Raw genomic sequence first — 281048 nt, 5'->3', positions numbered from 1 at the left:
CTCGAGTTCGAACGTGGATCGGCCTCCAAAATGGGGTGCCAGTCCAAGTTTAAACTAGACCTGTTCAGCAGTCTACTCATAAAGGGGAATCCTGAGCTGTGCACATCCCTAGGAGGGATTTCCTGACTATGAGAACTGATTGACCATGGAACAGCTTGCCACATCAAGTAGCGAGTTCTCCTTCACTGGCTTTTTGAGCCCAAGGCTGGACGGCCATCTCTTAGGGATACCCTGAGCAGGGGGTTAGACTAGAAAGTCCATTCCGACCCAAGTTCTATGATTTTATGAAAAAACAAGCCGAGACACACTTCAGGAGGGAAAGCAAGTGGGAGAAGGCATTGAATCAGGAAGAAAGAAAGATTCAAAGCAGGTACACAAAAGGACCTGCCCAAAGAGAAAGTAAAGGAGGGACATGACAGAAACATGGGTCGTTTATTTGCCTTTTCAGTCTTTTGCATAATTTTGTCTTTATTTCAAATCCGAGCTCTGGCTGCCACAATGAGGACTAGACACTTAGCTAGCATTCACGGCTTTCTAATTACAGGTCCTCCATCCAGGGCCCCATGCAAAAGGATACGGCGCAATTCTATCCCACTTGACATTGAGCATCCCGGAAACGATGCCGAAGTCTTCTGGGGGGAACGAATCATCTGACAGCTCCACCTCTAAGGCAGCACTAGATGTCAGCGGAGAAATGGATTGGGAGAACAACATTGGGAATAAGCCAACATTTGAAAAGACAGAAAGCATACAGTTAAGGTATAAAACAGAGAGGTGGGGTGAAGAATCTCCCATGGAACGTTTGCCAAAACAGAAAATTTTCCAGAGAGATTTTCCATGGACATTTTTACATTTCTGAAAATTCACTGTTTCCTAAAATTCATAATGAATGGTAATGCAATATTAAGCATGTCAGTCACTTCTCTCTCAGCCTAACCTACTTCACGGAGAAGTTGTGAGGACATATAACCATGTTATGGTTCCTTCCGCTCTGGGCTCCGTGAAGGAAGGATAGAAATATAAATAAGTACCATATTTACCCAAATTCAAGATGAGGTTCCCCCCCCCCCCCAGTTCTTTTCTAGTAAATATAGGAGGGTCTTCTATCTTTAAGGCAGGGGTGGGCAAACTTGGCCCTCCAGCTGTTGCTGAACTACCACTCCCATCATCCCCAGTCATGTGACTGGGGATGATGGGAGTTGTAGTTCAACAACTGCTGGAAGGCCAAATTTGCCTACCCCTGTTTTATGGTGCCATCTTACATTCAGGGTCACCTTCTATTCAGGTAAAGACGGTTAAATGACCTCCGAGGTCATTTCCGGCCACCACCACCACTACCCCGACCCGCAGCTATGCGAATTTAACCCTGCCCTGCCCTGCGTATGCTGAGGCTGGGTGTCAGTTCCCCGAATGTGGATACGCAAAACTGCGGATGCTGGATCTTTGGGCAACGAAGTTTGCCTGCATCTCCTCATCACTGCATAAAGGTAAGATAAAGTGTGCGGTTGAATCGGTGTCGACTCCTGGCACCCACAGAGCCCTGTGGTGGTCTTTGGTAGAATACAGGAGGGGTTGACCATGGCCTCCTCCTGCGCAGTATGAGATGATGCCTTTCAGCACCTTCCTAGAGCACTGCTGCCCTGGGAAACACACCAGCGGGGATTCGAACCGGCAACCTCGTGCTTGCGAGTCGAGTCTTTTCCCTGCTGCGGCATTAGGTGGCTCATCAACGCGTGGCAGTTCCTAACCGGTACTGGCTGTCCTTCAAACGCCTGGAGTCAAGGTGGTTCCAAAATGCCTATAGGGTGGATTGGGACCCCTTAGGCACCACAGAGCCAAATTTTCTAGGCCCAGAGAAACAGGCACCGTAGGGATGCCGAGGGAAGGAGTCCTTGTTTACCTGGAGCCAACATTGTAGATGTTGTACTGCAAGGTGAGGTCTCTGCCCTCTACGGCGTATCTGTTCAGCAGCGACTTGGACGCCAAGAGCCTGGCCCCTTCCTCACCATAGACGGAGGACACCAGGGCCAGCACCAAGAAGACCCATAGCTTCATCTGGAAGGAAGGACAGGGGTCAGCTAGGAAGCTGCCTTATAAGAGCAAGTCAGTGGTCCCGCTAATTTTTTCCCCATCTATGTGCAGAATGAGTTTTGTTCTGCACGGCAGTTGGGAGTGGGGCCTTCCGGATTCAACCTAAGCCCTGGTTTGCATTTGAATGGGAGACAGCATGTGACGTGAGCACTGAAAGAGATTCCCCCTTCAGGGATGGGGCCGCTCCTGGAAGAGCGTCAAAAAGTTCCCAGTTCCCTCCCTGGCAGCATCTCCAGATAGGGCTGAGTGAGACTCCTGCCGGCAGCCTCGGAGAAGCCGCTGCCAGTCTGGGTAGACAATACTGATCTAGAGGGGCCGAGGGTCTGACTCGGTATATGGTGCAGCTTCCCACGTTCCTAACAATCTCAAAGCGATTTACACAGAGAAATAAATAAGCTGTTTCCCTGTCCCCAAAGGGCTCACAATCTAGAAGGAAACATAAGATAAGACACCTGCAAAAAAACATTGAAGGGATCCTGTGCTGGGGACGGATAGGGTCAGTTGCTCCCCCACTGATAAATATAAGAGAATTACCACTTTTAAAAGCTGCCTCTTTTGTTCAGTTAGCAGGGGTACAGATAAGAACTGGGCCACTGTATGCACCTGGGAAATAGGTTTCCCAACCCTACCTGGGACCTTCAGCACACTAAGCAGATATGTTGCCACTGAGCGATGGATTGCCCCCTTTTCTAAGCAGGGTTTGCCCTGGTTTGCATTTGAATGGGAGACTAAATAATGCATGAGCACTGGAAGATATTCCCTTCAGGGGAGGGAGCCATAGCTCAGTGGCAGAGCACCTGCCTGCTTGCAGGCAGAAGGTTGCAAGCTCCCTCCCTGGCAGCATCTCCAAGGTAGGACTGAGAGAGACTCCTGCCTGCAACCTTGGAGAAGCCGCTGCCAGTCTGGGTAGGCAATCCTGAGCCAGATGGACTCACAGTCTGACTCGGTGTATGTTCTATGTTCCTCTGATTCTCCTGAACAATAAAGCTGCCTTCTACAGAGTCAGACCCTTGGGCCAGCTAGTCCAGTGCTGTCTGCTCTGATCGGCAGCAGCTCTGAGCCCGGTCTTTCCCAACCCTGCTAGGGACTGAACTTGAGACCTTCTGCATGCAAAGCAGAAACTGTGGCCTGGAGTGCACCCTAGGAGGCCCGCCACCAACCCACCCCCAATTCCACCCCACTCCACAGACCCTACTCCCCCATAACAATTTGCATTTCCCCTGCCATGACCCCTAATTTTCCCTGCTAGATCCTCCCTTCATTGGGTCCCTTGGAAAGAGACCCCTGCACCCCTAAAGAAAGCAGTTTTGTTAGGACCCCCTGCCCAGAGCCCCCCATTTTAGCTGCCCTCCCGCAAGGCGCCCCTACCTTTGCTGCTGCCAACAGAACGGAAGAGAGAGTCAGCACTGGCAAGGGCGCTGAGCACGCCACCGGAACCCCGCCCTCCTCGGCTCCCGCGTGACTTCCTTTGGGGTCGCCAGGCACGCTGGGGGTTGTAGTCCTCCCTGCCTGGCCTCGCTTCCCCACACAGCTGGCTTTGCACCTTGCGGGGAGCAGTGTTCATGATTCCAGTAGGACTTCTCGAGAGTCGCGGGATGCATGCACGCCATCTCAGCCATAGATCCTCTCACGGAGGGTCTTCTTGACTGTTTCTTTTCTGCTTTCCTGATGTTTCTTGTTTGGGGATTCAGTAAAATGCACAGTTTAGTTGAGAATGTGCTCAAGTTTTGTGGATGTCCATTTGAATATGTGTGGTAGGGTTCATGTGTCCTAGGTCTGAGGTCTTGAGTTGAGGTGGCTTTCCACACCAGTGAACTGGCAAATTTTGTGGGCAATCTGGGTTGATCCTGATCTGGTTTTGCTATGTTACCCCTTTGCTTACTGAATGGGAGACACAGACTCTCAGGGGGGCCACGATGGAAAAGGCCCTGTCCCTAATCCCTGCCAACAGGAACACAGAAAACTGCCTTATCAGTCAGACACTTGGTCCATCTAGCTCAGATTGGTCTACCCGGGCTGGCAGTGGCTTCTCCAAGGTTGCAGGCAGGAGTCTCTCTCAGCCCTATCTTGGAGATGCTGCCAGGGAGGGAACTTGGAACCTAGATGCCCTTCCCAGAGCGAGCCCATCCGTTAAGGGAATATCTTCCAGTGCTCACACAGGTAGTCTCCCATTCAAATGCAAACCAGGGTGCACCCTTCTTAGCAAAGGGGACAATTCATTCTTGCTACCACCAGACCCGCTCTCTGTCATCTCTATAGGCAGGATGACCAATTCTGACTGAAGCTATTCCTGGAAATTTCACTCCCTCCAATGTTTTTTTCACAGCAAGAAGTCTTCGGAAATCTCTAGAGTTGCTTTTGAGAGTCACCCAAAGATTGATGCTGAACCCTGGAGACTCTAGGTCAGAAAGAAGCTTGGGGGGCGGGGGGGACACCAAAGCAGGCACAGCCGCTCCTGCTTCCTGGCAGTAACTTAGGTGGCTCCTCTCTGTCCCGCACTGCCTGCAGGGTGGCCATTCACCAGGTAGAGCTGCGCGGTACCTGATGAACAGCCAGCTTCTAGGCAACACAAATCTTGGGCTGGATGGGACAGAGAGAGAGGAGACACTCAAGCTGCCTCCTTTGGTACAACCCTAGATAGGACTGTTCATTAGCTGTTACAAGCCCCCTCCCCCAGCTCATTCGGGGACGGATGTTGATCCCTGGCCTGGAGGCCTCTGGCCAGCCTTGAAGTCTCCCGTGTACGAGAGATTGGTGGGGAAGGAAAAACAGTGCGCGGCAGGATTTATCACAACCTTTTTTTAATTTTCCAGCCCCCTCTCGCCCCGCAGCAAAGAACCCAAATCCTGCGGTCACCGCTAATATGTGGATATCGCGGTGTGGGTCACGGAGGCGTGGCGGCTCCAGGGAAGCGGCAAGGGCTTCGTGTCGGACGGAAGGCCCTGCAGTGGCGCTGCTAGCTGACTGGGCGAGGCGAGGCGCCCCGCTTCGGGGTCCGCTGCTCCGGCTGTCCGATCCCCTCCTCGCTAGGCTTCTCCTGCTTGGCCAGGAGGAGGTTCATGGACTCGCGCATGTCCTCCAGGAGGGCCAGCTGTGCCTGGGCGATCTGGGTCTGCGTCTGGATGTTGTTGTGCATGCACTCGAGGAGCCCGAAGCATTCCTGGGGCTGGTGGTCGGGCGCTGGGGAGGGAAAGCGGGAGGAGACGGGTTCGAGGAGGCCGGCGGGGGCTTTCCTGACTCCGACACCCACCCCGCCCCAAAGCCTTTTGGGGGACACCCAAGCAAAATGTGGCAAACCCAAACCAGATGCAGAGATATCGATGGATTTTGTTGTGAGCCACCCAGAGACGCGACTTGGGGCGATATTCAGTTGTTGATTTAACAAATATATTGAGTTGTGTATTTGGCAGATGGTGCATACTGCCCCAAATTTGTATCTTTGGGCGGTTTACAAACATAAAACAAATTCAACCAGAAATTAAAACACTAAACACTAAATTTTCTTCCTCTCTCACAACACTACATAAGAACATAGGAAGCTGCCTTATAGCTTACATTCCTTTTCTTTGTGCCCTCCGCCGCACAACAGTCCTGCAAGGTAGACCAGTGCCATGATCTCCAAAGGGACAGGGAGAGGCACGCCTAAGGCCACCTTGTGAGTTTCTGGCTAAGGCGAGGCTGGAGTTGTCAAAAGTCCTGACGTGTTACTCAGTGTAAGCCCTGAGAGTGCTTATTCAGAAGCAAGACCCATTGAGTTCAACGGGACGCTCTCTCAGGTAAGTGTGCATAGGAACATAGGAAGCTGCCTTATATGGAGTCAGGCCCTTGGTCCATCTAACTCAGTGTTGTCTACCCAGACCGGCAGCGGCTTCTCCAAGGTTGCTGGCAGGAGTCTCTCTCAGACCCATCTTGGAGATGCTGCCAGGGAGGGAACTGGGAACCTTTCGTGTGCAAGTATGCAGGTGCTCTTCCCAGAGCGGCCCCATCCCCTAACGGGAGTATCTTATACTGCTCATACTGTACATGTCTCCCATTCAAATGCAGACCAGGGCAGACCCTGCTTAGAAAAGGGGACAATCCATGCTTGCTACCAGAAGATCACCTCTTTTCATTAGAACCAGGGGCCATATGGTTAATAAATGATGGCCAGGGGATTTGTGACCGACAAAAGGAAGTGCTCTTTCCACACTGCATCATTAGCCGGTGGAATTCTCTGCCACAGGATGTGGCGATGGCCTCCAGCCTGGATGGCTTTAAAAGGGACTTAGACAAATTCACGGAGGACCTCAGACTACCAGGTGGCTATGGGCCACCTCCAACCTCAGAGGCAAGATTGATTGATTGATTACATTTTCAAATGCCTCTGAATCCCAGTTGCAGGGGAGCCCCAGCAAGAGAGAGGGCATGGCTTCGTCTCTTGCCTGTGGGCTCCCCAGAGGCAACTGGTGGGCCAGTGTGGGAAACAGGAGGCTGGACTGGATGGGCCTCCTTGGGCCTGATCCAGCAGGGCTGTCCTTCTGTTCTTAGACAGCTCTAAAGAAGCTGCCTGCACAGGAAATACAGCTAGGTGTCCACCACTTACAGAAATGTCTCTTCCCCTTCCCAGTCCGAGCTGTCTGGGTATACGGCTGACCCGGGCTGGGCCTCCAGTGGGTGGACGGGAGCTCCAAAAAACTCGGAGAGGGCTTGGCTGGACACAGAGGCTTGAAAGTGGCTGGGGGGCCATCGATGTCTTCTCCTGTTGGGAAAGAAAGGAGAGGGGAGAACGTCGGTGTTGATTTATTCATCTGGGGGTCACTGCGGCCGACTGCAAGAGTGACAGCATTGTGGAACCAGCCGCCGAGGCGCCCTGGTGCACGAGAAGAGAGAGCGTTCTTGTAGCGAAGCCGGGGGATCTGCAGAATGGCACTTTTGCACAGAAAACAAGCACATTAAAACAAGTGGATTTTTTAGCGGTGTCGCTGTTTTACACCGAGGCAGCCTAGCTCAGTACCACCGACTGGCTACACTGACTGGCAGCGTTTCTCCAAGGTTCCAGGCAGCAGGTTCTCCCAGCTCTACCTGGAAATGCTGCCAGAAACTAAAGCTGGGACCTTCTGCCTTCAAAGCAGAAGCCATCATAGGAACATAGGAAGCTGCCATATACTGAGTCAGACTATTTGTCCATCCAGCTCAGTGTTGTCAACCCAGACTGGCAGCAGCATCTCCAAGGTTGCAGGCAGGAGTCTCTTTCAGCCCTATCTTGGAGATGCTGCCAGGGAGGGAACTTCGAACCTTCTACATGCAAGCAGGCAGGTCCTCTTCCATTGAGCTAGGGCTGTTTTAAAAGGGAATATCTTATAGCAGACAGCACTCACATGTAGTCACCCATCCAATAGCAAACCCTACTTAGCAAAGGGGACAAGTCATGCTTGCTAATGCTAACACAAGACCAGCTCTTGTCTCTTTTTCTGCTATTATTTTTGCAACTGGCCTGAAGCTCAGCCTGAAAATCTGAAAGCATGTTCCAGTGGGAATCCTTCACGTAACCTCAGGCAGTTAGGACAGAAATTCTCAGACTTGGGTCTCCAAATGTCATTGCACTACAACTCCCATCACCCCCTGCCACTGCACCTTTGGCTGTGGCAGCAGGGGATGATGGGAGCTGTAGTCCAGCACCTGGGGACTCACGTTTGTGAACCCCTGAGTTAGAAGCCCAGAGGTAATACATATTACTCACAACATATTACTTATATAATAATAAAAACTGAATATAATCAAAACTATTATATTATATTTGGGTAATAAATATTACTAAAATATATATATTATTTGAAATCTGGGGATATTTGGATTATACCAACTTGGATTATACAAATTTGGTTCTGCCGAGTTTGTGAAGCCCAGTAATTTTTAATATTTGGACTCCTAGGATCAAGCTTTGCCAGAATTCCTGCTGGCACTTGCTGCTACCCAGAGAGGGCAGGGATGATGGGAGTTGTAGTCCAAGTTTGTCCAGCCCTTATTTAACAGCAATAAGGAGGACGTTGCGTTTCTCTCCCCACCATGAAAAGTGTCACGGTTCATCCCTTCAAGTCAAACTGCTGATCAGGGCAGTTTGGTGCGGAACCTAGCTAACAAGTTGAGAATCCTGATTTGGGGCTGTCTCATGCCCAGGCTCAGAGCTATCTCAGGAGAGAGAGGAGGCAAACACTTACGCTGGACTTGTGTGGATCTTCTCATGGTACCTGAAAAAATACAAGGTGACAAGGATTATACAAATACAACAAATATTTTATATACCGCTTTTCAACCAAAGTTCCCAAAGAGGTTTACAAAGGAAGGAAGGAAGGAAGGAGGCTCCCTGTCCCCAAAGGGCTCACAATCTAAAAAAAAGAACCAAAAGAGAGACACCAGCAACAGCCACTGAAGGAATGCTGTGCTGGGGATGGATAGGGCCAGTTGCTCTCCCCCTGCTAAATAAAAATAGATTATGAGACTTTTCTGTCAACAGCACTCTTTCTATGCTGCTGTGGCCTTTCTTTCCCAGCTCTCCCTCAGCCAGGGATGGTACAGAACCAGCCCACAAAAATGGGGTCCCTGTAGGCAGCAGTTCAAGAAGTGGGGAATTTCATAGAACCCTCTTTCTTACAACGTGTTTGACCGGCAAGAGCAGTTCGACAACCCCACCTACTTTTCCGATGCTGCTTCTCATCTTGAGGGTTGACATCTGGTTCCATCTGAACAGGACTGGCACTTGTGCCTAGAAGGGGGGTGGGGTGGAGGGAAGAACCTATATTAGCAGGATATTTCAGAAGCATTTGTTGGAGATTTTTTAAAAAATGAACAAGTCATCCGAGAACGGAAGGTGGGGTGTACAAACCAGACCGGTTCGAACACCAGTTTGACTCGAACCGAGGCAGTTCAAGTGGTCCAGGTTTGAACCAGCCCAGCTTGAACTGGTTTGGGGGTCTACTAGTAAAGGGGATTCCAGTGAGGATTCCTCTTTATGAGTAAAAATATGGGAGGGAGGGGCTTCCTTGAGCTAGAGGGTGTGGAAGGGGAGTCACGACTACTTACTTTAATCAGTGGTGGCTCCCCACCACCCTGTCTACACTTGAGTAGCCCGGGCCTTCTTTGGCCCGGTTCGGACTTCTGTGCATGCATGGAGACCACTTTAGTGACCTAAATTAGTGACCAACCATAGTTAGAGGGTTGGATTAGGTCCAGGGAGACCCAAGCTGAAAGAGTGGATGGAGAGAGTAGATAGGGGTTCCCCCCCTCCCTCTCTCACAACACTGGAACTAGGGTTTATCCCATGGCCAGGAAATTTGGGGCCATTTAATTTAGAGTCATATGTTTGATAACTGATGGCCAGGAAAGTTAGGACTGACAAAAGGAAGTACTTTTTCACACATGTAAAATAAATATCCGCCCCGCCCCCCCCATTTGTGCAGTGTAGTGAATAATAGACTACAGTTTTGCCCTCTGTTCACATGATGAGCAGAGACCTCGCACAATTTGCATCCTGAAAAGAACCAACTCTTTTCTCCAGTCACACCACAAAAGTAGTAATGCAAAAGGGCCGGTTTTTCTTGGAATGCAAGAGCTGGCCAGCAGATGGCGCTGCAAAAATTGCTCAAGGGCTCTGCTCCACATGTGTACAGAGGGTAAGGTCACTGTGTGGGAAAGCATGTGGAAACCTGCAGAAGTGTCAGGACAGTAAGATCACGCTTTGAACTTGGCCTGTGTTTTGCAGATCCTGCACTCTGTTGCTGTCTGGAAACACCCTGGAGGACCACTGTGTGAAACAGGATGCTGGACTAGATGAGCCTTGGGCCTGATCCAGCAGGGCTGTACTTATGTTCTCCATCTGCTGTATTCATTTACCTGGCACTCGCCTACACCTTCCAGAGGTGTACTGCTTCTGACTGCTCATATGCTAGTTCTGTTGGGAGGAGGGCAAGAAGACAAGGAATGTGGAGAGCTTTGGACATCTGCAAGTATTCGACTGTTGCTTAGTGCTTGAACTTGGCCACAAGTTTTATATCTTTTCCTTGCTCAGGGAACAGAGCATGCTAAAAAAACCCACCCCACCTAGGCATGACTTAAAGACCCATCTTTTTAGAGAGGCCTTTTAAGGTTCGCTGCTGATATCCGGTAATTGTTTTTAATTTTTTTAAAGCTTTTATAACTTTCAGTTTGAAACTTTAAAAATGCATAACTTTTAGCTGTAGCAAGACTTACACTTTGGAAATTTAAATTTTATTCAAGTTCTTTTATTAACTTTTTATTGTTTTGTATATTGCATCTATTTTATTAATGTCGTGAGCCACCCTGAGCGGTGCTTTGCTGGAGAAGCATAAATGTTTTAAATAAATATTGTGTTAATGCTTTAACTGTTGTTGTGTTTCTAGATGTTGTTGTGTTTCAGAGACTTGCGTGTGGGGTGCTACAGATATGTGCCAGATAAATAAATAAAACAAAATAATAAAACAATAAAGCAACCTATCCCCACTGCTTACACACTGGACTACACAACCCCTGGAAGACTACAGCTCCCATCAGGCCTCACGGTGGGTAGGGGGGGGGCTGGAGAGTGGGCCGGGCACGAGACTCCAACTCCCATGATGCTCCTCTGAGAAAGCCCAGACAGGACTACAGATCCCATCAGGCCAGGGCTGAAGCTCCTCGAGGGTCCCGCAAAACTCGCCTCTGGGGTGTGGCGGGTCGTGCCCGGAGCGCGGCAAGTGCTGCAGCGAGCGCCGGTGGGACGGCTCCATCCACCTAACCGCTGGCTCGAACTTCTGCGCCTGCGCGCTTGGCTCCCCTTGCGCAGGCGCAGAGAGCACCTGGCCGCGCCCGCGCCATGCCTCCACGCGCATGCGTAGCACTCGTCGCCCATCGGCCCCTAGTCTGTAGTTGCGCCGGCTGTTCCGTCATGCGCGTGGGTGCCGAGGCTGGGGGACGCGCAGGCGCTTTGCGCACCTTCTCCCTCCCGTGGCTCCCCATGCGCTGCTCTTGCCGCTGCGAGGGGCGGGGAAGGTGGAGCCCGTTGTTCTCTCAATCGAACTTGCTCAGAGCCCAGAGGGCGGGGCCGACGTCCCAGGGCCCGCGTTTTCATTGGCCGAGGCCGCGGCGGCGCCGGCGCGGATTGGCCGGGCGCCCGCGGCAGGCGGGTTAGGCTGCCCGGGCGCGGTGAAACGGCCCTTTTTTCCCTCTCGGGTTGCTCCTCCAGAAGGTTCCGCGCCAGGTTCCTGCTCGCCTCGCCGCGAAGATGATGGGCCCGCGACCCGTCCTCGTGCTCAGTGAGTCGGGGGCGGAAGGGAGGGGCTGCAGCGCCACTGCGGGGGGGAGGCGGAGACACCCCCCCCACTGATCCCCCCCTAACGAGGCGCCTCCCTCCACCCACCCCACGTCAAGGCCTCGCTCCACTCCTCCCCCCAGGATGTGGGGATCTTTCTCCCCCATATCCCCCTAAGAGAGAGCCCCCACAAGACGACCCCCCCACATACTACGCCCAGATATGGGTCTCTCTCTTTAACACCCCCCCCGGGCTAGACGGGCCACTGAGGCTTCAAGTGGGGAGAAGGATCGGGGCCCCTTGTTCTGCCCCCCCGGAGACCCCTCCCCACTAATCCTTGCTTCAACCCCCCCACACACACATTCACAAGGGGGTGGGGGGTCCAGCCTGATCCTTCTTTCCTTACACCCCACAGCCCATTCGTGCCGTAGCCCCCCAAAGATGACCCCCGTTCCTTGGGCTTTTGAGTTGGGGCATGGTTCGGGGCTCCTTGTTCTTACCCCCACCTCAGAGAGATTCCCCCTCCCATAACTCCTTGCCTCATCCTCCTCTACACTTGCAAATTGGGGCCCCACCTGGCCTCTCTCTCCCTGTGTGCCCCCCCCCGACCATCCCCTCTCATCCTTTCATGCAGGAGCCCTCAAAGAGGACCCCTATGCCCTACTTCTCCCTGCTCTGCCCCAGTGAGCTCAGCCCCCCACTCACCCCATGTCTGGCGGCCCCTCACCCCACTTAGGATGCAAGTTGCGGGTGTGAATGGTGGCCCCTTGCTCTGCTCCTCTCAGAGACAGCCCCCTCCATCATTCCTTGCTCCAGCCTCACAAGAGGGTGGGATTCAACCTGGCTTCTCTTTCCCCACCCCCCCCCCAGTACCCCAGCCCCACTCATCCATGTATGCATTTTTAACAGCTTTTGGGATAGGGAACCATCTTCTCTTTTCTCTTGCGGTGTAAACTGCATAAAAGTTGCATAGCCAACTTTGCTTGTTGTGAAAACAACCTGCCACTATTGTTAACGCACACCCCCTTCATTATGTGGGGCCTTTCCCATTAGGCCCAGTAATGCCCGCCCTCATCCTTTATGCTCATCCTCCATCAGTAATCCCCTGGATGGGTAAACAGGCTTCATCCACCCACCCACCCACCCACCCCCGCATTGTAAGATGTGCTCTGTTCCTCCCCTGCCTCACTCTAAGTAATTCTAACCCTAACCCCTATTTCTGCTGAAGTTCTCAAAGATCTTTGCCTGCTTCCCATTTTCCCCTTGTGCATTATAATACTAGCTGGAAAAGATGAGCCTCCGCCCCAAGGAGCTTACACTCTGGCGTCAGATAATGGGGAGAGAACAAAGGGCCAGTTGGAATTGAGGTGAGGTTAAAGGAGGAGAAGTCAGAAACAGAGAGGCCTCTGCTTGACCACAGAGCATGGCCTGAGGGCACACGATACAGCCACTTTGCTGAAGCTAAGCAGGTCTTGGTGTGGTCAGTGCCGGGATGGGATACCCATGCAGTGTGGTCAGTGCCTTTGGGGATGGGGGCCGTAACTAAGTGGCAGAGAATCTGCTTTGCATGCAGAAGGTCCCAAGTTCCATCCCTGGCAGCATCTCCCGGTAGGGCTGGGAAAGATGCCTGAAACCTTGGAGGGCCACTGTCTGTCAGCCTAGAATACTGAGCTAGATGGACCAAGGCTTCAACTCCATATAGGGCAGGTTCCTGGGCTGCTATGTGGCTATCTTGTCCATCAAGAGAGCTCCATTGCCTGGCCTTTTTTGACGTTGTCCATGTGCTTGACTGTATTGAAATTCTGTTGCTCTTCCCCCGGGGTGTGTGTTTTGTACTATTCTCAGTAGGCGGGCGTTGCCGTTTTATTCCCATTGCTCAGCCTGTCCTCGCTGCCTCCAACGGTCTCCTTGGGCATTGGGTTAATCTCCTATTAGATTCCTCCTGCCTCTGTGGGGCCGCCCTCCTTTCCATTCATAAGAGGAGAATCTGAGTGAGATTTGATGCAAATCTGGATTTGTCAGAGTGGATAGAGAGAGCAGAGGAAGTGGCCCGATATGGGTGTGGATCCCCGGTGCAGAGCACAGCACGTGTGTGTAGCCGATTACAGGCTGCAGAGATGTTAGCAGGACAGCAGGGGAGATCTAAAGTAGGCTGCGTTTTCTGAGTATGACGAGGCGGGAGGGTTCCTCAGATCCACTTTTGGCCACAGACACCAATATTCTCAGATGACTAAGCATCTGTGCCGTTCATAATCTGTGGGAGTTAGGTTTCTTTTGGTCTCTGCCAAGATCCAAATTCATTTTGGGGCCAGGCAGTTGAGAGGAGAAATTAAGCTATTGACGGCCCTTTTCTCCACTGGCTTCATAGCTGGGATCAGTGTTCTCTAATTTTTTTTTTTTCATCTGTGCGCGGAATGAGTGTTGTTCTGGGCTGCAATATCAAGGCAGTGTGTGCATACCATGTGCATTCAGAGTGGGGCCTTCCTGATTTAACCAGAGCGGGATCTAAAATGTACTGAGTGGACATCAAAAAACTTGTGTGAGTGTGCGCACGTACGCATGCCTTAGAGGGAACACTGGCTGGGATAATTCTGAATATCTGTTTTGGCAAGGCAGAGATGGAGGTTGCAGCTGTCAGGTTTACAGTCTCCTCCTTAAAGGTCCCTTTGTTTTACTCTTTCCAATATGAGCATTCATATCTTTTGAGAGTCATTATTGCTCATTGAGTGGGTTCCCCCACCCCACTTCGGTTGTGGGTATATGGACTGGGAAGCTATTGCATGTATTATAGTTCTTCTGCAGAGAAGATGCTCTTTCCATGCCCCTGCAACATTACATAGCATACAGAGACTAATCTCCCTGTTGGAAAAAGTAACGTGTCGTGCAGTCATAGGAAGCTGCCTTATACTGAGTCAGACCATCTAGCTCAGTATTGCTTATACAGCAGCCCTCCAAGGTTTCCGGCAGGAGTCTCTCCTTCCCTACCTAGAGATGCTGCCAGGGACGGAACTTGAGACCTTCTGCATGCAAAGCAGATTCTCTGCCACTGACTTACGGTCCCCATCCCCAAAGGTGGCATGTATGGGTCTCCTATCCAGGCACTGACCACACCAAGACCTGCTTAGCTTCAGCAAGGTGGCTGTATCGTGTGCCCTTAGACCATGCTCTGTGGTCAAGCAGAGTCCTCTCTGTTTCTGAGTTCTCCTCACCTTCATTCCAACTGGCCCTTTCTTCGCCCCCGCTCCCCATTATCGGACTTCAGATTGTAGTCTCCCTGGGGCGGGGACTCATTTTCTTTGGCTAGTATTATAACGCACAACTTTCATAGGGAAAATGGGAAGCAGGCTGAGATTTTCTGTATGCAAAGTTGATGCTCTCCTATTGAATTGCAGCCCTTGAGCTTGTTGCAGTAGCAAATAAATAGTCTTTTAACAGCCATTCTGGTGCAGGGAATTGCTGTAAGATTCTTCAGGGTTACTGAAGAAGTGATTTTCATGCTTATCTGCCACCATTTGCAGAATTCTTAGCTTTCTGTTCCCTTTGGACATGATCTTATTGGTTTGAAGAATTAAAGGTTATATATACAAAAACTTAAGTCTCAAATTACTGTTGTAGCATCATCAACAAATGTTTTGTTTTACAATATAACAACAATAACAAAAACCTGGTTCTTGCCCAGGAAGTTTACAGTCTGTCTGCTGGTGGAGGAAAAACAGAAGGAAAGTCAGAATGAATGCTAACAAAAGCATAAACATTATTTAGACTTTGTTGCAAAAATGGGAACAGGCGGGGAAAGGTTTTGAGGAAGGCTTTGAAGGGGGAAAACACATGTTGTGTTTTACAGTGTTTTATGTTTAAAATGTTTTACAGAAAAAAAGACTGGTTCTTGCCCAAGAAGCTTAACTTCTCGCCAGTGAACAAGTTATAGGTTATTTTTATGAATAAGTTAGATTGAGCTGTTCTAGTCATTGTTCTTCTTTTCTCTGTTTGCCTTAGGTCAGAACACCAAGCGTGAATCTGGAAAGAAAGTCCAGGCTGGAAACATAAATGCTGCTAAGGTACAGGGCGGGCACTGAAATGTGAAAAGAAGACAAGTGCAGCTTGTCTGTTAATCTGCTGTTTGACAGCAGAACATCAAGCGCTTTCAGAGGGATAGAAACATGTCTGAGGCAGCAGGCAGTGTGAAAATTCTGGCTTGGGATCCAAGGTTTGAAAGTACAAAGTCCAGTGGAGTGTCTGTTCTTCTGCATTCTCATTTAACTGAATGGGAGCTCTGCAAAAACCTGGTACTGGATCGCTTCCTGCTGGATTGGGCCTGCAGCTCTGCTTGGAGCTTCTGCAGCACACGGCTCTCCCCGACGAATGGCCAGTCTGCAGGCAACCCTGCTCTCATTTACACTGGGGTGGGATAAGAGAGAGAGAGAGAGAGAGAGAGAGGAGCAACCAGAGCTGCTGGGAACCAGAGAGGAGAGCTGGACTGGTGGTAGCAAGCATGAATTGCCCCCTTGGCTAAGCAGGGTCCACCCTGGTTTGCATGTAAATGGGAGATGACATGTGTGAGCACTGGAATATGTTCTGTGGTTGGGGCCACTCTGGGAAGAGCAGCTGCTTGTTTGCATGTGGAAGGTTCCACATCCCCTCCCTGGCAGCATCTCCAAGATAGGGCTGAGAGAGAGACTCCTGCCTGCAGTCTCGGAGAAGCCGCTGCCAGTCAGTGCAGATAATACCGAGCTAGTTGGACCAATGCTCTGACTTGGTTTGAGGCAGCTTCCTATGTCCCTATGATAGCTCTGTCTCGTTGGGCACCCCCCCCCCACCAAACCCTTGTTAGGACAAGATGCTCCTGCAAAGGGTCTTGGGTCTGAAAAGGCTGGCGGCTGCTGATCTCTACGATGCCTCTGAGCCATCAGATCTCATATCCTTCTCTCTTTTGCCTCCCTTCTCTCACTCTCCTGAGTCCCCTTGCCTCTCCACTCCCTTCCTTCCTACCAGCAGTGCACAGGTTCCCCTGTCCTTGTGCCTTAGAACCTTTCCTCCTGGCTCTGCAGAAGTGGCGCTGTTTGTAAGCACTGTCTCAGTGACAGCTTCCCCCTGAGATGTTCATGAACATTCATGAGATCTCAGCCGCTACATGGCAAGGCTCATTTGACCTTCACCAGTTTTATCTTACATCGCCCTGCTTCTGAAGCTCACTGCCAGCTCGTTCAGCCTAGGCATCGTCTCCCTCTTGCTTCTCTTTTTAAAATCCTTTTTTTCTTCTGTTTTTGTTCCAGACCATTGCTGATATCATCAGAACATGTTTAGGACCAAGGGCCATGATGAAGGTGAGAGACCTCTTCCCCCCGCCCCTGCTTTATTAACTGGCAGTGACGAGAAAGCAGCAGAATAGATTTGTGTTTGTGCCAAGTTTTGTGGAGGAGGGCTAACAGACCACATTTCTCCATCCCAACGCAGATGCTGTTGGATCCAATGGGTGGGATCGTGGTGACCAACGACGGGAATGCTATTCTTAGAGAAGTAAGTTGCATTGATGTGGACTCCATGGCAGCTGTGGTGTGAAAAAATAAATGTCTAGCAAGTCTTGGCAGGTATTGTTGACCAGCCAGAAATGAAAAAGGGGTGAGGGGAGAAGACTCCCAAAGCTGCTGGTAGATTTCGGTGAACTTGTTTAATCCATCTGATCAATATCGATGAGTTCAATATTGCCTAATGCGTTTTGAGCTGAAATGTTCTTCTTAAGAATTCTTAAGGAAATAAACTTGATCACAGTAGTTTCAGAGAAACACAACCTATTGTGATCAACTTTTATTTCCTTAAGAATCGCCTCTGAAGAAGAGCATTTCAGCTTGAAACGCGCTAGGCGATATTGAACCCATGAAATGCATCAGGAAAAAGATAGATTAAATAAATTGATTGAAATCTACCAGAACCTTTGGGACTCCCCCCGCCCCCTTTTCATTTCCGATTGCTGGTGCTGTGTCATTTTTCTCCCCCTTCCCAGAGCTGGCTTGCCAAGAATACCTTTCGTTGAATGGCCAAGAAAAAAGACAAGGAATTTCGTTCATTTGTTTAGCACATTTTTATGCCGCCCAAAACTGACGTCTCTGGGAAGTTTACAGTAAAACAATACAAATCAAAACAAAACAAAGAAGGTTAAAACAATCTAAAATTTAACACAGTACTTAAAAACTATTAAAACTGTAAATCTAATTAAAAATCTGGGTGAGCAAATGTGTCTTAACTGCCTTTTTAAAAAGTTGTTTTCTGCATTGACAGTGAGAATTCTTTGCAAGGGCACTGAGTGTTTTAATTAAGCTGTGTGTGTTCGTCTCTGTTTATACTCTGCTCTTCCTCCAAGGAGTTCAAGGTAGCTTCTGTACAGTTCACAGCTGGCCCTCCCATCTGGGCACTGCTCAGGGCCAGATAGCCTTAGCGTCCTGCGTTGATCCAAATCGTGTGCCTTGTGTCCCTTCCATCTCTCGCTGGGCCTGGTTTGAATTCTCCTGGTACTGCAGGAGGTTTCAGTGCAGGTGTCTTCCGGCACCAAGGTGTGTGCATCCTTCCTTTCTCTGTGCAGATTCAAGTCCAGCATCCAGCAGCCAAGACCATGATTGAGATCAGTCGCACTCAGGATGAAGAAGTGGGCGATGGTACTACATCTGTGATTATTCTTGGTAAGAATTTGAGGGGTTTGTGTGTGCGTGTGCTTGTAGGAAGAGGGAGCAAATCAAAGATGTAGGTGGGGAGAAAAGCTGGTCTTGTGATAGTTTGTCACCTTTGGCAAGCTTGGTTTGTATTTGGATGGAAGCACCGTAAAATACAGATGGACCTTGCTATCCGCAGTCCCAAAATAGGCACCTGACCCTGGCATATGCAGAATGAACACAGAGGATTAGTTTCTGTGTATTTGCGGTGTCGGGGTGGCCGGAAATGACCTCCGAGAACCCACTTCATGCGTTCTTTCTGTGATGAGAGGTAGGCTCCGATTTTGAATGCCATTGAGGGCAGCACAATGAGGGACGAGACAGATCTGTGCCACAGGGCATGTGAGAAATGCTGTTTCCCGGTGGGAAGTTCGCCCACACAAGAGCCGCTGAAAAATACTGCTGTTTCATAAAAGTATGGTGCTCTTGGGCAACTCTAGTTCATTCCATCAGGGCTTGTACAGGAGTAGAGTCGAGGGTTACAATGAGATGCCGTTTGTATTTCCTCCCTGGGCACTAGCACTTAGGCCAGCGACGTCCATAATGCAGAGGGGTCAGTGCTCGCGTATTGGAGGAGTTCATGCTGTCAATACAGGGCACAGTTTCCCAGTCACGAATCCTAAAATCTGCGATTAGGAAAACCCGCGATTGGCAAGGGACAAACTGTTAACGAGGTGCTCCTGTGATGCTACTAGTAGTAGTAGTAGTGGTGGCCATTGTATTATCTGAGGTCCCCAAGTTGGGAACCCCTACTCTGAAGCATGCTTTTTGTGCATCGATGCTTCCTATTGAGAAACCTTGATATGGGAGGGGGGTGTGTGTGGACTTATTCATGGGGATGTGCGGGATGCATCCAGCCCGCCTCTTTTCACATGGCGCTTTTAAACAGCAGCACCTGCTAACCTTCCTCTGCTTCTGGCTTAGCTGGAGAGATGCTGGCGGTCGCAGAGCACTTCCTCGAGCAGCAGATGCACCCGACGGTGATCATCAGCGCGTACCGGAAGGCGCTGGACGACATGATCAGCGCCCTGAAAAAGATCAGGTGAGCAGGGCAGCCAGGAGCAAGAAGGGAAGTTGACGGTTGTGTCAATAAGAGTTGCCCAGTTTGCTCTGCCGCTAGCCAAGCGGATTGGCCTTCTGGGTGACATGCCTTGCGTCTGATCTCCACAGCACACCCGTCGATGTCGGCAACCGCGAAGCCATGCTCAAAATCATCTACAGCGCCATCAACACCAAGGCGATCAGCCGCTGGTCCGACCTGGCCTGCAAGATCGCCCTTGATGCCGTCCGGACGGTAGAGTTGGAGGAGAATGGCAGGAAGGAAATTGACATCAAGAAATACGCCAAAGTCGAAAAGGTATCGGGAAGTACTTTTGTGTTTCTGAATCTGGGTTGTGGTGGATCTCTTATGGACTTGGGAGGAAGAGATCTGAAGTCGTTTGGAAATCATTAACATACACTCTTATGCTCATGAAGCAAGCAGTGTTGATTGATTAGCAGTAAATATGATTGATCATGCTGAGCCTGTATTTGCTTTCGAGTATGGATGAACCATGGTATAACACAGTTGCTTATTAGTTTATGCAGTTGGTCAGAGGGTCTCAAACTTGGGTTGCCAGACGTTGCTGGACTACAACTCCCATCACCCCCGCCACACTGGTATCTGGCCGTTGTGGCTGGGGATGATGGGAATTGTAGTCCAGCAACATCTGGCGACTCAGGTTTGAGAACCTCTGCTGTAGGTTATAATGACATCAGCAATAAAATCGAGGAAGCAAAAAGGTCAGATACAGTCAGTTCTGTGTGCGACCGAAAGGTTTCTTCACACTTATGTAGCTGCCAATGCACATGAGGCCACCTTTTCCATTAAATTTCTTTTGCTACTGCTTAGCAGATGTCCAGTCACTCATTCTCCTCCTGCTTTGGACAGATCTAGTGCCCTAGACTTAACCCGTGGCAAAATTAGCGGGAGAAGGCTCCCTGGGCTTCTGTCTTCATCCATCACCCGGATGGATGAGGCTCAGAACTGTTTCCAGATAGGGTCTCGCCCAGTTGCCTAGAAATGAATATCCAGGGCCATCTGGATTTTTGCATGTGAGTTTCCAAAGCCTTCAATACTTCAAGACTGTCCCTGGGAGATGTCATTTCAGCGGCAGCTTAGTTGGCTGGGCCACCTAATGCCACTGCGGGGAAGCAACCTGCCTAGAGAGTAGGAGGCTGTTGATTCGAATCCCCACTGGTGAGTTTCCCAGAATATGGGGAGCTCCTATATTGGGCAACAGCGATATAGCGAAGTGCTGAAAGGCATCATCTCAGACTGCACGGAAGGAGGCCATGGTAAACCACTGCCGTATTCTACCAAGAAAACCATGTGGCTCTATGGTCACCAGGAGTCAACACCGACTCAATGGCACAATCTCTCCTCTCCTCTCCTCTCCTCTCCTCTCCTCTCCTCTCCTCTCCTCTCCTCTCCTCTCCTCTCCTGTTTGCTGGCCTCCCAAGTGGTGGTGGTTGCGACCAAATTTGAATAGCTTCTGGTCTCATTGCCTCCCCCAGATTCCCGGCGGCATGATTGAGGAGTCCTGTGTCCTCCGTGGGGTCATGATCAACAAGGACATCACCCACTCCCGGATGCGTCGCACCATCAAGAACCCTCGCATCGTCCTGCTGGACTGCTCGCTGGAGTACAAGAAAGGCGAGAGCCAGGTACAGGGAGTGTGAGGCTCTGGTCTTGTGGTTGCAAGCAGGAATGGTCCCCTTTGCTAAGCAGAATCCACCCTGGTTTGCATTTGAATGGGAGACTCCATGTGTGAACACGGCAAGATCTTCCCCTGAGGGGATGGAGCCGCTCTGGGAAGAGCAGAAGGTCCCAAGTCCCCTCCCTGGCAGCATCTCCAAGATGGGGCTGAGAGAGACTCCAGCCTGCAACCTTGGAGAAGCTGCTGCTGGTCTGTGTAGACAACTCTGAGCTAGATGGACTAAGGGTCTGACTCGGTATATGGCAGCTTCCTATGTACCTACATCCTTCTGCTCTTCTGTGCTGATGGTGGAGTTGGGAAGTCACAAGAGAGAGCTGAGTTCAAGTTGCTTTCCACAGAGCTGTGGGATTCTGGACCGCTTGGCTGAGGGAGAGGTTTGCACCTTCAAAAACCCTTTGGGGCCCATTAACCTGATCCGTGTTCCCTGCAGCTCTTGGTCTGAATGTGAGCCCCTCTGGCTGCAGACCAGCTCCTCCGGTTTATAGAGGTGACCTCGTTCTCTGTAGATCTTCTCATGTGGTTGGTCCTCTCATCATTGGTTCTCCCAGTACAAACAAATGCAATGAGAGCCCATTGACTGGGAGAGTGCTGCCTGTCAACCTGTGTGCAAAGTGTGCACCATAGGAAAATAATGGCACATTTTTTGGTGTGTACCAGAAAAATATAAACTGTGTAACCATAGAGAAGCGCTGGCTGCTGTGGCTTGCTGGCTCACTCCAAAAGTGGGGAGTCTAAGCACCTGGCTTTCCGGCTGGCTTGCCCCATAATGCACTGGGAGGACATGTCCCAGAACACAGAGGAGCAAGCCAGCTCCCAAAGCTGGCAATTCTGAGTCTAAATAAATAAATAACTTGTGTGCCTCGAGGTTTAAAAAAAAAAAAAAAGATGGGGAAACATGACCATAAAGAATTTTAAGGAGTGGCTGATTCCAAGGGACAGCTGCTCTCTAAGCGGATCTTTCTATTCCAGTACTAGCTTCTCTGTTGTTGTCAAGGCAGTATACGTGTTTGGCACCCCAAATGTACTGCGCCATGATTCTGTTGACTGTGGGCTTCTCGGGGCACCTGGTGGGCCACTGTATGGAACAGGACGCTGGACTAGATGGGCCTCCTTGGGCCTGATCCAGCAGAGTGTGTGTGTGTGTGTGTGTGATTTATTGATGGATTGGATTGGGATTGGGATTGGATTTTCATACTGCCCTTCCGAAATGGCTTAGGGTGGCTTACAATTAAAACAGAAACCATTAAAACCAATAACAAAACAGAAATATAAATATAACTATAACATCTTAAAAAACAATTAAACTGTCAGAACAATTAAAACCCTGAAAACCATATATGTGTGTACGTGTATGATATTCTGCATAACCTTTTGCTATCCTTTGTTAACTTCTTATATTCCCATGACAAGGCTTTCCAAGGGATCACATAGATCCCCCCAAATAGCCATTGATTACACCCAGCTCTTCCTCGGGTCCCCAGATGTCATTGGATTATAGCTCCCATCCTGGGGGATGATGGGTGTTGTAGTCCAGCAACATCTGGGGACCCCAGTTTGAGAACCTGCTGCAGTTAGGCCCATGCAAGGTGGTGGTATTATGTGTTGTGCCTTCATGACTGCTTGTCCTGCTCACTGGGCAGTCGGGAGTTCTGCTGGCCCTGGTCAGGGGAGGGCTGGTCCCTGGCAAAGCGACAGCCGATGGGAATACTTGTAGGGCATGCGGGCAGACGGAGTGTGGTGCCATTCCCAAATGCATGCCCTGGGCCTTAAACTCACCCCGAAGCCTTTGCATTCTTTCATGCAGACCGACATTGAAATCACCCACGAGGAGGACTTTGCTCGCATCCTGCAGATGGAGGAGGAGTTCATTCAGCAGATGTGCGAGCACCTGATCAGAGTCAAGCCGGACCTCATCATCACAGAGAAAGGAATCTCAGGTAAAGAGCACAGGTGTGGCGCAGGGGAAACATCTGGGGGCAAGATCTCTGTCTGTGTTTGCACTGACGTGGCCCCTTTTGGCTGCAGACCTGGCCCAGCATTTCCTGATGAGAGCCAACATCAGTGCGATCCGCCGGGTGAGGAAAACGGACAACAACCGCATTGCAAGGTAGGGGTGTGTGTGTGTGTGTGTGTGTGTGTGTGTGTGTGTGTGTGTGTGACTGACCGAACGTAGTCCAGGCCAGCTAGGAAACCCTTGAGGCTTCTCTTCGAAACAAGAATTTGAAAGCATTGCTCCTAGCACTGCAGTCACCTCTTCTGGCCACTAGAGGCATGAGGAGCTGTTAATAGGTCTCTTTTGGTCGCTTAGAGTCAGTCAGAATTGCTCAGCTGTTCTTGGAGGCTAGTGCCTGTTTGAATGTTGCCCAATGGCTCTCCCTTAGTATGTGACATCTTAATATTAATATTTCTTAATATTTATTTTGGTGGGCGAGGGGGTGTTAACTCAACTTGATTTCTTCACATAATCTTTTATGCTCAACTTCTTTACCATCAGAGCATACTCTGCTGTGCAAAGATTTTAATGTTAACTGCCCAGAGGAAGAAGTTTGGGGTGGCCTATGAATTTGACAGATAGATAAATGCTTCTCCTCACACCCCTCTACAGTTTCAAGAGCGCTTTCTCCTTGCCGTCACCACTTCGAGCAGTTTACATTTGGTCCTTATGGCAGCGGTGGGTTTCCCTGGGGCAGGGATGCGATTCCAGATCGCCAGATTCCCCTCGCCAGATGGGGCTGGGAGAGATTCCTGTCTGCAGCCTTGGAGAAGCTGCTGCCAGTCAGTGTAGACAATACTGAGATTGATGGACCAAGGGTCTGACTCAGTAGAAGGCAGCTTCCTGTGTAACTGTGTACTAGCAGGAAATGGGGAGTGTTTGAGGAGATAATGGCATGGCTTGATTTACCTGGCAATAATACAGGCCTATCTAAAACTCTGTAGAGCAGGTAGCAGATGACTCTCACAAGGCCACGCAAGACCCTCCATGTGACAGAGACTTTTGGCCTCCTTGGAAGGTGGGTGGGAGGGATGTAAATCGATGCATAAACCAGTGTCCGACGTTGATGGGTTTTCCTCAACTCTGGCATGGCAGGGCCTGTGGGGCACGCATCGTCAGCCGCACGGACGAGTTGCGCCCGGAGGATGTTGGGACCGGGGCCAGGCTCTTTGAAGTGAAGAAGATCGGGGACGAGTACTTCAGCTTCATCACCGACTGCAAGGAGCCCAAGGCCTGCACCATCATGCTCCGAGGCGCCAGCAAAGAGATTCTCGCAGTAAGGGCCGACTCGCGGGAAGTGGGGAGAGTTTTGGGAGAGAATGGCATGATGCGGAGAGATCCGCAGCAGGAGAGAAGGGGAGCGGGGCTTAAATAGTGTTCCGGGGGAAGAGGGAGGGGTGAGGCTTGAATGTGTGTTGCCGGCCTGAAAGGCGATCCTGAATCTCTTTTGGCTCTCGAACCCAAAAGGACTCTTCTGTGCACCTTCTGGTCCAGTGTCCAGGAGGGTCTCCAGTGTGTGAAGCAGGATTCGGGGTGGGTGGGGCTACAAATAGCCCAAGGCACATCTTGGGAAGTTTTTCCAAGCTTCCCAAAATGGAGGTGTGCTCCATTCTTGGGCCAGGAAAGGATTCCCCTCCAGAGGCTTATAGAAGAGCGCGACTGGGTGAAAAGGGCCACCCTGCAGAAGAGGGCCTCCCTGGCATTTCTGCGTGAGTTGCTGTTCCGTGGCACATGGCAAGCTCAAGGCAGTCACTGGTGCAGAGATAGAGCAGACAGCTTCCTTTGCACTGGGTGATCTCTGTCGTGTCTCTGTGCTGGAAATGAGTAGAGCGGTGTTCTTCATTAAGGCCCACGGGCCAGTGGTGGTCCCCTTCTCACCCCAAGACTGCCTCCCTGACTGATTGTTTGTTGGGCCTGTGTCAAGCTTCGGCCGAAGCTGGGTGCTCTGCTCAGTCCCCCTGGCATCAGTGCTGCACCCTCTTGAAAGGTGTGCACCGAGTGCTGGGAAGTATAGCCCTTCCTGACGCTTTCCTCCCAGAGCTCTTGAGAGAGGGCTCTGTCTTTCCTTAAGGACCCTCCCCGTGGTGCTCTTTGGACTTCTGGGCAGAGGGCCCGTCCCCGGCAGGCCTGAGGGGCCTGCAAATGCAGAGCAGCCTGCTAATTTAAGTGCCAGGATTGTCCATCTCTGTAGAAGTATCTTATTCAGAATCTCTTCAAAAAATGCATACACAAAAAGAGTTTCCAGCTTTCCCTGAGCATGTTCTGGTGTAAAAAATAGTGCATTGCAGTTTATCTGGCAGCGGCGGGGCCTAAAAGGCCCTTAGCTCCAGCCTCCAAAATTACCTAGGTGCACCTCTGGATCCTCCCAGCACCGAGAAACGTGTAGTAGTGGGTGGCGGTTAGCATGGTGAGAAATGGTCCTCGCACTGAAGGGTTTTGTGGGGTGTCTTTTTGCCGGAGTGGTCCCTGCTTGAAAAAGAGTGGAGTGGATGTTCTACTCTAGCGGAGACTGTGACGCAAGGCCGGTGCAGTGGATTGTGGGCAGCCTTGTCTTTTGCTGGGTTTTATCAGGCTCACGGAATATTTTGTTCATGATATTGTCCCATTTCCTCATTTCCATTCAAAATTTCATTAATGGGATGCGAGACCGAACTGGTAGCTGATCCTTTGAGCATCCTCCACAGCCCCTCTCTGGGACCCCCACCACCCCCCGTTTGCTCACGTGGCTGGCTCAAGGTGTGACCCTGTGCCTTCCTTCTCTCTCTCTCTCTCTCTCTCTCTCTCTCTCTGCTCTTAGGAGGTGGAGCGCAACCTCCACGATGCCATGCAGGTCTGTCGCAATGTCTTGATTGACCCCCAGCTGGTGCCGGGAGGCGGGGCTTCCGAGATGGCTGTGGCTCACTCCTTGACGGAAAAATCCAAGGTCATGACCGGAGTGGAGCAGTGGCCCTACCGGGCGGTGGCCCAGGCTCTGGAAGTCATCCCCAGGACCCTCATTCAGAACTGTGGTGCCAGTACCATCCGGGTACTCACCTCGCTGCGGGTAAGGGCTGCATTCGCTGCTGTTGCTGCTGCTCTTCGTGCATGCCTGTGGTCAGCGGAGTTACTCCCCTTCTCAGCTGTGCGGAAACCTAGCCGTTCACCATTGCTGTTACTGTTTGGTGATCGTCTGAATCCAGCATTGTATTAAAACAGGGTCCGTAGGGTCTTTGCCAGAATTCCCTCCAACAGGGATTCCCAGCAGTTGGTGACTACAACTCCCATCATCCCCAAGCACAAGCCATTGCAGCTGAGGATGCTGGGAGTTGTAATCAGCCACGTCTGGGAATCCCTGTTAGAGGGAACACAGGTCCCTGCCTAGTCAGTCAGGGGTGGGGAACGTAGCGTTGTGATTCGTCCCTGGAAATCTCCTCCGACACAACTGAAGCCTGATCAGGAGGAGGGCTGGTCTGGTGGCGGCAAGCATGGCTTGTCCCCTTTGCTGAGCAGGGTCTGCCCTGGTTTGCATTTGGGTGGGAGACTACATGTGTGAGCGCTGTAAGATATAGGGGATGGGACCACTCTGGGAAGAGCAATGAGATATCCCAAAGTCCCTCCCCGGCAGCATCTCCAAGACAGGGCTGAGAGAGACTCCTGCCTGCAACCTTGGAGAAGCCGCTGCCGGTCTGTGTAAACAATCCTGAGCTAGATGGGAGTCAGACCCATGTCTGACTTGGTAGAAGGCAGCTTCCTATGTTCGTATGAACGTATCTCGAAAAAGAAAGCTCGGCGTGAGCAGCTGATGTGTTGATGGGATCCTCAGGGCCCTCCTTTCATGAGGTAAGGTGAGGCAGATTATTGGGGCACCAGTCAGGTGGCAAGAGCCCACCACCACCCCCCGTAGAGCAGCTCATTGGGATGGATTTGATCCTTGCAAATGTTGGTGGGGCAAGGCAGTGTTTTCCAGCTTGTCTCCAGCACCACAAATACCGCAGACTGCCCTGGAGCACGGGGTCTTTTGAGAATGTCCAGGCAACTGCTTGAATGGGGATCTGGCCTTGACTGTTTTGGGGAGCCTGAGCGTGGGGGGCCTGGGCTGGGGGCAGCAGAGCCAGCAGGGTTGCTGAGCTCAGCGAGCAGCCGTGGTGACACGCTTCTTGCCGTTCCCGCTTGCAGGCCAAGCACACCCAGGAAGGCAGTCAGACCTGGGGAGTGAACGGGGAGACGGGCGCCTTGGTGGACATGAAGGAGCTGGGGATATGGGAGCCGCTGTCGGTCAAACTGCAGACCTACAAGACCGCAATGGAGGTAAGGGAGGCGCCGCGAGGGAGCGGGGTGGGCAGATGCAGGGCCCCTTGGTGGAGGGCGTGGGGGGTCAGGGTAGGTCCCACCTTGTTGATTGCGAGTGGAACATCCCTAGCTTCCAGGAAGCCACTCCCTTGCTGCTCCTGCCCTCTGTTGCGTTCTGGTTATCCCCACTGCCTGCTCCCACTTCACACAGGGGCATCACATCCTTAGTGACGGCTCCGTGGCTTGAGATCTGACTTCTGCCAGCTCTCTTTGGGAACCCTGTGTCAGGATTGCTCCCAGTGTTCGCTCTATTCCCCCCCCCCCAATCCGTATGTGGTTATTGGGTGGGGAGTTTCTCCTCCAAGACGCCCTTCGTGTTAACTGATGTACTTTCCTCCCACCCACCCCCAGACTGCTGTCCTCCTGCTGCGCATCGATGATATTGTTTCAGGACACAAGAAGAAAGGGGACGATCAAAGCAAGCAGCCGGCTGCCCCAGCCACACCCCAAGAGTAACTCGGGGCGGGGTTGGGGAGCCCCTGAGGAAAGCCCCGCCCCTCGGCACGCAGGCCACAGAACGACACCCCGGAGGAAACGTGGGCTCCTGCTTTTCTTGACCACCCTGGGTTCGTGAGCGATCCGAGTCCAAATAATATTGGTTTGTTGGAAGCCGGCGGAGGAGAGGAGGAGGAAGGGCCGCTGGTGCGTTAGTCCCACCCTTTGATTCAGGAGACACTGACGCTTTATTTAAGTGTATACTGTAGCTTCTTTGTGGCTTTGATAATAAAAACGTCACTTCACATTCAGAGGTTGAATTCTCGGCTGAGGGGTGGTCGCTTCTCCCCTCGATGTAGCTGTATCGGTCGGTTCTTGCTTTGGGTGGTCTCGTATCGGGTTGCTTCAGGGCGGCTTAATACACGACACAGTGGTTGCAGCCAGTCCAGATTCGGAGTCCACGGGAATGACGCACCTGTCTCCAAATCCCAATTGTCACATTCGCTCATTATTTGTTACTACATATATGCACTTGAGCGCACCCCTCCATGCAGGGATTCTCAAACTTGGGTCCCCAGTTGTTGCTGGACTACAACTCCCGTCACCCCCAGTGAGTTATGGCCATTGTGGCTGGAGATGATGGGAGTAGTAGTCTGGAGAACCCCTGCCTTGAAGTAATGAACCATATTTACCCAAACAGAAGACGACTCTCAAGATGATTCCCTTATGCTACCTAGGTTTTTCTGGAAGGAAGAAGACTCCGCATTCGAGCCCCTCGATTTATAGCATCAAAAAACAGGGGTGGGGGATGTGAGCTTAGATTTGAGTTAATACAGGATGTGTGTGGAAAGTGTCCGTAGTCGGCCCAGGGTGACTTCCCCACTTCCCCCTGGCTTGGCTTTTCCCCTCTGCAAACCTCTGGCCTGGGTACTGCTTCCATTTCTGGCTTAGCCCTCTCTAGGGGTCATTTCTGAATAACCAAATGCTTCTGTGTCAGATGGGGCACACACAGGTGGGTGATACTTTGTGTTGGCTGCCCACTGACGAGGCAGTGTACAATTCCAAGGCTATAAGCCTAAAGATCGTAAGATCTAAAATTGATGTGGTGCTGGAGAGGACCGTTGTGGGAGAACAAGGGACTCTGCCACTGGCAGTGGTTTCCTTTCATGGGTGGGGAATAACACATTGGGACATCCTCCATTAGCATCAGCTGTGTACGGTTCATGTAAACTCCGGGGGAGCAAGGCTTGTTGGTTTGGAAGCCCATTCCGGTTGTCCTGCTGTGACGTGTTATATCTCAACTCCCTCTTGGCCTGGCTGAGTTGTCTCAATTCCACTTCTATCCCTCCAAGTAAATCAAGTAAGTAGTGACGGGCCAAACTGTAAAGCGTTTTTAGCTTCTCGTTTCTACAGTACTTTTATGGGAACAAACGTCTTAGTGGATCACAAGTCAAACATGAATGCACAACCTGCCCAGCTGTCGATCTCGCCCTTTGTGGGGCATTTCCCTTTGATTTTTATTTTTTATTTTATTTTATTTACTTTTTTTAATTTTGTTTGTTTTATATTATTTTATTTATTTATTTTTATATTTTTATTTTATTTTTTATTTTATTTTATTTCAAATTTGTACATTGCCCCAAACTTCCGTCTCTGGGCAGTTAACAATAGCATCAAACAAGACCTATACAAAAACTTAAAACAAGTTAACAATTTCAAAATCACCCACTAATTAAAACCTTAAAATTTTAAAGATCTTCAGGGATACCTGAAGCCTGACCACAATCCAAAGAAATTCTCCCTCTTAATGATATATTCAGCAGTAAAGGAAAGTGGTCACTTTCCGGGCAGGGCATCACTTGAAAGTACCCCACCCATGGTGCTAAATTTCTTGTTACAGCAACATAGTCAATGGGGAATTTGGACCTGACCAGTGTGTGTAGTCTGGTTGCATTGCACCATTGAGCAAGTGTAAATCCAGTTTATGGACAGTTGATAATACATTCAAACCTGGGAAGTTAATTATAGCATCATAGGAACATGGGAAACTGCCATATACTGAGTCAGACCCTTGGTCCCTCTAGCTCAGTATTGTCTACCCAGACTGGCAGCGGCTTCTCCAAGGTTGCAGGCAGGAGTCTCTCTCAGCCCTATCTTGGAGATGCTGCCAGGGAGGGAACTTGGAACCTTCTGCTATTCCCAGAGCAGCTTCATCCCCTGAGGGGAATCTCTTCCAGTGCTCACACATCAAGTCTCCCATTCATATGCAACCAGGGCAGACTTTGCTTAGCTATGGGGACAGGTCATGCTTGCTACCACAAGACCAGCTCTCCTCTCCGATTGCCTTATAAGTAGGGGAGAAGGGGTGGACGACATTACCAGATAGGAATGATATTTTGCAAAAACTGCCGCCTCATTCTATTTACCGGGCATTAAAATCACCAGCAATCATCAAATAGGAATCATGATGCACTATTAATATGTCTGCAGTAAAGGTTTCCACTTTAGCCCATGTCTGTCTCTGACGCCTGTGTAGTTGAACTCACTGGCAGTATATAGATATTAATCAATATCACTTTAAAGCTCCCAATATTAAGTGGGGTAGCAAGGGCATAAGGGTCCAACTTAGTCAGCAGGGAGAACTGTGAAGTCAGAGCTGTGGAGACCCAAACTGGGAAACCACCGTTCTTACAGGCTTTCGTGAAAGCGATATGAGCCGAGACCCAAGGAAGAGAACAAAGAACACACAAGGCAAGGGAGAGACTGTTACTGCAAGGGAAGTTTATTGGAAGGGAAGGGTTGGGTGGGCCTTCTCGGGGATCAGCAGAGGATACAGGTCAGCAGAAACAGCAGTGGCAGCAGAGAGGTCATCAAACATCAGGGAGAAACCTGGCGGCTGCTCTCTGGACCCATGGGTGAACCACCAGTATAGGGTGGTTCCTGGACATGATGGTTAAATCATTAAACTCTCCAGTTCCCATATTGAGCATGTTCATTTTGATAGTCAGATCAGCCATCACTCTTGCTAATTAGTCTAGAAAACAGAAAAGATGTTAAGCATTAAAGGGACACACTCAGGATTTGATACCCTCTTCCTTTCCATCAGTGATCTATAAATAGTGATATAAAGTCAAATCTCTGCTTGCAAATTCAGCCTGAGATGATTAATTTGAGAATCATCCCACCCTCCAATCCCCAAGGGTCTATGGGGGTAAAAGAGAAAAGAGGTAGTTTCTCAAGGATCTGTTCTGCATTATAGTTTGGAAATACATCTGGAAGTCATGAGGTTATGACTGCTTTCTTTAATTATTTTTGGGTTGGGAATCTGGATACAGAATGTTTCTTCATTCAGCAACCCACTGGAACTGAAGTTCAAACCAGGGACGTAGCTACAACTGAGCAAAAGGGTTCAAAGAACACGGGCCCCCAGCTCCTGAGGGCCCTCCTGCTCCACCCATCCCTATTTTCTTCATTCTCTCCTTCACTCTGGGGGACCACCAGAGAGAGGGATGAACACGGGCCCTCTATCCCCTAGCTACGCCCCTGGTTCAAACGACTGCTACTACTATTTATATACCACTTTTCGACAAAAGTTTACAAAGCGGTTGACATGGATAAATCATAAAAAATTAAATAAATAAATTGAACTAAATGTCCCCCATGGGCTCAGAATCTAAAAAGAAACACAAGGTGGACACAGACAACAGTTATTGGCGGGTTGTAAAAGTCCATTGGCCCTTTGGAAGACCCAGGCTAGCATGTTGACATGGAAGATGAAACCTGTGTGGTTTTCAAGAGCTACAAGTGAAGAGTGGCAATAAAACTCAAAGAGTAGCAGAGCCTGGAGGAACCTCCAGAGGACTTCTAGTCCAACTTCATCAGTTTAGTGCAGCAATCTGACCCACCATCCGCGACAGACGGCTAACCAGCCATCTTGCACATTATCTTCAAAAGACAAAACTAAGAGAGAGCCAACAGCCTTCTGTCAAAATGAATGCCATCACTACAACATAATCTGTTTCAAGCCATACTCTCAATTTCAGATCATGTTTATGATGGCATCACGGAAAATGATTCCAAAGATTTGAGTCAGAGATGCAAGATCCAAATGGATTCTGCATCTCAGATTACTCTCTTCAAACCCTGGTTGTCTGTCTATGGACAAGCTACCAAGTTTCCTGGAGAGTTCTGTACAGACTATGCTACGGATCTCCAAGGTCCTTCCTTCCTTACCTCGAGAGGTTTCCTTGCAGCAAATTTTCCAAGAGCAGAAGCAGGTGAGGAGCAGAAGAGAAGTGAAGTTGAAATGCCGAATGAGCAAAGGAGTACGGAACGGGAACTTTTATGCTGCTCAGATCGGAGCACTGAGGGGCTGAGTCAGTCCTGAAGAATTGGAATGGTGACAAACAGTCTAGATGAAATTGCCGGACATTTAACTATAATTCATGATTGCTGAGGACAAACAATCCTATGCAGGACATACCAAGAAGTTCCCTTTCATCTAGAATTATAATCTACCTGAGCTGGATGCTGTACTTAATTCTGAATGTTGTTCCTATTCCTGTTAATTAGTTCAGGAAGCACTGCCAGGGACTCTGAGATTTAAAAGAAATTGAGCTCCTCCTAACTGGGCAAAGAGGCACCTTTTTAATGTGGTGCTTCTCTTTATTTAACAGGCGGAGAGGAACTGGCCCTTTCCACACCTAGCTCAGTACCTCCCGTGACTGTTGCTAATGTCTATCTTATGATTCTTTCTAGATTGTGAGGCCTTCAGGGACAGGGATCCATCGTATTTTTTTATTTGTTATTTCTCTTTGCAAACCGCTTTGGAAACCTTTCTGGGAAAGCGGAATATAAATATTTTTTGTTGTTCAATACTGCCCCAAACATGCAACTCTGGGCAGTTAGGGAATGAAATTGGCCGACAACTAGAGTAAATATCGATATACCGCTTTTCAACCAGTTGCAAAGTAAGAAAGTACCTCAAGGGAGACGCCAGCAACATCCCCTGGGGGGATCTGGACTGAGGGTGGTTATTAGGGAGAGATGCTCCCCACCTGCAGAACAGAATAGTATCACCACTTTATCAAGTGCCTCTTCTTTACTCAGTTGGCGGAGGTGTGCAGATGGCCCCCAACTGAGATGCCTTTAAGTGGGGATTAGACATGTTCGTGGAGGACACATCGATCAGTGGCTACTAATCCTAATGGCTATCGGTTACCTCCGGTTCAGGAGGTCCTTCTCCTTAGGAATCCGCTCCATTTTGAATCCATTGAAGAGGCCTCGATTTTGCTTTTCCTGTGTCGTCCGCTGATCACCGAGAAGGCCCACCCAACCCATCCCTTCCAATGAACTTCCCTTGCAGTCTATCACCTGCCTTGTGTGTTCTTCGTCCTAGTCCTTAGATCTTGGTACACACACACACACGCACACAGAGCTGTTTAAAGCCCTGATCCATCTGAAGGAACTCAGTTGCAGTTTAGGAAATAGTCAGACTGCTGAACTAGGACCAGGGAGACCCGAGTTCAAATCTCCATCCAGCCATGCAGCTTGCTGGGCCAGTCATTCCTCTCTCAGCCACAGGGTGGTTGTGAGGAATGTGGGGGAACCATTGAAATCAAATCGGATTCCTGGCTAAGGCTTCCTCAAGTTGGCAGGGGTATAACATTGTGTTTCTGATGTATCGTCAACTGATTCACCGATACGTACACTTATCCTAGAGAGCCAGTCTAGCTATTTTATGGATGTGTTAGGGGCAGGGGTGTAGCCATAACTGAGCGAATGGGTTCAAAGAGAGAACCCAGCCCCCAGCTCCTGAGGGTCCCAAGCCCTCCCTCCCTATTTTCTTCATTATCTCCCTCACTCTGATGGGGTCACCTGAGAGAGGGGTGAACACAGGCCCCCTCTCCCCTAGCTATGCCCCTGCTTAGGGGGTTCCTTTTTGGATTGTCTGTGCACACCCCTTGGCACCACTTCCAGAGGTCCTTGGCAAGGTCTGACATGTGTAAGTGAGAAGGTCAACGTAGGAACAAAGGAAGCCGCCGTCTACTGGGTCAGTGTGTCTACACAGACTGGCAGCGGCTTCTCCAAAGTTTCAGGCAGGAGTCTCCCTCAGCCCCGGAAATGGCAGGGAGGGAACGTGGAAACATCTGCATGCAAGAACCAGAGGCTCTTCCCAAAGCAGCCCTGTCCCCTTAGGGGGATATTTGTTTGTTTAGGAACATAGGAAGCTGCCATCTACTGAGTCAGACCCTTGATCAATCTAGCTCAGGATTGTCTACACAGTCTGGTAGCAACTTCTCCAAGATTGCTGGCAGGAGTCCCTCTCAGCCCTATCTTGGAGATGCTGCCAGGGAGGGACCTTGTGATATCTCATTGCTCTTCCCAGAGTGGTCCCATCCCCTGAGGGGAAGATCTTCCAGTGTTCACACTTCTAGTCTCCCATGCATATGCAACCAGGGCAGATCCTGCTTAGCTAAGGGGACAAGTCATGCTTGCTACCACCAGACCAGCTCTCCTCTGTTGATTTCCAGTGGTTCTATTTTATGTTTCAAATCCATATTTTAAGTGGTTTTGTTTATTTTTTAATTGTGAACCGCCCTGAGCCATTTTTGTGTGGACAGAATATAAATGAAGTAAAATACATAAATTTGGTTGTCTCTATGGTTCCTGGTAATTCCTTCTTTAAAGGTATACTAGAATTCCATGTATTCTGGAATATAGATCCTGTTTTGGAACGTTGGGCTGTCTTCGGTCTCTGCCCATCTCGCTGGCTTCTAGGCTGGATATTGCCCATTTCTGCTCTGTAACTCCTGTAACGCAGACTGGTTTTCTCAGTTACTGGAAGTGTTGATTTATATGTGCTATTAGTTTTATGTTTCAGAGGCACTGCTGGTGCTTCAGTGAAAATCACTAATGGATTACCACAAATGGAGGAGGCCAAACTCCCGAAGGGGAGTCGTGCTGGGAGATCCGAGTTCAAATCCACATGCAGCCATGAGACTTGCTGGGTGACTCTGGGCCAGTCACATTTCTCTCAGCCTAACCTACTTCACAGGGTTGTTGTGAGAAGAAACTTCAGTAAGTAGTATACCGCTCTGGGCTCCTTGGAGGATGGGCGGAATATAAATGTAAAGTAAATAAATAAATATTTATTTAATCTTTAAATTTTGGGGGTGGGGCTGGCAAAAGACAAGCCAAAAGACAATTTACTAAGCTGTGGAGACCCAAACTGGGAAACCACTGTTCTTACAGCCTTTCGTGAAAGTGATATGAGCCAAGATCCAAGGAAGAGGACGAAGAACACACAAGGCAGGTGAGGGACTGCAAGGAAAGTTTATTGGAAGGGAAGGGTTGGGTAGGCCTTCTCAGGGATCAGCAGAGGACACAGGTGGGCAGAAATAGCAGTGGCAGCAGAGAGGTCATAAAAAATCAGGGAGAAACATGGTGGTGGTTTCTCTCTGGAGAAATGGGTAAACCACCAGCAGAAAGCCAACCTCAGCCTCCAAGTTGAGGTCGGCTGCGGGGAGATCCATATTAAAGACTCCAGTTCTCATATAGGGGATGTTCATTTTGACGGTCAGATCAGCCATCACTCTTGCTAATTAGTCTAGAAAACAGAAAAGATGTTAAGCATTAAAGGGACACACTCAGGATTTGATACCCTCTTCCTTTCCATTAGTGATCTATAAATAGTGATATAAAGTCAAATCTCTGCTTGCAAATTCAGCCTGAGATGATTAATTTGAGAATCATCCCACCCTCCAATCCCCAAGGGTCTATGGGGGTAAAAGAGAAAAGAGGTAGTTTCTCAAGGATCTGTTCCGCATTATGCTTTGGAAATACGTGTGGAAGTCATGAGGTTATATGAATGCTCTCTTTAATTATTTGGGGGTTGGGAATCTGGATACAGAACGTTTCTTCATTCAGCAACCCACTGGAACTGAAGTTCAAACTACTGCTACTAGTATTTATATACCACTTTTCGATAGATGTTTCCAAAGCGGTTGACACGTATAAATAATAAATAATTAAATAAACCGAACTAAACGTCCCCCATGGGCTCAGAATCTAAAAAGAAACACAAGGTGGACACAGACAACAGTTATTGGCGGTTTGTAAAAGTACATTGGCCCTTTGAAAGACCCAGGCTAGCATGTTGACATGGAAGATGAAATCTGTGTGGTTTTCAAGAGCTACAAGTGAAGAGTGGCAATGAGAAACTCAAAGAATCGCAGAGCCTGGAGGGATCCCCAGAGGTCTTCCAGTCCAACCTCACCAGTTTAGTGCAGCAATCTGACCCACCATCCGTGACAGACGGCTATCCAGCCATCTTGCACGTTATCTTCAAAAGACAAAACTAAGAGAGAGCCAACAGCCTTCTGTCAAAATGAATGCCATCACTACAACATAATCCGGTTCAAGCCATACTCTCAACTTCAAATCACCTTTACGATGGCATTACGGAAAATGATTCCGAAGATTTGAGCCAGAGATGCAAGATCCAAATGGACTCTGTATTTCAGATGACTCTCTTCAAACCCTGGTCGTCTGTCTATGGCCAAGCTACCAGGTTTCCTGGAGAGTTCTGTACAGACTATGCTACGGATTTCCAAGGTCCTTCCTTCCTTACCTTGAGAGGTTTCCTTGCAGCAAATTTTGCAAGAGCAGAAGCAGGTGAGGAGCAGAAGAGAAGAGAAGTCGAAATGCCGAATGAGCAAAGGAGTACGGAACGGGAACTTTTATGCTGCTGGGATCGGAGCACTGAGGGGCTGAGTCAGTCCCGAAGAATTGAAATGGTGACAAATAGTCTAGATGAATTCACTGGATATTTAACCCTCATGACTGCTGAGGACAAACAATCCTACGCATGACGTACCCAGAAGTACCCTTTCATCTAGAATTTTAATCAACCTGAGCTGGATGCTGTACTTAATTCTGAACGTTGTTTCTGCTCCTGTTTATTAGTTCACGAAGCACTGCCAGGCGCTCTGAGATTTATAACTAATAAAACCCCTGCTAAGTGGGCAAAGAGGCACCTTTTTAACGTGGTGATTCTCTTTATTTAACAGGTGGAGAGGAACAGGCCCTATCCACACCCAGCAGAGAACCTCCCGGGACTGTAACCGGTGTCTATCTTATGTTTCTTTCTAGATTGTGAGGCCTTCAGGGACAGGGAGCCATCGTATCTTTTTATTTGTTATTTCTCTTTGCAAACCGCTTTGGAAACCTTTCTGGGAAAGCGGAATATAAATATTTGTTGTTGTTCAATACTGCCCCAAACTTGCGTCTCTGGGCGGTTAGGGAATGAAATTGGCCGACAACTAGAGTAAATATTGATATACAGCTTTTCAACCAGTTGCAAAGTGAGAAAATCCATCAAGGGAGACGCCAGCAACATCCCATTGGGGGATCTGGACTGAGGGTGGTTATTAGGGAGAGATGCTCCCCACCTGCGGAACAGAATAGTATCACCACTTTATCAAGTGCCTCTTCTTTACTCAGTTGGCGGAGGTGTGCAGATGGCCCCCAACTGGGATGCCTTTAAGTGGGGCTTAGACATGTTCGTGGAGGACACGTCGATCATTGGCTAATAATCCTAATGGCTATCAGTTACCTCCGGTTCAGGAGGTCCTTCTCCTTAGGAATCCGCTCCATTTTGAATCCATTGAAGAGGCCTCGATTTTGCTTTTCCTGTGTCATCCGCTGATCACCGAGAAGGCCCACCCAACCCATCCCTTCCAATGAACTTCCCTTGCAGTCTATCACCTGCCTTGTGTGTTCTTCGTCCTAGTCCTTAGATCTTGGTACACACACACACACGCACACAGAGCTGTTTAAAGCCCTGATCCATCTGAAGGAACTCAGCTGCAGTTTAGGAAATAGTCAAACTGCTGAACTAGGACCAGGGAGACCCGAGTTCAAATCTCCATCCAGCCATGCAGCTCGCTGGGCCAGTCATTCCTCTCTCAGCCACAGGGTGGTTGTGAAGAAAGTGGGGGAACCATTGAAATCAAATCGGATTCCTGGCTAAGACTTCCCCAAGTTGGCAGGGTATAACATTGTGTTTCTGATGTATCGTCAACTGATTCACCGATACGTACACTTATCCTAGAGAGCCAGTCTAGCTATTTTATGGATGTGTTAGGGGCAGGGGCGTAGCCATAATTGAGCGAATGGGTTCAAAGAGAGAACCCAGCCCCCAGCTCCTGAGGGTCCCAAGCCCTCCCTCCCTATTTTCTTCATTATCTCCCTCACTCTGAGGTGTCGGCTGAGAGAGGGGTGAACACAGGCCCCCTCTCCCCTAGCTATGCCCCTGCTTAGGGGGTTCCTTTTTGGATTGACTGTGCACACCCCTTGGCACCACTTCCAGAGGTCCTTGGCAAGGTCTGACATGTGTAAGTGAGAAGGTCAACGTAGGAACAAAGGAAGCCGCCGTCTACTGGGTCAGTGTCTACACAGACTGGCAGCGGCTTCTCCAAAGTTTCAGGCAGGAGTCTCCCTCAGCCCCGGAAATGGCAGGGAGGGAACGTGGAACCTGCTGCATGCAAGAACCAGATGCTCTTCCCAGAGCAGCCCTGTCCCCTTAGGGGGATATTTGTTTGTTTAGGAACATAGGAAGCTGCCATCTACTGAGTCAGACCCTTGATCAATCTAGCTCAGAATTGTCTACACAGTCTGGTAGCAACTTCTCCAAGATTGCAGGCAGGAGTCCCTCTCAGCCCTATCTTGGAGATGCTACCGGGGAGGGACTTTGGGATATCTCATTGCTCTTCCCAGAGTGGTCCCATCCCCTGAGGGGAAGATCTTCCAGTGCTCACACTTCTAGTCTCCCATTCATATGCAACCAGGGCAGATCCTGCTTAGCTAAGGGGACAAGTCATGCTTGCTACCACCAGACCAGCTCTCCTCTGTTGATTTCCAGTGGTTCTATTTTATGTTTCAAATCCATATTTTAAGTGGTTTTATTGATTTTTTGATTGTGAACCGCCCTGAGCCATTTTTGTGTGGAAAGGATATAAATGAAGTAAAATACATAAATTTGGTTGTCTCTATGGTTCCTGGTAATTCCTTCTTTAAAGGTATACTAGAATTCCATGTATTCTGGAATATAGATCCTGTTTTGGAATGTTGGGCTGTCTTCGGTCTCTGCCCATCTCGCTGGCTTCTAGGCTGGATATTGCCCATTTCTGCTCTGTAACTCCTGTAACGCAGACTGGTTTTCTCAGTTACTGGAAGTGTTGATTTATATGTGCTATTAGTTTTATGTTTCAGAGGCACTGCTGGTGCTTCAGTGAAAATCACTAATGGATTACCACGAATGGAGGAGGCCAAACTCCCAAAGGGGAGTCGTGCTGGGAGATCTGAGTTCAAATCCACATGCAGCCATGAGACTTGCTGGGTGACTCTGGGCCAGTCACATTTCTCTCAGCCTAACCTACTTCACAGGGTTGTTGTGAGAAGAAACTTCAGTAAGTAGTATACCGCTCTGGGCGCCTTGGAGGGTGAGCGGAATAGAAATGTAAAATAAATAAATATATATTTATTTAATCTTTAAATTTTGGGGGTGGAGGTGGCAAAAGACAAGCCAAAAGACAATTTACTAAATTTGAAAGTTTAATATTGGATGTCTCTACCTCAACGAAAGGGCTAATACCCACACTTTATAGTATTCTGCTGGAGTATAAGATATTAGCAAGAGGTGACTGAAGGGAGACATGACCGTGTTCTATAAAAGCACGCTTGGTTTGGAGAGAGAGACATTTTTCTCCCTCTCCCCCAAGGCTACAACCAGTGGCCATCCTAGGAACCTGAAGGTTTGGAAATTTAGGACCGACAAGAGGAAGTTCGTTTTCACACAGCCGCATAATTAATCTGTGGAACTCCCTGCCGCAGGAAGTGGTGATGGCCGCTAGCTTGGATAGCTTTAAAAGGGGCTTGGACATATTCACGGAGGACGGGTCTATCAGTGGCTACTGGTCTGAGGGCAGTGGGACGAGTCATGCTTGCTACCACAAGACCAGATCTCCTCTCCCTTTGTTTGTTTACTTATTATTCGATTTATATACCACATTTCATTACAATCATTTCCAAGTGGTTCACAATATAATTAAAACGATGCATAATTAAAATTCCAAAGTACAGATGATCTCCAAGTGTTTTACAATATAATTATAACCATGCATAATTAAAAGAGTCTAAGGGAAAACAGCCCTGAAGCAAAAATGATTGGGTGTTGGAACTCTCCAAGACTGGAGCAGTAAAAAGGAAAAGGCCAATCTCCAGAAGGGGAGGCGTACTAGGAACGTGGGGAGGTGGCAAAAGACAAGCCGAAGGACAAGTTACTGAATTTGAATATTTAATATTGGATTTCTCTACATCAACTAAAGGGCTAATAACCACACCTTATATATATTATTCTGCTGGAGTATAAGATATTAGCATTGAGTGAGATCTGGTCTTGTGGCAGCAAGCATGACTTGTCCCCTTAGCTAAGCAGGGTCTACCCTGGTTGCATATGAAAGGGAGACTAGATGTGTAAGCATTGAAAGACATTCCCCTCAGGGGATGGAGCCGCTCTGGGAAGAGCAGAAGGTTCCAAGTTCCCTCCCTGGAAACATCTCCAAGAGGGGGCTGAGAGAGATTCGTGTCTGCAACTCTGGAGAAGCCACTGCCAGTCTGTGTTGACAAAACTGAGCTAGATGGACCAAGGATCTGACACCGTATATGGCATCTTTCTATGTTCCTATGATGCAGGGCCTGGAGCACCTTCCCTATGAGGCAAGGTGACAGCATCTGGGACTGGAATATTGTCCTGCATTCTGAACGTTGTTCCTCTTAATTAGTTCATGTTGGGGAACTCGGTCATTAGTAGTTTTCATTGAAGCACCACCAATGCTCAAGGAGGCAAGAAGGAGGCAAGAGTCGACGTTGCGAAGGAGAGGAGAGTAAGACGGGAACAGGGAACGTTCAACTGATGATGGGATTCTTAGCAGATTAGCTGGATGTGTATCAAGAAGATGTTCAGCCAAGAGGTGCTCCCTCTAACAGGGATTCCCAGATGTTGTTGACCACACAACCCCCCAGCATCCTAGATGTTGTTCCTTATACCAAGAAATACCCTTTCATCTGGGATTAAAAATAATCAGTCCGAGTGGATGTTGTCCTTCGTTCTGAACTCTAAACTGCAACTGAGTTCCTTCAGATGGATCAGGGCTTTTCGCAGCCGTCTCTGTGTGTGTACAAGATTCACGGACTAGGACGAAGAACACACAAGGCAGGTGATAGACTGCCAGCGCGGTTTATTGGAAGGGAAGGGTTGGGTGGGCCCCCTCTGCAACTGGGATTCAGTGCTGGTTTTCATCCTCCTGTTTTTCATCCTCCACCCAAGCCTGGAGGTAGCCAAGTCCTCCAAGAACGTGTCTAAGCCCCACTTAAAGGCATCCCAGTTGGGGACCATCACCACACGTCCGCGAACTGAGTAAAGAAGAGGCACCTGATCAAGCAGTGATTCTGTTCTGTTCTTCAGGTGGGAAGCATCTCTCTCTAATATTCACCCTCAGTCCAATCCGCCAAGGGGATGTTGCTGGTGTCTCCCTTGAGGTACTTTCTCACTTTGCAACTGGTTGAAAAGTGGTATATAAATATTTCCAGCAGTTGTCGGCCAGTTTGATTCCCTAACCGCCCAGAGATGCAGGTTTGGGGCAGTCCAGATAGAACAGCAACAAATATTTATATTCTGCTTTCCCAGAAAGGTTTGCAAAGCAGTTTGCAAAGAGGAATAACAAATAATAAATATGATGGATCCCCGTCCCTGAAGGCCTCACAATCTAGAAAGAATAATAAGACAGACGCCAGTAACAGTCACGGGAGGTCCTGTGCTGGCTGTTGATAGGGCCTGTTCCTCTCCCCCTGTTAAATAAAGAGAATCACCGCATTAAAGAGGTGCCTCCTTGCCCAGTTAGCAGGGGTTTTATTAGTTTTAAATCTCAGAGGCCCTGGTAGTGCTTCGTGAACTAATAAACAGGAGCAGAAACAACGTTCAGAATTAAGTACAGCATCCAGCTCAAGTTGATTAAAATTCTAGATGGAAGGGCACTTCTGGGTATGTCCTGCATAGGATTGTTTGTCCTCAGCAGTCATGAGGGTTAAATATCCAGCAATTTTGTCTAGACTGTTTGTCACCATTTCAATTCTTCGGGACTGACTCAGCCCCTCAGTGCTCCGATCCGAGCAGGATAAAAGCTCTCGCTCCGTACTCCTTTGCCCATTCTGCGTTTCGACCTCACTTCTCTTCTGCTCCTCCCCTGCTTCTGCTCTTGGAAAATTTGCTGCAAGGAAATCTCTCCAGGTAAGGAAGGAAGGAACTTGGAGATCCGTAGCATAGTCTGTACAGAACTGTCCAGGAAACTTGGTAGCTTGTCCATAGACAGATGACCAGAGTTTGAAGAGAGTCATCTGAGATGCAGAACCCATTTGGATCTTGCATCTCTGGCTCAAATCTTTGGAACGTTTTTCTGTAATGCCATCAGAAAGGTGATCTGAAATTGAGAGTATGGCTTGAACCGGAATATATTGTACTGATGGCATTGATTTTGACGGAAGGATGTTGGCTCTCTCTGGATAGCTGTCTGTCACGGATGGTGGGTCAGATGGCTGCACTAATCTGTCAGGGTTAGACTAGAAGACCTGTGGTGGTCCCTCTAGGCTCTGTGATTCGTTGAGTTTCTCATTGCCACTCTTCACTTGTAGCTCTTGAAAACAGCACAGATTTCATCTTCCATGTCAACAGGTCTGCTAAGCTGGGTCTTCCAAAGTTCCAGTGACTGCTGTCTGTGTCAACCTTGTGTTTCTTTTTAGTTTCTGAGATCATTGGGGACATTTCATCTCATTTTATTTCTTATTGTTGGAAATTCTCTGTGGTGAGAGAATCCCTTTCTCATTATAGCAGAGTGCACAGAGGCACAACACAGCAGAATTTAGTTAGGCATGTCTGTATGCTGAGAGTAAAGTAACTTGGAGCCAATTCATAGTTTCAAATCAATATATAAGGCATTTATTACGGAACCATTCTGGATAGGAAAGTGAGGAGTTAGGATCTCTAATCTATCTATCTAGCTGGATGCAGATGGATTCTGCATCCTCTCTGCACACATGGTACAGGGAGAGAGGCTTGCCATGTTGCAAGGTAGAAGGGCAGGTAGGGAAGAGAGAGAGGAAGGAAGTTAATCCCTGAGATTAGCAATCTACATATCCAAAGGAATAGTGTCAGAGCAGTGGAGAAGAGGTGACCAATGTCTTGACCCTCTAGCCCTCTGACTCACTAGTCTGTCCTCCACTATCTGAGACAAGAGACAGCGCAAAGTCCTTTAACTTCCAACAATTATTTCTCTCTGTCAACTGCTTTGGAAACTTTAGTCGAGAAGCGGTATCTAAATACTAGTAGGAGTAGTATTTGAACTTCAGTTCCAGTGGGTTGCTGAATGAAGAAACATTCTGTATCCAGATTCCCAACCCAAAAATAATTAAAGAAAGCAGTCATAACCTCATGACTTCCAGATGTATTTCCAAACTATAATGCAGAACAGATCCTTGAGAAACTCTCTTTTCTCTTTTACCCCCATAGACCCTTGGGGATTGGAGGGTGGGATGATTCTCAAATTAATCATCCCAGGCTGAATTTGCAAGAAGAAATGTGACTTTATATCACTATGTATAGATCACTAAAGGAAATCAAGAGGGTATCAAATCCTGAATGTGTCCCTTTAATGCTTAACATCCTTCCTGTTTTCTAGACTAATTAGCAAGAGAGATGGCTGATCTGACCGTCAGAATTATCATGGGCAATCGGATTAATGTGGCTGCCGCTTTGGGGGCAGATATCGGCATTCTGACCACGGTTTACCCCTTCCTCCCGGCTGCCCCGCGTCCCCCTTTCATTTCTGACAACCTCTCTGCTGCCACTGCTCTTTCTGCCAACCCCTACTTTCTTTAATTGGCTTGACTCTTGTGTGATCCCGGATAGTTCCAGGAGAAGTGGACTCTCCCATCAGCCCCATTTGCCGCCTCCTCCAAAGACATCATCTGCAGGATGTATCATCAACCGAGAGACATGGCATGGATTCCCAGCCGGTTTTCTGCGGGCGCCAAGCTCAGAAACGCTGACGAATCGCCTTCCAGACCAAAGTGGAGAAGATATCCACTGAAGATTTCCACAGAAGATGTCTACAGAAGATGAAGATGTCCACAAAAGATTTCCTGTGCTCTGCTCTGCTCTTTCCTTATTTCCTATCGACATCAGCACTGAGTCTTCCTTCCAGTTGTGCCAATTGAACCTCAGCATAGGCACTCCTCTTCAAAAGGGACTTCCTGTTAGGAATACGCTCCATTTCGAATCCATAGAGGAGGCCTTGAGTTTGCTTTTCCTGTGTCCTCTGCTGATCACCGAGAAGGCCCACCCAACCCATCCCTTCCAATAAACTTCCCTTGCAATCTAGAACCTGCCTTGTGTGTTCTTCATCCTAGTCCTTAGATCTTGGTGCGCGCACACACACACACACACACACACACACACACACACACGGATGTGACAAGCCCTGATCCATCTGAAGGAACATTCGGGACTGCAATGGTCTGCACGGCTGCCAGTTTGGGGGCCATTAGCATGTGCAAATGGCCTCTGTGAGGCTGGGCAAGGACCATTTGAGCATGCGTGGCTGACTCCAAAATGACAGCCGTGCAGACCATTGGAGGCCTGAACAAGCCCAAAAATCAGCCGGAGACGGGCTGCGGCAGTAAATGAAGAAGCCGGCGGAGGGAGGGTGAACTGTTGCAGATCCCCCTGCGGCCTTTAGGGAGCCCCTTGAAGCGGCCACAGGTACAATGGTTTTCCCCAAAAAGAATTAATAAAAGTCAGTGAGTGCCGCTGCCCATCAGAGTTGACAATGTCAAGCTAGATGGAGAGTCTGACTCAGTATAAAGCAGCTTCCCATGTACCTAAGTTGCTTCTGTCAATCTTCAGGAAAGCCAACAAGCATCAAAATCCCAGTGTCTATATCTATCAGAAGTTTTTTTCAGCACTTTATGGCTTCTGAGGTTTTTTTGTTGTTTGTTTTAAAATATTTTTCAAATCTCTCTCTGGCCAAAAGGAATAGAAGGGCACTTCCAGACTGGTTGTTTATTCTGGAACTGCGATACTGTGTTTATTGGGTACATGTGTGCGCTACACAATGTAGTTCTCCATCCTTTGTCAGCCTGTGCTGATGATGGAACTGCCTTGGGGATGATTGGTCAACACTCCCAGCTTGGGCGAATGTGAGGAATTGAGCTTAAAAGGGGAGACAGTTCCAAACAGTTCTAATTTTACAGTAATTACATTTTACAATATAATTATAACCATGCATAATTAAAAGAGTCCAAGGGGGAAAAGCCCTGAAGCAAAAAGGATTGGGCGTTGGAACTCTCCGAAACTGGAGCGGCAAGAAGGAAAAGGCCAATCTCGAGAAGGGGAGGCAAAAAATTTGGAATATTGGTACTAGGAATGTTAATTGGAATGTTACTAGGAATTGTACTAGGAATGTTGGAGGGTGGCAAAAGACAAGCCAAAAGATAACTTACTGAATTTGAATATTTAATATTGGATTTCTCTACATCAACTAAAGGGCTAATAACCACACCTTATATATATTATTCTGCTGGAGTATAAGATATTAGCATTGAGTGAGATCTGGTCTTGTGGCAGCAAGCATGACTTCTCCCCTTAGCTAAGCAGGGTTGCATATGAAAGGGAGACTAGATGTGTGTGAGCACTGAAAGATATTCCCCTCTTAGGGGATGGAGCTGCTCTGGGAAGAGCAGAAGGTCCCAAGTTCCCTCCCTGGCAGCATCTCCAAGATAGGGCTGAGAGACAGACTCCTGCTTGCATCCTCAGAGAAGCCGCTGCCACTCTGTGTTGACAATACTGAGCTAGATGGACCAAGGGTCTGACTCCGTATAGGGCAGCTCCCTATGTTCCTATGATGCAGGGCCTGGAGCACCTTCCCTATGAGGCAAGGCGACAGCATCTGGGACTGGAATATTGTCCTCCATTCTGAATGTTCTTCCCATTCCTGTTAATTAGTTCATGTTGGTGAAGTTGTTCATTAGTGGTTTTCACTGAAGCACCACCAATGCTCGAGGAGGCAAGAAGGAGGCAAGAGTGGACATTGGGAGGGAGAGGAGAGTTAGACGGGAACAGGGAAGAATCAACTGATGATGGGATTCTGAGCAGATTAGCTGGATGTGTATCAAGAAGATGTTCAACCAAGCAGTGTTCCTTCTAACAGGGATTCCCAGATGATGATGATTGATTGATGATGATTTATTCAGTTTCTATACTACCCTTCCAAAAATGGCTCTGCACGGTTTACACAGAGAAATAATAAATAAATAAGATGGCTCCCTGTCCCCAAAGGGCTCACAATAAAAAAGAAACATAAGATAGACACCCACAATAGTCCCTGGAGGTCCTCTGCTGGGGGTGGAGAGGGCCAGTTGTTGACTACAACTGGTAGATGTTGTGGGTGACTTCAATTCCCAGTATCCCAGATGTTGTTCCTTCCTTCTGGACCTCGATTTCGTAGCAGAAAACCTTCCAAGAGCAGAAGCGGGTGAGGAGCAGAAGAGAAGTGAAGTCGAAATGCCGAATGAGCAAAGGAGTACGGAGCGAGAGCTTTTCTCCTGCTCGGATCGGAGCACTGAGGGGCTGAGTCGGCCCCAAAGAATTGAAATGGTGACAAACTGTCTAGACGAAATTGCTGGACATTTAACACTCATGACTGCGGAGGACAAATAATCCTATGTACAACATACCAAGAAATACCCTTTCATCTGGGATTATAAATAATCAATCCGAGCTGGATGTTGTCCTTCGTTCTGAACTCTAAACTGCAACTGAGTTCCTTCAGATGGATCAGGGCTTTTCGCAGCCGTCTCTGTGTGTGTACAAGATTCACGGACTAGGACGAAGAACACACAAGGCAGGTGATAGACTGCCAGCGCGGTTTCTTGGAAGGGAAGGGTTGGGTGGGCCCCCTCTGCAACTGGGATTCAGTGCTGGTTTTCATCCTCCTGTTTTTCATCCTCCTCCTGAGCCTGGAGGTAGCCAAGTCCTCCAAGAACGTGTCTAAGCCCCACTTAAAGGCATCCCGTTGGGGACCATCACCACACGTCCGCGAACTGAGTAAAGAAGAAGCACCTGATCAAGCAGTGATTCTGTTCTGTTCTTCAGGTGGGGAGCATCTCTCTCTAATATTCACCCTCAGTCCAATCCGCCAAGGGGATGTTGCTGGTGTCTCCCTTGAGGTACTTTCTCACTTTGCAACTGGTTGAAAAGTGGTATATAAATATTTCCAGCAGTTGTCGGCCAGTTTGATTCCCTAACCGCCCAGAGATGCAGGTTTGGGGCAGTCTAGATAGAACAGCAACAAATATTTATATTCTGCTTTCCAAGAAAGGTTTGCAAAGCAGTTTGCAAAGAGGAATAACAAATAATAAATATGATGGATCCCTGTCCCTGAAGGCCTCACAATCTAGAAAGAATCATAAGACAGACACCAGTAACAGTCACGGGAGGTTCTGTGCTGGCTGTGGATAGGGCCTGTTCCTCTCCCCCTGTTAAATAAAGAGAATCACCGCATTAAAGAGGTGCCTCCTTGCCCACTTAGCAGGGGTTTTATTAGTTTTAAATCTCAGAGGCCCTGGTAGTGCTTCGTGAACTAATAAACAGGAGCAGAAACAACGTTCAGAATTAAGTACAGCATCCATCTCAAGTTGATTAAAATTCTAGATGAAAGGGCACTTCTGGGTATGTCCTGCATAGGATTGTTTGTCCTCAGCAGTCATGAGGGTTAAATATCCAGCAATTTCGTCTAGACTGTTTGTCACCATTTCAATTCTTCGGGACTGACTCAGCCCCTCAGTGCTCCGATCCGAGCAGGATAAAAGCTCTCGCTCCGTACTCCTTTGCCCATTCTGCGTTTCGACCTCACTTCTCTTCTGCTCCTCCTCTGCTTCTGCTCTTGGAAAATTTGCTGCAAGGAAATCTCTCCAGGTAAGGAAGGAAGGAACTTGGAGATCTGTAGCATAGTCTGTCCAGAACTGTCCAGGAGACTTGGTAGCTTGTCCATAGACAGACGACCAGGGTTTGAAGAGAGTAATCTGAGATGGAGAATCTATTTGGATCTTGCATCTCTGGCTCAAACAGGGGCGTAACTACTATTAGGCAAGCGGAGACAGTCGTCTCGGGGCCCCACTGCCTCAAGGGGCCCCCCAGAGGCACGTCACATAACTCCCCGCTCACCCACGTTGCACCCCCTATGAATTATATTGAGTCTCTTGGAGATCAGTAGCAGAGAGTAGAAGAGAGTAAAAAACCTAGATTCAATGTGAACTAGATATTCACCGTATTCAAAATGGGGATGTGAGTGTGAATGCACTATATATTGTGAAGTGTGTTTGTGTGTGTATATCAGCGAGGGGCCCATTTTAAAATGTTGTCTCTGGGCCCACACCAACCTTGCTATGCCCCTGGGCTCAAATCTTTGGAATCATTTTCCGTAATGCCATCAGAAAGGTGATCTGAAATTGAGAGTATGGCTTGAACCGGAATATATTGTACTGATGGCATTCGTTTTGACGGAAGGATGTTGGCTCTCTCTGGATAGCTGTCTGTCACGGATGGTGGGTCAGATGGCTGCACTAATCTGGTAGGGTTAGACTAGAAGACCTGTGGTGGTCCCTCTAGGCTCTGCGATTCGTTGAGTTTCTCATTGCCACTCTTCACTTGTAGCTCTTGAAAACAGCACAGATTTCATCTTCCATGTCAACAGGTCTGCTAAGCTGGGTCTTCCAAAGTGCCAGTGACTGCTGTCTGTGTCAACCTTGTGTTTCTTTTTAGTTTCTGAGATCATTGGGGACATTTCATTTCATTTTATTTCTTATTGTTGGAAATTCTCTGTGGTGAGAGAATCCCTTTCTCATTATAGCAGAGTGCACAGAGGCACAACACAGCAGAATTTAGTTAGGCATGTCTGTATGCTGAGAGTAAAGTAACTTGGAGCCAATTCATAGTTTCAAATCAATATATAAGGCATTTATTACGCAACCATTCTGGATAGGAAAGTGAGGAGTTAGGATCTCTAATCTATCTAACTAGCTGGATGCAGATGGATTCTGCATCCTCTCTGCACACATGGTACAGGGAGAGAGGCTTGCCATGTTGCAAGGTAGAAGGGCAGGTAGGGAAGAGAGAGAGGAAGGAACTTAATCCCTGAGATTAGCAATCTACATATCCAAAGGGATAGTGTCAGAGCAGTGGAGAAGAGGTGACCAATGTCTTGACCCTCTAGCCCTCTGACTCACTAGTCTGTCCTCCACTATCTGAGACAAGAGACAGCGCAAAGTCCTTTAACTTCCAACAATTATTTCTCTCTGTCAACTGCTTTGGAAACTTTAGTCGAAAAGCGGTATCTAAATACTAGTAGGAGTAGTTTTTGAACTTCAGTTCCAGTGGGTTGCTGAATGAAGAAACATTCTGTATCCAGATTCCCAACCCAAAAATAATTAAAGAAAGCAGTCATAACCTCATGACTTCCACATGTATTTCCAAACTATAATGCAGAACAGATCCTTGAGAAACTCTCTTTTCTCTTTTACCCCCATAGACCCTTGGGGATTGGAGGGTGGGATGATTCTCAAATTAATCATCCCAGGCTGAATTTGCAAGAAGAAATGTGACTTTATATCACTATGTATAGATCACTAAAGGAAAGCAAGAGGGTATCAAATCCTGAATGTGTCCCTTTAATGCTTAACATCCTTCCTGTTTTCTAGACTAATTAGCAAGAGAGATGGCTGATCTGACCGTCAGAATTATCATGGACAATCGGATTAATGTAGCTGCCGCTTTGGGGGCAGATATCGGTATTCTGACCACGGTTTACCCCTTCCTCCCGGCTGCCCCGCGTCCCCCTTTCATTTCTGACAACCTCTCTGCTGCCACTGCTCTTTCTGCCAACCCCTACTTTCTTTAATTGGCTTGACTCTTGTGTGATCCCGGATAGTTCCAGGAGAAGTGGACTCTCCCTTCAGCCCCATTTGCCGCCTCCTCCAAAGACATCATCTGCAGGATGTATCATCAACCGAGAGACATGGCATGGATTCCCAGCCGGTTTCCTGCGGGCGCCAAGCTCAGAAACGCTGACGAATTGCCTTCCAGACCAAAGTGGAGAAGATATCCACTGAAGATTTCCACAGAAGATGTCTACAGAAGATGAAGATGTCCACAAAAGATTTCCTGTGCTCTGCTCTGCTCTTTCCTTATTTCCTATCGACATCAGCACTGAGTCTTCCTTCCAGTTGTGCCAATTGAACCTCAGCATAGTCACTCCTCTTCAAAAGGGACTTCCTGTTAGGAATACGCTCCATTTCGAATCCATAGAGGAGGCCTTGAGTTTGCTTCTCCTGTGTCCTCTGCTGATCACCGAGAAGGCCCACCCAACCCATCCCTTCCAATAAACTTCCCTTGCAATCTAGAACCTGCCTTGTGTGTTCTTCATCCTAGTCCTTAGATCTTGGTGCGCGCGCGCACACACACACACACACACACACACACACACGGATGTGACAAGCCCTGATCCATCTGAAGGAACATTCGGGACTGCAAAGGTCTGCATGGCTGCTAGTTTGGGGGCCACTAGCATGTGCAAATGGCCTCTGTGAGGCTGGGCAAGGACCATTTGAGCATGCGTGGCTGACTCCAAAATGACAGCCGTGCAGACCATTGGGGGCCCGAACAAGCCCAAAAATCAGCCGGAGACGGGCTGCGGTGGTAAATTAAGAAGCCGGCGGAGGGAGGGTGAACTGTTGCAGATCCCCCTGCGGCCTTTAGGGAGCCCCTTGAAGCGGCCACAGGTACAATGGTTTTCCCCAAAAAGAATTAATAAAAGTCAGTGAGTGCCGCTGCCCATCAGAGTTGACAATGTCAAGCTAGATGGAGAGTCTGACTCAGTATAAAGCAGCTTCCCATGTACCTAAGTTTCTTCTGTCAATCTTCAGGAAAGCCAACAAGCATCAAAATCCCAGTGTCTATATCTATCAGAAGTTTTTTTCAGCACTTTATGGCTTCTGAGGTTTTTTTGTTGTTTGTTTTAAAATATTTTTCAAATCTCTCTCTGGCCAAAAGGAATAGAAGGGCACTTCCAGACTGGTTGTTTATTCTGGAACTGCGATACTGTGTTTATTGGGTACATGTGTGCGCTACACAATGTAGTTCTCCATCCTTTGTCAGCCTGTGCTGATGATGGAACTGCCTTGGGGATGATTGGTCAACACTCCCAGCTTGGGCGAATGTGAGGAATTGAGCTTAAAAGGGGAGACAGTTCCAAACAGTTCTAATTTTACAGTAATTACATTTTACAATATAATTATAACCATGCATAATTAAAAGAGTCCAAGGGGGAAAAGCCCTGAAGCAAAAAGGATTGGGCGTTGTAACTCTCCGAGACAGGAGCGGTAAGAAGGAAAAGGCCAATCTCGAGAAGGGGAGGCAAAAAATTTGGAATATTGGTACTAGGAATGTTAATTGGAATGTTACTAGGAATTGTACTAGGAATGTTGGAGGGTGGCAAAAGACAAGCCAAAAGATAACTTACTGAATTTGAATATTTAATATTGGATTTCTCTACATCAACTAAAGGGCTAATAACCACACCTTATATATATTATTCTGCTGGAGTATAAGATATTAGCATTGAGTGAGATCTGGTCTTGTGGCAGCAAGCATGACTTCTCCCCTTAGCTAAGCAGGGTTGCATATGAAAGGGAGACTAGATGCGTGAGCACTGAAAAATATTCCCCTCAGGGGATGGAGCCGCTCTTGGAAGAGCAGAAGGTCCCAAGTTCCCTCCCTGGCAGCATCTCCAAGATAGGGCTGAGAGAGAGACTCCTGCCTGCATCCTCAGAGAAGCCGCTGCCACTCTGTGTTGACAATACTGAGCTAGATGGACCAAGGGTCTGACTCCGTATAGGGCAGCTCCCTATGTTCCTATGATGCAGAGCCTGGAGCACATCCCCTATGAGGCAAGGCGACAGCATCTGGGACTGGAATATTGACCTTCATTCTGAATGTTCTTCCCATTCCTGTTAATTAGTTCATGTTGGTGAAGTTGTTCATTAGTGGTTTTCACTGGAGCACCACCAATGCTCGAGGAGGCAAGAAGGAGGCAAGAGTGGACATTGGGAGGGAGAGGAGAGTTAGACGGGAACAGGGAAGAGTCAACTGATGATGGGATTCAGAGCAGATTAGCTGGATGTGTATCAAGAAGATGTTCAACCAAGCAGTGTTCCTTCTAACAGGGATTCCCAGATGATGATGATTGATTGATGATGATTTATTCAGTTTCTATACTACCCTTCCAAAAATGGCTCTGCGCGGTTTACACAGAGAAATAATAAATAAATAAGATGGCTCCCTGTCCCCAAAGGGCTCACAATAAAAAAGAAACATAAGATAGACACCCACAATAGTCCCTGGAGGTCCTCTGCTGGTGGTGGAGAGGGCCAGTTGTTGACTACAACTGGTAGATGTTGTGGGTGACTTCAATTCCCAGTATCCCAGATGTTGTTCCTTCCTTCTGGACCTCGATTTCGTAACAGAAAACCTTCCAAGAGCAGAAGCGGGTGAGGAGCAGAAGAGAAGTGAAGTCGAAATGCCGAATGAGCAAAGGAGTACGGAACGGGAACTTTTCTCCTGCTCGGATCGGAGCACTGAGGGGCTGAGTCGGCTCCAAAGAATTGAAATGGTGACAAACTGTCTAGACGAAATTGCTGGACATTTAACACTCATGACTGCGGAGGACAAATAATCCTATGTACAACATACCAAGAAATACCCTTTCATCTGGAATTATACATAATCAGTCCGAGTGGATGTTGTCCTTCATTCTGAACTCTAAACTGCAACTGAGTTCCTTCAGATGGATCAGGGCTTTTCGCAGCCGTCTGTGTGTGTGTGTACAAGATTCACGGACTAGGACGAAGAACACACAAGGCAGGTGATAGACTGCCAGGGTGGTTTCTTGGAAGGGAAGGGTTGGGTGGGCCCCCTCTGAAACTGGGATTCAGTGCTGGTTTTCATCCTCCTGTTTTTCATCCTCCTCCTGAGCCTGGAGGTAGCCAAGTCCTCCAAGAACGTGTCTAAGCCCCACTTAAAGGCATCCCGTTGGGGACCATCACCACACGTCCGCGAACTGAGTAAAGAAGAGGCACCTGATCAAGCAGTGATTCTGTTCTGTTCTTCAGGTGGGGAGCATCTCTCTCTAATATTCACCCTCAGTCCAATCCGCCAAGGGGATGTTGCTGGTGTCTCCCTTGAGGTACTTTCTCACTTTGCAACTGGTTGAAAAGTGGTATATAAATATTTCCAGCAGTTGTCGGCCAGTTTCATTCCCTAACCGCCCAGAGATGCAGGTTTCGGGCAGTATAGATAGAACAGCAACAAATATTTATATTCCGCTTTCCCAGAAAGGTTTGCAAAACAGTTTGCAAAGAGGAATAACAAATAAATAAATATGATGGATCCCTGTCCCTGAAGGCCTCACAATCTAGAAAGAATCATAAGACAGACACCAGTAACAGTCACGGGAGGTTCTGTGCTGGCTGTGGATAGGGCCTGTTCCTCTCCCCCTGTTAAATAAAGAGAATCACCGCATTAAAGAGGTGCCTCCTTGCCCAGTTAGCAGGGGTTTTATTAGTTTTAAATCTCAGAGGCCCTGGCAATGCTTCGTGAACTAATAAACAGGAGCAGAAACAACGTTCATAATTAAATACAGCATCCAGCTCAGGTTGATTAAAATTCTAGATGAAAGGGCACTTCTGGGTATGTCCTGCGTAGGATTGTTTGTCCTCAGCAGTCATGAGGGTTAAATATCCAGCAATTTCGTCTAGACTGTTTGTCACCATTTAAATTCTTCGGGACTGACTCAGCCCCTCAGTGCTCCGATCCGAGCAGGATAAAAGCTCTCGCTCCGTACTCCTTTGCCCATTCTGCGTTTCGACCTCACTTCTCTTCTGCTCCTCCCCTGCTTCTGCTCTTGGAAAATTTGCTGCAAGGAAATCTCTCCAGGTAAGGAAGGAAGGAACTTGGAGAGCCGTAGCATACTCTGTACAGAACTGTCCAGGAAACTTGGTAGCTTGTCCATAGACAGATGACCAGGGTTTGAAGAGAGTCATCTGAGATGCAGAACCTATTTGGATCTTGCATCTCTCACTCAAATCTTTGGAATCATTTTCCGTAATGCCATCAGAAAGGTGATCTGAAATTGAGAGTATGGCTTGAACTATATTGTACTGATGGCATTCATTTTGACGGAAGGATGTTGGCTCTCTCTGGATAGCTGTCTGTCACGGATGGTGGGTCAGATGGCTGCACTAATCTGGTAGGGTTAGACTGGAAGACCTGTGGTGGTCCCTCTAGGCTCTGCTATTCTTTGAGTTTCACATTGCCAGTCTTCACTTGTAGCTCTTGAAAACAGCACAGATTTCATCTTCCATGTCAACAGGTCTGCTAAGCTGGGTCTTCCAAAGTGCCAGTGACTGCTGTCTGTGTCAACCTTGTGTTTCTTTTTAGTTTCTGAGATCATTGGGGACATTTCATTTCATTTTATTTCTTATTGTTGGAAATTCTCTGTGGTGAGAGAATCCCTTTCTCATTATAGCAGAGTGCACAGAGGCACAACACAGCGGAATTTAGTTAGGCATGCGTGTATGCTGAGAGTAAAGTAACTTGGAGCCAATTCATAGTTTCAAATCAATATATAAGGCATTTATTAAGGGACTCCATTCTAGCTAGGAAAGTGAGGAGTTGGGATCTCTAATCTATCTATCTAGCTGGATGCAGATGCATTCTGCATCTTCTCTGCAAACATGGTGCAGGGAGAGAGGCTTGCCATGTTGCAAGGTAGAAGGGCAGGTAGGGAAGAGAGAGAGGAAGGAAGTTAATCCCTGAGATTAGCAATCTACATATCCAAAGGGATAGTGTCAGAGCAGTGGAGAAGGGGTGACCAATGTCTTGACCCTCTAGCCCTCTGACTCACTAGTCTGTCCTCCACTGTCTGAGACAAGAGACAGCGCAAAGTCCTTTAACTTCCAACAATTATTTCTCACTGTCAACTGCATTGGAAACTTTAGTCGAAAAGTGGTATATAAATATTAGTAGCAGTAGTTTTTGAACTTCAGTTCCAGTGCGTTGCTGAATGAAGAAACATTCTGTATCCAGATTCCCAACCCAAAAATAATTAAAGAAAGCAGTCATAACCTCATGACTTCCAGATGTATTTCCAAACTATAATGCAGAACATATCCTAGAGAAACTATCCCTTTTTTCTTTTACCCCCATAGACCCTTGAGGATTGGAGGGTGGGATGATTCTCAAATTAATCGTCCCAGGCTGAATTTGCAAGCAGAGATTTGACTTTTTATCGCTATGTATAGATCACTAATGGAAAGCAAGAGGGTATCAAATCCTGATTGTGTCCCTTTAATGCTTAACATCCTTCCTGTTTTCTAGACTAATTAGCAAGAGTGATGGCTGATCTGACCGTCAGAATTATCATGGACAATCGGATTAATGTGGATGCCGCTTTGGGGGCAGAAGCCAGCCTTCTGACCGTGGTTTACCCCTTCGTCCGGCCAGGGGCGTAGCTATAATTAAATGAAAGGGTTCAAAGAACATGGGCCCGAGCTCCTTAGGGCGCTCCAGGTCCACCCCTCCCTATTTACTTCATTATCTCCCTCACTCTGGGGGGCTGCCAGAGAGAGGGATGAACACGGCCCTCCTCTCCCCTAGCTACGCCCCGGCCTCCAGCGTTCCCCTTTCATTTTTGGTGACCTCTCTGCTGCCACTGCTCTTTCTGCCAACCCCTACTTTCCTGAATTGGCTTGACTCTTGTGTGATCCCGGATAGTTCCAGGAGAAGTGGACTCTCCCTTCAGCCCCATTTGCCGCCTCCTCCAAAGACATCATCTGCAGGAAGTATCATTAACTGAGAGACGTGGCATGGATTCCCAGCCGGTTTCCTGCGGGCGCCAAGCTCAGAAACGCTGACGAATCCCCTTCCAGACCAAAGTGGAGAAGATGTCCAGGTGCTCACCTGCTTTTTCGGATCGCCTTGCTCCAGTTTGTGTTTGCTCTGCTCTTTCCTTATTTCCCATCAACATCAACACTGAGTCTTCCTTCCAGTTGTGCCAATTGAACCTCAGCATAGTCACTCTGCTTCAAAAGGGACTTCCTGTTACGAATACGCTCCATTTCGAATCCATAGAGGAGGCCTTGAGTTTGCTTTTCCTGTGTCCTCTGCTGATCACCGAGAAGGCCCACCCAACCCATCCCTTCCAATAAACTTCCCTTGCAATCTATCACCTGCCTTGTGTGTTCTTCATCCGAGTCCTTAGATCTTGGTACACACACACACACACACACACACACACACACACACACACGGATTTCGAAAGCCCTGATCCATCTGAAGGAACATTCAGGACTGCAAAGGTCTGCACGGCTGCCAATTTGGAGGCCACCAGCATGCTCAAATGGCTTCTGTGAGGCCGGGCAAGAACCATTTGAGCATGCGTGGCTGACTCCAAATGACGCCATGCAGACCTTTTCAGGCCCGAACAAGCCCAAATATCAGCCCGGTACGGGCTGCGGCGGTTAATTAAGAGGCTGGTGGAGGGAGGCGGAACCTTTGCAGATTCCTCTGCGGCCTTTAGGAAGCCCCTTGAAGGGGCTACAGATACTTTTTTAAAAAATGAATATATTATAAGTCAGTGAGAGCCGCTGCCCATCAGAGTAGACAATGCCAAGCTAGATGGAGAGTCTGACTCAGTATAAAGCAGGTTCTCATGTATTTAAGTTGCTTCTGTCAATCTTAAGGAAAGCCAACAAGCATCAAAATCCCAGTGTATGACTATCAGAAGTTTTATTCAGCACCTTATGGCTTCTGAGGTTTTTTTGTTGTTTGTTTTAAAATATTTTTCAAATCTCTCTCCGGCCAAAAGGAATAGAAGTGCACTTCCAGACTTCTTGTTTCATCTGGAACTGCGATACTGTGTTTATTGGGTACATGTGTGTGCTACACAATGTAGTTCTCCATCCTTTGTCAGCCTGTACCGATGATGGAACTGCCTTGGGGATGATTGGTCAACACACCCAGCTGGGGCGAATGTGAGGAATTGAGCTTAAAAGGGGAGACAGTTCCAAACAGTTTTAATTTTACAGTAATTACATTTTACAATATAATTATAACCATGCATATTTAAAAGAGTCCAAGGGGGGAAAGCCCTGAAGCCAAAAGGATGGGGCGTTGGAACTCTCCGAGACTGGAGTGGTAAGAAGGAAAAGGCCAATCTCGAGAAGGGGAGGCAAAAGACAATTTGGAATATTGGTACTAGGAATGTTAATTGGAATGTTACTAGGAATTGTACTAGGAATGTTGGAGGGTGGCAAAAGACAAGACAACAGATAACTTACAGAATTTGAATATTTAATATTGGATTTCTCTACATCAACTAAAGGGCTTATAACCACACCTTATATAAATTATTCTGCTGGAGTATAAGATATTAGCATTGAGTGAGATCTGGTCTTGTGGCACAAAGCATGACTTCTCCCCTTAGCTAAGCCGGGTTGCATATGAAAGGGAGACTAGATGTGTGAGCACTGAAAGATATTCCCCTCAGGGGATGGAGCCGCTCTGGGGAGAGCAGAAGCTTCCCAGTTCCCTCCCTGGCAGCATCTCCAAGATAGGGCTGAGAGAGAGACTCCTGCCTGCATCCTCAGAGAAGCCGCTGCCAGTCTGTGTTGACAATACTGAGCAAGATGGACCAAGGGCCTGACTCCGTATATGGCAGCTCCCTATGTTCCTATGATGCAGAGCCTGGAGCACATTCCCTATGAGGCAAGGCAATAGCATCTGGGACTGGAATATTGGTGGGCCACCTCTGCAACTGGGATTCAGTGCTAGTTTTCTTCCTCCTGTTTTTCATCCTCCTCCCGAGCCTGGAGATAGCCAGGTCCTCCAAGAACGTGTCTAAGCCCCACTCAAAGGCATCCCAGTTGGGGACCATCACCCCACGTCCGCGAACTGAGTAAAGAAGAGGCACCTGATCAAGCAGTGATTCTGTTCTGTTCTTCAGGTGGGGAGCATCTCTCTCTAATATTCACCCTCAGTCCAATCCGCCAAGGGGATGTTGCTGGTGTCTCCCTTGAGGTACTTCCTCACTTTGCAACTGGTTGAAAAGCGGTATATAAATATTTCCAGCAGTTGTCGGCCAGTTTCATTCCCTAACCGCCCAGAGACGCATGTTTTGGGCAGTATAGATAGAACAGCAACAAATATTTATATTCTGCTTTCCCAGAAAGGTTTGCAAAGCAGTTTGCAAAGAGGAATAACAAATAATAAATATGATGGATCCCTGTCCCTGAAGGCCTCACAATCTAGAAAGAATAATAAGATAGACACCAGTAACAGTCACGGGAGGTCCTGTGCTGGCTGTGGATAGGGCCTGTTCCTCTCCCCCTGTTAAATAAAGAGAATCACCGCGTTAAAGAGGTGCCTCCTTGCCCACTTAGCAGGGGTTTTATTAGTTTTAAATCTCAGAGGCCCCGGCAGTGCTTCGTGAACTAATAAACAGGAGCAGAAACAATGTTCAGAATTAAGTACAGCATCCAGCTCAGGTTGATTATAATTCTAGATGAAAGGGCACTTCTGGGTATGTCCTGCATAGGATTGTTTGTCTTCAGCGGTCATGAGGGTTAAATATCCAGCAATTTCATCCAGACTGTTTGATATCATTTCAATTCTTCGGGACTGACTCAGCCCCTCAGTGCTCCGATCCGAGCAGGATAAAAGCTCTCGCTCCGTACTCCTTTGCCCATTCTGCGTTTCGGCCTCACTTCTCTTCTGCTCCTCCCCTGCTTCTGCTCTTGGAAAATTTGCTGCAAGGAAATCTCTCGAGGTAAGGAAGGAAGGAACTTGGAAAGCCGTAGCATAGTCTGTACAGAACTGTCCAGGAAACTTGGTAGCTTGTCCATAGACAGATGACCAGGGTTTGAAGAGAGTCATCTGAGATGCAGAACCTATTTGGATCTTGCATCTCTCACTCAAATCTTTGGAATCATTTTCCGTAATGCCATCAGAAAGGTGATCTGAAATTGAGAGTATGGCTTGAACTATATTGTACTGATGGCATTGATTTTGATGGAAGGATGTTGGCTCTCTCTGGATAGCTGTCTGTCAGGGATGGTGGGTCAGATGGCTGCACTAATCTGTCAGGGTTAGACTAGAAGACCTGTGGTGGTCCCTCTAGGCTCTGCGATTCGTTGAGTTTCTCATTGCCACTCTTCATTTGTAGCTCTTGAAAACAGCACAGATTTCATCTTCCATGTCAACAGGTCTGCTAAGCTGGGTCTTCCAAAGTGCCATTGACTGCTGTCTGTGTCAACCTTGTGTTTCTTTTTAGTTTCTGAGATCATTGGGGACATTTTATTTCATTTTATTTCTTATTGTTGGAAATTCTCTGTGGTGAGAGAATCCCTTTCTCATTATAGCAGAGTGCACAGAGGCACAACACAGCGGAATTTAGTTAGGCATGCGTGTGTGCTGAAAGTAGCTTGGAGCCAATTCATAGTTTCAAATCAATATATAAGGCATTTGTTAAGGAACTCCATTCTAGATAGGAAAGTGAGGAGTTAGGATCTCTAATCTATCTATCTAGCTGGATGCAGATGGATTCTGCATCCTCTCTGCAAACATGGTGCAGGGAGAGAGGCTTGCCATGTTGCAAGGTAGAAGGGCAGGTAGGGAAGAGAGAGAGGAAGGAAGTTAATCCCTGAGATTAGCAATCTACATATCCAAAGGGATAGTGTCAGAGCAGTGGAGAAGAGGTGACCAATGTCTTGACCCTCTAGCCCTCTGACTCACTAGTCTGTCCTCCACTATCTGAGACAAGAGACAGCGCAAAGTCCTTTAACTTCCAACAATTATTTCTCTCTGTCAACTGCTTTGGAAACTTTAGTCGAGAAGCGGTATCTAAATACTAGTAGGAGTAGTTTTTGAACTTCAGTTCCAGTGGGTTGCTGAATGAAGAAACATTCTGTATCCAGATTCCCAACCCAAAAATAATTAAAGAAAGCAATCATAACCTCATGACTTCCAGATGTATTTCCAAACTATAATGCAGAACAGATCCTTGAGAAACTCTCTTTTCTCTTTTACCCCCATAGACCATTGGGGATTGGAGGGTGGGATGAGTCTCAAATTAATCATCCCAGGCTGAATTTGCAAGCAGAAATTTGACTTTATATCACTATGTATGGATCACTAATTGAAAGCAAGAGGGTATCAAATCCTGAATGTGTCCCTTTAATGCTTAACATCCTTCCTGTTTTCTAGACTAATTAGCAAGAGTGATGGCTGATATGACCGTCAGAATTATCATGGGCAATCGGATTAATGTGGCTGCCGCTTTGGGGGCAGATATCGGCATTCTGACCACGGTTTACCCCTTCCTCCCGGCTGCCCCGCGTCCCCCTTTCATTTCTGAGAACCTCTCTGCTGCCACTGCTCTTTCTGCCAACCCCTCCTTTCCTGAATTGGCTTGACTCTTGTGTGATCCCGGATAGTTCCTGGAGAAGTGGACTCTCCCTTCAGCCCCATTTGCCGCCTCCTCCAAAGACATCATCTGCAGGAAGTATCATCAACTGAGAGACATGGCGTGGATTCCCAGCCGGTTTCCTGCGGGCGCCAAGCTCAGAAACGCTGACGAATCGCCTTCCAGTCCAAAGTGGAGAAGATGTCCACTGAAGATTTCCACAGAAGATGTCCACAAAAGATTTCCTGTGCTCTGCTCTGCTCTTTCCTTATTTCCTATCAACATCAACACTGAGTCTTCCTTCCAGTTGTGCCAATTGAACCTCAGCATAGTCACTCCGCTTCAAAAGGGACTTCCTGTTCGGAATACGCTCCATTTCGAATCCATAGAGGAGGCCTTGAGTTTGCTTTTCCTGTGTCCTCTGCTGATCACCGAGAAGGCCCACCCAACCCATCCCTTCCAATAAACATTCCTTGCAATCTATCACCTGCCTTGTGTGTTCTTCATCCTAGTCCTTTAGATCTTGGTGCACACACACACACACACACGGATGTGACAAGCCCTGATCCATCTGAAGGAACATTCAGGACTGCAAAGGTCTGCTCGGCTGTTTGGAAGCCACCAGCATGCTCAAATGGCCTCTGTGAGGCCGGGCAAGGACCATTTGAGCATGCGTGGCTGACTCCCAAATGACCGCTGTGCAGACCATTGCAGGGCCGAACAAGCCCGAAAATCAGCCCGCGAGGGGCTGTGGCAGTAAATTAAGAGGCCGGTGGAGGGAGGCGGAACCTTTGCAGATCCTCCTGCAGCATTTAGGAAGCCCCTTCAAGGGGCTACAGATACAATGGTTTTCCCCAAAAAGAATTAATATAAGTCAGTGAGTGCCGCTGCCCGTCAGAGTAGACAATGCCAAGCTAGATGGAGTGTCTGACTCAGTATAAAGCAGCTTCCCATGTATCTAAGTTGCTTCTGTCAATCTTCAGGAAAGCCAACAAGCATCAAAATCCCAGTGTATCACTATCAGAAGTTTTATTCAGCACTTTATGGCTTCTGAGGTTTTTTTGTTGTTTGTTTTAAAATATTTTTCAAATCTCTCTCCAACCAAAAGGAACAGAAGGGCACTTCCAAACTTGTTGTTTAGTCTGGAACTGCGATACTGTGTTTATTGGGTACATGTGTGCGCTACACAATGTAGTTCTCCATCCTTTCTCAGCCTGTACTGATGATGGAACTGCCTTGGGGATGATTGGTCAACACACCCAGCTGGGGCGAATGTGAGGAACTGAGCCTCAAAGGGGAGACAGTTCCAAACAGTTTTAATTTTACAATAATTACATTTTACAATATAATTATAACCATGCATATTTAAAAGAGTCCAAGGGGGAAAAGCCCTGAAGCCAAAAGGATTGGGCGTTGGAACTCTCCAAGACTGGAGCGGTAAGAAGGAAAAGGCCAATCTCGAGAAGGGGAGGCAAAAGACAATTTGGAATATTGGTACTAGGAATGTTAATTGGAATGTTACTAGGAATTGTACTAGGAATGTTGGGGGGTGGCAAAAGACAAGCCGAAAGACAACTTACTGAATTTGAATATTTAATATTGGATTTCTCTACATCAACTAAAGGGCTAATATCCACACCTTATATATATTACTCTGCTGGAGTATAAGATATTAGTATTGAGTGAGATCTGGTCTTGTGTCAGCAAGCATGACTTCTCCCCTTAGCTAAGCAGGGTTGCATATGAAAGGGAGACTAGATGTGTGTGAGCACTGAAAGATATTCCCCTCTTAGGGGATGGAGCTGCTCTTGGAAGAGCAGAAGGTCCCAACTTCCCTCCCTGGCAGCATCTCCAAGATAGGGCTGAGAGACAGACTCCTGCTTGCATCCTCAGAGAAGCCGCTGCCAGTCTGTGTTGACAATACTGAGCTAGATGGACCAAGATTCTGACTCCGTATAGGGCAGCTCCCTATGTTCCTATGATGCAGAGCCTGGAGCACCTTCCCTATGAGGCAAGGCGACAGCATCTGGGACTGGAATATTGTCCTCCATTCTGAATGTTCTTCCCATTCCTGTTAATTAGTTCATGTTGGTGAAGTCGTTCATTAGTGGCTTTCATTGAAGCACCACCAATGCTGGAGGAAGCGAGGAGGAGGCAAGAGTGGATGTGTGGGAGGGAGAGGAGAGTTAGACGGGAACAGGGAAGAGTCAACTGATGATGGGATTCTGAGCAAATTAGCTGGATGTGTTTCAAGAAGATGTTCAACCAAGCAGTGTTCCTTCTAACAGGGATTCCCAGATGATGATGATTGATTGATGATGATTTATTCAGTTTCTATACTACCCTTCCAAAAATGGCTCTGTGCGGTATACACAGAGAAATAATAAATAAATAAGATGGCTCCCTGTCCCCAAAGGGCTCACAATCCAAAAGAAACATAAGATAGACACCCACAATAGTCCCTGGAGGTCCTCTGCTGGGGGTGGAGAGGGACAGTTTTTGATTACAGCTGGTAGATGTTGTGGGTGACTTCAATTCCCAGTATCCCAGATGTTGTTCCTTCCTTCTGGACCTCGATTTCGTAACAGAAAACCTTCCAAGAGCAGAAGCGGGTGAGGAGCAGAAGAGAAGTGAAGTCGAAATGCCGAATGAGCAAAGGAGTACGGAGCGAGAGCTTTTCTCCTGCTCGGATCGGAGCACTGAGGGGCTGAGTCAGTCCCGAAGAATTGAAACGGTGACAAACTGTCTAGATGAAATTGCTGGACATTTAACCCTCATGACTGCGGAGGACAAATAATCCTATGTACCACATACCAAGAAATACCCTTTCATCTGGAATTATACATAATCAGTCCGAGTGGATGTTGTCCTTCATTCTGAACTCTAAACTGCAACTGAGTTCCTTCAGATGGATCAGGGCTTTTCGCAGCCGTCTGTGTGTGTGTGTACAAGATTCACGGACTAGGACGAAGAACACACAAGGCAGGTGATAGACTGCCAGGGTGGTTTCTTGGAAGGGAAGGGTTGGGTGGGCCCCCTCTGCAACTGGGATTCAGTGCTGGTTTTCATCCTCCTGTTTTTCATCCTCCTCCCGAGCCTGGAGGTAGCCAAGTCCTCCAAGAACGTGTCTAAGCCCCACTTAAAGGCATCCCAGTTGGGGACCATCACCACACGTCCGCGAACTTAGTAAAGAAGAAGCACCTGATCAAGCAGTGATTCTGTTCTGTTCTTCAGGTGGGGAGCATCTCTCTCTAATATTCACCCTTAGTCCAATCCGCCAAGGGGATGTTGCGGGTGTCTCCCTTGAGGTACTTCCTCACTTTGCAACTGGTTGAAAAGCGGCATATAAATATTTCCAGCCGTTGTCGGCCAGTTTCATTCCCTAACCGCCCAGAGATGCAGGTTTGGGGCAGTCTAGATAGAACAGCAACAAATATTTATATTCTGCTTTCCCAGAAAGGTTTCCAAAGCAGTTTGCAAAGAGGAATAACAAATAAAAAGATACGATGGCTCCCTGTCCCTGAAGGCCTCACAATCTAGAAAGAATCATAAGACAGACACCAGTAACAGTCACGGGAGGTCCTGTGCTGGCTGTGGATAGGGCCTGTTCCTCTCTCCCTGTTAAATAAAGAGAATCACTGCATTAAAGAGATGCCTCCTTGCCCACTTAGCAGGGGTTTTATTAGTTTTAAATCTCAGAGGCCCTGGTAGTGCTTCGTGAACTAATAAACAGGAGCAGAAACAATGTTCAGAATTAAGTACAGCATCCAGCTCAGGTAGATTATAATTCTAGATGAAAGGGCACTTCTGGGTATGTCCTGCATAGGATTGTTTGTCCTCAGCGGTCATGAGGGTTAAATATCCAGCAATTTCATCTAGACTGTTTGTCATCATTTCAATTCTTCGGGACTGACTCAGCCCCTCAGTGCTCCGATCCGAGCAGGATAAAAGCTCTCGCTCCGTACTCCTTTGCCCATTCTGCGTTTCGACCTCACTTCTCTTCTGCTCCTCCCCTGCTTCTGCTCTTGGAAAATTTGCTGCAAGGAAATCTCTCCAGGTAAGGAAGGAAGGAACTTGGAGAGCCGTAGCATAGTCTGTACAGAACTGTCCAGGAAACTTGGTAGCTTGTCCATAGACAGATGACCAGGGTTTGAAGAGAGTCATTTGAGATGCAGAACCTATTTGGATCTTGCATCTCTGACTCAAATCTCCAGAACCTTTTACCGTAATACCATCATAAACATGATCTGAAATTGAGAGTATGGCTTGAACCGGAATATATTGTACTGATGGCATTGATTTTGACGGAAGGATGTTGGCTCTCTCTGGATAGCTGTCTGTCACGGATGGTGGGTCAGATGGCTGCACTAATCTGTCAGGGTTAGACTAGAAGACCTGTGGTGGTCCCTCTAGGCTCTGCGATTCGTTGAGTTTCTCATTGCCACTCTTCCTCTCCTAGCTCTTGAAAACAGCACAGATTTCATCTTCCATGTCAACAGGTCTGCTAAGCTGGGTCTTCCAAAGTGCCAGTGACTGCTGTCTGTGTCAACTTTGTGTTTCTTTTTAGTTTCTGAGATCATTGGGGACATTTCATTTCATTTTATTTCTTATTGTTGGAAATTCTCTGTGGTGAGAGAATCCCTTTCTCATTATAGCAGAGTGCACAGAGGCACAACACAGCGGAATTTAGTTAGGCATGCGTGTATGCTGAGAGTAAAGTAATTTGGAGCCAATTCATAGTTTCAAATCATTATATAAGGCATTTATTAAGGAATTCCATTCTAGATAGGAAAGTGAGGAGTTGGGATCTCTAATCTATCTATCTAGCTGGATGCAGATGCATGCTGCATCTGACATGGTGCAAGGAGAGAGGCTTGCCATGTTGCAAGGTAGAAGGGCAGGTAGGGAAGAGAGAGAGGAAGGAAGTTAATCCCTGAGATTAGCAATCTACATATCCAAAGGGATAGTGTCAGGGCAGTGGAGAAGGGGTGACCAATGTCTTGACCCTCTAGCCCTCTGACTCACTAGTCTGTCCTCCACTGTCTGAGACAAGAGACAGCGCAAAGTCCTTTAACTTCCAACAATTATTTCTCTCTGTCAACTGCTTTGGAAACTTTAGTCGAGAAGCGGTATCTAAATACTAGTAGGAGTAGTTTTTGAACTTCAGTTCCAGTGGGTTGCTGAATGAAGAAACATTCTGTATCCAGATTCCCAACCCAAAAATAATTAAAGAAAGCAGTCATAACCTCATGACTTCCAGATGTATTTCCAAGGCAAAATGCGGAACAGATCCTTGAGAAACTCTCTTTTCTCTTTTATCCCCATAGACCGTTGGCTATTGGAGGGTGGGATGATTCTCCAATTAATCGTCCCAGGCTGAATTTGCAAGCAGAAATGTGACTTTATATCACTATTTACAGATCACTAATAGAAAGGAAAAGGGTATCAAATCCTGAGTGTGTCCCTTTAATGCTTAACATCCTTCCTGTTTTCTAGACTAATTAGCAAGAGTGATGGCTGATCTGACCGTCAGAATTAACATGGACAATCGGATTGACTTGGTTGCCGCTTTGGGGGAAAAAGCCTACATTCTGACCATGGTTTACCCCTTCCTCCCGGCTGCCCCGCGTCCCCCTTTCATTTCTGAGAACCAGTCTGCTGCCACTGCTCTTTCTGCCAACCCCTACTTACCTTAATTGGCTTGACTCTTGTGTGATCCCGGATAGTTCCAGGAGAAGTGGACTCTCCCTTCAGCCCCATTTGCTGCCTCCTCCAAAGACATCATCTGCAGGAAGTATCATTAACTGAGAGACGTGGCATGGATTCCCAGCCGGTTTCCTGCGGGCGCCAAGCTCAGAAACGCTGACGAATTGCCTTCCAGACCAAAGTGGAGAAGATGTCCAGGTGCTCACCTGCTTTTTCAGATCGCCTTGCTCCAGTTTGTGTTTGCTCTGCTCTTTCCTTATTTCCCATCGACATCAACACTGAGTCTTCCTTCCAGTTGTGCCAATTGAACCTCAGCATAGTCACTCCGCTTCAAAAGGGACTTCCTGTTAGGAATACGCTCCATTTCGAATCCATAGAGGAGGCCTTGAGTTTGCTTTTCCTGTGTCCTCTGCTGATCACCGAGAAGGCCCACCCAACCCATCCCTTCCAATAAACTTCCCTTGCAATCTATCACCTGCCTTGTGTGTTCTTCATCCTAGTCCTTAGAGCTTGATGCGCGCACACACACACACACACACACACACACACACGGATGTGACAAGCCCTGATCCATCTGAAGGAACATTCGGGACTGCAAAGGTCTGCACGGCTGCCAGTTTGGAGGCCACCAGCATGCTCAAAAGGCCTCTGTGAGGCTGGGCAAGGACCATTTGAGCATGCGTGGCTAACTCCAAAATGACAGCCGTGCAGACCATTGCACGGCTGAACAAGCCCGAAAATCAGCCCGCGACAGGCTGCGGCAGTAAATTAAGAGGCCGGTGGAGGGAGGCGGAACCTTTGCAGATTCCTCAGCGGCCTTTAGGAAGCCCCTTGAAGGGGCTACAGGTACTTGAAAAAAAATGAATATATTATAAGTCAGTGAGAGCCGCTGCCCATCAGAGTAGACAATACCAAGCTAGATGGAGAGTCTGATTCAGAATAAAGCAGCTTCCCATGCACCTATGTTGCTTCTGTCAATCTTCAGGAAAGCCAACAAGCATCAAAATCCCAGTGTATGACTATCAGAAGTTTTATTCAGCACTTCATGGCTTCTGAGGTTTTTTTGTTTTTTGTTATAAAATATTTTTCAAATCTCTCTCCAGCCAAAAGGAATAGAATGGCACTTCCAGACTTGGAGCCAATTCATAGTTTCAAATCAATGCATAAGGCATTTATTAAGGAACTCCATTCTAGATAGGAAAGTGAGGAGTTAGGATCTCTAATCTATCTGTCTAGCTGGATGCAGATGGATTCTGCATCCTCTCTGCACATATGGTGCAGGGAGAGAGGCTTGCCGTGTTGCAAGGTAGAAGGGCAGGTAGGGAAGAGAGAGAGGAAGGAAGTTAATCCCTGAGATTAGCAATCTACATATCCAAAGGAATAGTGTCAGAGCAGTGGAGAAGCGGTGACCAATGTCTTGACCCTCTAGCCCTCTGACTCACTTGTCTGTCCTCCACTGTCTGAGACAAGAGACAGTGCAGAGTCCTTTAACTTCCAACACCCCCTCTCGATGTCTCGTGACTCAGTTCACAAGATTCATTTCCTCTCTCAGCTTTTCAAAGCGGGGTCTTGGTAGTGGCTTAGTGAGTATGTCTGCAAGCATTTCATTTATTGGGCAGCAGATCAGCTTGATTAGTCCATCCTTCTGCAGACTTCTCACTACATGGTACTCAATATGTTTGGTACGCCCCTTTACATCTTCTTGTTTGGAGAGTTGAATGCAGCTTTGTTTGTCTTCATACACTTGTATGGGCTGTGGTACATCTGTGCCTAGATCTTTCAGTAGTTGACACAGCCATTGTATCTCGTGACAGCCCTGTGCAGCTGATACATATTCTGCTTCAGTGGTTGATGATGCTGTTATGTCTCGCTTTGTGCTTGGCCAGCTTATGGCTCCATCTCCATAGAAGATTATGTGACCGCTGGTGGATTTCCTTTCTGTTAGGTCTCCACCCCAGTCTGCATCTACATATGCTTCTAGTTTTGGTTGACTGTTAGCTGGTAGCATGAGCTTAAAGTGTGCAGTACCCTTTAGGTACCTAACAAGTCTCTTAATGGCATTCCAGTCCTTGACTGTTGGTGATGCAGTCTTTCTACAAAGTAAGCCAACTGCTGTACTAATATCTGGCCTAGTGAGTGTACTAATGTATAAAAGCTTACCCAATGCTTCACGGTATCTATGGTTGTCAGATAGTGGCTCAGTTTGATCTTGTTTTATGTAGTTCATTTCCATTGGAGTTGGTGTAGGATTCGCATCTTCCAGTCTGAGCAGGTTTATCGAGTCTTTAATTTTCTGTTCTTGGTTGATGAAGAAACTTCCATCTTTCTCTCTTTGTACTTGAATGCCCAAGTAGTGTGCAATGTTGCCAAGTCGCTTGACTTCCACATCTCTGTTCAGATGATGCATTATTTCCTTGCTGTCATCTGGATTCTCATAGGCAAGAATCAAATCATCAACATACGCCAAAATGTAGGTTCACTTGCCATCTATGCACCTCGTGTATAGGCAGGGATCCGCGTTGCTTCATGCCGTGGTGACAACACTTCTTGCCGTTCCCGCTTGCAGGCCAAGCACACCCAGGAAGGCAGTCAGACCTGGGGAGTGAACGGGGAGACGGGCGCCTTGGTGGACATGAAGGAGCTGGGGATATGGGAGCCGCTGTCGGTCAAACTGCAGACCTACAAGACCACAGTGGAGGTAAGGGAGGCGCCGCGAGGGAGCGGGGTGGGCAGATGCCGGGCCCCTTGGTGGAGGGCGTGGGGGTCAGGGTAGGTCCCACCTTGTTGATTGCGAGTGGAACATCCCTAGCTTCCAGGAAGCCACTCCCTTGCTGCTCCTGCCCTCTGTTGCATTCTGGTTATCCCCACTGCCTGCTCCCACTTCACACAGGGGCATCACATCCTTAGTGACGGCTCCGTGGCTTGAGATCTGACTTCTGCCAGCTCTCTTTGGGAACCCTGTGTCAGGATTGCTCCCAGTGTTCGCTCTATTCCCCCCCCATCAGTATGTGGTTATTGGGTGGGGAGTTTCCCCTCCAAGACGCCCTTCGTGGTAACTGATGTACTTTCCTCCCACCCACCCCCAGACTGCTGTCCTCCTGCTGCGCATCGATGATATTGTTTCAGGACACAAGAAGAAAGGGGACGATCAAAGCAAGCAGCTGGCTGCCCCAGCCACACCCCAAGAGTAACTCGGGGTGGGGTTGGGGAGCCCCTGAGGAAAGCCCCGCCCCTCGGCACGCAGGCCACAGAACGACACCCCGGAGGAAACGTGGGCTCCTGCTTTTCTTGACCACCCTGGGTTCGTGAGCGATCCGAGTCCAAATAATATTGGTTTGTTGGAAGCCGGCGGAGGAGAGGAGGAGGAAGGGCCGCTGGTGCGTTAGTCCCACCCTTTGATTCAGGAGACACTGACGCTTTATTTAAGTGTATACTGTAGCTTCTTTGTGGCTTTGATAATAAAAACGGGCGTAGCTATAATGGAACGAAAGGGTTCAAAGAACACGGGCCCCCAACTCCTGAGGGCCCTCCAGATCCATCCCTCCCAATTTTCTTCATTCTCTCCCTCACTCTGGGGGCCGCCAGAGAGAGGGATGAACATGAGCCCCCTCTCCCATAACTACGCCCCTGAATAAAAATGTCACTTCACATTCAGAGGTTGAATTCTCGGCTGGGGGGGTGGTCGCTTCTCCCCTCGATGTAGCTGTATCGGTCGGTTCTTGCTTTGGGTGGTCTCGTATCGGGTTGCTTCAGGGCGGTTTAAGACACGATACAGTGGCTGCAGCCAGTCCAGATTCGGAGTCCACGGGAATGACGCACCTGTCTCCAAATCCCAATTGTCGCATTCGCTCATTATTTGTTACTACATATATGCACTTGAGCGCACCCCTCCATGCAGGGATTCTCAAACTTGCGTCCCCAGTTGTTGTTGGACTACAACTCCCATCACCCCCAGTGAGTTATGGCCATTGTGGCTGGAGATGATGGGAGTAGTAGTCTGGAGAACCCCTGCCTTGAAGTAATGAACCATATTTACCCAAACAGAAGACGACTCTCAAGATGATTCCCTTATGATACCTAGGTTTTTCTGGAAGGAAGAAGACTCCTCATTCAAGCCCCTCGATTTATAGCATCAAAAAACAGGGAGGTGGGGGTGGGGGATGTGATCTTAGATTTGAGTTAATACAGGATGTGTGTGCAAAGTGTCCATAGTCGGCCCAGGGTGACTTCCCCACTTCCCCCTGGCTTGGCTTTTCCCCTCTGCAAACCTCTTTGGCCTGGGTACTGCTTCCATTTCTGGCTTAGCCCTCTCTAGGGGTCATTTCTGAATAACCAAATGCTTCTGTGCCGGATGGGGCACACACAGGTGTGGGTGATACTTTGTGTTGGCTGCCCACTGACAAGGCAGTGTACAATTCCAAGGCTGTAAGCCTAAAGATCATAAGATCTAAAATTGATGTGGTGCTGGAGTGGACCGTTGTGGGAGAACAAGGGACTCTGCCACTGGCAGTGGTTTCCTTTCATGGGTGGGGAATAACACATTGGGACATCCTCCATTAGCATCAGCTGTGTACGGTTCATGTAAACTCCGGGGGAGCAAGGCTTGTTGGTTTGGAAGCCCATTCCGGTTGTCCTGCTGTGACGTGTTAAATCTCAACTCCCTCTTGGCCTGGCTGAGTTGTCTCAATTCCACTTCTATCCCTCCAAGTAAATCAAGTAAGTAGTGACGGGCCAAACTGTAAAGCGTTTTTAGCTTCTCGTTTCTACAGTACTTTTATGGGAACGAACATCTTAGTGGATCACAAGTCAAACATGAATGCACAACCTGCCCAGCTGTCGATCTCGCCCTTTGTGGGGCATTTCCCTTTGGTTTTTATTTTTTATTTTGTTTTATTTACTTTTTTTAATTTTGTTTGTTTTATATTATTTTATTTATTTATTTTTATTTTTTTATTTTATTTTTTAATTTTATTTTATTTCAAATTTGTACATTGCCCCAAACTTCCGTCTCTGGGCAGTTAACAATAGCATCAAACAAGACCTATACAAAAACTTAAAACAAGTTAACAATTTCAAAATCACCCACTAATTAAAACCTTAAAATTTTAAAGATCTTCAGGGATACCTGAAGCCTGACCACAGTCCAAAGAAATTCTCCCTCTTAATGATATATTCAGCAGTAAAGGAAAGTGGTCACTTTCCGGGCAGGGCATCACTTGAAAGTACCCCACCCATGGTGCTAAATTTCTCGTTACAGCAACATAGTCAATGGGGAATTTGGACCTGACCAGTGTGTGTAGTCTGGTTGCATTGTACCACTGAGCAAGTATAAATCCAGTTTATGGAGAGTTGATAATACATTCAAACCCGGGAAGTTAATTATAGCATCATAGGAACATGGGAAACTGCCATATACTGAGTCAGACTTTTGGTATATCCAGCTCAGTATTGTCTTCACAGACTGGCAGAGGCTTCTCCAAGGTTGCAGGCAGGAATCTTTCTCAGCCCTATCTTGGAGATACTGCCAGGGAGGGAAGTTGGAACCTTCTGCTCTTCCCTTATTTACTGGGCATTAAAATCACCAGCAATCATCAAATAGGAATCATGATGCACTATTAATATGTCTGCAGTAAAGGTTTCCACTTTAGCCCATGTCTGTCTCTGACACCTGTGTAGTTGAACTCACTGGCAGTATATAGATATTAATCAATATCAATTTAAAGCTCCGAATATTAAGTGGGGTAGCAAGGGCATAAGGGTCCAACTTAGTCAGCAGGGAGAACTGTGAAGTCAGAGCTGTGGAGACCCAAACTGGGAAACCACCGTTCTTACAGGCTTTCGTGAAAGCGATATGAGCCAAGACCCAAGGAAGAGAACAAAGAACACACAAGGCAAGGAAGAGACTGTTACTGCAAGGGAAGTTTATTGGAAGGGAAGGGTTGGGTGGGTCTTCTCGGGGATCAGCAGAGGATACAGGTCAGCAGAAATAGCAGTGGCAGCAGAGAGGTCATCAAACATCAGGGAGAAACATGGCGGCTGCTCTCTGGACCCACGGGTAAACCACCAGCATAGGGTGGTTCCTGGATATGATGGTGAAATCATTAAACTCTCCAGTTCCCATACTGGGCATGTTCATCTTGATGGTCAGATCAGCAATCACTCTTGCTAATTAGTCTAGAAAACAGAAAGGATGTTAAGCATTAAAGGGACACACTCAGGATTTGATACCCTCTTCCTTTCCATTAGTGATCTATACATAGTGATATAAAGTCACATTTCTGCTTGCAAATTCAGCCTGGGACGATTAATTTGAGAATCATCCCACCCTCCAATCCCCAAGGGTCTATGGGGGTAAAAGAGAAAAGAGGTAGTTTCTCAAGGATCTGTTCTGCATTATAGTTTGGAAATACATCTGGAAGTCATGAGGTTATGACTGCTTTCTTTAATTATTTTTGGGTTGGGAATCTGGATACAGAATGTTTCTTCATTCAGCAACCCACTGGAACTGAAGTTCAAACCAGGGACGTAGCTACAATTGAGCGAAAGAGTTCAAAGAACACGGGCCCCCAGCTCGTGAGGGCGCTCCTGCTCCACCCTATTTTCTTCATTATCTCCTTCACTCTGGGGGACCACCAGAGAGAGGGATGAACACGGGCCCTCTATCCCCTAGCTACGCCCCTGGTTCAAACGACTGCTACTACTATTTATATACCACTTTTCGACAAAAGTTTCCAAAGCGGTTGACATGGATAAATCATAAAAAATTAAATAAATAAATTGAACTAAATGTCCCCCATGGGCTCAGAATCTAAAAAGAAACACAAGGTGGACACAGACAACAGTTATTGGCGGGTTGTAAAAGTCCATTGGCCCTTTGGAAGACCCAGGCTAGCATGTTGATATGGAAGATGAAATCTGTGTGGTTTTCAAGAGCTACAAGTGAAGAGTGGCAATAAAACTCAAAGAGTAGCAGAGCCTGGAGGAACCTCCAGAGGACTTCTAGTCCAACTTCATCAGTTTAGTGCAGCAATCTGACCCACCATCCGTGACAGACGGCTATCCAGCCATCTTGCACGTTATCTTCAAAAGACAAAACTAAGAGAGAGCCAACAGCCTTCTGTCAAAATGAATGCCATCACTACAACATAATCTGTTTCAAGCCATACTCTCAATTTCAGATCACGTTTATGATGGCATTACGGAAAATGATTCCAAAGATTTGAGTCAGAGATGCAAGATCCAAATGGATTCTGCATTTCAGATTACTCTCTTCAAACCTTGGTCGTCTGTCTATGGACAAGCTACCAAGTTTCCTGGACAGTTCTGTACAGACTATGCTACGGATCTCCCAGTTCCTTCCTTCCTTACCTCGAGAGGTTTCCTTGCAGCAAATTTTCCAAGAGCAGAAGCGAGTGAGGAGCAGAAGAGAAGTGAAGTCGAAATGCCGAATGAGCAAAGGAATACGGAGCGAGAGCTTTTCTCCTGCTCGGATCGGAGCACTGAGGGGCTGAGTCAGTCCTGAAGAATTGAAATGGTGACAAACAGTCTAGATGAAATTGCCGGACATTTAACTATAATTCATGACTGCTGAGGACAAACAATCCTATGCAGGACATACCAAGAAGTTCCCTTTAATCTAGAATTATAATCTACCTGAGCTGGATGCTGTACTTAATTCTGAATGTTGTTCCTATTTCTGTTAATTAGTTCAGGAAGCACTGCCAGGGACTCTGAGATTTAAAACAAATTGAGCTCCTCCTAACTGGGCAAAGAGGCACCTTTTTAATGTGGTGCTTCTCTTTATTTAACAGGCGGAGAGGAACTGGCCCTTTCCACACCTAGCTCAGTACCTCCCGTGACTGTTGCTAATGTCTATCTTATGATTCTTTATAGATTGTGAGGCCTTCAGGGACAGGGATCCATCGTATCTTTTTATTTGTTATTTCTCTTTGCAAACCGCTTTGGAAACCTTTCTGGGAAAGCGGAATATAAATATTTTTTGTTGTTCAATACTGCCCCAAACATGCAACTCTGGGCAGTTAGGGAATGAAATTGGCCGACAACTAGAGTAAATATCGATATACCGCTTTTCAACCAGTTGCAAAGTAAGAAAGTACCTCAAGGGAGACGCCAGCAACATCCCCTGGGGGGATCTGGACTGAGGGTGGTTATTAGGGAGAGATGCTCCCCACCTGCGGAACAGAATAGTATCACCACTTTATCAAGTGCCTCTTCTTTACTCAGTTGGCGGAGGTGTGCAGATGGCCCCCAACTGGGATGCCTTTAAGTGGGGCTTAGACATGTTCGTGGAGGACACGTCGATCAGCGGCTACTAATCCTAATGGCTATCAGTTACCTCCGGTTCAGGAGGTCCTTCTCCTTAGGAATCCGCTCCATTTTGAATCCATTGAAGAGGCCTCGATTTTGCTTTTCCTGTGTCGTCCGCTGATCACCGAGAAGGCCCACCCAACCCATCCCATCCAATAAATTTCCCTTACAGTCTATCACCTGCCTTGTGTGTTCTTCGTCCTAGTCCTTAGATCTTGGTACACACACACACACACTCGCACACACAGAGCTGTTTAAAGCCCTGATCCATCTGAAGGAACTCAGTTGCAGTTTAGGAAATAGTCAGACTGCTGAACTAGGACCAGGGAGACCCGAGTTCAAATCTCCATCCAGCCATGCAGCTCACTGGGCCAGTCATTCCTCTCTCAGCCACAGGGTGGTTGTGAGGAATGTGGGGGAACCATTGAAATCAAATCGGATTCCTGGCTAAGACTTCCCCAAGTTGGCAGGGTATAACATTGTGTTTCTAATGTATCGTCAACTGATTCACCGATACGTACACTTATCCTAGAGAGCCAGTCTAGCTATTTTATGGATGTGTTAGGGGCAGGGGCGTAGCCATAATTGAGCGAATGGGTTCAAAGAGAGAACCCAGCCCCCAGCTCCTGAGGGTCCCAAGCCCTCCCTCCCTATTTTCTTCATTATCTCCCTCACTCTGATGGGGTCACCTGAGAGAGGGGTGAACACAGGCCCCCTCTCCCCTAGCTATGCCCCTGCTTAGGGGGTTCCTTTTTGGATTGTCTGTGCACACCCCTTGGCACCACTTCCAGAGGTCCTTGGCAAGGTCTGACATGTGTAAGTGAGAAGGTCAACATAGGAACAAAGGAAGCCGCCGTCTACTGGGTCAGTGTCTACACAGACTGGCAGCGGCTTCTCCAAAGTTTCAGGCAGGAGTCTCCCTCAGCCCCGGAAATGGCAGGGAGGGAACGTGGAAACATCTGCATGCAAGAACCAGATGCTCTTCCCAGAGCAGCCCTGTCCCCTTAGGGGGATATTTGTTTGTTTAGGAACATAGGAAGCTGCCATCTACTGAGTCAGACCCTTGATCAATCTAGCTCAGGATTGTCTACACAGTCTGGTAGCAACTTCTCCAAGATTGCAGGCAGGAGTCTCTCTCAGCCCTATCTTGGAGATGCTGCCAGGGAGGGACCTTGTGATATCTCATTGCTCTTCCCAGAGTGGTCCCATCCCCTGAGGGGAAGATCTTCCAGTGTTCACACTTCTAGTCTCCCATGCATATGCAACCAGGGCAGATCCTGCTTAGCTAAGGGGACAAGTCATGCTTGCTACCACCAGACCAGCTCTCCTCTGTTGATTTCTAGTGGTTCTATTTTATGTTTCAAATCCATATTTTAAGTGGTTTTGTTTATTTTTTGTGAACCGCCCTGAGCCATTTTTGTGTGGAAAGGATATAAATGAAGTAAAATACATAAATTTGGTTGTCTCTATGGTTCCTGGTAATTCCTTCTTTAAAGGTATACTAGAATTCCATGTATTCTGGAATATCGATCCTGTTTTGGAACGTTGGGCTGTCTTCGGTCTCTGCCCATCTCGCTGGCTTCTAGGCTGGATATTGCCCATTTCTGCTCTGTAACTCCTGTAACGCAGACTGGTTTTCTCAGTTACTGGAAGTGTTGATTTATATGTGCTATTAGTTTTATGTTTCAGAGGCACTGCTGGTGCTTCAGTGAAAATCACTAATGGATTACCACAAATGGAGGAGGCCAAACTCCCGAAGGGGAGTCGTGCTGGGAGACCCGAGTTCAAATCCCCATGCAGCCATGAGACTTGCTGGGTGACTCTGGGCCAGTCACATTTCTCTCAGCCTAACCTACCTCACAGGGTTGTTGTGAGAAGAAATTTCAGTAAGTAGTATACCGCTCTGGGCTCCTTGGAGGATGGGCGGAATATAAATGTAAAGTAAATAAATAAATATTTATTTAATCTTTAAATTTTGGGGGTGGGGCTGGCAAAAGACAAGCCAAAAGACAATTTACTAAGCTGTGGAGACCCAAACTGGGAAACCACTGTTCTTACAGCCTTTCGTGAAAGTGAGCCAAGATCCAAGGAAGAGGACGAAGAACACACAAGGCAGGTGAGGGACTGCAAGGAAAGTTTATTGGAAGGGAAGGGTTAGGTAGGCCTTCTCAGGGATCAGCAGAGGACACAGGTGGGCAGAAATAGCAGTGGCAGCAGAGAGGTCATCAAACATCAGGGAGAAACATGGTGGTGGTTTCTCTCTGGAGAAATGGGTAAACCACCAGCAGAAAGCCAACCTCAGCCTCCAAGTTGAGGTCGGCTGCGGGGAGATCCATATTAAAGACTCCAGTTCTCATATAGGGGATGTTCATTTTGACGGTCAGATCAGCCATCACTCTTGCTAATTAGTCTAGAAAACAGAAAAGATGTTAAGCATTAAAGGGACACACTCAGGATTTGATACCCTCTTCCTTTCCATTAGTGATCCAGAAATAGTGATATAAAGTCAAATCTCTGCTTGCAAATTCAGCCTGAGATGATTAATTTGAGAATCATCCCACCCTCCAATCCCCAAGGGTCTATGGGGGTAAAAGAGAAAAGAGGTAGTTTCTCAAGGATCTGTTCCGCATTATGCTTTGGAAATACGTGTGGAAGTCATGAGGTTATATGAATGCTCTCTTTAATTATTTGGGGGTTGGGAATCTGGATACAGAACGTTTCTTCATTCAGCAACCCACTGGAACTGAAGTTCAAACTACTGCTACTAGTATTTATATACCACTTTTCGATAGATGTTTCCAAAGCGGTTGACACGTATAAATAATAAATAATTAAATAAACCGAACTAAATGTCCCCCATGGGCTCAGAATCTAAAAAGAAACACAAGGTGGACACAGACAACAGTTATTGGCGGTTTGTAAAAGTACATTGGCCCTTTGAAAGACCCAGGCTAGCATGTTGACATGGAAGATGAAATCTGTGTGGTTTTCAAGAGCTACAAGTGAAGAGTGGCAATGAGAAACTCAAAGAATCGCAGAGCCTGGAGGGATCCCCAGAGGTCTTCCAGTCCAACCTCACCAGTTTAGTGCAGCAATCTGACCCACCATCCGCGACAGACGGCTATCCAGCCATCTTGCACGTTATCTTCAAAAGACAAAACTAAGAGAGAGCCAACAGCCTTCTGTCAAAATGAATGCCATCACTACAACATAATCCGGTTCAAGCCATACTATCAACTTCAGATCACCTTTACGATGGCATTACGGAAAATGATTCCGAAGATTTGAGCCAGAGATGCAAGATCCAAATGGACTCTGTATCTCAGATGACTCTCTTCAAACCCTGGTCGTCTGTCTATGGCCAAGCTACCAGGTTTCCTGGACAGTTCTGTACAGACTATGCTACGGATCTCCAAGGTCCGTCCTTCCTTCCTTACCTCGAGAGGTTTCCTTGCAGCAAATTTTCCAAGAGCAGAAGCGGGTGAGGAGCAGAAGAGAAGTGAAGTCGAAATGCCGAATGAGCAAAGTAGTACGAAACGGGAACTTTTATGCTGCTCGGATCGGAGCACTGAGGGGCTGAGTCAGTCCTGAAGAATTGAAATGGTGACAAACAGTCTAGATGAAATTGCCGGACATTTAACTATAATTCATGACTGCTGAGGACAAACAATCCTATGCAGGACATACCAAGAAGTTCCCTTTAATCTAGAATTATAGTCTACCTGAGCTGGATGCTGTACTTAATTCTGAATGTTGTTCCTATTTCTGTTAATTAGTTCAGGAAGCACTGCCAGGGACTCTGAGATTTAAAACAAATTGAGCTCCTCCTAACTGGGCAAAGAGGCACCTTTTTAATGTGGTGCTTCTCTTTATTTAACAGGCGGAGAGGAACTGGCCCTTTCCACACCTAGCTCAGTACCTCCCGTGACTGTTGCTAATGTCTATCTTATGATTCTTTATAGATTGTGAGGCCTTCAGGGACAGGGATCCATCGTATCTTTTTATTTGTTATTTCTCTTTGCAAACCGCTTTGGAAACCTTTCTGGGAAAGCGGAATATAAATATTTGTTGTTGTTCAATACTGCCCCAAACATGCAACTCTGGGCAGTTAGGGAATGAAATTGGCCGACAACTAGAGTAAATATTGATATACCGCTTTTCAACCAGTTACAAAGTGAGAAAATCCATCAAGGGAGACGCCAGCAACATCCCATTGGGGGATCTGGACTGAGGGTGGTTATTAGGGAGAGATGCTCCCCACCTGCGGAACAGAATAGTATCACCACTTTATCAAGTGCCTCTTCTTTACTCAGTTGGCGGAGGTGTGCAGATGGCCCCCAACTGAGATGCCTTTAAGTGGGGATTAGACATGTTTGTGGAGGACACGTCGATCAGCGGCTACTAATCCTAATGGCTATCGGTTACCTCCCGGTTCAGGAGGTCCTTCTCCTTAGGAATCCGCTCCATTTTGAATCCAGTGAAGAGGCCTCGATTTTGCTTTTCCTGTGTCGTCCGCTGATCACCGAGAAGGCCCACCCAACCCATCCCATCCAATAAATTTCCCTTACAGTCTATCACCTGCCTTGTGTGTTCTTCGTCCTAGTCCTTAGATCTTGGTACACACACACACACACTCGCACACACAGAGCTGTTTAAAGCCCTGATCCATCTGAAGGAACTCAGTTGCAGTTTAGGAAATAGTCAGACTGCTGAACTAGGACCAGGGAGACCCGAGTTCAAATCTCCATCCAGCCATGCAGCTCACTGGGCCAGTCATTCCTCTCTCAGCCACAGGGTGGTTGTGAGGAATGTGGGGGAACCATTGAAATCAAATCGGATTCCTGGCTAAGACTTCCTCAAGTTGGCAGGGTATAACATTGTGTTTCTGATGTATCGTCAACTGATTCACCGATACGTACACTTATCCTAGAGAGCCAGTCTAGCTATTTTATGGATGTGTTAGGGGCAGGGGTGTAGCCATAACTGAGCGAATGGGTTCAAAGAGAGAACCCAGCCCCCAGCTCCTGAGGGTCCCAAGCCCTCCCTCCCTATTTTCTTCATTATCTCCCTCACTCTGATGGGGTCACCTGAGAGAGGGGTGAACACAGGCCCCCTCTCTCCTAGCTATGCCCCTGCTTAGGGGGTTCCTTTTTGGATTGTCTGTGCACACCCCTTGGCACCACTTCCAGAGGTCCTTGGCAAGGTCTGACATGTGTAAGTGAGAAGGTCAACGTAGGAACAAAGGAAGCCGCCGTCTACTGGGTCAGTGTCTACACAGACTGGCAGCGGCTTCTCCAAAGTTTCAGGCAGGAGTCTCCCTCAGCCCCGGAAATGGCAGGGAGGGAACGTGGAAACATCTGCATGCAAGAACCAGATGCTCTTCCCAGAGCAGCCCTGTCCCCTTAGGGGGATATTTGTTTGTTTAGGAACATAGGAAGCTGTCATCTACTGAGTCAGACCCTTGATCAATCTAGCTCAGGATTGTCTACACAGTCTGGTAGCAACTTCTCCAAGATTGCAGGCAGGAGTCCCTCTCAGCCCTATCTTGGAGATGCTACCGGAAGATCTTCCAGTGCTCACACTTCTAGTCTCCCATTCATATGCAACCAGGGCAGATCCTGCTTAGCTAAGGGTACAAGTCATGCTTGCTACCACCAGACAAGCTCTCCTCTGTTGATTTCCAGTGGTTCTATTTTATGTTTCAAATCCATATTTTAAGTGGTTTTATTGATTTTTTGATTGTGAACCGCCCTGAGCCATTTTTGTGTGGAAAGGATATAAATGAAGTAAAATACATAAATTTGGTTGTGTCTATGGTTCCTGGTAATTCCTTCTTTAAAGGTATACTAGAATTCCATGTATTCTGGAATATAGATCCTTTTTTGGAACGTTGGGCTGTCTTCGGTCTCTGCCCATCTCGCTGGCTTCTAGGCTGGATATTGCCCATTTCTGCTCTGTAACTCCTGTAACGCAGACTGGTTTTCTCAGTTACTGGAAGTGTTGATTTATATGTGCTATTAGTTTCATGTTTCAGAGGCACTGCTGGTGCTTCAGTGAAAATCACTAATGAATTACCACGAATGTAGGAGGCCAAACTCCCGAAGGGGAGTCGTGCTGGGAGATCCGAGTTCAAATCCACATGCAGCCATGAGACTTGCTGGGTGACTCTGGGCCAGTCACATTTCTCTCAGCCTAACCTACTTCACAGGGTTGTTGTGAGGAGAAACTTCAGTATGTAGTATACCGCTCTGGGCGCCTTGGAGGGTGAGCGGAATAGAAATGTAAAATAAATAAATATATATTTATTTAATCTTTAAATTTTGGGGGTGGAGGTGGCAAAAGACAAGCCAAAAGACAATTTACTAAATTTGAAAATTTAATATTGGATGTCTCTACCTCAACGAAAGGGCTAATACCCACACTTTATAGTATTCTGCTGAAGTATAAGATATTAGCAAGAGGTGACTGAAGGGAGACATGACCGTGTTCTATAAAAGCACGCTTGGTTTGGAGAGAGAGACATTTTTCTCCCTCTCCCCCAAGGCTACAACCAGTGGCCATCCTAGGAACCTGAAGGTTTGGAAATTTAGGACCGACAAGAGGAAGTTCTTTTTCACACAGCCGCATAATTAATCTGTGGAACTCCCTGCCGCAGGAAGTGGTGACGGCCGCTAGCTTGGATAGCTTTAAAAGGGGCTTGGACATATTCACGGAGGACGGGTCTATCAGTGGCTACTGGTCTGAGGGCTGTGGGACAAGTCATGCTTGCTACCACAAGACCAGATCTCCTCTCCCTTTGTTTGTTTACTTATTATTCGATTTATATACCACATTTCATTACAATCATTTCCAAGTGGTTCACAATATAATTAAAACGATGCATAATTAAAATTCCAAAGTACAGATGATCTCCAAGTGTTTTACAATATAATTATAACCATGCATAATTAAAAGAGTCTAAGGGAAAACAGCCCTGAAGCAAAAAGGATTGGGCGTTGGAACTCTCCAAGACTGGAGCAGTAAGAAGGAAAAGGCCAATCTCCAGAAGGGGAGGCGTACTAGGAATGTGGGGAGGTGGCAAAAGACAAGCCGAAGGACAACTTACTGAATTTGAATATTTAATATTGGATTTCTCTACATCAACTAAAGGGCTAATAAGCACACCTTATATATATTATTCTGCTGGAGTATAAGATATTAGCATTGAGTGGGATCTGGTCTTCTGGCAGCAAGCATGACTTGTCCCCTTAGCTAAGCAGGGTCTACCCTGGTTGCATATGAAAGGGAGACTAGATGTGTAAGCATTGAAAGACATTCCCCTCAGGGGATGGAGCCGCTCTGGGAAGAGCAGAAGGTTCCAAGTTCCCTCCCTGGCAGCATCTCCAAGAGGGCGCTGAGAGAGATTCGTGTCTGCAACTCTGGAGAAGCCACTGCCAGTCTGTGTTGACAAAACTGAGCTAGATGGACCAAGGATCTGACACCGTATATGGCATCTTTCTATGTTCCTATGATGCAGGGCCTGGAGCACCTTCCCTATGAGGCAAGGCGACAGCATCTGGGACTGGAATATTGTCCTTCATTCTGAATGTTGTTCCTGTTCCTGTTAATTAGTTCATGTTGGGGAACTCGGTCATTAGTAGTTTTCATTGAAGCACCACCAATGCTCAAGGAGGCAAGAAGGAGACAAGAGTGGACGTTGCGAGGGAGAGGAGAGTAAGACGGGAACAGGGAAGAGTCAACTGATGATGGGATTCTGAGCAGATTAGCTGGATTATGAGCCCCTGGTGGTGCAGTGGTAAAACTGCCGCCCTGTAACCAGAAGGTTACAAGTTCGATCCTGACCAGGGGCTCAAGGCTGACTCAGCCTTCCATCCTTCCGAGGTCGGTAAAATGAGTACCCAGAATGTTGGGGGCAATATGCTAAATCATTGTAAACCACTTAGAGAGCTCCGGCTATAAAGTGGTATATAAATGTAAGTGCTATTGCTATTGCTATGTGTATCAAGAAGATGTTCAGCCAAGCAGTGCTCCCTCTAACAGGGATTCCCAGATGTTGTTGACCACACAACCCCCCAGCATCCTAGATGTTGTTCCTTATACCAAGAAATACACTTTCATCTGGGATTAAAAATAATCAGTCCGAGTGGATGTTGTCCTTCGTTCTGAACTCTAAACTGCAACTGAGTTCCTTCAGATGGATCAGGGCTTTTCGCAGCTGTCTCTGTGTGTGTACAAGATTCACGGACTAGGACGAAGAACACACAAGGCAGGTGATAGACTGCCAGCGCGGTTTATTGGAAGGGAAGGGTTGGGTGGGCCCCCTCTGCAACTGGGATTCAGTGCTGGTTTTCATCCTCCTGTTTTTCATCCTCCTCCCGAGCCTGGAGGTAGCCAAGTCCTCCAAGAACGTGTCTAAGCCCCACTTAAAGGCATCCCAGTTGGGGACCATCACCCCACGTCCACGAACTGAGTAAAGAAGAGGCACCTGATCAACCAGTGATTCTGTTCTGTTCTTCAGGTGGGGAGCATCTCTCTCTAATATTCACCCTCAGTCCACATCCCCTCTAGGGGATGTTGCTGGTGTCTCCCTTGAGGTACTTTCTCACTTTGCAACTGGTTGAAAAGTGGTATATAAATATTTCCAGCCGTTGTCGGCCAATTTCATTCCCTAACCGCCCAGAAATGCAGGTTTGGGGCAGTCTAGATAGAACAACAACAAATATTTATATTCTGCTTTCCCAGAAAGGTTTGCAAAGCAGTTTGCAAAGAGGAATAACAAATAAATAAATATGATGGCTCCCTGTCCCTGAAGGCCTCACAATCTAGAAAGAATAATAAGACAGACACCAGTAACAGTCACGGGAGGTCCTGTGCTGGCTGCGGATAGGGCCTGTTCCTCTCCCCCTGTTAAATAAAGAGAATCACCGCATTAAAGAGGTGCCTCCTTGCCCACTTAGCAGGGGTTTTATTAGTTTTAAATCTCAGAGGCCCTGGTAGTGCTTCGTGAACTAATAAACAGGAGCAGAAACAATGTTCAGAATTAAGTACAGCATCCAACTCAGGTTGATTAAAATTCTAGATGAAAGGGCACTTCTGGGTATGTCCTGCATAGGATTGTTTGTCCTAAGCAGTCATGAGGGTTAAAAATCCAGCAATTTCGTCTAGACTGTTTGTCATCATTTCAATTCTTCGGGACTGACTCAGCCCCTCAGTGCTCCGATCCGAGCAGGATAAAAGCTCTCGCTCCATACTCCTTTGCTCATTCTGCGTTTCGACCTCACTTCTCTTCTGCTCCTCAGCCTCACCTGCTTCTGCTCTTGGAAAATTTGCTGCAAGGAAATCTCTCCAGGTAAGGAAGGAATGAACTTGGAGATCCGTAGCATACTCTGTACAGAACTGTCCAGGAAACTTGGTAGCTTGTCCATAGACAGACGACCAGGGTTTGAAGAGAGTAATCTGAGATGCCAAACCCATTTGGATCTTGCATCTCTGACTCAAATCTCCAGAACCTTTTACCGTAATACCATCATAAACGTGATCTGAAATTGAGAGTATGGCTTGAACTATATTGTACTGATGGCATTGATTTTGACGGAAGGATGTTGGCTCTCTCTGGATAGCTGTCTGTCACGGATGGTGGGTCAGATGGCTGCACTAATCTGGTAGGGTTAGACTGGAAGACCTGTGGTGGTCCCTCTAGGCTCTGCTATTCGTTGAGTTTCACATTGCCAGTCTTCACTTGTAGCTCTTGAAAACAGCACAGATTTCATCTTCCATGTCAACAGGTCTGCTAAGCTGGGTCTTCCAAAGTGCCAGTGACTGCTGTCTGTGTCAACCTTGTGTTTCTTTTTAGTTTCTGAGATCATTGGGGACATTTTATTTTATTTTATTTTATTTCTTATTGTTGGAAATTCTCAGTGGTGAGAGAATCCCTTTCTCATTATAGCAGAGTGCACAGAGGCACAACACAGCGGAATTTAGTTAGGCATGCGTGTATCCTGAAAGTAAAGTAACTTGGAGCCAATTCATAGTTTCAAATCCATATATAAGGCATTTATTACGGAACCATTCTGGATAGGAAAGTGAGGAGTTAGGATCTCTAATCTATCTATCTAGCTGGATGCAGATGGATTCTGCATCCTCTCTGCAAACATGGTGCAGGGAGAGAGGCTTGCCATGTTGCAAGGTAGAAGGGCAGGTAGGGAAGAGAGAGAGGAAGGAAGTTAATCCCTGAGATTAGCAATCTACATATCCAAAGGGATAGTGTCAGAGCAGTGGAGAAGAGGTGACCAATGTCTTGACCCTCTAGCCCTCTGACTCACTAGTCTGTCCTCCACTATCTGAGACAAGAGACAGCGCAAAGTCCTTTAACTTCCAACAATTATTTCTCTCTGTCAACTGCTTTGGAAACTTTAGTCGAGAAGCGGTATCTAAATACTAGTAGGAGTAGTTTTTGAACTTCAGTTCCAGTGGGTTGCTGAATGAAGAAACATTCTGTATCCAGATTCCCAACCCAAAAATAATTAAAGAAAGCAATCATAACCTCATGACTTCCAGATGTATTTCCAAACTATAATGCAGAACAGATCCTTGAGAAACTCTCTTTTCTCTTTTACCCCCATAGACCATTGGGGATTGGAGGGTGGGATGATTCTCAAATTAATCATCCCAGGCTGAATTTGCAAGCAGAAATTTGACTTTATATCACTATATATGGATCACTAATGGAAAGCAAGAGGGTATCAAATCCTGAATGTGTCCCTTTAATGCTTAACATCCTTCCTGTTTTCTAGACTAATTAGCAAGAGTGATGGCTGATATGACCGTCAGAATTATCATGGGCAATCGGATTAATGTGGCTGCCGCTTTGGGGGCAGATATCGGCATTCTGACCACGGTTTACCCCTTCCTCCCGGCTGCCCCGCGTCCCCCTTTCATTTCTGAGAACCTCTCTGCTGCCACTGCTCTTTCTGCCAACCCCTCCTTTCCTGAATTGGCTTGACTCTTGTGTGATCCCGGATAGTTCCTGGAGAAGTGGACTCTCCCTTCAGCCCCATTTGCCGCCTCCTCCAAAGACATCATCTGCAGGAAGTATCATCAACTGAGAGACATGGCGTGGATTCCCAGCCGGTTTCCTGCGGGCGCCAAGCTCAGAAACGCTGACGAATCGCCTTCCAGTCCAAAGTGGAGAAGATGTCCACTGAAGATTTCCACAGAAGATGTCCACAAAAGATTTCCTGTGCTCTGCTCTTTCCTTATTTCCCATCGACATCAGCACTGAGTCTTCCTTCCAGTTGTGCCAATTGAACCTCAGCATAGTCACTCCGCTTCAAAAGGGACTTCCTGTTCGGAATACGCTCCATTTCGAATCCATAGAGGAGGCCTTGAGTTTGCTTTTCCTGTGTCCTCTGCTGATCACCGAGAAGGCCCACCCAACCCATCCCTTCCAATAAACTTCCCTTGCAATCTATCACCTGCCTTGTGTGTTCTTCATCCTAGTCCTTAGAGCTTGGTGCGCACACACACACACACACACACACACACACACACACACACGGATGTGACAAGCCCTGATCCATCTGAAGGAACATTCAGGACTGCAAAGGTCTGCTCGGCTGTTTGGAAGCCACCAGCATGCTCAAATGGCCTCTGTGAGGCCGGGCAAGGACCATTTGAGCATGCGTGGCTGACTCCCAAATGACAGCTGTGCAGACCATTGCAGGGCCGAACAAGCCCGAAAATCAGCCCGCGATGGGCTGTGGCAGTAAATTAAGAGGCCGGTGGAGGGAGGCGGAACCTTTGCAGATCCTCCTGCGGCATTTAGGAAGCCCCTTCAAGGGGCTACAGATACAATGGTTTTCCCCAAAAAGAATTAATATAAGTCAGTGAGTGCCGCTGCCCGTCAGAGTAGACAATGCCAAGCTAGATGGAGTGTCTGACTCAGTATAAAGCAGCTTCCCATGTATCTAAGTTGCTTCTGTCAATCTTCAGGAAAGCCAACAAGCATCAAAATCCCAGTGTATCACTATCAGAAGTTTTATTCAGCACTTTATGGCTTCTGAGGTTTTTTTGTTGTTTGTTTTAAAATATTTTTCAAATCTCTCTCCAACCAAAAGGAACAGAAGGGCACTTCCAAACTTGTTGTTTAGTCTGGAACTGCGATACTGTGTTTATTGGGTACATGTGTGCGCTACACAATGTAGTTCTCCATCCTTTCTCAGCCTGTACTGATGATGGAACTGCCTTGGGGATGATTGGTCAACACCCCCAGCTGGGGCGAATGTGAGGAACTGAGCCTCAAAGGGGAGACAGTTCCAAACAGTTTTAATTTTACAATAATTACATTTTACAATATAATTATAACCATGCATATTTAAAAGAGTCCAAGGGGGAAAAGCCCTGAAGCCAAAAGGATTGGGCATTGGAACTCTCCAAGACTGGAGCGGTAAGAAGGAAAAGGCTAATCTCGAGAAGGGGAGGCAAAAGACAATTTGGAATATTGGTACTAGGAATGTTAATTGGAATGTTACTAGGAATTGTACTAGGAATGTTGAGGGGTGGCAAAAGACAAGCCGAAAGACAACTTACTGAATTTGAATATTTAATATTGGATTTCTCTACATCAACTAAAGGGCTAATATCCACACCTTATATATATTATTCTGCTGGAGTATAAGATATTAGTATTGAGTGAGATCTGGTCTTGTGTCAGCAAGCATGACTTCTCCCCTTAGCTAAGCAGGGTTGCATATGAAAGGGAGACTAGATGTGTGTGAGCACTGAAAGATATTCCCCTCTTAGGGGATGGAGCTGCTCTGGGAAGAGCAGAAGGTCCCAAGTTCCCTCCCTGGCAGCATCTCCAAGATAGGGCTGAGAGACAGACTCCTGCTTGCATCCTCAGAGAAGCCGCTGCCAGTCTGTGTTGACAATACTGAGCTAGATGGACCAAGGGTCTGACTCCGTATAGGGCAGCTCCCTATGTTCCTATGATGCAGAGCCTGGAGCACCTTCCCTATGAGGCAAGGCGACAGCATCTGGGACTGGAATATTGTCCTCCATTCTGAATGTTCTTCCCATTCCTGTTAATTAGTTCATGTTGGTGAAGTCGTTCATTAGTGGCTTTCATTGAAGCACCACCAATGCTGGAGGAAGCGAGGAGGAGGCAAGAGTGGATGTGTGGGAGGGAGAGGAGAGTTAGACGGGAACAGGGAAGAGTCAACTGATGATGGGATTCTGAGCAAATTAGCTGGATGTGTTTCAAGAAGATGTTCAACCAAGCAGTGTTCCTTCTAACAGGGATTCCCAGATGATGATGATTGATTGATGATGATTTATTCAGTTTCTATACTACCCTTCCAAAAATGGCTCTGTGCGGTATACACAGAGAAATAATAAATAAATAAGATGGCTCCCTGTCCCCAAAGGGCTCACAATCCAAAAGAAACATAAGATAGACACCCACAATAGTCCCTGGAGGTCCTCTGCTGGGGGTGGAGAGGGACAGTTGTTGATTACAACTGGTAGATGTTGTGGGTGACTTCAATTCCCAGTATCCCAGATGTTGTTCCTTCCTTCTGGACCACGATTTCGTAACAGAAAACCTTCCAAGAGCAGAAGCGGGTGAGGAGCAGAAGAGAAGTGAAGTCGAAATGCCGAATGAGCAAAGGAGTACGGAGCGAGAGCTTTTCTCCTGCTCGGATCAGAGCACTGAGGGGCTGAGTCAGTCCCGAAGAATTGAAACGGTGACAAACTGTCTAGATGAAATTGCTGGACATTTAACCCTCATGACTGCGGAGGACAAATAATCCTATGTACAACATACCAAGAAATACCCTTTCATCTGGAATTATACATAATCAGTCCGAGTGGATGTTGTCCTTCATTCTGAACTCTAAACTGCAACTGAGTTCCTTCAGATGGATCAGGGCTTTTCGCAGCCGTCTGTGTGTGTGTGTACAAGATTCACGGACTAGGACGAAGAACACACAAGGCAGGTGATAGACTGCCAGGGTGGTTTCTTGGAAGGGAAGGGTTGGGTGGGCCCCCTCTGAAACTGGGATTCAGTGCTGGTTTTCATCCTCCTGTTTTTCATCCTCCTCCCGAGCCTGGAGGTAGCCAAGTCCTCCAAGAATGTGTCTAAGCCCCACTTAAAGGAATCCCAGTTGGGGACCATCACCACACGTCCGCGAACTTAGTAAAGAAGAGGCACCTGATCAAGCAGTGATTCTGTTCTGTTCTTCAGGTGGGGAGCATCTCTCTCTAATATTCACCCTTAGTCCAATCCGCCAAGGGGATGTTGCGGGTGTCTCCCTTGAGGTACTTCCTCACTTTGCAACTGGTTGAAAAGCGGCATATAAATATTTCCAGCCGTTGTCGGCCAGTTTCATTCCCTAACCGCCCAGAGATGCAGGTTTGGGGCAGTCTAGATAGAACAACAACAAATATTTATATTCTGCTTTCCCAGAAAGGTTTCCAAAGCAGTTTGCAAAGAGGAATAACAAATAAAAAGATACGATGGCTCCCTGTCCCTGAAGGCCTCAAAATCTAGAAAGAATCATAAGACAGACACCAGTAACAGTCACGGGAGGTCCTGTGCTGGCTGTGGATAGGGCCTGTTCCTCTCCCCCTGTTAAATAAAGAGAATCACCGCATTAAAGAGGTGCCTCCTTGCCCACTTAGCAGGGGTTTTATTAGTTTTAAATCTCAGAGGCCCTGGTAGTGCTTCGTGAACTAATAAACAGGAGCAGAAACAATGTTCAGAATTAAGTACAGCATCCAGCTCAGGTAGATTCTAATTCTAGATGAAAGGGCACTTCTGGGTATGTCCTGCATAGGATTGTTTGTCCTCAGCGGTCATGAGGGTTAAATATCGAGCAATTTCATCTAGACTGTTTGTCATCATTTCAATTCTTCGGGACTGACTCAGCCCCTCAGTGCTCCGATCCGAGCAGGATAAAAGCTCTTGCTCCGTACTCCTTTGCCCATTCTGCGTTTCGACCTCACTTCTCTTCTGCTCCTCCCCTGCTTCTGCTCTTGGAAAATTTGCTGCAAGGAAATCTCTCGAGGTAAGGAAGGAAGGAACTTGGAGAGCCGTAGCATAGTCTGTACAGAACTGTCCAGGAAACTTGGTAGCTTGTCCATAGACAGACGACCAGGGTTTGAAGAGAGTAATCTGAGATGCAAGATCCAAATAGGTTCTGCATCTCTGACTCAAATCTCCAGAACCTTTTACCGTAATACCATCATAAACATGATCTGAAATTGAGAGTATGGCTTGAACTATATTGTACTGATGGCATTCATTTTGACGGAAGGATGTTGGCTCTCTCTGGATAGCTGTCTGTCACGGATGGTGGGTCAGATGGCTGCACTAATCTGGTAAGGTTAGACTAGAAGACCTGTGGTGGTCCCTCTAGGCTCTGCTATTCTTTGAGTTTCTCATTGCCACTCTTCCTTCCTAGCTCTTGAAAACAGCACAGATTTCATCTTCCATGTCAACAGGTCTGCTAAGCTGGGTCTTCCAAAGTGCCAGTGACTGCTGTCTGTGTCAACCTTGTGTTTCTTTTTAGTTTCTGAGATCATTGGGGACATTTCATTTCATTTTATTTCTTATTGTTGGAAATTCTCTGTGGTGAGAGAATCCCTTTCTCATTATAGCAGAGTGCACAGAGGCACAACACAGCGGAATTTAGTTAGGCATGCGTGTATGCTGAGAGTAAAGTAATTTGGAGCCAATTCATAGTTTCAAATCATTATATAAGGCATTTATTAAGGAATTCCATTCTAGATAGGAAAGTGAGGAGTTGGGATCTCTAATCTATCTATCTAGCTGGATGCAGATGCATTCTGCATCTGACATGGTGCAAGGAGAGAGGCTTGCCATGTTGCAAGGTAGAAGGGCAGGTAGGGAAGAGAGAGAGGAAGGAAGTTAATCCCTGAGATTAGCAATCTACATATCCAAAGGGATAGTGTCAGAGCAGTGGAGAAGGGGTGACCAATGTCTTGACCCTCTAGCCCTCTGACTCACTAGTCTGTCCTCCACTGTCTGAGACAAGAGACAGCGCAAAGTCCTTTAACTTCCAACAATTATTTCTCTCTGTCAACTGCTTTGGAAACTTTAGTCGAGAAGCGGTATCTAAATACTAGTAGGAGTAGTTTTTGAACTTCAGTTCCAGTGGGTTGCTGAATGAAGAAACATTCTGTATCCAGATTCCCAACCCAAAAATAATTAAAGAAAGCAGTCATAACCTCATGACTTCCAGATGTATTTCCAAGGCAAAATGCGGAACAGATCCTTGAGAAACTCTCTTTTCTCTTTTATCCCCATAGACCGTTGGCGATTGGAGGGTGGGATGATTCTCCAATTAATCGTCCCAGGCTGAATTTGCAAGCAGAAATGTGACTTTATATCACTATTTACAGATCACTAATAGAAAGGAAAAGGGTATCAAATCCTGAGTGTGTCCCTTTAATGCTTAACATCCTTCCTGTTTTCTAGACTAATTAGCAAGAGTGATGGCTGATCTGACCGTCAGAATTAACATGGACAATCGGATTGATTTGGTTGCCGCTTTGGGGGAAAAAGCCTACATTCTGACCATGGTTTACCCCTTCCTCCCGGCTGCCCCACGTCCCCCTTTCATTTCTGAGAACCAGTCTGCTGCCACTGCTCTTTCTGCCAACCCCTACTTACCTTAATTGGCTTGACTCTTGTGTGATCCCGGATAGTTCCAGGAGAAGTGGACTGTCCCTTCAGCCCCATTTGCTGCCTCCTCCAAAGACATCATCTGCAGGAAGTATCATTAACTGAGAGACGTGGCATGGATTCCCAGCCGGTTTCCTGCGGGCGCCAAGCTCAGAAACGCTGACGAATTGCCTTCCAGACCAAAGTGGAGAAGATGTCCAGGTGCTCACCTGCTTTTTCGGATCGCCTTGCTCCAGTTGTGTTTGCTCTGCTCTTTCCTTATTTCCCATCGACATCAGCACTGAGTCTTCCTTCCAGTTGTGCCAATTGAACCTCAGCATAGTCACTCCTCTTCAAAAGGGACTTCCTGTTAGGAATACGCTCCATTTCGAATCCATAGAGGAGGCCTTGAGTTTGCTTTTCCTGTGTCCTCTGCTGATCACTGAGAAGGCCCACCCAACCCATCCCTTCCAATAAACTTCCCTTGCAATCTATCACCTGCCTTGTGTGTTCTTCATCCTAGTCCTTAGAGCTTGGTGCGCGCACACACACACACACACACACACACACGGATGTGACAAGCCCTGATCCATCTGAAGGAACATTCGGGACTGCAAAGGTCTGCACGGCTGCCAGTTTGGAGGCCACCAGCATGCTCAAAAGGCCTCTGTGAGGCTGGGCAAGGACCATTTGAGCATGCGTGGCTAACTCCAAAATGACAGCCGTGCAGACCATTGCACGGCCGAACAAGCCCGAAAATCAGCCCGCGACAGGCTGCGGCAGTAAATTAAGAGGCCGGTGGAGGGAGGCGGAACCTTTGCAGATTCCTCTGCGGCCTTTAGGAAGCCCCTTGAAGGGGCTACAGGTACTTGTAAAAAAAATGAATATATTATAAGTCAGTGAGAGCCGCTGCTCATCAGAGTAGACAATACCAAGCTAGATGGAGAGTCTGATTCAGAATAAAGCAGCTTCCCATGCACCTAAGTTGCTTCTGTCAATCTTCAGGAAAGCCAACAAGCATCAAAATCCCAGTGTATGACTATCAGAAGTTTTATTCAGCACTTTATGGCTTCTGAGGTTTTTTTGTTTTTTGTTATAAAATATTTTTCAAATCTCTCTCCAGCCAAAAGGAATAGAATGGCACTTCCAGACTTGGAGCCAATTCATAGTTTCAAATCAATGCATAAGGCATTTATTAAGGAACTCCATTCTAGATAGGAAAGTGAGGAGTTAGGATCTCTAATCTATCTGTCTAGCTGGATGCAGATGGATTCTGCATCCTCTCTGCACATATGGTGCAGGGAGAGAGGCTTGCTGTGTTGCAAGGTAGAAGGGCAGGTAGGGAAGAGAGAGAGGAAGGAAATTAATCCCTGAGATTAGCAATCTACATATCCAAAGGAATAGTGTCAGAGCAGTGGAGAAGGGGTGACCAATGTCTTGACCCTCTAGCCCTCTGACTCACTTGTCTGTCCTCCACTGTCTGAGACAAGAGACAGTGCAGAGTCCTTTAACTTCCAACACCCCCTCTCGATGTCTCGTGACTCAGTTCACAAGATTCATTTCCTCTCTCAGCTTTTCAAAGCGGGGTCTTGGTAGTGGCTTAGTGAGTATGTCTGCAAGCATTTCATTTATTGGGCAGCAGATCAGCTTGATTAGTCCATCCTTCTGCAGACTTCTCACTACATGGTACTCAATATGTTTGGTACGCCCCTTTACATCTTCTTGTTTGGAGAGTTGAATGCAGCTTTGTTTGTCTTCATACACTGGTATGGGCTGTGGTACATCTGTGCCTAGATCTTTTAGTAGTTGACACAGCCATTGTATCTCCTGACAGCCCTGTGCAGCTGATACATATTCTGCTTCAGTGGTTGATGATGCTGTTATGTCTTGCTTTGTGCTTGGCCAGCTTATGGCTCCATCTCCATAGAAGATTATGTGACCGCTGGTGGATTTCCTTTCTGTTAGGTCTCCACCCCAGTCTGCATCTACATATGCTTCTAGTTTTGGTTGACTGTTAGCTGGTAGCTTGAGCTTAAAGTGTGCAGTACCCTTTAGGTACCTAACAAGTCTCTTAATCGCATTCCAGTCCTTGACTGTTGGTGATGCAGTCTTTCTACAAAGTAAGCCAACTGCTGTACTAATATCTGGCCTAGTGAGTGTACTAATGTATAAAAGCTTACCCAATGCTTCACGGTATCTATGGTTGTCAGATAGTGGCTCAGTTTGATCTTGTTTTATGTAGTTCATTTCCATTGGAGTTGGTGTAGGATTCGCATCTTCCAGTCTGAGCAGGTTTATCGAGTCTTTAATTTTCTGTTCTTGGTTGATGAAGAAACTTCCATCTTTCTCTCTTTGTACTTGAATGCCCAAGTAGTGTGCAATGTTGCCAAGTCGCTTGACTTCCACATCTCTGTTCAGATGATGCATTATTTCCTTGCTGTCATCTGGATTCTCATAGGCAAGAATCAAATCATCAACATACGCCAAAATGTAGGTTCACTTGCCATCTATGCACCTCATGTATAGGCAGGGATCCGCGTTGCTTCATGCCGTGGTGACAACACTTCTTGCCGTTCCCGCTTGCAGGCCAAGCACACCCAGGAAGGCAGTCAGACCTGGGGAGTGAACGGGGAGACGGGCACCTTGGTGGACATGAAGGAGCTGGGGATATGGGAGCCGCTGTCGGTCAAACTGCAGACCTACAAGACCACAATGGAGGTAAGGGAGGCGCCGCGAGGGAGCGGGGTGGGCAGATGCAGGGCCCCTTGGTGGAGGGCGTGGGGGGTCAGGGTAGGTCCCACCTTGTTGATTGCGAGTGGAACATCCCTAGCTTCCAGGAAGCCACTCCCTTGCTGCTCCTGCCCTCTGTTGCGTTCTGGTTATCCCCACTGCCTGCTCCCACTTCACACAGGGGCATCACATCCTTAGTGACGGCTCCGTGGCTTGAGATCTGACTTCTGCCAGCTCTCTTTGGGAACCCTGTGTCAGGATTGCTCCCAGTGTTCGCTCTATTCCCCCCCCCCCAATCCGTATGTGGTTATTGGGTGGGGAGTTTCCCCTCCAAGACGCCCTTCGTGGTAACTGATGTACTTTCCTCCCACCCACCCCCAGACTGCTGTCCTCCTGCTGCGCATCGATGATATTGTTTCAGGACACAAGAAGAAAGGGGACGATCAAAGCAAGCAGCCGGCTGCCCCAGCCACACCCCAAGAGTAACTCGGGGCGGGGTTGGGGAGCCCCTGAGGAAAGCCCCGCCCCTCGGCACGCAGGCCACAGAACGACACCCCGGAGGAAACGTGGGCTCCTGCTTTTCTTGACCACCCTGGGTTCGTGAGCGATCCGAGTCCAAATAATATTGGTTTGTTGGAAGCTGGCGGAGGAGAGGAGGAGGAAGGGCCGCTGGTGCGTTAGTCCCACCCTTTGATTCAGGAGACACTGACGCTTTATTTAAGTGTATACTGTAGCTTCTTTGTGGCTTTGATAATAAAAACGGGCGTAGCTATAATGGAACGAAAGGGTTCAAAGAACACGGGCCCCCAACTCCTGAGGGCCCTCCAGGTCCATCCCTCCCTATTTTCTTCATTCTCTCCCTCACTCTGGGGACCGCCAGAGAGAGGGATGAACATGAGCCCCCTCTCCCATAACTACGCCCCTGAATAAAAACGTCACTTCACATTCAGAGGTTGAATTCTCGGCTGGGGGGTGGTCGCTTCTCCCCTCGATGTAGCTGTATCGGTCAGTTCTTGCTTTGGGTGGTCTCGTATCGGGTTGCTTCAGGGCGGTTTAATACACGATACAGTGGCTGCAGCCAGTCCAGATTCGGAGTCCACGGGAATGATGCACCTGTCTCCAAATCCCAATTGTCGCATTCGCTCATTATTTGTTACTACATATATGCACTTGAGCGCACCCCTCCATGCAGGGATTCTCAAACTTGGGTCCCCAGTTGTTGTTGGACCACAACTCCCATCACCCCCAGTGAGTTATGGCCATTGTGGCTGGAGATGATGGGAGTAGTAGTCTGGAGAACCCCTGCCTTGAAGTAATGAACCATATTTACCCAAACAGAAGACGACTCTCAAGATGATTCCCTTATGATACCTAAATTTTTCTGGAAGGAAGAAGACTTCGCATTCGAGCCCCTCGATTTATAGCATCAAAAAACAGGGGGGTGGGGGATGTGATCTTAGATTTGAGTTAATACAGGATGTGTGTGGAAAGTGTCCGTAGTCGGCCCAGGGTGACTTCCCCACATCCTCCTGGCTTGGCTTTTCCCCTCTGCAAACCTCTGGCCTGGGTACTGCTTCCATTTCCGGCTTAGCCCTCTCTAGGGGTCATTTCTGAATAACATAGGAACATAGGAAGCTGCCATATACTGAGTCAGACCATTGGTCTATCTAGCTCAGTATTGTCTTCACAGACTGGCAGCGGCTTCTCCAAGGTTGCAGGCAGGAATCTTTCTCAGCCCTATCTTGGAGATGCTGCCAGGGAGGGAAGTTGGAACCTTCAGCTCTTCCCAGAGCAGCTTCATCCCCTGAGGGGAATCTCTTGCAGTGCTCACACATCAAGTCTCCCATTCATATGCAACCAGGGCAGACCCTGCTTAGCTATGGGGACAGGTCATGCTTGCTACCACAAGACCAGCTCTCCTCTCCGACTGCCTTATAAGTAGGGGAGAAGGGGTGGGCGGCATTGCCGGATAGGAATGATATTTTGCAAAAACTGCCGCCTCATTCTATTTACCGGGCATTAAAATCACCAGCAATCATCAAATAGGAATCATGATGCACTATTAATATGTCTGCAGTAAAGGTTTCCACTTTAGCCCATGTCTGTCTCTGACGGCTGTGTAGTTGAACTCATTGGCAGTATATAGATATTAATATCAATTGAAAGCTCCCAATATTAAGTGGGGTAGCAAGGGCATAAGGGTCCAACTTAGTCAGCCGGGACAATTGTGAAGTCAGAGCTGTGGAGACCCAAACTGGGAAACCACCGTTCTTACAGCCTTTCGTGAAAGCGATATGAGCCAAGATCCAAGGAAGAGAACGAAGAACACACAAGGCAAGGGAGAGACTGTTACTGCAGGGGAAGTTTATTGGAAGGGGAGGGTTGGGTGGGTCTTCTCAGGGATCAGCAGAGGACACAGGTCAGCAGAAATAGCAGTGGCAGCAGAGAGGTCATCAAACATCAGGGAGAAACCTGGCGGCTTCTCTCTGGACCCACGGGTAAACCACCAGCAGAGGGTGGTTCCTGGACATGATGGTGAACTCATTAAACTCTCCCGTTCCCATATTGGGCATGTTCATTTTGACGGTCAGATCAGCCATCACTCTTGCTAATTAGTCTAGAAAACAGAAAAGATGTTAAGCATTAAAGGGACACACTCAGGATTTGATACCCTCTTCCTTTCCATCAGTGATCTATAAATAGTGATATCAAGTCAAATCTCTGATTGCAAATTCAGCCTGGGACGATTAATTTGAGAATCATCCCACCCTCCAATCCCCAAGGGTCTATGGGGGTAAAAGAGAAAAGAGGTAGTTTCTCAAGGATCTGTTCCGCATTATGCTTTGGAAATACGTGTGGAAGTCATGAGGTTATATGAATGCTTTCTTTAATTATTTTTGGGTTGGGAATCTGGATACAGAATGTTTCTTCATTCAGCAACCCACTGGAACTGAAGTTCAAACTACTGCTACTAATATTTATATACCACTTTTCGACAAACGTCCCCCATGGGCCCAGAATCGAAAAAGAAACACAAGGTGGACACAGAAAACAGTTATTGGCAGGTTGTAAAAGTACATTGCCCCTTTGGAAGACCCAGGCTAGCATGTTGACATGGAAGATGAAATCTGTGTGGTTTTCAAGAGCTACAAGTGAAGAGTGGCAATGAGAAACTCAAAAAATCGCAGAGCCTGGAGGGACCCCCAGAGGTCTTCCAGTCCAACCTCACCAGTTTAGTGCAGCAATCTGACCCACCATCCGCGACAGACGGCTATCCAGCCATCTTGCACGTTATTTTCAAAGGACAAAAATAAAAGAGAGAGCCAACAGCCTTCAGTAAAAATGAATGCCATCACTACAACATAATCTGTTTCAAGCCATACTCTCAATTTCAGATCACCTTTACGATGGCATTACGGAAAATGATTCCGAAGATTTGAGCCAGAGATGCAAGATCCAAATGGACTCTGCATCTCAGATGACTCTCTTCAAACCCTGGTCGTCTGTCTATGGCCAAGCTACCAGGTTTCCTGGAGAGTTCTGTACAGACTATGCTACGGATCTCCAAGGTCCTTCCTTCCTTACCTCGAGAGGTTTCCTTGCAGCAAATTTTCCAAGAGCAGAAGCAGGGGAGGAGCAGAAGAGAAGTGAAGCCGAAATGCCAAATGGGCAAAGGAGTACGGAGCGAGAGCTTTTCTCCTGCTTGGATCGGAGCACTGAGGGGTTGAGTCAGTCCCAAAGAATTGAAATGGTGACAAACTGTCTAGATGAAATTGCCGGACATTTAACCATAATTCTTGACTGCTGAAGACAAACAATCCTATGCAGGACGTACCAAGAAGTACCCTTTCATCTAGAATTATAATCTACCTGAGCTGCATGCTGTACTTAATTCTGAATGTTGTTTCTGCTCCTGTTTATTAGTTCACAAAGCACTACTAGGGCCTCTGAGATTTAAAATGAATTAAGCCCCTCCTAACTGGGCAAAGAGGCACCTTTTTAATGTGGTGCTTCTCTATATTTAACAGGCGGAGAGGAACTGGCCCTATCCACACCCAGCACAGTACCTCCCGTGACTGTTGCTAATGTCTATCTTATGATTCCTTCTAGATTGCGAGGCCTTCAGGGACAGGGAGCCATCGTATCTTTTTATTTGTTATTTCTCTTGGCAAACCGCTTTGGAAACCTTTGTGGAAAAGCGGAATAGAAATATTTGTTGTTGTTCAATACGGCCCCAAACTTGCAACTCTGGGCTGAAGCGGGTGAGGGGCAGAAGCGAAGTGAAGTCAAAATGCAGAATGGGCAAAGGAGTACGGAGCGAGAGCTTTTCTCCTGCTTGGATCGGAGCACTGAGGTGCTGATTCAGTCCCGAAGAATTGAAATGGTGACAAACTGTCTAGATGAAATTGCCGGACATTTAACCATAATTCATGACTGCTGAGGACAAACAATCCTATGCATGACATACCCAGAAGTGCCCTTTAATCTAGAATTATAATCAACCTGAGCTGGATGCTGTACTTAATTCTGAACGTTGTTCCTGTTCCTGTTAATTAGTTCATGAAGCACTGCCAGGGACTCTGAGATTTAAAATGAATTAAGCCCCTCCTAACTGGGCAAAGAGGCACCTTTTTAATGTGGTGCTTCTCTATATTTAACAGGTGGAGAGGAACTGGCCCTTTCCACACCTAGCTCAGTACCTCCCGTGACTGTTGCTAATGTCTATCTTATGATTCCTTCTAGATTGCGAGGCCTTCAGGGACAGGGAGCCATCGTATCTTTTTATTTGTTATTTCTCTTTGCAAACCGCTTTGGAAACCTTTCTGGGAAAGCGGAATATAAATATTTGTTGTTGTTCAATACTGCCCCAAACCTGTGTCTCTGGGCGGTTAGGGAATGAAGTTGGCGGACAACTAGAGTAAATATTGATATACCGCTTTTCAACCAGTTGCAAAGTGAGAAAATCCATCAAGGGAGACGCCAGCAACATCCCATTGGGGGATCTGGACTGAGGGTGGTTATTAGGGAGAGATGCTCCCCACCTGTGGAACAGAATAGTATCACCACTTTATCAAGTGCCTCTTCTTTACTCAGTTGGCGGAGGTGTGCAGATGGCCCCCAACTGGGATGCCTTTAAGTGGGGCTTAGACATGTTCGTGGAGGACACGTCGATCAGCGGCTACTAATCCTAATGGCTATCGGTTACCTCCCGGTTCAGGAGGTCCTTCTTCTTAGGAATCCGCTCCATTTCGAATCCATTGAAGAGGCCTCGATTTTGCTTTTCCTGTGTCGTCCGCTGATCACCGAGAAGGCCCACCCAACCCATCCCATCCAATAAACTTCCCTTGCAGTCTATCACCTGCCTTGTGTGTTCTTCGTCCTAGTCCTTAGATCTTGGTACACACACACACACGCACACAGAGCTGTTTAAAGCCCTGATCCATCTGAAGGAACTCAGTTGCAGTTTAGGAAATAGTCAGACTGCTGAACTAGGACCAGGGAGACCCGAATTTATTTATTTATTTTTTTACGGTCATAGACCAACATTTACATACATAATAATACACATCATATAGTAGTAATATATACATAATATAATCAGGAACATGGACTCATCCTAATCAGCAGTTTCCCGTTTGCATAATCTGGTTTACCATCTGCTGTCTAGCCTTCTTAGCTGCCTCACAGAACTTAGCAACTTTAAATGTTACTTCCTCCTTCTGATCTGAGAGCAGATAGTTGACGTAAAATGCATCTGTATGACCTGGGAAATCAGTCAGTAATGAGGAAATATAACAAGTTCGTAAATCCCTATAGAAGAGACAGCGGAGTAAAATGTGAAAGATAGACTCCTGTTCTCCAGAGCCACAAGGGCATAGTCTCTGTTCTTTTGGGATCCCTCTAAATTTACCTTCTAGTTCAGCTGAAGGTAGCACATTAAATCTGGCCAGTGTAAACATCCTGTGATACTTAGTAATGGTAATCTTACCCAGGTAATTCGCAGGTTTAGTGTTATGCATTTGTAGACCTAGAAAAAGATCGATCAGTCTGCATTTCCATATCATAGATCCGCTGCTTTAATATCAGTCTTGCGCGACAAAAACCCATTTCTAATAAACCATCCAGACTAAAGCCATATAAACTTATTTGGCGAGATATTGACTGCTTCCAACTAGAATTAAATTTATCAATAAAAATTAGGTGAGCAAGGCCTGTAGAAAAGAAAGACAATCTTAACCAGAAGCTGAGAATGGAAAACCACATCCGCGCTTCCATCTTAGGCATACCAGTTTCCATCCTCAATATTACATTGGGAACACATCTAGGGATCTGTAGAATAGATCTCAAAAACTTTGTCTGAACTATCTCTAGTGGTGTGCAGTTAGTATACGGGCCCAACTGCGACCCATAAAGCAACTGAGAGCAGGCTTTAGCTGTAAATAACTTAAGGGCGGCTGGTACAAATTGAGCCCCATCTTGGTGGAAATATGATTGGATGGCCAATGTGGATTTACATGCATTTTGGGTAACATATTGCAGATGTGCTTGGTGCTTCGTAGAGGCCTGGAAAACAAACCCTAGATATTTAAAGGTCTTAACCTGTTCTAGTTTATGTCCAGCCAAAGACCAATTCAAGGTCTTCGGGTGTTTAGCAAAGGCCATAATTTTGGTCTTACTATAATTGATTTCCAGAGTGTGTTCATGGCAAAAATTAGCCAAAACCTAATTCAAATATTCATCCAGCCATGAAGCTCGCTGGGCTTCTCCAAAGTTTCAGGCAGGAGTCTCCCTCAGCCCTGGAAATGGCAGGGAGGGAACGTGGAACCTGCTGCATGCAAGAACCAGATGCTCTTCCCAAAGCAGCCCTGTCCCCTTAGGGGGATATTTGTTTGTTTAGGAACATAGGAAGCTGCCATCTACTGAGTCGGACCCTTGATCAATCTAGCTCAGGATTGTCTACACAGACTGGTAGCAACTTCTCCAAGATTGCAGGCAGGAGTCCCTCTCAGCCCTATCTTGGAGATGCTGCCGGGGAGGGACTTTGGGATATCTCATTGCTCTTCCCAGAGTGGTCCCATCCCCTGAGGGGAAGATCTTCCAGTGTTCACACTTCTAGTCTCCCATTCATATGCAACCAGGGCAGATCCTGCTTAGCTAAGGGGACAAGTCATGCTTACTACCACCAGACCAGCTCTCCTCTGTTGATTTCCAGTGGTTCTATTTTATGTTTCAAATCCATATTTTAAGTGGTTTTATTGATTTTTTAATTGTGAACCGCCCTGAGCCATTTTTGTGTGGACAGAATATAAATGAAGTAAAATACATAAATTTGGTGGTGTCTATGGTTCCTGGTAATTCCTTCTTTAAAGGTATACTAGAATTCCATGTAATCTGGAATATAGATCCTTTTTTGGAACGTTGGGCTGTCTTCGGTCTCTGCCCATCTCGCTGGCTTCTAGGCTGGATATTGCCCATTTCTGCTCTGTAACTCCTGTAACGCAGACTGGTTTTCTCAGTTACTGGAAGTGTTGATTTATATGTGCTATTAGATTCATGTTTCAGAGGCACTGCTGGTGCTTCAGTGAAAATCACTAATGAATTACCACGAATGGAGGAGGCCAAACTCCCAAAGGGGAGTCGTCCTGGGAGATCCGAGTTCAAATCCCCATGCAGCCATGAGACTTGCTGGGTGACTCTGGGCCAGTCACATTTCTCTCAGCCTAACCTACTTCACAGGGTTGTTGTGAGGAGAAACTTCAGTATGTAGTATACCGCTCTGGGCGCCTTGGAGGGTGAGCGGAATAGAAATGTAAAATAAATAAATATATATTTATTTAATCTTTAAATTTTGGGGGTGGAGGTGGCAAAAGACAAGCCAAAAGACAATTTTCTAAATTTGAAAATTTAATATTGGATATCTCTACATCAACGAAAGGGCTAATACCCACACTTTATAGTATTCTGCTGGAGTATAAGATATTAGCAAGAGGTGACTGAAGGGAGACATGACCGTGTTCTATAAAAGCACGCTTGGTTTGGAGAGAGAGACATTTTTCTCCCTCTCCCCCAAGGCTACAACCAGTGGCCATCCTAGGAACCTGAAGGTTTGGAAATTTAGGACCGACAAGAGGAAGTCCTTTTTCACACAGCCGCATAATTAATCTGTGGAACTCCCTGCCGCAGGAAGTGGTGATGGCCGCTAGCTTGGATAGTTTTAAAAGGGGCTTGGACATATTCACGGAGGACGGGTCTATCTGTGGCTACTGGTCTGAGGGCAGTGGGACGAGTCATGCTTGCTACCACAAGACGAGAGCTCCTAACAGGGATTCCCAGAAGTTGTTAACTACAACTCCCAGTATCCCAGATGTTGTTCCTTCCTTCCTTCCTTACCTCAAGAGATTTCCTTGCAGCAAATTTTCCAAGAGCAGAAGCGGGTGAGGAGCAGAAGAGAAGTGAAGTCGAAATGCAAAATAGGCAAAGGAGTATAGAACGAGAGCTTTTCTCCTGCTCAGATTAGAGCAATGAGGGGATGAGTTGGCCATGAATAATTGAAATGGTGACGAACTGTCTAGATGAAATTGCCGGACATTTAACCATAATTCATGACTGCTGAAGACAAATAATCCTATGTACAACATACCAAGAAATACCCTTTCATCTGGAATTATACATAATCAGTCCGAGCTGGATGTTGTCCTTCGTTCTGAACTCTAAACTGCAACTGAGTTCCTTCAGATGGATCAGGGCTTTTCGCAGCTGTCTCTGTGTGTGTACAAGATTCACGGACTAGGACGAAGAACACACAAGGCAGGTGATAGACTGCCAGCGCGGTTTATTGGAAGGGAAGGTTTGGGTGGGCCCCCTCTGCAACTGGGATTCAGTGCTGGTTTTCATCCTCCTGTTTTTCATCCTCCTCCCGAGCCTGGAGGTAGCCAAGTCCTCCAAGAACGTGTCTAAGCCCCACTTAAAGGCATCCCAGTTGGGGACCATCACCCCACGTCCACGAACTGAGTAAAGAAGAGGCACCTGATCAAGCAGTGATTCTGTTCTGTTCTTCAGGTGGGGAGCATCTCTCTCTAATATTCACCCTCAGTCCAATCCGCCAAGGGGATGTTGCTGGTGTCTCCCTTGAGGTACTTTCTCACTTTGCAACTGGTTGAAAAGTGGTATATAAATATTTCCAGCAGTTGTCGGCCAGTTTCATTCCCTAACCGCCCAGAGATGCAGGTTTGGGGCAATCCAGATAGAACAACAACAAATATTTATATTCTGCTTTCCCAGAAAGGTTTGCAAAGCAGTTTGCAAAGAGGAATAACAAATAATAAATATGATGGATCCCTGTCCCTGAAGGCCTCACAATCTAGAAAGAATCATAAGACAGACACCAGTAACAGTCACGGGAGGTTCTGTGCTGGCTGTGGATAAGGCCTGTTCCTCTCCCCCTGTTAAATAAAGAGAATCGCCGCGTTAAAGAGGTGCCTCCTTGCCCACTTAGCAGGGGTTTTATTAGTTTTAAATCTCAGAGGCCCCAGCAGTGCTTCGTGAACTAATAAAAAGGAGCAGAAACAACGTTCAGAATTAAGTACAGCATCCAGCTCAGGTTGATTAAGATTCTAGATGAAAGGGCACTTCTGGGTACATCATGCGTAGGATTGTTTGTCCTCAGCAGTCATGAGGTTAAATATCCAGCAATTTCGTCTAGACTGTTTGTCACCATTTCAATTCTTCGGGACTGACTCAGCCCCTCAGTGCTCCGATCCGAGCAGGATAAAAGCTCTCGCTCCGTACTCCTTTGCCCATTCTGCGTTTCGACCTCACTTCTCTTCTGCTCCTCCCCTGCTTCTGCTCTTGGAAAATTTGCTGCAAGGAAATCTCTCGAGGTAAGGAAGGAAGGAACTTGGAGAGCCGTAGCATAGTCTGTACAGAACTGTCCAGGAAACTTGGTAGCTTGTCCATAGACAGACGACCAGGGTTTGAAGAGAGTAATCTGAGATGCAGAACCTATTTGGATCTTGCATCTCTGACTCAAATCTCCAGAACCTTTTACCGTAATACCATCATAAACATGATCTGAAATTGAGAGTATGGCTTGAACTATATTGTACTGATGGCATTCATTTTGACGGAAGGATGTTGGCTCTCTCTGGATAGCTGTCTGTCACGGATGGTGGGTCAGATGGCTGCACTAATCTGGCAGGGTTAGACTAGAAGACCTGTGGTGGTCCCTCTAGGCTCTGCTATTCTTTGAGTTTCTCATTGCCACTCTTCCTTCCTAGCTCTTGAAAACAGCACAGATTTCATCTTCCATGTCAACAGGTCTGCTAAGCTGGGTCTTCCAAAGTGCCAATGACTGCTGTCTATGTCAACTTTGTGTTTCTGAGATCATTGGGGACATTTTATTTTATTTTATTTTATTTTATTTCTTATTGTTGGAAATTCTCAGTGGTGAGAGAATCCCTTTCTCATTATAGCAGAGTGCACAGAGGCACAACACAGCGGAATTTAGTTAGGCATGCGTGTATGCTGAGAGTAAAGTAACTTGGAGCCAATTCATAGTTTCAAATCAATATATAAGGCATTTATTAAGGAACTCCATTCTAGATAGGAAAGTGAGGAGTTAGGATCTCTAATCTATCTATCTAGCTGGATGCAGATGCATTCTGCATCTTCTCTGCAAACATGGTGCAGGGAGAGAGGCTTGCCATGTTGCAAGGTAGAAGGGCAGGTAGGGAAGAGAGAGAGGAAGGAAGTTAATCCCTGAGATTAGCAATCTACATATCCAAAGGGATAGTGTCAGAGCAGTGGAGAAGAGGTGACCAATGTCTTGATCCTCTAGCCCTCTGACTCACTAGTCTGTCCTCCACTGTCTGAGACAAGAGACAGCACAAAGTCCTTTAACTTCCAACAATTATTTCTCACTGTCAACTGCATTGGAAACTTTAGTCGAAAAGTGGTATATAAATACTAGTAGCAGTAGTTTTTGAACTTCAGTTCCAGTGGGTTGCTGAATGAAGAAACATTCTGTATCCAGATTCCCAACCCAAAAATAATTAAAGAAAGCAGTCATAACCTCATGACTTCCAGATGTATTCCCAAACTATAATGCAGAACAGATCCTTGAGAAACTATCTCTTTTCTCTTTTACCCCCATAGACCCTTGAGGATTGGAGGGTGGGATGATTCTCAAATTATTTGTCCCAGGCTGAATTTGCAGGGCAGAGATTTGACTTTTTATCACTATGTATGGATCACTAATGGAAAGCAAGAGGGTATCAAATCCTGAGTGTGTCCCTTTAATGCTTAACATCCTTCCTGTTTCATAGACTAATTAGCAAGAGTGATGGCTGATATGACCGTCAGAATTATCATGGACAATCGGATTAATGTGGATGCTGTTTTGGGGGAAACAGCCTACATTCTGAACTTGGTTTACCCCTTCCTCCCGTCTCCCCTGAGTACCCCTTTCATTTTTGGTGACCTCTCTGCTGCCACTGCTCTTTCTGCCAACCCCTACTTTCCTGAATTGGCTTGACTCTTGTGTGATCCCGGATAGTTCCAGGAGAAGTGGACTCTCCCTTCAGCCCCATTTGCCGCTTCCTCCAAAGACATCATCTGCAGGAAGTATCATTAACTGAGAGACGTGGCATGGATTCCCAGCCGGTTTCCTGCGGGCGCCAAGCTCAGAAACGCTGATGAATCCCCTTCCAGACCAAAGTGGAGAAGATGTCCAGGTGCTCACCTGCTTTTTCGGATCGCCTTGCTCCAGTTTGTGTTTGCTCTGCTCTTTCCTTATTTCCCATCGACATCAACACTGAGTCTTCCTTCCAGTTGTGCCAATTGAACCTCAGCATAGTCACTCCACTTCAAAAGGGACTTCCTGTTAGGAATACGCTCCATTTCGAATCCATAGAGGAGGCCTTGAGTTTGCTTTTCCTGTGTCCTCTGCTGATCACCGAGAAGGCCCACCCAACCCATCCCTTCCAATAAACTTCCCTTGCAATCTATCACCTGCCTTGTGTGTTCTTCATCCTAGTCCTTAGATCTTGGTGCGCACACACACACAGAGAGAGAGAGAGAGAGCTGTGAAAAGCCCTGATCCATCTGAAGGAACATTTGGGACTGCAAAGGTCTGCACGGCTGCCAGTTTGGAGACCACCAGCATGCTCAAATGGCCTCTGTGAGGCCGGGCAAGGACCATTTGAGCATGAGTGGCTCGCTCCAAAATGGCAGCCGTGCAGACCTTTGCAGTCCCGAACAGGCCCCAAAATCATCCTGGGACGGGTTGTAGCAGTAAATTAAGAGGCTGGTGGAGGGAGGGGGAACCTTTGCAGATCCCTGTGTGGCCTTTAGGAAGGCCCTTCAAGGAGCTACAGGTACAATTTTTTTAAAAAATGAATATAATATAAGTCAGTGAGAGCCGCTGCCCATCAGAGTAGACAATGTCAACCTAGATGGAGTATCTGACTCAGTATAAAGCAGCTTCCCATGTATCTAAGTTTCTTCTGTCAATCTTCAGGAAAGCCAACAAGCATCAAAATCCCAGTGTCTATATCTATCAGAAGTTTTATTCAGCACTTTATGGCTTCTGAGGTTTTTTTGTTTTAAAATATTTTTCAAATCTCTCTCCGGCCAAAAGGAATAGAAGGGCACTTCCCGACTTGTTGTTTAGTCTGGAACTGCGATACTGCATTTATTTTGTGCATGTGTGCGCTACACAATGTAGTTCTCCATCCTTTGTCAGCCTGTACTGATGATGGAACTGCCTTGGGGATGATTGGTCAACACCCCCAGTTGGGGCGAATGTGAGGAATTTCGCTTAAAAGGGGAGACAGTTCCAAGCAGTATTAATTTGTGCAAGTGTCTGAACTAAAGAAAACTGGCTCGGGAGAGAGGTTTTCATTCACAAAAGGAGTTTATTGTAAGAACAAATAAAAGTAGTTTTTGCTCCGGTAAGAATGCAAACCCTGCAAGTATCTTGACTCAAAGTCTGAAGAGCTTGTGATAGGCCGGTCCACTGCAGCTGTACCCAACATATTGGTTAAAATGATGTGGTGTGGGGGTTCTGCTGGTTAGAACATCTTCTTGACACACATCCAGCTAATTGGCTCAGAATCCCATCATCAGCTGACTCCTCCAGTCCCGTCTCACCCTCCTCCTCTTCCCAAAACACCCACTCTTGCTTCCTCCTACCTTGATCTTTGCAAACACACCTCTATCATTCGGGGCACGCCTGGCTCGACTATCCTGTCTGGGTCTTCCTCCGACCCGGATATTTCACATCATAAAAAGTTAAAACAATCTCATGAGAGAGAAACAAATTTCAAAGTTTAAAATTAATGTCAGCTAACAGCCCCAAAGAACAGGTGCATCTTGAGGGTCTCCCTAAATCAAACAGAGATGGAGATGCTATAATTTCAGCAGGTAGCATAGGAATTTGAGCCATTTCTATAAACTCCAACACCGCCCCCCCCCACCCCGAGATCTATTCCTTGGGCACAATTTTTCATCTCTGGTGGATATGCCCTTCTCATTACCATTGCTCTAACAAAGATTAGATTTATCTTTATTAATGTATGCCGATTTCCCAGAGGTCATATACCCTCTATTTTAAAACAATTTAATCTAATTTGAGCAGAGGAAGGAAACTGAGGTTTTGTGAGCCAAATCCTGTTCCAATCCCCTTCATCGATGACCATTTGTAAATCATTTTCCCAAACTGATTTTAATCCATAGGAACATAGGAAGCTGCCATATACTGAGTCAGACCATTGGTCTATCTAGCTCAGTATTGTCTGCCCAGACTGGCAGCAGCTTCTCCAAGGTTGCAGGCAGGAGTCTGTCTCAGCCGCCGCCCCCCGCCCCTGAAGCAATCACGGTACGACTCCCCTTCTGGAGATTGGCCTCTTCCTTCTTACTGCTCCAGTCTCCCACGCCCAGTGCTTTTTGCTTCAAGGCTGCTTTCCCTAGGACTCCTCTCTGCAGATGCGGCTCCCCTTCTGGAGATTGGCCTCCTCTTTCTTCCCGTTCCAGTCTCGGGGCGTTCCAACGCCCCCATCCTTTTTGCTTCGTCAGGGCAGCGGCCCCTTTAAGAGCCTCCCTCCCCTTTCAGGTCGGGGGAGGAAGGCCTTGCTCTTTCTGAAAGAACCGGAACGATCAGCTGCCGCGCATCACGTGACCAGAGCCACTCGCGGGCAGCAACATGCTGGGGCTGACCGGCAGCTGGGTCTCCCTGTCGCTTCTCTGGCTGCTGGGCGCCTTGACCGGCGCCGACCCAGCGGGCTATCGGAGGAAGGTAGGTTCGGGGGCGCAGGGGAGTCCACCTAAAAAACAGCAGCAAATGGGTGTCTCCGATCGGTTGTCGGTGTCTAACGCCTGGCCTGCCTGATTGCCGGCTTTACAAAAAGAAGCCAATAGGTGCCGGGGCTTAGGCTTCCTTACTCTTTTCTTGGCCGGGCTTGGAAGCCTTGATCCTGACTCCTGGAGGCGTTGCACTGGGCAGAGGGGTTGGGTTGGGATTGGGGAGGAAGGGAACGCACTCCCGGTATGCTCAGAGGCACGCTAGCCTTTAGCTCTGCTGGCCTGGGTGTGCTGTGGGTGGACCGGGTTAGGGTTAAGATTAGGATAGCCGAGAGCTGGTCTTGTGGTCGCAAGCAGGAGTTGCCCTTTTAGCTAAGCAGGGCCTGCCCTGGTTGCAGATGAAAGGGAGATTAGAAATGTGAGCCCTGTAAGATATTCCACTCTGGGAAGAGCAGAAGGTTCCAATTTCTCTCCCTGGCAGCATCTCCCAGATAGGGTGCTGAGAGATTCCTGGCTGCCACTTTGGAGAAGCCGCTGCCAGTCTGTGAAGACAATACTGAGCTAGATGGACCAAGGGTCTGACTCACTATATGGCAGCTTCCTATGCTCCTAAGAGATCTTTTCTCACCCCACCTGTGCCTCTTCCACCATTTTTCATAATCGAACCCCAATGCATCCTGACAATCTCTTTAAAATACGTTTAACATCTCCAAGGTTGCTTTGGGGATTGATTGACTTGGTGTGGGATGTTGTTGATTCCACGAATATTTATCTACTGCTCTTCAACCAAAGTTCTCAAAGCAGTTTACAAAGAAAAATAAACAATACTTCAATAAGATGGCCTCTTGTCCCCAAAAGGCTCACAATATCAGAAGGAAACAGGTGGATAGGGCCAGTTGCTCTCCCCCTGCTAAATAAGGGAATCGCCGCTTTAAAAGATGCTTCAGTTAGCTTCTGCTGGCGCACGGGTTTTCTGTTTATGCTTCGTGAGAGAAAAAAGTCCTATGAAGACAGAAAGCAGAAGGAGTGGGTAGCATTGGTCTTGAATCTCTGGAGATTTGAAACCGAAGGCTGGGAATTCAGGAATAGCAAAAGGAAGTGCTTCCCGCCACCCGCGCAGTGCATCACTAACCTATGGAACTCACTGCCACAGGAAGTGGTGACGGCCGCTAGCTTGGATGGCTTTAAAACGGGCTTGGACATATTCATGGAGGACAGGTCTATCAGTGGCTACTAGTCTGAGGGCTACAGGCAAGGGTGAGGAAAAGTTGGCTCAGTTTCTCAGCCGGACAAAACACTTTACTCGTCAAGCTGTGTTGGTACACTGCTCATCAGGGCATTTTTTTACTCGTCGGGCATCATTTTTTGCTCGTCACAGCCTAGTAGACGAGTGGATTTCTGCAGCCCCGGCTGTAGGCCAGCCTCAGAGGCAAGAGGCCTCTCAGTACCAGTTGCAGAGGAGCAACAGTAGGAGAGAGGGCATGCCTTCCGCTCTTGCCTGTGGGCTCCCCAGAGGCATCTGGTGGGCCACTGTGTGAAACAGGAGGCTGGACTCGATGGGCTTCCTTGGGCCTGATCCAGCAGGGCTGTTCTGATGTGACCTCCATTCAGATCTATGCTCAGCTCTGCTGAGTATCCTTTGGGACCAGTCACTATCTTATTTATTTATTCTTTAAGGCAAAGTTTCCTGGCCTTGTCTTAACAGCTTCTGGGGACACACGGCCTGCCTTATCGCTGGCTTAAAAAAAACACCACCGAATAGGCGCTGGGGCTTAAGTTTGTCTGATCTCTTCTTAGCTGGGCAGCCGTGAACCTTACTCCTAGGGGTATTGAGGGCAGGAAAGAAATGCATTCTATATGCTCAGAGGCACACTGACTTTTTTATTCTATTGGGTTAGGGTTAGGAATGTCCATTCTTACAGAAGTGATTTCTGCATGAACTGTTTGCTTTATATGTCCATTGTTTCATATCTTGAAGGCCAGGGGTGCTCACGTTTGAATCTCTAGGTGTTGGTGGGACTACAGCTCCCATGATGCCCATCCCATCACTGGGGGTGATAGGTGCTGTAGTCCTGCCAGCATCTGGAGATCCACGCTAGCGAACCCTGTTGTATCCTGAAATTCAGAATTGGGTCTGATCCCAAACGTCCCTAAGTTTTGAGTGAGACCCGTTCTTGAAATTGTCTTCTGAGGCTCGGCTAGGTGAAATCCTACATGTCCGTTTCCCTTGGGATGCCCCTCCTGTGTGTCCTGAGATATCCCACAAAATCCTGAGCTATAATTCTATAAATATAGAATTATTTGATCCCATGCTATAACTCTTTGATTGTAATTTCTGCCTGCATAAACATTTAGATGTTTATGGAATTCCCCTGGAATTCCCCTCTTGAAGTCCAAATTGCACGCACTCTCTCTCTCTCTCTCTCTCTCTGGTTTCCCTTTCTCTTCTTTCTTCCTTTTCTTTGTGAGACTTTCTGGATTTCTTGGCTCTGCAAGCAGATCAACCTGCTCATTTCCAGCCAAGTTTGGGGCGATCAAAATCCCTATCCACACCTCACGTTCACTGCATTTGCAATCTGAGCACAACAACAATCATAACAAACTTTATTTGTTAGCTAACCCATAACAAACTGTTCTGTGGGCTGCTCCCGACACCACAACAGCAAAAACATCCACTCAAAATACATAACACAAACAAATTACATTAGAAAATACAATACAAAGTGTGGGACTATGCTTCAATTTCAAAAGTCTAGGCTTATGTACATGGTATGTCTACTGAATCATTCATGTCTGTTTGGGAACCCTTTATAAATTATAATATCCATTATGGTCAAACTTTATTCCCATTTTCTGGATTTGATTTATAGACTTTTCGATATGTAACTTATAAGAAGCTGATCAGATTAGATTTTACCATTTTAAGAGTCTGAATTCTGTTGCTTTATCTTGCTCTAGATATTTTCTCTTTACTGATGTAATTAATTAGAAAAATGAGGCTTTTCATTATGAAAAATGATTGGTTTTATATTGTCTTTATGGTGATTTGTCTCTGTCTTCTTTGGTTTACTTCTTAATAAAAATTCTTATTAAAAATAAGTAAATAAAATACAAAAGACAAAATGATTTTTTAAAAATTCAGTTTTTAAAAGCCGGAGTGAACAGAAAGGTCTCCTCCTGGTGTCTAAAAGAACAAAGCAATGACACGAATGGTCCCCTTTGCTAAGCAGGGTCTGCCCTGGTTTGCATTTGAATGGGAGACTACATGTGTGAGAACTGTAATTCCCTCAGGGAATGGGGCCATAACTCAGTGGAAGAGCTCCTGCCTGCTTGCATGCAGAAGGTTCCAAGTTCCCTCCCCGGCAGCTCCAACATAAGGCTGAGAGAGATTCCTACTTGCAACCTTGGAGAAGCAGCTGCCAGTCTGTGTAGACAATACTGGCAGCTTCCTATATTCCTATGACACCAGGCGAGCCTCACTGGGGAGGCTGTTCTATAGACAGGGAGCCACCACCAAAAAGGCCCTCTCCCTAGTAGCCTACAGTGTATGTATAGTGTATGCACATACAGGTCTGTATGCACATACAGTTATTCACACGTTATTTTGAATGCAGGTACAGCAGAACACTTCCTATCTGTATCCTGCATTTCAGGGGTCCTGTACCCAGGTTCATTTTTTAGCCGAATGCAGGTATGTCATTCATACAAATACATATACAGATATCGATGTGCACACACATAATATCATGCATAAGAACAGCCCTGCTGGACCTGGCCCAAGGAGGCCCATCTAGTCCAGCATCCAGTTTCACACAGTGGCCCACCCAATGCTGCTGGGAGCCCACAGGCAAGAGGTCAGGGCATGCCCTTTCTCCTGCTGTTACTCCCATGCAACTGGGATTGAGAGGCATCCTGCCTCCAAGGTTGGTGGCCGATAGCCCTCAGACTAGTAGCCACTGATAAATTCATGGAGGACAGGTCTATCTAAACCCCTCTTAAGGCCATCCAGGCTGTTGGTTTTCAGCTCACCTTGTGGCAGAGAATTCCATAGGTTAATTATGCCTTGTGTGGAAAAAATACTTCATGTTATGGGTCCTTAACTTTTTGGCAGTCGGTTTCATGGGATGACCCCTGGTTCGAGTATTATGAGAGAAGCAGACAAATTTCCCTCTGTCTCCAGACCATGCATGGTGTTATAGACCTCTATCATGTCTCCCCTCGGTCGTCTTTCCCCCCCCTACACTAAAAAGCCCCAGGTGTTGCAGCCTTGCCTCGTAAGGAAGGTGCTCCAGGCCCCTGATCACTAGGGTTAAAGCTGCGAGCGTTCTAGCCTAGTTATGTAAGCCTTTTTCTCCAGACAGGGTAAATATGTTCTTGTTTGTCTTCTAAATTCTGCTGGGTAAGCTGGCGAACGCTCCTGGTTTTTAAACCTTGTGATCTTTTGGTGATTCTCTTCTCTCTCGCTGAGCAGGAAGTAGAGCTGCTGATCCAGCTAATTATTTTCGAAAGCTTGGAGGTGGGACGATGAATCATAAAGTCTTTCTTCATCTCCAAACTCTGGGCAGTGAAAGTCATAAAACTTGGCCTCCTGGAGGAACTTCTCTTTCTCTTGTGATGACTCATCTCTGGAAAGAGAAGAGTGATTTGGAAGCCATCTCACTCAGGGGCGTAACTATAACAGGGCAAGGGGAGACAGTTGTTTGGGGGGCCCTCTGCCTTGGGGGCCCCCCCCAGAGGTAAGTCACATGACTGACTCCCCCAGCCGCGCACCCGCCCGGGCTTCCTTCAGTTGTATTCATCCTCCGAAATGGATGTGAATGTTAAGACCTGGGGCTACCAGAACAGCATCTCTTTCTCTAGGACCATTAAATGACTTGCATTGTCCACAATTTACAAAACCTTAAAAAAAAATTAGGATGATGTTCTATTGTGGCACATTTTTTGTGTGTATATAAATATAAATATAAATATAAATATAAATATATAAACTTCAGTGAGCAGGGGGGCATTTTTAAATCTTGTCTCTCGGCCCATTACAACCTTGCTACGCCCCTGGTCTCACTGATCCTAGAGATGTGGAGAGTTGGGACTTGTGATTATTTCATTCATTCATTCATTCATTCATTCATTCATTCGGTTTCTATACCGACCTTCCAAAAATTGTTCAGGGCGGTTTATGATTGATTTGATTTGATTTTTATACTGCCCTTCCAAAAACGGCTCCGGGTGGTTTACAATTAAAACAAAACCATTAAAATCAGTTAACAATGAAAACAAAAATTATAAAACAGTATAAAACAACCATTAACAATTAAAACATCATAAAAGAGCAATTAAACAATCACAACAATGAAAAAAAACACAGAGTTTATACAGAGAAATAATAAATAGATAAGATGGCTCCCTGTCCCCAAAGGGTTGACAATCTAAAAAGAAACATAAGATAGACACCAGCGACAGCCACTGGAGGGATGTTGTCCTGGGGCTGGATAGGGCCAGTTGCTCTCCCCCCTGCTCAAGAAGGAGAATCATTACGTTAAAAGGTGCCTCTTTGCCAAGTTAGCCAGGGTATGGCTGGGATCATGCTGTGGGGAGTGGAAGGCACTTGACACATGCTCAGGTGCACCCTGTTATTCCTGCTGCCGGCCTGTGCAGACAACGCTGAGCTAGAAGGACCAGTGGTCTGACTCGAAAGACAGCTTTCTGTGCTCAGCGGTCTGTGACACGCAACGAACCTCTGTGCCGATGTCTCTTCTGCAGGTCTCGCTAGACTACAACCCCGGCTTGAACAGCTCCTCCGTCAACCTCCTACACATCCGTGCTGTGGGTCAGAATGACACCCTCCATTACGTCTGGAGCACCATCGGGGCGCCCACCGTGCTGCTCGTACACACAGCCAGCGGGAGCAGTGCTCTCCGGGTCAACTGGACCAAGCTCCTCTCCCCCTCGCCCTCGGGAGCGATCCGGGTTGAGCCTGCCCACAGCATCCTGTACTCCAAGGCCGTGGTCTTCACCAAGGTGTGTCCTGCAGGGTGGTGGGTGCTAGGGAGCGTCTGGAGCTCAGGGGTGGAGCAGATGGCATGCAGAAGGTCCCCAGTTCAATCCCTGGCAATATCTCCAGGTAGGGCTGGGAGAGATCCTTGGGAGAGCTGCTGCCAGTCAGTGCTGACAGCACTAGATGGACCAAGGGTCTGACTCAGGCGGCAGCATTTTGTGTACCTTTGTATTAAGGGCAAACATTCTGCAGGGGGGGACCTAGAGAGGAAGAGAGCTGGTCTTGTGCTAGCAAGCATGACTTGTCCCCTGAGCTAAGCAGGGTTTGCCCTGGTTGCGTGTGAATGGGAGACTAGAAGTGTGAGCACTGCAAGATATTCCCCTTAGGAGATGGAGCCACTCTGGGAAGAGCAGAAGGTTCCAAGTTCCCTCCCTGGCAGCATCTCCAAGGCAGGGCTGAGAGAGAGACTCCTGCCTGCAACCTTGGGAGAGGCTGCTGCCAGTCTGAGTTGACAGTCCTGAGTTTGATGCACTAAGGGTCTGACTCAAGTAGAAGTCAGCTTCCTATGACTGTAGTTGAGTGGAAGAGCATCTGCTTTGCAGGCAGAAGGTCCCACTTTCAATCCCAGGCAGCATCTGCAGGTAGGGCTGGGAAAGACTCCTGCCTGAAACCTTGGAGAGCCGCTGCCAGTCAGAGCAGACATTACTCGGTGGGTCAATGGTCTGACTCTGTATACGGCATGTTCCTGTGTGAGTTAGTAGCCAACCAGTTGCCTGGCCCTGGCCTGAATATCTGTGTTTCTTGTGGGCCAGGTGTTTGAATTCAACGGGACCAACTCATCGGATCTCTCCAAAGCCCGGGAGGGTCATTTCTACCCAACCTACGATTTGGCCAACTTCACTTGGGACAGCCTTGACAGCACGATGAATGAGACCACCCTGACGGCGACGTTCCGGGGCGTCGGCTCAGACCCGCAAGGAACTTTCAGGAACGGCAGCCTCTCTTTCCGGGTAAAAGAGGGCGTTGCGTCCCCTTCTGAGCAGGACACACAGATAAGGCTTCATGTTACAGGATTGTACCTGCCCTGAAGCCAGCTCTGGGGACAAAAATTAGGATCCCAACACTGATCTGAAGGGAAAAAGCTTGTTTCTATAGCCCAGGGGTTCCCAACCTGTGGTACTCCAGATGTGGCTGGACTACAACTCCCATCATCCCCCACCATAATAAATTGTAGTTGTAGTTCAGCGACATCTGGAGTTCCACAGGTTGGGAACCCCTATAGTAGCCTCCGATATGATTACATCGATGGATTAGAAAGTCGTTGGTTGAAATTCAGCAATAGGATCTAATGCAATTTATTACAGCCATAGGCCGTACAGAGAACATACAAAGATAAAAACAGGATCAAAAACACAATGTGCGAACAATAATATAATACATAATTAACAGGACAAAGCAATAGCTCCTCTGAATTAGACCTTAAACAAGATCTTAGTCTAATAGCAACATAAAAGAATTTCGCCGCCACCTTGGTAACCTCATTATTTTGACCCTCAAGACAGAAATTCAAATAAAAGGAGTCAGCTCTTCCTGGAAACTGCTCTAACGAACGGAATATGAGCTCTTTCCTAGTACAATAGGATCTAATGACCAAGAGGCAGAATAAACTGACTCTGCTTCCACAGGATTGAGTTTTGCAAATTACAGGTTTTTCCTGTTCTTGTACAAAGTCCCAGGCTGGCTTGGTACACGTGCAGCATATCAACAGCCTTTGTAAGTCTTGGCGGTGACGCATTGGTTGCTGTGGCCAAGAATCGTGTTGGCTATTTTTGCTGCAGCCTCACAGCGTAGGCTCACCCAATGTTGTCTTGGCCAGCTACCATGGTCCCTGCCGGCTCCTTATTTCTCTCCTTATTTCTCTCATTATTAAAACTTTTGAATTGAATTAAATTGAAATGCAACTCACAACACAAAATAAGTTGCTTGAAAACCATTCGGATAATTAAATATAGATGCCAGTATAGGAACTTCTATTTAAAGCTGTTTGGATTAATAGCATGGTTTCTAGAATTATACTAGCAGAGTTGTGCCAGTATACTGAAGATGAGTGTTCCCGGCATAATAAGCCCTAAACATTCTATTGCTTATAAAGTCAAAATTGTTCACCCTGTGCTGGTCAGTGACTGTAATAAAGGGATTGATTGATTGAAAATTGTTCACCCAATCCCTACATCAACTAGGGAACACCACACCTAACAGTAGGGTTTCTAGAATACCTCTTCCATCGGCTGTAGAAGGAACCTAACTTGAAAGCACCTGAATCTCTCGGGGAGGATAGAATTCCAGAAAGTAGGTGCCACAACTATGAAGACCCTGCTAAGAGATTTAGGAGTTCTAACACTGGCAGGGGAGTGAATGGGGAGAAAACTTATTTTAATGAACTCTGAGAAGGAGGGGACGAGGTAGGGAGCAAGGTACTCCTTAAGCAGGGGTTACCAATCTGCTTTGGTGTTAGATGGGAGTTGTCCCTAGATGCTGGGCTACTCAGGGTTGGCAACCCTACCTCTAGATTAGTGTTTCCCCAACATTAGATACAGGAGAACCTCTGTATTTTATTTAATTTTTACATTTTATATCCCGCTCTTCCTCCCAGGAGCCCAGAGCGGTGTACTACATGCTTGAGTTTCTCCTCACAACAACCCTGTGAAGTAGGTGAGGCTGAGAGAGAAGTGACTGGCCCAGAGTCACCCAGCAAGTCTCATGGCTGAATTGGGATTTGAACTCGGGTCTCCCCGGTCCTAGTCCAGCACTCTAACCACTACACCATGCTGGGGTTCCATTCTCCACTATTACTGCGGATACGGAGTCATTGCGGCAATGAAAATCAGGGGGTTAGGTTCCCGGTGGGTGTTAAAAGACCTAAAAACAAGGGTTAAAAGCCCTAAAAATGTGGGGAGGGGGAGTGACCTACCATGCATCGTGGGTCTGCAGCAGTCTTGCAGTGCCCCCCAATATTAAAAAATTAGCTGAAAATCTCGGCGTTTTGTTTGGTTTTTTTGCAAAAGGAACCATTTTGAGGCTCCCAATCTCAAAATGGGAGCCAGAAATGACCTCCAAGGTTCTTTCTGGCCACCCCCAACCCACGGATGTGCAAAGTTAACCGCCCCGCATATATCGAGGTTGGGTGTTAATTACCCGACCGTACATACGCGAATGCGGATACTGTCCACGATTAAAGAGGTTCTCCTGTATTTGGGACTAACTAGTGGGCCTAAGTTACAGAAGGATAGGTTTTGGTTGAACATTAGGAGAAAGTTCTCAACAGGAAGAGCACTTTGGAACCAGTTCCGGACAGCCAACTCTTGGGATGTTCCGGCTCTGGATTCCCTGCATCAAGCAGCAGGTCAGACTAGATGGCCTCCAAGAACCCTTCCAACTTCAATTCTTCTCTATGTTGAGGCCTCTTGGCTCGGAAGGGCGAAGTGAGATGAGTGCATCTGAGATGGTGGCTTAACTTCTCCAGGCAGGCTTAGCCCTCTTGTGGCATGTATTGGCACATGTCTTCTTAGAATGGCTTTCCATAATTGGCTGCTGTCCTCTGCTTTTCAGTCCCCCCTCTCTCCTTCACTCTCCAGGTGACGGCTTATGAAGAGAGCCGCCGCGACGACCCCCTCCCACGCCTCTTGCACACAGCGAACAGCTCCAAGGTGGAGTTCATCCTGCACAAGGTCTCTCCGAGGGGCAACCACTCTCGCTTTGCGCTGGAGATCCTCACGGTGGAAGAGGGAGGCAGACAGCAACGCTTGGAGTCCATCCGCTCCATTGATGACGAGTATACGCCGACGATATTCGAGGTACAGCTAGGAATCCTCCCTGGGATGGTGTTCAGTATGAGACCGACAAGGAGAGTGCCTCTAAACATGTGCAGAGTTCCTTTCCCTTTAAGCAACTACAGTTGCCCCCAAGTGCTCGGATTTAAGAGAAAGGGGCTTCCTTCAGGAGAGGATAACTCCGTGACTTCCAGCAAGTTTTTAGACCCAGGACCAATTTTATCTAGAAGTTGTTGTTAGAACTATTTATATTCTGCTTATTTTGAAGGACAGTTTTTTCAAAGTGGGTTAAATGGTACAAGGAGTCAGGAGATAGTTCCCTGCCTCAAAGGGGTCGCAATCTAAAAATACAAGGAAGCACGGGCGGTGGTGTTAAAAGAATATGAGCGGTCCAGCTCCTGGGAGCCGGCTGATTTCCAGCCGGCTTTGTGGTCCGCCGCATTTTTTCTTCGTCCTCTTCCCTCACAGGAATGAGTGAGAGAACGAAGAGAACACGCGGCCAGGAATGAAACCGGCTGGGAAATTAGTCCCAGACCTCTGGGAGTGTGGGGTGGGGGTGGGGAATTGAGTTGGGAAACTTTCCCGCACAAATTTCCCTCTTATTTGCATAGATGTGCATTAAAATCACTATACCAATTTAGCTGATGCCCTAAAGAGTCTGATTTGGCATACGGATTTACAGAAAGCTGGTCTGAGGGAAGAGAGCTGGCCTTGTGGTCGCAAGCATGAATTGTCCCCTTCACTAAGCAGGGTCCACCCTTGGTTTACATTTGAATGGGAGACTACATGTGTGAGCACTGGATAATATTCCCTTCTGGGGGATGGGGCCACTGGGAAAAGCAGGAGGTTTCAAGTTCCCTCCCTGGCAGTATCTCCAAGATAGGGCTGAGAGAGACTCCTGCCTGTAACCTTGGAGAAGCTGAACAGTAATTGTACGAAGGTTGTACATAACTCATGAATAGGTTTAGGGAGTAAATGGTTCCTTTTGGCCCATGTCTGTCAAAACCCAAGTAGTCACACTTTGACCATGGAGTAGTGGAGCATGGGTTAGTGAGGCCATCTGTCCATGCCTCATCCTTTGCTCTAAGGATTCTGCATTTGTCTCTGGCCTCCCGCTATCTCGACCCCGCCTGTCTTACGGCTTCCCCTCTTGCTTTTCACCCATTCCTGGAGTAGATGGCCCAGCTGGTTTCCATACCGTTGAACCACAGCCCTGGGTCAAGCTTCCTCCAGTGGAAGACGGCCGCGTACAGCTCCTGGGATGCCAAGCGCGAGGACACAGTTCATTGCCAATACTACCCGCTGCAGACAGAAAACCGCACAGTTCCTCAGTCTAGCATTGCGCACGCCTACTTCGACGAGCTCAGAAGCGGCCATGGTGTGGCAGCCATCAATATTTCTTTTGGAAGTGAAGACCAAGAGGCTTATGAAGAAAAGGGCTACATACGCTGGTGAGAGGCAGTTTCGAGCAGGTCTTTTGTCTTCTGTGTCAAATGGGGGTGGGGGTGGGAATGCCCACCTCTGAGCCCTTCTCCATTGGCTGAGCTGCTGTGATCTCACGGAAGTTTCAAGCACACTTCCTGCACTGCTTAGTCAGCATTCTGTATAGTTGTAGATATAGGTGATATAGTTGTATATAGGTGATATAGTTGTAGATATAGATGATATAGTTGTAGATATAGATATAGGTGATATAGTTATATCCATATCCCACTCTTCCTCCAAGGAGCCCAGAGCAGTGTACTACATACTTAAGTTTCTCCTCACAACAACCCTGTGAAGTAGGTGAGGCTGAGAGAGAAGTGACTGGCCCAGAGTCACCCAGCAAGTCTTATGGCTGAATGGGGATTTGAACTCGGGTCTCCCCGGTCCTAGTCCAGCACTCTAACCACTACACCATGCTGGCTCCTGACAGTTTTCCCCTGAGCAGTGTAAAGTCAAGGGAGTATTGGTGGGGAGGGAGTTGATGTTGGTCCAGGAAGAAATGAGTGGCTTTGTCAGCAAAAAGAAAAAAAAGTTGTGCCATTGAGTTGGTGTCAACTCCTGGAGCCCACAAAACTATATTCGACACCAGCAAAAGTCACTAGAGCAGGCCTGCTCAACTTTGACCTCCCTGCCAGCTGTTTTTGGACTACAGTTTCCATAATTTCCAGCCACAATGGCCAATAGCCAGAGATTATGGGAGCTGTAGGCCAACATCTGCAGGGGGGCTGAAGTTGAGCAGCCCTGCACTAGAGGGATGCTGTGCCGGGGACGGAGAGGGCCAGATGCTCTCCCCCTGCCAAATATAAGAAAATCACCACTTTTAACAGATGCCTCTTGGCTCAGTTAGCAATTAGTTTACATAGAAGACCCAACGCACCAACTTGTATTCTTTCTCCGTCCCTCCCTCCCAGGTCTGCGCTGATTGGCTTTGGCAAGCCCCCCCAGGAAATGTTTTCTCCGCTCGTGATCGCCATCCTGGCAGTGGCGCTAGGGACCCCGGTGGTGCTCCTGGTGGGCGGAAGCGTCGCCGCACTGCTGAAACGGACGAAGCAGAGTTCAGAGTATGAGCCCATCAACTGATCAGCAGGGGGCAACGTATCCTGGGCTGCGTGACCAAAGAGCTTGCTGGCTCAAGCCTGTGGCTGACTCCCCCGGGGGCACCCGATTGCAGCTGTGTCTGGGGTGTGTTAACTTTAGATTTGCGGTGGCTGAACTGTTTCCAGTCGGTGGGGATCTCCCACTCTCCTCCTTTGCCTTCTGTGGTGCTGACTTGGAGAGGTTGATCGTCTTGTCTTGAGAGCAGTAGCGTATTGCAGAGGGGGAGGAAGAGAGCATCTTGCTCTTCGCCTGCCCTGCCTTGACATTTCCCCCCCTCCTAGCACTGCAACGCGACTTGGAAATGATCCCAGCTCTGTGGAGTCCCCTGCCCCACCACCACCATGCATGGAGCACAATTCTGAATACCAGGGATGCTCCTGTCAAAAGTCGAGGTCAGGAATTTCCTAGCCTGTGGACCTCCCGGATGTTGCTGAACTACAACTCCCATCACCCCCAGCCAGTGTTCCCCCTAATGCAAGGATTCTCAACCTTGAGTCCCCAGATGTTATTGGACTTCAACTCCCATAATCCCCAGCCCCAATGGCCTTTGATTGGGGATTCTGGAAGTCCATCAGCATCTGGGGACCCAAGGTTGAGAACCCCTGCTCTAATTGGGGGTTCCCAGATGTTGTGGACTACAACTCCCAGAAACCCCAGCTGCAATGGCTTTTGCTTGGGGATTATGGGAGTTGTAGTCTACAACATCTGGGAATCCCTGCTAGAGGGAACACCAGCTGATGGAAGTTGTAGTTCAGCCACAGGTTGGAAAGCCCTGTTCTAGACTGTATGCTCCTCGGGGCAGGGACCTTTTGTTCTGCTCAAAGAGCCATTTCTTTGATTTAGAGAGTGGAGCTTGCCCAAGAATCTGTGCTTTCCTCCTCAATGCCATGTTCCCCTGCCCCCCCACCTGGAGAGAAGCCTTGGTCCCAAAGGAAAATGAATGAGCCTTGCTCTCTTTGCACAGAAATTCAATTTAAAATATCAGAAAGAATCTCTCTACCGTTTTGCCAGTCCACAGAAAGTGCTGTTTTTAAGAGTGTGTGGGGTTTTGTGGGGGTTGGGTTTTATTTTTTGCTGCTTTCCTCCCTTGCCCCCCCCCAACCCTGGGACTCAAGTTGCTTTTAAGATGCTGTCTTTTAAACTATATTTTCATTCAATCCTCACCACTCAGACTCCTCCTCCTCCTCCCAAGATAAGTTTTGTTTTTTAATTCTGTGACATTTCTGTCTCCAACGCAATCGGTTACATTTGTGGAAAATCGGGTTTTAATGCCCTGTGGTTGCCAACTCCTCTTCTGACCAAGTTTCCTGTGCCATAGTGAAACCATTTCCTAACCTTACACTTTGGGGATGGTGATCTCTGCAGCAGTTCCTCTAGCTGTGAATGACCTACTTTTTTTTAAAGTGGCATCACTTAGATTTTTCCCCACCATGTAGCTTGCCAAAGGCATAGGAGCACTGGTTGGGGAAGGAGCTGGCACCACTGGTTCTAAAGGGCAAACCACTAGTTGTGGTGTTTACAGGCTGCTGACCACCAAAAGAAAAAAGGGGAAAAGATGCAATTGCACTATTGATTGACTGTGGGGGGAAATGTACTTTTCTCCTTAGAACTTAGTTTCCAGTTCTCATGTATCCGCCTCACTGTAAATAAATTGGTTATCTGTGCCTCTCCCCTGTCAGTGGGGAAGGTGGATGTGGAGTTGTGTCAAATCTAGGACCTGGTCACCTAGACTGTGGTCCTCTGGATTTTGCTGAACTACAACTCCCATCATCCCTAATAAATTGTTGCTGGGGCTGATGGGAGTTGGGGAATCTAAACCTAGAAGAATTCAGCCACATCAGGGTTAGATCATCTGTACCTTAATGAGGTCCGGCCAGATGCCCAAGCTTGCTGGTGCTGGCGGCTGCCACGTTTCTGTTCCTTGAGGGAGGCCACCTGGCAGTGTTCCCTGTAACATGGGATCCCAGCTGGTGTTGACTACAACTCCCAGCATCCCCAGCCAAAGACCATTGCAGCTGAGGAGGCTGGGAGATGTAGTCAACAACAGCTGGGATTCCACGTTACAGCAAATACTGGCACCTGGCATCTTGGCACCCATGGGATGCTCACCGTGACTACAACTCCCAGAATTCCCAGCTGCACTGGCCATTGGCTGGGGATTCTGGGAGTTGAGGTCAACAACAGGAGGGAATCCCTGTAACAGGGAACACTCACCTTGACCCAGGAGAGCAGGGCTGAATAATGTGAGCTCTTCTGCTTTTGGACTACGGCTCCCAGAATCCCCAGTGGCCAAGAGTCAGGGGTGATGGGCCAAAATTGTGCATTAATTCTGCACTGGAACAGGGGTCTCTGGGCTGTAGTGCTCCAGAAGTTGCTGAACCACACCTCCCAGCAGCTCTGGCCACAACTGATTGGTGACCCCTGTGTGAGAGGAACTGCCTGCCTCTCAAGATAGCATCGGAACGGTGCGAATATCGTTTCCTTTCCGAAGCGGGCTGGTTCGGGTCTCAATCTTTCTTTTCCGATACTTGGTATTGTAACGCAGTCAACTGACCTTCCACTTTGTGAGGGTTTCTGTAAGGGGGGCTGAGAGATGTTCTCCCTCACCCCACCGTTTGCTGTTCTTGGACCAATTAAAGAGAGTTTTTATTTTCAGACTGCCTCCTTTGGCTGCTCGATATCCGAAACTTCATGGGGTCAGCCCATGAAACTGAAGGTCGAGAAATTCGGGAGTGACCACACAGCACATCATTAAACTATGGAATTCTCTATCACAGAATGTGGTGATGGCCACCAGCTTGGATGGCTTTAAAAGGGGCTTCGACAAAGTCATGGAGGGCAGGTCTCTCAGTGGCTACTAGTCTGATGGCTACAGGCCACCTCCAGCCTCAGAGGCAAGGGGAGCAACAGCAGGAGAGTGGGCGTGCCCTCACCTCTTGCCTGTGGGCTTCCTGGGGGCATCTGTTGGGTCACTGTGTGAAACAGGATGCTGGACTACATGGGCCTTGGGCCTGATCCAGCAGGGCTGTTCTTATATCCTTAATCTTCATTAAGGTCACTGTCCAGACAAAACACACACAGCCAAGAAATGCTACTGTGGCAACAAGTTGTGTTTCTAAAATAACAATAACTTATTTATTGTTAAACAATCTCAAGGAGCTTCAAAACAAACCCGTTTGCTACCCAAACATCAACAGCAACCTAAAAGACTGATATTAACTATAATACCCACTATCCTTGTTCATTATGTGTTATGCCATGTTGAAAATGCCAGATTTCACTGGAAGAACTGAACCTGTACTGAAACCATGATAGTCCTGGGTTTACAGTTCTAAGGGATTGCAGTTTCTGTCAAGCAGAAGGAAAAGCCACATGTTTGCTATCAATTTAGGTGTAAATATCCACCAATCTGATTCCAAACGGGACAGCAGAATGGCATCCGTGGTGTTACCCCAATTTCTGAGGATTTACAGAGAAGCATTTCAAGGCCAAGAGAGCTTTTCAAGGGACTTTCCTGTGATCTGATTGGCAAAGCCTTATTTTGTATTTTTTTAAAATGTACTTTTGATGGAAGAGGAGGGGAAAATGCTTAATGTTCATTTTAGCAATCTGTGAAGCTACTTTCACGAAGTTGGGCTATGTTAGTCCACTACAAGTTTATAAAAGACACAGTATGTAAGCATACAAGCAAGATATTAATAATGATATTAATAATATGATTACAAGCATAAAGCAAAATATTAGTCAATGAATATTGTTAAGGAGAATCATGGGGGTAGAGAGCCATTTTCTCATGTATTTTGCTATGGCACATTTTGAGAACTTTGTTGCTAAACAAAGCAGTATAGAAATATTTTAATAGTATAATTCAAAAGCATAATATGAGGCAATAATATAAGGCAAATTAAGGCGATAAGCAGTTTATGTTCAATAATATAAGGCAGATTAAGGCTATAAGTAAAAACAAGCACATCATAAACCCAAAGGCAGGAACAAACAAAACCAGAAACAGATAAATTCTTAGAGCATTTCCCCCTCTCGTTATTTTTACAGCTTTTAATAATTTTTGTAGTGACTAATTTCCTCCCAAGGAAGGGGAGGGGTTCTTACCAGTTAGAATAGTCTTCGCTTACAAGTGGCACCATAAAATGTTTTTTTTAAAAAACTTTGAAAACCTCTCTCTCACACACTCACACAGAGAAGACTGTCTCTCTGTGTGTGTGTGTGTGTGTGAGTGTGAGTGAGAGAGAGAGAGAGATACAGGGGGAGGGAATCTCTTTCACGCACAAATAAACACTGAGAAAAACTAATATTCATTGAATTCATACATGAATATATGAATGAATATCCATTCATTTATTCAAAACAGTGACACAAAATTCGGAATTTCCCTGAGGGAAGCAAAACAAATAAGAAGCAAAAATCTGACAAGGGTTTATATTTCACAAAATAAGGGAGATATGCAGGCTTGCCTGCAGTTTCATTTGTATGATTCCTACACTGTTTGAATTTACACATGTGCAGTGAGGTGAGCCTTCCTTCCTTTTCCAGTGTGGGTTCTATAGTGTATAGTAAGGGCTCCCCTCTTCCTGAAGCTCTTTACACACTCTAAACATTTGTGAGGTTTCTCCCCGGTGTGGGTTCTAAGGTGTCTAGTAGATTGTCCACTCCTGCCGAAGCACTTTCCATAATCTCAGCATTTGTGAGGTTTCTCCCCAATATGGGTTTTCTGGTGTGCAAAAAGATGTCCTCTCTGGCTGAAGCTCTTTCCACACTCCAAGCATTTGTGTGGTTTCTCCCCAGTGTGGATCCTATGATGCTTATTAAGAACTCCACTTGAGCTAAAGCTCTTTCCACACTCCAAGCATTTATAAGGTTTCTCCCCAGTGTGGGTTCTGTGGTGTTTAGTAAGATGTCCTCTCTGGCTGAAGCTCTTTCCACACTCCAAGCATTTGTGTGGTTTCTCCCCAGTGTGGATTCTATGATGTTTATTAAGAACTCCACTTGAGCTAAAGCTCTTTCCACACTCCAAGCATTTATAAGGTTTCTCTCCAGTGTGGGTTTTGTGGTGTGCAATAAGATGTCCTCTCTGGCTGAAGCTCTTTCCACACTCCAAGCATTTGTGTGGTTTCTCCCCAGTGTGGATTCTATGATGCTTATTAAGATCTCCTCTTGAGCTAAAGCTCTTACCACACTCCAAGCATTGATAAGGTTTCTCCCCAGTGTGGGTTCTGTGATGTATGGTTAGAGAGTCACTCCTGCTGAAGCTCTTTCCACACTCAAAGCATTCATGTGCTTTCTCCCCAGTGTGGGTTCTATGGTGCGCAGTAAGATCTCCACTCGTGCTGAAGCTCTTTCCACACTCCAAGCATTTGTGTGGTTTCTCCCCAGTGTGGATTCTATGATGCTTATTAAGAACTCCACTTGAGCTAAAGCTCTTTCCACACTCCAAGCATTGATAAGGTTTCTCCCCAGTGTGGGTTCTGTGATGTATGGTTAGAGAGTTGCTCCTGCTGAAGCTTTTTCCACACTCGAAGCATTTATGTGGTTTCTCTGCAGTGTGGGTTCTATGGTGTGCAGTAAGATCTCCACTCGTGCTGAACATCTTTCCACACTCCAAGCATTTATGTGGTTTCTCCCCAGTATGGGTTCTATGGTGTTTAATAAGATGTCCTTTCTGGCTGAAGCTCCTACCACACTCCAAGCATTTATATGGTTTCTCCCCAGTGTGGGTTTTGTGGTGTCTAATAAGATTTATTCTCATGTTGAAGCTCCTTCCATACTCCAAGCATTTATGTGGTTTCTCCCCACTGTGGGTTCTATGGTGTTCAGTAAGTCCTCCTCTCTGACTGAAGCTCTTTCCACACTCCAAGCATTTGTGTGGTTTCTCACCAGTGTGGATTCTATGGTGTACATTGACAGCTCCACTGGTGCGGAAGCTTTTTCCACATTCCCAGCATTTATGTGGTTTCTCCCCAGTGTGGATTCTATAGTGTGCATTGAGAGCTCCACTCGTGCGGAAGCTCTTTCCACACTCCATGCATTTGTGTGGTTTTTCCCCAGTGTGGGTTCTATGGTGTTTAGTAAGATCTCCCCTCGTGCTGAAGCTCTTTCCACATTCCAAGCATTTATGTGGTTTTTCCCCACTGTGGGTTCTATGGTGTTTAGTAAGATCTCCACTCGTGCGGAAGCTCTTTCCACAATCCAAGCATTTGTGTGGTTTCTCACCAGTGTGTGTTTTATGGTGTGTGGCAAGATGTCCACTCTGGCTAAACCTCTTTCCACACTCCAAGCATTTATGTGGTTTCTCCCCAGTGTGTGTTCTATCGTGTGTGGTAAGATCTCCCCTCATGCTGAAGCTGTTTCCACATTCCAAGCATTTATGTGGTTTTTCCCCAGTGTGGGTTCTGTGGTGTTTAGTAAGATCTCCACTCTGGCTGAAGCTCTTTCCACACTCCAAGCATTTGTGTGGTTTCTCCCCAGTGTGCATTCTATGGTGTGTAATAAGATGTCCTCTCTGGCTGAAGCTCTTTCCACACTCCAAGCATTTATGTGGTTTCTCCCCAGTGTGTGTTCTGTGGTGTTCAGTAAGATGTCCTCTCTTGCTGAAGAACTTCCCACAATCCAAACATTCATACAGTTTTTCACTCGCTTTCATTTCCCACTCCGGATCAAAGCTTGGTTCAGAAGTGAAGCTTTTGCTATGCGCAGAGCACAGACTTCTCTTCTTCTGTGTTGCTCCAGTTTTTAGGCTGTGCTCCCTTTTATGTCATCTGGCACGACCCATAAACCCTCTGCTGGGTTTCCCCTCCTTGTTCCTCTCCCAACTCTCACCGGCTGGAAGGAAGAGAGAAAACTGGTCAGAGCCTGGGATGGAAAAGGAGTCTCAACTAGATCGGAAGGTGCCTTATACCGAGTCACAGGGATCTGCACGGACCAGTTCCGAGGTCCTTTTCCGTACCTACGGATCGGTTCGGCGTCCCAATGTTTTGGTGTTGCAGGGGGTACATTTAAGGGACCCGCAGGTTACTTCCCTCCCACCTGCTGCTTTCCCACTGATGGCACTGTCTCCAGAATCGCTGGCACGGGGTGGGAGTGGACCTCCTTGCCGCCCCAGTCAGAGTCAAACTGGAAGTGCCTGACGTGTGCGAGTGACCAGAGTGTGATCCAGCCCAGCCTCCATGCGAGCCGAGACTCACCTAGGAAGTCCAATATGGACACTTGAGCCTTCAGAAGAGGAAACTGCTCAAGAACAAGCAGGTTGGTGAAAACGAAGCGGAAAGGGACAGGCAGGAGGGGGATGAAATCGCTCCAGAGCACATTTCAAAACCACATGAAGGAAGAACGTGCTTCTCACCTGCTTTCCCACAGCGGCCTGGTCTGCAGCTGTGAACAGGGGGGGCTTTTTCAAATGATCCCTTTGGCCTGCCTCTGTCGAGCTGCTGCTGCTCTTTTTCTGGGGGAACGGCTTGGGGGGATTTTCCACTGAAAAGCAGGACAGAAAGAGTCCTTCGAGGTACAAGGGCCAGTCAACCGCAGCTGGGTCTGCAGCCATTCAAAGCGGTTCCTGCTGCTGGGCTGAAATCCATGATCCTGTCGGTCGATCCTGTCTGTGACGGTGAATTACTACAGATCCACTTTGTCTGCAGGGGCCCTTGGTAACACTAGATCAATAAGATCCAATAAGAGATAAATAAGAGGGGTGTAAAGTGGGGGCTGACTAGGATCGTGGGGGGGATCCGAGTTCAAATTCTCCCCACTCAGCCGTGAAGCTCGGGATGGCCTTGGGCCTGTCACTTTCTCTCCTCCTAACCCACCTCCCAGTATTTTTGTAAGGGGGAAGCCGCAGCATATATGCCCCCCTGTGGTCCTGAGAGGAAGGGAAGGATATAAATGTCAAACATATGTCTAAATGGAGAGACATTCTCCATTTTATCAGGGTCCATTGAGAAAACTAGATCAATAAGATCCATTAAGAGATAAGGGCGAGGGGAGTAAAATGTGAGTTTTCGGTGACTGACCAGAAGAGGGATCTTGGGGTCGTGGTGGACAGCTCATTGAAAGTGTCAACTCAGCTGTGCAAAAGGCCAATTCCATGCCAGGGATCATTAGGAAGGGGACTGAAAATAAAACTGCTAATATTATAATGCCCTTATACAAAACGATGGTGTGGCCACACCTGGAGTACTGCGTACAATTCTGGTCACCACATCTAAAGAAGGACATTGAAGAACTGGAAAAGGTGCAGAAGAGGGCAACCCAGATGATCAGGGGCCTAGAGCACCTTCCTTATGAGGCAAGGCTACAGCATCTGCGGCTTTTTAGTTTAGAAAAAAGACGACTGCGGGGAGACATGACAGAGGTCTATAAAATCATGCATGGTGTGGTGGAGAAAGTAGAGAGAGAGAAATTTCTCTCTCCCACACTCCAAGTGTGGTCGCACCATAGTTTTGTATAAGGGCATGATAATATTAGCCGTTTTATTTTCAATCCCCTTACTAATGGAATTGGCCTTTTTCACAGCTGCCGCACATTGAGTCGACACTTTCAATGACTTGTCCACCACAACCCCAAGATCCCTCTCCTGGTCCGTCAGCGACAGCTCAGATCCCATCAGCATATACTTGAAGTTGGGGTTTTTCATCCCAATGTGCACCACCTTACACTGGCCAACACTGAACCGCATTTGCCATTTTGTCGTCCACTCCCCCAGTTTGGAGAGATCCTTTTGGAGCTGCTCACAATCCGTTTTGGATTCCACTACCCAAGAGTTTGGTATCATCTGCAAATTGGGCCACCTCGCTGCTTACCCTTGCTTCTAGGTCATTTATGAATCAATTAAAAAGCACCGGTCCCAGTACAGATCCCTGGGGGACCCCACTTCTTACTTCCCTCCATCATCCAGGGCTAAGCGTCAACGCACCATGAAAAACCCAGATCGTGTATGGTGTGTTCCCTAAGAGCTCGTGGGGACTCCGAGGTTAACCTGGGCTCCTGGAGGGTCTGCGATGGGCTGGGGGTGGGGGGGAGCCAAGTCACAGCGCCGCCTGGGAAGGCCGCGCCAGGGCAGGCGAGACAGACCCAGCACCCTTCCTTGCAGTTGCACGGAACGAGACGCAATTGCTGCTGGGGAAAGAGGCAGGATTCCTTCCCACCCACCCCCGTGTGCTTCAGTCTTTGCTTGCAGGAGCTGCAGCGAAGTCAAAGAGCCAAACGGAGAAAGTGGGGGCGGGGGGGGGGGCGGCAAATCGGAGGAGAAATCCAAGGCGGGCGGAGGTGGGTGGGGTGGGGGCGTCAAATCAAGAGGAATGGCCGGGAGCTCTTCTTCCTCCCCAGTGGTCCCACCCCAGATGGTCTCCAGGGCTCTGGGCTACCTGCGAGTCCTTTCTGCTCCGGACTCGCAGGTAGCCCAGAGCCCTGGAGACCATCTGGGGTGGGACCACTGGGGAGGAAGAAGAGCTCCCCCCATCCCCCCCCCCACTGCTGGCTGCACTCCTCACAGCCCTCCTGCGGGGACATTCCCCATTGCAGAGGAGAGAGACGGCAGCGGGGCTGGAGGGACGGGGGAGAGACCCCCCCCTCTCCTCCCCTCCCCTCCCCCGGGATGCTGCTCACCTCCCGCTTTCGACAAAGCGTCCAGCCACCAGCCACGAGTCTGATCCGCCTCTGCGGAGAAACCCTCGCCACGGTTCCGGCTCTTTGTTCACAGAACGGCTCCTGCCGCTGATGCAGCCACCCCCCCACGCCGCCCCCCCCCCCCGCCGGCGCCTGCTCCTTCTCGGCCCCCTCCGTCCGCACTCTTCACTCCGCCCCTCCCATCCCCTTCCCCTTCCTCCTCTCATCTCCACTAACCAATGCCCAGGATTAGATCCTCCGGCCTTCCTCCTCCTCCTCCTCCCCCCAAGCAGCCTCCAACTGCCCCCCCCCCGCTCCCAGCAGTATCCCCAGCTCCTCTCTCTCATTGGCTGAGCCTTCAAGGCCACCCCCCACACACACACTCCGAGAAGGAACCCCCAACTTAGGGTCCAAGCCTGGCCTCCTCTGGGGGGAGATCTTCCACTTTTAGGGGGTGGGGACTGTTCGGATCAGGGGGGCACAAGTGGGCGACTTCCCAGCCCTGCAAGCAGACAAGGAAGGAGCAGAGAAGGGGAAGGTGGCGGGGTGGGGGGAGAGCAACCTATTGGGAAGGCGGGGGGAGCAATGCAGACAGCCAGATGCATTTCTCCTGGGCGGGCAGCGCCTTTTCTCCCCCGAGCAGAAAAGATTTCTGGCTCCTCCAGGCTGCTTCTGAGGACACGGAGAGAAGCTGGAGGAAGGGAAGAAGAAATCCGTCTCCTTCCCTTCGCAGTTGCTGCGAATTCCCCATGAAAGGGGTCGCAAGGGGTCTGCCCCCCCGCCTCCTCCTCCTGCTCCGCAATCCGGCCTCCGGGGGAAAGGGAGGTCCAGGAGGGAGCTCAATCAGTGGGTCCCACCTTTGCAGAGGCGGCTGCTGGGAGTGAGCTGGGGGCGTTTGGTTCAGGGGGGAAAGGAGGGACCTCCTGAGCTGGACGGACAGTGACACACCCCTACTCACCCAGACACTCCACTCCTGCTGGGCCTTGGACATTGCGGCAGGAGGTGATGGGTCTTGTACTCCAGCCACATCTGGACACCCACATCTGAGCAGCGCTGCCATAAGTGAATGACCCAAGAAAGGCTTTCTGCCCTAGAACCTGCTTCTCATCAGCTTCAGTTCCAGGGTTGTGAGAGGGGATAATCTCGCCCCCACTTCTTGCAGGATGGATCCTACACAAGCCAATGTCTATCCTGCTACCCCTTAGCTGTCTTTTAGTTTCCGAAACAGAGAGGGAACTTTAGCCTTTCCTCCTGCTCCTAGATCTCTTGGGATGCTCTCTTCTGTCCTTTTCCCTGACTCTGTGGTGTACTTCTTCCCCCCTCTTTCCCTGCTCAGTTTTTTGAGATGGGAACATCAGAACAGGGGATGTGCACACAGGGAAGGATTCAGTCGTGGGATTCTGTCCAGACACACCCTTCATTTTGGAATGGGGTGGAGATTTCCTGCATTATCCAAACCATTTCTCCGTCCTTTCACTCCTAATATGGTCCAGACTCGCAGGGTTTCTCAACGTGTGGGTCCCCAGATGTTATTGGACTTCAACTCCCACAATCCCCAGCCCCAGCGGCCTTTGGTTGGGAATTATGGGAGGTGAAGTCCAATTACATCTGGGGACCCACACGTTGAGAATCCCTGGTCCAGAGGACCACAGCGGGTGTGTCCAATTTGGAAAACAGGCACAGAAGAAGCGGCCTCAGACTAAGCGAAGGTCCATCTAGCTCCTAATTGTCTACACCAGGGCTACTACACAACTGGAGTCATCCCGGTGGTTTTGGACTACAACTCCCAGCATCCCCAGGCACATTAGCATGAGTGACCAGTCAAAGAGGGGAGGGAGACACCTTGCAGAAGGCTCACATTCAAAAGCAGGAGTCCATATGCCTGCTGGTATTCCTTATTTATTTTATTTTATTTATTATTATTATTTAACATATTTTTATACCGCCCAAAACTTACGTCCCTGGGCGGTTTACAAGTGGATAAAAACAACATTAAAACATTAGTTAAAAACAAAAACAAGAAATTTAAAATATGACCATTTAAAGACACAACTTAAAAATTTTAAAACAATATTCTAAAACAACATTGAAAACAATCAAAACAGTATCAATTAAAAGTCTGGGTGAACAGGTGCATCTTTAAAGACTTCTTAAAAATTGTCAGAGATGGGGAGGCTCTTATTTCACTAGGGAGTGAATTCCAAAGCCTCGGGGCAGCAACGGAGAAGGCCCGTCCCTGAGTAGCCACCAGACGAGCCGGTGGCAAATGCAGACGGACCTCTCCTGATGATCTCAATGGGCGGTGGGGTTTATAACGAAGAAGACGTTCTCTTAAAAACCCAGGGCACAAGCTGATTGGGGCTTTATAGGTTATAACTAACACCTTGTATTTTGCCCGGAAACATATCAGCAGCCAATGTAACTCCTTCAATACAGGAGTAATATGGTCTCTCCTAGATGCCCCAGAGACCAGCCTGGTTGCCGCATTCTGAACCAACTGTAGTTTCCAGACTACATACAAGGGAAGCCCCACATAGAGCGCGTTACAGTAATCCAGTCTGGAGGTGACCAGCAGATGTACCACTGTTTTGAGGTCATCTATCTCAAGAAATGGACGCAGCTGGCGTATCAGCCGAAGCTGATTGAAGGCACCTCTGGCCACTGCCTCAACCTGGGACACCAGGGAGAGGCTTGGATCCAGAAGCACCCCCAGACTGCGTACCTGTTCCTTCTGGGGAAGTGTGACCTCATCCAGAACAGGCAGATCAAACTCATCTCTCGAGTTTTGACCCCGCACAATGAGTACCTCTGTCTTATCTGGGTTCAGTCTCAGTTTGTTATCCCTCATCCAGCCCATCACCACCTCCAGGCAGTAATTTAGGGAGGTTACGCACTCTCCCAATGATGTTGACATGGAGGAATAGATTTGGGTGTCATCAGCATACTGATAGCACCCTGCACCAAATCTCCTGATGATCTCTCCCAGCGGTTTCATGTAGATGTTAAACAACATCGGGGACAATATGGAGCTCTGAGGGACACCATACTGAAGTTCAGTTTTTGAAGAACAGTCCCCGAGAGACACCATCTGGAATCTGCTTGAGAGGTAAGAGTGGAACCACCGCAAAGCAGTGCCTCCCACCCCCAACCCCTTCAGACACTCCAGAAGGATACTATGGTCAATAGTATCGAAAGCCGCCAAGAGGTCCAAAAGGATCAACAGTCAATTCCTCAGTCAATTCCCAATTGGAGGTCATCCATCAGGCCAACCAAGGCCATCTCCACCCCATAGCCCACCCGAAAGCTGGCCTGAAACAGGTCTAGATAATCAGTTTCATCCAAGACTGCTTGGAGTTGAGAGGCCACCACCATCTCAATTACCTTGCCCAGCCACGGAAGGTTGGAGACAGGCCTATAGTTGCTCAGCTCTGAGGAATCCAGGGCAGGCTTCTTCAGAAGTGGTCTAATAATTGCCTCCTTAAGACGAGGAGGTATCCTTATCTTATTGACATATAAGTATTTGGAGAAAACTAAAAGAAAGCATATACTGTGAAAAACTAATATTTATTGATAACTTTGAAGGAATTATGCACATGTATTCAAAATACAGACACAAAACTATGAATTTCCCTCAGAGGGAAGAAAAATAAATCAGAAGCAGAAATCTCACAAGGGTTTATATTTCATAATCTGAGGGAGATTTTCAGCTTGTCTGCAGTTTCATGTGTATGATTCTGACTCTGTTTGAATGTACACGTGTGCTGTAAGGTGAGCCTTCCATCTTCCAGTGTGGGTCCTATAGTGTATAGTAAGAGCTCCCCTTTTCCAGAAGCTCTTTCAATATTCCAAGCATTTGTGGGGCTCTTCCCTACTGTGGGTTCTATGGTGTTTATTAAGATCTCCACTCGTGCTGAAGATCTTTCCACACTCCAAGTACTGATGTGCTTTCTCCCTAGTGTGGGTTCTGTGATGTGTAGTAAGTTTTTCACTTCTGCTGAACCTCTTTCCACACTCCAAGCATTGATGTGGTTTCTCCCCAGTGTGGGTTCTGTGATGTCTGGTAAGATGTCCACTCGTGCTGAAACGCTTTCCGCATTCCAAGCATTGATGTGGTTTCTCCCCAGTGTGGGTTCTGTGGTGTAATGTAAGATGACTACTCCTGCTGAAACTCTTTCCGCACTCCAAGCATTGATGTGGTTTCTCCCCAGTGTGGGTTCTGTGATGTCTGGTAAGAACGCCAATCCCACTGAAGCTCTTGCCACATGCAATGCATTTATATGGTTTCTCCCCAGTGTGGGTTCTGTGATGTATGGTAAGATGTCCACTCGTGCTGAAGCTCTTACCACACTCAAAACATTGGTGTGGTTTCTCCCCAGTGTGGGTTCTGTGGTGTAGAGTCAGATGTCCATTCGTGCTGAAGCTCCTTCCGCACTCCAAGCATTGATGTGGTTTCTCCCCAGTGTGGATTCTGTGGTGTATGATAAGAGCTGCACTCGTGATGAAGCTCTTTCCACACTCCAAGCATTTCTGTGGTTTCACCCCAGTGTGGATTCTATGGTGTTTAGCAAGATCTCCAGTCCAGCGGAAGCTCTTTCCACACTCCAAGCATTTGTATGGTTTCTCCCCAGTGTGGATTCTATGGTGTTTATTAAGAACTCCACTCGTGATGAAGTTCTTTCCACACTCCAAGCATTTGTGTGGTTTCTCCCCAGTGTGGATTCTATGGTGTGTAATAAGATTTCCTCTCCGGCTGAAACTCTTTCCACACTCTAAGCATTTGTGTGGTTTCTCCCCAGTGTGGGTTCTGTGGTGTATAGTAAGATGTCCACTCGAGCTGAAGCTCTTTCCACACTCCAAGCATTTGTGTGGTTTCTCCCCAGTGTGGATTCTGTGGTGTTTATTAAGAACTCCACCCGTGATAAATCTCTTTCCACACTCCAAGCATTTATAAGGTTTCTCCCCAGTGTGGGTTCTATGGTGTTTATTAAGATCTCCACTCGAGCTGAAGCTCTTTCCACACTCTAGGCATTTATGTGGTTTTTCCCCAGTGTGGGTTCTGTAGTGTTTAGTAAGATTTCCACTCGAGCTGAAGGTCTTTCTGCACTCCAAGCATTTATGTGGTTTCTCCCCAGTGTGGGTTCTGTGATGCATGATAAGAGCTGCACTCGTGCTGAACCTCTTTGTGCACTCCAAGCACTGATGTGGTTTCTCCCCAGTGTGGATTCTTTGGTGTTGATTAAGATTTCCACTCGTGCTGAAGCTTTTCCCACACTCCACACATTCATGTGGTTTCTCTCCAGTGTGTGTTTTGTTGTGTATAATAAGATTTCCCCTCGTGCTGAAGCTCTTTCCACACTCAAAACATGTATGTGGTTTCTCCCCAGTGTGCGTTCTGTTGTGCATGATAAGATGTTCTCTCTGGCCAAAGCACTTTCCACAGCCCAAACATTCATATAATTTCTCATCTGCTTGCATTTTCCACTGCATTTTAAATCAAGTCTAGGTTTAGAAGGAAAGCTTTTGCTGCACGGAGAGCACAGGATCTTTTTTTTCTTCTTACTTTCTGCGCAGTCTTTTGGACTTCTTCCGTTTTGCTCCAGTTTTTAGTCTGTGCTCCTTTTTATTCCATCTGGAATCACTCATAAATCCTCTGCTGGGTTTCCCCTCATTGTTCCTCTCCCAACTCTCACCTGCTGGAAGGAAGAGAGAAAACTGGTCGGTGCCTAGGATGGAAAAGGAGCGTTAACTAGATCGGATGGTTCCCCATACCGAGTCACAGGGATCGGCACGAGCCTAAGGAGAAAGCAATGTAGGAAGGTGCTATCTACTGACTGAGACCATTGGTCTATCTAGCTCAGTATTGCCTTCACAGACTGGTAGCGGTTTCTCCAAGGTTGCAGGCAGGAATCTCTCTCAGCCCTCTCTTGGAGATGCTGCCAGGGTGGGAACTTGGAACCTTCTTGCAAGCATGGAACTGCTCTTCCCAAAGCAGCCCCATCCCCTGAAGGGAATATCTTACAGTGCTCATTTTTCCTCTTCCATTCAAATGCAAACCAGGGTAGACCCTGCTTAGCAAAGGGGACGATTCACGCTCCCTGGCTACCACAAGACCAGCTCTCCTCCCTTGTGAGACCATGTGAGAAGAACCAGTGGAAATGCAAACAAGAGACTGGCTGCTAGTTCCCTCTGACTGCTATGTGATTACGCTAAAAACCCAAACTAATGAAAGAATGACAACTATATTGCAAAGAGAACTGGCTTCAGACCCTCTTAGACAGTGATCTGGAGTTGGAGAAGGAAATCAGGGAGGCATCCGAGAGAGAGAGTTGTAACAATGGGCATTTTTAAGACTGGGGAAAGTCACATGCAGGACATGGCAGAGGCCAGATTTCTAGAGACATTAAATGAACCTCAGAACAGTCGATCATGGAAACCACTAGAGAAAAGGAGAACCTGGACTTCACCCCGAGTGGCGCTCAGGACCTGTTGTGAGATGTCAGTGTCATGGACTCAACAGGGAGGAGTGACCAGAGTGTGATCTAGTCCACCCTATATGTAAGCAGAGACTCACCTACGAAGTTCAATATGGACACTTTGGGCTTCAGAAAAGGAAACTGCTCAAGAATGAAGAGGTTGGTGAAAGGAAAGCTGGAAGGGACAGGCAGTCTGGAGAATTAAAAGAAGAACATGCTTTTCATGTGCTTACATTAAAAAAAGAACATGCTTTTCATGTGCTTTGAATATATTGCCTTGAAGAATATATTAAGGACAGTGAAGAAGATGCACTTCAAATGGTCAATAACGAGAAACTATTCAACACCAATGAAAGAAAAAAGGCCTACAAAAAAGAACAAGTCAAGAACTGAGCAGAAAAATGGAGAAATAAGCCCCTGCATGGTCAATATTTGCACAATATAAGTGGGAAATCAGACATCACCAAGACTTGGCAATGGCTTAAGAAGGGCAACTTGAAGAAAGAAACAGAGGGTTTAATACTGGCTGCACAAGAACAGGCACTTAGAACAGATGCAATAAGAGCAAAAGTCAAAAAAATCCACAACAAACAGCAAGTGCCGCCTTTGTAAAGAAGCAGATGAAACCGTGGACCACCTGATCAGCTGTTGTAAAAAGATCGCACAGACTGACTACAAACAAAGGCATGACAAGGTAGCAGGGATGATACACTGGAACATCTGCAAAAAATACGAGCTACCTGTAGCCAAACATTGGTGGGACCATAAAATTGAAAAAGTTGAAGAAAATGAAGATGTAAAAATATTATGGGACTTCCGACTACAAACAGACAAACATCTGCCACACAATACACCAGATATAACTGTAGTCGAGAAGAAAGAAAAACAAGTTAAAATAATCGACATAGCAATACCAGGGGATAGCAGAATAGAAGAAAAAGAAATAGAAAAAATCACAAAATACAAAGATCTACCAATTGAAATTGGAAGGCTGTGGCAGAAAAAAACCAAAATAATCCCAGTGGTAATTGACACCCTGGGTGCAGTTCCAAAAGACCTTGAAAAGCACCTCAATACCATAGAGGCCACAGAAATCACCAATTACAAAAAGCAGCTTTACTGGGAACAGCCTATATTCTGCGACAATATCTATAACAACAGCAACAACATTGACAATAAAATCCAGCCAACCCAGGTCCTTGGGAAGGACTCGATGTCTGGATAAAACAAACCAGTCAATAACACCTGTCTGACTGTGTAAACAAGAAATAATAATAATAATTCGATTTCTATACCATCCTTCCAAAAATGGCTCAGGGCAGTTTACACAGAGAAATAACAAACAAATAAATAAGATGGATCCCTGTCCCTGAAGGGCTCACAATCTAAAAAGAAACATAAGATAGACGCCAGCCACAGTCACTGGAGGTCCTGTGCTGTGGGTGGAGAGGGCCAGTTACTCTCCCCCTGCTAAATAAAAGAGAATCACCATGTTAAAAGGTGCCTCTTTGCCAAGTTAGAAGGGGTGTAGAGCTTATATCCAGGAATAATCATGTCCCACTGGTTCTCACCGTTCCACCTGGTTTCCATTCCACCCACTCTATCGATGTTTTCATTAGCAACCAAGCACTCCAGCTCACCCATCTTGGCTTCTGGCATTGGTATACAGACACCTATACCCCAAGTCCCTCACCTGGTGTCAGCATGTGCTATCTCCCTTACCATCATCTGAGCTTTTTGGCCAGGTGTCATGAGGTTCCTTCTCCTCAATCACTGCACACAATCCTGTTGTATGCAAGTACAGAAGAGAGAAACCACAGATTTCCTTCTTTTTCAATCTCAGGGATCCATCGCTTGCAAAGACTGTCATATGCAGTGATGCTAGGGTAAGCCAAAGGAGCACAAATCTGCAGTTCACAATGATGATCCTAGAATGTGAGAGCTGGAAGGGACCTCAGAGGTCTTCCAGTCCACCCCCTGCCCAGGGCTACGGCATCCCTGGCAGATTCCTGTCCAGCCTCTGCAGTGCTTGGACCCTGCAGGGAAGGGAAGCCCACCACCGCCCAAGGCAGGCTGTTCCACTGTCCAACTCCTCTCCCAGTTGGCACCTTCTTCCAAATGCCTGGCCTAAATCTGCATCCTTGTCTTTTCAATGCATTGGTGCTGATCTTGCCCTCAGGAGCAGGAGACAGAGGACAAGTTCCCTCCCTCTTCTAGGAGACCTCCAGTTCTGATCTCTGAAGATGGTCACTCCACTCCGTCTCTCCTTCTCCAGGACCTGTCCCATGCAGCAGGTTTTACTGAGGCTCTACTGCGGGTCTGAAACTGCCCAAAGATACCGTTGCAAAAAGTGGATTTTTTTTTTAACCCCCAACACACATCGGCCTAAAGCTCCAACGCATAATGAAAAACCCAGGTCGTTTGCGGTGGATTCCCTTACACCTCGTGTGGGGACCTTGAGCTAAACCGCTGGAGGATCTGTGAAGGGCACACCTGCCTTTCTAGGGGGAAGCCAAGCAAAATCGCCCCCCCCGGGGAACCAACACACCCGCCGCCTCTCTTTCCCACTCGGAAGGAGCCCTGCAAAACTGCTGCTTGTGGTATAGTCTGTTTAGATCTTCGCCCCCGGCCCCCTCCCTCCCTCCCTCCTCTGCTGGCTGCACCGCTCACAACCCTCCTGCCGGGACATTTCCCACTGCAGATGGGTGGGAGAGAGGGGAGAGGGAGACCCCCCCGACCCCCCACTCCGCTCCTTCCCCAGGATGCTGCGGCTGCCTCCGGCTGCCCACTCGCCTCTCTAGCCAAAGCGCCCAGCCACAAGCCACGACCCACGAGTCTGATCCGCCTCTGCGGAGAAACACACGCCCCGTTTCCTGCAGCAGCAGCAGCAGCACTGGCCTCTGGCGCCGGCGTCACTCCGGATCAAGGCAGCCGCGGAAGAGAGGATCGGGGCCACTCCGGCTCTTTGTTCGCAGAAGGGCTGCCCCCGCCTGCTCCGCCTGCCCTCTGCACTCGGCTCCTTCACTTCCTTTTCCTCCTCGCAGCTCCACCTCCCTGCTGCTGCTGCTGCTGCTGCTTCTCATGCAACAGGTTGTGGCATCTGCAATGCAAAGATGGGACCCTCCAGCCTTCCTCCTCCTCCTCCTCCTCCTCCAACTGCCCCGCCCCCCATTCTTGCTCCAACAGCATCCCAGCTCCTCTCTCTCATTGGCTGAGCTTCCAAGGCCGCGCGCGCCCCCTCCAGGACCCCCCAGGGCAAAGCCTGGCCGCCTCTCTTGGGGGGAGAGCTTCCACTTGGGGGCTGTTAGGATCAGGGGGGCACAAGTGGGGGGAGCTGCAGGCCGGAGACCTCCCACCCCTGCAGGCAGACAAGGAAGGAGCAGAGAAGCGGGGTGGGGGGGAGTGGGAGGGGAGAGCAACCCATGGGGAGCGGGCAGAGATCCTCTTGCACGGGAGATGCCCAATACGGAAACCTAGAAATCTGCTTCCTACCGAGTCAGTCCGGTGTCCCGACTAGCTCAGGGCTGTCTGCACAGATTGGCAGCGGCTACTCCAAGGTAGCAGGCAGGAGTCTCTCCCAGCCCTCTCTTGTCAACCTGATCTGGAAATGCCAGGGAGGGAGCTTGGAACTTTCTGCATGCATGCAAGCAGGCAGGGGCTCTTCCCCTTAAGGGCAAGATCTCACAAGGCTGACACACGTAGTCTCCCATTCAAATGCAAACCAGGACCGACCCTGCTGAGCCAAGGGGGCCATTCCTGCCTGCTGCCACCAGCCCAGCTCTCCTTTCTCTCCACTGAACCCGGCACGTCTGGGTCTCCCCCACCCGCATATGAAGCTGCTTTCTAGCGCGTCAGCCCACGGATCCCCCAGCCCAGTTCGGCCAACCCTGGAGTGGGAGAGTAGAGCTTCCCCAGCAACAGCAGCCGCCTGCATTTCTTGGACCCTTCTCAGTGTGCTGCGTTTCCCAGCCAGGTGACTTCAGAGATCCACTCCCAGGAAGGTGTCCTTGGGGACCGGACCTGGAAGCTTCGGCGTGCAAAGAGGGGGCTGCACCAGGAAAATGCATTCTTCTTTGCTATGCCTATAGCCAGCCCCAGCTCCACTACAGTGCACAAGGGCTTTTAATTGTTTTAGTGATTTTAATGTTTTAAAATATTCTTTTTTAAAAAATTAAATTGTTGTAAGGTTTTAAAATTTTTGTTTTTGATTTAACTAATGTTTTGCTTTCTGTTTTTATTTTGCCACACCAGGAAATGGCATTGTTCATTGTCACACATATAGCCTAGTCTCAGCTTCCTGCAGTGCACAGAGTGGCCACAGGAGGGCACCCTTTTGCTGCACCTGGAAAGTGCATTGCCCATTGTCATTCCGGTTGCCTAGTCTCAGCTCCCTGCCGTGCAAAAAGAGGCCCCTGGAGGGCACCCTTTTGCCACACGAGAAATATTCATTGCCCATTGCCTTTCATGTAGCCTAGCTCCCTGCAGTGCATAATGTGGCCACAGGAGGGCACCCTTTTGCTGCACCAGGAAAATGCACTGCAAAGATTCTTTACTGCCATGGGATAAGCAGACAGGTATTTAAAAAGGAGAGGGAGAATGAAGACCAACCTTTCTCAGGCCCTGGTACGATTCAGGAAATCCCTCCATAATCTGAGGGGAGAACTGCGAAACCCCGATTTAAATCCAACCAACCAGCCAGAGAGTACTTAACATATCCTTTGTTAAACAAGAGAATATATGAAGAAAACCTATTTAGATAATACTCCCCAGTCAATAAACCAAACAAAGTGTGTATTTCCTTCTTTCCAAACAGACATTGACAGAAAAGGTTTCCGAAGCACCTGGTGCTGAGCTCTTTCTTTTACAAGGGTGTGTGTGTTAATTTAAGTGTCCAGCCCATCTTCAGATGCTAGCAGAGGACCATCCCAGGGGCTGAGAAATAGATAGTAGCAGCTTAACCTGCGTAGAGCATCTGCGTTCTGGTACCTGATTGCTCCCCTCACCCCCTGCCACGGCCCCCCTCACCTCTGAGATCTCCCCACCCTCACCTGAGCCCCACTCCTCCTGCTCCTCCATCCCGTTGCTTCCAGCCCCCTCACCCCTCTTGTTGACTCCTCCATCCCTTCACTCCACCCCCTTCACCCCTCTTGGTCGCGGCTGCAGCGTTGATGGCACCTATTGGCCAAGCTGCAGCCCTCATATCCCTAGAGACCTCCCCACCCTCACCCCAGCCCCACTCCTGCTCCTCCCCACAGGAGCAGCAGCAGCAGCAGCAGTTGACTGGGCCCTTCCTCACTGCCACGGCTGCCATGGTCACTTGTTCCCCTCCAGCTGCTGACAGGCCCTGTCCCGTCTCTTGCCTGCCTGCCTCATCCAGAGATGTAACCTCCCGGTTTAACTGCTGCCACCAAATTGGTTTTTGGCTGACTCTACTACAATAGCCTTCCAAACCTCTGCTATAATAAACCCCCAAAACCCCACCTTTGGTAGAGTGGTAAAGGTGTTAGGCGTGGGGTGGAGAAAACAGAAACTACAATTCTTCTTTAAAGACAAACAAGTAATTTTATTTAGCATTTAATTCACTCAAAATGAATAGTTGCTTTAAAATTCTAGTACAAAACACAGCAAACAAAAAACAAACCCCAACGAACAGAGCATAAGTAACAAACAAAATGTGGTCAAAACGCATCGAGCAGGCCTAACTCTGACTGTGCCCTAACTTTGCAATCACTTCCGCTTTTCAGCCACCCGGCTTTTCCCTTGTTCAGCCTCAGGTCTTGTTCTTCTTCACAGTTCTGAGGTTCAGCCCAGATGGGTCTTCTTGCTGGTGAGTGTTTTCAGCTCTCCGGAGAGTTTCCACTCTCTGCCAGTGATTTCTTGGCTCTTTTTAGCCCCAGTTCTGTTCCTCTCTCAGACTATGCCAGCAAGACTTCAGTTCTTCTACTTGAATTCCTTTCCAAACTCATACTCCACTTGGTACTTCTACTAATTGAAGACTCTCCTCCAGCTCTCCAACAGGTCTCTTCAACAGAATTCTCCTTTGCTAAAAGCAGCCTCCTATATACACACACAAATTTCTCTCCTATATTTTTCAAAATACCCCATCAGCGTAACTCAAACTCTCTCAATTTTTAAAAAACACACGACCAATAAAACCAAACTTCTCTTTCCCTACAAAATCAAACCAGTACATTTCATCATCCTCAAAAATGAAACTACACAGCAGGAGCTGCAAAACTTTGACCCCAACTCAGTCTGAATCTTTTTGTTTTGGTGGAGGGGTTGGAGCCACCTCTGATTTATCTACCATATCTGCTGCCCTGGCACCTGAATTTTTTTTTAAAGTACATTTTTCTCACCTCTCTACAGGTATGTATTTACTCTAGGGAATGCAGTTTACTTGTGAAGAGGAATCCTAACCCTAACCCTATACAAGTAAACTCTCCCCTGAGCCGTCCCACAAGCCGGTTCGACTGGGTCGGTTCAAATTCAGTCCGTATTTGAACCGAACCGGTGTCATGGCTGGCCTGCAATTCCTTAGAAGCCTTACAGAATTTAGTCACTTTAAAATTAGTCTCAAGATTTGATCCAGAAAGTAAATAGGTGGCATGAAATAATTCTAAAAAAGCAGAATCATAAAATAATTTCTTATATTGACTGGTAAAATATACAATTATTGTATTGTATGTTCAATGGACTCAAATGGTCCAGAATTACAGGGACAAACCATCGCATCATATGGAACATTCCAAAACTTCCCAGACAGCACCGCAAAAGGCAGAGCATTCCAGTGAGTGACGTTGGAAAAAGCCCTGCGATGGGTAGGGACTGTCAATTCCTAGCGATAATTTGCTGGTTTAAGCTGACAATCATTTTTCCAGGATAAGGAATGTTGGGACCAAACTAATAACCTTTTGAGGATCCATATTGCTAATCATCTGCTTAAGGGCCTTCTTGGCACTATCAAAGCCCAAGGATAATAAAAACTCCGGAGAAAAACACGAAATCAATAGTTTAGATTCCAATTTTGTACACTAGGTGAAACTAAAAGTATCCACTACTATCAAAGAGGTCAAACCACTTGGAGGGGATTAAGTTTTAGCCAAATCTTGGTTTCCACCTATTTTTTAAATTCAAGATTCAGGTCTTAAAATTTCATTGGGAGAGAATTCAGCAACTTGAAAGATTCCTCTTAAAATTTGGATTGCACAATCATCTGAGGGGGGATGTAAGTTGAGCTCGATAATGTTGCTGAGATCGTACTTTGGCCTCAAAAAACCTAATGGCTTTTAAATAATTAACAGTTAAATAATTCCCATCTCTGGTTTAACTTTTTTAAAAATGTCCATTACACTCCTAAGCACAGTCTGGTTTTCACCCAGAATCCAGTATTCAGAGGCAATTAAAATAAAGTATATGCTGTGAAAGACAAAAATTCATTATTCAGTTTGAATGAATTTTGCACAGTTATTCATAAAACAACAAAACACATCTTTGCGTTTCCTCAGAGGCAAGCAAGACAAATCAGAAGCAGAAATCTCACAAGGGTTTATATTTCAGTTTCATGTGTATGCTTCCTGACCTGTTTGAATTTACGCATGTGCAGTGAGGAGAGCCTTCCTTCTTCTTCCAGTGTGAGTTCTATAGTGTATAGTAAGAGACCCCCCATTTTTGAAGCTCTTTCCACACTCCAAACATTTATGTGGTTTCTCTCCAGTGTGGGTTCTGTGGTGAATAGAAAGTTTTGAATTCTGGCTGAAGCTCTTTCCACACTCCAAACATTTATGTGGTTTCTCTCCAGTGTGGGTTCTGTGGTGAACAGAAAGTTTTGAACTCTGGCTGAAGCTCTTTCCACACTCCAAACATTTATATGGTTTCTCTCCAGTGTGGGTTCTGTGATGTATAGTAAGTTGCCTACTTGTTCTGAAGCTCTTTCCGCACTCCAAGCATTTATGCGGTTTTTCCCCAGTGTGGATTCTATGGTGTATAGTAAGATGTCCACTCGTTCTGAAGTTCTTTCCACACTCCAAACATTTATGTGGTTTCTCTCCAGTGTGGGTTCTATGATGTAGAGTAAGCTCTCTGCCCGTTCTGAAGTTCTTTCCACACTCCAAACATTTATGTGGTTTCTCTCCAGTGTGGGTTCTATGGTGCATAGTAAGCTGTCTACCTGTGGTGAAGCTCTTTTCGCACTCCAAGCATTTATGTGGTTTTTCCCCAGTGTGGGTTCTGTGGTGAATAGAAAGTTTTGAACTCTGACTGAAGCTCTTTCCACACTCCAAACATGTATATGGTTTCTCTCCAGTGTGGGTTCTATGGTGTACAGTAAGATGTGCACTCGTTCTGAAGTTCTTTCCACACTCCCAGCATTTATGTGGTTTTTCCCCAGTATGGATTCTCTGGTGTGAAGTAAGATCTCCACTCTGCCTGAAGCTCTTTCCACACTCCAAACATTTATGTGGTTTCTCCCCAGTGTGGGTTCTATGGTGTTTAGTGAGATCTCCATTCGCGCTGAAGGCCTTTCCACACTCGTAGCATTTATGTGGTTTCTCCCCAGTGTGGATTCTGTGATGTATAATAAGAGCTCCACTTGTGCTGAATCGCTTTCCGCATTCAAAACATTGATGTGGTTTCTCCCCAGTGTGGGTTCTGTGGTGTGAAGTAAGATTTACACTTGTGCTGAAGCTCTTTCCACACAATATACATGTATGTGGTTTCTCCCCAGTGTGCGTTCTGTGATGTACAGTAAGAGCTCCACTCGTTTTGAACCTCTTTCCGCATTCCAAACATTGATGTGGTTTCTCCCCAGTGTGGGTTCTATGGTGTGAAGTAAGATGTCCACTTGTGCTGAAGCTCTTTCCACACTCCAAGCATTGATGTGGTTTCTCCCCAGTGTGGCTTCTATGGTGTACAAGAAGATGTCCTTTCTGGCTGAAGCTCTTTCCACACTCCAAGCATTGATGTGGTTTCTCCCCAGTGTGGGTTCTTTGATGTTTATTAAGATTTCCACTCGTGCTGAAGCCTTTTCCACAGTCCAAACATTCATATAATTTCTTGCCTGCCTGCATTTCGCACTGAGGTTTAAAGCTTTGTTCAGAAGTGAAGCGTTGGCTAAGTGGAGGACATAGGCTCCTTTTTCTAACTTTGTGCATTATTTTTCGGACTCCATGCCGACGATCAGGCTATCCATTTCTGTTCTTCTCTTTTGCTCCAGTTTTTAGGCTGTGCTCCCTTTTCTGTCATCTAGCACGTCCCATAAATCCTCTGCTGGGTTTCCCCTCATTGTTCCTCTCCCAACTCTCACCTGCTCGAAAGAAGAGAGAGAACTGGTCAGAATCTCGGTTAGAAAAAGAGCCTTAAGGATAGGGGTGGAGGCTCTTGCGAAGGGCAGAGTGGGCAGGGCCCATCCAAAAACTCTCCAAAAAAGGAAAACACTCATCAGCCATTTTGTCTGCTTCCTGTTGCCATTTTAGACGTGTCTGTCTCTTCTCTTCCTGCAGCCTGGCTACAATGCTTACATAAGGTGGGCATCGGGAGGAAAATCGGATAGAGCTGCTTGTAATTAGATGGCTTGGGATATAACTGAAGACATTGCAGACTTTGGTGGCGATTTATGGAGATTTGTTTTGCCCTCCACCCGCCCTGCCTAATTAATTAATTTATTATTATCACGATTATTATTTTGCAACCAGCTCTGTTTGAGATAGCAGGGTCGGCCCTGGTTGCACAAGAATGGGAGACTAGAAATGTGAGCACTGAAAGAGATAAGATGGAACTGCTCTGGGAAGAGCATCGAGGTTCCCAGTCCCCTCCCTGGCAGCATCTCCAAGACAGGGCTGAGAGAGACTCCTGCCTGCAACCTCGGAGAAGCCGCTGCCAGTCTGTGAAGAAAATACTGAGCTAGATGGACCAAGGGTCTGACTCAGTATAGGGCAGCTTCCTGTGTTCCTAAATTCAGGCTCCTAAATCACCTGAGTTCACCTCTGGTGGCCACTCCACTCCCTCTCTCCTTCTTGAAGAGCTTTCCCAGACAGCAGGCTCTTCTGTGAGTTTGAATTTGCACCCCCCCGCCCCCCGCTGCCCCAAATCATAAAAAAGTGGATTTTTTAAAAAGTGGATTCTCTCAAGTGGATTTTTTTAAAAAAAACAACCCCCCCCCAAAAAAAACCCGACATACATCGGGCTACGCTGCAATGCACCATGAAAAACCCAGATCATGTATGGTGTGTTCCCCAATATCTCGTGGGGACGTCGAGGTCAATCTGGATGATCTGTGACGGGCACATCTGCCTTTCTTGGGGGGGGGGAGCCAAGCATAGGCATACCATTAATTAGACAAAGAGAGATGAATGTCTCCTGGCCCCCAGCTTCTGAGGCCCCCACCCCACCAAGGCCTGGTCTTGCCCTCTCCCATGCAAGAGAGAGCAAAGGCACACCAGCTCTCAGCCTTATCTTGGGGATCTTGCCAGGGAGGGAACTTGGAACCTTCTGCTCTTCCCAGACCTCCATCCCCTGAGGGGAATATCCTGCCATGCTCACACTTCTAGTCTCCCATCCAAATGCAACCAGGGCAGACCCTGCTTAGCTAAGGGGACAAGTCATGCTTCCTACCACCAGACTAGCTCTCCTCTCCTGGGAAAAAAAGTAAGCCCCCCCCATTTTTGTTTTTTTTGCTAATCGTGGAGCTTGGCCTGCAATTTGCAAACTGTCTATCGGAGGCAGCGTGGTGGAGTGGTTAGAGTGCCAGACTAGAACCAGGGAGACTCGAGTTCAAATCCTCATCCAGCCTCATGAGACTTGCTGGGTGACTCTGGGCCAGTCGCTTCTCTCTCAGCCTCACCTACTTCACAGGGTGGTTGTGAGGAGAAACTGAAGGATGGAGGGAGAGCGGGATATAAAATGTGAAAATGAAAATAAATAAATAATAAATGAAAGGCTGTGGCAGAAGACCAAAATAATCCCAGTAGTAACTGGTGCCTTAGCTGCAACTCCAAAACACCTTGAAGAGCACCAAACAGGATCAGGGCCACAGAAATCACCATCAGTCAATTACAAAAAGCAACTTTACTGGGAACAGCCTTTGTTTTGCGATGATATCCATAATAACAACAACAACAATATTTATAATAAATTTCAGCCATCCCAGGTCCTTGGGAAGGACTCAATGTCCAAACAAAACAAACCAGTCAATAACTCCTGTCTGACTGTGTAAACAACAAACAATAATAACAATAATAATATCTTCCAGGGGGAAGGGGAACAGTTCAAGGTGTGTGTGGAGAATGGAGCACTCTTGTGGAGATCAGGTCTGTCCGTGCTAGTTTTATTGTTTGTACCAGTTTTCTGTACTCATTTTTTGTACTCTTTGTGCTTGCAAAACTGCTGGACTCTGCAAATATCCTGAAAAAACAAACGCCGTAGCAGGAGGGAAGGGGGTAATGCCTTCCTTCCAAGCACTCCACTCAGATTTCTTGCCTGCTTTTCTGAATGGTGGTTTTCTTTCTCACCCAGCCCTCAAGTTGCATTAAAAATCATAATAAAATTCCAAGGTCTCCCCATCCCCCCCCCCTGAAAAAAACCCATTACTTTGTTTGGTTTTTTACATCTTTTTTTTCTTGCAAATGCAGTTATTTAAATATTGGATCCTTTATGAGACAGAAGTGGGAGTGGATAAAGAATCATGCAGGATGTTAAGTTGGGTGTTGAAACATTTCTGCTAACGCCTATTTGCATGAATATGCTTGGTTTATATTATTACATTTTTGTGAGTTCAGTTGCTGTGTGTGCCGTCAAGAACCCGTGTGTGTAGGCAGGAATGACGCTGGACTTCCCAGTCAGTGTACACAGAATTGCAGTTTTATTATAAAGGTATATCCGCACAAAGTCAGGTGGGGTGGTTGTGTTCTGAAATAAGGGTCAAGGCTTTCAAACTGAGTCACTTGGTGACAACCCTGGAAAAGCCAGCGTGATGTAGTGGTTAGAGTGCTGGACTAGGACCGGGGAGACCCGAGTTCCAATCCCCATTGAGCCATGAGACTTGCTGGGTGACTCTGGGCCAGTCACTTCTCTCTCAGCCTCACCTACTTCACAGGGTTGTTGTGAAAGAGAAACTCAAGTATGTAGTACACCGCTCTGGGCTCCTTGGAGGAAGAGCGGGATATAAATGCAAAATAATAATAATAATCCTAGATTGGGAAAACTCGGAAAGAACCACATGCAAGCACTGGTTTGGTGTACAGGATTGTTTGGATGTTAAATTAATTGCATTGTTTAAGACATGCTATGTTCCCATGGAAAACCTCTACTATGAAAAGCCAATATAGGAAAAACGCAGCATGCGATTTCTATAAGTTGCCTTTCCCATATTTTGCAAATTGTTTTGTTGGGTTTGAGAACAACCTCCCCATCATTGGGTCCGTATATCTTGGAGTGGATTCAGATGGCAGTCTGGGTTGTCTGTTAATCTGCTGCTGTTAATATTGCACGTGCCCTTAATGTTCTTCTGCAGCGGAGCTATGGTTTTAATGCAGTTTTAAAATCTTGTTTTAAAAATTTTAAATTGTTGGACTGTTTTAAACTTTTCATTTTTCTTTTAACGAGTCTTTTACTTTGTTTTCATTCTGTTGTAAACCGCCCAGAGACGTAAGTTTTGGACGGTATAAAAATATGTTAATACATAAATAAAAAATAAATATGGGGCCAGGAGACGGAGAGGAAGGCAACGGGGGGGGGGGGGGGGCATTTTAAAATCTCCTCTCCGGGCCCTGAAGCCAAGTAAAATCACCCCCCTGGAGACACTCTAGGGCAGGACTGCTCAACTTCGGCCCGCCTGCAGACCTTGGCCTACAACTCCCATAATTCCTGGCTATTGACCACTGTGGCTGGGGTTTATGGGAGCTGTAGTCCAAAAACAGCTGGGGGGGGCAAAGTTGAGCAGGCCTGCTCTAGGGGCTATACATACCCAACATCTTTATTATTATTATTATTATTATTATTATTATTTTATTTGAAAGGAGCTCTACAAAATTGCTACTTGGGATAATGCACCACCCACACACACACACTCCCCTTTTTCTGAAATCTTTGCTTCCCTGAACTGGGGGTGGGGGGGGGCGGGGAGAAAGAGAAGGAGAAAGGAGAACGTGGAGGGGGGGGGGGGGCAAATCGTAGCCAAAAAGCAAAGCCCCGAACTGACGATCTGAATGGCAAAGATGACTTTCTGCCCCAGAGCTGGCGGGGAGCCGAGAGCCCTGGAGACAATCCGGGGTGGGGGGGTGGGGAGGAAGAGCTCTGGCCAGCCCCCCCGCTTTCTTCCCCCCCCCCCGCTGGCCACACTCCTCACCACCCTGCGGGGATATTTGCAGAGAAGACACGGGGGCGCCTTTTCCCTGCCCCCCTTTTCTGCCCCCTCACCGGCTTCCTCCTCAGCCCAAGAGTCCAGCAACCACCAGCCGCGGGTCTCGGAGAAACACGTGCAATCTTTCCTGCAGCAGCAGCAGCAGCAGCCGCCGCGCTGGCCTCTGGCACCGTCGTCACTCCGGATCAAGGCAGCAGCCACGGGCGAGCATCCCGGGGCACCTCCGGCTCTTTGTTCCCAGGGAGGCTCCTGCAGCCGCCCCCAGTGCCTGCTCCCCCCTCTCCACACCCCGCAGCACTCCTCCCCTCCACTTCCTCTTCCTCCTCTCAGCTCCACCTCGCCGTGCGCAGGATTGGACCCCCTGGCCTCCCCCCCCCCCAAACCAGCCTCCAACTGGTCCTCCCGACCCTCTCTCCCAACAGCATCCCAGCTCCTCTCTCTCTCTCATTGGCTGAGCCTTCAAGGCCTCCCGGCTCTGGGAACCCCCCCCCCCCCGCAAGGGGCAAAGCCTGGCCTCCTCTCTTTGGGGGCAGATCTTCCATTTAGGGGGTGGGGTGGGTACTGTTAGGATCAGGGGGGCACGAGTTGGGGGGGCTGCTGCAGGCTGGCGACCTCCCATCCCTGCAAGCAGACAAGGAAGGAGCAGAGAAGGGGGGGGGAGTGGGACGGGAGAGCAAGCCATGGGGAAGGGGTGGGTGGGGGGTGGGCTGATCATGCATCCAAGCTGCAGGTTTCCTGGGCGGGCAGCGCCTTTTCTCCCCTGAGCAGGAAAGCTCTCTGGACCTTCCAGGATGCTTCTGAGGACAGGGAGAGACGCTGCGGGATGGCAAGAAATCTGCCTCCCTGCTAATTCTCTGATGAAAGGGGTCTCAAGGGGGCTGCACCCCTCCTCCTCCTCCTCCTCCTCCTCCTCTCCTCTTCCTCCTCCTCAGGGGATGGGGAGGTCCAGGAGGGAGGTCAGCGAGTGCAACCTCTGCAGAGGCTACTGCAGGGACATGGGTGAAAGGGGGTCTTGGATTGCCTGCACTGTAATGCCAAATCTTCCTTTCACAAACCAGGGAAATGAGATACATTAGGCAGCAATTAAAGCGACCGGTTTAAGACCAGAGTGAAGGCGATTGCATCTTGTCTCAGGCTGGGGACCCACCCGAGGCTGACGCCTTAACAGATTTGCCACGGGGTCAGTCACGATGTTGTGTGCAATGCCACCAGTTCTCACTTACAGCTCGCCTTTGCTGCCCCCCCCCACATGGACACAATGGGGCCTTTCTGTGGGTGCCAGGCACACTCCAGCCTCCCCATCTTCTGTCGGGCTTCAAAGCCCAAGGAAAAGTGGGGCTGCGTTTAGGGCAAGTGTCAGATTTGGGGCCGATCTGAACCTTGCGAGCTTTGCACCTTGCCGTTGAGGCAAGTTAAGATGGGTGTCGGGGCCTTTTTGGGGGTGGCTCCTTGACACTGGAATGAAGCTTCGATTTCCAAAGCTGGAAAGATGAGCCTCAGCTGCATCTCTGCTCCAGAGTAATCCCCATATAGTCGCTTCTCTTTGCTCAGAGGAGCTCCCCATGGCCTTACCACCCCTGGCTTCTTCAAGGTGCTTTGTCTTCGTCTGTGGCTTTTTGCCCGATTGTTATTATATTTGTATACCACTTTAAAAAAAAAAAAAGTTTGCAAAACAGTTTACATAGAAATATATATAATAAATAAACAAGACGATTCTCAGTCCCCAAAGGCTCACAATCTAAAAAGAAATATAAAGCTGACACCAACAGCAGCCACGGGAGGGATGCTGTGCTGGGGCTGGATAGGGCCAGTTGCTCTCCCCCGGCTAAATGTAAGAGAATCACCACTTTGAAAGGTGCCTCTTTGTGCAGTTAACAGGGGTGTTAACTGGCCAAGTGTTGGTGCCGGCAGGCTGCAGGCTTTCTCAGCTGTCTGGGTTGGAGAGAAGCAAGAGAAGACAGTCATGATCTTCCCCTGCTAACCCTCCTAACTGGGCAAAGAGGCACCTTTTAACGCGGTGATTCTCTTTATGGAGCAGGGGGAGAGCAACTGGCCCTCTCCGTCCCCAGCACAACATCCCTCCAGTGACGGTTGCTGGTGTCTGCCTTGTGTTTCTTTTCGATTGTCAGCCCTTTGGGGACAGGGAGCCATCTGATTGATTTATGATTGCTCTGTGTAAAGCGCCCTGAGCCCTTTTTGGAAGGGCGGTATAGAAATCCAATAAGTAAATAAATAAAGGATGAGTTGTCCTTCGCAGTGGACAGCCCTTTTCACCACCATTCCCTGGGATACAGGCCCACAGGCGGATGTGGTCCACTTGAAGCCTTCCAGCGAGGGACAGCCCCTGGCCCAACTGCACCTAAGAACTTTGGCCTTAGAAAATTCATGCTGCCACAGACGGTGTGGTTCAAGTGCCTACTTTGCTTCTCCTTCAATCTGCCACGGCCCACCATGACAGCCACGCCCCACGGCCACCCCCATGCAAGCAAACACATTACTGGTGTGGGAAGCGCGCTCGGAGCACTTTAAAAAGAAGATCTGCCTTTGATATCGGTGCAAATGCACGGGGATTGGTGGTTTCTCAGAGCTCCTGCACGCCTCCTGGAAAGCCGAGTCCCTAACCCGGAGGAACAGCTCTGACTCAGTATATGGCAGCTTCCTAGGGGCCATCCGTTCTTCTAACCCTATCCTCAGGAGCAAGAGGGCGTCCCCTCCTCCTTCTCCGTAACAGCCCTCCAGGTAGACTTTGAAGAGGGTTCTCATTGCCCGTGAGTTGTCTCTTCTCCAGGCTAAACACCCCCAGCTCCTCCCACAGAGTACTTGCGTTCCAGACCCCTCCCCAACTAGGCGCCCCTCTCTTGAACCCCGTCCAGTTGATCAATCTCTCCCTTAAAATGCAGGGCGCCCTCGGATACCGAGGCAGGTCTGACCACCAGTGCCGGACAGAGTGGAACCGCTAACTTCTTGCGATTGGAAGACAATCCGTCTTTATTCGTCGCCATTCACAGTAAGATCCGGACTCCGTCTCTCTGTTCATGAAGCCGAGACTCTCTCTGATCCCCTGCCCTCTCTTTTTAACGGCTGCCTCAGGCTCAACTTGTGCCCCCCCCCCACCCGCCAAGGACACCTTGATCATTTTCAGGCTGCAGGGAAGAGGGTTGCGGGGTTGAAAGTGCCTACCTTAAAATAAAATAAAAAGTATAACCCCCTGCACCAGAAAACTAGCACTTCAGGGAGGGTGCTAGGGGCACTCTCTGGCAGCATTTCCAGGCAGGGGTCGGGAAAGACCCCTGCCTGGAACCTTGGAGAGAGCTGCTGCCGGTCAGTGTCGGCAGTCCAGAGCTAGACGGGCCAAGCGTCAGACTCAGTAGGTAGCAGCTTCACATGCCCATCTGGAGTGGCTGAGCAACCGCTTTGCATGAAGGTGGTCCCAGGTTCCCTCCCTGGCAGCACCTCCAGGTGGGCCGGGAAAGACTCCTGCGTCAAAAAGCTTGTGATTTCCACAAATTTACCGCTTGGCTTGAGTTCGAGTGGAACTGCAATGAGGGTTGGAGCGGATGCAGCTATAAGAAGGAGCCAGGCCTTCTGGCTCCCCTCCCCTCCCCAGCTGTTCCACCGAGAGTGCCCCCTCCTCTAAATCCAGCTCTAAATCCAGGGAATCCCACCACCCAATGCTCTACCCCCATGTCCAGCTTGGGCTGCTTTTTGCTGACCCCCGGACAACTTCATCCCCCCAATCCTGACAGCTCCTTTAAAAATGCCCCCTGATCTGGTGTATCGAGTCACGTGGCTACCAGATTTCGGGTGGCCTGGAAAAGCTGCGAACATTCAGAGGTATGCTGCTTCACCACATCAACTCCAGTTTCTCGGAAGAGACCTGCGAATGTTCTTCTCTGCCACCTTTCCCAACAGGTGGCTGGGAGAAGTTCCCGTCTCCCTGTGTTTCAGATTCCAACTTTGGGGCTAGTGTGCAGTAGCCAGACTACTTTGGGCTACAGCATGGCCTCCTAACATGGCCTCCCATTCTGAGGGATAACAGCAGTGTGTTCGGAACTTTCCGGTGCCTGGGGTGTCCTAGTCTGTGAGCGTGCCAAATTTCAGGGCTCTGGGTCCAGGGGAACTGCATGCCACTTGACACCCCTGTCAGTCAGTCATCTGAAGGCAACACAACTGCCAGCCAACAAAGATGTTAGCTGTTTCCCCTTTGGGCCAGCGCTCAGCCTGTTCTTCAACCCCAAATTCTAGGCTTGGAGGCATCCATCTGACGCCCCTTCTCCAAGGGATCCTCCTCGGTGCCACCTGCCGTGATGAACATGTTCTCTGGGTCCATGATGAACATGCTGTAGAGGTTGAATAGGAGCATGGTGACGAGGGGCAGAAACGTCAGCCCAAAGCCAAAACCCCGGAAAGAGCGTCCCATGGCGAACGCCAACCAGTAGAGAAGGCTGGAGGAGGAAAGCAGAGCAGTGAGGGAAAGCGGGTCAAAACATGGCCATGCCAGATGGCTCTGTCCCTTCCTTGAAAACATCCCCGTTGGATCGGGCCCAAGGCCTATCTCCCCCAGCATCTCTTAAGCCTTCTTCCCTTTGGAAAGGGGAGGAGGAGGAGATCTGGTTTTGTGGGTAGCAGGCATGAATGGTCCCCTTTGCTAAGCAGGGTCCATCCTGTTTTGCATTTGAATGGGAGACTACATGAAAACTCTGTAAGAGAGTCCACCTTAGGGGATGGAGCCGCTCTGGGAAGAGCATCTAGGTTCCACGTTCCCTCCCTGGCAGCATCTCCAAGATCAGGCTGAGAGAGACTCCTGCTTGCAACCTTGGAGAAGCCGCTGCCTGTCTGGGTAGACCAGGCCTGCTCAACTTAGTCCCCATCCCCAGCTGTTTCTGGACTACGACTCCCACAGTCCCCAGCCACAGTGGCCAAAAGCCAGGGATTATGGCAGCTGTAGGCCAACATCTGCAGGAGGGCTGAAGATGTTGGGCAGGGCTGCTGTAGACCAGGGATTCTCAACATTGAGTCCCCAGATGTTATTGGACTTCAACTCCCATAATCCCCAGCCCCAGTGGCCTTTGGTTGGGGAATATGGGAGTTGAAGTCCAATAACATCTGGGGACCCAACGTTGAGAACCCCTGACAATACTGAGCTAGATGGACCAAGCGTCTGACTCAGTAGAAGGCGGTTTCCTATGTTCCTAAACAAACAACAACAAATATTTATATACTATGTCACTTTCCAGCAAAAGTTTCCAAAGCGGTTTACATAGAGAAATAATAAATAAACAAGATGGCTCCCTGTCCCCAAAGGGCTCACAATCTAAAAATAAACTTAAGATAGACACCAGCAACAGCCACTGGAGGAAGAGGTCCATTACGATTACCACCAGCTTGCTTGGTGGTGACCCCCAAATGGGGCCTTCTTTAAGGTGGCCCCAGGGGTTCTGGAGCATGCTCCCAAATGAAATCAGAACCTCTCCACCTCTGGCTGTTTTTAAATGACTCCTGAAAAGGCATTCGTTTTATCAGGCTCTCTGTTCATAATGTGTTAAAGTTTTATTGATGGTTATTTATGTGGTTTTATATGACTGGAGCTTTTCATGGTTAGGCTTTAATTGTAAATTGCCCAGAGGTTTTTATATGGGGCAGTATATAAATACGATAAATAAATAGATAAATATTAGATGATGATGATGATGATGATGACGACGACGATGACGATATTTTTTAAATTTATTGTTAAATGTATATACTACCTTTAATTAAAACAATCTAAGGTAAAACAAGACTACAAAAATTACACAATTAAAATATCAGATAGAATATAAAGATACTCCATGGGACTAAATACTCCACTTAATTTATCATCATCATCATCATCATCATCATCATCATCATCATCATCAGGGCAGCTCACAACACAGAATTAAAACATACAACAAAAACACAGGACACATTAAATCACAACAGATAAAAAGGAAGAAAAGAAAATGCAAAATACGATACAAAGCCACTTAAAAACTCATTTCAAAAGTAGTTAAAACTCCAATCCAATCAGATCCGAAAATCAGAATCTAAAAAGGCCTGGGTAGACAGGGGTGAGATTAATACATAAAACCAGCAGGGCTGGCATCTCTTACCGTGAAATGGCAAAAAGTGCGGTGAGCAGAGGGATGAGCTTGAGGGCTTCCTGGGGCAGGTAAGTGGAGAGGACGGCGATGTTGAAGAAGTAGAGGATGAAGAGGCGGACCGACTGAGAGATGAAACGCCGGTGGATCTCCACTTCCCGACGCTGCTCCGCAAAGGGTTGCACGGAGGAGAAGCAGAGGCGGGACACGCCGTACACCACCATACCTGGCGGGAAAGCCGAGAGAAAGAGAGCACCGCTGAATGTCAAGAGAGAGGAGAGCTGGTCTGGTGGCAGCAAGCAGGACTTGTCCCCTTAGCTAAGCAGGGTCTGCCCTGGTTGCATATGAAAGGGAGACTAGAAGTGTGAGCACTGGAAGATATCCCCCCCCCCACCCTCAGGGGATGGAGCCTGGGAAGAGCAGAAAGTTTCAGGTTCCCTCTCTGGCATCTCCAAGATAGGGCCGAGACTGAGATTCCTGCCTGCAACCTTGGAGAAGCCACCGCCAGTCTGTTCAGTCAATACTGAGCTAGATGGACCAAGGGTCTGACTCCGTATATATGGCAGTTTCCTTTGTGACTGTGTTTTTAGGACCCTGGGATTTTCCCATCATGCCCTGCTTTGCGAGCCTCCCAAGGGCTGGCAGACAGGATGTCAAACTTGATGGCCCATTGGCCTGACGCGAGCCGAGAAATGCTCCTGTTTTCACGACGTCCTTCTCTCGCTCAGGAAACAACCTGCGCCCCCCGCCTGCCACTCACCTAGAATGATCGGGAAAGTGGCAAAGACGCCGCAGCGGAGGGTGTAGACCAAGCGAGTGCTCATGGTCGGCATCAGGGGCGCGTCAAAGGGCAGGAAGACATACGCGCCGTACACCAGGCACGGGAAAATGATCATGGCTCCGACCATGGAGGCCACCGCCTTGAGGTTGGCGGAGTTGCAGTTGCGGCAGAGCAGGCAGCCGAACCTCTCCGCCAGCGACTTGCCCCGCTCCCCGTCGTGGCTGGGCAGGTCGTCAAAGTGGGCCGAGTAGTAGTGGTTGACGAAGCTCTGCTTCTCCAGCTCGTCCTTCTCCTTCTCGCAGCGCACAATCTCCTCCTCGTATTCCTGCAGCTTCCTCTTCTTCTCGTCCCCCGTCGGGCTGCGCTCGATGCAGCAGGGGCTGATGGGGACAAAGACGTGGGCCGCTGCTTCCGGCATCTCGTTGCCGTCCTCTTTCTCCTCCTTGGTTGTGGTGGGGGATTCACGGAAGGCCTCGTCATCCACAGAAGGACCTACGTTGGCCTCTCCCCTGCTTCCTTCAGGACTAGGCCTCGTGTCCGTCTCGGACGCCTCCAACATCATCACCGTCTCACCGATTGAACCGTGGCGGTCTTGACTCCATGGCAGGGTGGCCTCAGAGTCCTCAGAGGTGGGCTCTTGGGTGTAGTTATGGGTCCCAGCATTCCTGGGCAGGTCCTTTCCCAGAACCAACATGACCACCTCCTCAGAAGCGTCAACAGGCACAACGGTGGCCATCTTGGGGCTCCAACCCTCTCAGGGCTGTGCCAGCTTGGCCGTCCGTGCCTGAAATCTCTTCTTATCCTCACAACTTTTTGTATCCAAGAAGACAAGAGATTCTGGGAAAGGAGGTAAACTTCCACAAAAACAGGCTCATCTAATTTCTTCAGCCACGGTCTTTGCTCTAGAAAGAAGTGGAGAGTTGGCACAGTCAGACAAGCAGATATCGACTCTGGCAAGGGTCCAGGATTTCCAACCTTGACTCTACTTATTGGTTCACGAAAGAGTCAACAGAGGAGGCTAGGAGCCCAAGTTAATCTTTGCAAGAGAAATAATAACAACTAGCTGGCCCGGGCGCAGAGGATCTGTGCCCCTAGTTCTCCCTCGTTCTCGACACCCTTCCCACATTCTTGGCCCCTCAGCCCTCCCCGCTCCTCGTCCCTCCTACAATATTCTCTCTCTCTGGCCGGCCGCCTGGACAGCCACTTTTCCCAAGCACCCGCCGCTATCTCCCTGCCACCGGCTACCACCACTTTCTCTCCCCCCTTGCCACCGCTTTCACTGTCTCCCTTCCGTTGCTTTCCTCTCCCCCTCCCTTCGCTCGCAAACTCTCGTGAGAGCTGCTACGCATGGGATTAGCCGCGGGTACGTCTTAGAGAATTATATATAGCGAGATCATAATAAACCTTGGTTTTTAGCAGCCCCATAACACATTGTTCTCTAGGTGGCTGACAACGCAGCTTTAACACATGAAATAAAAAACAAATAACACATCAAATCATAACACCAAAATAAGGGTAGGGTGGGAGGGAATACAAAATACAAAACAATTTTAAAACTCTTCTAAAACCAGTTCAAACATCAAATTTGAAAATCAAAATTTTCTATTTTAAAGGCCCAAGGGAACAAAAAGACCTTTACATGGTGTCTAAAAGAGCAAAGTGATGAAGCCAGGTGAACCTCACTAGGGAGGCTATTCCAGAGACAGGGTGCCACCACCAAAAAGGCCAACCTCAATGGCAGGTTCCAAGTGGATTTCCCCACTCCTAAACCCCAATGAAGAGTGTGGCACAGCAGTGGTTGCTCATGGATGAATCGACAAGTTGCCTCCTTGCCAGAAACCAGAATCTGGTCCAACCAGAATACTGCGTGTCCTCACCTATTGCAAAAGACTGCAAAGTCAGGAAAAAGTAGTTCTTCTAATTAGAAGCCATGATGCCTTCTTTCTTCTTCCTTTCACAGGGCAGGTCTTATGTAGGACCCCCAACCATGTTTTGTGAATTTTGGTTAGTGTATCAGCACATGGGTTACAAACAGGAATTGCCTATCTCCAGTCTCCACTGAAATTAAGGGAAATTATATGAAAATAGTCCATAGATGGTATATGACTCATAGGAACAAAGGATATACTGAGTCAGACCATAGGCCCATCTAGCTCAGTTTTGTCTACACAGACTGGCAGCGGCTTCTCCCAGGTTGCAGGCAGGAATCTCTCACCGCCCTATCTTGGAGATGCTGCCAGGGAGGGAACTTGGAACCTTCTGCTCTTCCCAGAGCGGCTCCATCCCCTGAGGGGAAGATCTTACAGTGCTCACACTTCTAGTCTCCCATTCATATGCAACCAGGGTGGACCCTGCTTAGCTAAGGGGACACCACAAGACCAGCTGAGCTCGCCTCTCTTCTGATGAGATCAGTACATATTGCATAGAACAATGATTTTAAGGAGAGAGTGACTTACTACAACCTATGGTGGACTTGTCCAAGAGTTAGGAATTTCTGGGAATTGGTTTTTATAAAGATGGTGAAAATCACTGACCAGCAGATTTGACCAGATCCCTTCTTGGCATTGTTAGGTATTTTTTTCAGGAGAAAACTGAAATCCTAACATCTAAAGATTTTACTTTACATACTAAATATGTACATTTGTAAATATGTTGTATGTAAATATGACATACTAAAATCTAAAGATTTGCTGTCCTTTATGTTGATAGCAGCTAGATTCATCATAGGGTATAACACACTCTGGTATATTGCAACAGCCGAAAATGACTTATTCCTTAAATATACAAAAAGGTACAATTCCATCTCAATCTTATATTATGATTTGGCAGGATCTATTATTATTTTTTAATTATAACAATTACGGTAAGGAGGGGACAACCCAATTCATCCAAGTTTGGAATGATGTATTTGTTTAAGAATGAATTCGACGTTGTAGAGTGTTATTTCTATAATGTTTTGTAGTCACAGCTTTGGGTTTGTTTTTCTTCTTTTAATGATGGTGTACTTAAAAAAAAAAAGTATTAGGTAGGAACATAAGAAGCTGCCTTCTACTGAGTCAGACCCTTGGTCCAGCTAGCTCAGGATTGTCTACACAGACCGGTAGCAGCTTCTCCAAGGTTGCAAGCAGGAGTCTCTCTCAGCCCTATCTTGGAGTTGCTGCCAGGGAGGGAACTGGGAACCTTCTGCTCTTCCCAAAGTGGCTCCATCCCCTAAGTGGGGGAATCTTTTCCTGTGCTCACACTTCTAGTCTCCCATTCATATGCAACTAGGGTAGACCCTGCTTAGCTAAGGGGACAAGTCATGCTTGCTACCCCAAGACCAACTCTCCTTGTATGATGTCTGGTGAGTTAAAAAACAAAACAAGAATTGCCTGTTGTTGTTTTTTCTTATAGAAAAATAAGAAATAAATAAGGTCGCTCCTTGTCCCAAAGGGGCTCACAATCTGAGAAGAAAAAGAAAAATAAGACACGCAACAAAAATAGCCACTGGAGAGATGCTGTGCTGGGGGTGGATAGGGCCAATTGCTCTCCCCTTGCTAAATAGAAGAGAATCTCCACTTTAAAAGGGGCCGCTCTGCTCAATATCTGGTTACCTCCTATTTAAAGTTGGAGGAAGAAACATCAATAACCTGCACTACGCTGATGACACCACTCTGATAGCTGAGAATGCGGATGATCTGCAAGCTCTAGTAATGAAAGTCAAGGAGCACAGTGAAAAAATGGGACTACGACTTAATGTAAAGAAGAAAAAACTGATGACAACGGGTACAGCAACCAGCCTCAGAATTGACAATGAAGACATTGAAGTGGTGGAGAGCTTCTGCCTTTTAGGACCAACGGTCGACAGTCAAGGATCCAGCAGTGAAGAAATACGCCACAGACTAGCACTTGGTAGGGTAGAAATGAAGACCTTGGGAAGGATATTTAGATGCCGTGACGTGTCATTACCTACAAAGATTAGAATCGTTCGGACCATGGTTCCCACCCATGATGCTCTATGGATGCGAAAGGTGGACTTTGAGGAAGCCAGAGAGAAAAAGCATTGACGCTTTTGAACTTGGGTGCTGGAGAAGACTTTTGAGGAGACCCTGGACAGCCAGGAGAACAAACCAATGGATCATGGAACAAATCCATCCAGGATTTCCACTCGAGGCACAAATGACCAGGCTCAAACTATCATACTTCGGACACATGATGTGAAGATCCAGCTCCCTTGAGAAGTCCAAGGGATTTCCCCCCCCCCATTTGGGGGGTATTTTTTCCTTTATTTATAGGTCTTTTTGCAGTCATGGTTCCCCTAACCCTCTGTTTCCCATAGACTTCAATGCCTCCAAATTCACCAACTGTGAATTTGCCAATGGTGAGGTCTTGCCAGAACGGAACCCTAGCAGTTGGCCAGGGCTGGCTGTAATTTGATACGAGTGTACAGTTATCCTTTGCCAATTGCGAGGGTTCCATTCCAGCAAAACCCCACGGTTGGCAAATTCTCGGTTTGCAGGCCATTGAAAGGAATGGGAAACAGGGTTAGGGGAACTGAGAGCATGAAAAGACCAAAAAATAAAGGGAGAATCCTTCCCCCACCCCCAAATAGGCAAAAATCCCACCAAATCCCTTAATATCGCCAAGAGTCACCCAGAGGAACGAGCAGATAGAATCTCCGGAAATGTTTTGAACCCTCCCCCCAAATCACTCAAAGCTACTTTTAATCGCGAGCAGTGGGTAAGGGTCAGCAACAGGAATGAGCAAATTGAACCTCTGAATCCGCATTCCCCAGGGATTCCCAGCTGTCGTGGACGACAACTCCCAGAACCCCCAAGCCAAAGCCACTGCAGGTGGGGGATTCTGGGAGTTGTCGTCCACAACATCTGGGAGTGCCTGTGAGAGGGGACACTGCTCTGAACCCCACCAAAATGGCTAACCCCCCTCTGAAACCCTAAATACCCTCGCCAACCACGGATACCGAATGCAATTTCCCATTTGCCGTTCATAAGACTGTGGTTGGCTGAAGGATGACTGTCACTCGAATAGTGTGGGGAACAAGAGGTCTATACTTGAGGAAGTATAGCCGGCCGACTGGTTTCCACAGCCATAGCTATGCAATGCAGGGGTGGTGCTATAATTGGGCAGGTGGGTTCTAAGAAGCCACTGTGCCCTGTATCCTGGAGCCACCAAGCATCTGGGAGGAGCCTCCACCTGACCGATGCCTCCGCCAGCCACCATCCTCTTTCCATTGCCTGAGCTCCTGGCCAATGGAAGGAGGGTGCACATGCACCCCCCCCCCACCATGGGCCAATGGAAGGAGAGCAGGCCCCGGGAACCTGGCAGCAGAGGCCGCCAGCGGCTGACTTCTCCTTCTCTTGTTCTAGCCTGCCTCCTGGCCCACACAGTAGCCACAGCAAGTAGGAGTTATCACATCAGAGCCAGGCATGCCAAGGGCCAAAATCCAGGGCGCCGGCTTCTAGGGCAAGCCCAGACAGTCTCCAGGTAGGCAAGGGAGCATTCGCTTCACAAAGAAGAGGCGCTTTGCCCGTGATCAGAGGCATTTGGCCATAAGTTGTTGGGTTGTTGTTGTTTTTTTAAAGTCTAGCTTTAGAGCAAAGCATTCTGTATATGCTCTGAGGCACTCCACTTGAAGGGCCAGAAATCTTGGGGAGCAAACAAGACCGCAATCCTAGCTGGGGAAGAGAGGGTGGGGCGCTCTGCACATGCTCAGAAGCCCATTGCAGGGAAGGAAAACCATCCTGGAGGGTGGCAACGGGGAGGCCACTGGAGAGGGAAAGGCACAGCCATGGGGCAGGAGAAAGAGGGAAACTGGGCATGTGAAGAAGAGGAGGAGGAAAGGGCAGACGGCCCAGGCACGGAGGTTGCTCTAAATCAGGAAACTGTTGGTCTGGAATAACCAGCAGCCACATGGGAAGACTGCGGATCCCTGGTGAAGCTCAGAAAGTTGGATTTGCTGACGGGGAGGCATTTCTCTGTGGAGAGTCACACCTCTCGGCTGCTTGATCATGTGGACACTTTTAAGAGGAGGACTGGAATCCTGGAACTGACCCTAAGAGTGCTCTGCTTCCTTGTGTGAACGTCCAAAGTGCTTCACATACTTAGAGATTATTTGAGACTACGAGCCACTTTGGGACAGGAAACCCCTTTCTTCTTCTTTTTCCCATGCCAAGCCGCTTTGAGCACTTTTTTTCTTGGTGAATTCGTATATACATGTACGTATCAACCATCATGCTAATAATTACAATTATTAACCTCAATAATATAAATACAATTATTAGCATTAACAACCATGTCAGTAATACTATTATTAACACTAATATATTGATATGATCATCAATATTAATAATCACATTCATAATACAATATTAATAATCACATTCATAATACAATATTAATAATCACAAGCATGTCAGTATTAATAGTCATAATCATTTTCATAATACCACCAATACTAATACACATTTTAAATTTTTATTTCGTGCACCAGGGAAACAGCAAGGTGGGAGGGGGAGGAAGCAATAGTTTGAGAGAGGAGAGCTGGTCTCGTGGTAGCAGGCATGAATGCCCTGCTTTGCTTATCAGGATCTGCCCTAGTTTGCATTTGAATGGGAGACTGCCTGTGTGAGCACTGAGAGATATTCCTCTGGGATGGGGCTGCTCTGGGAAGAGCATCTACCTGCTTGCAGGTCCCAAGTTCCCTCCCTGGCAGCATCTCCAAAATAGGGCTGAGAGAGACTCCTGCCTGCAACCTTGGAGAAGCCGCTGCCAGTCTGGGTTGACAATACTGAGCTAGATGGACCAAGGGTCTGACTCAGCAGAAGGCAGCTTCCTGTGTTCCTCAGACTCGGGTTCAAATCCCCATTCAGCCATGAAACTCTTTGGGTGACTCTGGGCCAGTCACTTCTCTCTCAGCCTAACCTACTTCACTGGGTGGTTGTGAGGGTAAACATCACTATATACTGGGCTCCTTGGAGGAAGAGCAGGATATCAGTGTCAAGCCAATACAAAGAAACACCTGATGGAAGACACAATATTTGAACTGCAAAGGCAGGGATATCTCATTAATTCATCTCAGAAGTTGCACATTCCAGCAGGGTGCCTGCTGTTACAGCATAGTAATTCCACACACGTTCACTGGAAAGCAAACCCCACAGTGTCCCCGCAATCCTAGCAACATGAATCTGGGAAGGAGCCCCCTCGGGTGTTGTAGTGGGTCTTCCTTCAGAGCCGAAGAAAAAGATCTCCCTGTGGCAGGAGCTTTTGTGGACTATGTCAGTTTCAAGAGAAGTAATTGACCAGAGGGGAACTGACCATTTTACAGAACTGACTGTAAAATGCTAGAGACCCAGCCAGAACATTTTTTCACACCCAGCTTTGAGTTTGGATCTTCTCCGGAATGAGGGTGGTGTGTTCACATAATGGCCAGAATTACCCCCAAGTCCCTGCAGGTGATTGGAGAGCACTCCATACACAATTTGGGTTTTTCGTCCCGCATTAGAGTGTTAAAAAAAATCCACCTTTTGCGTCGGTTTTGGGGGGCAATTTCAAACTCACAGTAAATGTGTGTAAAAGTCTCTGCTGTGTGTAATCGTCCCTGGGAGAATAGCCACATCTTTACTTGCCCCCTTAAACACCGTCAAAAAAACTGTTTTGCTTTTTAAAAACAAAACATAAACAGTAACCAGGTAAAAGCTCCAGCAGGTGATATTTCGGCAAACCTGTGATCATTTTTCCAGCCATAGGGAAGTGCCAGTGACCCCACACAGGCCAACCTACAGAAACCGGATGGTGGTGTGTCTCCCCAGAGAGCAGGAGACGGAAAAGAGAAGCCACATGAAAAATATTAAGGACCAACCTGGGTGTTGAAAGAGGGAGCAGGCAGATCTGTGGAGAGGAGAGCAGAAACAAAATCCGCACGGCTAACAAGGAAGTACACAAGGAAAAGAATACTGCCCCCATTCCCCATCGAGGCACAACTTTACCTTTATCCAGATTCTACCTGGTGAGATAAGGCAGGACTCTCAATTCCCAGATCTCCCCACTTTCTCACTCACCTTCGGAAAGGAATTCAAGCCCGCTCGGGTCACTGGGGCGTCAATCCAGTCCAGGGATGGCTGTTCCTGGTGGTGGCTTTTCCCTTTAATTCCCAGCCTCGGCTTTCGTTCTTTCCCTTGGACTTTCAAACCTGCTCAACCTGCCCAGGTGGGGCAGGCATTAAAGAGCTGGGGGTGTGGCTTGCCTGGTCCCATCCCCCAGGTTACTGAGTTGACAAAAATAATAAAAACCCTCCTTCCCACTGAAAGGTGTGGATGTGATTGCCCAAGGAGAGTAAATCCTGTCTTTTGATTCCATGCCCCAATGGTCGCTGTATTTTAAGAAGGCTATTGTAGAACTGGGAAGAGGGCAACCAAAATGATCTGGGGCCTGGAGCACCTTCCTTATGAGGCTAGGCTACAACATCTGGCTACAGCATCTCTCTACTTTGGAAAAAAGGCAACTAAGGGGAGACATGATCGAGGTGTATAAAATTATGCATAGAGTGGAGAGGGTGGACAGAGATAACTTTTTCTCCCTCTCTCACAGCACTAGAACCAGGGGTCACCCCATGAAAGTGAAGGCTGGGAAATTGAGGACTGACAAGTGGAAGTACTTTTTCACACAGAGCCAGCGTGGTGTAGTGGCTAGAGTGCTGGACTAGGGCTGGGGAGGAGACCCGAATTCAAATCCCCATTCAGCCATGAGACTTGCTGGGTGACTCTGGACCAATCACTTCTCTCTCAGCCTAACCTACTTCACAGGGTTGTTGTGAGAAGGAACAAGTATGTAGTACACCGCTCTGGACTACTTGAGAGATTTTTTATTTACACTTAAAAAATGGAAGGTTGAACCGGATCTGTTTAAAGGATCCTCCTCAGTTAAGCAGCTAAGGAAAACAATTTATGGAAAGATTCTAGAAGTGGGTTTTTTAAAACCTGATTTAGAACGTAAACGCTACAAACACCGCACTTCACAGTACTTCTTGTAACCCGATCACCCTATTGCTCTCTTTAAGGAGAAAAAAGTCCCTTTCCATTTATGGGAAACAAGGTGGCGTTTATACCAGCAAGTACTACCACTTAATGTGGCTAAGCCATGGCTCCCAGAGGACCAGCAAGAGTGCCCTAAAATCACCTGCAAACAGAAAGCTAGTGAGCTAGACAAAACATTCAGGGAAACCCATTCACATTTCTTAAAAGAGTGTGGCAGGGAGTAAGCAAGCTGTTAGAGTGGCCTGATTTGGAAAAAGAGACTTGGGAAGAACTAACCTCAGGTTTGAGCGATAGAACCTCCTTTCGAGGTCCCAGAAAGAAACCTTCAAGGAAACGGGACGGAACGGGAGCCCTCATACTAGGGAATTGGAACGTTCCCCTCCTCATAATCAGGTTAGTAAACCTGTATGTCATTTATGCAATGCTCCTGCATAGGAATGGGGAGGGAAGACGCAACCAAGAGGTTCACATGGATGAGACAGTAAATCTCTTCTGGAAAAGTTTGTACAGTTATGTGCAAAAAGACAAGAGTCTCTCTTCTAAACAGCCATGGGACAAATTGTGGAAATGGACGTCAGACGTAACCCCCGCCCGATTACCTGATGTGCCTTGTAATCCTCCACCCCCGAGTTACAGTACTACCGGCATATACTTCATAACCTTGTGGGTTTCCAAATCCTTGTGTGTAAATCTTTGTAGATATCTGATGTACAAACAACCACTTTGTATATAATTGTGCTTTGGCAAGGTACTGTATGCTTTGGTAGTTTGTTGGTTCAATACAAAAATCTTGTCCTATTAAACAAACAACAAGCTCTTGTCCTAAAGCTGAGTTTTGTTCGTCCCATGCTTCAGAAGCAGCTGTGCCTTGTCGCCCCGCCCATCTCCAGTTCCAACCCCGCCCCCAACGACGACGTCAATCGAGCGCAGGGGCACCCCTGGTGAAGCCGAATACACCGCCCTCTTGCCCTCCTCCAGTCCCGCCGCTGCAATATCGCGAGACGAAGCCGGAGCCGCCCTTCCGCTTGCCAGGCCAGCAGCAGCAGAGCAGCAGCTGCAGCCTGGGGCTGACGTCACACTCAGCGCGCGGCGGGAGGGCGCCGCGGCGGCGTTGCGGCTGTTCCTGCGGCTCCTCCTCCTGCTCTCGCGAGCGTTGGGGGCGAGCTCTCGCGCGACTCGGCTGAAGTGGGCAGCCGCAGGCCCGGGAGAGCCAGGCCGGGCCGGGCGTAGTAGCAGCGGCGGCGGCGGCAGCGCCATGGCGGCCGCGCAGGGACGGTGGTGGCGGCGGCTCCTGAGGGCCAGGCGAGGCCGGCGGGAGAAGCAGCAGCAGCCGGAGCGGCGCCGCGGGCCGGGCCGAGCTTGGAGCGGCTGAGGGTCGCCGGGAGGCCGCGAGAGGAGAGGCCGGGCCGGGCGCCATGAGCCAGGGCAGCGGGAGCGGCGGCGGCGGCGGCGGGGAGCCGGAGGCCAAGGCCCTCCACACCAAGAGGCTCTACCGGTGAGGGCGCGGGGCCAGGAGGGCAGCGTCCCCCCCCTCTGCCGGCCTATGGGGCGCCCCACACAAGGGACGGGCCCCACTCCCCCTTCCTCTGCTCCCTCCCCCACTGGGGTGGGTGGGGGCGAAGGCAACTGCCCTGCAACTCGCCCACGATGTCGGGGGCTGGGGTGAGGGAGCTCTCTCCAAGGCCAGTGGGGGGCTGCTGCTGCTGCTGCTCTTAATTTCACCCCACACGTGGGCATGTGTGGGGCAGGCAGGCGGCGCTCTGTTCTCTTCCCTCCCACGTGCAGGGGCTGGGGAGCTATCCAGTGCTTGGGGATGCTCTTCTGTTTATCCTCCTCCCCCCCTTCAGACATCCTGGAGATGTGTGGGGTGCCCCCTACAAACTTCACTCCTTCCCCACGTGGGGGGGGGTCTCCAATGCAGGGAAGTTCTGCGTCACGGGGCTGCTTTTCTCCAGTGCCCAGCCCACTCTGTCTATGGGGTGGGCACCCAGTTCTCCCCTTGTCTGCAGGAGGTCTTCAAAGCCTGTCTTTTAGTCGTCCCCCCCCAACACCTTGGAGATTTATTGGGCAACCCCCCCTGCTCAAGGGGGCCCTTGATTTATGGGACACCTCCCCCCCTTCTCATGCTCAAGAAGTTCTCTACTCTGTAGGTCAATACCCCTATTGCCCCACAGAGGAAATAGGTGTGGGAGAACAGATTGCTTTTCCATCTTTCATCTTGTCCCTACTCCCACAATACACGTACGTAATAGTAATGTGTGGATTAGGCATCTCCCCAATCAAGGGGTCATCACATTCTCCTTCCCCACCACCACCACCACCGCCACAGTGTGTGTGTTTATGTCGGGGTGGGGGGAGATCTCTAGTACCATGGTGGCCTGTTCTTTTATTTGTCGCATCTCTTTCAGAGACACACTGGAGATCTATGGTACAGGGACCCCCAAGGGGTCAGATCTTTTTCTCCTCTCTCCAGGTTTTGTAAAATACTCTTTTATCTGCGTTCTCTGGAACCTCAGGGAGGAAAAAGGGTCTCCTGTCTCAGAGTCCTCCCTCTGTACTCTTCCCAGATATACGTACATATTAGAGGCTGGAAGCAAGAGGAGATATAACCGAGGCTGTGGGCCTGGGATGTGGTGTAGGAAGTTTCCTTCTGCTGAGTCAGATCCATGGTCTTTCTCACTTACTACTGTCTACACTGACTGACAGCAGCTCTCCACGGTTGCAGTCAGGAGTCTCTCCCAGCCCTGTGATGCTGCCAGGGAGGGAACTCTTATAAGACCCACCCCATCTCTTCCTGGAGTTCATTGTCATCCCGTCAGTCTTCCTAAGCAGAATAGGATGGGTCAGGCAGCCCATGTTCAAGGGGGTTCCCCAGGTGGTGCTGGACTGCAATGCTCATCATCCCCAGCCGTAATGACAGTTGGCCATTATGGCTGGCGATGATGGGAGCTGTAGTCTAACATATGGGGACCCCTTCAAGCTATCCTGTGCTCCCCAACTCCATAGGAAACAAGCCCCTGCATACTGTGGTAGAAAGGAAGATCCCCAGTCCAGTAAATCCACTCTCCTCACCCACTGAGAGTTTTGGGGAGGGACAGGCTTGGACTCCAAAAAGGATTTCACTTGGCCCAGGGTTCAAAGACCAATAGAGACCCTTCCAGGACAGGAATTCTGGTGTGTGTGTGTGTGTGTGTGTGTGTGTGTGTGTGTTCTCTCTCTCTCTCCACTGCCACCTCACCCCAAGTCTTTGGAATGGCATGTAAGAGGCAAAATCCTATATTCCAGTTGTACAGCTTGATTTATGTCATTTGCAAGTGATTTGCTCAAGACCACACAGTTCTTTGTTGTTATTCTCCATGCTGGTTGGCTGCAGTGTTCTCTCTAATTTTTTTCCATCTCTGTGTGGAATGAGTTTTGTTCTGGGCAGCAAGTATCAAGGCAGTGTGTGCACATGTGCATTCAGAGTGGGGCCTTCCCGATTCAACCTGAGCGGGATCTAAAATTAACTGAGCCTTAGAGGGAACGCTGGTTGGCTGTTGGTAGGGTCTGCATTGTGTCCCCACTCCAGTTTTATAGGTCACTGCATGTGAGGAGATAGTGGAGGATGAGAAAAGTGGACAGAGCTGAGCTACCCTCTCGGGCTCCATCCTTGAGACTTATATAGAGATGCTAGCTGGGCACCTTTCAGAGGCACCTTTCAAAGCGTCAGTTTTCTTTATGTTGATCAGGGAGAGCAACTGGCCCTATCCAGCCCTAGCACAACAAGTATGAATTGTCCCCTTTGCTAAGTAGGGTTCACCCTGGTTGCATTTGAATGGGAGACTACATGTGTGAGCACTGGAAGCTATTCCCCTTGGGATGGGGCCGCTCTGGGAAGAGCATCTGCCTGCTTGAATGCAGAAGGTTCCAAGTTCCCTCCCTGGCAGCATCTCCAGATAGGGCTGAGAGAGATTCCTGCCTGCAACCTTGGAGAAGCCGCTGCCAGTCTGTGTAGACAATACAGAGCTAGATGGACCAATGGTCTGTCTCAGTATATGGCAGCTTCCTTTATTCCTATGCCAGTTGCTGGCATCTCCCTAGTAATTCTGACTGTGAGCTCCTTTGGGGTAGGGAACCATGTTCTCTTTGCTCTTTTCTATGTAAACTGCTTTTGATAACTTTTTGACTTAAAAGCAGTAGATAAATAAATACTTTGCTATATCTTGGGCGACTCATTTGAGAGAAAGAGGGTAGAAATGTTCTGAGAGTGGTGTTGCCCAAGTCGGCTGGTAAGTCTGTGGCTCAGGTGGCCTTTGAACCCTGGGCCAAGGCAAGTTCGGGACTCCCTTGGATGGCCCAGAGGTGGGCACGAGAGAATGTTTGCCTCTGGATTGCATCCATGCGGCTTGGCATGTGATGCCTCATTGGGGTCTTCACACTCTCAAAGTAGCGTTGCTTTCAAGTGTATTGGAAATGTCAACTAGGTAGAGTGTCCTTCCCTCTTAAATCAAACGGTAGGTTTTCGGCTTTCTAGAAGGTGGCCTGGGTGTGCTTGTACCCAAGCACTGCACAACTGGTGGTTGCCTGCAGCACGACACATTCCTTGCAGGTGCCTTCCCCCACCCCTCACTAATTTTTCTGTTTGGAGGAGACCGGTACACAATTGTGGCAGAGGATTCTAGAAGGGTGATTGTACTGGACTCTTGTAGTAAAGCCCAAGACTCCTGTAACACCTGGAAGATGAAGACATTCGTTGCGGCACGAAAGTATTTCAGGCTTCTGATCGTGCACAGCTGTGAGGAAGTGGTGGCTGTAGAGGGGCCTGGGGGCTGGGAATAGACTTGGCTTCCTCCCTGCAGCTGCATTGCCGGATGTGCTTTCGGGGATAACAGGTCGCTGCATCAGCCAAACACTGGTTAAAATGGCGGGACACGTGTTAGCCTGATCCAGGTGTTATAACATCACACCGCAGCTATGCGAAGGGGGAGGAAGTCCCACCTGTGCTGCGTCTACAGCAGGGCTTGTCTGAAGCGGGAAGAGCCCTACCTGTGATGGTGGATGCTTCCGTGATTTCGAGTCTGGATTGATGCAGCCTCCCAAAGCTCCCATTGTCATGCTTAGGGCTCCTCACTCTGCAGACAAGCCCCGCTGCAAGCGTGAGTGGTGGGGTGCGCTGCTAATTGATGTGGTGGGGTGTGCCCCCCCCGGTCCCACTGTGCATGGCTACAGTGGGGTGATTTTATAACATCTGGATGAGGCTGCTGTTTTGCTCTTATTTTGGATAAGGTGTGTAAACAGGGATCTGTGAATGACCCAAAATAATTGAGCAGGCACATAGCACCCCTGGAATTCCTTACACATGGAGACATGGGTGCTTCTCTCAAGATACCCGTCTTGGGGTGGCCCTTTGAGAATCTTGCTTGTGTGAATCACCGAGCTGAGGAAGGCCAAGGCAATCTCAAATCCCCCTGCTGCTCTTGAAAGAGTGTCGTCCTAACATTACTGCCTTCCATATTTCTGTGTGTGTCTTGCAGGGCGGTGGTAGAAGCCGTGCATAGACTGGATCTCATTCTTGGAAACAAGGCAGCTTATCAAGAAGTATTCAAACCAGAGAACATCAGCCTGAGAAACAAGTAAGCAACCTGGACCTTCCTGTATTTCCCATTGGGTGTTTCGCCTGGGGCATGGTCTAGAAAAAGCACATACCACGACCTTGCTTGAAGGTCTGGCCAGGAGACCACCTGAGAAGCCCATTGCTTGCACATGGAGTCTCCCATCCATGTGCAAACCAGGGCAGACCCTGCCTTAGCAAAGGGGGCAATTCACGCTGGCTACCACCAAGGACTTCAATCCCTTTCAGTAGGTCTCCTTCAGGAGAGCACGCCACAGGTGGCTGGGCAAGCAGCCTATTTGTGCTCCTGTTCAGAGACTTCCTGGGCAGTTGGACACCCTTTCCTTCCCTTCGCCCACTCTTCTCACTCACTTACTGCCGCCGCGTCATCCTCGGACCTCTAAGGCCTGTTGCCAATTATTTAGGATGCTGCGGAGGTCGAGAACCTCAGCCTGTGGGTGTGTTCTTATCCTGGCTGTGTCAGCAATACGGAGGACTAATTCCTCTTCTCTCCTTCATCGATTTGCTCTCGCAGGTTACGTGAACTCTGTGTGAAGCTGATGTTCTTGCACCCAGTGGATTATGGGAGAAAAGCAGAGGAACTGCTCTGGAGGAAAGTCTACTATGAGGTCATCCAGCTCATTAAGACAAATAAAAAGGCAGGTTCTTCATTCCTTTGATTTGGGGACCCCAGTGGGAGAACATCTGTACTATGGCAGCCTCAGATTTTTAGGGGTGGGTGGGGGGGAGATTACAGAAGTCAGGGGAAGCAGGTTATAAAATGTTCAGTGAGAACAGTCAGTGAAGCTGGGGAGGAAAGAGAAGTTTTTGGTGTGGCACGTGTACACTGTGCCACCCGCTGGCTACGGGCCTGCTTTTCACCCCTGGCCTTGTTCCCACAAAGGTGGCAAACCTTCCTCTGTTCTGGACTGCTTCAGACTGCAGGGTGGGCGGGCGTCTCATGATGTAATGCTTCTTCACACCAGACTTAAAAAAGAAAACAGTTCTCTGCATGCAGAAGCCTAGCACGTGAGGGAGAAGCCTTCTCCCTGCATGCTAGACCTGTGTGTGGGAGAGGGAGAGGAGCTGCTTTCGGTATTCCATCAGTGCTGGATTTTTTGGTATACGCTTGTGTGATACAATAAATAGTTCTTAAAAAAATAATGAGAATGGCCCACTTTTAGTTTGAAGCAGTTCAGGGCAGATGCGGGTCTACGGAAGAGCCATTTATCTGTTGCCTTTCACAATGTAGGGAGCATTTGAACCAATGGAAGGTGCATTTTTTGGTGTTTCTGGAGGAGTGAGTACTTGCTGGAAAGGAAGGTGTACTGTTCGCTAATGGCGTGCACCCAGCCAGCGACTGCTGGTTTCGAAGGTGGGGGGGATACCTTTTTTTAAGACCAGGGAGGATGCTCTCTCTCTCCCCCCGCAAACAGAGTTTCTTCTGCCAGTGCTGTTATTCAGATTCGTCCCCTGGGACAGCAGCGTACCTCCTTGCCACCTCGGTACGTCGTGGGCCGGAAGTGTCTGTTGCGCATGCCCACATCCTCCAGCAACAACCCCTGGAGGGATGCTGTGCCAGGGCTGGAGAGGGCCAGTTGCTCTTTCCCCTGCTCAGTAAAGAGAATCACCACTTTGGAAGGGTGCCCCTTTCGTCAGTGAGCAGGGCTGCCAGGGATTGCACTGGGGACCTTGCGAGTGCTAAGCAGGTGGTCCGCCGGTGAGCTGCGGTCCTTTAACTTCCGAATGGCTACTGGCCAGCAGTTGGGAAGCCCTTAGCGGTAGTGGCATAAACAGAGGTTGAGTGATGGTGGCGGCAACATAGGCGCTGGAAATTCCGGCAAGGGGTGGCCAGAACAAGAATAGTGTGCTTCTGAATGGATGTATCTTCTCTGGGAGGGGTGGGGTGGGGTGGGGTGGAAGCCGCTGGGACATGCCGTAACTCCTCTCCCCTCCCCACTCCACAGCACATTCACAGTCGCAGCACCCTGGAGTGCGCCTACCGGACTCACCTGATTGCCGGCATCGGGTTCTACCAGCATCTCCTCCTCTACATCCAGTCGCATTATCAGCTCGAACTGCAGTGTTGCATCGACTGGACGCACGTGACCGATCCCCTGATAGGTCAGTACTGGCATGCTGGGGTCCGTTTTGAATCATTTTAAGAAAGGAAGGTGAGGGTTGCTTGAATAATCCCGACCTACTGGCCTGCTCCTGCCTCTTCTCTTTGGGGGACACTGTGATTTGGGTGATCCGTGGGGAGGATTGTACCTCTGAATACCTGGCTTTGGCTGAGCCCTAAACTGCCTGTCTCCATATCCCTTAAGGCAGGGGTTCTCAAGCGTTACTCCCCAGCAAGGTTCCCTGTAACAGGGAACTTCTAGGTGGTGGTGACTACAACTCCCAGCATGCCCAGCTGCAATGGCCTTTGCCTGGGGATGCTAGCTGTTGTAGTCAACACCATCTAGTAATCCCTATTACAGGCAACTCTGGTTCCCAGATGGTGTTGGACTGCAACTCCCATCCTCCCTAGCCTTCAGCCACTGTGCCTGGGAAAGGTGGGAGTTGTAGGCCAGCGAGAGCTGGCGGGCTAAAGTTGTGCACCCCTGCTCTAGGATCTGAGTCGGAGGCCACGCCGGGGGCCTTATTTGGAAGATTGGACTAGCCGGGAACCATCTCTCTGCTTGCATTCACCCTCCAGAATCAACACATCTGTGAGGTTTTCTTTAACCAGGTTGATAATACAATTACAACAAATATTTATCACTTTTTGAGAGAAGTTCCCAAAGCCGTTTCCATAGATATAAACAATCAGTCAAACAAATAAATACAATGGCTCCCTGTCCCTAAAGGGCTCACAATCTAAAAAGCAACAAGACCCTAGCAACGGCTGGGAGTGGATAGGGCCAGTTCCTCTCCCCCTGCCAAATCAAGAGAATCACCATGTTTAAAAGGTGCCTCTTTGCTCACTTAGTAGGGGGGATGTTTTTTTAGCTGCTGCAAAATTACTTGATTCAGCTAAATTACCGTAATATCTCGTGCATGTTTGGTTTATATATGCCTTGTTCAGAAATGCATAGATGAATGACCGTTCTAGCTTAATGGTTTAGGAATGAGGTGCACATGGCGAAAGGTGTCTGCAGATATTATCCATGTTGCAGGTTAGATCTAGTTCATGAAAAATCTGCATTGTAAGTGAGGAATACATTGTTTGGGTATTGAATGTTGGTATGACTGACAGTGTTCTTTTAACTTTGTTGAAATAGAAAAAACAAGGTCTGGCCCAACTGTTCAGTGATGGGATTTCTATTTTTTGTTTAAAATCATCTGGTTTAGTTTTTATAACTCGGTGGTTGGCATAGTTTTTGTTTTGTTTCCCACCTCTGTGATTAAGCACAGGGCTCTACCTGATGAATGAACAGTCTGCAGGCAGTGCACAGGGGTGGGAGAAAGAGGAGCAAATGGAGCTCAGAAGCAGAGGCAGCTGTGCCTTCTTTCACGCCTCCCTCCCCAGCTTGTTACAACAAGCCGCCCTGAATCATATTGAGGGGAAGGATGTCCAGATTGCCCCTGTGTGTGAGAGTGATTCTGCCTTGAGGATGGGTGGTGAGTGGGATCTAATTCCCCCTGCTGAGTCCTTTGACCCCTGTGAGTCTGTGGGTGGCCTAGTTCCACCTCTTCTATTTGCTGGTGCATGTTCTGCTTTTGGCTGTCATTGCCTTGTGGGTTGTTTCCTAGAATGATGCATGGAAAGGCTGGTGTCCTCGGCAGCCGCTGCTGTGAGAATTACGTTGATATTTCTGTGGAACTGATGTGCCTCAGTACATCTTTCGGGCCACATCAAGATTGTATCGTGTTTGACTCATTACTTGTATTTTAGTCTCCCCTTTTGAGCTGCTGTATGGAGGACTCAGGGGTTGGGAGACAAGTGGACCATTGTGGGGGTTGGGGTGTCCAAAGGGAGCATGGTGGTCGGGTGGGGAGGTGAGTCCCTCTTTGAGGAATCCTCACCGAGATTTTGTTGCAATCATAGTTCCTGTAGCAGTCGCTGGTACAGAGGTTGGACGGACAACAATCCTCAGTATTCAGCTTTTGTATCTGCTTGCGCCAGAGCTCAATACAACTTATCCTAACTGCTTAGGTTGTCATGAAGGGCATGTGTGCAGTTTTTGGTCACGTTTCTGGCCTGAGAAGGAACTCTTTGTGGAAAGAAGGGTGTGCTGCTGCTGCAGCTATGCTGGCCTTTCATAGGAATGAAGCTGCCATATACAGAGTCAGACTGTTGGCCCAGCTAGCTCAGTTTTGTCTTCACAGACTGGCAGCAACTTCTCCAAGGTTGCAGGCAGGAGTCTCTCTCAGCCCCATCGGGAGATGCTGCCAGGGAGGGAACTTGGAAAAAGAGAGGAGAGCTGATCTTGTAGTAGCAAGCATGACTTGCCCCCTTAGCTCAGCAGGGTCTGCCCTGGTTGCATTTGAATGGGAGACTACATGTGTGGGCACTGGAAGAGATTCCCCTGAGGGGATGGAGCTGCTCTGGGAAGAGTATTGAGGTTCCAAGTTCCCTCCCTGGCAGCATCTTAATGATAGGGCTGAGAGAGATTCCTGCCTGCAACCTTAGAGAAGCTGCTGCCAGTCTGTGTAGATAAAACTGAGAAGTTAGATGGACCTGTGGTCTGACTCGGTGTATGGCAGCTTCGTATGTCCCTATGAACCTTCTGCATGCAGGTGCTCTTCCCCGAGTGGCCACTTCCCGTATGGGGAATATCTTCCAGGGCTCACACATGGAGTCTCACACTCAGTTGCAAACCAGGGCAGACCCTGCTTAGCAAAGGGGGCCATTCATGCTTGCTCCCACAACACCAGCTCCCTAGCCCAGCCCTTGAGGGTAGCAGCACCTGTAGGGATGAATGATGAACATACAAATACATGAAACTGTCTCCTACAGTTTTCTGGAGACTCAGGTAGAGGCCTTTCCCAGCCCTGGAACCTGATCTTTTCACTGGAGAGGCGAAGGATTAAATCTGGCCAGCTTTGACCTGTAGAAATTTTGCGCTCAGCCATGGATTCTCCCTAGGGCAGGGTTTCTTAACCTTGGGCCCCCAGATGTTGTTGGACTACCAACTCTCATCATCCCAAGATATGGCCTTTGTGGCTGAGGAAGATGGGAGTTACAGCCCAAAAACATCTGGGGGCCCAAGGTTAAAAAACCCTGCCCTAGGGCAGAGGTTCTTCGACTTGGGTCCCCAGATGTGTTTGGACTATGACTCCCATAATCCCAAGCCCCAGTGGCTGAGGGGTGATGGGAGGCAGTCCAACATCATCTGTGGACCCGAGTGCCACCTTCTCTTGGGCAGACCTTGTCAAGAATATGAATTGGGACCTCTTGAACCCAGAGCAACACTCATGTCCCTGGACCAGGTCTGTTCAACTTAGGCCCCCCAGCTGTCTTTGAACTACAACTCCCATAATCCCCAGCCACAGTGGCCCATAGCCAGGGATTATGGGAGTTGCTGGCAAACATCTGCAGGAGGGCTGAAGTTGAGCAGGATTTGCAAGGCGGCATCTGTATTGCTTGCTGATAGCAACGGCAAATAATAAAGATCTCTGTGCACACAGAGTAGGACCATATGGCATAAGAAGAGCCTTGCTGGATTGGACCAGTGGTTGTGGCTGGAGGTGGGGAGTTCCAGTTCCGCAACAACTGGAGACCCAAAATTGCCTACCCCTCTTCTCAATAATAATTAAGAATGTCCACGTGGCCATTGAATCCAGCCTGGAGCGCTGACGATTGTGCTGCTCCTCAGCCTCTCTGCCCCGGTTGCCTCACTGACGGATTGTTTCGTCCCTAGGCTGCAAGAAACCTGTGTCTGCATCGGAGAAGGAGATGGAGTGGGCTCAGCTGGCCTGCCACCGGTGTCTGGTATATTTGGGCGATTTAGGTGAGAGCTGGTGTGGGTTTCACAGTGGAGGTCCTTGTCTTGGGGTGAGGGAGATCTGGGTGCCACTCTGGCCCTGCGTATCTATGGTTTTCTTGCGGAGGGAGGAGAATTGGGTTCTCGTGACCTGGTCGATAAAGCCGTAAACGACTTGGGTGCTGTGCTCCCTGCAGCAGGGATTCCCCGATATGGTTGACTAGAACTCCCATCAACTCCAGCTGCATCAGCCTTTGGCTGGGAGTTAGGGGAGTTGTAGGCAGCATCTGGGAATCGCTGTTACAGGGAGTACTACTTGGGTTCATCACCATCACCCAAGGCCCCTTGGTCCTCTGAACCGTGTTCAGCTAGCAAGTGTGCATTCATAACAGCTGGCTCACAATTGTGGAACTTTTCCCATTTGAAGACTCTGCAAAATGTGGATTGGCTTCTCTTCTGCATGGCCTTTTATTCTGGGACTGGGTCCTGGGAGTCCATTAACACAGCAGTGCTGGGGCAATTAGGCTGCTGAATGTGGATGCGTAGTGGGTAACTTTAAAGAACCACAGGTATGGACCCACAACAAAATATGGCAGTATAGAGACCATGGAATAGGTTACAGCTAGTGCTAAATATTTATTGTGTGACTTCCTATGCATGTATAGTCGTCAACAGAACAACACATTTCAGTATGCAGTTTCCCCCTCCATTCCTCAGGAGAGTTTACACCGGGCCTGCTCAACTTAGGGCCCCCCGCCAGCTGCTTTTGGACTACAATGCCCATAATCCCCAGCAGTATTTGCCCAAATTTTATTTAAATTGGTGTGCGAAATGAGTTATGTTCTGGGCAGCAGTATCAAGGCAGTGTGTGAGCTTCAGAGTGGGACCTTCCTGATTCAACCTGAGCAGGATCTCTTTGTGTGTGTTTCTTCTTTTTAAACCAGCTCGGTACCAGAATGAATTAGCAGGAGTGGACACAGAATTGCTGGCGGAGAGGTTTTACTACCAAGCCCTTTCTGTCGCGCCACAAATTGGTAAGTGTTGAGCCTGAGTATCTAGGACCTTTCTAAAAGTTCATGTCTGAAAGGGATTGGCAACCTTTGGCGCTCCTGCTGCTGTTGAACCACAACTCCCATCATCTCCAGTGGTAGCTTATTGTGGCTGAGTTGCGGTTCAACAGCGGTTGGAGTGCCAGAGGTTGCCTGCCCTGCCTTGCCAATGCTTCCACAAGTTGCTAGTCCACAAACACCCTTGGCTTTCTTCCCCACCTAAATATGTGGACTAAAAGCAAAAGAGAACCAGCTTTGGTAATGCCCCCCCCCCGAGCCTGTGGGGGTTCCTGTCAGATGCAAATGACTATCTAACACAGTGGTTCCCAACCTGGGTTCCTCCAGATGTTGCTGAACTACAATTCCCAGCATCCCCGACTACAATTTATTGTGGCTGGGGATGCTGGGAGTTGTAGTTCAGCAACATCTGGAGGAACCCAGGTTGGGGACCACTGATCTAACAAGCCATAGAAAATAGGAAGCTGCCATTTACTGAGTCAGACCATTGGTCCATCTAGCTCAATATTGTCTACACAGACTGGTAGCGGCTTCTCCAAGGCTGCAGGCAGGAGTCTCTCTCAGCCCTATCTGGAGATGCCACCAGGGAGGGAACTTGGGATCTTCTGCATGCAAGCAGGCAGGCGGTCTGCCCAGAGTGGCCCCATCCCCTGAGGGGATTCTCTCCCAGTGCTCACATGCAGTCTCCCATTCAAATGCCAACCAAGGCAGACCCTGCTTAGCAAAGGGGACATTTCATGCTTGCCACCACAAACCAGCTCTCCTTCTCCTTGTCGGAGGCAAAACTGTATTGATCTCTAGGTGAAAGCAGCCTTGGAGGAGAAGGGGTTAAAGAGGCCTGTGCCAGAATCTCAGCGAGCAGGGTGGGCAGAGGTGAAATTACTGGCCCATCAGCTCTTGCTGTGTTCCAAGTGTGGCCCCTATTAATGTGGTCTGGGTACACCAGACACTGCAGCAATTACAGAATCTTAAGTGGCTATGGCCTTGATCTGAAATCCAGATGGGAGATGGCCACGATCCCCATATAAAAGCAGGTTCCGTGTGTTTCTTTGGGGGGGATGGATCCCTTGCACCCAAAGAGAAGTCCTGTCCTTTTATCACGGGCTTCTAGCCCTTTGCGTTTCTCGATCTCAGATTTTGTTGGCATGTTTACACTCTCCCTTTTGTCTTCCTTGGGACAGGTATGCCGTTTAACCAGCTTGGGACGCTGGCTGGGAGTAAATACTACAACGTGGAAGCCACCTACTGCTACTTGCGCTGGTGAGTTTGTCCCCCGCGGACCTCCCCCTCTTGGCGAAGAAGACAAGCGGGCTCCTGTCTGCTGGTCATCTGTTGCTTTGGGGCAACAAGGTGTTTTCCTCTCTGCGCGGTTGCCTGTTGACTGAGTGACTGTATATAGCTCTCTGGACAAAAGTTGCTGGAATGTGGCTCTGATAGCCATCTAACCTGACCGGCCGCGATGTTGATTGCTCAGTTGCATGTAATGTGGACCTTGTAGATTTGGGCTGCAAATCTGGGCAAAGAAGGTGACCTCCCTCTCCCCCCGGCTTGCCACCGCCCTTGGAAAGTAGTGTGCATTTGAAAATTGGAAGTTGGGTTTTGGATACCACATTCTGACACCAAAGCTTGAGAATCCTGGCTGCTGCTTCTTTTTTAAAGTGTGTTTGGTGGGGAAACGTGGTTCTACTAGAGATAAGCACGAGCCTGCAGGAACTGGATGGGCAGGGAGGGGTACCTTTTAAAGATGCAGGTAAGGACCTCCTTACCTGCTCGCCCCTGCCCTGCCACTTCCCGTGCACATCCCTCGGTTCTGTCCCTTGTGGCCAAGCAGGGTCTCACAAATGTTGGTCTGGCTTTTTAGCCAGGTATGATTTCTGCTCACTGTCGACCTCTGGCCGTTTCTTCTTCAAACGTTGCTGTAAAAGAGAGAAGTTCCTGTGTCTCTTTTTAGCACTTGAACGTGTGTAGGAAGCTCTAGAAAGAGCCTTCTTCCAACCCCACAGCAAGTGAGACACAACAGGAGAGGGTCCCGCTGTCCCCTACCTTTTCCAAATTCCAGTGCAAAGTGAGACAGACACCTCCCCTTCCCCAAGTCCTGGAAAGTTCCCTGAGAAAGGCCCAGGATAGGATGAGCAGTCGCTGGAAGGGGCTTTTCCAGTGCATTAGAGAACACTTTGCAGGTTCAGAAAAAGTTAAGCAAAATAATCAAAGAAATGTAAATCTGGCGGATCCGAGTATGCAGGAGTCTGTCCTTTTTAAAAAACAACAACACAAGATGGGGGAAAGATTTGTGATGCATGTAGCCTGGTTTGCAAGGAAAGAGCAATGAGAAGTTGATGATTGTGAGGCTTTGTGTCTGAGACTTTGTATCTCTTCTAGTATCCAGTCTGAAGTGTCCTTTGAAGGTGCTTCCGGGAACCTCAAACGCCTGTACGACAAGGCTGCCAAAATGTATCACCAGCTGAAGAAATGCGAAGCCAGGAAACTGTCGCCAAGCAAAAAGAGGTAAGAGCCCCGACAGCTGGAACAAGCAGGGCCTGAAGTCAGTCCGGCCTCTAGTTGGGGGGTCCTTGGCCTTCCATCATCCCCTTGGTCCATCTAGCTCAGCATTGTCTTCACAGACTGGCAGTGGCTTCTCCAAGGTTGCAGGCAGGAGTCTCTCTCTCAGCCCTGTCTTGGAGATGCCGCCATGGAGGGAACTTGGAACCTGGATGCTCTTCCCAGAGTGGCCCCATCCGCTTAGGGGAATATCTTACAATGCTCTCACACATCAAGTCTCCCATTCAAATGCAAACCAGGGTGGAGCCTGCTTAGCACAGGGGACAACTGATGCTTATTACCACAAGACCAGTCTCGTATTTATGAATTAGATTCTAATTCATAGATAGATAATGTATAATTGCTGGCTTAAACAAAGTCTCGTTGAGGTTTCAAAATGTAACCCCAGTCTCAGGCTCTCTTGTAGATCTTTTGTTTTTAAAGCTTGCAAGATCTTCCCTATAATCCTTTGCATTAATGAGGAAGCCTCTGCTGAGGGCTGCGTGTTGAGACACGTTTAGTTTTTGGCAAACTGCTCTCTGAGACGCTGACTCAGGATGGCAACTTCCTGGGTTCTGAAGTCCACCTTGGCACCTGGCTCTGACTCCTAACCATTTGTTACAGGGTTGTTTCTAAAGTCCTATCAGGACCGCTTACAAACTTCCAGTACTGTCTCTACATCCATGAGGCCTAGGAACGTAACCTTAAAAAGAAAAGGAAAAAGTTGGGCTCTGCATCCACTATGAAAAAGCTTGCTTGTGGATGCAAAAGACGCACAGCTTTGGTTCTCGTGGGCAAGAAAGTGAGACTGAAATCAGAGCTGCAAGTGCCATGCTAGAGTTGTTCGTAGGGCACAAGCTATTTTTGCATTTTGAGCAAAATTGTAGCCCGGTGTTACAAGCAACGTGCCCATCCATGGCATGTCCTGGGTGTGTTAATCTGCCTTTGCAAATCTACAAAACAAATTTCCCTGCAGAATTTTGCTGTTCACGTATTTCTCTGTTCGTCAATTGAGGTACAACAATGGTAGAGGGGAACAGAACCCTCTCTGTCCGAGTTCGCAAAGGTTTCTCTGCCTAAGTTGCTTTGGGACCAGTGTTCCCTCTAACAGGGATTCCCAGACGTTGTTGACTACAACTCTCATAACCCCCGAGCAAAGGTTATTGCAGCTGGGGATGCTGGGAGTTATAGTCAACAACATTTGCGAATCGCTGTTAGAGGGAACACTGCTTGGGATATGTTTTCTCCTCCTCACTGCAGGCTATTAGTTAACTGGCATCGTACAAGAATGACCTCCTTTCTGCTCTTTGAGCTCTAAGCCAGATGTGTATGGTTTGCTAAATGTGTGCGCACTCTTTTCTCCCCCCACTCTCCCGTGCATAGGTGCAAAGACATTAAAAGGTTACTGGTGAGCTTCATGTACTTGCAGAGTCTCCTTCAGCCAAAGAGCAGGTAAGGATCTTGCATCTTATTATTATTATTATTATTTATTATTTTTACATTTTCTATCTTATTTCCTCCTTGGAGGAAGAGCGGGATATAAATGTAAAAAAACAACAACCCAGGCCTCATTCTGGATTAAGAACATGAGAACAGCCCTGCTGCTGGATCAGGCTCAAGGAAGCCCATCTTGTCCAGCATCCTGTTCCCCACAGTGGCCCACCAGATGCCTCTGAGAAGCCCCCAGGCAAGAGGCGAGGGCATGCCCTCCCTCCTGCTGTTGCTCCCCTGCAACTGGTCTTTAGCAGCATCCTGCCCCTGAGGCTGGAGGTGGCCTGTAGCCACCAGACTAGTAGCCCTGGATAGACCTCCATGACTTGGGCTAAGATGACGTGATCACCCTGTCCGGTTAGGGCACATGGATCCGGTTCGGGGAGGGAGAATGCGCTGCCCGGTTAACAAACCTCTGTGGTCTCGCCCGCAGTTCTGCAGACTCTGAGCTGACCTCTCTCTGCCAGTCGGTCTTGGAGGATTTCAACCTCTGCCTCTTCTACTTGCCCTCTCCGCCTAACACGAGCGCGGCCAACGACGACGAAGAGGAGTGCGAGAGCGGCTACTCCTTCCTGCCGGATCTCCTCGTCTTCCGGATGGTCACTGTCTGCCTGATGAGTGTCCACAGCCTCAAGCGGGCAGGTAATGGGCGGGATTCTCTAGGAAGCTGCCGTCTACTGAGTCAGACCTTTGGCCCGTCTAGCTCAGTATGGCTGACGTGTTTCTTAGCTTGTACAAGCAGGATGTTTAATTTCCGGATAACATTTGGATCTTGATCACATAGCCAATCCCGAGGAGTTTAGGGTGCCTTCAGTCGAAGAATGGCATCCTGCGTCTGTCTCTCTCTCTCCCCCGCCCCCGCCAGCTGTTTGATCTCCCCAGCTGTCTCTCCTCCTTTTGCAGGCTCCAAGCAGTACAGTGCAGCCATTGCGTTCACGCTGGCCCTCTTTTCGCACCTCATCAACCACGTCAACATTCGCTTGCAGGCGGAACTGGAAGAAGGCGAGAACCCGGTTCCGGCCTTCCGGAATGATGGCACAGGTGAGGGCCGGGAATTGGCCACTGTTGGATCTCAGTACGGCAGGGCTGCTCGACCTCGGCCCCAACGTTCCCAAAGCGGTCCCCATATTTATCAATCAAATATATTTTTGCAGGCATATTGCCTTCAGTAAGTTGGCGGCTTGTCGGCACCAGGTGATGTTCTGCCCTTGTGGCATTTGAGGGGAGCCCTAGGCGGGTACCCCCTGCTTCTGGCTCAGACTTTGTTTTTAGGCAAAAAGCAAAGCCCTGTTCCGATGTTAGAACATAAGAGCAGCCCTGCTGGATCAGGCCCAAGGAGGCCCATGTAGTCCAGCATCCTCAGTGGCCCACCAGATGCCTCTGGGAAGCCCGCAGGCAAGACGTGGGGGCATGCCCCCTCTCTCCTGCTGTTGCTCCCCTGCAGCTGGTACTGAGAGGCATCTGGCCTCTCTTAAAAACAGGGACGCGGGACTCGTGTACAGCAGCCCCGAGGAGGATGCTCTGAAGGCCCGTCCCTGCAGGGATGTGCTTAGAAGTGCTGCCTGCCGCTGCTCACCGTTGCGGATCGAGGAGCCTTAGCAACGCTTGTGGCCGTCACTTGAAAACTCTCACCCCAGACTGTGCAGCTGTTGGAGAGTCTGACGCGCTGCCTGGGTGGATCCAGATATCAGATGCTGTTTCGTGTAACCGGCGGCAGCGTTCAGCTCCTTTAAGTCCCTGAGCGCTCTTGATCTAATGCGGGTGGATTATAGCCACCCAGTCAATATTAGGGTAGCACTAGACTCACACACACCCCCTTTTAGGAATTCTGGCAGGAACAAGCCACTCCCTAGCAGTCGGCAGCAGCCTGGCCTCAGAGGATCAGGGATCCAGACTTCTTCTCCACAGGGGGACCCCCCCCCATTTCTATTTTCTTTGAAAGAAGTGTGTTTTAGAAGCTGGGAGAAATGGCTTACATTGGAGAAGTGGAGTAGTTCATTTCAGTTCAAAGTTTATTACGGTCTATGACCAGCACAACAAGGGGTGGGGGGAAATACAATTAAAATAAAATATAAATATAAATAACCATTAAAAAGATAACAAGTCAACAGTCTGATTCACCAACAATATTATAACTAAAAAGTTATAGGGGCTAAAAAGTTATAGGGAAGTGGAGTAGATCCTTCATTGTTTATGTGTATATTTACTTTAAAATGAGTTTTGTGCCAAGGAAAGACTTGTACGATTGCTCTTTGTATTTTGGGTAATCTAAAGCCATTTTTATGCCAGGTGCTGTATCACACGTGGCCCTTAAACAGGGATCTCCACATTCAGGCTTGGCTGACTAGCCAGCCATTACTTGTGGTCACCACCAATCCCTGTCCCCGTCTTCTCTCGGATCCTTTCCTGGCATACAGGCAGAGGGCTGTGGAGAGAAGCAGGCCTCCTGTTGTTTGCACTGGGAGATGGGGATGGTAAGAGACGTTGGGAGCTCTCTCCAACTGCTCAGGAATGATTCCTGATGTTCTTTGCCATCTCAGAAATGGCTGTGGAAAAGAAACCTCGGTGTGGTGGGGGGAGCTTTGTGTGGTGCTGGGTGTCCTGCTCACCTGAGGGCTGGGGGCACTCGCCACTGGCGAGCTGGCAAGTGGATTTCAAGATCCCTGCAGTTCAGCCAGTTTGAATTGGTGCCTTTAGCAACTTGCCCTTTGGAGCTCTGAAAAGAGGCTCTCTGAAAAGAGGCTCTCTAAAAGTGTGCCTGTTATTTGCAGAGGAGCTGGAGCCCTCTGCGAACTCCGTTGAGAGAGAAGGCGAGGCAGACTTGACCAATCACCGGCCTGCCGGGGAGCAGAAGAAGGACGACAGCAAGAAGGGCAAGAAATACTCGCGCCTGTCCTGCCTGCGGCGGCGGCGCCACGCCCAGAAAGTGGACGAGAGCGACCTGAGCGAGGGCTTTGACTCCGACTCCAGCCCCGACTCCACCAAGGGCAGCGACGGTTCCGAGACCGGCTCGGAGAAAAGCGACGAGGAGGCGGAGGCGGCTTTCGACGTGGAGACCGACTCGGACATGAACAGCCAGGAGTCGCGCTCGGACCTCGAGGACATGGAGGACGAGCCAGAGGGCGACGGGGGCGGCCACCCCGGGGGCATGCGCAACGGGGCCCGCGAGGCCTCGGACTCTGCGGAAGGTGACGAGGGCAGGCTGGCGGACTCCAAGAGCCCTGGCGTTGCCAAGGCGGACGCCCCGGAGCCCGTGGCCAATGGTCCGGGCTCCTTGGGCCCCAGCGACGCCAGCATAGCCAGCAACCTCCAGGCCATGTCCACACAGCTCTTCCAGACCAAGCGGTGCTTCCGGCTGGCCCCCACTTTCAGCAACGTCCTCCTCAAGCCAAACTGTGAAGCGCCCGCCCAGAAGGAGGCCGGGGGCGGCAAGCCCTGCGTGAACGGCGGCGTGGTGGAAAAGTCCGACGGGGCTGAGCAAGGTCAGAGAGCAGGGCGCAGCGGGGTAGGAAACAAGGGTGTCTCCCCCCACCCAAGTCTCTCAGCCTTCTGCCCACGCAGCGCCATCTCTAAGTGCCCCCCTGGCAAACCTGATTGGTGGCTTGGGGGGTTTGCAGGTGGGCATCCGGGGTGGGGGGTCTTCTCCTTGGGGAGAATTGTCCTCTCTGTGAAGCAGGGTCTGTCTTGGTCTGTGCTGGATAGGAGACGACATGTTTGAATTGGTCTTAACGCTCTTAAGAGACTTCTCTTAGGGGATGGGTCCTCGCTCGGTGGAAGGGCATCTGCTTGCATGCAGAAGGTGCAAGCGCGAATTGTCTCCATTGCTAAGCAAGGTCTGCCCCGGTTTGCATTTGCATGGGAGACATGTAAGCACTGTAAGATATTCCCCTGAGGGGATGAGGTCATAGCCCAGTGGAAGACTATCTGCCTGCTTGCATAAAGAAGGCTCCAAGTTCCCTCCCGGGCAGCATCTTCCAGATAGGCCTGAGAGAGACTCCTGCCGGCAACCTTGGAGAAGCCGCTGCCAGTCTGGGTTGACAGTACTGAGCTAGAGGGACCAAGGGTCTGACTGAGTAAAAGGCAGCTTCCTATGTTCCTATGAGCTGAACAAGATAATCCGCAGGGCTTCCTTTTTAATTCAAAGAACACGTGCATCTTTTGGGGGGAGGGATGGGGCCGTAACTCAGTGGAAGAGCAGCTGCTTTGCATGCAGAAGGTCCCAGGTTCAATCCCTGGTAGCATCTCTGGGTAGGGTTGGGAAAACCACTGGCTGATATTTTGTAGAGCTGCTGCCACTCAGTGTAGACAATGCTGAGCTGGATGGACCAAGAGTCTGACTCCTCATAAGGCAGCTTCCTTGGAGGCAGCTGTGTCCCTGTCCCCTAAGAGGGCGAGCTCTAAATAAGATGATTCCGTGTGCCTCCACCTGAGACATTGACTAGCTTAGGAGAAACTGTTTGTAAAACATGCTGATATACAAATCTGACAAATATTTATATACTGCTTTTCAACAAAAACTTCCCCAAGCAGTTTACATAAACGTAAATAGCTCCTTGTCCCCAAAGGGCTCACAATCTTAAAAAAGAAACATAAGGCAGACACCAGCAACAGCCACTGGAGGGGTGCTGTGCTGGGGCTGGATAGTGCCAGTTGCTCCCCCCCTGCTCAATCGAGAACTGCCACTTTCAAAAGGTGCCTGTGTGTCACACACATAGTCTCCCACTTGAATGCCAACCAGGACAGACCCTGATTAGTAAAGGGGCCAATTCATGCTTGCCGCCACAAAACCAGCTCTCCCCGCTCTTCCTACCAATGTAAATGCCGGCAAGCATTCTGTAATCCCACCTTGATTAATCCACAGGCGAGGCTTCCAGAGGGCCACACACAAGCCCCTTAGCAAGGGGGATGGGAGTCCTCTGCCGAGTCCTCTTTCCCCCTTCCCGTGGTGTGATGCTTTCCCCCTTGCTGAGATCCACGCATTTCTCATTCTCACCGTGCCGTTTCTCTTGTGGCCCCAGATGATGTTTCCGAGTCGGAAGAAAGCGTCTGCAGTAACAAGTCCTGCAGGAACGAGCGTTCTCTGCAGGAGAAGCTGGAGATCATAACCCACGAGGGGCTCCTGCCGACGGTCAAGGTGTTCCTCGACTGGCTGAGAACAAACACGGACCTCATCATCATGTGTGCACAGGTAGGAGGGCGAGAGGGGAGAATCCTTGTTTCTTAGTTTATTTCAGACTCCCAAGTTGGTTCAGGTGGTGTCGATGAAGATGTGTGTGATGTTTATCAACGTCAGGTTGATCAAACAGTTGAACCTTGGAACTTGGGTTACACACCTTAACAGAAAAAAGTCGGCCCCCGTTGGCCCAAGGTGTACAGTGCTAATCTGACTCCTCTTTGGCTGTGTCGGTGAGTCTGCAAAATGCAAAAGGTGGAAACCGTATTTCAGGCACTCCATTTTCAAGCACGTTTTCTTAATGCTGGAGGTCGTAGGCTGCTTTGTCTCTTGCCTTTCCGCTTATAGGAGGTGCTCAAAGTGGTTAACGATGACGGTTAAAAACCCATTTAAACGCCATATGACCTGCAAATGAAACCGTGCCATGGTTTGGCCTTCTGCAGGAACAAGCCTTGTGCCTGCACACCACCTCCGTCTCCTATAGGGAGGGGGCCGTAGCTCACTTGTAGACCGCCTTCTTCTCATGCAGGAAGACCTGGATCCAGTCCGTGGCAGCATCTTCAGGCAGGGCTGAGGAAGACTCCCCTGAAGCCACGGAGAGCTGCTGCCAGCCAGCGTAGACAATCCTGAGTGAGATGTACGCAGGGGTATCACTCGGAACAAGGCAGCTTCCTACGAGCATCTATATCTCTGTGGAAGAGCATCTGCTTTGAATGGAGAAGGTCCCAGGTTCAGTTCCTGGCGGCATCTCCGGGTAGGGCTGGGAAAGACTCCTGCTTGGAACCTCAGAGAGTGGCTGCCAGTCGGTGCAGGCGATGCTGGCCAAATAGATGAAGGGGCGATTCGACACAAGGCAGCTTCCTGTGCTGCTGCTGCTCCTCTCACAGGCTCAGGCCATGGCTTGCTGTCCTAGTTTGGAAAGAGCGTGCAAGCCCTGCGGCTTTCGGCTTATATGTAGAGATGTGGCCATGAACTATGGTTCAGTCGCCAATGAAAGCGGAGTGTGTGAGCGAAGGAAGGAATGCATAAGCACCTGGACTCCTGGTATCAGCTGTAGCTGTGAGCTGAGCGCATCCCATTTGATCTTCTCAACCCTGTGGGAGGAGAGTGAGTTAGAGAGGTAGTGACTGGGCCAAGATAGCTTCATGGCTGAGCAGAGACTCGAGTCCAGATTTCTGTTGGGTCCAAGGCTTTCTGGCTTCCACATCCAGCTTCTGTTTGCCTGCTGTGTCTCCCCACAGAGCTCTCAGAGTTTATGGAACCGACTCTCGGTCCTCCTGAACCTGCTTCCTTCCGCTGGAGACCTGCAAGACTCAGGTAACTGTACAAGAATATTCTCTTTCTGGTTGCTGCTCCCGCCCTCTTCAAATTTGCGATTCTTATGAAGTCCAAACTCCTCTGTCAGCGTTTGGGCCTAGCTTTCCTTCAAAACGATATAGAGCCAGGGTTCTCAGATGTTGTTGGACTCCCCATTATGAGAGTTTTAGTCCTCCAACATCTGTTTTGAAATGGGGAAATTATTGTATTTGATTTTAGTTTTTGTAAACCAATGTGAGAGTTGTGTTGAGGTGGTACAAAAATATGTCCGATCTGGGAACCCAAGCTTTGAGAATCCCTGTATATTAAGTTGGATAACTCCTGATATTGAGGATCAGTGTTGGCTGAGAACAGGCACAGACACAAGAGCAGCTGCAGAACGGGAGATTTATTCTGATGCGTCTTGATACTTTTTCTTTCTTAAGTTCCATCTGCTTAAGGCTTTGGAAAGAGAGAAGCTCTTCCAGGCAGTCCAGTGAGAACATTTCGTGAGAACAATAACTTGTCGAAACACGTTGGAACAAATATTCCCTTCTGTATCTGCTCTTGCTTCAACATCCTTGGCAGAAAAGTGCTCAAAACGAAACCCAGGCTTTTTTCTTAATCTTTAGCCGTCTTAAGAGAGAGAGAGTGTGTGTGTTTTGAAAAAGGAAAATTATCATATTTGAATTTAGTTATTGTAAACCAATGTGGGAGTTGTGTTTAGGCAGTATAAAAATATGTCCGATCTGGGAACCGAAGCTTTGAGAACCCCTGTATGTTAAGCGGTGGTTCTTTCCCGCCCTGTGATTGCAGGACTGTTTCTTTGTAATGAGGTGAAGAGCATTCTTCCGGGATGCGAGCTTCCAGACCTGAGCGCCTGCTTGCTGCTCCCAGAAGACGTGGCCCTCCGCAACCTCCCTCCACTGAAGAATGCACACAAGAGGCTCAACTTTGAGCAGGACAGGCCGGCCCTCACCGAAGTGGAGGAGGTGAGCACCTGGTTGCTGGTATATCCTGGCTTCAAGCCAAGCACCTTGTTTGGGACCGGGAAGATAGGGAACCTAAGAGGGTAGAGCCTTTGTTCCACCCATTAAAGCACAGTACGTCGGGAAGAAATACGCTAGTTAATATTACAGGAGAACCTCATTATTCGTGGAACCACTATTTACAGTTCTGCATGTCCGCAGGCTGTCTCATTGATATTCGTTTTCAGTATCTGCGGATACAAAGGACTTAAAAACCCATGTATCCGCAGTTCCTAGAGGGCCGGAAGTGACCGCGGAGGGAGTTCCCTTCCACCCACCATTGTGGCTCCTTTCCTCACAAAAATGGACTTTTGTTTTTTTTTTAAAACCACTGTTTTCGGTGATTTTTTCCATGATTTGTGGGCACATTTAGGGTCATTCCTGGGCCCATGGGGAGATTCCTGGCCACAAACCGACTTACAGAGCACGCCACAGTAAGCGTTTTTAGGGTTATTCTGCCATTGTTGGGATGTTGTTTTCCCTTTCCCCCTCCACTCCGGAACCTAACCCCCCTTTCCCTATAGCAGTAATGACTCGTTACTCGTGGCAGAAGGCGAGGGATGGGACCCCTGCGAGGAACGGGGTTCTCCTGTGGTATCTCATTAGGAGCCAGCAATGTGTCGTGGTTAGAGCAGAGGAGGGGCAACTTGGGCTTTGCCGCTGTTGCCGTACTACAACCCCCACGATCCCCTGCGGCAACTGATTTCCCCTCTTCTCTCCCCCCGCCAGTCTGTGGTTCGCATCTGTTGCATCCGGAGCTTTGGCCACTTCATCACCCACTTGCAAGGCAGCATCCTGCAGTTCAACTCTGAGGTCGGGATCTTCATCAGCATCGCCCAGTCGGAGCAGGACAGCCAGGTGCAGCAGGCCCAGGCCCAGTTCCGCATGGTAAGCCTTTTGGGGGGGGGGGCATATAGTGGGCAGAGCCAGACCGTTTGAACTGGGAGCAAAATAGCCCTGCTGCATCTTGGCCAGATTCCTCCTCCTCCTCTTCCTCTTCCTCCTGCTGTGTGATTTGGCTGCGGAATTGGGTGCGTTGCACAGAACTCCCCCTTCTTGAGAGTCACTTGTGTTAGCTCTCTCTCAAATGCAAGCCCCCCCCCGCCCCCGAGGCCTGATGGAGTGAGAGGAAAAAATATGCCGCCAGTTTCTGATTAAATGCAAAGGCATGAAGGGCTTTAGACCACCTCCAGCCTCAGAGGCAAGATGCCTCTAAATCCCAGTGGCAGAGGAGCATAGGAAGCTGCCTTATACCGAGTCAGTCCCTTGGTCCAGACTGGCAGCGGCTTCTCCAGGGTTGTAGGCAGGAGTCTCTCCCGGCCCCATCTTGGAGATGCTGCCAGGGAGGGAACTTGGGACCTGGAACCTACATGCTCTGTAAGATATTACGTGTGAGCACTGTAAGATATCCCCCTTAGGGGATCAGAAGATTCCATGTTCCCTCCCTGGCAGCATCTCCAAGACAGGGCTGAGATAAGACTCCTGTTGCAACCTTGGAGAAGCCGCTGCCCGTCTGTATTGACAATACTGAGCTAGATGGACCAATGGCCTGACTCAGTTTACGGCAGCTTCCTAGGTTCCTGTTCTGAGTGTGGGCCCATTCGGACGCCACTTTCCTGGCCCGCGTGATTGGAAGGGGGTGGGGTGCTGAGAAGGCCAACGAAAGGGAAATCTTGACCACCCTCCCAGCGGGCCGCTTGACCGCACAGGAGTGGGCCCTTCGTCCGAACGGGAGGGCACTGAGACATCCCAACAGGCGCGTGTGCTCAGGATGTTCCCTTTCGAATTGTGTGGGCCAGCAAGAAACGTAACATTGTGACAGGCATATAAGATGCAAGAGAACAAGGGGTGTCAAGGTGTGCACATTCTACAGTGAGGAGTCCAGTGTGCTCTCCCGCAGCAGTCGGGGGTGTGTGATGCGCAATGTCCTCTCTGCCCCTAGGCTGCCGAAGAAGCTCGCCGGAACCGGCTGATGAGAGACATGGCCCAGCTCCGGCTGCAGGTACGGCCGGGGGGCTGCCCAGGAGTGGAGCCAGAGAGGCCGCGGAAACCTCCAGGCACCCAGAGGGGTGGTGGGTTTAGGGTTGCCACCCCTCCTCGGGTCTGATATTCCGGCAGGTCTGAGTCGAGGGTTCCTGTGTAGGCGGGTCCAGTGCTGATTCCGGGCTGGAGGAGGGTCCAACGAGCCAGCCTGGCTGGTCAAGGTGTGGCCGGACGTGTGGGTCTGAGCCCCACACTGTGAGGACGGTGTGGAGTGTTCTCTCCTTTGCAGAGGGGCTGTAGCTCCAGTTGCAACACCCACGCCTTGTGTAGAGGTTCTTCAGACCCATAGCTGGGGTTAAGGTGGTCCTGTCCACCCAAAATATTCTTCCCTTTTTCAGTTTTCAAATGTTGCTTGCACGCGGGAGTAATGGAGGCCAGTCAAGCTCCTCCTCCTCTTTGGTGCCTCACCCCCAAAGCTAGGCTTTCTACGGGCCCTGATTCTTCGAGGTTCAGCCCCCGGCAGTTTCACCTTCACTCTGGGCAAGAGTCAGGAGCAAGCCCAAGCCGGCTGCGGCAGGCAGTGCTCAGCTCGTGGCCACCGCCGGCAGCTTCCTCTGTCTGTGTTGAGATCCGCCCCGGCTTGCCGCCCTGCTTGGCAACTGAGTGGGGCAGCTTGGCGGATCCGTCCCTCACGCCTCTCCACTTCCTTCTCTCCCCCAGCTGGAGGTGTTGCAGTTGGAAGGGAGCCTCCAGCAGCCCAAGGCCCAGTGCGTCATGTCCCCCTACCTGGTCCCCGACACCCAGGCGCTCTGCCAGCATCTCGGCACCATCCGGCAGCTGGCCGCCAGTGGGAGGTTCATCGTCATCATCCCGCGGACGGGTAAGTCCATGCCCCAAGCGGAGCGGACCTTCCCTGCGTCCTCCTCCTGCCTGGAACAGCAGAGAGTCCCCATGCTCTGAGTATTTTTGTCTGGCAGGGGTGGGGCTTATTGCTGAGCATGGATGTGGCCCCTTAGAGCAGGGGCTCCAACAGGGGGTGCTTGTACCCCTAGGGGGACCTGGTGGGGTCCCAAGAGGGAATTGAAGCCCTTGAGCTTCCCCACCCTGTAGCCATGCGATTTGTTCCCCATTGGAGGATCACCGGCTTGAAGCCAACATGCCCCCAGCAATGTGTCCGCTACAGGAGGAGAGGGAGGAGGTTGAAGACCCTCCTCCTCTGCTCCCGATTGGCTGGCTGCATATGAACATAACAGATATTTATAGACCTCTTTTTAACCAAAGTTCCCAAAGCGATTTACATAGATATAAATGAAATGGCTCCCTGTCCGCAAAGGGCTCACAATCTTAAAAAAGAAACACAAGATAAACACCAGCAACAGCCACTGGAGGGGTGCTGTGCTGGGGATGGATCGGGCCAGTTGCTCTCCTCCGGCTCAGTCAAGAGAATCGCCACTTTCAAAAAGTGCCTCTTAGCTCAGTTAGCAGAGATCCTATTAATACTAGTCCTATTAATCTCAGTGGGAGTACTCATGAGTCTGGCTATGAGCCAGTGACTGGAGTAGCCTGTCTCATAACAGTAGTGTGTGTTTGTGTCGGTCATTCACTCACACTCAAATCAAAGTCAAAACGCTTCCAGTTGAAGGCTGAAAACTGAAATCTCCGTTAGATAGCTTGACTAAATTCCTGGCATATCTTCCATGCAGCCACGCAGAACTCAGCAACATTTAAGCTTGATTCAGACATGATGCTGTACAAGTGTACAGATGTCTCTACGCTCATACATGTGTTTGTGTGAATGACGGCACCTGTGTTTGTTTTAAAACGGAACCTGGACCCAGGCCCTCAAAAGCATGGCGCAGTTAGGAAGTGTACTCCTGTGCCTGCACTCAATTTAACGTGTGAATGCCTGTCCTTTGTGTACACTCGTACGAGTTCTGAACATAATGTGTGAATGGACCTTTAGTGGCACTCCTGGATGCTTCTCTAATAAGAGAAATTATAAGTAAAATTCATCAGTGTGCTGTATGCAACAAGGGGAGAGTTAAGCTTCTTCTTAGATCGTGATAACACTCACTATCTAAAAATCTCTAATGGGGTCTGTTAGCTGAAAGTTTATGACGGAAGTTGTACGCCGGTCGGAAAAGGTTGGCATCTCCATTCTTGGGGGAAGCAGCTCATGCGTCCCCTTTGCCTTTGTTTCTTCCTTAGTCATTGATGGCTTGGACTTCCTGAAGAAGGAGAATGCGGGTGCCCGCGACAGCATCCGATATTTAGAAGCGGAATTTAAAAAGGGAAACAGGTAGGATTCCCACCCTCCGCCCCTGGATGTTCTGCCTTCCACTTGGCCTTTCAGGTCTCTTAGTGGTGCATTCATTGCTGTCGTCCTCTTCTTCTCCTGCCTTCCACTTTCCCCGGCATGATGGACAATTCTAGTCTTTGTAGGTATAGACACGTCACGGCACCCTATACAAATGTGCGTGTTCAGACAAACCATTAATAAGCTCCCCCTTATGACTTTGCCTGGCAACCGAGTCACCTGGGGCTGCCCAGGTCAAAGGCCGTGTGCACGAGACATTCTCAGGCCCCTTTTTGACCCCTCAGGTACCCGACAAAAGGAGGTACTTTTTCACACCGTGCCTAATTGTGTGAAATTATGGAGGGGTGCGGTGCTGGGGATGGAGAGGGCCGGTCGCTCCCCCTGCTAAACATAAGAGAATCACCACTGGAAAAGGCGCATCTTTGCTCAGTGATCTTTTCACACGGACTGGCCGTGTGTCCAACACAGGTGTCGGCATCTTTAACAGGTGGACATGGCCTCTGAGACGAAGTGCTTGCCGGAGCTGGTTTTCCATCCCCGGCTCAGCCTTGACCTTGCCGTGCTGGCCTTGGGCAGCTCTTTCAAAGTCTGTGCTTCTCTCCCCCGTAAAGTGGGGCTGGCCAGTGCTCCCTCCTCGCAGGAACCGCGCAGAAAGGTTGCCACGCGCGTGTCAAATCCAGCCACACTGTAGACGCGGCTGAATCACACGGTCACTGAGCCTCCTTCTTGCCCCCAGGTACATTCGCTGCCAAAAGGAAGCCGGGAAGAACTTTGAGAGGCATAAGCTGAAGAGGCAGGACTTGGACGCTTGGTAAGTTGGGCCTTCAGCCTCTCTCGATGGAGTCACGCGGTCAGGAATATGTGCCGCCTTTCAACGAAAGGTTCTGGAGGAGGCTTATGTCGTTGCCGATCTGTGTTCTGCTGGCCGTAGGGAGGGGCAAGGGAGGCCACCGAATCCCCCCTCCCTGGATATTGGACATCCGCCTCTGCCCCCACACCCTGCTCCCCCTGGCTTCAGAGACCTCACCAGACATCCCTGGCACTCCTTCAAGTGCACCTTCACCATTCCAAGAGCTAGAAACTTGCTTTATCTTAATATTAATTTTTTTTAAGCAGTTTCTCAAGGTGCTGAATACACACACATATATTTATATTTATTATTTATGTTTATATTTATAGTGGGTGATGGGGGGAGACGGGTTTTTCACTACCTCCTTTTGGACACGTTTGGAATATTTGCAAATTGTGAACACTTTCTCCCAAGTGCCTTGCAGAACTGTTATGGGGGGAGCTTAGGTATTCCTCAAAATATCAATAATAGACCATTTCCCTCCAGTCCCGTCCCGTCCCATCCCACCCACCCCCGGGAATGTGCTGCTGCAAAGGATGCAAGAGGACAGGGTAGGCTGAGTGTGTATTGGACCATGCTTTCGGTTCACATGGGTCGAGGCCCGGTCCCATGGAGGCCTGGTGGCCTATAACAGGAATTCTCAGCATTGGGGCTCCAGATGTTCTTGGACTTCAACTCCCATAATCCCCAGCCCCAGTAGCCTTTGGTTGGGAAATATGGGAGTTGAAGTCCAAGAACATCTGGGGACCCAACGTTGAGAATCCCTGGCCTATAACATGCCCCAGGATCCTAGTAGCCCTTGCATCACGGTCCAGGTCCTTGCCATCTCCCACGAGTAATGCAAGTAGTGGTTTTTTGGAAGTCAGTGACAGAAAACCAACCAGCAGCACGGGGAAGCCCGCCAAAATGGCCACACGAATTGGGCTTCACACTAAATTGGGACGGATTTGATCCGACCTCAAATCAGCCCCTTCGTTTAAGGGGCCATTGGATTCGTGGTCCAATCTGCAACTCGCGCCCGATTTGATGCGAATCGGCTTGTGCGCGAATCGAAGTGCACATCCCTAGGATTGGGTTCTAGGCTAAACTTGCCCAAGCCGCAGCTCATCTGAACACTTTCTCTGGTGCCCAGAACTGAGCCTCTGGAGGGAGGGCGGGAGGATGATGAACAGGAGGCTTTGTCTCCAGTCACAAGCGTTCGGGAAACAAAGGAACACCTCAGCTGGCACAGCGGCCAGCCGGCCACGTAGCTTGTGCCTGAGCAGACGTAGCAAAGCTGGGCTGCAGGCCACGAGGCTTGCTCTCCCAGAGGCAGAGCGCGGCACCCAAAGCCAAGCCGGGAAAGCAATAATGGTGGGCATTCTTGCTTCTTTCTCCCTCCCTCTCTCTATGCAAACGGAGCAGGAACCTCTACAAGATACTGGACAGCTGCAAACAGCTGACGGCGTCTCAGGGGGGCGGTGAAGACGACACCACAGGGATGGTGACCATCATCACAGGCTTGCAGCTGGAGGACCTGAGCAAGCTTTCTGCACCCATGCAGGTGGGGCTTCTGCTCAGAACGCAAAGGGTTTGTGGTGCTTTTTGGGGTGTGTGGAAGAGAAGCTAAGAACAGCCCTGCTGGGTCAGGCCCAAGGCCTATCTAGTCCTGCATCCTGTTTCCCACAGTGACCCACCAGATACCTCTTGAGAAGTTCACAGGCAAGAGCTGAGGGCATGCCCTCTCTCCTGTTGTTACTCCCCTGCAACTGGTATTCGGAGGCATCCTGCCTCTGAGGCCACCTGACTAGTAGCCACTGATAGACCTCTCCTCCATGAATTTATCTAAACCCCTCTTGAAGCCCTCCAGCCTGTTGGCTGTCACCACATCTTGTGGCAGAGAGTTCCTTAGGTGGATTATGCATTGTGTGGGAAAGCATTTCCTTTTGTCAGTCCTAAATTTCTCGGCAGTTTCCTGGGATGCTTCTAGTGTTAGGCGAGAGGGAGAAAAATTCGGTCTGCCTTAGCCTGACCTTTACTATAGGAACATAGGAAGCTGCCATATACTGAGCCAGGCCATTGGTCTATCTAGCTCAGTACTGTCTTCACAGACTGGCAGCAGCTTCTCCCAGGTTGCAGGCAGGAATCTCTCTCAGCCCTGTTTTGGAGATGCTGCCAGGGAGGGAACTTGGAACCTTCTGCTCTTCCCAGAGCAGCTCCATCCCCGGAGGGGAAGATCTTGCAGGGCTCCCACTTCTAGTCTCCCATTCATATGCAACCAGGGCAGACCCTACTTAGCTAAGGGGACAAGTCATGCTTGCTGCCACAAGACCAGCTCTCCTCTGGACTATGAACTAGGGTGGTTAAAACCAGGGTCGAAACCACCCCCGTAACTTCCCATGGTGGTTCTTTTTTTGTTGTTGTTGTTCCCAATCGCTCCCTCCTTCTCCCCGTAGTCGGCAATCCAGGCCGTGGCCAACGCCAGCGTGGAAGTAAAGAACGTTCTGGAGTTCTACAAGCAGTGGAAGGAAATGGGTTGAAGAAGGGAGCAGCAGTTGGGTTGGTTGAAGCTCTGTCTCCGGGCACGCAGCGTTGGAACGAAAGAAGAAAATACAGGTGACATTTGGACACGAAGCCGCCGCCGCCGCCGCCGCCACCCATGAATCCAAGCAGCCGGGCGTGTGCGCGCAACGGGAACACCCCCCCTTCCGCCATCACCTCCCCTCTCACGGAAGGGACGACAGCCCCGCCGCTCTGAGAAGAGAGGCGGCTCTCTGCCAGGCGGAGGAGGGACGGGCGCCTTCCTCCCCGCTGACGGGGGGACGGGGCGGGGCGCTGGCGGGTGGGAGGCGCGCCATCCATCTCCAAACAGCTTGCTTGGTTGCTCGTCGTCGGAAATCCGAGGCCAGCTTTTTCACCTGCGCTTCAAACAAAACGGGGCGGGTGGCGGGGAGAGGTTGCCCTGTCTCCCCACCGCCTCCACACTGCAGAAGCCGGGGTCCGAGAGAGCCGGCGGTCCTAAGGGAGGGGGCCAGGATCCACAGGAGGCTCTGGAGGGATCTGGTGGTGGGGAGGTGGACGTGCTCTCTCCATCATCATCGTTCCTCCCACCACCACCACCACCACTTTTTCTTCCCTGTGTGTGTGTGTGTGTGTGTGTTAAAGGACGCTTAGTGAACTTCCTGCCCTTTTCGGTTTTCCCCTTAGCGGGTTCTCGGCCTCCAGATAGCGAAAAGATGTCCAGATGGCAAGGGAGCGGTCTTTTCTAAGTGAAGCAAATTGGCTCTTTTAGGAGAAATTTTAGGAAGAATTGAATTATTTATTTTTGTTCTTTTGCGGTTAGCAAAGCAGGGGGAGAATTAGCTGTAAAAAGGAAACAAAATGACCCCCACGCTCCCTTTCCTCTCCCTCTCAGATTTCTTGTGCCCCCCCCTCCCCCTTGTAAATTGACACATTTCGTGAGTCGTGACTTGGGCTGTGTGAACACCCCTTCCCATCGCCTCCTTCTTCCCCCTGGCAAATGTGCCACCGCCTTGCCACCACCCTTCCTTTCCCCCGTGCCCTGGGAGTCGGTGGTTATACAGTGGTGACCGTCTGCTTCTCTGGTTTAGGGCTCTTTGCACAGACACAGACAGCTTTGTCCTAAGGAAGCGCTCTTTGGCATGTGGGGAGAGAGCGAGCGAGAGCCCACCCTTTGGGGACGCCTTTTTTTGCGAGGGAAAAAGGTGGCCTGCATCACAAGGCTGGGAGGAAGCCGAGCTCCCGTGGGCTCTGTCTGCCTCGAGTATTCTGCATCTCTCTCTCCTTTGGGGTGTCAAGATCCCAAGGAAAGAAGAGGGGACAAAAGCGGGCAGCTGAAGCTCTCGAGTAAATGCTCCGTGGCCCAGAGGGGATATCCACACAACATCTGCCTCTCTGGGTGTCCCTCCTTGGACCCGCCTTGGGGGTTTTGCCAGTGCCAGTGTATTTGTTCAGAAGTCCGCCAAGGCAGCAACCGAAAAGAGGCAGCTGTTGGCACTGGGTTGTTTCTGGGAGTGTTTTGGGAGGGGGCCTGATACCTTCTACCCTTCCGTGCAGCAAGCCATGGCTCTCTCCGCCCCCCCAAACCCCAGACCTGCAGCACTCTGGGAAGGGTTGCTGCTCCGAAGGTTCAGAAACCGTTCTGCTCTCCTCTAGGTCCCGGGAGGGAGACGGGTCCGCTCCAGTTCTCTTCTGCGTGGTGCACGGAGGAGCAGGGCAAATCGCCCGGTGCAGAACTCCTTGGGTTTTTAAAATTCGGGCCCGAGCCCCTACCCGCCCCCACTTGGTTTTCTCGGGAAGGCCATCTCAGAAGCTGCTCAGGTGGTGTCTGGGCTGTCCCGTGCAATCTTGAGTAGCAGTGGAGATTTTGTCCTTGGCCCTTGCCTTCCGCTTTGCTTGCTCTCCCCTTTATAATAGATTTGTGTTTGTTTTTAAATGTGGGGGTAGCCACAAGCTCCCCGCCTTTTCCGCCGCTTCCATCTCTCCGCATCAGACACACAAAGCATTTTGCGGGGGAAACTCTTCATGGCTTCCGCTCTGTCCTATCCGTTGGACATCTGTTTCACCCGGGGAAGCAGAGCCAGAGTCGGTCGGGTCCGTGACTGGCTTCCAGTGGGTTCCCTTCCTTTGGGGTCCATTTCTCTTTCTCGCCTCCCCAGCTATCTTGGAAATAAAGCGGTCCTCAGCCATTTCTCCGTGAGGCTCTTCTCTCGACAAAGGGCTTCACGCCTCAGTCACCTGCTCGTTCGGTTGAACAGTGTTCCTTCCGCGAGGTTTTTCCAAAGGGAATCTGGGGTGTAGAATCTCTCCGTTATACTTGAAAATGGCGAAGCAGAGAGAGAGAGTGTGTGTGTGTGTGTGTGGTGGGGGGCAGTCACGCAGGCTCTGGTGGGAGCTTGGAGCCAGATGAGGTCACGGAGCTGAGGGGAGGCCGCCAGGGTCACGTCCAGAAACAACAGCTTGCATCCTTCGGCAATCGCAAAGAATGATCTTGGCGGAAGAGATCGCAGAGTCCTGGACGGGAGTCGCCTTGGAGTGGAGGAGTTAGAGAAAACACGTGGTCTGGCAGCGGGGTGGGGGGTTTGTACGGAATGGGGATTTTAAACGGGGGGTGGGGTGGGGTAAACATGTTGGCCGTACCACTTACAACCTACCAAGCAGCCCAGCCGCTTTTTGGTCTTCTGCCAGGCAGTCAAGATGCCTGGCCTGGCCTGGCCCGGCCCTACCGAAGGTCAGAGGTGCCCCCCACCCAGCTGCTGACAGGGCCACCCCACCCCACCCGGGCCGGCGGGCTGCAATTTTGTGTAGGTCTGATCTGTGCGTTTGTGGAGTTGAAATGTGTTCGGGGGGCGGGGGGGTGGAAGCGGGGAATGGGGAGAAGACACTGTATTGCCATAATAAACATTAGTGAAACGGAAGCCCTCTTGGTACTTTGAAGAGAAGTCACGAACGGGGCGAGGGTTTGGCTGTGGCTGGCCGACGGAGCCAAGATGGGTGGAAGTTCCCCTGCAAGTGGTCCCGGATGGCCCACATCGGCACCAGCTCCTCCTGCTGCGGTTGGGGACCTCTGCTCACCCCGAGAGCAGAACTGCCCAAGGAAACAGGGGTACCTCTCTTGACAGGCTCTTGAACGGGGAATAAGGCTGCTCATCTTGACTTTGGGGTCAGGCCTCTTGCCCTTCCAATCCCCTCTGGGTGGGGTGGAGTGTGTTTCCTCCTTTGGGGCCCATAACTTGGAGTTAAGCTTAGGAACTTTGAGGGGGCTGGGCATCAAAACCCTTACATTCTCCTCTGTCAGCACCCATTCAAATTGCATGCTTGAAATGTCAATGCATCTGATACCTTTGAAACGCCTAACTCCTCCTAGGGATTTAAATCTTGCCAGAAAATCCCGGGGGGACAGTCAGAGGAAAGATGGGAGCAGCGCCAGCATAGAGACCTAAGCTGGGAACAGGAACGTTGAGTGCTTCCTTTTGGCGTGACCCATCAGGAGCAGAGGGACGTCTGAGGTCTGAAATGGATTCTCAGCGAGCATCATTTAGTGCCCCCTTAGCCGTACCCCACCTTGGCAACATTGATTTTCCCCCAGCAGGCAACTTGGCCCTTAGGTTTCCAATCCAGTTCAGAAGGCCAGCATCCAAGGGTCTGCAGAACTCTCAATTTCCACAAAGCCGGATGTTCACTGTATAGTAGGGGTGTGCAAATCGGTTTGGAACTGAACCGGTTCGACTACCCCCGGTTCGGCTCGACCCCAGACTGAACCTCCTCTGCCTGTTCGGGGGGTTCGCAGACCAAATAGTTTACAATTTTTTTAAAAAGTGGTGGTGGTTGTAGTCCAGTGCATTTGGGGCCCCGACTTTGAGAATCACTAGACCAGACTGCCCAAGGAGCACCGACTGGAGGTCATGACGTTCCAGGACCCCCTCGGCTGCACTGTTTCTGCTTGATGGCACACAGGCAACAGTGAACGGCAAAGGGCAAGCAAGGAAAATAACTGCCCTCTGAAGCACTTTCCTGTGACCAGCCAAGTGATGTTTCCTGTGCAGCTACTGAGCTCTTCCCCCGGGGACAGATTCGCACCCAGCAGACCCCAACCGTTCCAGCTAAGCGAGAAGAAAATTGGCTTGACTATCGATCTCTTTATCTTTCTGGGTATTGGGGGTTCTTTCGAACTCCAAGTAAGCCTGCTGGTCTGGGGGCGTCATTGACAGCAGGGACAGACCGACCCGGGGACAGGAAAGAGGGTCGCGTGGGCTTCTCTCTTTCCACATGGAGCATTTGGTTTGGACAGTTGTCGACATGTCCTTCACCTGGGCCAAGCCACCCTTCAGTTCTGACTTCGGTTTGTCACCTGTCTCTTTTGGGGTTTGCACGCTGCCTCTGCGAAGGTAGGAATGTTTGCATAAGACACACACACACCCAACTCCCTGGGTTTGGGGCAATCTGCAACAGGCCTGTAGCTGGGGGCAGGGGGGAGTTGGGTTACCCCACAGGCCCAGTTGCTAAATTCTCTCCCACCCCACCAATTTTTAATGTTTTGCTTTCCTGCTCCTTTGAAAAAACTACTTTTAAAAAATTGTATTGGGAACCTAGGAAGCTGCCTTATACTAGTTCAGTTCAGAGCCTTGGCCCAGCTAGCTCGATTTTCAATAATTTGTAATATTTCAAAAAGACCGTGAGCAAGTAGCCTTTGCCGCCTTATAAGTTCACCATATAAGCATATAAGGCTTGGTGGTTGTCGTTTTTTGCCTGGCTTGATTCGAACCAGCCACCCTCCATAGAACTCCGAACAAGCATTTGCAATTTCACAGCCAGAGCATGGAAGACCTCGAAAGAATACAAAAGTTATCCATTGCATGCCAAGAGAAATGCATCAAGATACATTGCGAAAGTTAGATGTTGCAGTCCAGTTCTCAGCCTTTTCCTTCACGCAGCCACTACATGCCCACAGGAACATCACGTAAGCATTTTAGATATTTTTAACATGACCTGTGGCTGACGGGACTCCACCCTATATCAAGGGTTATTAAAAATGCAGCTGTTTCTAATTTATTATGCTCACAAACAAAGCAAATTACATGGTGAATAATGTATTGCTACCAGATATATAATACAGAAGTGGTACACAAGATTTTATTTTTTACAACATTTTTTCCACCCCATGGACCACAGGTTGGGAACCGCTGCAAGACACTAAACATCAACTATCACAACCAGCAGAAAGCAAAAAATTGGGTTAGTAAGCAATTGGGTTGAAGACTGATCTTCAAGCGATGGGAAGTGGAAGCAGGCCCTTTTCCACTTCTACCCAGTACTCCACCTGACTTGGGTGTACACTCCTGTTCATAAGTGGCTACCATGAATTATGACTGGGGATGATGGGATTTTTAGTTCACTGAGCTTGCCTTGCCCTACAGGAGAATACCTTACAGTGTTCACACAGGTGGTCTCTCATCCAAATTCAAACCAAGGTTGGCCCTGCTTAGCAAAGGGGGCATGTCACAAGATCAGCTCTTCCCGCCCCCCCACCAAGTTTGGGTTCTCAAACTTGAGCCCCCTGATGTTGGACTCCAACTCCCATCATCCTACAATGGCTGGGGATTATGGGAGTTGTAGTCCAGCAAACCAAAACAAGCTCTGCTTTAGTTAATAGGAGTCAGAGTGTGCTCCCTCACAATTATAACCATGCTAAGGAAATGTGGGAATTAGGATGTGCTTCTGAATTCCAGTTGCAGGGCAGCATCAGGAGAGAGGGCACGCTTTCATCTGCTGCTTGTGGGCTTTCGTGAGGCTTCGGGTGGACCACTGTGAGACAAGATCATAAGAACATCAGAAACTGCCATATGCTGAGTCAGACCCTTGGTCCCTCTAGCTCAGCGTTGTCTACCCAGACTGGCAGCAGCTTCTCCAAGGTGGCAGGCAGGAATCTCTCTCAGCCCTATCTTGGAGAAGCCAGGGAGGGAACTTTTAACCTTCTGCATGCAAGCAGGCAGGTGCTCTTCCCAGAGTGGCTCCATCCCTTAAGGGGAATGTCTTCCATTGCTCACACATGTAGTCTCCCATTCAAGTGCAAACCAGAGCAGACCCTGCTTAGCAAAGGGGGCAGTTCATGCTTACGACCACAAGGCCCCTCTCCTCCCATTATGCTGGACGAGATGGGCCTGGAGCCTGATGCAGTAAGTAGGGCTGTTCTTGCAAGATTCTTCTTCAGTAAGAGCCAATGTTTCCAGAAAGGCCTGTTTTCACCCTGGAAAGCGCAGCTTTTACGCTGGAGTCTGGGCCCAACTGCCCTTAAATCACTCCGTAACCTCTGCACTCACTGCGTCTCCCCACTCGACTGACCCAGTTCCTGCAAAAAGGGGCTTTTGTCCGTGTACCTTTTCTTGCCCAACACTTCTCCCCCTCCTCGCCTTTGGGGGGACCGGGCTGTGAATTTTGAGTTTTCCTTCTTTTTGCTCCGGTGGGGTAACTTTCTAATGCACGCGTGTGTGTGACTGTCTGTCTGTCTACATTTTAGTTGCATTGTTTAAGCAGAGTACTTGAGTCTCCTAGTTTTCCTTAAAAAAATAAAATAAAATAAAGCTTCTAGACCTTATTTATCTATCAATTAATCACAATTTTATATCGCCCCAAACGCAGGTTCTTTGGAGGGTTATGTTTGTTTTCTTATGACAGTAAACAAAGCTTAACAACTATGTATCCATCCAATCTTTATTACGGTCATAGACCAGAGTACTTAACAACCATGGGGGAAATATCAAATTTATTTATTTCATTTATGTATCGCCCATCCCAGAACGGTTAGGGACATAGGAAGCTGCCATATACTGAGTCAGACCCTTGGTCTATCTAGCTCAGTCTTGTCTTCACAGACTGGCAGCGGCTTCTCCAAGGTTGCAGGCAGGAGTCTCTCCCAGCCTTATCTGGGAGATGCTGCCAGGGAGGGAATTTGGAACTTTCTGCTCTTCCCAGAGCGGCTCCGTCCCCTAAGGAGAATATCTTACAGTATTCACATGTAGTCTCCCATTCAAATGCAAACCAGGGTAAACTCCACCTAGCAAAGGGGACAGTTCATGCATACTACCAGAAAATCAGCTCTTCTTTCCTCTCCTCTCTCTTGGCAACATGAAATTCATTGCACTGTTCTCCAGTTCCTGCAAAAAGCAAGTGCTTCTATCTGTCTCTCTGTCTATCTAATTTGGAATGGGATGGAATAGATATGGATATGGATTTTTAAAAAATCTCTGATCTTTTGATAGGGTCAAACTAATCCATATATATTGATTAGTCAATTTAAAAAATAATAAATTCTCAGTAAAAACGATCCTAATCAATACAATTCTATTCCAAATCTATTCCATATTTATCTATGGCTGAATGTATATACTACCATGCAAATAACCCCAAAGCAGTTTACAGTACAAATTAAAAGCATTATTTAAACCCTCTTCAGCTTTGCCAAGAGGATTTCAATCACTCACTTTCTATGGTTCTTTAAAAACCAGACTTTCCTCGCTGTTTCTCCCGTGAGCTTGGAAAGGGCCCCAAATGCTGAACTGCTGCCCCATTTTGCTCTGGGCTGCAGAAGATTCTGCTGCTGTGTGACTGGCCTATGCTTTTGGGAGGTGTTCAGAAAGCTGCGCCCTCCTTCCAAAATGTGCCCCCACTTTAATTTTTAATTTTTTAAAAAAAAAAAGCCTTAAGGGACCTGCTGGGGCTTGATCACCCCACTCTCACAGCCCTGCCGGCAGCAGATCTCGTGTTCAGAAGGCATGTTGGGGTTTTGTCTCCGAGGGGGGAGGAATAATGAGTAATTTTGAGTATAAAAGAGCTCTCTTTCTTGCGTTCCTGGCTCCTGCCTGTGGCTTCTGCAGCGAGAGGCCCGTTTCTTCCCCTTCCGCCCATAAACTCCAGCCAACTGGGAGGGTGGCTTGGCTCTCTTCCACCAGAATTGCCAAGGAATGTAGCTTAAGAGAGGAGGGGGGGGGAATTAGTGGGGGGGGGAACACAAACCAACTTCAAGGCGGCGCGATCCCCATGGCTACGGCGAAGGGCTAGCAGCTGATGGGGGGTCCGCGGCCCACCCCTCCATAACCCCTCATCTCCGCAGCAGGTAACTGCCTTCTTTTTCTCGCCTCTTTTCTGTTCTCCACTGCTGGGTGGTGGCTTTCTGTCCTTCCTTCCTTTCCAGCTGTTGAGCTGGTGTTCTTATTTTTTTTTTATTACCCCCCCCCCCCGAACTTTCATGCTCGCTCGTGGAAGTTTTTTGGGATGTGGCCGCCTGGGGCTGGCTGAGTTATGGGTGTCTGCCTGGCAGGGGCGAGGGGGCCTGTGTTTTACCCCCCTCTCCGGCAGCCCCTCGGAGTGAGGGAGATAATGAAGAAAAGAGGGAGGGGCAGAGCTGGGGGGCCCCTCGGAGCTGGGGGGGGGCCGGGTTCCGCTGCCTGGTTCTCACACAGCATCAACCAGGTCTCTTGGGCTCCAACCAGGAAAACAAGACGGTCTCAGGCGGGAGGATTTCGGCATCCGGAACGGAGGGGCAGATGAGGCCGGCTGGAGATCCGCTCTTTGCCACTACGGTTCGGTGTGGAGGAAGCTCCGACTGCCCCCAGCTGTAAAAGAGCCTCAGAGCAGGGGTCCTCAAATGTGGGCCCCCAGAGGCTGCTGGACTACAACGCCCATCATCCGCCGGGGTGGGTGGGGGTGATGGGCGTTGTAGTCCAGCACCGTCTGGGAAGCCAGCTTTGAGAACCATGCAGAGTTCCAAGTTCCCTCCCTGGCAGCATCTCCAAGACGGTGCTGAAAGACAGGCTCCTGCCTGCACCTTTGGAGTAGCCGCTGCCAGCCTGGGTAGACAATACTGAGCTAGACGGACCAAGGGTCTGACTCGGTATATGGCAGCTGCCTGGGTTCCTAACCCCTGCCTTGAGCTTTTTTTTTTTTTTAGTGTCTCCTGAAACCATTTTGCACAGACAGCCTCTCCCAGCGAATCGGCAGAGGTGTGCCCAGAAGCCGCCTTTTCGTGAAGCAAGGTGAGACCATAGCCTTTGGCGGCAGACTATTCGGGTGTCAACTAGGGTTGCCTACATCCCACTGCCCGGATAAGGGACATGAAGCAGGGAGTAGGCTGGAGAGATTGGGAGCCTGCGTGCTGTGTGCGTGTGCGTGTGTGTGTTTAAACACTTTCGACTTAAACTACAGTACATGTTACAACTTTGCTTGCTTCTCCTCTGCTTATTGATCTAACCAGGGTCAGCCAAACTGGAAGTGATGTGATTTTGTTTTGAAGAAAGGGAACATCGGAAGCTGCCATATACTGAGTCAGACCCTTGGTCCATCTAGCTCAGTATTGTCTACCCAGACTGGCAGCGGCTTCTCCAAGGCTGCAGGCAGGAGTCTCTCTTGGCCCTCTCTTGGAGATGCTGCCAGGGAGGGAACTTGGGACGTTTTGCTCTTCCCAGAGCAGCTCCATCCCTTAAAGGGAATATCCTCCAGTGCTCATGCATCATGTCTTCCATCCAAATGCAACCAGGGTGGACCCTGCTTAGCAAAGGGGACCAGTCATGCTTGCGACCACAAGACCAGCTCTCCTCCTTAGCGTGGTTAGCAGCCACTAGAAATAGGTTTCACACACGAGCACAGGAGAGCTGGTCTTGTGGTAGCCAGCATGAATGGTCCCTTTTGCTAAGCAGGGCCCCCTCTGGTTTTCATGTGAAGGGGAGACCACATACGTGAGCACTGTAAGAGATTCCCTCTTAGGGCCGCTCTGGGAAGAGCATGCCGAAGGTGCCAAGTTCCTTCCCTGGCAGCATCTCCAGATAGGGCTGGGAGAGACTCCCGCCTGCAGCCTTGGAGAAGCTGCTGCCAGTCTGGGCTGACAGTACTGAGCTAGATAGACCAATGGTCTGACTCGGATCTCTCTCAGCTCCATCTTAGAGAGGCCAGTGTATGATCAGTCCCCAAGTGTGGCTCTGATGGTGGGTGGGTGGGGCATCTCAAAAACCTGCTTCTCCTCGCCTCAGGAAAGGGCCACCCCTGTCCGGGAAGTAACAAATTTGGGTCTGCCGCTCCCTATTCAGTACGGCGAGCTTAAATGTACACCTGAACGTGGAAACACAGAATCTGCTGTCGAAATCAGAGGCTCTCTCCCTTTCTCTGGGAACATCGGGCATAGGAGGCTGCCATACCGAGTCAGGCCCTTGCTGCCTCTTGCTTAGTACTCCCAACCCTGACCGGCAGCGGCTTCTCCAAGGTTCTCCTCCTGCATGTGACTCGGGGGCTGTATCATGGAGCACGGACCTTCTTCCCTGACCGCAGGCTGCAGTACAGAGTTACGGACCCCACAGCATAAGAAGCCGTCGTGTGTGTGTGGGGGGGGGGGAAGTGGGCCATTTCTGCCTGCAAGCGAAACAGCCCACACCCAGGCGTGCTAAAGCAGGGCACTCCCTCGCAGGGAAGGTGTGCGCGGCTCTAATGAGCTAATGCCCATTAAGTGCTTTTGAATGTGGAAAATCTCGGAGCCCGAAAAGAGCTTTGGCTGCCAGAGAGAGAGAGAGAGAGAGAGAGAGAGAGCCGGCTTTACTGCTAGAGGGGCCGGGATTGCCAAATGCCTTCTGAAATCCTTTCCTGCGGCAGGTCTGGGGAGCGGGTGGGGGGGGCGCAGCTCTGCTTTCTGCTCCAAGGAGCCTTGCGATGGCTATAGGTTCTGGGGCTGGAAGCCCTTTGGGGTCTGGGCTGGAAGTAGCCCTGAGCAGGGACATGGGGGGCAGGGGAGGAGACTCGGATGGATGAGAGTACGGCTTTCCAACCGCGGGCACCCAGATGCTGTTGGACTACAAAGCCCATCACCCCCACCCACAAAAAAAATTGGCACTCGCACTGGATGATGGGGGTTGTAGTCCAGCCTTAGCGGGGGTGGGTGGGCAAGTTTCAGACCCCCTGGGTTACATAAGGCTGATTCTAGGTTTAATATAACAAAATGGTTGGGATTATTCCCTTCTCCCAAAGCCCGTGACTGCACACACAGCCCTGATAAACATGTTTCATGTTTGGTAAATACAAGTATTTGTTTGTTTCTCAAATCTGTCGACCGCCCCAAACTTCTGTCTCTGAGTGGTTTACAATGACATATACAGCAAAAGTATATAATATTACATATTATTTAAAAAGACAGGCTTGAGAACCCCTGTCTTAACTGCTGTGCTGCACAAAGCAAGCACGAATAGTCTCCCTTTGCTAAGCAGGGTCCACCCTGGTTTGCATTTGAATGGGAGACGACCTGTGTGAGCACTGTAAGATATTCCCCTTAGGGGATGGGGCCGCTCTAAGAAGAGCATCTAGGTTCCAAGTTCCCTCCCTGGCAGCATCTCCAAGACAAGGCTGAGAGAGACTCCTGCCTGCAGCCTTGGAGAAGCCGCTGCCAGTCTGGGCAGACAATATTGATCTTGATAGACCAATGGTCTGACTCAGTATATGGCAGCTTTCTAAAGTGCATTTCATCTATGTTCCCCAGCACCAAAAGGGTATTCCCTGGGGTGGAGCCCAATGTGGCCTTCCGATTTCTGTACAGCTAGCAATATTCCTAGAGCCACTGCAACAATGCTTTTATCTGCCAGGAATTCAGCCTTGGGTTGCATTCGCAACAAACCGTTCCAGCGGGTGGCATGTGGAAGCCGCGGTGGGGAGATCTGGAGCTGGAAATTAGTCGCTCTTTGCCAAACTGGAAAGCAAATTCCAAGCCAGGGTGGGCGGGCAGGCAAGAGAGAGATCCCCCACCAAACTGGGGTCTCTTGTTTTGATTTTCCACGCTTGTGGTTCAGGCCTCCCTGCCAGCCTTCCGAGAGGTTTTTCTCTCCCTCTCTGTTGACGACTTACAGTGAAGCGATGGCAAATCAGGAATCTTTTCTTCCGCCCCTCGCTTGGCCTTTGGTTTCGCCCTGACCCCTCCGTGGCCGGCCACATGACAGTGATGGGGAGCAGCTGTCAATGCTGGCCTTGTGCAGGGGAACAAAAGAGAATTCCTCCACAAACTGGAAGGCCCGCCCAAATGAAGAGAGCCGAAAGAAACTCTGGCAAAAGGAATGCAAGGAGTCAATCAGGGAAGCCAAAAGAGAGCTTGAAGAACATTTAGCAAAACGCATCAAGGGGAATAACAAAAACTGACATCAGAAGCAGAAAAACTGCCAGGGTCGCAGTTGGGTCTGATAGATGATGGAGTGAAAGGGATTATTACGGAGGATATGGAGAGGGCAGAGAAGCGAAATGAGTTCCTTGCATCTGTCTTCATGGCGGAGGATACTGAGCGTATACCTGTGCCTGAACCAGGCTTCTCGGGGACAGAGGCTTAAAGAACTGAGTCAGGTAGAGGTGATAAGAGACGCCATTCTAAACTGTCGGAAAAAATTAAAATTAACAAATCGCAAGGGAGGAGATCTGGTCTTGAGGGAGTAAGCATGAATTGTCTCCAGTGCTAAGCAGGGTCTGTGCTGGTTTGCATTTGAATGGGATACGACATGTTTGAGCAAGGAATATGAGAATATATTGATTCTGTAAGATATTCCCCTTCAGAGATGGGGCCGCTCTGCAGAAGGTCCCAAGTTCCCTCCCTGGCAGCATCTCCAGATAGGGGTGAGAGAAGCTCCGGCCTGCAAAGTTGGAGAAGCCACTGCCTGTCTGTGCAGACAATACTGAGCTAGATGGACCCATGGTCTGACTCATTATGTGGCAGCTTCCATTCTAGGACATGTCCTAGTCTCTGGCGGTTACCTATGTTCCTATGTTCTCTGCATGATTCTTGACTTCTTGAAACTGAACCCTCTCCCAATTGCATCTGAGTAAGGGGTGTGGCCATTGGGGTGGGTGTGGCTGTCAGGGCTGTCATGGAGAGCACCTGCACTTCTGAATTTGTGACTACATAGCAACATAGGAAGCTGCCATATACTGAGTCAGACCACTGGTCCATCTAGCTCACTATTGTCAACCCAGACTGGCAACGGCTTCTCCAAGGTTGCAGGCAGGAGTTTCTCTCTCAGCCCTCTCTTGGAGATGCTGCCAAGGAGGGAACTTGGAACCTTTTGCTCTCTTCCCAGAGCGGCTCCATCCCCTGAGGGGACTCTCTTCCAGTGCTCACACATCAAGTCTCCCATTCATCTGCAACCAGGGCAGACCCTGCTTAGCTAAGGGGGCAAGTCATGCTTGCTCCCACAAGGTCAGCTCTCCTCTCAACAGCTGTGTGTTGAAATGTTTCTGCGAATGCTCATTGGCATCAACATACCTGTTTTCTATTCTTACATTCTTGTGAGACCAGTTGCTGTGTGTGCCCACAAGCAGCCATGTGTTAACAATACTGTATGTGTGTGTGTGTGTGTGTGTGTGTGTGTGTGTGTGTGTGTGTTTGTATGTATGTGTGAGTGTAGGGGGATGATGCTTAATTTACAGTGGGGAGCAGAGAGGGGAGTCCAAAGGCCTTTAGGTCCAGGCTCTGAAATTACATAAGTGATGCTCCCCAGATGTAATGCAAAAGGACTCTGAAAATCTTCAAAAGCCAAACGGGCAAAAAGAAAAAAGAAGGAAAAAAGAGGGTCTATCAGAGCATCTGGGGCAACAAACAATTTCTGTTTGTGTGGCCTCGACAGAGTGCTTCCTTTGTGTTGCCTCTTGAATGAATTTTTGTGTCTTCTGTCTGTCTGTCCCTCCCTCCCACCCCCTCTGGTCCCTGCCACCCTTCCCGGTGTCATTTCAGGACACCGATGTTGACCCTCCACCGAGCCACCTGGGGGTCGGGGTTGTGCACCACTGCCCGCCAGCAGGGAAGCGTGACGAAATCGGGTCCTCCCAGACACAGAGTGGCCTTTTGTGTACACACACACACATTTTTAAAGAAACCGCTGCCAGTGTGACTGGAAATGCTCACAATAAAGCTGCCTCAGATCTTCAGGGTCCACCAAGTACCTCGCGTGAGTACACAACCCTCCACCGTCCTTTGCAGAGGCTGGGCTTCTCTTCCTGGTATCTTTATCTTGCGAGTATAGGGTTGTCCTGTTCCGGCTCTCCAAATCTGGGTGCCTCATTGGCATAGTATGTAAATGGGCTTGGAAATATTTCTGGAGCAGAAGAAGGGCTGCACGTTTTGCTCCGTAATTCTGCTTCTTCTACAAGGGTTAGAGCTTAGCTTTTTTGAAATGAAAGCGGAAATCTGGGCCAATCTGAATGGGCTAAGCAATCTGGGATGCTTAAAATCCAGATGAAACCCGGAATTCCGGGGGGCACGGCAACTCTATGCGGGCAGAACATCCTGTTCTTTCTTTCTTTCTTTCTTTCTTTCTTTCTTTCTTTCTTTCTTTCTTTCTTTCTTTCTTTCTTTCTTTCTTCGATTTCTATACCACCCTTCCAAAAATGGCTCAGGGTGGTTTACACAGGGAATTAATAAATAAAAGTAAGATGGATCCCTGTCCCCAAGCTCTAAACAGTGGTGGTGGGCAGAAATTCAACAGTGCCGGATTTAGGCACCAGTTCTGTAAGCCCCGGCTTAGGGACATAGGAAGCTGCCCTATGCTGAGTCAGACCAAATTATTGTGGCCGGGGGGTGATGGGAGTTGTAGTCCTAGGCCCGCTGGAGAGCCCAGGTTGGCTCTTGTAGTTGTTTAAAAATGCCTGGGTGCTTAGGGACATACGTTTTGGGTGGTATACAAATATGCTAAATGAACAAGTAAATAAAATAGGGCCCGGTTGCTTCCGTAGGACGACAGGGCTTGGGGGCCAAAGGTCTCTTCCTGTCTTTGCAGATCTTCTGGGAAGATGGCATCATCTCTGGCTACCGACACCCCAAAAGCTCTGCCTTGGATTGCGTCCTCAGCTCCTTCCAGATGAACAATGAAACGATCAATATTTGGACACATTTCCTCCCTACCTGGTAAATATTTGACTTTCCCCAGCCATAATTCTATGGACAGCTGACGTTCCCCATTTCCAGCTTCCCCGATCTTCCTAGTTTTGCATGTGATGCTGCCTTATATGTGTGTGTGTGTCTGTGAGTGTGCACTTATGTGTGTAGACTTGGTCATGCAAACGGCCCATGCACAAGTGCAGGCTCCAAAAATGGCCACCGTGCACAAACAGGGCCGAAACGGCCCCAAAACGGGCTGAAACGACCCCAAAACGGGCTGAGCTGGCCACTGGAGACTCGGGAAGAGACTGGCGGGGTGTGGGAGCCACCGGAGGACCCCTCACTCTGGGTCTTAGAGGAGAGGAGAGCTGGTCTTGTGGTAGCAAGCATGATGTCCCTTTAGCTAAGCAGGGTCCATCCCGGTTGCATATGAATGGGAGACTAGAAGTGGGAGCACTGGAAGAGATTCCCCTCTTAGGGGATGGAGCCGCTCTGGGAAGAGCAACTAGGTTCCAAGTTCCCTCCCTGGCAGCATCTTCAAGATCGGGCTGAGAGAGACTCCTGCCTGCAACCTTGGAGAAGCCGCTGCCAGTCTGTGTAGACAATACTGAGCTAGGCGGACCAAGGGTCTGACTCAGTATATGGCAGCTTCCTATGTTCCTTGTTCCTATGTTCCCCCCATGGCCACAAAAGCATCCTCTGAGGCCACCGAAACCTTCAGTGATGGTAACTCAAACCCTTTTTTGGACAAAATGTAGTGGAATCTGGCACTCCTGAACTGGGCCCAAACTGTTGCAAATTCAAACCGTGGCCCCAATTCAGGCGGTGGGGGAGGGGGGGACGAATATGCCTGGTCCAGTTCAAATCTGGTTTGGAGTCCAAAGCAAACCAAGCAAACCGGTTTTGTGCACATCCCTAGCTGCCAGGTATTGCATCCGGGACCTTCTTCACAAAAAGCAGATGTTCTTCCTGAGCCGTGGCGCCATTCCTGGAAACACAGGAACAGAGGAAGCTGTGTTCTACTGAGTCAGACCCTTCGTCCATCTAGCTCAGTATTGTCTGCACTGACTGGCAGCAGCTTCTTCTCCAAGGTTGCAGGCAGGAGTCTCTCTTAGCCTTACTTGGAGAAGCTGCCGGGGGTTGAACCCTGGACCTTCTGCATGCAAAGCAGCTGCTCCACCACTGAGCGGTGGTCCCTCCCCGTTGCCCTCTGCTGTCTTCTGTGACAAGCCTGCAGAGGCGGCGCTTCCGTGAGGCAGGGTAAAGCAGCGCCCTTAGGCGGCAGATTATTGGGAGGTTGGCAGGGTGGCAAAATGCTTCCTGGCTTCAGCCCTGGAGCAACACCGAGAGATGAGAAGGCCGGGGAAAAAGACTGGAGGGAGGGGAGAAAGACCAGTTGTCGTCCACCCCCCCCCCCCATTTCCCCCCTAGAAAGGATTCCAAGAAACACGGGGCGAGGAGAGAAGGCTGCAGCAACTTTTCCTTCTCCCTGCTCTGCCCTGCATTTTAAACGCTTGCAAGGGTTGGTGTGGAAGGGGGCTGGCCCTCACTCGCACATGGGAACATAGGAGCATAGGAAGCTGCCACATACTGAGTCAGACCCTTGGTCCATCTAGCTCAGCGTTGTCTACCCAGACTGGCAGCGTCTTCTCCAACGTGGCAGGCAGGAGTCTCTCTCAGCCTTATCTTGGAGCTGCTGCCAGGGAGGGAACTTGGGACCTAGATGCTCTTCCCAGAGCGGCCCCATTATCCCCTAAGTGGTGGGGTGGAATCTCTTGCAGTGCGCACCCATGCCGTCTCCCATTCAAATGCAAACCAAGGAGGGCCCCGCTTCGCCAGGGAGACCATCCCAACCCGCCAGCACAAGACCAGCCCTCCTCCCTTGGGCTGATCGACAGGACGCAGGAAGGCGATGAGACGTGCCGTCTATCCAACCTCCTCCTTTCCCCTTTTGCAGGTATTTCCTCTGGCGTTTCCTGGTGCTGTCCTACAGCCTGGATTTCTGGGGCGACTCCTACAGCTGGCCCTTCCTGGCCTACATGTCCCTGGTCTGCCTCTATCCTTTCACCTCCAGCTGCGCCCACATGTTCAGCACCATGTCCACCCACGCCCGGCACATCTGCTACTTCCTGGATTACGGGGCCCTCAGCCTGTACAGCCTGGGTGAGGCTCAAGCGGAAGCTCGGTCTCCGGGAGGCGAGCTGGTCTTGTGGTCGCAACGCAAGCGTGAATGGCCCCCTTTGCTAAGCAGGGCCTGCCTTGGTTTGCATTTGAATGGGAGACGACATGTGTGAGCACTGTGAGAGATTCTCCTTCGGGGATGGAGCCGCTCTGGGAAGAGCAGAAGGTTCCCAGTTCCCTCCCTGGCAGCAGCTCCAAGAGAGGGCTGAGAAAGACTCCGGCCTGCAGCCTCAGAGACACCGCTGCCAGTCTGGGTAGACAGTACTGAGCTAGATGGACCAAGGGTCTGACTCTGTATATGGCAGCTGCCTATGTTCCTATGGCTTGAGAGGGTGGCTTTTGGAAACAAAAATAACCATAGCAGGAAAAGAGCAAGCAAAATTGCACAGCAGAAAGGGAGGAGAGCTGGGCTTGTGGTAGCAAGCGTGAATGGTCTCCTTTGCTAAGCAGGGTCTGCCCTGGTTTGCATTTGAATGGGCGACTGCATGTGTGAGCACTGTAAGATATTCCCCTCAGGGGATGGGGCCGCTCTGGGAAGAGCATCTAGGTTCCAAATTCTCTCCCTGGCAGCACCTCCAAGTTAGGGCTAGGAGAGACTCCTGCCTGCAACCTTGGATAAGCTGCTGCCAGTCTGTGTAGGCAATCCTGAGCTAAATGGACCAATGGTCTGACTCTGTATATATTGTGGCTGGGAATGATGGGAGTTGTAGTTCACCAGCAGCTGGGGGGGCTGCGTTTGCCCACCCCTGTCGTAGGGCCTCAGCAAGCCATAATCCTGTGCTGCACAGAAGAGGAACATAAGAACATAGGAAGATGCCATATACTGAGTCAGACCCTTGGTCCATCTAGCTCAGTGTTGTCTGCACATACTGGCAGCGGCTTCTCCAAGGCTGCAAACAGGAGTTTCTCCCAGCCCTATCTGGGCAGAGCTCACGGTTTGCATGCATGAAGCCCATCTCTAGGTCAGGCTGGGATAGACTCCTGTCTGAAATCCCAGAATGCTGCTGCCAATCAGTGCAGGCAATGTTGAGATCGATGGACCAGCGACCTGACCCAAGCTGGCAGCAGCATCCACCCCCCAGCCACAGCCAAACTCTCCCCCTGTCCTGCCAGGTTCTCTTCTTTGCACCCACCAGGTATCCCTAGACTCAGCCCCACTGTGACCAGTTCTCACCCGCTGATCTGCCACTGCCCCTTAGCTGCTGGGCTCTGCCTCTTGAATCCAAGGGTCTGACCCTCAGGAAAGCTGACAACCTTGGCAGGAGAGGAGTATCACATCCCCTGCATTGGGCAGGCCTGCTATAGAGTAACGTGTGGCATCCGTGCTTGTAACAGCCTGTGTTTGTCTGTGTGTAGGGTGCGCTTTCACCTATGGGGCCTACGCCATGCCTGACTGCTGGGTGAACGGCCCTTTGCACCGCTACTTCGTCCCCACGGCTGCCTTTAATTCTTTTATCTGCACCAGCCTCTCCTGTTACTCCCGGTACGTAAGACTTCCTCACAGTAGCCTTCCTTGCAGAAATGTGGCACACATTTCCAGGCGGCGCTACCCAGGTTTCCCTCCCCCCCCTTGCTTCCACACAATCTCTTTTCCATCCAGGTTTTTCTCCTACCTTGCTTCCACACTATCACTCCCACCCAGGTTTCCGTCCTACCTTGCTTCCACACTATCACTCCCACCCAGCTTTCCCTCCTACCTTGCTTCCACCCAGGTTTTTCTCCTACCTTGCTTCCACACTCTCACTCTCACACAAGTTTCCCTCCTACCTTGCTTCCACACTATCACTCCCACCCATCTTTCCCTCCCACCTTGCTTCCACCCTATCACTCCCACCCAGCTTTCCCTCCTACCTTGCTTCCACCCTATCACTCCCACCCAGCTTTCCCTCCTACCTTGCTTTTACCCTATCACTCCCACCCAGGTTTCTCTCCTACCTTGCTTCCACCCTATCACTCCCACCCAGCTTTCCCTCCTACCTTGCTTCCACCCTATCACTCCCACCCAGCTTTCCCTCCTACCTTGCTTCCACACTATCACTCCCACCCAGCTTTCCCTCCTACCTTGCTTCCACCCTATCACTCCCACCCAGGTTTCCCTCCTACCTTGCTTCCACCCAGGTTTTGCTCCTACCTTGCTTCTATACTCTCACTCCCACCCATCTTTCCCTCCCACCTTGCTTCCACACTATCCCTCCCACCCGGGTTTTTCTCATACCTTGCTTCCCCCCACCCCTTTGGAACAGAACACCCTTGAATAATGGGGTTCTCCTGTATTGTAAGTGTCCAGATTTGGAAGGTTTAAAATAATTCAAATATCCATGATCTTATTCTGACAGGGAGCGCTTTCCAAAGTCCCAGCGCTGCCATAAAGAAGGCCCCCAAATTACAAGAATTACAAATTTCCTTCTCTTTCTTCCTCTTTAGCTTCCTGGAACTGGAGTGTCCCCGCGTGAGCAAGATCCTGAGGACTGTGGCTTTCATGTACCCCTTCCTCTTTGACAACATACCGCTGTTCTACAGGGTAGGCTCATGGTGGCAGCAACATACCTAGTTTGTGTGGAGGAATCTCAGGTCTGTACGAGCCGTTGGACAGTGGAATGGTCTGCCTCATGAAGTGCTGGGCTCTCCTTGGATGGAGATTTTGAAACAGAATCTGGGCAGCTGTCGGTCAGGGACGCTACTGCAGCTTCCTTCACTGAGCAGGAGGGGTGGACTAGAAGACCTTCAGGGTACCCTTCTAGGAGAAGCCACTGCCAGTCTGGGTAGACAATACTGAGCTAGAAGGACCAGTGGTCTGACTCAGTATACAGCAGCTTCCTGTGTTCCTGTGTTCCTCCCATTGGGGGCTCATGCATCTTCCCTGTATCCTTCTTTGCCTTTCAGCTCCTGTTCTGCTTCGGCGACGGCTGTGCCTGGAACGACTCCATTGCTGGTTACTTCTACCACCTCTTCTTCGCCGCCCTCACCGGCTTCCTTTTTGCGTCCCACCTGCCAGAACGCCTGGCCCCTGGCCGTTTTGATTTCATTGGTAAGAGGAATGTGGCCCCATCCCCTGAGGGGAAATTCCTTACTGTACCCACACATGTAGTCTCCCGTTCAAATGCAAACCAAGATAGACCCTGCTTAGCAAAGGGGACAGAGGAACAAAGGAAGCTGCCATATACTGAGTCAGACTATTGGCCTATCTAGCTTAGTATTGTCTACCCAGACTGGCAGCGGCTTCTCCAAGGTTGCAGGCAGGAGTCTCTCTCAGCCCTATCTTGGAGATGCTGCCAGGGAGGGAACTTGGAGCCTAGATGCTCTTCCCAGAGCGGCTCCATCCCTTAAAGGGAATATCTTCCAGTGCTCACTCATCAAGTCTCCCATTCAAATGCAACCAGGGCAGACCCTGCTTAGCAAAGGGGACAAGTCATGCTTGCTACCACAAGACCAGCTCTCCTCCTCGGCCTCAGTGAGGTCCATCACTTCTGGGTCGCACTGCCAGTGGTTGGACGGTATATGGCCATTCTTTCAGGGTTCCCAACCTGTGGCCAAGTTCCCAACAATGGGCACAGTCTCCACGCCTCCTACTTGGTGGAAGCACCTCTTGGCAGTAGTCCCAGCTGTGAATCCAGAGGTGTCATCCCAGTTCGGATTCTCCTGGCAAAGGTCTCCACCCAATTTGCATACCTTGAGTGGTCAATATTAGACCTTCCATCTTTATTTACACAGGCAAATAACAGAGAGGGCTGAGAGAGACTCATGCCTGCAACCTTGGAGAAGTCGCTGCCCGTGTGGTGTAGTGGTTAGAGTGCTGGACTAGGACCGGGGAGACCCGAGTTCAAATCCCCCTTCAGCCATGAGACTTGCTGGGTGACTCTGGGCCAGTCGCTTCTCTCTCAGCCTAACCTACTTCACAGGGTTGTTGTGAAAGTATGTAGTACAACGCTCTGGGCTCCTTGGAGGAAGAGTGGGATATAAATGTAATAATAATAATAATAATAATAATAATAATAAATAATGTCTGTACTGAGCTAATGGACCTGAGGTTTGACTCAGTAGAAGGCAGCTTCCTATGTTCCGATTCACCGGCTCTGGGAAGTAGCATCAGTTTCTTGTCCAAAGGAGGGATTGGAACTCTGCCATCCCACGTCCCAGATTGATGATGATGATGATGATGATGATGATGATGATGATAATAATAATAATAATTCAATTTCTATACCGCCCTTCCAAAAATGGCTCAGGGCGGTTTACACAGAGAAATAACAAACAAATAAATAAGATGGCTCCCTGTCACCAGAGGGCTCACAATCTAAAAAGAAACACAAGATAGACACCAGCAACAGTCACTGGAGGGGTGCTGTGCTGGGGATGGATAGGGCCAGTTACTCTCCCCCTGCTAAATAAAGAGAATCACCACGGTAAAAGGTGCCTCTTTGCCCAGTTAGCAGGGGTGCTCTCTCATTGGTTAATCATCTCCTCAAGTATCACCTACATCCTTCCATGCAGAATGACCCAGATTCCCGCCCTGGCCTCTCCAGAATAGGGCTGAGAGAGACTCCGGCCTCGGAGAAGCCGCTGCCAGTCTGGGTAGTCAGTACTGCGCCGGATGGCCCCAGGGCCTGACTCCGTATGTGGCAGCTTGCTAGGTCCCTCGGTTCCGAACCTTTCTTTCCCCCCTCTCTCTCTCCCTGCCACAGGCCACAGCCACCAGCTGTTCCACATCTGCGCTGTGGTGGGCACCCACTTCCAGCTGGAAGCGGTCTTGTGGGACTTGCGCTCTCGCCGGGCCTGGCTGAGCGCTCATGCGCCCGTGGCCATCTTCACGCACACGTTTGCCACCCTGGGCGCCGCCCTGCTGGGGAACCTGGCCCTCCTGGCCACGTTCACGGCCGCCCTCCTCCGCTCCGCCGGCGGCGTCTCCATCCTGCAGAGCAACGTCCCCGAAGCGGAGCCGCCCAAGGAGAAGTGACCGTCAGCGAGGACGTCTGTGACGTTGGGCACCGAAGAGAGGGGCGAAGCTTCCTTCTCCCCTGGGTTTGGGGGAGTTGGTTTGCTCACCTAGCGGCACCTGTTACCTCAAGTACTGTGTGTGTCTGGAGAAACCGAGGACCCTTGTGAGCGGGTATCCCGGTGTGATCTCCCAGACGGGGGACCATCGCTCAGTGGAAGAGGCTCTGCTTGGCTTGCAGAAGGTCCCGGGTTCAAGCCCTGGCAGCATCTGCAGGTAGGCCTGGGAAAGAGCTCTGCCTCCCACACCTTGGAGAGCGGCTGCCAGTCAGTGTAGATGCTACTGAGTGAAACGGACCAAGGTCCTGACTCGTTAGAGTGCCGCTTCGTCTGCACCTAGCGTTCCCTTGAATCTGAGCACCTTTAACTTGGGTTGGGGGCTAGTCTGATCACGGGGAGAGGGAGCTTGGAGGAGAAATGGGGGCGCTCCCAAGAACTCCGTCCCCTTTTGTCCTGGTGTGCAGCTGACACCCGACCCCCTCAATCCGAAGGGAAAGGGGAGCTCACTAGGACCGCCGGAGCTAGTTCTCTCCATGGTCCGGCATTCCCCACTGAGTTGCAGAAATGCAGAACTGCCTTTCCGCTTCCCCACCTGCTCTGCCTTCAGGGGTTAAATTCTCCGTGGGGATCGAGTCTAGCTGAACGACCACACAGTCAGTGGTGGAAGTGGGACACTCCGCAGATGCTCAGAAGCACTCTTCTATCTTATGACTTCTCTTGCGGGGCCGAGCTGTGACGTTAGAAATAGAAACCGCAGCAGATTGCTGCACTGAGCAGCGGGGTGGACTAGATGACCTCCGGGGGTGCCCAACTCTAAAATCCTAAGAAAGGTGTTTGGGGCCTGGCTTGAATCAAGCCAATTGCCCGTCTCCTTCTGGGGCTGTGGAAGGAAGCCCGGAGGCCAGGTTCCCATCCACGCCTTTCCCAGAAGGTCCAGAAGGAGAAATCTATTCTCCCCCTAAATTGGCAAAAACTCAGCACTGGTTCTGCTCTGAGCCTTCTCCAGTGCTCATTGAAAAGTCCTCACCCCCCTCGGACATTTGCCCCACATCTTCTTGTGGGGTAATGAAATGTCATGCCGCTCGTCAACATTCCACACCTTTCCGAGGAAAAGGACGAGTATTTATTGTGAGGGGATGGCAGATATCCCAGATACACACGGAAGTGTTCCATACTGAAATGGATCACTTCACACACACACACCCTGAGTCAATACTTGGTGGAAGCACCGTTGGCAGCGATCCCAGCTGCGAGTCTCTTGGCGAAGGCCAACGGCTGCTCCCATCTCGAAAATTCCACAAAAGATGTCCCTGGCTTGAATCAAGCCAATTGCCCGTCTCCTTCTGGGGCTGTGGAAGGAACCCCCAAGGCCTGGTTGACATCCAGGCCTTTTCCAGAAGGATCAGAAGGAGAAATCTAATCTCCCCCTTAATTTGGCAAAAGCGCGGCACTAGGGAAACTCGAAACACCCCATTGTCCCCCTTGGGTAGCAACTAGGGACCCCAATGTGGACTGGGTGGTTGGGCATGATGGGTGCTACCTACCACCCAACCCACGAAAGAAATGGGCAAGCAGGTGATTTCAAACACACTTTTAAGAAGCGAGGAGATCGCAAGCCAAATGGAAGGCAAAGCAACCCGGAAGAGAAAAACAGGCCTCCAAGATGGCCCTCGAAACGTCGAAATGTTTCGAATTGAAACGGGGTTGAATTGCTCCAAACAGGCCCTTTATTTCAAGGGCATTTTGTTTCAAACTCGTAAGACCCGAAACGGCTCGTTTCGAGTAGAAATGTTTCGTTGGACCGTTTTGCACGTCCCTACTTGCCACCGCAGGACATGCTCTCCTCCCCGTTTGGTCCCTTCCAAACTCTGCTTCTCATCCCTAGAGATGTCAAGTGTTGTATGAGGGCAGTCCAGAGAACCCCCGAGCTGCAACTCTGACCATGTAACCAAGGCTGACTCGTAGGGAGCCACAAAAAAATCCCAGGAGACGGTTTCCGGAAGATTCCACAAAAGAAAGTCCAAAGGATGTAGTGATACAGAGAGAGTGGTTGATGCTATTTGGGGCGACCTTCATGATGAGGTCGGAAGTGAGGAGAAGTGAAAAGGGAACCGGTATAACATGGTGGCCCACCTGTGTCTTCCACACAAAACATTCACTGGCAGAGTAGGAGATGTGCCGAGCCTGCCTGGGAGACCTGGACACCAATGTTCCCTCTAACAGGGCTTCCCAGATGTTGTTCACTACAACTCCCAGCATCCCCAACTGCAATGGCCTTTGGCTGGGGATTGTGGGAGTTGTAGTCAAGTGGGAGTTGTAGTCAACAACATCTGGGAATTCCTGTTAGAGGAAACACTCTGGACACACTCCCCATTGTTGGCTGCTGTGTGCTTGCGGGGAGAACGACCGTGTGCGAGGCAGCAGGGTAGGACAGCTTTTCCTAATAAAAAATAACAAATAGTAATTAATGATTAATAAATGATAATTTATAATAATAAATAGTACTGTTTGTACCTGAATTAAAGATCATGCTTCCCCCAGGTTCTTTGATGTTAGAAATTGGGGAGTTGACTTAAATTTAAGGGTTGGTAATAATAACAACAACATTGAAAAAGTTGCAGAAAATGAAGATGTAGAAATATTATGGGACTTGCGACTACAAACAGACAAACATCTGCCACACAATACACCAGATATAACTGTAGTCGAGAAGAAAGAAAAACAAGTCAAAATAATCGACATAGCAATACCAGGGGACAGCAGAATAGAAGAAAAAGAAATAGAAAAAAAAATAACAAAATATAAAGATCTTCAAATCAAAAGTAAAAGGTTGTGGCAGAAGAATACCAAAATAATCCCAGTAGTAATTGGTGCCCTAGCTGCCATTCCAAAACACCTTGAAGAGCGCCTCAGTACCATAGGGGTCAGGGAAATTACCATCAGTCAATTACAAAAAGCAACTTTACTGGGAACAGCTTACATTTTGCAACGATATTTATAATAACATCAGCAACAATATTGACAATACAATTCAGCCATCCCAGGTCCTTGGGAAGGACTTGATGTCTGGATCAAACAAACCAGTCAATAACATCTGTCTGACTGTTTGAATAAAGAATAATAAATATGATAATAAATAATAAATAACTTAATTTGTTGGCTGCCCTGTAACAATAGTTCTCTCGTACAATGCTGGGCATGGAACCTGGGTAGGATGCACTCACCCTACTCAGCTGTTGCCTTGCACATGATCTTTCTCCCTGCCCCCTACCTTAATGTTCCTAAGCACAGAACCAAAAATTGGAAGCACTCCCGTCCCGGCTGGGCATTTCTCCTAACATGCCAGCAGTTGTGCACAGAAGCCAATAGATCAGACAAACATGGCCTTCCAGCTGTTGTTGGACTGCAACCCCCATCATCCCCAGCCATTGCAGCTGGGGATGATGGGAGTTGTAGTTCCACAACAGCTGGAGGGCCACGCTTGCTCACCTCTGCTCCGGAACCAGCGTGGTTGAGAGGTTGATTCGTTCTTTTGAGATGTGCAAAAAGTTTTAAAGGGTTTCCTGTCGAGAGGCTTTTTTTTGGTTTTAGAAGGATCTGTTGTTGAAGCAAAGCCTTGTGGGATCCAAAATGAAAAGGGAGTTTCTTCCCCCTCTGCTGTCTTGAACCTGGGACTCTGGACCCAGATCTGAGCAACATTTGCAAATAGAACTGGAGTGATTATGATGGAAGGGGCTGTCGTTTTTAGATGGACCTGGGTTGAGAACCTGTGGAGATTTTCTGCCGTGGTGAGTGGACAAGGCTGCCAATTCTCCACTGGGTTCTTATGTTCTTATTTGGTGTTTGACAATAAGGGCCAAGTTGTCGAGTTGGGAATGTCGGCTGATTGGATGTGTGAGGCCGGCAGCAAAGCGAATATGCAATCCTCTATGAACGGGGGAACCTCAGCAGCAGGTGAGAAATCCCTATAATTCTTCCACAATGATCGTCGAGTTCCCTTGTGGTGCGGTAGTGAGACAACCCTAACTTGTTCTTCCCTTGAAAAAATTAACAGTGCCAGAGATGTGCTCACAGACAGGGGCGTCCTTACGGGGTGGCCCATGTGCTCCCAATGGGGGTTAGACGAGAACACCTACAAGGTCCCTTTCCAACGATTTGAGGGCAAAAGAAAACTCCAAAAGGAGGCCGTGAGAAGGTGCTTCGTGTGTTTTCGTGTATTCAAAAAATGCATGCCAACTTTAAACAAACAAGCATTCAAGCTGACGTAAATCACCTAAACCCTTCTCTAGAATTATGCTTAACCTATAAAACCAACCAGTGCCAAAACGTTGATGGAAAAATGGGACCCTGTGACCAGCTTGGACTAAACTAGGGTTGCATGGCTTTGGCCGGCCAGCTGTTGTAGGACTACAACTCCCATCATCCCCAGCCACAGCGGCAGGTGATGGGAGTCATAGTCCGTTTGCAGGGGCGGGGTAAAGTTCTACAGCCCTGGATTTAAACTATCGGACACTTAATGTTACCCTTCTGCACAACAGTTTAAAATCTTCTGGCCTTCCTTTAGAAAGTACTTTGACAGACGTGCATGAGAAATATTAAAGGAGGGGGCAATATCAAACCTCCGAAAAAGAAGGGTTGTTCTTTCTGTCTCTTATCACATCCCTGCCACCCCCAGCCTCTTCATTTGGTTTTACTTATACATTTATATCCCGCTCTTCCTCCAAGGAGACCAGAGCAATGGACATGGTCATATTTATCCTCACAACAACCCTGTGAGGTAGGTTGGACTCAGAGTTGCCCAGTGAGTTTCATGACTGAACGAGGATTTGAACTCGGGTCTCCCCAGACCTAGTTCAACTCCGCACTGTCTCTTTCATACTTTCTTCCCTTTAAAAGGCAACACACACCACCTAACATGCATTATGCTTTACATAAAAGTTTTAAGCGTAAAATGCTATTGCCGCTTTTGTGAGTATCTTTGCAGATTCCTCTACTGTCTTCATATTAACTTTGAAAACAGAACGACATTCTTGGTGGGCAGGAGGTGGGGCAGGAAACTGACGGTATACAGAGATTCTGTCGCAATGAATATGGCACACCAATTCTCCCCCCTCCAAAAAAAGCATTTTAATTGCTTATGTGAGCAATCATTAAGGTTTTATAACTGAACTAACAGCTTCCGGGAGTATCACTGGTTTTCTTGGAAGCGCTCTTGTGCTTGAGATGCCTGTGAAGGCAGAAGTCCAACAGATTAAGCCAGCCACCATTACATTGAGATATACTACACACACACACACACACACACACACACACACACACACACTGGGATTGAGAAAGGTCCAGAATCTCAGATGTCCTTCTCTTTTATGCCTTCGACTTGGTCCTTTAATGTGCGTTAGTGCTATCTCCTGATTTATAGCGCTATAAATTTGCATTTGAGAAAATCCTGAAATGCACCAGAAACAAGAAATATCAAAATTCTGTATCCTTCCCCCCTATCCAAATGACACTTTTTAAAATTGAAAAGTTGTATAATGTTCTGCTGCCTTAACTGATTGATGCTGCTTTTGTATGTTTGTTAAAAAAAATAATACCTGTCTTTGAAATAAAACAGCTTTAATTCAAAACTGGAAAGAAAACAACAACAAAAATCAAAACGATTCTCCTCTTTCCTTCTTGGTGAAAGTGTTCTAACTTTTAGGAAGGAGTAAAAATTGGTGGGGTGGGATTTCAGCGGAATTCTTGAAAAATTCTGGTCAAGCTGATTTCTTTTTCTTTTTTAAAAAAACAAGCCTTGTGTTCACACAGAACTCTTGGTCTTCATTAAAAAAACAACATTTAAAAACGGAAGTGTGTGTAGCTAGTCATCCTCAACAGGTAAGGACAGTCACGTTTCTGTAGAGGAAATCATTGTTCAACAGGAGTGGTGGTGAAGCTGCTGTCTTAGTGGGGACATATATTATTAAATTAGAACAATCAAAAAAATTTAAATAGTGCTTTTCAACAACAGCAAAGCAGTCTAACACAAAAACACAGACTCACTGGGCGGGATGCTGTCCTTGACTGAACAGGGACAGCAGCGCCTCTCCTCTGGCTAAAGATCAGAGGACCTCTGTCTCAAATAATTATTTAATTTATTTCTGTATTTATTTATTTAGCATATTTTTATACCGCCCCAAACTCAAGTTCTCTGGGCGGCTTACCAGAAAATAAAAACAACCAATACAAAGATCAAAACATTTCAACGATTAAAATTTAAAAAGTTAAAGCTATTAAAACACAATTGAAACCGTATCTAATGAAAAGCCTGGGTGAGCAAACGGACAGAGAGAACTGGTGGTTTAATGTATTCAGTGGGGCTCCTACCTACCTTAGTAAGCATCTACAGCACCGGTTTGAACTGGGTGCGGGTTTAGGCAAGCCAAGATCTCTGATTCCCATCCCATCTGCGGAATGGGGATAGCAATCCTTGCAGGGTTGGTGGTCTAGGCACTGTCCTGAACACTCTTTAAGAGTGGTTTTTCAAGCTCCCCTCCGTATCAGGGTTGCAGAAGAGCAAACTTTCACTTAAGGGTGTTTTGTTTTGTTTTGTTTTGGGAGTGGGGAGGAAAGACACTTTAAGGTGGAGTAAATATGGTTTTTGGTAACTATGGCTTTTTTACCCAGGCTTTTATATGATTGTATCTGCTGCTGCGCTTTGTACTTTGTATTTTGTATTGTTTTTATGCCTGCGTTTTAAATTTTTTAATCAGATTGGTTTTATATTTTGAGCTTAATATTTTAATTGTGCCATTTTTACAATCTTGTTTTTAAATTCTGCCGTAAACCGCCTTGGGATTGTTTTAATGAAAGGCGGTATCTACATTTAACAATATAAAATAAAATAAAAATGTTTTTGCGGGGGCAGGGAAGTACTTTGGGGGAGAACTCAAATACCCCCCCTCCGCCCCACACCCCAAACAAGGGGACGTCATGAAGCTTGGCTCCCCAGATTGTCGGACTACAACTCCCGCAATCCTATCCACCGGCCATTGGCGCTAGGGATGACGGGAGTTGCAGTCCCGCACCCCCCTCCCAGGCCCGCGTGTGGGCGTGGCCCCGTGCTTCTCTTTCCCCCCATTGGCCGGCCGCAGCGCTTGGTCCCCCAGCTGAGCGCCTCACCTGCCCATTCATGCTTTGCTGCGGCTGCTCCGTCATCTCGGTCATGGCGCAGCGGAGCTCACCTGGGCGCTTCTTCCTCGCCCCGCGGCTGCTGCTGCTGGTCTTCCTCCTCCTGCCGGCGCTGACGGCGCAGGCTGGGATGCCGGGGGGCCTTCAGGAGCAGCCCGTCTCCGACCCGGAGGTGCAGAAGGCCGCTCAGTTCGCCCTGGCTGCCTACAACCAGCGGAGCAACAGCCTCTACTATAGCCGGGCGCTGCGGGTCGTGAAGGCGCAGAGCCAGGTAAGTAATATCACGGAGCGGGGAGACTGGGGCAGGCATGGTGTGCCCAGAAGAGGGAGAGCCCCCTAGGGGGCAGCAGGGCTGTCCCTAAAGAACCCTGGCAGGGGCAAATCAGCCGCTGCGGAGTCCCCTTCCCGTTAATTTAAATGGGGCCCCAAGGACACCCCTTGGGGTGGGTGGGAGGGAATCCCCTTAAGTTATTTTGAACTATTTCCCAAAGTGCTCCCCTGTCCCCTGAAAAGCATATTTATTCCCCCTTAAAGTGTCTTCCCTGCCCCCCCGAAATAAACAAAACTATGCACCCCAATAAACAAATAAACAATAACCCCCTGAAATAAACAATAAACCCAGGTAGACAATACCCCCCCACACACACAAATAAACAAAACTCTGCACCCCTAAGTGAAAGGTTGCTCTTCTGCAGCCTTGATAGGGACGGGTGCTGGGGGGGGGGGAGATTCCTCCCATGCTCACAGACTTTTCTCAATCCCTTCACTCTCTACACTCCTACTACTAATATTTTGTTTGTTTATTTATTTATCTATCTTATCTATCAGATTTGTACACCGCCCCAAACTTTCGTCTCTGGGTGGTTTTACAAGAACATAAAACTAGTTAAAAACATATACAAAAACTTAAAAAACATCTTAACAATTTTAATATTTTAACTGTGTCATTTTTACAATCTTTACAATTATTATATTACTGTAAACTGCCCAGAGATGTGAGTTTGGGGTGGTGTATCGATATGCAAAATCAAATCGAAATCAAAATGCAAGTAAGTGCTAAAAGTTCTCAAAGTGGTTTGCACAGAAAAGAAATAATAAGAAGGGGGTTCCCTTCCCCGCAAAGGGTTTGCCGGCTAGAAAGAGCAAGGACGACACTGGCCCTAGCCACTGGTGGGGTCCTGTGTGCCTTCCCACTTGGGACCTCTAACAGCTCCACTTCAATCACTCTCTTGAATTTTGCCTCCCTCTCCCCCCCCCCCCAGTAAAACAAAATAAAACACCAAGGGCTTTGAGTGCTCTGAAAAGGGATAGGCTCAGAGCCTAACTTTCAGTAAGCACATCTTCCGTGTTTACCCTTCTGATGGGCGGGGACTGATGTGAACTTATTCATTGCGGAAGAGAAGGCAGGATGTTTGGAAAAAATGGGAAGGAATCGGCTGGAACGGTTCCTGAAAAAATCAAACAAAACAGTGGGATAGGTTACGGACCCTTGAACATGTTAGCACAGAGATCTTCCCGATATTACATTTTTGGTTTATCTCTTCGCAGCCAGGAATGGCCACTTCGTAAATCATTTCTTTGCCAACAGCAGTGGGGTGTGTTAAATGCACCAGTGAACAATAGCATAGGAATGAAATGTGACGCAGTAGTAGAACATTGCGAACTTTCCCCCAGTGGTGTCTGAGAACAGGAAAAGGACCCATTTCGACTTTTGGGCTTCCTCTATGACAATTCTTCAAACTTCCAAAGCCTTCCTAATCCAAAGAAGTTTTCACAACTTTCCCAAGGTCTCTCTTAATAATACCTACACTTACAGTGGGTATTGAAAAGAATCACCCCCTTCGATAGACCTTAAATTCTGGTTCCCTTACATCCTGAAATGAAAACACAAAGAAAATTCCCTTCACCAGCTGTACTTATCCAATGCAACCTATAACACCCAACTGAAAAACATCACAATTACAGTCCAGAAAAAGTGTCAGAAATAAAAAAACAAGCATTATTGAGATTGAAAAAGGATCACCTTTTGAACTTGAACAGTTCTGTATGGAGGAGTGGGCAAATATTGCTCCGTCTAGATGTGCAAGGTTGATAGAGAAGTATCCCAACAGACTCAAGGCTGTTATTAAAGCAAAAGGTGGTTCAACAAAATATTGACATTCCCCCCAATGTCAATATTTTGTTGAACCACCTTTTGCTTTAATAACAGCCTTGAGTCTGTTGGGATACTTCTCTATCAACCTTGCACATCTAGACGGAGCAATATTTGCCCACTCCTCCATACAGAACTGTTCAAGTTCAAAAGGTGATCCTTTTTCAATCTCAATAATGCTTGTTTTTTTATTTCTGACACTTTTTCTGGACTGTAATTGTGATGTTTTTCAGTTGGGTGTTATAGGTTGCATTGGATAAGTACAGCTGGTGAAGGGAATTTTCTTTGTGTTTTCGTTTTCAGGATGTAAGGGAACCAGAATTTAAGGTCTATCGAAGGGGGTGATTCTTTTCAATACCCACTGTATATCCCGCTCTTTCTCCAAGGAGCTCAGAGTGGTGTACATGGTTATTTTTATCCTTACAACAGCCCTGTGAGGAAGGTTAGGCTGAGAGATACATGACTGGCCCAGAGATTCGTGGTTGAATGGAGATTCGAACTCGGGTCTTCCCGGTCCTAGTCCAACACTCTAAACACTGCACTATGCTGGCTCTCACACATCTTTCTTCTGTAAGAGATTGAGCCCTTGTTATAAAACGTCTTTGGATTAGAAGGTGTTTGAAGGTCTATTGTCCTCATGAGAGCACAATAAATAATAAATAATAAATAATAATATTAATAATATAATATATGAGAATAGTCACTGAGGAAGACCAAAGGTTGAAACTTCATAAGGAATTACAAGGTCTGGAATTCACTTGGAACCACAAGAATAAATGATTTGGCCATCAGGACTTCTTGTATACTATGGGTTGTTTTCTTTTTAAAGTCCTTGTTAATTTTAAATGTATTTTTTTGTGGAGTACCATTGACTTTTATTATTAAAATATCCATTCATACTTTGATTTTATGTGTATATATAATTAATTTAGGATTACATTATAATTCTTCCTGATCTTTCATATTACTTTAGTTACTTGATGGATCAGGTTCATTCCCTGATTTTTTATTTTTTTTTAAGGTGGTTTCTCTCCCAGCCCTACTGGGAAAAGCTGCCAGAAATTGATCCAGGGATGCTCTTTCACTGAGCTGTGGCCTCATCCCCTAACTTATCTAGGAAGGAATATACAAAGCTTTAGGAAGGAATACAAATATTCCTTTAGGAAGGAATATACAGATCCCCTAACTTATGAAGGCATATACAAAGAAAGATCTGCCTTATACCGAGTCAGACCCTTGACTCATCTGGATGAGCTTAACTGTTCGTCTCGTCCCTCCCCTCTCTGTCTCCTTCACTGTTAAAAACTAGATTGTAAGCACTTTGGGGCAGAGACCTGATCTATTATTTATTTATATTTATTCGATTTCTATACCGCCCTTCCAAAAATGGCCCAGGGTGGTTTACACAGCGAAAGAATAAACAAATCAGATGGATCCCTGTCCCCAAAGGGCTCACGACCTAAAAAGAAACACAAGACAGACACCAGCAACAGTCACTGGAGGTCCTGTGCTGGGGAGGGGAAGGCCAGTTGCTCTCCCCCTGCTAAATAAAGACAATCACCACATTAAAAGGCGCCTCTTTGCCAAGTTAGGGGTGATTGCATGTTCATTGTATTTAGCCTCTTTGACTCTCTCGAGTGTGAATTGCAGAGATGCTGATATGCAACTGGATTGTAAGAATGATCTTCCCCCCCACTAGGTGGTGGCAGGAATTAAATATTACCTGACGGTCGAGGTGGTTAACACAACTTGTGCAAAGAACAGAGGAGGAGGAAGACTGACTGCTGTCGACATAGAGCGGTGCCCGCTGCCCCCAAACGCAGAACAGCAGGTACGATTAGAAACTGGTAGTCAACATACAAGTGGCCTCTTCAGGGGCGGAGCCACCATTGACCAAGCGGGTTCAAAGAACCCGGGCCGCCAATGAAAAAGGCCGCCGAGACCCCCCGTGCGTGTGATGTGCACGGGGGCGTGGCCTTGAGCTCCAGAGAGTCCCGACCGAGCTCTCTCCCGGTCATTTTGGGCAGCGCTTGACGACGATGGCTTTTTATATACCACTCTTCAACCCAAGTTCTCCAAGTGGTTTACATTGAAAAATACATAAATGAGATGGCCCCCTGCCCCCCTGTCACAGTTTAAAAATAAACACAAGGCAGATACCAGCAACAGCCACTGGAGGGATGCTGTGTTGGGGATGGATAGGGCCAGTTGCTCCCCCGCTGCGAAATATAAGAGAATCGCCACTTTAAAAGGTGCCTCTTTGCTCAGTTAGCAGGGCCTGGAATAAACATCACTGGAGGGCCACCGGGAGGGGCCGGACACATGCCACTGTGTGTCTGGCTCTGTGCCTGGGCCTCTTACTAGGGCAGGGCTGGGCAAACATGGCCCTCAGCTGCTGTTGAACTACAATGGCTCTGACCATAAGGGAATATTTTCTAATGCCTAGTTGTAGTAAACCTGTTTCCTTGTTAATTCAGAACATAGGAAGCTGCCTTATACTGAGTCAGACCCTTGGTCCATTTAGTTCAGTATTGCAGTGAACACAGATTGGCAGCGGCCTCTCCGAGGTTGCAGGCAGGAATCCCTCTCGACCTTATCTTGGAGATGCTGCCAGGGAGGAAACTTGCAGGTGCTCGTCCCAGAGTGGCCCATCCCTTAAGGGTGCTCACTTATGTAGTGCTCACATATTTAAATAAATAAATAAATAATAAAATTTAGCTTTCCATTCAAATGCACGCCAGAGCAGACCCTGCTTAGCAAAGGCGACAATTCAGGCTTGCTATCCCAGGACCAGCAACCCGTTGTTCTAGTCCTGCTCTCAGGAGCCACAGGATACAAGCCCACTCTGCTTCCCAGGTCAATTCACTTCCGGTATTTCACGAGAGGTTTTGAAGCGCCCCATACTCTTTCTGTCAATGATGGGCTCCTTCTAGCCCAGGGATGTGTGTGGAATTCGCCTGAATCGATTCGATTTGGAGCCATTGAATAGAGTGGGGATCCGTTCGGAGAGATTCGAATTTGCCGAACCTCGAATCGAATGTCTTTTATTGTGGCTGGGGGTGATAGGCGTTCTAGTTCAGTAATATCTAGTGAACCACTGGTTGGGAACTCCTGTTCTAGCCCGTTACCTTGTCTTTGTCTGAGGACCCTATAGCATCAATGAGTCGGAGAAACAGCCATTTTTTCCTGCTTCTGGGTTCAGTGCAGAGGAGGGCAGGGTTAAAACTTCCTAGAGCCCGGTGCTCTGCCCAGGAGCCCAAATACGTGCAGAGCTCTGAGTGTGTTTCTAACGCCAACTTCACGGCTTCCCTGTTGGGGCTGCCAGATGGGTGTCAACCTCGATTGTTGGGCAACCATAAGATAATTGACGTGGTATGTTCCTGTTCTTCATGAATCATCGTCCAAAGAATCTGAAGCACCCGGATCTCTGGTCGAAATCAGCAATCTGCATCTTGCCTGCATCTTCCTGCTGACGGTTCTCTCGAACCGGATCTCGAAAACGGGCCGTGCCGCTTCACAGTTTGGTGACCAGTGGTGAAACTTTGTTGTGAATTTTTGTTTTATAAAGTGCGTGCATAGCTAGCCTGCCAACCAAAGTTCTCAAAACAGAGTTCTAGCAAATGGGGTGAGAAGCGACCACTGGCTTGTTGGGTGGCGGCACAGGGCAGGGCCTTTACTGTGGCTGCCCCCAGGGCTTTGGAATATCCATATAAGAGCTTCTCTTTCTCTGGCTGCCTTCAAACAGATTGCTTAAGATAGGGCTCAACTTGGGTCCTCCTGCAGATGTTGGCCTACGACTCCCATAATCCCTGGCTATTGGCTACTGTGGCTGGGGATGATGGGAGTTGTAGTCCAAAACCAGTTTGTGGGGGCAAAGTTGAGCAGGCTTGAGATAGGGGTTCCCACCCTGTGATACTCCAGATGTTGCTGAACTACAGCTCCCATCATCCCCAGCCATGTGGCTGGGGATGATGGGAGTTGTAGTTCAGCAACATCTGGAGTACCACCGGTTGGGAACCCATGTCTTACATACCTATTTTCTTATGCCTTTTGTCAACACTTTTTAAAAAACCAACCTGTTTTAATTGTGTTTAATGGCAGCCACTGCAGCTGGGGATGATGGGAGTTGTAGTCCACCATCAGAGGACCCAAACTTAAAACCTCCTGGCCCAAGGTAACCTGTGGGCGTTTCACTGCACATTCAGACAAGCACAAAGTTGCATCCACCTATAGGTTTCTCCACTTCCTCGTAACATCCAGATGAACGCAACGAGATAAGCTTGCACGTGGAGGTAGACTGCCTCTGTACACAGAGGCTCTATCTGTCATGACCTATTGAAGAGACCTGTTTTATTTATTTATTTATTCATTCATTCAGTTTTTATACCGCCCTTCCAAAATGGCTCAGGGCGGTTCTCTGAACCGTTCTCTGAACTGATCTAGCCTTTCTCGTTTAGTTGGCTTTCCAGTGGCCATCCCCACATCTTGTGACAGACAGTCCCACTGGTTAATGACATGGTGCAGAGTGGCCTCCAAGGCTATTTTTAGTATGGGTCAATTTGATTACGTGAGCAGCCATTAGAGCATGACACGGAAGTGACAAGATTGACGAAATTGAGCCCGTCAAGCAGAAGGTGTGACTTACATGTGCTGGATGAGTTAACTGAGTCAGAGTAATTATATAGAATCCGTTCTTATCTTAATGTGTGTTCAGTTCCCCATACCAGGAAATTAGCTGGCTTTTCAATTGGTTACATTAAAAAAAATAGGGATGTGTAAACAGAAAGCAAAGTTGCATTGATGGGTCCAGTCACAGATATTTGGGTGTCCAAAATGATAAATCCAGTCCATTGCCGTCTCCCACAGATTCTCCTAAGCAGTCCCCACTGAAATGAACAGGGGCCGAATTCAGCTCTCTCCTTCTGCTGCTGTTAGGTCTACATCAGGGAAAAAAAACCAAGCTCTCAAGTTCTTTTCTCAGCCCTTTAATGACTTGGGGTGAAGCATGACGTGTCCTGAGAGAGTTGCAGTCTGTGGCATGTACACCCCCAAGCAAGTTCTGCTTGTCTCAGAAATGCTGCCTGCGGGGTTTTCTGGGTACTCGGAAATCACACCACAACACAAATCCAAGTAATTTCCCAGCATAGCAGTACTGAGCAGGAAGTGTTCCCAGAAATCCTGGAGGAAGCCTGCCCTCTACTGGCTGATGTGTTTTTTCCCGATCGGGACGTGGCACTATTCTTACAATGGTTGGGTTCTTTTTCTCAAGGAAGTACTGCTCCAGTTCAAACTTGCCTGGGAGCCAGTAGTAACTTCTAAAGCCAAGACTGGCTTCCCTTTGTTAAAACGGGGGCCATCCCATAATTTTAATGCTCAATCGGGGATTCTCCAATGTGGGTCTGCGGATGGTCTACATCTCCCACAAGTCCTGGCTCTAACAGAACCCTTTCTCTCTCCTTCCCCTTCCAGAAGCAAATCTGTGAATTCCAAGTTTGGTCCCGTCCTTGGCTGAACGATACGCAGTTGACGTCCATGAAGTGTAAACCAGCCAGTTCCTGAACCTTGGGCCTCGAAGCCTCTGCAATGGGCCTTTGGCAACCTGCTTGTATCGGCTGCCGGATGAATTCTGGCCAGCCTGGGTTCCTTAGGCCAAGCTGCCGGCCTTCTCGAACAAGCCTCCAAGATTCCCTGTTTGGAGATGAAAATGTGGGGTTTCCCCCTGCTAATGGGGACACCCCGCCCAATGATCTCCGAACAGACTGTGGCTTGATCATCTTTTGCTTCTGTCCAAAGCTAAAGCTTTCTCGGTGTGTCTTGCTGGGATCTTGAAGGGGAAATAAAAATAAAATCTAAAATGACCCTATTCTGTTGTTCACAACAAAATGGTCTATGTTATCCTGTCCAGAGGTCTCTTAACATGAGACACACCTGAGAGTATTTCACCATAATTCTAGGTACTCCTACACTGAGCAGAGGGTCAGATTAGAAGACCTTTAGGGTCCCCACCAGCTCTACGGTTCTCTGATCTTATGTGGGGAGAGGGGTTGCATATGGATGCTCCCTATTAAGGTAAGGGAATTTACCTCCAGTCTGTATCCCTTGCCTATTTAGTCATAGGGTCCTTCTAGACAAAAGATTTTCTTGCTTATTTCCTTCTGGGCACTTCCACACTGAACTGCTTGTGCACAAGTACAGGATTAAGGAGGCTGGGCTCAGCAGGTGTGAAAGAGATCTAGGTGTCTTAGTGGACAAGTGGGATATGAGCCAGCAGTGTGACGCAGCAGCCAAAAAGGCGAATGCAATCTTAGGCTGCGTTAACAGAAGCGTGGGATCCGGATCATGAGAAGTAATCGCAGCACAATTCTGTTCTGTGCTGGTCAGACCTCCCTTGGATTGCTGCAGGGCTGTGCCCTCCAGTTGTTTTTGGACTACAACTCCCATCATCCCAAGCCCCAGCGGCCTATAGTCAAGGATGACAAGAGTTGGAGTCCAGCATCTGCAGGAGGACCAAAGTTGTGCAGACCTAGACTCCTGTGTCCAATGTTGGGATCTCCATTTTTGGGCGGGTCCTCGTGATCGCAGGAATGGGGGTTGAATGCTGGTTACCCACATTGGCATGATCATGGGAACCCAGGACACATCGGCAGTCTCGGTTCCATCCCGGGAAGAAAACCAGCATCCTCTAGGACAGGCATGTTTTTTAGTGGGCCGCGGGGAAAGACCTCGATGGGCGCATGCCCGCTGCTTTTAAAAGAGGGTGCTTGGTTAATTATTTGGAGGAACCTGTGAAATGGATGGTTCTCCGTAAGCAGGAAATGACTTGGGATGGAGTCAATGATTAGAAAAGAAAGATTGCTCCCCTTTCCACCCCCGCAGATGAATGCAGCAGATTTCTCCCTATCCATTCTCGTGTGTTACTAAGCTCCGTCGGTCGACTTGCAACAGGATAACTTATGGAGCGTGAGGGTTGATTGTTCAGGTCTGGTGTAGTGATAGCGCGAGAGTTGATTGCTCAGGTACGGGTGTCGCGAGTCGACACACAACAGCCTCGCCTGTGTGTGTGAAACTGAACCCGCGCCAAGATCGACTACTACCCGTAGTACCACTCGCTGTTCTGCTCCTCGCGGCGCGTAAGTGTATCAACCCAACAGTTGCAATACGCATGCGCTCATCAAGAATTGGCATTCCGAGCTGGTCGCTTGTTGAGCGAGCAAAAAAAGGAGAAATAGAAATGAACTGCACAGAAACCACCAACACCAAACACACTCGGGGAAAATTCTCTTCCATGAAACCGGTCCCTGTTGCCAAAAAGGTTGGGGACCACTGCTCTAGGATATGAATAGAGTGGCGGAATGCGGGATGCTCCAAACAAAGATCCACGGTGGTAACCCACGTCTCTTGCCTATCGTCGTGTGGATTTCCCCTTGGCTGCCCCCCCAGTCGTGTGGCGTGCTCTCATAGGAAGCTGCCATATACTGAGTCAGACCATTGGTCTATCTAGCTCAGTATTGTCTTCACAGATTGGCAGCAGCCGTCTTCCCCAGACCTCAGTCCTCTGGGTGCTCCCTCTTTCTGTGCCTTGACCCAGAGGCATTTAAGGCTACCGCCTCTGTGGCCTCTCTGACTGCCTCATCATCGGCTTGGCTCTTAACTCCCGACAGCTCTCACAAGAGACCAAGCTCCCGTCTCGAGAGATCTTGTGATTTTATTTATATCAATGCAAACCGCTCTGGGAACTTGGATTGAGAAGCAGTATATAAATATGCATATCTTGGCTCTTCAATCAACTATTTCATCAGGTGCTGGCCTTTGACAGTTTCGTTTGTTTGTTTGTTTGTTTGTTTGTTTTCTAGACTGCCCTTCCAAAAAGGGCTCAGGGCGGTTTACACAGATAAATAATAAACAAATAAGATGGCTCCCTGTCCCAAAGGGCCCACAATCTAAAAAGAAACACAAGATAGACACCAGCAACAGTCCCTGGAGGTCCTGTGCTGGGGGTGGAGAGGGCCAGTTACTCTCCCCCGCTAAATAAAGAGAATCACCACAGTAAAAGGTGCCTCTTTGCCCAGTTAGCAGGATTACAAAAATAGGTTGTCTTAATGGATGTTTACATGTTTATAGAGGCTTTTGTAATGCCCTAGGTAGGATGGGCATAGGCGAGTGTTTCTTCTTTCAATGACATGACAGTTAAACAATAATAAAACAGTATCAGGAATATGCAAAAGCATCTACACCAAAGAAATATAACTTCTAATAATGCAAAGTATGACTAAACAAACCTTTCCGTTTGAATCACCACGTTAAAAGGTGCCTCTTTGCCAAGTGAGCAGGGGAAAATACGTTTCGGTCAGAATGCAGCTCGGGAGAACCTTATCTGAATTCGGGGTGGATATGGGGAAAATGCATAACCAAGCTACTGAAGTATTAGTGAGGCAATTGCTCCACCTAGTGGGGAGCCCAGATATTGCCACTGCATCTGGTCCTCGAAGCTTGCATCCCAGTTCTCATGCAGGCCGTACAGGCACTGGGAGTGAGAATATGACCCCTGCCTCTCCCCTCAAACCCCAATACTGCTCCATGATGCGTCCTCCCCCCACTACAAATAGACTGATCCTGGTTTCTGAGCTTCAGTTGGATGAACGCAGTAGACCAGGCCCGCTCAACTTAAGTCCCACCCAGCTGTTTTTGGACTACAACTCCCATAATCCCTGGTGGTGTTCCCTCTAAAGCGTGCGCATGTGCGAGCGCTCACACATGTCTGCTCAGTTAATTTTAGATTCCGCTCAGGCTGAATCAGGAAGGCCCCACTCTGAAAGCACATATGCTCACACACTGCCTGGATACTGCTGCCCAGAACAAAATTTATTCTGCACACAGATTAATTTTTTTAGAGAGAGGACACTGCTTCCCAGCTACAGTGGCCAATAGCCGGGGATTGTGGGAATTGTAGGCCAACATCTGCCTACAAATGTTTTGCTGCCGAATCGAAATGCACAAGCCTACTGCTCAGTGTAGGACTACCTAGAAGAACTCTCAGGTGCTTCTCACGATAAGACCCCCAGACAGTATAACATAAACTATTTGTGGGTAGGCACAGAGGCATATCTAGGGAAAATAGCGCCTAGGGCAAACACTGAAATTGCGCCCCCTGTCCAAGCATCTGACACCCATCTTTCAGATAACTTTACCATAATATCAGCTGAAAAATACAAATCAGGCTCGTTCATCTTTTAATATTTCAAAAACTATTTAGCAGTGGACTTAGCCAGACCTAAAAATGCTGGAAAACTAGAAATTTCAGTATGCAGGGGCTCATGAAATACCCAAAGACTATGTGGAGATGTACTTGGAAAACTAAACAGAAGTGCCTGTCTAATTCTCTACTATGTATTGTAGCATCACCATTACATAAGTTTTAAAAATCAATGGAGAATTTGACTTTTCCCAGATACTCTGTAAATAATTAAAGGATATGCAGAGTAAACTGTGTCACTGCTTGGAATATATTCTAGTCTTCCAGAAAGACAGTTAAAATGAGAGAAAGAGAGCAAGAAACTCCCAGTGGGCCTTAATACTAAGGATTTCACACGGATTCAAAGACAAACTCACCATTAATAGCCATATTAGCAAGACATCACATTTAACTCACTTATCACAAGAAGCAAAGTAAGAGCAAATGAATACAATCCTAGCTCTTAAGCGTCAGCTCAGTATTCACAAGCCCTGATTCTCTGTACATAGCGCCAATCTGAATATGTGTACAGTGTCTTCTATTATATATTATTATTATTATTACCCATAGCCCCTTTGGGGGGCTTCCTAAAGGCTGGGGCGGGTTGCAGAGATTCCCCCTCACCCCGCTGGCCTCTAGGGCCTCACAGGGACCATTTGAGCATGTGCGGTGGCCGTTTTTAAAAATAATCTTTTTTTTAAAAGAAAGGCCACTGAAAACAAAATGGCCACCGCACATGCTCAAATGGCCTCTGCAAAGCCTGGCATGACCTAGAGCCTCACAGAGGCCATTTGAGCATGCACGGTGGCCATTTTGTTTTTGGCAGCCATTTTTTTAAAAAAATTAATTTTACAAAATGGTGCCCCCCTTCAAGTGGCGCCCGGGGCATGTGCCCTGCCTGCCCTACCCCTAGATACGCCCCTGGGTAGGCATGTTTTGGGCATGTGGGACGTGGCGTGTTACCAGTCAAAGGTGTTGGGGCTCGGGAGCCATAGAGTGGGGCCGCTAGAGCGTCCGTGTGTAGCGTTTGCTCTATCAAGGGTCATCTATGGTGGGCGCACAGGTGCAAGCATCTTGTGAGCAACAGAAGAAGGCCATTTAAAATTTTATTTCCCAGTGCCCATTCAGGATTCGATCGATTCTAGCAAGACACACCAAGAAAGCATTCGCTTTAGACAGGAGCAAAGAAGATCAAGTCACCGTGTGTCCGGGGATCATTGTGTGGGGTGTTCCTTGTAACAGGGGAAACCCCACATTCTCACCCCCAGACAGGGAATCCCGGAGACTTGTTAGAGAATGCTGGCAGCTTGGCCTAAGGAACCAGGGCTGGCCAGAATTCATCCAGCAGCAGATACAAGCCGGTTGCCAAAGGCCCAAGCCAGAGACTCCGAGGGCCGAGATTCAGGGCTTAACTCTTGTGCACTTTGCGGCTGTCAAGTGTACCTTATTCAGCCAAGGACGGGACCACACTTCGAATTTACAGATTTGAACCTGGAAGGAAAAAGAGAGAGAGAGAAAGGGTTCTGACTGGGCCAGAATTTAAAAGAAACCCCTCACTATGTTTACATGACTTATGACAGTCAGCATCTAACAAGAATTCCAGACAAAGATTCAGTCTGGCATATACCGAGTCAGACCCGTGGTCCATCTGGCTCAGTATTGTCTGCACAGACTGGCAGCAGACGATCCCAGCTTCACTTTCTGGCAGCATCTCCAAGTCAGGCTGGGAGAGACTCTTGCTTGGAATCTTGGAGTGTTGCTGCCAGTCAGTGTAGACAATACTGAGATAGCAATAGCAATAGCACTTACATTTATATACCGCTTTATAGCCGGAGCTCTCTAAGCGGTTTACAATGATTTAGCATATTGCCCCCAACATTCTGGGTACTCATTTTACCGACCTCGGAAGGATGGAAGGCTGAGTCAACCTTGAGCCCCTGGTCAGGATCAAACTTGTAACCTTCTGGTTACAGGGCGGCAGTTTTACCACTGCGCCACCAGATAGACGGACCAAGGGTCTGACTCTGTAAGGCAGCCTGCTGTCCCATGCTCCTAATTAACAAGGAAGCAGATGCACTGTCACTAGGCGTTAGGAAACACTGCCTGCTGGTAGGAAGAGCAATTAAAAAGTGGAAGCGTCTGCCTCACGCAGGGGCAGAAACCTCTCTCCTCCGTGGGATGTTTCCAGACAGAGGCTGCTTTGCCTCCTCGTGCGAGGGAAGAGAAGCACCAGCGTCCTGAAGGCTACTTTTGCATGGCCGTGGAAGCATTTTAGAAACCCATCAACAATATAGGATGGCATCAGTGGACATCTGGCCAATGGCGGTTTAAGGCAGAGGCAGAAGAGGCCTCTGCCTATGGCGGCAATATTTTTTAGAGCAAAAAGGGGGAGATTTTCTGCCCCCTCCCGCCCCTGCAGCAGCAAAATGTTCTTTGCCTATAGGAAGCAAAGAGGTTAACCCGCCCCTGTATCTGGCTTAGCAGAATCAACTCAGGCTCTAGATCAAGGTGGGCAGGCAGGCTTGGCATGCGGCTGCTGTTTCTAATCGTACCTGCTGTGCTCTGTGTGGGGGTGACGAGCACCGGTCCACTGCTCCGATGTTGGGTGCGCTTACCGCCTTCACCGTCAGGTAATAGTTAACTCCTGACACCACCTGGGGGGCGGGGGAAGAATGATTCTTACAATCCAGTTGCATCTCAGCATCCCCGAGCAGTTCACACTCTAGAGTGCAAAACAGGCCAAACACAATGCATCAGCAATCAGGTCTCTGCCCCAAAGTGTTTACAATCTAGATTTTAACAGTGAAGGGAACGGATGAACAGTCAGGCCTACTGAGGCTTTCAGTGAGGGGAAAACATCTTCAAGGTCTCCCTGCTCCCCTTACCTGACTTTCCGCCTTCAGGATCCGCAGAAGGCAGTTAAAAATCTGGTTCTCCTGGTTGTTGGCAGACATGGCGATCTGAGCGGCCATCCGCACCTCCGGGTCGGAGACATACCGCCTTGTCCACTCCCCTTCCAACATTTCGCTCGTCTCCTGTGCTGTCAGAAGGCGCATCATCATCATCATCATCATCATCATCTTCATCATCAGGAAGAGCCCAGGTGAGCTCTGCTGGGCCATGGCAGGGAGGGAGCTGCCGGAAAGAATGAACGGCCAGGTGAGGCCCCCAGCAAAGCTTATAAGTGCTGTGGCCACGCCTCCCCAAGAAGAAGCCGGCCAATGAGGAAAGAGAGGCAGGGGGCCAGGCCCACAGGGGGGCGGGGAGGGAGGGCCCTTCGAATATTGGACATTGTGACCTTGGAACCGGTTTGGTTTTGTCTGACATGGTGTCTCAAGATGCAGGGTGACAAATAATTAATTAATTACTTTGATTTTTAAGGTAAGGGTTTTAATTACTGTGATTGTTTGATTTTTTTAATTTAAAAATGGTTTTAATTTGTTAATTGTTGTTTTTTAATGTTTGTTTTCGCTCTTTACTGTTTTAATGGTTTGTTTTAATTGTAAACCGCCCTGAGCCATTTTGGAAGGGCGGTATTAAAATAAAAATAAAAATCAAACAAACAAACAAACAAACAAACAAACAAATAAATAAGTGTGTGAAGATGGCCATGGGAGTGTGAGTGCTCAGCCAGGTCAGGCAAGAGTGCAAGCAGGGGAGGAGCTGTCATTGTGAGAACGGGTTCAAAGAACCCAGGCCGCCAATTGAAAAGGCCGCCGAAGCCCACAAGGTGTGTGTGTGTGTGGCCTTGAGCTCTGGAGAGCCCCAAGCAAGCTCTTCCCCATCCCTTCCAGGCAGTGTCTGATCCCCAACAGCCTTTATTTCCCTTCCCCTCCCTCCAGCGTGGGAGAGAAAGGGAAATAAACACTACCGGGAAGCAAACACTGCCTGAAACTGACGGAAGCGGGGAGAATTTGCTCGGGCTCTCTGGAGTCTGAGCCACGCCACCATGCACGTAATGTCACGTGCATGGGGTGTCACCAGGCGCGGCCGGACACAGGGCGCTGTTTGGTTGGCTCTGCTCCCGAGTGCAAATCCCACAAGACAGTTTCCAGTTAGAAGTGGATGTCCACCACCGCGTAGACGGGGAACAGCTGGTGAATGTGGCCTGTGATGGAGAAAGAGAGAACTGAAGAGGGGAAAGAAGGGTTAGGGACGCCAGAACAGAGGAAGGTTCCTTATCCCGAGTCAGACCCTTGGTCCGTCTAGCTCAGTCTCTTAGTACCTCTCGACTTCTTTTTCTCTGGGATTTGATCCTCTCTACCCATCCTTTTTTCCAGTCTCTCCTACTCCGGACTATTATGGCCCCACAGTTTAGGGTGCAGCAAAAGGGAAAGGGAAACGTTGCGTGGAGGATTTCCTGGCCTCTTGCGGTTCCTCGGAACAATCTAAAATTTCCAGGAGCAGCTCAGAAAGCTGTCACCGGGATAATTGTGTGGCCCAAGAATGAGTGGGACTCACCCCTTCGAATGCAAATTAACGGGTGCTTCAGCCCTTGAAGGACCAAGGAATTTTGATTCCAGGACTGAGCCCCACTCAATAGCCCTCCTAATATGAGAGTGTGTGAACTTTGGCCAAGCAGACAGAGGTGCATTCACACAAACACGTGCATGAGAGCCAGTGTGGTGTAGTGGTTAGAGTGCTGGACTAGGACCGGGGAGACCCGAGTTCAAATCCCCATTCAGCCATGAAACTAGCTGGGTGACACTGGGCCAGCCACTTCTCTCTCAGCCTCGCCTACTTCACGGGGTTGTTGTGAAAGAGAAACTCAAGTATGTAGTACACCACTCTGGGCTCCTTGGAGGAAGAGCGGGATATAAATGTAATAATAATGATGATGATGATGATGATTGATGATAGGGATATCTGGAAGACGCGATGACTATATATCACTAACCGGATCTGGACTTGTGGCCAAGGTATTGAGACTGTGATGCATGTTCTTTCATATTGCTCATTTTATAGGGATATTTGTATCTCTCTTATTTCACCCGTCTTATTAAATATCCCTGGCAGAACGGATGATGGATATGCATCATTTTTACGAGCTTATGGTGGTGCACCCATAATGCCGTGTGTGGCTAAACTCTGTGTGGCCGCAAGTAAGATTAGATCTGAGCTGGTTGGAGGTATTGGTATTAGGAACCTAGGAACCTAGGTAGCTGCCATATACTGAGTCAGACCCTTGGTCCATCTAGCTCAGTATTGTCTTCACAGACTGGCAGCGGCTTCTCCAAGGTTATAGGCAGGAATCTCTCTCAGCCCGGTCTTGGAGATGCTGCCAGGGAGGGAACTAGGGACCTAGATGCTCTTCCCAGAGCGGCTCCATCCCCTGAGGGGAATCTCTTGCAGTGCTCACACATCCAGTCTCCCATTCATTTGCATCCAGAGTGGACCTTGCTTAGCTAAGGGCACAAGTCAAACTTGCTACCACAAGACCAGCATTATACTTTGCATTACTTGTATATCACCAGTAAATCTAACAACAAAATTTTCCCAAGCTCCTGAATTGTTTAACCCCCCTCGGATTCAGGAGTCGAGAAGGCAACTGTTTGAGTTCATACACATATGTATGAATTACTGCTGCCTCCTTTTATTTTTAATGATGTATTTTTAGTAGTATTTTCAGTAACTTGATCTATGCTGAGGAGGACTTTTAAAAATCTATTTGGCTTTATTGTTTGTAGAAGAAGTTTGATTGTCTTCTCTTCTACATTTGTTTTAATCTCATGCTGGCCGCTGACCGAAATAAAGAGATCTACTTGTATTATCTTTACTGTGATTTGTACACAAATTTGTATTTTGTGTGTTGTTGGGTCAATGACCATAATAAAGTATCTATCTATCTATCTATCTATCTATCTATCTATCTATCTATCTATCTATGGTACAGACTGAAGCTAAATCGCCACCACCGAGAAAGATCCCCTTCCTTAACATGGAGCATCTATAGGCAACCCCACTCCCCACATAGAATTGTAGAGCTGGAGGGCACCTTAGAGATCTTCCAATCTGACCTTCTGCTCAGTGCAGGAATACCTAGAAGAACTCTCAGGTGCTTCTCACAATAAGACCCCCAGACAGTATAAGAGAAACCAGGGTTTCTTAACCTTGGGCCCCCAGATGTTGTTGGACGACAACTCCCAGAATCCCCAGCCTCAAAGGCCATGCCTGGGGATTCTGGGAGTTGTTGTCCAACAACGTCTGGGAATCCAAGGTCAAGAAACCATGACATAAACCGTTTTGGGATAGGCACATTCTGGGCATGAAGGACGTGGCGTGTTGCCAGTCAAAGCGTGGCCAATGGTGTTCGGGAGCCATAGAGTGGGGCCGCTAGAGCGTCCGTGTGTGGTGTCTGCTCTATCCATGGGCATCTATGGTGGACGCACAGGTGCAAGCATCTTGTGAGCAACAGAAGAAGGCCATTTCAAATTTTATTTCCCATTGCCCATTCAAGATTCGAGCGATTCTAGCAAGACACACCAAGAAAGCATTCGCTTTAGACAGGAACAAAGAAGATCAAGCCACCGTGTGTCCGGGGATCATTGTGTGGGGTGTTCCTTGTAACAGGGGAAACCCCACATTCTCATCCCTAAACAGGGAATCCTGGAGACTTGTTAGAGAAGGCCGGCAGCTTGGCCTAAGGAACCAGGGCTGGCCAGAATTCATCCAGCAGCAGATACAAGCCGGTTGCCAAAGGCCGAAGCCAGAGACTCCGAGCGCCGAGGTTCAGCGCTGAACTGGTGTGCACTTGGCGTATATCAGTCTTGCTTGCTTTCCATTGTACAAAACTTTGATAATACAGCTTTGAGCCTGGAAGGAGAAAGAGAGAGAAAGGGTTCTGTCTGGGCCAGAATTTAAAAGAAACCCTTCACCATCTTTGCATTCCTTATGATAGTGAGCATCTAACAAGAATTCCAGACAAAGATACAGTCAGCCATATACAGAGTCAGACCCATGGTCCATCTGGCTCAGTATTGTCTGCACAGACTGGCAGCGGCTTCTCCAAGGTGGCAGGCAGGAGTCTCTCCCAGCCGTATCTTGGGGATGGGGGTGGGGGGACAACACATTTATATCCCACTTTTTCTGCGAGGAGCTCAGACATGCTCATTTCTATCCTCACAACAACCCTGTGAGGTAGGTTGGGCTAAGAGATGCATGACTGGCCCAGAGTCACCCACCCAGTGCATTTCATGGTTGAATGTGGATTCGAACCTGGGTTTTCCCGGTCCTAGTCCAACACTCTAACCACTACATTACGCCAACTTGGGACCTTCTGCATGCAAGCCGGCAGATGTTCTCCCTAGAGCAGCTCCAACCCCGAAGAGGAATATTTCACAGTGCTCACACGTATTCTCCCATTTAAATGCCAACCAGGGTGGACCCTGCTTAGCAAACGGGACCGTTTATGCTTGTTCCACACTTCCTGAATGACAGCTCCATAGATTTTAATAACCCTTCTGCTTCCAATCCCAGTGTGAGGGTTTTGGGTTTTTTTGGTCGGATGTTTGAAGGGACCTTGGGAGGTCTTCTAGTCTAGCCCCCGGATCAGTGCAGGAAACTGCGACAGCAGCTCTGGCGGACGGCCATCTTGGCTCTTTTTGAAAGCCACCAATGAAGGAGGCCTTCAAACCTCCGCCACTGCACGAGGCAGTTAGAATTCAGACTCCCTATATTACAGCCCCAAAACATGTGGCAGGCAGTTCCACTGCCCAGTAGCTCTCCCCTCCTCTCCCCCGCTCTTTGCATCCAGCTGCGGCAGCGGCGATATTTTTTAGAGCGAAAAGGGGGAGATTTTCTGCCCCCTCCCGCCCCTGCAGTGGCAAAATGTTCTTTGCCTATGGGCAGCAAAGAGGTTAACCCGCCCCTGCATCTGGCTTGGCATAATCCCCGAATAAACTCAGGCTCTCGTTCAAGGTGGGCAGGCTTGGTCCGCGGCTGCTGTTTCTAATCGTACCTGAAGTTCACTGTCTGGGCGTGACCGGCATTGATCTCTTCTTTTGATGTTGGGCCCGCTTACCACCTTCAGATTCAGGCGATAGAGTCCTCTTCGCAACTGGGGGGGAAAGAATAAGAATAACTCTTACAATCCAGTTGCATCTCAGCAACAGGCAAAACACAATGCATCAGCAATCAGGTCTCTGCCCCAAAGTGTTTACAGTCTAGATTTTAAGAGTGAAGCAGACAGGGGGAGGGAATTGATGAACAGTCAGGCCGACTTCGGCTTTCAGTGGGTGAAATGCATCTTCAAGGTCACTGTTTACTCCACACACCAAGTGTTTGTGCGTGGGAAATAAATAAAGTCATACCTCCCGATTGGTACGGATACCAAACTTTGCATACACAAACAATCCTGCCATGGAAGTTAGGGGAATGCATTCCTTTTCCCACCGGGATATGCTTGGTGAACAGTTCAAACGTGTCTTTTAAAAAACACTTTTTAGTGGAAATGCTGTCAATAAGGACTGCACCTCCCTAGAAGACAACGCATAAGAACCTAAGAACAGCCCTGCTGGATCAGGCCCACGGAGGCCCATCTAGTCCTGTATCCTGATTTGCACAATGGCCCACCAGATGCTGCTGGAAGCCACAGGCAGGAGTTGAGGGCCTGCCCTCTCTCCTGCTGTTACTCCCCTGCAACTCGGAACCAGATGGATCGAGGGTCAGGCTTGGGATAAGAACAGCCCTGCTGGATCAGGCCCACGGAGGCCCATCTAGTCCAGCATCCTGTTTCGCATGGTGGCCCACCACCCACATGGCCCATGGGATGAGACGGCTTCCTGTGTTCCTGTGCTCAGACCCCACTGGGGGAAAGTTAAAAGTGTTTCACTAAAGCCTCAGTTTCACCCCTGAGCGATGATTCGTGGGTGCATTTAACGCACCCCACTGTTCTTGGCAAAGAAATGATTTGCAAAGTGGCCACTCTTGGCTGTGAGCGAAGGGATAACTCAAAGTCTAGCATTGTGAAGATCTCTGTCCTTCTGTCTTCTCAAGGGTCTGCAACCGATCCCACTGCTTTGCAGGGAATCCAGGCTCATGTTTCAGGAGCCCTTCTAGCCGATCATGTTCCAGCTCCTCCATCATTGGTAGGAGAGCTGGTCTGGTGGTAGCAAGCATGCCTTGTCCCCTTAGCTAAGCAGGGTCGGCCCTGGTTGCATATGAATGGGAGACTATGAATGTGTGAGCACTCTTAAGAAATTCCCCTTAGGGGAAAATGAGGCCGCTCTGGGAAGAGCAGAAGTTCCCAATTTCCCTCCCTGGCAGCATCTCCAAAATAGGGCTGAGAGGGACTCCTGCCTGCAACCTTGGAGAAGCTGCTGCCAGTCTGTGAAGACAATACTGAGCTAGATAGACCAGTGGTCTGACTCAGAATATGAAAGCTTCCAATGTTGCGATCATCCAGCATTCTCTTCCCCACTGAAGAAGCACAGATTATTCCTTGCCCATCATATGGATAAACATGAACCTATGTTTATTTTTACTCACTGCAATTAGGCTCTGCTTCCCCTTCGGGGGAGAGGGAACCACCTTCTGATTATTTCTTTTGTACCTAAACCGCTTTGGGAACTTTTTATTTCTTTATTATTAATTCAACATTTTCCTTTTCATGTAATGAATTCTTTAGTGCATTTATATACCACCCCAAATTCATCTCTGGGCACTTGGCAGTAATGTCATAATATTAGCAAGAGCAGTAGTGCAGAATGCAGGAATGAGGGAAGTCTGTGAATATGGTTGTGGTGTGGGGGGGTCCTCTTCCGAACTCACCTCCACATCAGGGATGCAGAAAAACAACTTTTCAGTAAAGGTAGGGTTTTTTTTTCTGGTGTCGGGAGGGCAGGAAATACACTTTAAGCAGGAGTAAAATGTGCAGGGTCAGGGAAGCAATGGGGGGGTTTTTTTGAGCAATACTCAACCCCCCAACTCTGGCCAGGAGTGTCCCGAGAGCAGGGCAAGCTTTTTTTTTAAACCCTCCACAAACATTAACTGGAAGGGGAACCCTGCATTGGTAGATTTGCCCCTGCCCCTGTCCCTGCCCCCTAGCCAATCTCCCTCTCCTGGGGGCCCCCTACATGCCCCACTCTCCCTACTCCCCTTACATTGTGTTCCACCTTCACGATGTCTCGCAGGCAGAGTATGATGTTGTTCTCCCGGGTGTAGGTAGACATGAAGATGTCCAGGGACTTCGCCACTGCTGGGTTGGGGTCGGGTCCCCATCTCCCTTCCGCCATTGTACTAGTCTCCTGTGCCAGCAGAAAGAGCATCATCATCATCATCATCATCAGGTAGCGCCCAGGTGAGCTCTGCCGGACCATGGCAAGGATGGAGCTGCTGGAACCAATGAATGGCCAGGTGAGGCACCCAGCTAAGCTTATAAGTGTTGTGGCCACGCCCCCTGAGAAGAAGCCAGCCAATGAGGAAAGAGAGGCAGGGCGCTGTGCCCACACAGGGGCCGGGAGGGAGGGCCCTTCAAATATTTGACATTTTGGCCTTGGAACTGGTTTTGGTTTTGTCTGACATGGTGTTTCAAGATGCAGGGTGGCAGATGTATCCGTGAAGATGGCCCCGGGCGCATGAGTGCTCAGCCAGGCCCGACAAGAGTGCACGCAGGGGCGGAGCCGTCATCGTGCGGATGGGTTCAAAGAACCCGGGCCACCGATGGAAAAGGCCGCCGAAGCCCACGGTGTGTGTGTGTGTGGACTCGAGTTCCAGAGAACCCCAAGCAAGCTCCCCCCCATCCCTTTCAGGCAGCGTTTGATGACTGACAGCCTTTATTTCAGTCCTCCTTACCTATCCTTCTCTCCAGTCTCTACTGTCCCAAACTATTATGGCCCCACAGTTTAGGGTACTTGGTTTGCATTTGGATGGGAGACGACATGAGAGCGCCGTATGATATCCCCCCTTAGGGGATGGGCCATAGATCTGTGGAAGAGCATCTGCCTGCAGACAACACCAGGTTCACTTGCTGGCAGCTTCTCCAGGTCGGGCTGGGAGAGATCCGGACTCCTGCCTGGAATATTGGAGTGTTGCTGCCAGTCAGTGTACAGCATACGGAGGTAGATGGACCCAGGGTCTGACTCCGTAAGGCAGCCTCCCATTCATGCTCCTAATTAACAAGGCAGCCGATGGACTGTCACTAGGTATTAGGAAACACTGCCTGATGGTAGGAAGAGCAATTAAAAAATGGAAGCGTCTGCCTCACGCAGGGGCAGAAACCTCTCTCCTTCGTGGGAGGTTTCCAGATCGAGTCCGGATGGCCTTGGTCCTTGTGCGAGGGAAGAGAAGCAACCAGCGTACACAAGGGCACTTTCGCATGGCAGTGGAAGCGTTTTCGAAACCCATGAACAATAGAGGATGGCATCAAGGGACCTCTGGTTTAGCATCCTCCCTGAATAAACCCAGGCTTGAGTCCAGGGCTGGGCAGACATGACCAGGCTGCTAATCGTACCAGCTGTTCTGCGCGTGGGAGCAAACGGGCACCTGTCTGCTTTGATGTCGGTGCTTACCACCTTCACTGTCAGGTAATATTTAACTCCTGCCACCACCTGGGGGTGGGGAGAGAAGAATCATTCTTACAATCCAGATCCACCTCCACCTCTCTGCTAGAGCGTAAAACAGGCACAATTGAAGGCCTCAGCAATCCAGTCTCTGCCCCAGAGTGCTTACAATCGAGATTTCAACAGTGAAAGGGACAGAGAGGGGAAGGGAAGAGATGGATATCAACGGTTAGGCCTGCTTAGGCTTCCAGTGAGGGAAATGCATCTGCGAGGTTCACTCCAGACACCATCATCAGCATTATACTTTTTATTACTTGTATTTCACCAGTAAATCTAACAACAAAATTTTCCCAAGCTCCTGAATTGTTTAACCCCCCTCGGATTCAGGAGTCGAGAAGGCAACTGTTTGAGTTCATACACATATGTATGAATTACTGCTGCCTCCTTTTATTTTTAATGATGTATTTTTAGTAGTATTTTCAGTAACTTGATCTATGCTGAGGAGGACTTTTAAAAATCTATTTGGCTTTATTGTTTGTAGAAGAAGTTTGATTGTCTTCTCTTCTACATTTGTTTTAATCTCATGCTGGTCGCTGACCAAGATAAAGAGATCTACTTGTATTATCTTTACTGTGATTTGTACACAAATTTGTATTTTGTGTGTTGTGATTATGACCATAATAAAGTATCTATCTATCTATCTATCTATCTATCTAACTATCTATCTATCTATGGTACAGACTGAAGATAAATCGCCACCACCCAGAAAGATCCCCTCCCTTAACATGGAGCATCTATAGGCAACCCCACTCCCCACATAGAATTGTAGAGCTGGAGGGCACCTTAGAGATCTTCCAATCTGACCTTCTGCTCAGTGCAGGAATACCTAGAAGAACTCTCAGGTGCTTCTCACAATAAGACCCCCAGAGAGTATAAGAGAAACCAGGGTTTCTTAACCTTGGGCCCCCAGATGTTGTTGGACTACAACTCCCAGAATCCCCAGCCTCAAGGACCATGTCTGGGGATTCTGGGAGTTGTAGCCCAACAACGTCTGGGGACCCAAGGTCAAGAAACCATGACGTAAACCGTTTTGGGGTAGGCACATTCTGGGCATGTAGGACGTGGCGTGTTGCCAGTCAAAGTGTGGCCAATGGTGTTCGGGGTGCTCGGGAGCCATAGAGTGGGGCCGCTAGAGCGTCCGTGTGTGGCGTCTGCTCTATCCGTGGGCATCTATGGTGGACGCACAGGTGCAAGCATCTTGTGAGCAACAGAAGAAGGCCATTTCAAATTTTATTTCCCATTGCCCATTCAAGATTCGAGCGATTCTAGCAAGACACACCAAGAAAGCATTCGCTTTAGACAGGGACAAAGAAGATCAAGCCACCGTGTGTCCGGGGATCATTGTGTGGGGTGTTCCTTGTAACAGGGGAAACCCCACATTCTCATCCCTAAACAGGGAATCCTGGAGACTTGTTAGAGAAGGCCGGCAGCTTGGCCTAAGGAACCAGGGCTGGCCAGAATTCATCCAGCAGCCGATACAAGCCGGTTGCCAAAGGCCGAAGCCAGAGACTCCGAGGGCCGAGGTTCAGCGCTAAACTGGTGTGCACTTGGAGGATGTCAAGCTTCCTTGCAGTTGATGGAACGTAACTACGAAATCACAGATTTGGACCTGGAAGGAAAAAGAGAGAGAAAGGTTTTAGTCTGGGCCAGAATTTAAAAGAAACCCTTCACCATCTTTGCATTCCTTATGATAGTGAGCATCTAACAAGAATTCCAGACAAAGATTCAGTCTGCCATATACTGAGTCAGACCCATGGTCCATCTGGCTCATTATTGTCCGCACAGACTGGCAGCTGCTTTTGCAAGGTTACAGGCCGGAGTCTCTCTCAGCCCTGTCTTGGGAATGGGGGGGGGGGCATTTATATCCCACTTTTTCTCCGAGGAGCTCAGACATTCTCATTTCTATCCTCACAACAACCCTGTGAGGTAGGTTAGGCTGAGAGATGCATGACTGGCCCAGAGTCACCCACCCAGTGCGTTTCATGGTTGAATTTGGATTCGAACCTGGGTTTTCCCGGTCCTAGTCCAACACTCTAACCACTACGTTACGCCAACTTGGGACCTTCTGCATGCAAGCCGGCAGATGCTCTCCCTAGAGCAGCTCCAACCCCGAAGAGGAATATTTCACAGTGCTCACACGTATTCTCCCATTTAAATGCCAACCAGGGTGGACCCTGCTTAGCAAAGTGGGCCGTTTATGCTTGCTAACACACTTCCTGACTGACTGCTCCATAGATTTTAATAACCCTTCTGCTTCCAATCCCAGTGTGAGGTGTTTTTTTTATTTGATGTTTGAAGGGACCTTGGGAGGTCTTCTAGTCTAGCCCCCGGATCAGTGCAGGAAACTGCGACAGCAGCTCTGGAAGACGGCCATCTCGGCTCTTTTTGAAAGCCTCCAGTGAAGGAGGCCTTCAAACCTCCGCCACTGCATGAGGCAGTTAGAATTCAGACTCCCTATATTACAGCCCCAAAACATGTGGCAGGAAGTTCCACTGCCCAATAGCTCTCCAAGGCAGGGAATTCTTCCTAGTACAGAGGCAGGCAATCTTGGCGGTCCAGCCATTTTTTGAACTGCAAAACCCATCGTCTGCAGCCACCTTTTAGTGTGGCTGGAGATGAAAGGAGTTGTCATTCAGTGACGACTGGGTAGCCAAGGTTGTCCACTCCTGTCCTAGTGTCTGGCCTGAATCCGCTTCCTTGTGATTTCACCAGCTCCCCTTTCTTTCGGGCCATTTCTCAAGTCTACCATCTTTTCCTCTAGGATTCGATTCTCTCCACCCTTCCTACCCTCCAGTCTCTACTGCCTCGAACGATTATGGCCCCACAGTTTAGGGTACTAATGGGTACACATATTTCCTAATATGTTTAGGAAAACATATCTAAAAGTGTTGAACAGCTACCACAAGACCAGCTCTCCTCTCCTGCAGAGGCGTATCAAGGCAAAACAGCGCCTAGGGCAAACACTGAAATTGCGCCCCCTGTCCAAGCATCTGACACCCATCTTTCAGATAACTTCACCATAATATCAGCTGAAAAATACAAATCAGGCTTGTTAATCTTTTAATATTTCAAAAAATATTTAGCAGTGGACTTAGCCAGACCAAAAAATGCTGGAAAACTACAAATTTCAGTATGCAGGGGCTCATGAAATACCCAAATACTATGTGGAGGTGTACCTGGAAAACTAAACAGAAGTGCCTGTCTAATTCTCTACTATGCATTGTAACATCACCATTACATAAGTTTTAAAAATCCGTGGAGAATTTGACTTTTCCTAGATACTCTGTAAATAATTAAAGGATATGCAGAGTAAACTGTGTCACTGCTTGGAATATATTCTAGTCTTCCAGAAAGACAGTTAAAATGAGAGAAAGAGAGCAAGAAACTCCCAGTGGGCCTTAATACTAAGGATTTCACACGGATTCAAAGACAAACTCACCATTAATAGCCATATTAGCAAGACATCACATTTAACTCACTTATCACAAGAAGCAAAGTAAGAGCAAATAAATACAATCCTAGGTCTTCAGCGTCAGCTCAGTATTCACAAGCCCTGATTCTCTGTGCATAGTGCCAATCTGAATATGTGTACAGTGTCTTATATTATATTATATTATATTTTTTTAATTTTTTTACCTGTCATCCCTTTGGTGGGACTTCCTAAAGGCTGTGGGGGGTGGTTGCAAAGGTTCCCCCTCCCACCACAGGCCTCTAGGGCCTCGCAGGTACCATTTGAGCATGTGCAGTGGCCATTTTTAAAGATAATCTTTTTTTTAAAAAATGGCCACTGAAAACAAAATGGCCACCACGCATGCTCAAATGGCCTCTGCAATGCCTGGCATGACCTAGGGCCTCACAGAGGCCATTTGCGCATGCACGGTGGCCATTTTGTTTTCGGCAGCCATTTTTAAATTTTGTTTTAGTTTTACAAAATGGCACCCCCCCTTCAAGTGGCGCCCGGGGCACGTGCCCTGCCTGCCCTGCCCCTAGATATGCCCCTGCTCTCCTGGACATCTGGCCCTCCTGGACTTAAGGCAGAGGCAGAAGAGGCATCTCTCTACGGAGGCAAAATCTGAGGGGCACCACTCTGTGGCTCCTCTCTGGGGGTGGTGGTAGCTGTACTCCCCCCTCCTCCCCCATCTTTGTATCCAGCTGCGGCAGTGGCAATATTTTTTAGAGCAAAAAGGGGGAGATTTTCTGCCCCCTCCCACCCCTGCAGCAGCAAAATGTTCTTGCCTATGGGCAGCAAAAAGGTTAACCTGCCCCTGCATCTGGCTTAGCATAACCCCGAATAAACTCGGGCTCTAGATCAAGGTGGACAGGCTTGGTCCGCGGCTGCTGTTTCTAATGGTACCTGATATCCACTGTTTGGGCGTGACAGGCATTGATATTCTGCTTTGATGTTGGGCCCGCTAAACACCTTCAGCTTCATGCGATATTTTTTTGCTGGCTTTGACTGGGGGGAAAAGAATAATTCTTACAATCCAGTTGCATCTCAGCAACAGGCAAAACACAATGCATCAGCAATCAGGTCTCTGCCCCAAAGTGTTTACAGTCTAGATTTTAAGAGTGAAGGAGACAGGGGGAGGGAATTGATGAACAGTCAGCCTGACTTCGGCTTTCAGTGGGTGAAATGCATCTTCAAGATCACTGTTTACTCCACACACCAAGTGTTTGTGCGTGGGAAATAAATAAAGTCATACCTCCCGATTGGTACGGATACCAAATTTTGCATACACAAACAATCCTGCCATGGAAGTTAGGGGAATGCATTCCTTTTCCCACCGGGATACGCTTGGTGAACAGTTCAAATGTGTCTTTTAAAAAACACTTTTTAGTGGAAATGCTGTCAATAAGGATAGCACCTCCCTACAAGACAACTCATAAGAACAGCCCTGCTGGATCAGGCCCAAGGAGGCCCATCTAGTCCAGCATCCTGTTTCGCACGGTGGCCCACGGGATGTGACAGCTTCCTCTGTTTCTCTGCTCCGACACCACTGGGGAAAAGTTGACAAGGTTTCACTAAAGCCTCGGTTTCACCCCTGAGCGATGATTCGCGGGTGCATTTAACGCACCCCACTGTCCTTGGCAAAGAAATGATTTGCAAAGTGGCCACTCTTGGCTGTGAGCGAAGGGATAACTCAAAGTCTAGCATTGTGAAGATCTCTGTCCTTCTGTCTTCTCAAGGGTCCGCAACTGATCCCATTGCTTTGCAGGGAATCCAGGCTCATGTTTCAGGAGCCCTTCCAGCCGATCATATTCCAGCTCCTCCATCATTGGGGGCAGAGCTGGTCTGGTGGTAGCAAGCATGCCTTGTCCCCTTAGCTAAGCAGGGTCGGCCCTGGTTGCATATGAATGGGAGACTTGATGTGTGAGCACTCTTAAGAAATTCCCCTTAGGGGATAATGAGGCCGCTCTGGGAAGAGCAGAAGGTCCCAAGTTCCCTCCCTGGCAGCATCTCCAAAATAGGGCTGAGATGGACTCCTGCCTGCAACCTTGGAGAAGCTGCTGCCAGTCTGTGAAGACAATACTGAGCTAGATAGACCAGTGGTCTGACTCAGAATATGAAAGCTTCCAATGTTCCGATCATCCAGCATTCTCTTCCCCACTGAAGAAGCACAGATTATTCCTTGCCCATCATGTGGATAAACATGAATCTATGTTTATTTTTCCTCACTGCAAATTCGGCTCTGCTTCCCCTTGGTGGGAGAGGGAACCACCTTCTGATTATTTCTTTTGTACCTAAACCGCTTTGGGAACTTTTTATTTCTTTATTATTAATTCAGCATTTTCCTTTTCATGTAATGAATTCTTTAGTGCATTTATATACCACCCCAAATTCATCTCTGGGCACTTGGCAGTAATGTCATAATATTAGCAAGAGCAGTAGTGCAGAATGCAGGAATGAGGGAAGTCTGTGAATATGGTTGGGGTGCGGGGGGTCTTCTTCTGAACTCACCTCCACATCAGGGATGCAGAAAAACAACTTTTCAGTAAAGGTAGGGTTTTTTTTTCTGGTGTCGGGAGGGCAGGAAAGACACTTTAAGCAGGAGTAAAATGTGCAGGGTCAGGGAATCAATGGGGGGGGTTGAGCAATTCTCAACCCCCCAACTCCGGCCAGGGGTGTCCCTAGAGCATGGCAAGCTTTTTTTTTAAACCCTCCACAAACATTAACTGGAAGGGGACCCTGTATTGGTAGATTTGCCCCTGCCACCTAGCAAATCGCCCTCCCCTGGGGGGCCCCTATGTGCCCCACTCTCCCTACTCCCCTTACCTGTTGTTCCACCCTCAGGATCTCTTGCAGGCAGAGCAAGATCTTGTTCTCCCAGTGGTAGGTAGACATGGCGAACTTAATGACCAGTGTCGGGGTGAGGCCGAGCCGTGCCCGTTTCCCTCCCGCCATTGTCCTAGTCTCCTGTGCCAGCAGAAAGAGCATTATCATCAACATTATCATCATCATCAGGAAGGGCCCAGGTGAGCTCTGCTGGGCCATGGCAGGGAGGGAGCTGCTGGAAAGAATGAATGGCCAGGTGAGGCCCCCAGCAAAGCTTATAAGTGCTGTGGCCACGCCCCCCCAGAAGAAGCCAGCCAATGAGGAAAGAGAGGCAGGGGGCCAGGCCCACAGGGGGGGCGGGGAGGGAGGGCCCTTCGAATATTTGACATTTTGGCCTTGGAACTGGTTTTGGTTTTGTCTGACGTGGTGTTTCAAGATGCAGGGTGGCAGACGTGTCCGTGAAGATGGCCCCGGGCGCATGAGTGCTCCGCCAGGCCCGACAAGAGTGCACTCTGGGGCGGAACCATCATTGTGCGGACGGGTTCAAAGAACCCGGGCCACCGATGGAAAAGGCCGCCGAAGTCCACGGGGTGTGTGTGTGTGTGGACTCGAGTTCCAGAGAGCCCCAAGCAAGCTCCCCCCCATCCATTTCAGGCAGCATTTGATGAGTGACAGCCTTTATTTCAGTCCTCCTTACCTATCCTTCTCTCCAGTCTCTACTATCCCAAACTATTATGGCCCCACAGTTTAGGGCACTTGGTTTGCATTTGGATGGGAGACGACATGAGAGCACCGTATGATATCCCCCCTCAGGGGATGGGCCATAGATCTGTGGAAGAGCATCTGCCTGCAGACAACACCAGGTTCACTTGCTGGCAGCTTCTCCAGGTCGGGCTGGGAGAGATCCGGACTCCTGCCGGGAATATTGGAGTGTTGCTGCCAGTCAGTGTAGAGCATACGGAGGTAGATGGACCCAGGGTCTGACACCGTAAGGCAGCCTCCCATCCATTTCAGTGAGGGAAATGCATCTGCGAAGTTCACTCCAGACACCATCATCAGCCTTATACTTTGCATTACTTGTATATCACCAGTAAATCTAACAAAAAATTTTCCCAAGCTCCTGAATTGTTTAACCCCCCTCGGATTCAGGAGTCGAGAAGGCAACTGTTTGAGTTCATACACATATGTATGAATTACTGCTGCCTCCTTTTATTTTTAATGATGTATTTTTAGTAGTATTTTCAGTAACTTGATCTATGCTGAGGAGGACTTTTTAAAATCTATTTGGCTTTATTGTTTGTAGAAGAAGTTTGATTGTCTTCTCTTCTACATTTGTTTTAATCTCATGCTGGTCGCTGACCGAAATAAAGAGATCTACTTGTATTATCTTTACTGTGATTTGTACACAAATTTGTATTTTGTGTGTTGTTGGGTCAATGACCATAATAAAGTATCTATCTATCTATCTATCTATCTATCTATCTATCTATCTATCTATCTATCTATCTATCTTAACCTTGGGCCCCCAGATGTTGTTGGACTACAACTCCCAGAATCTCCAGTCTCAAAGGCCATGTCTGGGGATTCTGGGAGTTGCAGTCCAACAACGTCAGGGGAGCCAAGGTTAAGAAACCCTGACATAAACCCTTTGTGGGTAGGCACATTCTGGGCATGTATGGCTCAGGAGCCATAGAGTGGACCTGGGATGCTAGAGCGTCCGTGTGTGGCGTCTGCTCTATCCATGGGCATCTATGGTGGACGCACAGGTGCAAGCATCTTGTGAGCAACAGAAGAAGGCCATTTCAAATTTTATTTCCCATTGCCCATTCAAGATTCGAGCGATTCTAGCAAGACACACCAAGAAAGCATTCGCTTTAGACAGGAACAAAGAAGATCAAGCCACCATGTGTCCGGGGATCATTGTGTGGGGTGTTCCTTGTAACAGGGGAAACCCCACATTTTCATCCCTAAACAGGGAATCCTGGAGACTTGTTAGAGAACGCCGGCAGCTTGGCCTAAGGAACCAGGGCTGGCCAGAATTCATCCAGCAGCCGATACAAGCCGGTTGCCAAAGGCCGAAGCCAGAGACTCCGAGGGCCGAGGTTCAGGGCTAATCTCTTGCGCACTTGGCAGATGTCAAGCGTTCATCATTCAGCCAAGGACGGGACCAAACTTCGAATTTACAGATTAGAACCTGGAAGTAAAAGAGAGAGAGAAAGGGTTCTGTCTGAACTGGAATTTAAAAGAACCCCCTCACCGTCTTTACTTACTTACGCTAGTGAGCATCTAACAAGAATTCCAGACAAAGATTCAGTCTGCCATATACCGAGTCAGACCCATGGTCCATCTAGCTCAGTATTGTCTGCACAGACTGGCAGACTGGCATTTTGTTCTTTTTTCTATTTCTTTTTCTTCTACACTAACCCTGTTATTGCCATGTCGATTATTTTAGCTTGTTTTTCTTTCTTCTCGACTGCAGTTATATCTGGTGAATCGTGTTGGCAGATGTTTGTCTGTTTATAGTTGGAAGTCCCATAGCATTTTTGCACCGTCATTTTCTACAAGGTCCCACCCATTTTTGGCTACAGGTAGCTGGTATTTTTTGCAGCACTTCCCAGAGCGGCTCCATCCCCTGAGGGGAATTATCTTCCAGTGCTCACACTTCTAGTCTCCCTTTCATATTGAACTGTTTTAACTTTTATATGTGTTTTAATTGTTGTTAGCTGCCCAGAGACATAAGTTTGGACGGGGTATAAATTTGATGAATGAATGAATGAATGAATGAATAAGCAACCAGGGCGGACCCTGCTCAGCTAAGGGGACAAGTCATGCTTGCTACCACCAGACCAGCTCTCCTCTCCTGGACATCTGGCTAAGGGCGGCTTAAGGCAGAAGCAGAAGAGGCATCTGTCTACGGCGGCAAAATTTGAGGGGCACCACTCTGTCGCTCCTCTCTGGGGGCAGTGGTAGTTGCACTCTCCCCTCCTCTCCCCCCCTTCTTAATATTTTTTAGAGTGAAAAGGGGGAGTTTTTATCCCCCACCCACCCCTGCAGTGGCAAAATCCTCTTTGCCTATGGGCAGCAAAGAGGTTAATCCGCCCCTGCATCTGGTTTAGCATAATCCCCGAATAAATTCAGGCTCTCGTTCAAGGTGGGCAGGCTTGGCCTGCGGCTGCTGTTTCTAATCGTACCTGATGTCCTATGTATGGGGGTGACTGGCATCGAACTTCTCCTTTGATGGTTGGTCCGCTTACCGCCTTCACCATCAGGCGATAGTTAACTCCTTTCACCAGCTAGGAAAAAATAATGATTCTTACAATCCAGTTGCATCTCAGCATCTCTGCAGTTCACACTCTAGAGGCAAAACACAATGCATCAGCAATCAGGTCTCTGCCCCAAAGTATTTACAGTCTAGATTTTAACAGTGAAGGAGACAGGGGGAGGGAATTGATGAACAGTCAGGCCGACTTAGGCTTTCAGTGGGTGAAATGCATCTTCAAGATCACTGTTTACTCCACACACCAAGTGTTTGTCCGTGGGAAATAAATAAAGTCATACCTCCCTATTGGTACAGATACCAAACTTTGCATACACAAACAATCCTGCCATGGAAGTTAGGGGAATGCACTCCTTTTCCCACCGGAATATGCTTGGTGAACAGTTCAAATGTGTCTTTTAAAAACACCTTTTAGTGGAAATGCTGTCAATAAGGATCGCACCTCCCTAGAAGACAACTCATAAGAACATAAGAACAGCCCAGCTGGATCAGGCCCAAGGAGGCCCATCTAGTCCAGCATCCCGTTTCGCACGGTGGCCCACCACCCATGTGGCCCACAGGATGACACAGCTTCCTGTGTTTCTGTGCTCAGACCCCACTGGGGGAAAGTTAAAAGTGTTTCACTAAAGCCTCGGCTTCACCCCTGAGCGATGATTCGCGGGTGCATTTAACGCACCCCACTGTTCTTGGCAAAGAAATGATTTGCGAAGTGGCCATTCCTGGCTGTGTGCGAAGGGATAACCCAACGTGTAGCATTGTGAAGATCTCTGTCCTTCTGTCTTCTCAAGGGTCCGTAACCAATTCTGTTGCTTTGTGGGGAATCCAGGCTCATGTTTCAGGAGCCGTTCCAGCCGATCATGTTCCAGCTCCTCCATCATTGAGAGGAGAGCTGGTCTTGTGGTCGCAAGCATGCCTTGTCCCTTTAGCTAAGCAGGGTCTGCCCTGGTTGCATATGAATGGGAAACTCCATGTGTGATCACTTCAAGAGATTCCCTTCAGGGGAGGGAGCTGCTCTGGGAAGAGTAGAAGGTTCCAAGTTCCCTCCCTGGCTTCTCCAAAATAGGGATGAGAGAGATTCCTGCAAGCAACTTTGGAGAAGCCACTGCCAGTTTGTGAAGACAATACCGAGCTAGATAGACCAATGGTCTGACTCAGTATATGGCAGCTGGAGCTGGAGGGCCTTCAGGAGCTGGGGGCCCAGGGGTGTAGCTATAATTGAACAAAAGTGTTCAAAGAACACGGGCCCCCAGCTCCTGAGTATCCTCCAGCTCCATCCATCCCTATTTTCTTCATTGTCTCCCTCACTCTGGCGGGCCACCCGAGAGAGGGATGAACACAGGCCCCCTCTCCCCTAGCTACGCCCCTGTGGGGGCCCATATTCTTTGAACCCTTTCTCTCAATTATATCCTATGTTCCTATCATCCGGCATCCTCTGCCCCACTGAAGAAACACATATTAGTCCTTGCCCATCCGATTGATAAACACGAGTCTATGTTTACTTCTCCTTACTCCAAATTAGGCTCTGCTTCCCCTCGGCGGGGAGAGGGAACCGCCTTCTGATTATTTCTTTTGTACGTAACATCGTAAACCCCTTTGAGAACTTTTTATTTCTTCAATGTTTTTTTTACAGTAAGAGTAATTATTTCTTTGTTATTAATTTAAAATTTCCATTTTCATTTAATGAATTATTTAGTGCATTTATATACCACGCCAGACTGATCCCTGGGCAATTTACAGTAATTTCATAATATCAGCAATATTAAGTAGTGTAGAATGAAGGAATGAGGGAAGCCTGTGAATATGGTTGGGGTGAGGGGGCGTCTTCTTTCAAACTCACCTCCACATCAGGGATGCAGAAGAAGAACCTTTCAGTTAAGGTTGGGGTTTTTCCCCCCGATGGGGGGAAGGCAGAAAAGACACTTTAAGCAGGAATAAAATGTGCAGGTCTGCATGGAGTGTGGGCACGGGTGTCCCTAGAGCAGGGAAAGCTTTTTTAACCCCCACAAACATTAACTGGAAGAGGACCCTGCATTGGCAGATTTGCCCCATCCCTGCATTTGCCCCCTAGCCAATCACCCTCTCCTGGGGGGCCCCTACGTGCCCCAGTCTCCGGACTCCCCTTACCTGGCTCCTTGCCTTCAGGACCCGCAGAAGGCAGATAAAGATCTTGTTCTCCCGGTTGTAGGCAGACACGGCAAACTGAGCGGCCTTCTGCACCTCCGGTTCAGAGACGTACCGCGTTTTCCATCTCCCTACCAATTCTGTGCCTGTCTCCTGTGCCAGCAGAAGGAACATCATCAGCATCATCAGGAAGCGCCCAGGTGGGCTCTGCTGGGCCATGGCAGAGATGGAGCTGCAGAAACCAATGAACAGCCAGGTGAGGCCCCCAGCTAAGCTTATAAGTGTTGTGGCCACACCTCCTGGGAAGAAGCCAGCCAATGAGGAAAGAGAGGCAGGGGGCCGTGCCCACACGGGGGCCAGGAGGGAGGGCCCTTCAAATATTTGACATTTTCAAAAACGGAAAGACACTAAAATGCCCTCAAAAGAAGACTGGTTGATTAAAAAAAAATTGGAATCTGCTGAGATGGCAAAGCTTACAGCACTTACAAGAGACGAAAATTGGGAATGTTTTAAAGAAGACGGGGAACCATTTTTGCTTTACTTAAAGAACTATTTTTCTAATATGGACATTTCAGCAGGGTTTGAAATATAGTAATAACAGCAGGTTGGGTTGGGTAAAATCGAGTCGAATTGTGGAGTATGTATGTTTTGAATTATTATAGCAACGGTTTATATGTATAGTTATCGTGAGCCGCGCAGATGGGTAAGCGGGAAGTCAATATTTACTTATGTGTAGAATTAAATAAATGAATGTAATTTGAATGTAAAGCTATTTTAAAAGCCAATAAAAAATTAAAATGCACCCCCACCTCTCTCTCTCTCTCTCCATATATATTTGATATTTTGGCATTGGAACCGGTTTGTTTTTTTCTGACATGGTGTTTCAAGATGCAGGGTGGTAAATGTGTGTGTAGAGATGCCCCCAGGCTCATGAGTGCTCAGCTGGGTGAGAGTGCAAGCAGGGGCAGAGCTGTCATTGTGCGGATGGGTTCAAAGAACCCGGGCCGCCAAAGGAAAAGGCCACCGATGCCCATGAGGGGCGGGCATGGCCTCGAGCTCCAGAGAGACCCAAGAGAGCTCTCCCCCATCCATTTCAGGCAGTGTTTGATGCCTGACAGCCTGTGTACAGTGTAGGGAATACTGAGCTAGATGGACCCAGGGTCTGACTCCGTAAGGCAGCCTCCCCTGGTTCTAATTAACGAGGAAGCCGATGGACTGTCACTAGGCATTAGGAAACACCGCCTAAGGGTAGGAGGAGCAATTAATAAGTGGAAGCGTCTGCCTCACGCAGGGGCAGAAACTTCTCTCCTTCATGGGAGGTTTCCAGACCGAGTCCAGATGGCTTTCCTCCTTGTGCGAGGGAAGAGAAGCAACCAGTGTACAGAAGGCCACTTTCGCATGGCAGTGGAAGCATTAACGAAACCTATTAGCAATACAGGATGGCATCAAGGGACCTCTGGTTTAGCATCCTCCCTGAATAAATGCAGGCTTAAGTCCAGGGGTGGGCAGACGTGGCCAGGCTGCTGTTTCTAATCGTACCAGCTGTTCTGCGCGTGGGAGCAATGGGCATCTGTCGGCTTTGATGTCGGTGCTTACTGACTTCACTGTCAGGTAGTATTTAACTCTTGCTACCACCTGGGGGCGGGGGAGGGGAAGAATCATTCTTACAATCCAGTTACATGTCTTCATCTCTGCCGTTCACACTCTAGAGGGTAAAACAGGCAAAATACAAGGCCTCAGCAATCCGGTCTCTGCCCCAGAGTGCTTACAATCTAGATTTCAACAGTTAAAGAGACAGAGAGGGGAAGGGAAGAGATGGATCTCAACAGTTAGGCCTACTTAGGCTTTCAGTGAGGGAAATGCATCTTCGAGGTTCACTCCAGACACCATCATCCACACGCAGGGAGTGGTGGTGGTGGTGGTTGTGGTGGGGGTATTTGTGTGTGTTTGTGTGTGGGAAATAAATAAAGTCATACTTCCCTATTTCTATGGTTACCAAATATTGTACACACCATCCTGCCGCTGAAGTTAGCGGAAGGCACTCCTTTTAAAACCGGAATATGCTCGGTGAACAGCTCAAAGGGTTGTTTTTAAACAATCTTTTAGCAGCAATGTTGACAATAACTATTGCATCTCCCTAGTAAAAAACCCAGAGCTAGATGGATCAAGGGTCGCACTCGGTATGAGGCGGCTTCCCCTGTTCCTGTGTTCCTGACACCACTTCGGGAAAGTTTCACTCAACCCTTGGCTTCATCCCTGAGTTATTGCTTGCTGGTGCATTTAACAGGCCCCACTGTTTTTGACAAAGAAATGATATACGAAGTGGCCGGGGCGGAGCCACTATTAGGTGAACGGGTTCAAAGAGCCCGGGCCGCTGCCAATCAGGGGCCGCGCCTCGCAGCCCTGACACCCCCACATCTGACAGCAGGCGCGGGGGGCGTTATTTCAGATCCCGAACAGGGCCGCGCATTCCAGAGTAGAGGCAAACTAAAAGCTGAGTGTGGGGGAAAAAACCCCAGCAAAGCTGGTGGGGAAGTGGAAATCGAGTTCCATACAATCTTTATTTTAAATAAGGATCAAATACAGAGGTTAAGAACAATTTTCAAAAACTGTTACAAGCAGCTAAGCAATTACTGTCATGTTTTCACTGCTGCTGCACAGCACTCGGCTTCCATACAGGTTGTGGTTGGGTTTTTAGCAGGAAGCCATAACATGGTATAGAATCCCGGCAATCTGTCCGGGGAAATAGACCTTGCATGGGAGTCCTTATAAAAAGGACACTATAACAAAATAGGCTGGATCATTTCTTTGACCTGCGTTGGCAGGTTCTCTCCACTGATGGTACTTGAGAGTCTCTGCCCGGCAGAGGTGCAGGCGTTAGAACATGAGGTCTAGCCCTGAAGAACCCGTCCTGCAACCTGGAAAAGGAGAGCATTGTTAAATAGCTCGCCGTAAACAATTTACAACCTAACCCCTCATCTACTGAAGACATACTTGTGTGACTTGCTCGTATCCTAGAGAAAGAAGTAGTTCTATTGGAATGGAACCTTTTTTACAGTCGCCGACCAGACAGAAATATAACACAATTAGTAATAACAGGGGTGTATCTGTAGTAGGGCAGGCAGGGCACATGCCCCGGGCACCACTTGAAGGGGGTGCCAATTTTTTTTTTTAAATGGCCACCTCGCATGCTTAAATGGCCTCTGTGGTGCCCTAGGCCATGTCAGACCTCACAGAGGCCATTTGAGCATGCGTGGCAGCCTCCAAAATGGCCACCATGCTGATCTTTGCAGGCCCGGACAGGCCTGAAAATCAGCCCGGGACAGCTGCGGTGGTGAATTAAGAGGCCAGCGAGGGGAGGGGGGACCTTTGCAGACCCCCACATGGCCTTTAGGAGGCCCCCCAAAGGGGCTACAGGTATTTTTTTAAATTTAATATAATATAAGTCACTGTACACATATTCAGTTTGGCGCTATGTACAGAGAATCAGGGTTTGTGAATACTGAGCTGAATGGTAAGTTTGTCTTTGAATCAGTGTGAAATCCTTAGTATTAAGGCCCACTGGGAGTTTCTTGCTCTCTTTCTCTCATTTTAACTGTCTTTCTGAAATACTAGAACATATTCCAAGCAGTGACACAGTTTACTCAGCATATCCTTTAATTATTTTCATAGTATCTGGGAAAAGTCAAATTCTCCATTGATTTTTAAAACTTATGTAATAGTGATGCTACATTGCATAGTAGAGAATTAGACAGGCACTTCTGTTTAGTTTTCCAAGTACACCTCCACATAGTATTTGGGTATTTCATGAGCCCCAGCGTACTGAAATTTGTAGTTTTCCAGCATTTTTTTGGTCTGGCAATGTCCACTGCTAAATATTTTTTGAAATATTAAAAGATTAACGAGCTTGACTTGTATTTTTGAGCTGATACTATGGTAAAGGTATCTGAAAGATCAGTGTCAGATGTTTGGACAGGGGGCACAATTTCAGTGCTTGCCCTAGGCGCTATTTTCCCTAGATATGCCTCTGAGTAATAGCCTTCAACAATCTTGATTTTACAGGACCTTCTTACAGAACACAGTTCAGAATACTACACTGAGGTGCCTCACAGCATGAGCTGTGTGACTCTCCATAAGGGTTTCTGCGGGGAGAGCGATCTTGACCCGCTCTCCCCTCACACAAACAGGCAGCTCGCCCTGGGTGGCTGGATCGGCCACCCGCACAATTACCAGCTCCATCACAGAGCCAGTTGGGGTGGTGGGGATCGGGGGCCATCCGGCCCCTGGAAGTCCCAGAATGCCCCGTGCGAGTGTGCAGGGCATTCTGGGGAGCCCCGCAAGACTGGGAGGCTTGTTGTAGCCTCCCGGTCGGGTGGGTGGGTGGGTCTACTAATGAGTTTCTGCGGCACGGAGCCATGCTGCAGTGGAACACGATTAGAAAAAAGGGGTTAGTGGAGTGCCAGCTTAATCTCATTTGGGTGGGGGGTGCTAAGCAGGCTTGCTGCCCGGAGCTGTGCAGCTCCTGTGCTGGTTCACACGCTCTGGGCTCCCTTAGCCTGGTTTCCACCACTTGTGAGAATAGCCTCAATGTCTAGCCCTGAAGAACTCCTCCTGCAACCTGGAAAAGGAGAGCTCACAGATTCCCATAATTTTTTTTACAACCTAACCCCTCATCTACAGAGTTGCTCTGGGAAGAGCAGAAGGCTCCACATTCCTTTCCTGGCATCTCCAGGATAGGGCTGAGAGAGACTCCTGCCTGCAACCTTGGAGAAGCCGCTGCCAATCTGGGTAGACAAGACTGAGCTAGATGGACCAAGGGTCTGACTCAGTATATGGCAGCTTCCTATGTTCCTTTGTTCCTAAGTATTAGTGAGGCAATTGCTCCACCTAGTGGGGAGCCCAGATATTGCCACTACACCTGGTCCTCCAAGCTGGCCTCTCAGTCCTATTGCAGACCTTACAGGCACTGGGAGTGAGACTATGACCCCTGCCTTTGCCTCAAACCACAATACTGCTCAATGCGTCCCCATCAGGGGTGTAGCTATAATTGAGTGGATGGGTTCAAAGAACCCAGGAACCCCCCCACCAGCTCCCGAGGGGCCCCCAGCTGTACCCCTCCCTCTTTTCTTCATTATCTGCCTCACTCCAAGGGGCCGCTGGGGAGAGGGGTGAACACAGGCCCCCTTGCTACGCCCCTGGTCCCCACCCCCCACTACAAATTGATTGATCCTTATTTCTGAGCTTCAGCTGGATGAACCCAATAGGAGACCCACGATTCTGTGGGGATTGGGGAGAAGGAAAATCTTTCCTTGGCAGATGCAGGTGCTAGTTTGAACTTCATATCCATGGCACGGGCACCTCCACAAGGCATAATGAAGCAAAGGGTCCCTTTAGTAGGCTCCACAGATACCACACAATTTGGAGACAGAGCTGATGACATCATGAACCTCGGCAGGGGATTCTTGGATCTCACCCAGGTGCTAGGAGGCCAGGGTGAAAAGGAGTGGTGTCTGTCCCAGGATCCAGGCATTTGTAAGGATCATCATCAGCCTTATTCAGACATGTACGAGTGTCAAGGTGTCCATACCCTCGTATGCATATTTTTGTGGATGACCATTCTCTTGTGCCCACTTAAAAAGCAAACCTGGATCCAAGCCCTTTAAATGCATGGTCCAACTACGAAGTGTACTTCTATACCTGTGTGCAGCATAATATGTGAATGACTGGACCTGTGCTCCCTCCAACAGGGATCCCCAGCTGTGGTGGACTACAACTCCCATAATCCCCCAGAAAAAGCCATTGCAGATGAGGATTATGGGAGTTGTAGTCAACAACAACTGGGAAACCCTGTTGGAGGGAACACTGGACTGGACCCGTGTCCCAAGCTGTACACACACGTTGTGTGAGTGTTGAACATAATGTGTGAATGGGCCTCATGTTTCCAGCTCTTTGGGAAATAAATATAAGGGGGTGTGTGTGTCAGCTTTTTGAATATTCACTTGCAGAAAAAGCTACAGCGTGGTCAGAGTGCTGGACTAGGACCAGGGAGACCTGAGTTCAAATCCCCATTCAGCCATGAGACTTGCTGGGTGACTCTGGGCCGATCATGTCTCTCTCAGCCTAACCTACTTCACAGGGTCGTTGTGAGGAGAAACTTAAGTATGTAGTACACTGCTCTGGGCTCCTTGGAGGAAGAGTGGGATATGGATATAACTATAACTATATCACCTATATCTATATCTATAACTATATCATCTATATCTATAACTGTATCACCTATATCGATAACTATATCATCTAAATCTATAACTATATCACCTATATCGATAACTATATCATCTAAATCTATAACTATATCACCTATATCGATAACTATATCATCTATGTCTATAACTGTATCACCTATATCGATAACTATATCATCTATATCTATAACTATATCATCTATAGTTATAGATGGGCTCTGGGCTCATTGGAGGAAGAACAGAATATAAATGTAAAATTTAATGTATTTTGTTCATTACATTTTAAGGATGATGAGGCTGAAGCAGAGCAGAAAAGCCTCTGTTTTGAACGCAGAAGGTCCCAGTTTAGATCCCGGGCAGAATCTGCAGACAGGGCTGTGAAAGATGCCTGCCTGCAACCCCAGGGAGTAGCTGCCAGTCAGAGTAGGGAGTAATGAGCTAGATGGACCAAGATGGACTCAGTAGGAAGCTTCTTTTCCCCCTTTTAAAAATTCTTAATAGAGGAAATTGTGATGTTTTCCCCCTCTGTGGCCTCTCAGGAAAGGCTTAACCATGCGATTCAGAAGATCACATTGATTCTCCTAGATCCAGCCCATCTTGCAATGACCCTTGATGCCAAAGTTTAAAAGAAACGAATAGAGAAATGGCAGGTTTGGTTTTTTTAAAAACATTATATTTTAATGCAAAAGGCAGTTGAGGAGGGTGGAGGGAAGAGAGGGTCGGAGAAAAGAAATGAAGCAGAGATTCTAGGATGGAGAGAAATCTCAGGGGATTCAGATGATCCCCTTATTGGGAGAATTGGCAGGCGTCCAAGTGACCGTACTGAAGCTGTCGTGGCAGGACAGAAATAAGCCAAGCGGGAAGTACGTTCCCTCCATATTCGATGTCATCATTCAGATTCTTCTCCATCAGTCTGCCCAGGGTCTTCACGCATCCTGTCCAGCAACTCCCGGGAAACGCAGTGATGGCTGACCACTGACCTCGTTTCCTCTCTCGCGTCCATGAGGATGGTGAAAGTACAATCCCATTTCTGAGAACAGATGGGGGAACCCAAGAAAGAAGCAAGTTAGAAAGGTTGGAGTGGAGACGAGAGCTGGTCTTGTGGTAGCAAACATGACTTGTCCCCTTAGCTAAGCAGGATCTACCCTGGTTGTATATGAATGGGAGACTTGATGTGTGAGCACTGCAAGATATTCCCCTCAGGGGATGGTGCCACTCTGAGAAGAGCAGAAGGTTCCAAGTTCCCTCCCTGGCTTCTCCAAGATAGGGCTGAGAGAGACTCCTGCCTGCAACCTTGGAGAAGCCGCTGCCAGTCTGTGAAGACAATACTGAGCTAGATAGACCAATGGTCTGACTCAGTATATGGCAGCTGCCTATGCTCCTATGAGTGGCACAGTGTGTGCCATCTCCACCCTTGTCAGGATACTCAGGCTGGAGAAGGTTGTGTGGATGACCTGAGTTATTGAAGGCATGGGCACTGGGCAATACATCGAGAATTCTGCAAACATTCACTTTTCTCATGCATGAGGTTCTTGCTCTCATGAGCTTTTCTCATTTGGTGGGTCATTGGTCACTCCAGACCTCTTTTGTATGACTTCCGTTTTTGAACTGCACAGAAGTTCTTTTTGAACCGCATACTTTGTGTCTGCTTCCATGTTTTCTAAAATTCCTGACATGATCTTCTGGGTGATCAGCAACCTTACAAACTGTTCTTGTTTCCATTTCCAGCATCAGAATGTAATTTAAAAAATGTTTTATAGAAGAGCCTGGAGCAAATGAAGTCAGTTGTTCAGCCAGTAAAGACCAAAACAACCATTTTAGTTAAAAAAAAAATAAAAATGGAAGTCTAGTTTGTAGGGCAGTTCATACAATGGGTACTTTGGGGAGAAGGTCCACCAATAGCAAACAAGTGATTTTGTTAATATTGTTAGTTTATTTGAATGTAATAATAATTCATGCGCTGAAATTGGACTTTGGTCCACACACCCCACATCACGGTTAGTTCTGGTCCATGGAGGCTTTTGAGTTGTGCACCCTGACTTGAAGGATCAGAAGTGGCCAAGAAAGACCCTGCTGAAAGCAGTCAAAAATTGCAGTAGGTGGAAAATACTTTGGGGGCTGCAAAGGAATAGGGCTGTTTCTAAATCAAAAAGGGAGCCCTGGGGCCCAGAGAGCCCTTCTAAACTCCAATTTTAAGCACATTAAATGCTGATGTCAGTGGAAGATGTTAGGGCTGTGCACAAAATTTGACCAAATTTGAGTCAAATTCGGATCAAATTCGAATAGATTCGATTCGGAACCACTGAAGAGGGGGGAGATTCATTCAAATTGATTCGGATCTGGCCGATGCGATGCGTTTGAATCCGATTCAGTCGAATTTCATGCACATCTCTAGAGGAGGTTGCTGCCTGCATAAATGCCACACAACATGTAGATATCTGCACTTTTCGGTCACGTTCGGCCCCCAAATCGATGCTAAAAGTGGAGCAAAAAACATGGCCACTTTCCCACCGCACTTTTTGCCAGCTCTTCCTGGTCTCCCCAAGTGTGATCTCTCTCTCTCCCTTCCTCCCCCCGCCTTCTCCTGCCTAGGCTGCATGCCTCGGTTTCCTTCTCTCCCTCCTGCCACCATCGAGAGACCAAGAGAGGCGAGCCAGGTGCTGACCCACGCTGAGGGGGCTAGTGCCCGCCCAGATTACACAGCAGCAGGGGTGCATGTGGAAGCAGGAAAGGTTTACAAAGGGAGTAGCACCAAGAATAATTTGGATACAGGAACTCTCTCTAGATTAAAGAAAGCACGGGAACCCACTGAACCTGCTGCAACCAACCTGCTAACTGTGCAAAGAGGCACCTTTTAAAAGTGGTGATACACTTATGTTTAGCAGAGGGAGAGCAACTGGCCCTATCCGTCCCCTGCAAAATATCTCTCCAGTGGATGTTGCTGGCGTCTGCCTTACGTTTCTTTTTTTTTAAATCATGAGCCCTTGGGGGACAGGGAGCCATTTGGTTTATTTATTGATATCTGTCCAGGTAAACCGCTATGGGAACTTTGGTTGAAAAGCGGGATGTGAATATTTGGCACCGTTGTCATTTTTAAAGGCTCAAAGTTAACTCCTCCCCCTCCGCCTTAAGAATGTAAGAACAGTCCTGCTGGATTAGGCCCAAGAAGGCCCATCTAGTCCAGCATCCTGTTTCCCACAGTGGCCCACCAGATGCCTCCAAGAAGCCCACAAGCAAGAGGGGAGGGTGTGCCCTCTCTCCTGCTGTTGCTCTCTGGACACCTTCAGAGCAGCAGAGAGCAAAAGGCAAGCTGTCACACCCATTAGGCAATGCTGCCCCTCCACCAGGCGCCCAGGGACATGTCTGCACCGTTCTTCAATCTTAGCTACCCCTGACCTAAGCTCTCCCTCAATAGAGGATGCCAGCTCACCTTCTGTTCAGCCTCAGGGGGTACCTCACAATGTTTTGCCCTTGTGAACATAATATGGCTCGAAAGGAAAGCCTTCAACACGGGATGGTCCATCTGTGGTTCCTCGGTGCAGTTGACTTCGACCAGAGGCATCTTGAGCTTCACTATGTTCCCAATTGGTTTCTGGAAGGAAAAAAGGAGACGTGCATCCATGCCGGCAGCTTGGACTGCTCATTAGGGATGTGCAAACAATTTTGACGTCGAATGGGTTCGGTTCAACAGTTTGGGGTCGAACTGACCCCCCTGCCAGCCTGTCCGGGGGGTTCCTGAACATTTTTTTGACTTATCCCCTCCGGGGGAGGGGGTGCCTTCTCCAAGGTGGCAGCAGGGGTCCATGGAGGTTCCCCCTCTGCCCACTGGCCTCCCCTTCCTTCCAAAACCAGCCCATTTGGCCATTCTTCAGCCGATTTGGACCTTTCCCCCAGTGTAGTGGCCATTTTGGAGGCCACCACACCTGCAAAATAGGCATTTATATCCCGCTCTTCCTCCAAGGAGCCCAGAGCGGTGTACTACATACTTAAGTTTCTCCTTACAACAACCCTGTGAAGTAGGTGAGGCTGAGAGAGAATTGACTGTCCCAGAGCCACCCAGCAAGTCTCATGTAACTGAATGGGGATTTGAACTCGGGTCTCCCCGGTCCTAGTCCAGCACTGTAACCACTACACCACACTGGCTCTTTTCATTTCTCTATGTATCCCACTTTGGGAACTTTTGTTAAAAGCACTATTCTTCCTGCCTGCAACTTTGGAGAAGCCACTGCTGGGCTGTGTAGACAATCCTGAGCTAGATGGACCAAGGGTCCGACTCAGGATATGGCAGCTTCCTATGCTCCTATGTTTGCAGCCATGGCGGACACATGCGGGCCTTTCAGTAATGCACTGTGCATCATTGGGGCTCCAGGGATGGGGCACTGCATGGCGACGCTTCCCTGCTCCGGACACCTGGAGTTGCCGGGCAAGCCGCCTGCAGGAGAGTCGCCGCTCGTCTGGGTGGGTGATCCACCCGCTACGGGAACCGCTTCTGATTGTCTGTGGGGAAGGTACATAAAGCCCTCCTTCCCTGCAGCTAGCCCACTAACCCTTCACACGGATTGTGTGAAAAGCTGCAATATCTATCAAAATTTCGAATAAATACAACTTTGCTATTTCTATAAATTTTATGTAAAAATTATTTAAAATATTCTAGGAACTGCCATGATTCCAATCCAATCCAGCTGCCCCAATTCTGAGAGCAAAGTACATCTGGGGGCAGTGTGTGTGTGTGTGTGTGTGTGTGTGGGGTGCAGATCAGGGGCCAAGTATGAAGTATGGATGTGCAAACAGGTTTGACGTCGAACTGGTTCAGTTTGACTGTTCGAGGTTGAACCAAACCACCCTCTGTTCGGTCCAATCCTGGACAAAAACACACACACCCCAGGAGTTTGTGAATTTTTTTTTAAAAGGTGGGGTTTTTTACACATACCTCTTCCGGTGGAGTTATTTAAGGGGGTGGGGGTGGGGTCCGTGGAGGTTCCCCCTCCCCCCGCTTCTGGTCTATGGTCTCCCTTCTGCCATAAATCTGCCATAAATTATGGCCTCCCTTCTGCCATAAATCTGCTGTTGGGCTGCTCTTTGACTGCTTGTCAGCCTTTCCCCCATTGGCGTAGTGGCCATTTTGGAGGCCACCATGCCTGCACAATGGGCCTCTGTGTGGCCTGGCTGGTGGGGTGGGGGAGCCTCCACAGAACCCCCTGCCACCTCAGACAATTGCCCGGGAGGAGGTAAAAAACTCGTAACCCCCACCTCAGACTGAACCACGGGGGGAGAGTGTTGTGAGTTTTTTTGCTTTTTTACCACCTCCGGGGAAGTTTTCTGAGGTGGCAAGGGGTCCGCGGAGGGGGTGCCAGAAAGAACTGGCCGGGTCAGGTTCGGGTCCAGTTCGGACTCAAACTGAAACGGACCAGCCAGTTCCGTGCGCACCCCTGGTATGAAGGTGGTGTTAAAGCCGCCTAAAGAGTCCTTTCATGGCTTACCTTTATTTCAATATTGGCATCTTCCGAATGCATGAAGTCCCTGCCTTCCTTTTCTTTCATGTAACTTGTCACCAGCTGCTTGAAGACACCCATCATTTGATTCCCATATGGGTCGTACTCCATCATCCGTCTTCTCATGTCTTCCGCCCTTTCCTCGGCCCGTTCGTCCGAGTTCCAATTTTGCATGTGCCAGTTTTCTTCAGGCACATAGTCTTCTTCTGCAGTCTGGTTCTCCAGGGGTTCCAGCTCAGGCACATTTTCTAGCTCGGGTGGCACCTCTAGCTCTGCCATGTCCTCGGCCTCTCCAGCCTCCTCCGACCCCAAGGCCAGTTGCCCAAGAAGCAGGGCCCAGGCCAGCAGCAGCTGCAAGCACAGCCAGGAACCTCTCATGGTGGCCAGGAACTGCAGAGAGCCCAGAGACTGCCTGCCTGGCTGGAGGTGGGATGCCTGCTGATATAGGGACAAGGGAGCCCCGCCCCCTGGTGGCTCCGCCCACCACTGGAAGAATCCCGCCTCCTTCCAGAAGCTTCCACATGTCCAAAGAGGAGGGGCTTAATTGAGTCCAACAGTTCACCACAGGCTTCAGAGTCAGCCTCGGGCAAACTTTCTCCACCTCCCCTAAACTATCAAATCAAATCAAATCCTTTATTGCCATCACAGACCAGTACAATAATTATACTTGGACAAAGAAGCTCAGTAAGAACATAAGAACGGAAGAACATAAGAACAGCCCCGCTGGATCAGGCCCAAGGCCAATCTAGTCAAGCATCCTGTTTCTCAGAGTGGTCCACCAGATGCCGTCGGGAGACACAGTAGAGCAAACCATAAAGGTTGTAATAGGGTCGTTAACCGTCAGACCAGAACATCGAAATTGGATTCCTAAGGAGCCCCTTGGCGAATTTCATCGGCTCTTAAGCAGAACTGAGCCACGTTATCAGACCTTGGGGTCCTTCACACGATCAAGAGCTCTCAGAGAGGAGAGCTGGTCTTGTGGTAGCAAGCATGACTTGTCCCCTTAGCTAAGCAGGGTCCACCCTGGTTGCATATGAAAGGGAGACTAGAAGTGGGAGCACTGGGAAATATTCCCCTCAGGGGATGGAGCTGCTCTGGGAAAAGCATCTAGGTTCCCAGTTCCCTCCCTGGCAGCATCTCCAAGGTAAGGCTGAGAGAGGTTCCTACCTGCAACCTTGGAGAAGCCGCTGCCAGTCTGTGAACACAATACTGAGCTAGATAGACCAATGGTCTGACTCAGTATATAGCAGCTTCCTATGTTCCTATGTTCCTCTCTTCAACCCAGGTTTAGGAGCTGTGTGTACTCTCTAAATTTCCATTTGTGTGGATGCAAGGTAAGAGGGAAACCGGGGTAGAAGTGATTGAGGCTATTCACACGAGTGTGCAAAACCGGGCTAAGGGAGCCCAGGCTGGTTTTGCACGCTCGTCTAAACCGCCAGGATTGTGTACCACGTGGCTACGTGGCAGCAAGCCCACAAAAGGCACCTCCTGCTAAAATGTGGTTAAGGGAATGAGCCATGTGTCAACCGTGGCTGTTTGCCAATGCCTTTGCACATCGCATTATCAGAGCTCTGAGGGGGAGGGCAATGCACAACGGTGCATCCTGGGGCCCCCCCGGCCCCCGGAGTTGCTGATCACCTGGACGCTCATCTGCGGGGGAAGGTAGGTTTCACCCGCCTTCCCCACAGCCTGTCCACGAGCTCTTCTCATGGATTGTGAGAAGAGCCTCTTTGTCTGTGTGCATGACCTCAATGAACAGACTGATTCACAAAGTACAACACGGCATGTTTCACTATGTACACCGTTTAAACATATCGACATCATCCAGCAGCAAATCGGGAGTTATATTAGGACATTAAGCCTTAAAGCATTCGAATATTAAAATCCTGAAAAGATTCACCAGCACTCAACGACAGCACTAAATAACTCCAATCCCTTAACTAACCCTAAATAACTGACAACCTATCAAGGAATCAAGGATCAGATGGGCAGTCAGCAGTCATCATAGTTTAAATGCTGCTGCACACTACGTATGCCGAATGGAAGGCTTCCAATCAGAGAGCCATAAAGAAACATACAATTGATCAGCTCTTTCTGGGAACATAGTTAAAATTGGGGTAATAAAAGCATTACGGATACCCCTATAAAACTAGCCCGCTGGGACTCCCCAAAATACGGATCATGCACCCCTCAGGGACGTATTTTCAAGAGTCACAGTGGGCTTCAGAGGGAAGGGAAGATGGACAAAAATCACCCTTGTTCTAGAGCGCGTGCTGAGTTTTTCCTGCACTGGTGCTTCTTTGGACTGGATGTCAGCCAGGAACTGTTAGGTCATTGACACGGTGTCTTTGGAGATTAAAATGCTCACTGACTGATTTCCGGATATTCTTGTTCTTAATGTCAAAAGTGTGACCATTTGGTCTTTGTCTTGAAGGTAGCTGGCTTTGTCCAAAATAAATTTCTGAAGGCCACGAAGGCACAATATTAATCACACCTAGAGCACCTTCCTTGCAATGTAAGGCTACATCCAACACCTGGGGCTTTTTAGTTTAGAAAAAAGACGACTGAGAGGCCCACATTTCTGCTCCCTCACGCATAACGTTAGAAGCAGGGGTCATCCCCTGAAACCTAGGGCCAAGGGCCAAGAAATTTAGGACCATCAAAAGGAAGTACTACCCGAAAGAATTTGGTATCATCTGCAAATCTGACCACCTCGCTGCTTACCCCAACTTCTAGATCATTTATGAATAAATTAAAAAGCACCTGTCCCAGTACAGATCCCTGGGGGACCCCACTTCTTACTTTCCTCCATTGCGAAAACTCTCCATTTATACTTTTTAAACCTTTAAACCATTGAACTATTGTACCTTTGAATTTTTGAACCTTTGAACCATTGAACCATTGAACCTTTGAACCATTGAACCTTTGAACCATTGAACCTTTGAACCTTTGAACCTTTGAAACTTTGAACCATTGAACCTTTGAACTCCAACCTTGCTATGCCCCTGGACCCCAGATTTCGGGCCTGGTCCCTGAAGGTGTTAAAAGGTGTTAGTAAAATAAGAATTAAAATTTATAGGTGTTTCCTTTGTGTGCATTTACCTAGATTGGAATTTCTATGACAGCAATTGAGTATCCCCTTTGGGCAGAGCAGAGCCATCATTGACAAGGATTAACATAGACTTCTTGCAACAGGAAAGGGGAGCTCAGCCTCTGGCCTCTTCCACAGACATTATCTGATAGTGAGTTACCTTTTAGCATATTGATAGCTCAGGCCTAGCCCTTATGTTTCTGTGAGTGCCAATTTCACAATACAATGCTGGATTGCCTCCTCTTCACAGAGCAGTCAGCAGAGGCAGTCACGAGACCTGGGTGTCAGTTCACCTTGAGTTCTGTTGGGGACACCCCCCCTGACCCCAACATTAAACCCAGAGCCACCAACCCAGAATTATATGGAACCCAGGCCTGTGTCTGACTCCATTTTATAAGAGTTCTATTAAATGCCTGAACTCAAGGTGAACTGACACCCAGGTCTCTTGCCTGCCTCATGTACTGCTCTGTGAAGGAGGAGGCAATCCAGCATTGTATTGTGAAATGGGCATTCACAGAAACACAAGGGCTAATCAATATGCTAAAATGTAACTCACTATCAGATAATGTCTATGGAAGAGGCCAGAGGCTGAGCTCCCCTTTCCTGTTGCAAGAAGTCTATGTTAATCCTTGTCAATGATGGCTCTGCTCTGCCCAAAGGGGATTACTCAGTTGCTGTCTACAGAAACTCCACCCTAGAAGAACACCTGTAGATTTAGTCCTTTTAATAACACCTTTTGGGACCAGGCTCAAATCTGGGGACAAGAGAAGATGCCCATTTGCAGCTCAGAGAGGCAGATTTGCCTCGGGCAATGTCCCCTCCTCAAGATAGCAGCTAACAGAAGATGAGATTAAGATCTCCCTGGACTGGGCTAATATCCTGAATAATTAAAAGACATTATCCAGAAGGTAACAGCATTGTCACCTTTTTGGGGACCCAGGAAAAGATGAGGATATTTTGAATAGACTCTATGAGAGATCAAAGGAAAATACAACTATAAAGAATGAGGCTTACTGGACAGAGAGCAGGCAGTCTTGGGCCTACAAGCAAGATCAGCTCATGAGCAAACCAAGGGTTTGCTGCTAAGCCGTGGGGCAACAAGCAGGAACTCTGTCCATGGACAGGAACTGTCTGTGACTTCCACTGCGCAGTGAGAAGTCAAGACTTCCCCAGCCATGGTACCTTCACTCTCTGCCTCGCTCTGAGCAAACTGTCTGCTTGACCACCAGAAGCCAGACCACCGCTCCCAAGTTGCTATTTCCAGCTACAGCCTCTCTCCTTCAGCTGAAAGCCCCACCACTCTCAAGCCTCTGATCCGGGTAATATGCTGCCTTCACAAGCCTTGGATCCCTACTTTCCTCCTCCTTACTAATCACTGCTACCCCCTTCCTAAGCACCCCCTTCCACCTCCTTCTTTCTCTGCTTCTCTCAAAATGTTTTATTTAGGATTTGTTAGATTGTTAGATAGCTGTAATTACTGATTGCACACACATATGTTAGTTAGGCACATTACACTACACTTTGAATCGGAAACATGTTTTTAATGTGGATTATTTGATCCTGATGAGCAACTTTTTATAATAAAGCCCATTGAACTTTCTGAGTGTGTCTCTCTGTGTCTCTGTTTGCGCGCCCCGATCCTACATGGTCACCATCTCCAAGAACCAATTCAGTTTGTGTATGATGTGACTTTCCCTCTTTCCCTTTGAGCATGTATAGAGTGCGAAACCAGGTATACCGTATTTTATGGACTATAAGACTCACTTTTTCCCTTGAAAAATATCCGCCAAAATTCAGGAGCGTCTTATATGTTTTAACAGTTTAATATGTTAAAACTCTGAAAAACTGGATTAAAATTAAGGTGCGTCTTATAGTCCGTAGCGTCTTATAGTCCGTAAAATACGGTAGTTCACAACAGTTCAGGCATTAATTCATTCCTTAATAAAGTGGAATCAGACACAGGCATGAATTCTACACAATTCTTGGTTGGTATTCTGGGTTTAATGTTGGGTTACAGAGGGGTCCCCAACACTTCTGGGGTGATGTGAAGATCAGTGGAGGGTTCACAAACCAGAGCACAGAGGGTGGTGGGGAAAGGTTAATGTGTCAGGGGAAGATTCTGGGTCACTCCGATGAGTTATCTAACTTTTGTTTTCTAACTTTTGTTATCTAACTTTTGCAAAGAGATCACTTTCAATGTGGCTCGGTTTTGCTACTATGTTTGTATTACACGTCCGAGTCTTATGTAATGTTTCTTGTTGTATTGTCTGGTCTATGATCGTAATAAAGTTTATATTCCTGTAATCGGGGGTTAAACAAATGAGCACCCTGGCTCCCTGGGTAAGCATAGCACAGTTGGGACTGTCCCAAAGTGGGCAAAGAGATCCACGCCGGATTGTAGCCAGTGAGCCCACCCCATCTTTTGTGGGAGTCAATGAGAGAGGGAGCTGATGACATCATGAATCCGTGCAAGGGATGTTGGGATCTCACCCAGGTGCTGGGAGGCCAGGGTGGAAAGGAGTGGGATCCGTCCCAAGATCCGGGCATTCGTAGGGATCATCACCAGCCTTATTCAGACATGTACGAGTGTCAAGATGTCAGTACCCTCGTACGTGTGTTTGTGTGGATGAACATTAACTTGTGTCCATTTAAAAAGTGAACCTGGATCCAAGCCCTTTAAATGCACAGTCCAAATACGAAGTGTACTTCTGTACCTGCGTGCAGCATAACATGTGAATGATTGCACCAGTGTTCCCTCTAACAGGGATTCCCAGCTGTTGTGGACTACAACTCCCATGAAACCCAGAAAGGGATGCTGGGGTGTCATCTGAGTGCTGGGTGGTCAGGACCGAGAGGCGTGGTGTCTGTCCCAGGATCTGGGCATTCATAGGGATCATCATAGCCCTATTCAGACATGTATGAGGGATCATCATACCCCCTATCCATTCATTTCTGAGTGTAGAGATGTCCGTTCCCTCGTATACGTGTTTGTGTGAATGATTGTACCTAGGTCCATTTCAAAAGTGAACCTGGATACAGGTCTTTGGGATGCATGGTCTGGATAGGAAGTGTCCTTCTGTACCTGCATGCAGCATAACATGTGAATGAGTGAACCTGGGTGCAGAACTGTACACATGTTGTACGCGGGCCAGACATAATGTGTGAATGGGCCTCATGTTTCCAGCTCTTTTGGGAACGAATATAAGGGGGATCGGCTTTTTGAACATTCACTTGCAGAAAGGAATCCTGCTAACTAAGCAAAGAGGTACCTTTTTTTTACAGTGGCGATTCTCTTTGTTTGGCAGGGGAGAGCAACTGGCCCTATCCGTCCCCAGCAAAGCATCCCTCCAGTGGCTGTTGCTGATGTCTGTCTTTTGTATTGTTTTGAGATTGTGAGCCCTTTGGAGATCTGTCTGTCTATCTATCTATTAACCACTTTGGGAATGTTTGTTGAAAAGCAGCATAATAATTGTTGTCATATTCGTATTCCTTGTATATAGAAAGCTAGCCTGACAGGGAAATGGTTCCTACCAGCCTCTTCTGACCGGACATGTTCTTTATTTTGTTCCTCATGTTTTAAGGATGAGGAAGCTGTAGATCAGCTATGCATGCAGAAGGTCCCAGGTTCACTTCCTGGCAGCATCTCCAGGTAGGGCTGGGAGAGACTCCTGCCTGTAACCTTGGAGAGCTGCTGCCAGTCAGTGTAGACACTACTGAGCTAGATGGACCAAGGGTCTGACTCAGTAGGAAGCGTCATTGGTCCCTATTTTTAAGAAAGGAAATAGCAATTTCCCTTCTGTGGCCTCTCAGGAAGGGATAAGCCATCAGATTCTGCGGTAGATTCTCCTAGATTAATCCCCGCTTACAAGAGCCCTTGATGCCAAGTTTATAAGAAATGGACAGACAAATGGCAAACCACAACGTCATGCTTGAGCAAGCCATGTTTTTCTTTTTCCTTTTCCTTTTTTACATTTTCTTTTCACGCAAAGGGCAGCTGAGATGGAGCGAGGGTGAGGGGAGGGGAGTGTCAGAGAAAAGAAATGAAGCAGAGTGATCTCCATCAAAGATTTAGATGGTCTCCTTAGTGGGAGATTTTGCCGATGGCGGAATGGAAAGAAGCCAAACGGGGAGTTCTTTCCCTTCATGCTGGATGTCGTCATTCAGAATCTTCATCTGTCCCCTCAGGGCCCTGATCCGCCTCCACAGGGCCCTGATCCGTCTCCTCAAGGCCCTGATCCGTCTCCTCAAGGCCCTGATCCGTCTCCTCAGGGCCCTGATCCGTCTCCTCAGGGCCCTGATCCGTCTCCTCAAGGCCCTGATCCATCTCCTCAGGGCCCTGTTCCATCCACTCAGGATCTTCAGCTATCCAGCTAGGGATCTCATCCATCCAGCCAGGGCCCTCATCCATCCAGCCAGGGCCCTCATAAAACCTGTGCCACAAACCGTGGGGAAAGCAGCGATGACTGACCACTGCATCCTCGCCAAATCTCCTGTGATCCATGAAGATGGTGAAAGTACAGTCCAATCTCTGAGAACAGATTGTGGGGAAGCCAAGAAAGAAGCAAGTTAGAACAGGGTTTCTTAACCTTGGGGCCCCAGATGTTGATGGACTCCATCTCCCATAATCCCCCCCAAAAGGCCATTGGGGCTGGGGATTATGGGAATTGAAGTCCAACAACATCTGGGGTCCCAAGGTTAAAAAACCCCAAGTTAGAAAGGTTGGAGAGCCACAGAGAATGCCGTCTTCACCCTTGCCAAGATATTCAGGCTGGGGAAGGTGGTGTGGATGCCCTGAGTTAGTGCAGACATGGACACTGGGC

At 48.6% G+C, this 281048-nt stretch overlaps 13 protein-coding genes and 2 long non-coding RNA genes across 27 annotated transcripts in view; 5 read left to right on the top strand and 10 right to left on the bottom strand.

Annotated features, from left to right (window-relative positions):
• The window catches only part of SSR2 (signal sequence receptor subunit 2), a 30222-nt gene extending 26641 nt beyond the window's left edge, over positions 1-3581 (bottom strand). For 3 of the 4 annotated variants that reach the window (XM_053278293.1, XM_053278294.1, XM_053278296.1), the window contains exons 1-3: positions 3460-3581; positions 1901-2055; positions 578-676 (exon numbers count right to left, since the gene is read on the bottom strand). In XM_053278293.1, coding sequence (XP_053134268.1) covers positions 578-676; positions 1901-2055 — 254 coding nt within the window. In that variant the 5' untranslated portion in view covers positions 3460-3581. Of the gene's footprint in view, positions 1-577; positions 677-1653; positions 1805-1900; positions 2056-3459 lie in introns of those variants that run through there. The other variant, XM_053278295.1, reaches the window with a different exon arrangement.
• A 1294-nt stretch (positions 3582-4875) lies between these two features.
• TSACC (TSSK6 activating cochaperone) lies at positions 4876-11209 on the bottom strand. Of its 3 annotated transcripts, none has more exons than XM_053278571.1 (5): positions 11059-11209; positions 8765-8833; positions 8289-8318; positions 6674-6829; positions 4876-5271 (listed from the first exon to the last, which is right to left on the bottom strand). In XM_053278571.1, exons 1-5 carry the CDS (start codon positions 11192-11194, stop codon positions 5048-5050), a joined length of 615 nt encoding a protein of 204 aa, XP_053134546.1. In that variant the 5' UTR covers positions 11195-11209; the 3' UTR covers positions 4876-5047. The 3 variants fall into 3 exon arrangements, with proteins under 3 accessions (XP_053134546.1, XP_053134545.1, XP_053134547.1); XM_053278570.1 differs by lacking the exon at positions 11059-11209 and adding an exon at positions 10784-10970; XM_053278572.1 differs by lacking the exon at positions 11059-11209 and adding an exon at positions 9582-9612.
• Positions 11210-11224: 15 nt separating this feature from the next.
• Positions 11225-27905, top strand: CCT3 (chaperonin containing TCP1 subunit 3). The gene is made up of 14 exons (XM_053278569.1): positions 11225-11378; positions 15371-15432; positions 16648-16698; positions 16829-16891; positions 17952-18048; positions 19003-19120; positions 19249-19435; positions 20635-20784; positions 22642-22774; positions 22863-22944; positions 23926-24106; positions 25628-25873; positions 26986-27117; positions 27511-27905. The coding sequence occupies exons 1-14, from the start codon at positions 11348-11350 to the stop codon at positions 27613-27615; spliced, it is 1638 nt and encodes a 545-aa protein (XP_053134544.1). The 5' UTR covers positions 11225-11347; the 3' UTR covers positions 27616-27905.
• A 2498-nt stretch (positions 27906-30403) lies between these two features.
• On the bottom strand, positions 30404-55891 carry LOC128337517 (uncharacterized). The gene is made up of 3 exons (XR_008312300.1): positions 55781-55891; positions 31828-31977; positions 30404-30628 (listed from the first exon to the last, which is right to left on the bottom strand). It is a non-coding gene; the product is annotated as an uncharacterized LOC128337517 (long non-coding RNA).
• LOC128337518 (uncharacterized) lies at positions 34911-36292 on the bottom strand. The gene is made up of 2 exons (XR_008312301.1): positions 36227-36292; positions 34911-35203 (listed from the first exon to the last, which is right to left on the bottom strand). It is a non-coding gene; the product is annotated as an uncharacterized LOC128337518 (long non-coding RNA).
• A 51968-nt stretch (positions 55892-107859) lies between the features above and the next one.
• On the top strand, positions 107860-123090 carry GLMP (glycosylated lysosomal membrane protein). Its single transcript, XM_053279034.1, has 6 exons — positions 107860-108022; positions 113788-114045; positions 114835-115032; positions 117658-117876; positions 119029-119303; positions 120249-123090. The coding sequence occupies exons 1-6, from the start codon at positions 107930-107932 to the stop codon at positions 120415-120417; spliced, it is 1212 nt and encodes a 403-aa protein (XP_053135009.1). The 5' UTR covers positions 107860-107929; the 3' UTR covers positions 120418-123090.
• A 452-nt stretch (positions 123091-123542) lies between these two features.
• Positions 123543-130187, bottom strand: LOC128336978 (zinc finger protein 845-like). Of its 2 annotated transcripts, XM_053277360.1 has the most exons (3): positions 130051-130177; positions 127793-128099; positions 123543-127272 (listed from the first exon to the last, which is right to left on the bottom strand). In XM_053277360.1, exon 3 carries the CDS (start codon positions 127091-127093, stop codon positions 125129-125131), a length of 1965 nt encoding a protein of 654 aa, XP_053133335.1. In that variant the 5' UTR covers positions 127094-127272; positions 127793-128099; positions 130051-130177; the 3' UTR covers positions 123543-125128. The 2 variants fall into 2 exon arrangements, with proteins under 2 accessions (XP_053133335.1, XP_053133336.1); XM_053277361.1 differs by lacking the exon at positions 127793-128099 and having other exon boundaries at positions 130051-130187.
• A 3408-nt stretch (positions 130188-133595) lies between these two features.
• On the bottom strand, positions 133596-139567 carry LOC128336916 (zinc finger protein 546-like). Of its 2 annotated transcripts, none has more exons than XM_053277227.1 (2): positions 139356-139567; positions 133596-135740 (listed from the first exon to the last, which is right to left on the bottom strand). In XM_053277227.1, the coding sequence occupies exon 2, from the start codon at positions 135535-135537 to the stop codon at positions 133888-133890; it is 1650 nt and encodes a 549-aa protein (XP_053133202.1). In that variant the 5' UTR covers positions 135538-135740; positions 139356-139567; the 3' UTR covers positions 133596-133887. The 2 variants fall into 2 exon arrangements, with proteins under 2 accessions (XP_053133202.1, XP_053133201.1); XM_053277226.1 differs by lacking the exon at positions 139356-139567 and adding an exon at positions 136622-139092 and having other exon boundaries at positions 133596-135743.
• Positions 139568-142059: 2492 nt separating this feature from the next.
• LOC128336906 (zinc finger protein 420-like) lies at positions 142060-150158 on the bottom strand. Of its 2 annotated transcripts, none has more exons than XM_053277199.1 (2): positions 149937-150158; positions 142060-145830 (listed from the first exon to the last, which is right to left on the bottom strand). In XM_053277199.1, exon 2 carries the CDS (start codon positions 145673-145675, stop codon positions 144116-144118), a length of 1560 nt encoding a protein of 519 aa, XP_053133174.1. In that variant the 5' UTR covers positions 145676-145830; positions 149937-150158; the 3' UTR covers positions 142060-144115. The 2 variants fall into 2 exon arrangements, with proteins under 2 accessions (XP_053133174.1, XP_053133173.1); XM_053277198.1 differs by having other exon boundaries at positions 142060-145827.
• Positions 150159-152850: 2692 nt separating this feature from the next.
• Positions 152851-164977, bottom strand: TMEM79 (transmembrane protein 79). The gene is made up of 4 exons (XM_053278323.1): positions 164841-164977; positions 156763-157685; positions 156015-156228; positions 152851-154325 (listed from the first exon to the last, which is right to left on the bottom strand). Exons 2-4 carry the CDS (start codon positions 157517-157519, stop codon positions 154109-154111), a joined length of 1188 nt encoding a protein of 395 aa, XP_053134298.1. The 5' UTR covers positions 157520-157685; positions 164841-164977; the 3' UTR covers positions 152851-154108.
• A 2008-nt stretch (positions 164978-166985) lies between these two features.
• On the top strand, positions 166986-199748 carry SMG5 (SMG5 nonsense mediated mRNA decay factor). Its single transcript, XM_053278245.1, has 22 exons — positions 166986-167310; positions 171329-171427; positions 171941-172064; positions 173373-173529; positions 177255-177344; positions 178262-178351; positions 179566-179644; positions 180764-180889; positions 182306-182374; positions 182847-183055; positions 183317-183454; positions 185185-185895; positions 187432-187601; positions 188828-188903; positions 189699-189874; positions 190640-190798; positions 191853-191912; positions 192614-192773; positions 194102-194192; positions 194947-195021; positions 196465-196603; positions 197496-199748. The coding sequence occupies exons 1-22, from the start codon at positions 167231-167233 to the stop codon at positions 197577-197579; spliced, it is 3162 nt and encodes a 1053-aa protein (XP_053134220.1). The 5' UTR covers positions 166986-167230; the 3' UTR covers positions 197580-199748.
• A 5535-nt stretch (positions 199749-205283) lies between these two features.
• Positions 205284-225284, top strand: PAQR6 (progestin and adipoQ receptor family member 6). Of its 5 annotated transcripts, none has more exons than XM_053278120.1 (9): positions 205284-205672; positions 206532-206591; positions 211301-211514; positions 212343-212470; positions 214401-214606; positions 215981-216107; positions 217049-217145; positions 217508-217652; positions 219307-222768. In XM_053278120.1, exons 3-9 carry the CDS (start codon positions 211464-211466, stop codon positions 219576-219578), a joined length of 1026 nt encoding a protein of 341 aa, XP_053134095.1. In that variant the 5' UTR covers positions 205284-205672; positions 206532-206591; positions 211301-211463; the 3' UTR covers positions 219579-222768. The 5 variants fall into 5 exon arrangements, 4 of the variants coding, with proteins under 4 accessions (XP_053134095.1, XP_053134093.1, XP_053134094.1 ...); XM_053278118.1 differs by having other exon boundaries at positions 206507-206591; XR_008312237.1 differs by lacking the exons at positions 205284-205672; positions 206532-206591 and adding exons at positions 209628-209919; positions 223471-225284 and having other exon boundaries at positions 212299-212470; positions 219307-219833.
• A 1455-nt stretch (positions 225285-226739) lies between these two features.
• Positions 226740-234801, top strand: LOC128337309 (cystatin-like). The gene is made up of 3 exons (XM_053278121.1): positions 226740-227057; positions 230638-230769; positions 234408-234801. The coding sequence occupies exons 1-3, from the start codon at positions 226788-226790 to the stop codon at positions 234495-234497; spliced, it is 492 nt and encodes a 163-aa protein (XP_053134096.1). The 5' UTR covers positions 226740-226787; the 3' UTR covers positions 234498-234801.
• A 33598-nt stretch (positions 234802-268399) lies between these two features.
• On the bottom strand, positions 268400-273562 carry LOC128336962 (uncharacterized). Its single transcript, XM_053277337.1, has 3 exons — positions 273126-273562; positions 271076-271237; positions 268400-268675 (listed from the first exon to the last, which is right to left on the bottom strand). Exons 1-3 carry the CDS (start codon positions 273513-273515, stop codon positions 268535-268537), a joined length of 693 nt encoding a protein of 230 aa, XP_053133312.1. The 5' UTR covers positions 273516-273562; the 3' UTR covers positions 268400-268534.
• Positions 273563-280154: 6592 nt separating this feature from the next.
• Positions 280155-281048, bottom strand: part of LOC128337468 (uncharacterized) — a 4553-nt gene continuing 3659 nt past the window's right edge. The window contains exon 3 of the mRNA XM_053278502.1: positions 280155-280756. Coding sequence (XP_053134477.1) covers positions 280385-280756 — 372 coding nt within the window. The 3' untranslated portion in view covers positions 280155-280384. The remainder of the gene's footprint in view (positions 280757-281048) is intronic.

The sequence above is a fragment of the Hemicordylus capensis genome, chromosome 14 (genome assembly GCF_027244095.1).
Source record: "Hemicordylus capensis ecotype Gifberg chromosome 14, rHemCap1.1.pri, whole genome shotgun sequence".
Classification (NCBI taxonomy): Eukaryota; Metazoa; Chordata; class Lepidosauria; order Squamata; family Cordylidae; genus Hemicordylus; species Hemicordylus capensis.
The sequence above is the reverse complement of the archived record's forward strand: the minus strand, read 5'-3'. Positions and strand labels throughout refer to the sequence as shown.

Excerpts from the sequence above, each read along its gene's own strand:
- LOC128336962 (XM_053277337.1), bottom strand. The coding sequence starts at position 273,515 with ATGAGAGGTTCCTGGCTGTGCTTGCAGCTGCTGCTGGCCTGGGCCCTG. Across the intron at positions 271,238-273,125 it reads ATGCCAATATTGAAATAAAG|AAACCAATTGGGAACATAGT; the intron begins GTAAGCCATGAA and ends TTTTCCTTCCAG. Across the intron at positions 268,676-271,075 it reads CCCCTGAGGCTGAACAGAAG|AAATGGGATTGTACTTTCAC; the intron begins GTGAGCTGGCAT and ends ATCTGTTCTCAG.
- TMEM79 (XM_053278323.1), bottom strand. The coding sequence starts at position 157,519 with ATGGCCACCGTTGTGCCTGTTGACGCTTCTGAGGAGGTGGTCATGTTG. Across the intron at positions 156,229-156,762 it reads CACTTTCCCGATCATTCTAG|GTATGGTGGTGTACGGCGTG; the intron begins GTGAGTGGCAGG and ends CTTTCCCGCCAG. Across the intron at positions 154,326-156,014 it reads GCACTTTTTGCCATTTCACG|CCTTCTCTACTGGTTGGCGT; the intron begins GTAAGAGATGCC and ends TTCCTCCTCCAG.
- GLMP (XM_053279034.1), top strand. The coding sequence starts at position 107,930 with ATGCTGGGGCTGACCGGCAGCTGGGTCTCCCTGTCGCTTCTCTGGCTG. Across the intron at positions 114,046-114,834 it reads AGGCCGTGGTCTTCACCAAG|GTGTTTGAATTCAACGGGAC; the intron begins GTGTGTCCTGCA and ends CTTGTGGGCCAG. Across the intron at positions 117,877-119,028 it reads ATACGCCGACGATATTCGAG|ATGGCCCAGCTGGTTTCCAT; the intron begins GTACAGCTAGGA and ends TTCCTGGAGTAG.
- LOC128336916 (XM_053277227.1), bottom strand. The coding sequence starts at position 135,537 with ATGCAGTGGAAAATGCAAGCAGATGAGAAATTATATGAATGTTTGGGC.
- PAQR6 (XM_053278117.1), top strand. The coding sequence starts at position 209,821 with ATGAGTTCCTTGCATCTGTCTTCATGGCGGAGGATACTGAGCGTATAC. Across the intron at positions 216,108-217,048 it reads AGCCTCTCCTGTTACTCCCG|CTTCCTGGAACTGGAGTGTC; the intron begins GTACGTAAGACT and ends CTTCCTCTTTAG. Across the intron at positions 217,653-219,306 it reads TGGCCGTTTTGATTTCATTG|GCCACAGCCACCAGCTGTTC; the intron begins GTAAGAGGAATG and ends TCCCTGCCACAG.
- LOC128337309 (XM_053278121.1), top strand. The coding sequence starts at position 226,788 with ATGCTTTGCTGCGGCTGCTCCGTCATCTCGGTCATGGCGCAGCGGAGC. Across the intron at positions 227,058-230,637 it reads TCGTGAAGGCGCAGAGCCAG|GTGGTGGCAGGAATTAAATA; the intron begins GTAAGTAATATC and ends CCCCCCCACTAG. Across the intron at positions 230,770-234,407 it reads CCCCAAACGCAGAACAGCAG|AAGCAAATCTGTGAATTCCA; the intron begins GTACGATTAGAA and ends TTCCCCTTCCAG.
- SMG5 (XM_053278245.1), top strand. The coding sequence starts at position 167,231 with ATGAGCCAGGGCAGCGGGAGCGGCGGCGGCGGCGGCGGGGAGCCGGAG. Across the intron at positions 183,056-183,316 it reads CCACAGCCTCAAGCGGGCAG|GCTCCAAGCAGTACAGTGCA; the intron begins GTAATGGGCGGG and ends CTCCTTTTGCAG. Across the intron at positions 185,896-187,431 it reads GTCCGACGGGGCTGAGCAAG|ATGATGTTTCCGAGTCGGAA; the intron begins GTCAGAGAGCAG and ends TTGTGGCCCCAG.
- CCT3 (XM_053278569.1), top strand. The coding sequence starts at position 11,348 with ATGATGGGCCCGCGACCCGTCCTCGTGCTCA. Across the intron at positions 15,433-16,647 it reads GAAACATAAATGCTGCTAAG|ACCATTGCTGATATCATCAG; the intron begins GTACAGGGCGGG and ends TTTTTGTTCCAG. Across the intron at positions 22,945-23,925 it reads GACAACAACCGCATTGCAAG|GGCCTGTGGGGCACGCATCG; the intron begins GTAGGGGTGTGT and ends CTGGCATGGCAG.
- TSACC (XM_053278570.1), bottom strand. The coding sequence starts at position 10,955 with ATGCGCGTGGAGGCATGGCGCGGGCGCGGCCAGGTGCTCTCTGCGCCT. Across the intron at positions 6,830-8,288 it reads AAGATCCACACAAGTCCAGC|GAGAAGACATCGATGGCCCC; the intron begins GTAAGTGTTTGC and ends CTTTCCCAACAG. Across the intron at positions 5,272-6,673 it reads GAAGGGGAAGAGACATTTCT|CGCCCGACCACCAGCCCCAG; the intron begins GTAAGTGGTGGA and ends TTCCCTCCCCAG.
- LOC128336906 (XM_053277199.1), bottom strand. The coding sequence starts at position 145,675 with ATGCACAAAGTTAGAAAAAGGAGCCTATGTCCTCCACTTAGCCAACGC.
- LOC128336978 (XM_053277361.1), bottom strand. The coding sequence starts at position 127,093 with ATGAAAGCGAGTGAAAAACTGTATGAATGTTTGGATTGTGGGAAGTTC.